Below are 256179 nucleotides of genomic sequence, written 5' to 3'. Positions count from 1 at the left end.
GCCAAGCAGCATCAGAGGAGCAGGAAAACTGACGTTTTGGATCTAGATTCTTCTTCAGAAATGGGGGAGGGGAAGGGGATTCTGAAATAAATAGGGAGAGGGGGGAGGCGGATGGAAGATGGATAAAGGAGAAGATAGGTGGAGAGAAGACAGACAGGTCAAAGAGGTGGGGGTGGAGCCAGTGAAGGGACTGCAAGTGCGGAGTTGGCGCAGGGAGCAGATAGGTCAGTTCAGGGAGGTGGTCCTTTTTTGCAGGAAGGTGGGTGAGAGGAGGTGTATTCTAGGTAGCTGTGGGAGTCAGTAGGCTTGAAATGGATATTGGTTTCCAGGTGGTGGAAACAGTAAGGTCCAGGATGGAGAGAGAGGTGTCAGAGATGGTTCAAGTGAATTTAAGGTTGGGGTGGAAAGTCGTAGTGAAGTGGATGTACTGTCCGAGCTCCTCGTGGGAGCACCTCCTCCCATGCACCTTCCTGCAAAAATGCCATCCCCGTTTCCCAATTCCTTCGCCTCCACCACATCTGCTCCTGGGATGAGACATTCATTTTTCAAGGACCGCAACGTTCCCCCCCCCACCCCCACAGTGGTCAAAAACGCCCTCGACCACATCTCCCGCATTTCCTGCAACTCATCCCTCACAGCCCCCTCCCCACAATAACAACCAAAACAGGATCGCCCTCGTCATCACGTACCACCCCACCAAATTCCGGATCCAACGCATCATCCTCCGACACTTCCGCCGTCTGCAATCTGACCCCACTACCAAAGACATTTTTCCCTCCCTACCCTTATCTGCCTTCCAGAGGGACCACTCTTTCTGTGACTCCCTCGTCTGCTTCACACTCCCCTCCAGCCCAACCACCCCCGGCGGTTTTCCCTGCAACCATAGGAAGTGCTACACCTATGTCTACACCTCCCCCATCCCAGGCCCCAAGAAGACCTTCCACATCAAACAGATGTTCACCTGCACATCTGCTAGTGCGGTATACTGTATCCGCTGTTCCCGATGTGGCCTCCTCTACATCAGGGAAAGGAAGCAGAGGCTTCAGGACCACTTTACGGAACACTTACGCTCGGTTCGCAACAAACAACTGCATTGCCCAGTCACGAACCATTTCAACTCGCCTTCCCACTCCTCGGACGACATGTCCAGCATGGGCCTCCTGCATTGTCACAATGATGCCACCCAAAGGTTTGCAGGTACAGCAACTCATATTCTGCTTGGGAACCCTGCAGCCCAATAGTATCAATGTGGACTTCACAAGCTTCAAAATCTCCCCTCCCTGGACCGCATCCTAAAACCAGCCCAGCTTGTCCCCGCATCCCTAACCTGTGCTTCCTCCCACCTATCCCCTCCTCCCACCTCAAGCCCTACCCCTATCTCCTACCTACCAGTCTCATCCCACCCCCTTGACCTATCCCACCCCTAACTCCCCACTGCTTCCGCCTCCGCCTCTCTGACCTGTCTGTCTCCTCTGCACCTATCTTCTCCTTTATCCACCTTCTATCCGTCACCCCCTCTCTTCCTATTTATCTCAGAATCTCCTTCCCCTCCCCCATTTCTGAAAAAGGGACTAGACCTGAAATGTCAGCTTCCCTGCTCCTCTGATGCTGCTTGGCCTGCTATGTTCATCCAGCTCCACACCTTGTTATTAGTTAACCAGATGTGTTTTTAGAAAAATAATTTAATGGTTATCATTACTTTAATTAGCTTTCCATTCCAGATTTTATTAATTAAATTTAATTCCATTAGCTACCTTGGTGAGATTTGAACTGAAATCCCTGGAGCATTCATACAGACTTCTGGATGATTCATCTGGTGACATCACCATCAACATTGGGCCGATTTTGTAGACACTTTAGATTTCAACCTAGCACAGGTGTTAGTTGACTTGAATTTGTCCTTAAGTGTTTTAAAGTCAATTGAAGGACCCTTTTTCAAAAATGGTTCCAATTAGTGTTCAAATATAAGGATTTCTTTAGCATACCGTGTCCACCAGTAAGAGGTGTGTTCAAATGTATTTAGTTGAAGTAGAGCAAAGATTATTCAAATTGTACACAGAGTTGTACAGATTTGGAAATCGAATTGATAGTAAGAGAATGGACTCAAACTTTGGAGGCAAGAGCACAACAGAATTATGCTACTGTAACCACACAGTATTACTGGCAGAATCAGAAGAGACCCTACCATGGATAATGCAAAATCTAGTTTAGAATAGAGATTTGAGTATAAATTAATAAAATAAGAATAAAACTGTAGTTGTTAGAAAGATTAGAAAAAAACTGAAGTGTAGTTTGAAGTGAATGATGTCACAATGGAACAAGAGGATACATTTGTTTATTTTAGACAGATGATAACAGGACATGACAAATGTGATACAGAAGTTAGACAAAGGATAGAGATGGGAGTAATTTTGTGAAGATGAAGGATGTAGTACAATTGAATTTTCTTGTTAACAGAGGAAAAATCTCATACAGCATGGAAACAGACCCTTGGTCCAACCAGTCCAAACATAATCCCAAACTTAATCTAGTCCCAACTGCCTGTTCCTGGCCCATATCCCTCCAAACCATTACTATTCATGTACTTATCCAATTGTCTTTTAAATGTTGTAATTGCATCCACATCCACCACTTCCTCAGGAAGTTCATTCCACACACAAACCATTCTCTGTGTTAACAATTTGCCCCTTGTGTCTTTTTTTAAATCTCTCTCCTCTCACCTTAAAAATGTGCTGTCTTAAAATCCTCAATTCTAAGGAAACAACTACCATTTACTCTATCAAACTCCTCATTATTTTATAAACTTCTATAAGGCCTCCACTTAACTTCCTAAGCTCCAGTGAAAAAGTCCCTTCTGTCAACTTGCCTGCATGCCTCAGAAACCTGGACAATAAATGAAGATCTATGGAAGAAATTAGGTGGTTTTGAAATTTGGATGAAATTGTAAGAACATAGAGGAAAAAGGTTATTATTGTTACCACCTGATCAGAGCTGAAAAGCTGTTCTAGAAAGCAATGTGGAAGGGACAGAAGGAGAGTTCCAATTCAGGCATACTTCAATGATGAATGTTACAGAGTGGTGACAGACAAGCTATAGTGGAATATGAAGATGGTGCCAGATGGTCAAGCAGAGCATCCCTTGAAAGTAGTAGTGACTTCTGTGGCACATTGATAGTGACCTTACCTCTGGGATAGGAGGCCTGGATTCAAATCCTACCTGCTGCAGTGGTGTGTAATAATATCAATGAACAGGTTAATTAGAATGTTGTCTATAATGACAGTAGATCTGGCAGGACTAACTACAAGCAACAAGAATGTAGAAGTATTCACTGACTCGACAGGCACTGTGGTAGAAACTTGTGTTTTTATCAAACAGCCGCCTTTTGACTTGTCCAAACTCCTCAAATTTGTGTCTGTTCTCTTACTATCAATTCCATTTCCAAATCTTACAAATTAACACAATACTAAATAGAAGCCTGGACTGAGATGTAAAATTGCACAACCATCATCTGTGTAAAATAGTTTTCACTATAAAAACATATTACTTTAGAAATAATACTTGTTTGGTTGTATGGGAAGCTGTTTGACAGTTTACGGACGTAATCTTATCTCATGGATAACAGCTGTCCCTTAAATTGCTTCAAAGTGACAGATGAAATTATAGGAAGAAAATATGTTTTTTTCTTCTGTGAGCCACAGCTCGGGAACTTGTTGGCTAGTTTTTTTATGTGCTTACCTCATAGAATCATAAAGAGGCCTTTTGGCCCATCGAGTCAATCGCCAAAGCAACATTATATCTTTATTGCCCCACCACATTTTCCAGCACGAGGCCCATAGCCTTGAATATTGTGGCATTGCAAGTGCTTATCTGAGTACTTATTGAAGGTTGTAGGTTTGCCCATCTCAAACTACCCTCCCAAGCAGAGTATTCTAGACCCCTGCCACCCTCTGGGTGAAAAAATGTTTCCTCATGTGCCCTCTAAATTTCTCATCTCTAACTTTAAAATAATGCCTCTTTATTATTAACCCTTCAACTAAGGGAATAGCATACTTTCTGTTCACCTTGTCCATGCCACTCAGAATCTTACATGCATTTATCAGGTTCCCTCCTCAACCTTTTCTACTTCAAACAAAATAAACCAAGCTTAATCAGCTTCTCTTCATAGCTAAAATGAACTATCCCAGGGAATATCCTGGCGAATCTCCTCTGTACCACCTTCAGTGCAATTGCATCCTTCCTGTTGTGCAGTTAATCCAGCTGTGCGAATCAAAGTATAGTACAATACACCATAATATCTCGGCTCTTATAATCTATGCCTCAACTTTAAAAGGCAAGTGTCCCTTATGCCTTCTTAATTGATTTACTAACCTGCCATCTTGAGGGATTTGTGGACAAGTAACTTCTGTTCCTCTGAGCTTCCTAGTGTTCTACCTTTTATAGAGTGCTCCATGGTATTATACTTCTTCAAAAATGCATCACCTCACACTTAACAGGGTTAAATACTGTCTGCCACTAATCTGTGCAATGCATTTATATCCTCCTGTAACCTAAGACCTTCTTCCTCATTGTCACCACCTGGCCAATCTTTATGTCATTCACACACTTACTTATTATCCCTCCCACATTCTCATCTCCACTGTTTCTATACATAATAAACAATCAAGGACCAAGCACTGATTCTGCAGCACACCTCTGTCATACAAACAGCCTTCTACCACTACCCTGTGTCTCCTGCGACTGAGCCAAATTTGCATCCAATTTTTAATGTTACCCGTTTATCCAATGTGCTTTTACCTTCTTTACCAGTGTCCATATGGGGCCTTGTCAAAGACTTTGCTGAAATCCATACATCAACTACCCTCATCAACACACTTGGTCACCTCCTCCAAAAACTCCACCAGATTTGTTAGGCATGACCTCCTGCTGACAAAGCCATGCTGACTAGCCCCAGTCAAACCTTGCCTCTCTAGATGAAGATTAATTTTCTCCAATAATTTCCTTACCACTGATGTGAGACCCATTGATCCGTAATTCTCTGGCTTATCTTTACCACCCTGTTTGAAAAGGGAAACATGTTAGCTGTCCTCCAGTCTTCTGGCACCTCCCCTATGGCTAAAGAAAAATTTAAAAATTTGGTTCAGGGTAGTTTCTTCCCTCATCTCCCACAGCAGCTTGGAATACAACTCATCTAGACTTGGGATTTTAAAGCTGCCAAAACCTCCAATACTTCTTCACCCCCCATAAGAATCTGCTAAAGAATTTCACAGTCCACATTCCCAAATTCTGTACTTGCATCCTGCTCCCAAGTGAAGACACATGTGAATTACTTGTTTAACACTCTACCAGTGTATTCCACCTCCATGCACAGATTTCCTGATGGGCCGTACTCTTTCTCTGGTTATTCTTTTCTCCTTGATATACTTGTGGAATATTGTAGGATTCTACCTAATGTTCCATGCCGGTATATTTTCATTCCTTCTATTTGTTCTCCTCATTGGTTTCTTAAATTCCCTCTTGCACTTTCTATACTCTAGAGTCTCCATTGATTCTCTCCTTTGTATCTGTTACATACCTCTCTTTTCTTTTTATCCAGTCCTGAATATTCTTGGACATAAAAGAGTTCTCGTGGCCTGTTGCTTCCATGTTTCAGCCTAAAAAGAACATTGGAGATAGGAGGAACTGCTGATGCTGGAGTCTGAGATAACAAGGTGTGCAGCGGGATGAACACAGCAAGCCTGGCAGGATCAGAGGGGCAGGAAAGCTGACGTTTCAGGTCTGAACCCTTCTTCAGAAATGAGGGAGGGGAAGGGGTCTCTAAAATAAAGAGAGAGGGGGGAGGCGGTGATAGAAGGTGGATAGTGGAGCACATGGGTGGAGAGAAGACAGACAGGTCATGGAGGTGGGGATGAAGCTAGTCAGGATGAGTGTAAGTAGAGAGTTGGGATGGGGGTTGGTCAGTGAGGAAGAAGGGTCAGGTAGGTGGGAGGGAAGACGGATAGTTCAAGGATGTGAGGATGAAGCTCGTAGGTGAGTGTAGGTAGGGAAGCGGGGGTGGGAGTTGGTTAGTGAGGTGGGAGGAGTGGATAGATGGTAGAGAAGACGGACAGGTCAAGGAGGCGGGGATAAGAGGGTCGTGTTGGACTTGGGATGAGGTCAGGGGTGGGAAGATTTTGAAGTTCGTAAAGTTCACATTGAGACAATTGGGTTAAGAACATGTTGGGACTGCAACCTCTCAAGTGCCTTTTTGAACACCTCCCATTGTTCTGTTGTAGATTTACCCTCAAGTAGCTATTCTCAGTCTATTTTAGTCAGATCATGCCTTATTTTAACAAAATCTACCTTCTCCTGAACCAAAATCATTTTTTGTAGGCCATCCTTTTCTTTTTCCAAGCTAACAGTGTTGTGGCTGCTATTACTAAAATGCTCCCCGACACCTCAAAACCGTGTCCGCCTTTGATCCCCAGAATTAAGCCCAGCACTGCGCAGTTCCTTGTAGGATCATTTACATATTTTAAAGAAAAGAAATTCCCCTGTATAAATTACAAGAAATGTGGCCACTCTAAACCCTTCATAATATGATTATTCCAATTAATGTTCAGCAAGTTGAAATTGCCTAATATAATTACCCTATTATTTTTGCACATTTCAGTGATTTATGTACACATTTGCTGCTCAGTTGCTGATGTCTGGGGGCCTGTAATACACTCCTAAAAGTGTCACTGCTTTCTTTTTATTCCTAAGCCCTCAAACCCTTTTGACAGGCCCATGTTATCTTCCCTCCTTGTTATGGTAATTGATTCCTTAATTAATAATTTTACATTCTTCCCTGTCTTGCCTGAGGATCCTGGAATGCTGAGCTGCCAGTACTGCCCCTCTGTCAATCATGTTTCAGTGATGGCAACATCATCGCAGTTCCATGTGTCAATCCATGCCCTTAACTCATCTGCCTTACCTATCATACTCTAGCATTAAAGCAGATGCTACCATGCCTCATCCTACTCACTTGACACTCAACATGTCTGAACTCCCGCTGCCTAGGTTCCTTTTCTGAAGTATGCTGTGCCACTATTGAAGTAATGCACTGTGTCCTCTACCTCTGTCAGACAAGTTTAAAGTCCTCTCAACAGAACTAGCGAACACTCCTGATAAATGTGCTATTTCAGCAGATGTTGATACATAGCAGTCAGGGCAGCATCATTGACTTTCTCCCTCCCTCAATTGTAATGTGGGGTTATTGATGCTAATGGTAGCAATCTTTTGTGTATTGCTCATTGAACTCAGCACAGACATCCATTCAAGTCCCACCTGACATGGAGGTGTGTAATTACAAAAAAAAGCAGACATGGAAATACACGAGAACTTACCTTTTGTTCAGTTGATCCATGGATATACTTGCTGATCCATCAGAGCAACTTGATCTTTCAACTACAATAACAACATAGAGTCATATGGACCAAACGCAGGAAAATTGGACTAGTTCAGTTTAGGAAATGTGGTGAAAATTGTATTTGGAATATGCAGCTCTGAATCTTATAATTTTTTCAACATATTTCTTGTTGCACTTAAGTGATTGAGCAGCCCGTAGTATCTTTTGGTTATTTATATTGGTTTTATAGGCCAGACTGATGATTGTCCATCTGTAAACCCACCTGACATATCGATTGACAATGATGACGTGGAATTTAAAATTTTTGGAATTTTTGTAGCTGTCTGTCGGACATTCCACTAATCCATTCAGAACAACTTAAAACAAGAAATCCAATAAGGTAGTTTAGAGTCATTAAAAATTTTACAGCAAAGTGTTGACATTTTTGCAATACACATGTTACCTTGGTTGAAAGTTTCAAAATGCTCATATTCATCAGTTTGTCACTAAAATCTTTGGCTTCTAATCTAAAAGTATAAATGTTAAAGTATCTTTTCTGAGTCATTAAATTTTGAAATTGCCCATCACTTTTGCACTTCATGGAACAAACAAGAAATGCATTATGTCTCTTAACTAGACTGCGTATAATTCATAGAGAATTAAGTGATCCTGTTGAGATAGGTAAATACTATTTCATCTTAAATCATCCTCCATTAACTTTCTTCCCCTAGCTAAGTAGGTTCTGCTTCTCGAGTTGACCAGATCATTCACGGTTTAATTTACTGTGGTACCAGGCATGGTTGTTTTCACACATCACAAAATGGTATGATTGTCCGTTGGGATCAGTCTGTCACTTAAGGGATAATGTTGCATTGAATTGAATTAGCTACTCTGGAGCTTCTTTATTTCATTAAAGTCAGCATTTGGCATTTTTGGCCCTCTACACCTGTGGGCCCTTATATCATTTAGAATGACTTGCAATTTTATAACCCATTTCATGCTAGACATCCCATCACAGCCAATGAAGTACATTTGAAATGAAATTACTTGTTATCATGCAGCGATTTTACAAATAGCATGATCAACAAAGCATAATATGATAATAACCAGATAATTTGTTTTTGTGATGTTGGTCAATAAATAAATATTCATTAGGATATGGAATACACTGTCTGTCCTTCTTCAAAATTGAGTCATGATCATTTTTTTATGTTCACCTGAGAGCAGACTGATTTAATGTATCATACATAGAACATAGAACATTACAGCACAGTACAGGCCCTTCGGCCCTCGATGTTGTGCCAACCCGATGTGCCGATCATCTGAAATATAGAGGTGTGAACAGTACAACAATACCTTGAAACGCACTATAGTTTCAGTTTAGATATTTTTGCACACAGATGGATTTTCAGAACAGGGCTTAAAACCAAACACCCAGATGAATCCTGGTTCCTGAACCTGTGCCATGTCTGTGTTGCTCTCGCAACATAATATATTAATGTAAATTGCCCAACTAGAGGACTTTTGTTTCTCCAGAAAGCAGGAACTACCAGCCAGGCACCAGTGACAAAGGTAGGCAATGGCTATTTTGGGTGTTGCTGCTGTCTTGCCAGAGAGGAGCAAGTAGCTCCTGTTCCAGGAGATCTAATACAGTGGAATTTGGCCATGCATATCAAGGTTAGGACCAGTGACCATAGTACATTTGTGACTGCACAGATTTGGTGTAAAAATAACTACAAAGAAATTTGGTTGGACCCCACAGGGAACCCAACGTCTGTGCACTAATGTACACAACACTGTTTCAGTTTGCCAGGAAGAAAAATACCACTACAGTCCCAATGGACAAGCCTCTGAAGGAACCCCTTAAGAAGCTTAAGGAGTTGTCATGTGGATGTGATTTCCCCCAACTCCCAGGTGTCATACTCACAGCCTACTGAAAATGTGGCACCAAATCTTTGGAGTGACTGAGATAAAATAGCTTCAAACACAAAGTTAATCTAATTTTTTTTCAAACTGAACATTTCAAAATATCAGAAAGGTATGTCCAATTGAATTCATGTTGATTTTTTAATATCTGACAGTAACTACCCTAATTATTAATTATACAGTTAAGCTTCTGATTCTTTCAGTTTTGAATGCAAATTTGATAGTAACTTCTGAAGAAGAATTTGCTCAGTAATATGCATTGCATCTACTAAGCTTTAGGTTAGACTATCCAAATTACTTTAATGTAAATTTTTCATAGTCAGCAGACATTAAAGTTTTGTAATTACCATCTGGCCTGTACTTAACTTCATGCCACATGAACTGAGCTGATTCAATGTGCTGGCCTGTCCTTTATAGAACAAGTACATAATAAAAGACAGCAGAGCAATATTATAACCTACATTAAGCTGCTAGATGTAATTGCTAAATTGCCAGTCAATTACAGGCTTGAACACAGCATAATGAATGACAAAGCAAAACTTTAATCCAGTTTATACATATGATAAATTTAGCACTGTGATCATCTGAGTATTAGTTTTGCTACAAATTATGGGAATTGTGGTTCATTCTTTAATAAAAGGCAACTTCTGCAAATAAAATCTCCCCTTTACAGTCTTCAGCTATTGTCACCATAATTTTAACCTAACTTCCTGATAGGATTAGGGCTAGTTTGGAACTGATGTCTATTTTACATTCCAGTTAATTCACAGTATGTTAAAGAAATATTAACTAAAGGATCTGTGCGAGGAATTATTGAACGTTAGGACAAATGTGTGTGTTGCACAAGGAGGTAGATAAATCAGATAAAACTGTCTTGACTGGTGAGTGAATGGGGATGGGAGCAGCATTGTTTAAGATAAACACTAACAGAAATAAGAGAAGGTAGATTAAAACAAAGAAATGTCTTCACTCTGATGTTGTGAATTTCTGGAATTTTCTCTCTCAAGAGGGGTGCAGATGCTCAGTCTTTAAGTGCATTCAAGTTGAGATTGATAGGAGTTGATTTGGTTCATTTGGCTACAGTGTGGGGCAGAATAATGCCAACATTGCAAGTTCAGCCCTTGTGCTGGTTGAGGTAGTCCTTGGGGTCTGTCTCTATGCTTAGTTCAATTTAGTGATATCATGGAATGAGTAATGACCAGCAGCCCTTTAACAATGTGGATAACAACATACCTGCCATGAAGAGCATGCTATTTGTAGCTCAGCTTCAATGGGTTGATCATATTGTTCACATGGAGGAATCTTTCATATAAAAGACTGTACTTTACAGCCAGCTGAACACAGGAATATTCACCTCAGGTCATCCCAAACTGCAATAAAACCACATTCTGAAAGCTATCCACAGAGCTTGCAAGTGGGATCCAAATACATGGGAAAAAACAATCTTGGACAGACCCAAATGTCTCTGTCATCAAACCGTTTCAACATGTGAGATTAGAGTCATTTATTCCACCATATGCATGCAGTACTTGCAATTGGTTATGGAAGTTGAACCTGGTCTAACATTACATAAAGACATCAACCCAAAACTATAAAAACTGAAAGAACTGCAGACGCTGTAAATCAGAACAAAAAGAGAAATTGCTGGAAAAGCTCAGCAGTTCTGGCAGCATCTGTGAAGAGAAATCAGAATTAACATTTCAGGTCTGGTGACCCTTCCTCAGAACTGATGGTATTTAGGAAAATGTCGGTTTATATGACTGAGCCTTTAAATTGATTTTTCTTTTTTGTTGGTTCATGAAGTCTGCTCACCACAACTTTCTCAAGGGCAACTAGGATCAGCAATAAATGTTGACCAGCCAGCAATGCTGACAACCTATGAGTAAATAAAATGAACACTCATCCACCTTAAACAAGGAAAAATCTATTATGGTCAGTTCTGCTGTAATGTGTATTCTGGCAGCGCGAATTGGCAATGATGCGACTGGCAAATAGGGGAACGCTATTTCTGAAACAAGTACTTGTGATGGCTACAATGCATTTCCATCAGTACTTAGAAAGTATTGCAGGCAAGGAAATTTGGATTTCAAGATCCTTCTTATCCAGGAAATGCACCAAGCCATCCTCCCACCACTGGTGAGCTTACTGAAAACATCAAAGAGCTATTTCTACCCTCAAACACAACCCATGGAACAGGGTGCAATAGCAATTTTTAAAGCTTATTATTTAAGGCAAACATTTAAGAGGCTGATTGTAGCCACTGAGGGGGATTAGGACAGTGTTCTTAAATTTTGGAAGAGCGTTAACATCAAAATGCAATTGACATTATCGTGGAGGCCTGGGGTGATGTCAGTAAGGACTGCTTGCATGTAGTTTGGCAGAAGCTTCTCCCAGATTTTTTTTCAAGACTTTAAAGGCTTTGATCCATCAAAGTAGCTCCCAAGAATCAAAGAACATTGTGTTGATCTTGCAAAGCAAATTGGATTTAAAGAAGTGGACAGTGAGGATGTTGAAGAGCTGCTTGAGTCCCACTGTGAAGACCTTTCTACAGCTAATCTACAGCAATTTGTCACTGAGGGGGAAGTAGAAGCTGGAGATGAAGAAGATGAAGTCCAGGATGCAGCACCACGAGAGCTTTCCACTTCAGTTTTGTATTCTATCCTGAGGGATGATGTGGAGGTGCCAGTGTTGGCCAGGGATGGAAAAGCTCAGAAATCACACAACACCAGGCCACAGTAACAACAGGTTTATTTAAAAACACAAGCTTTCAGAGATTAGCCCCTTTGACAGGTTAAGTGAGTCCACTTTACCTGACGAAAGCCTACAGTCCAAAAGCTCGTGGTTTCAAATAAACCTGTTGGACTATTAGCTGGTGTCATGCGATTGCTGGTCTTATCCTGAGGGAAATTGAGAAGGAGGACAATGATTACAAAGCAGAACACAGCAGAGTAGCGGTTCATGGAATAAGATCTTAACCTGGCACCCTATCTACAGCTTCTTCATGAAAGAAGAAAAAGGGCAAAGCAGCAAAAACTGGATTTTTTTAAAGCTAACCCCCAAGAAACAGTCAGAAGACAACGAACCATAGCCATCCACTTCTGGACTAACTATATTTCACCTTAACCCTGCAACCACAATTGCACCTGAAGGGGATGATGACAACTCTCATCCCCTGCATTTACAACAGAGTAACCTCAAAACCTCCTCCCCCATCAAGTCACCTTTTTCAAGGTAAGGTGTTAAATTTACTTTTATTTCATTATTAAACATTTATTCAAAATGTGTTATTCTTTGTGTTAGGGGTTTGAGTGATTTTTGAATAATTTTGAGTGACTTTTTTGGTGGTCTGCCCCTATTTTCCACTTTTCCCATAGGCTCCATTATTTCTATAGCACAATTTTCTACATCACAACGTTGCCCAGGAACGTAACTATCGTGTTATTGCAGAAGCGACTGTATAATTGCCATGCTAATGGAATAATGAAGGTAGTGATTAGGCACGAAAGTATCATCGAAGTCGATGATAATCCTTGGCTATCAAATAGAGAGCAGCCTTGTGGGGTTGTCTACCCAAAACACGCAGATCCAACTTCATATAAATTTCCCTTACAATGGCCCAGTAAAAACAGCAGTGGGGAAACAGAATCCTAAAAAGGGTAGGTGATTTAAACGTTTTAAAATAAATGATACAGTCTGAACTAAGGGCTGAGGACTGAGACTGGGCTTTCGCTTTACCCCAGAAAGCCTGTGCAAACACCAACTTGACCATGTCTCCCGCATTTCCCGCAACTCATCCCTTACACCCCGCCCCTGCAATAACTGCCAAAAGAGAATCCCCCTAGTCCTCACATACCACCCCACCAACCATACAATGCATCATCCTCCGACACTTCCGCCATCTACAATCCAACCCCACCACTAAAGACATTTTCCCCATCCCACCCTTGTCTGCCTTCCAGAGAGACCATTGTCTCCGCGACTCCCTTGTCTGCTCCGCACTCCCTTCCAACCCCACCACACTCAGCACTTTCCCCTGCAACTGCAGGAAGTGCTACACTTGCCCCCCACACCACCTCCCTCACCACTTTCCCAGGCCCCAAGATGACTTTCCACATCAAGCAGATGTTCACCTGCACATCCGCCAATGTGGTATACTGTATCCTCTGTACCCGTTGTGGCTTCCTCTACATTGGGGAAACCAAGCGGAGGCTTGGGGACCACTTTGCAGAACACCTCCGCTTGGTTCGCAATAAACAACTGCACCTTCCAGTCGCGAACCATTTCAACTCCCCCTCCCATTCCTCAGACAACATGTCCATCCTGGGCCTCATGCAGTGCCATAATGATGCCACCCGAAGGTTGCAAGAACAGCAACTCATATTCCGCTTGGGAACCCTGCAGCCCAATGGTATCAATGTGGATTTCACCAGCTTCAAAATCTCCCCTCCCCTCCACTGCATCCCAAACCAGCCCAGCTCGTCCCCGCATCCCTAACCTGACCTTCCTCTCACCTATCCCCTCCTCAAGACGCACCCCCATTTCCTAGCTACTAACCTCATCCCACCCCCTTGACCTGTCTATCCTCCCCAGACTGACCTATCCCCTCCCTACCACCCCACCCATACCCTCCATTCATCTTCGGTCCACCTCACCCCCTCTCCCGATTTATTTCAGAATCCTCTCCCCATCCCCCTTTTCTGATGAAGGGTCTAAGCCCGAAACATCAGCTTTTGTGCTCCTAAAATGCTGCTTGGCCTGCTGTGTTCATCCAGCTCCACACTTTGTTATCACCAACACCGAATGTGTTGGTTTAAGGGTCAAAAACAGAAGTTGCTGGAAAAGCTCCAGCTTTTGCAGCATCTGTGAAGAAATAAATCAGAGTTAACGTGTCGCGTCCAGTGACACTTCCTCAGAACTGTTGCTTTAGGATGCGCCTAGACTTCTTGAAAAGCATTTGTTTGCTGATGAATAGGCAGTGCGGGGAATCAATGGGTTGATTCGCTCATTTGTACGGGCTATTTCTATCAATTCTGCTCACGAGAAAGAGCCAGTGGAGTAGTAGCAAAGGCGGGTGTAAGTGTCTCTAGCCCCACCCCGATGTGACTCACCATCTCGTGTTGTTACAGGAGAATGATCGTTTGGACTCAGCGCTTTATAAAGCGAGCGATCCCGCTGGGTTTAGCAACGTTCAAGCAGCAGGCGAGGATAGGAACGATGGTGAGTGTTTGGCCTACCGCAACAGAACTACGGATGCTGGAAATCTGAATCTAAAATAGAAATTGCTGGCGCGACTCAGTAGATCTAGCAGTAGTCTTTTCTAGTTTTTGCAAATCTGGTTTGCACAGGGCAGTTCAAATATGCTTAAAACGTAGAGCGTTTTTCGCATACTTTAGATAACGGGTCTTTCTGGACCTGTTCAGAAACCGGGGAACACTTTGCCCCTACCCCCTGCTCTTAAAGGCTCTCAAATGCTGGCGCATTGCGAAAGCGCATTTTGTAAAAATCCTCGCCACATTCCAGGCCTGCAACACTGCTAGGTGCCTCCTTCCTGAAAGACTTAAATCTTCTCACTGGGCATTAGTCAGCGTTCGTCCAGAGAGATTTAAGACTAGAGCATGTGTTAATACGACTGGCTGGAGACGTGGGATTCTGTATGAAATATCTAACAAAGTCATATGACGCTAATGATGCCCCATTGCGTGGGCTTCAATGCATGAATTCTGAAACCGAATCCAACAGTGCAAGAATTCACTACCTCTGGCAGCATCAATGAACAACAAATCGACCCCAGTTACCCCCCCCCCCCGTTTCTCTTTTTTCTTTCAGATTTTCAGCAAACGCGTTTTTTACTGTAGCAGACGAATTGTGGTGTTTACACCACATGTAGGGTGGTGATTCTCATTGCCGAGTCTCCTTTCGCTTGTACTTCACTTATCATCCTCGTGGGGTTACTCAGTTTCCTGGGATCGACACTAACAGAAGCTTTTCAATATTGCGATCTGCAGTGTTAGAGTGCACCTGAGTTTCTTCCTCCAAATGAATAGGAGGTCACTAGTCAAGCTGCAATTGGCAACACAGTTGCCCCTACACTCCACCTATGTGGTCTCCCTGGCACAATATGTGAAAACCTTTTACAAAGCGACTGCAAACGACGTTTCATATTACTTCAAATTGGGCTCAGTGCTAGCTCTTCCAAACTGAATTTCACTTTGTATCTTTGCATTTAATCTTGCTTTCTGGCTAGTTAAAGTTGAGATTCTTGTAATGTATTCTTTTTTTTTACTGCAACAATATACATTATTCTTAAACTTTCTGTACATACATTGTTCTAAAGCAGTTCTGTCTAGTTGCCTTATGCCAAGTTAAAAATTGGACTCTGACACTCCCTGCGGTTGGAAACACTAATGTCACTTCTTACTCCAAAGGGATGTGGAGGTGCCTCTGGACTGGAGTGGAGATAGTCAGAAGTCGCAACACCAGGCTATAGTCCAAAAGGTGTATTTGAAATCATGAGCTTTTGGAGTGCTGAGTGATGGTTTTTTTTCAAGTGACTGTAAGAAAAATGCCCAGGCATGGAATTGATCAGTAGAGAAAGCAAAAGATTGCACAAACAAGGGGCTGTGTGTCAGCAGGCTGAATTTAAAGTCTCTGCAGGTGATCAAGTGTCAGATGGTGTGAGGAAAGTATCACCAGCTGGTGCAGGATGACCTGTGACTCAATTGAGGCAGGGAGTTAACTAAACAAAATAAAAATGGTGTTGGAGAGGAACCAAATGACTGAGTTGTAAGAGTTGCATGCTGAGGACTTAACCAAAATAACAAGTAATTCCAAATTAATGTAGAGAGATCATAAGTCATCAAGGTGATTGTGTCAAAACAGGACAGTAAGGAAGATTTTGCAAATACAGAGCAGAATGGTGGGGTTATATGTAGCACAACATGACCCCAAGATCACAGTTGAGGCTACCTTCCTGGGTACAGAATTTGGCTAAAAGTTTCTGCTCAGCAGCCCTGTATTGTTGTGTATCTTGAAGACTACCTTGTAAGGCACTTAGCTGAAAATTGGAGGCTGAATGTCCTTGACTGCTGAAGCGTTCCCTGGTTGGGTGGGAACATTCTTGTCTGGCAATTGTTGCACTGTGTCCATTCCTCTAGTGACCAAGTCACATGAGTATCTGCCATGCTACACGGCAGATGCTGCAACCTCGAAATTGAGTGTCCATGTTTTCAGCTTGTTGAAGATACAATGGGCTAGCTGTCTGACTATGCAAGTAGACTAGGCACCAGAACTACACTAGCTACATGTGTGCCAAGGATAAAAACTGGAGCAACTTTTTTATCACCCCCAGCAGTAACCAAACCTCTGTCCAACCCTGGTCCCATGATAGGGTTGCCCAAAGAGACTTGTTGTTTGACCTGTCAACACTTGTACAATCTCTTGAGCTCTGTGCCTGTATGCTCTCTTTCATCTCATCTGAGGAGTAGCACTGTGCAAGCTGTGATTTCAAACAAGCCTGTTGGACTACAACCTGGTATTGATAACTTTTACTTGTGCAGGGCACTATTTTTGTACATCTTGAGGCAACGAGAGGGTCTGACAATTGAATGCCCCCTGACCCCATTGTACTCTGGCAGAAAGGTGTAATTTGATTGAATTGCTTCAATGCTCTACACACTAAAATTTATCTTTATAGAACACTGCATGCAGATGTGAATTTTCAATACTGCAGCATCAGAAACCTCTTAAACAATTCAGCCTTGATTTGATGTTATACTTGGATTTTTGTTTTAAATACAATCTCTAGGTTTAAGCCTCTCAATGGCCTTTGAGGCAGTCTGTTCACCCTCAGCAGATCAAAGTTTGAAGGCGGATATGGTTCTTTCTCATACCCAGTCATAATACATAAAACCAGTTTAATTTTTCTATGCTTCAAATATGGTACTTGCATCTTGTTAATGCAGCTTTATTTTTCACTTTTAGTTCTGTTTCTTATTAACTTGAAATTAAATTGTTTTCTGTACAATCTCAAACTGTGGGTGTTCTGCAATCGCTATTTAAATGCAGCAAAATGCCTCTGACCCTTAAGACAGCAACCTTTTTAAAGACAAAGTTGGCATCCTGTCTTGTCACTGGGACAGATGACCAGAATCCTGTCCAAATCCAGCAAAATATTAAGGTTTTGGGCTGAAAAATAGCTAGTAACATGCCCCATATAAATACAGGGCAATGATTACTTCCAATGAGAGAATCTAACCATTTGTTCCTTGACTTTCATTGAGTTGTGACATCCCCACTCAACATCTTGGATTACAATTGACCAGGAACTGTACTGGACTAGCTGTATAAATACTGGGGCTAAAAGATCAGGTCAGAGACAAGGAATCCTGTAGTAAGTCACCTTTGACACCCCAAAGCTTGCCCACCATCTACAAGAGAGACACTCATCAGAGTTGAGATGACATACACTCCAACTGCCTAGATGCGTACAGCTCCAATAACACTCAAAGCCTTCTAGGACAATGAAGCTTGTTTGACTGGCAACATCTGCACCCTGTATCATTGTTCAGTAGCAGTAGTGTAACATCTGTAAGATGCACTGTACAAATTCACCAAGGTCTCTTTAGGACAATAATTTCCAAACACACAACTCCTACCTCCTTTGAAGGAAAAGGGCAGCAGATGTACAGTACCACCTGCAAGTTATGCTTCAAGGCACTAATTATTGTGATGTAGAAATGTCACTGTTCCTTCAGAGCCTACAGCCACTTTAAGAAGGCAGCTTTCCACTGCTTTCTCTCCTTGTGAATGGGTATTAAATTGACCCAGCCAGTGATATCCCAAACCATAACTGTTTTCAAATTAGCTCTTCCCAATCCACTTTTATCCTTTGCCATAATAATCTTAAAACAACTGAATTATGGCCACTATCTCCAATGCTGTCTTCAGAATTAGGCGTTCTACCTGCCTAGGCTCAATCCTGACTATTAGGTTTAAAACTGTTGCTTTCCTTTTCAGGCTCTTATGTACTGGCTTTAAAAAAAAATCTCCAGGGTACACTTCTATTTAAAAATGTTGTTACATCTGTACCTTGAACATTAAAAGTATCCCAGATAATATTTGGGTTCACTAAACTCCTAAAATTACTACCCAATAGCCCTTAAATTTGACTTTTTTACATGTCTGATCCATATCCCTCCCTGTTTGTGTGGTACACAACCAGCACACATGTTTGCCTTTTTTGTAAACTTTAAAGGCCTCAATGGGTCTTACCAAGATTTCATGTCGTCTCAACAATAATTGATTCAGTCATAATTATTGACAACATCCCCACGCCCCCATCCATCTCTATCTTGTCTGAATGCCCTAAACTAGGAATGCTGATCTACCAGTCCTGCCCATCTTTCAGCCACGTCTCGTGTCTGACATCATACACCCACATGCCTGTTTATTGTCCACTCATCCATCTAAATTTCCAAACATGTTTTCTTCATTGCAGCAGTGTTCTTCCTTCTTCCCTGCATCCCCCCCTTGCTTCTAAAAGTCTGCTAGATTTGCCTGATCCCTTGCAGTGAACCAGACTAAGCCAACTTATTCTGCTATTTACAGACTAATTATGATTGTGCTGATGTACAAGCAAGCATTTTTTGAAAGAAAATCCAAAGAACAGGGAATACTGGAAGTCAAACAGTTCTGAAGGGTTATTGACTCTAGTTTCTCAGCACAAATGCTGCCTGACCTGCTGAGTTTTTCCAGCAATTTCTGATTTTGTTTAGGTATTTTCTTACCTAGCTGTTAAAGTTTGTTCAGATATTGTTAAAGCATGACATACATGAAGTTGTCTGAATTAAGCTTGGTAAAGAATTTTAACCACATGCACTCAGTGCATTTGAATGAGCAAAAAGTATGTAGTGAATCAGCATTTTGTATGTCAACAGCAGAATATTAAGTGACAACCAAGCAGAGAAAGGGAGAAAACCCAACTTTCAGTTAAAACACCCTCTTGGAGGCCAATTCAGAAAGCTGCATTGGCTTTGAAACTTGTGTCAAAGGGTGGCTAAGGTATTTCTCACACTTGCCTTCATTGCTCAGATTCTTTTCTGTACTGGCATTGGGATAACCTGCTGAGGTTAGATAAATCATTGGTAAAGTACTATGTGCAGTTCTCTTCACTCTTCCATAGGAAGACAACTATTAAACCCAAGGCTTCAGAAGATTTACCAGAATGTTGCTGGGAATGGAGGGTTTGAGATCTAAACATAGATTGAGACTCTTTTCACCGGAGCATAGGAGGTTGAGGGCTGACCTTTATTGAGGTTAATAGAATTGAGGGGTGTTGATCAGCTGAATGACCAGCATTGAGAAGTTGTCTTAAAAGACATTTTGGGGGTCGGGGGGCGCTAACTCTTCTTTACACAGTGGTTTGTATGTGGAATGAACTGCTAGAGAAGGTACATGTAAGGACAGTTGCAATGGTTAAAAGATCTTCTTTTGGGTAAGGAAAAGTTTTTTTGGATATGGGCCAAATGCAGGAAGGTGAGACTAGTTTAGGATCATTGGCATAGACTAGTTGAACAGAATGTTTTGACTGCAAGCTGTTTGACTATGACTCAGTGGTGAGTTGGAAAGGTTAAGGAAGGGAATTCCAGCACTTCAGGCTAATGTAACTGATGAATGAAATGATTTTCTTGCTTCTCAAACAGGACATGAGACTTGAATTACAGGAGCCTAGAGATCTGAATGACTGACTTGCTGACTGGCATTGGTTAGAGATCTGCAAGGATCAATAGCACAACAAGGAAATGCTGAAGAATGTTGGTCTTATTGCTGCTGTGCTCCATTTTGAAGTGTGACAATATCAGTGGAAGTCTTTGCTCACCTAATGTTTTAGTTAGGTCCTTTGAACTCAAATCAAAATTCTTGAAGTTAGCCTGCATATGTATTGCTGTGATCATTAACATGTTAGAACATAAACATTTGAACTGAATGGAAAGCATGCTCAGGCATGAATTACACTGAATTTTGAAAAGTGTTCATCTCTGATTTTAGAAATAGTGTCAAAGCTCTGCCTGACCATGGTGTGACATTTCTTCTTGGGTGGTGTTTTGCATGCTTGCTTGGCACAAAGCATGCCCCTGTGTTAGTTTGTGCAATGTCAAAATTTAAAAACAATGTCACTTTTCAGTGTTTATGTATTTCAGTGTTTGTATATCTTTCAACTTGTTTAATCCAATAGGCAGAATGCCAGATACTTACTACCAAGTAAATTGTTACACCACAATTAGGTCATCTTTTCTTTTTAAGAAAACTAATCTGCCTGTTATTTGCTTAAAACTGCTACACTAACCAGCTTTACTCTAAAGGAGAACTGTATATTTTTCATAACTCCAGAATTGGCCTGTTTGTTTTTCTGATCCTCTGTATCTTCATCATTGACTGGTTACAAAAACACTTGGTCCCTGCCATGTTGTCTGTGTTGTGTTTTTGGATTGCCAGATTTAGCTGCTCCAGTTTTTTGTTTCTGCTGGAAAACTAGATAAATATTTAGTAATCCTTAACTTTCTTCATGAGACTTCAATTAGTTGTCTCAAGGCTGTAGATGGCTTGGGCTGTTGTACAATATCTAAAGCAGGTTTTTGTATTGTGCAAACTCCTGCTTTTTTAAATGAAGTATAGATGTGATTTTTTAAAGTCTAACACCAGTTTTAGTTTGTCTTTTAGATAAACTAAGATGTTAACTTGCTTTTGATGTCCAATCCTATGGATGTCAACAAGGGATTAGCCCTTAGCCTGACTCCTGTGCATGCTCCCAATGTACCAGTGAACTGTACTCTTCTTGCTTAGTTCAAGCAGACATTTTACATTTCTTGTATTTCTTCTTTTAGGTCTCCATTCTCTCATGGGTTAAATCCTGCACAGAACACTAGAGTAGCTGATTCCCTTCAGTAATTTCTCTCCAAAGGCCCCATTGACTTTGTGCCCACAGGAGAACGCAGTGTTGTAGGTATTGAGCTAGTTTTAAGCCTTACCTTGCACTGTCAGTCATTCTATTGAGTAGAATCCTTCTTTTATTGAAGTGAGATTTGGGTAGGAGTAATGGGTTTTTAAATTTTCAAATTTTTCAGACACTAAGTGGCTGCCTGTTTTGGTAGGTATGATATGCTAATAATGGGTTGTATCTTTGCATTCATGTTGAATTTTATTTTTGTCTTTATTATAGTTCAATATTTTTATTGAAGTAGCTGAGTATCATGCAAGTAACAAGAATATAAGTTGCAGAAATGTGTAAAGATTCCAGTAAATTACTCAACACAAATTCAGCTAGGAATCTTTTCTGGAGTGGCTTTCCTTTTTTCACTAAGCAGATATTTGCACTGTTTTACTCTTGTGGTTTGCCTTGTTTTGGTGGCATGGTGTGGTGGGCTAGCCCTTGTACTGCAGAATCTTCCCTTTGCCTATCCTCTGATTCACAGGGATCAAAGGTTAATCTGAGCAGAAACAGCAAGCAAAACTCAGGTCAGACAGCATCTGTAGAGAGAAATCGGTTCATGCTCAAGTCCTGTGACCTTTCACAACAGAGCAGGTGTTCTAAAGAAGGGTTACTGGTCTTGAAACATGAACTGTTTTCTCCCCTCAGATGTCAGACCTGCTGAGTTTTTTGATAGTGACTTTTTTCCTTGTACAAGTACATTCAGTTGTAGGAAGGGTTTCTGTGGAACTATAATGTGGACTGTGTGTTATTATATAATGCTGCTTGATTTGTTTTAAGTCAATTGATACCTAATCTCTTTACATTCAGCATGTTCTCACACTTTATCTTAACAATTATCAGAAGGAATCCAAATGACTGGAGTATTTGACAATACCTGTGGGTTTTTATCTTTGAATACAAAGAAATATACACATTCCTTTTTTTAGAAGCTGACTTTTACATTTAGCTTAGTGAATGGATTGAATGTATTGGACACTTTTTTCTCTCCATGCTTTAAATTGCTTTCAGAGTGGGCAACCAGAAGACTGGAGCAAGGCCACATCCATTTATCAGTTTAGCATCAAGGACATTGATGGCAAAGAAGTGAATCTAGAAGAATACAGGTGAGGGGACAAGCGTGCTGCTGTCTTGCTCAAAACTGTTTAAGAATGTTTTAACTGCTTCTAAAAGCTTGTTTGCAATGTTTCCAACTTCAGTCTGAAATTTTCTTTCTGCTGTGTTTGTTCGCTTACTAATTAAGAAATAAAGCTTTTTACTAAACAGCCTGTTCAGAGTTGCTGCTGTATGGAGCAGAACAGGCTTGTACCTGGGCTTCCTGGTCCTGAGGTAGGGACATCATACTCCTGCACCACACCTCTTCTGAAAAGGTCTTTTAATTGCTCAGTGGACAGTAATTGCTGCCTTGATCAGAAATACCCACAAAGATGGTGGCTGCCTTGAACAATTCACGTAAGGAAAGGTGTTCTTGGGTTTGACAACATGGAAGTGATGGCCATAGTTCCAAGTCAGGCTGGTATGTGGCACGCTGAAAGAAATTTGTAGGTGGTGTTCCTTTGCCTTATCAGGTGATGGAAGTTCCAAGTTTGGAAGGTGCTGGCAGAAGACCCATGGTGAGTAGGCAACAGCACTACCCCAGTCATTGATGGAGGTGAATATTTGTGATGGATGGGGTGCTGTTCAAGTGGGCTGCTTTGGCCTGAGGTGGCTAGCTTGAATGTTGAAACTGCACTCATCCAAGCAAAGGGAGTGTTTTCCATTACACATGGCTTGTCTTGTAGCTAGTGGGTTGCCCTCCCTGTCTTGACACCCCAAAATCTATATGTGCTACAGTAACCAGATGCACTACAGAAATGTACAAAGATTCTGCAATAGCATCTTCCAAACTTTCATCCACTACCAATACACAAGGGCAACAGCTACACTAGAGCACCGCCACCTGTCCATCCTGACTTAGGAATATATTATAATTCCCTCAGCATTGCCGGGTCAAAACCCTCTGCTGTCTGTCTTTCTCATGCTCTGACTGCATTGTACACCAGACAAACTGCAGTGGATTCAAGAAGGCCTCACTTTCTGGAGGACAACAAGGAATGAAATCTAAATGCTGACACAGCCAGCTTCACCCAATTCCCATGAATGAATAAAACCAATCTATGTTGGGCATGACTGTTTCCTTTTCACTGACACTTTTCCTTTTTGCCAACTTGATGTTGGTTATAGATTTTGTAGGTCTGTCTGTATCGGATTTCCACCATAGACCATTTCTACAATCTGTCTTCACGTGCCTCAAAAGTTTCCCCACACATTTTGATTCTAGTACATAACTAGTTCTGCATTCAAGCCTCCTTGAAGCTTTGCAGACAAGTGCATTAGATATCCAGTTGTCTGCTGTTCTTTCAAGTGAAAGATCAGCCCCTGCAAAAGTACTTTAGCAGATTTCCAGAGGAATTGACTGACATTATTCCACCCAGTTTGGTGGGAAGTCAAGGCCTGAAACATGGATGTTCTTGTGCAGGTCTGACCTGAGTATTTCCAGCATATTTATGAAAGAATTGAAATAACAAAGAGCTGAAGAACTTTTAATCTGAGTTATGAACTGGAATGTATAGACTGAAAGGATGAGTCCTTACAGGTCCTGTAGTAACTATATTTTTAAAAAGAAAATGCATTTCTATTTGAAAGAGAATTTGCAGGTGACTGGACTAAGTTAATAGTTAACTTCCAAAACCAGGCATAGCTGCTCCCACTAAAACTAGTTGTAACTAGATTACTTCTGGCTTTTAAGCCAGAAGTGCAAAATGTGCTTGTGACTTGAAAGTGTTGCCCTTTTTCACTAGAGATAAAAGGTGTAAAGCTGGATGAACACAGCAGGCCCTGCAGCATCAAAGGAGCAGGAAGGTTGATGTTTCTTCAGAAGGGTCAAGGCCTGAAATGTCAGCCTTCCTGCTCTGCTTGTTCATCCAGCTTTACACCTTGTTATTACAGATTCTCCAGCATCTGCAGTTCCTACTATCTCAACTCCTTTTCACTACATCTGACCATTCTGTTGAAGTTCACAGAAAATGGTCCATGCTTTTTTCTTTCATGACTCCCTTTCTAATTGCTCCCTGTGACTTGGTAACACCTTGCAATTCAGTAGAAAACAAGCATGAAAAACCCACTTTGTCATTCTGGTGTAGATCAATTTGATTCTTAAATTTCAACCAGCCTGAAAATCTTGACTTGCTGTATTTTTATTGGGTTCCAATGCTTCCCCCAAGATTGTTTTGATTTTTATTTTTGTTCAGAAACAGACTTTCTGTCTCAAAGGAATTTTATTGTAAACTCATGGGATGTGTCACTGGCTGGGCTAGTGTTTGTTGCCCCTGAGAACTGCATTCTAAAATCCTCTTTAGAAGTTGTATTTGTCTGCAAAGAAAATTGCAGTTCTTCAGACTATTAGAAATTTCTTAGACTCCAAAACATGTTTCAGTATGTCCTCTGCTGACTGACCTGTGTTCTCTAGCTCCTTACTGTGTTGACACACAGCCATGCCATCCTGCTTGCATAACTAAATGGTACTTGCACAGGTTATCTTGAAGTGGCTGTACTTTCACATATGTAGTTATTGAGTAATTATCTAGACACCAAAATAGTCACACAGACAGTCACTGTCAACTAGCCATGACAAGTCACAGGAAACACTTTGTAAGCATGCTGTTTACGTCATGAGAGGGGGTCCTTCAGAATAGAGTAGTTCAGAACCAGGACTCTGCAATTGGGGTTTTTTAGTTTACTGTTCCTTACTGCTGTCAGTGAGTGACCCATCTCCTTGTTCAGATGTCAATGGCTGTTTATGCACAGGGATTAGGATCCATGCCATCTCTTGTCTTTGACCACTGTTCCTGCACTCTCTGCCCCACAAGCCACAATTGTGGTTAACACCACTAACATTGACTTCTTTGTTTTGACACTACAAAGTAAGTAATCTTTTCTTTTTCTTTTAGGGGTCTTGTCTGCATTTTTGTAAACGTGGCCTCTAAATGAGGAAAGACTTCCGTAAACTACACTCAGCTTGTTGAACTGGATACGAAATACGCTGAGAAAGGTTTACGGATTTTGGCTTTCCCCTGTAACCAGTTTGGTAAGCAGGTAAGCTGTGGGGAAAACACCAGTGTTTTTAATGAAGATCTGTAGCTTGGGTTGCAGTTGATGTTAGTTGGTTTGCCAAGCTGACTGGTTTTCATGCAGATGTTTCATCTCCCTTCTAGGTGACCATTCAGTGCCATGTACCCTCTGAAGCACTGTTGTTCAGTCTGGTCCGGCATGGTGGACGGTCTTGTTTCTGGTTTTCTATCGTTGTTGGGGGGGAGGGGTTGGAGTCTCTTTCAACATCATTTTTAATGACCTTGGCAGTTCAAAACCAGGCCTCCAGCAGTTCTTGTGCTTGTCTTTGTCTTGCTCATCCTGTACTCTAACTTTGTCCCAGTTAAATTGATGGCCTTCTATGGCAGTATATCACTATGATCAAGTTCATCAAGGAAGGAGAACAACAATCAAATCCTATTTCTCTAGATGTAATGGTAGAATGAACAACAGTGAATATCTCTCTGGTGTAAAGAGACTGCACACTGACCAAACCCTGAGTTACACCAGTAACCACCCCAGCATTCACAAATGAGCAATAACTCATTAAAAATCTGGAGCTGCACAAAAACTAAGGAACATCTATACAGAGCCAATACTTAGTAAACAAATAACACCAAGAAGACTCTGTACACCCAACACACTGGCCACCTCACCCTAGGTTGGAACCACATCAGAACTGACTACCAGACTCCAACAACCTCTTGGAATAAGGATAGCACACAAACCAACAGCTTCACTTTGCCAGTTATATGTAAAAGACCACATATCCACAATGAACAGTACAAATATAATGTACAAAATGCCATGCAGCAACTGAGAAACACTACGTAGGACAGACAGGAAACTTGCCACCAGGATACATGAACACCCATTCACAGCAAAAGGCATGACCAACTCTCTCCCTCGTTTGAATACACTGACGTAAAAGGATGACAATTTAACTGTGACAAAGTTACAGTACTAGGACAAGCAAGATGATACGCCCGAAAATTCTGGGAGGCCTGGCTTTTGATCACTGCTGCACTTAACAAACATGTTGAAATAGACCCAATCTACATACCACAACAATACAAAATCTGAAGCAAGACTGCCCACCATGACAGATCATGCATGGTCAGAGTAGGACACAACTGTGCTTCAACAGAGGTTACATTGCACTTCCCCAGAGAAGGGTGACAAAACATTTGTGTGAAAACTAGTTAGCTTAGTGAACCAAACAACCACCATGTTGAACATGCAATATGTGCAGATTTTCTTCATCTTTCTAACCCATTGGTTTTAAGAGCATAATGTTGGGTTTCTTAACATTACTGTCCAAAAAGGTTGAATTAGTGCTGTCATTACTAAAATCTAAGTCCCTCAAGCCTATTCCATTGATCAGTAAGATCATGGCTGAGCTATGGTTTAACTCTCTATAGGTATGCTTTTAGCCCATGTCCCTTTACCTGGCAAAAATTTATCTAATGCTGATCTTAAAATTAATAACTGATCTAGCATCAACTGCTCTTATGGAAGAGTTCCAACCTCCACTACCCTTTTTTGCATGTAGAACTGCTTCCTAACACCCCTTCAGAATAGTCTGGCCCTAACTTTTAGACTGTCTCCTGACTCTAGAATCTCAAACCAGTGGAAATAATTAATCTTTATCTATCCTGTCTTCCTGTTTTATTAAAGTGAACCTTGATCAGATCATTCCTTAACCTTCTAACTTCTAGAGCAAACAGGCTTCATTTATGGGATTACTCCTCTAATGTAACCCACAAAATCCAGGCATTCTTATAAATGTACATTGTAGTCTGTCCAAGGACAAAATTCTTCCTAAAGTTTGGTGCCCAGATCTATTATATACTTCATTTGGGGTCTAACCAGGGTCTTGCATTGCTGCAGCATAAGTTCTGCATCCTTTTACTCCAGTCTTTATTATTCATAATAATAATATCAGCATTCCCTTAGTTTTTAGTGTTTTTTAAAAACCCCTGCATCTGCTCTTAACAAAGATGAACCCCTTTATCTGCCTGAGTCCCATATCTCTTTGAGCACCTGCTAGTAACCATCAGACCATCTAGAAAATACCCTGGTCTATCTTGCCAGTCCAAAACATATAACCTCATGCTTGATTACATTGAAATCCATCTGGCACAATTTTTCCTCCCCAGCCATAGTGGTTAATCTGTGGCCACCACAATACTGTGCAGCTGAGTTCAAGTTGCTGAGTATATTTTTAAGACCAGTTCTTTGATTAGTAAAGGGATCCAGGGCTATAAGAAGAATGAGAAACGTTCAGCAAAGCAGACTTTGGACTGTATGGCCTAATTCTGCTGCTATATCTTGTCACTTGATTTTTGGGTTGTTGGCTTTTTGAACCTTCTTCAAACTGAGCTGCTTAACTCTCTCTGCCTTTTTGATTTAAATGAAGCAACAATCATCCATCCAGGTACTGGCATGTTATTTAATGGGAAGATGTATTCCCAACAAATTGTGGATGTAAAACTAAAACCTTTAACTATTGGAATTCTGGTCTCTTTTTGCTTTGGATACTAATGTAATCTAGCAAATAGAATTTGAACTTGCAGACTAAAACCTATTTTTAATATTGCCACTCTTTCTTTAGGAACCTGGAGATGAGAAACAAATTAAAGAATTTGCAAATAAGTACAATGTGAAGTTTGGAATGTCTAGCAAAATTGATGTCAATGGGGATAATGCTCACCCTTTGTGGAAATGGATGAAGGAGCAGCCTAAAGGGAAAGGTCTCTTGGGAAAGTATGTTTGTCTCATTCTTTTGCTAAACCAGGAATAATGCATATCCACTGGGGGGGGTGTGGAGAAGAACCTTTCGTTTTCTTGGCAGAAGTGTATTTTAGGCAACTCTCAATACTACTTCAGCCCAAAATGTAGTGAAACCTTACACAATATAACTTGTAAAACCTGAAAGCTCTGGTTTGAAGTGCCAAGTCCCCTTTTTTATGGGTGCAACCTAATTCACTCAACTTTAAAAATATTAAACAGCTGGCTCAGTGGTTAGCATTGCTGCCTCTCAGCACCAGGAACCTGGGTTCAATTCCACCTGTTGACAACTCTAGAGTTTGCGTATTCTCCATGTGTCTGCATGGGTTTCCTCCAGGTGCTCTGGTTTCCTGAGTCCAGAGATGTGCAGGCTAGGTGGATTGGCCATGCTAAATTTCCCATGTTCAGATGTGTAGATTTAGGGGGATGGGTCTGGGTGGGAAGCTTGAGGGCGGCATGGATTTGAGCTGACAGGCCTGTTTCTACACGAGGGATTCTATCACTTTAAAAATAAAGCTGAGTTTTGAATAAATTCTAAATCCTTAATGTAGCATCTTTAATGTAAATTGTTCATATTAAACTACCTCTTCCAAGGTAAACTAACACTTTGTATTTTGGTTTTACAGCGCTATTAAGTGGAACTTCTCTAAGGTATGGAAGCTAGATACTCTCTAATATCAAGTACCTATAGTCTTGTGTACAAGGCATGTAATCCAAATATAAAGCTGGATGACTGTGCGTGGGTTTTTTGTGAAGCAACATTGTATTCCTGACACTTGTTTTACACAGCCAGTATGACAGGATCATGAGGAGCTAGTTGTCAGATGATCACAACTTGGTCACAAAAGTAGGCCTCTGAGGAAAGCAAGTGAATTTGACCTTAGCTGTGATTTCACTCAGTAGACTACCAGTGCTGGAACAATCTTGAAATGTTTGGTGGCCAGAATTAACTAGGTGAAAATACCTCCTGTGAATAGTAAGAGTGGAGGTGATTAGAGATGGTAACCAGACTGGAAAAGTTCCCAAATTTTTAAACGAGTTGACAGGTTAAGTGGGATGCAGAAGCTTTCTTTGTTAAAAGCCTCCAGTTTAGAGGGTTGATAGTCTGGAGCTGAGAGCATGGAGAAGGGATTCTGAAGCTGAAGCACTAGTGGAGATGTGTCCTATCAGAATTTCAAATAGGCACTCTTGGTGATCAATGTTTTAAAGATTGTGTTTATCACTTGATAGGATCCCAAATGTCTGATTCAACCTCAACATATTTACCAGGTTAAGGGGATGTGCGGGACTGCAGACAATATCTTCAATCTTTCCAGTATGTAAACTGGAGATATAACCTGATTATTCCAAATGCTTGACATCTGGGTGATGGAGGGTTGAGGAGATGTTGCAGTGAGGTTGCATCGAGTTACACTGCATGTGGACATGTTTCTGAATGTTGCATGTGGGGCAGCTTGCAGAAAGATATTGGCTTCTGCACATGGTCCCAAGTGGAAACTTTATTTTTCTCTCCTAGTTTCTGATTGACCGGGAAGGTCAGGTTGTCAAGAGGTATTCCCCCATGGATGACCCTGTGGTAAGTTGTCTGTTTGGGTTTTTCAATTTTTAAACCAACCTTGTGAACTGCACACTTCCAGTTTTTGGAGTGAGTCATTAGGTAGAATGGGTGACCAACTGGACCTGTTCAACCTGTAGCACCAGCCAAACCAAATGTATACAGCAGGAATATTATTACTGAAGTCTGTCAAATGCTCTATTTTTAAAAATCTTTGACCATGAGATTACAGAACAGAATTGGACCATTTTAGTCTGCTCTACAATTCAATTTTTGATTTATAAACAAGAAGTCTCAAAATTGCAGCTTGTTTCTTTTAATAAACTGTCTCTTCTATAGTAGTCTTTGTCCAATACTGGGTTTAGATGCTGATCTAAAACTTTAAATTCACAAAATTTCTAAATTTTCTCCAAGGATAAAGTTTGATTCTAACTTATAATGCAGAGAACTTTGTATGTTGTACACAGAACACTTCAGTCCAGGAAGTGTTATAGCAGCTAACTTTTTTAACTTGACCTGCATTAATCTGATAGTGAAATGCCTCTCTCCTGTCTCCTCCTCCTTTCCCCCCCCCCCCCCCCCCCCCCCCATCCTCTTGCTTTGCTCCTGGTTTCATATTTATTAACAAACACCGGAACCTTCAAGGCAGCTTTTAAATCCAGTGTGCCCACTTGAGGATGCTCTCCTTGGCAGCAGGAGAAACCCATGTAGAATGCCCACCTAGCAGGGCTGGTGGTTGGTTGAGTAGGACCCATTAACAGGTCTCTAGGCCCACCATGGCACCCCCAATTTTATGACTGCAACCTCAAGTGCTGAGCTGGCTCAAATACCTTTGTATTTAATTAGCTGAGGAGGGGTCTCTTTGTGACAGTAAAGAACCACATCACCGTGTATCACAAATGGTGAGGGTGCAGGGGAGGCTGGTTCAATGTCCACAGTATTGGAAAAGTCAGGGGCATGGTGCTGAGATCTTACTTGAAGAGTGAGTGCAGACCTGATCTGAATGGTCAACTTCTGGGTATTTAAAATTGGGTAATTCAAACCCATTCAGTTGTAATTCAGTAATCTAGTTATTGAAAATGGGCTCTCTCTAATGTCTGCCTATACTTGGACTCTCAGATCTGGTTTAATGACAGATCTTAGTACTTTCCCCAAACGCCAATGATCTGTGGTGAATTGGCAGATTGACAAGGAAGCTGTTTGGCTTAACTTGACTGATCCAGCACCAATCCTTCTGCCAGATAGCAGCAGGAAGTGATCAGTGATCAAATTCTAATTTCCCTTTTGTCTAACTGGCACCTCCTGTCCAGACCAGCAGGTGAGGCAACAACAGCATTGGCACCCAAAAACTGGTGTTGGGGGAAAGAAAGGACCAAGAGAATCAGTATTGAAAAATAGTACTTGGCTTGCAATGTAATGAATGTCTTGACATTCTCACTGGTAATAAACCCTTGCAGCTTGTTTATATGCAGACACCTGCAGCTGAACCCACCCACTAAATACATCAATCTAATTTCTTGAGTCATTACTTTTTCACTTGACCCTGTATACTAGCCCTTAATATTGCAGTTACCTCTGGTCTTTGGTCTTCTGGCATTAGAGTAGAAATATTTACATTAATTGTACAAAATGCCACAACAGCTGCTTCCCATACAGATGGGTGATATTTCTCAAGGTATCAATGCCTGGTTCTAATTTGGGAGAAGGTGCTGAAGTTGATCATACAATTCATTCAACTTTTTAAGAAGTTGAATCAGCATGGAAACAGACCCTTGTCCAACTTGTCCATAATGATCTATTCCATTTAGCCCATGTCCCCCACAAACCTTCTGCTTCATTATACATATGCAGATGCTTCTTAAGTGTTGTATTTGTACCTGTCTCCTCCACTTCCTCCAGCAACTCATTCCATACACACTACCCTCTGGGCAAAAGGTTGCCCATTGGATCCCTTTTAAATCTTTTCCTTCTCCTTGTAAACCTATCCCAAGTTTTGGACCTCTCTCTATCCTGGAAGAAAAGACCTTTTTTGACTACTCACCCTATCTATGCCAGTCTGTCTTATAAACTTGATAAAATAAAATCTCCTCCCCAGCCTCCTATGCTCCAGGGGTAAATAGACCCAGCATCTTGTTATTGGTCAAACACTACACTTTTGTGCCAACATCACCTAAACAGTTAGCATGCCACTACAAAGAAAATGTGTTCAGGTCAACATTCTTTTGCCACAATCACTGAACTTTGTTAAATTTGCCTATTAGTGACTGCACTTGAAAGCTAAGCACCTGTGTAAAATGCTGTAGTTTCCTAGGAAAGTAACTACTATATTAGGCTTTAACTTTATTTCAAATTAGATTTACTCCACTTTACTGTTGGCTTTTCTTCCATACTGCATGATTTTCACATTAACTGGCAAGTATTTAAATACTCAAACCTGACCAAATAAAGCCCTCATTGTTTAGAAATACTGTTGTGAACTGATTGAACTACTTTTCAATGAGGAAAGCATTAGTCTAGTCAAAGCAAACTACCACTAAATTTTTTTGTATTAGAGATCAGTCAACAATGCTAGTACACTTAATTTTGCAATTGTAAACAAGGTTGAATGTGTGAATTCCTGGAACTTGGCAAGCATTCTGAATGAAGCCATTCATCTGAAGTTTGATTCACTTTCTTTCTTTATTTCAAACAGGTGATTGAAAAGGATCTCCCCAAGTACCTGTAATTGACCAAAACAAGCAGCTCATGGAAACATAACTCAATGTACTGAATTTATATCAGCCTTTCAGTCCAGCAAATGATGGTCTGCTTTTAAACCTGTTGATGTGGAAAAGTGGATCTGACATGTGATGTGCATACCTGGCAGAAATTCTGATGTATATATCAAACTTGAGTTTCTTGGCAGATTATTACCATATTCTAAACTTGTGATGTTTAACACTATATACAAAACTTTGGACTGTTTTGTTGAATTTCTTCTTTCATGGCAATTAAAAAGAAAATCAGCTCACCACTTGGTTGAATGCTTTCTGGTTTGAGTATAGAATTAGCATATCATCATGCACATTGAGATCCTGAAATTGTGCTTCCCTTTCCTGCAACTGAATCTCTCAACTGGTGTTACTGCAGCATTTCAATCTCTGAAATGCTCCCGTGAGGTGAGTGTTGAGCTGCTCCAGCTTTTACACCTAACTAGTCAGTTACACCTAACTAGTCAGTTTCACCAAGTATCAGGAAACTAACTGCCTCGGGATTTAATCGAAACACCAGATGAATCCTAGCAGTGGTTAAATAGATACACTGAGTAGCTAAGAATCCTAACCAAGGGCTTATCATTTTAAACACAGTCCAACAGAAAATCCAGCATAGCTTTTTAACCTGTTCCTCTACTTGCATTTTCACAAAGCAAAATGCCAGTTTCTGTTCTGAGCGTAACTCCCTCACACCATCAAATAATGATCTTCAATAGTAAACTCCAACCAAGCTTAAACTGTTGGATGTGTGGTGGCAATGCTGTTTCACTTTTTTCCTCTTCTTACTGGTGGTGAAAATATCAAATGAGTCTACGTTCACTCAATCTCCAGGTCATGCCATCAGTTTTTAGTATCAGCAGGGACAAAAGTGGGCTCTGGCTCTGCTTCTGCCTTTGTCCCTAACCTCACCTGAGCATATGATGCCACAACATAATAGCCTGGTTATTGGAATCTGGATCAGGTGCAAGAGTCAAGGCCCAAGCAGCACTTGCTGCTGCTTTTCTGCAATTTTGTGGCCAACTGCTTGTAACCAACATCATAGGAGTTTGGCACTAATCCAATAATACTAACTTATTATACTGTCATAATATGACTTTTGCATGTTTATCACTGACTTCAAACAAGGTAGTCTGTCCCTGTGGTCTTGCTTGAAGTTCTTACTGAAAAGACTTTGCCACAATCTCCCTCTCTCCACACATCCAACCCTCTCCTAATAACATGCATCTTGTGAAGGCATGTCAGCTGCAGTTTGATTTTTGCAGTTGTACAAGCCTTGAGCTTGAAGCAGTGGGCAAAATGAGGTAGAGTAAATCTGTTGCTCCATGGTCTCTTGTTGAATGGAGAAATCCTAAAATACCAATACCACCCAGAGCACACTGATACACTCTTCCCCTCTCTTCCACTTGATACTTCATGAGATCACGTCACAATTGAGCTGAGGTACTAATTGAAATAAATCAAATGGAAGGCCAAAGTTTCAATGGTACAGGGATTACACTTGTTCCAGGGGTATGTAATTACGTGTGAATTAATTCAGTCAAAAGATTTTTGTTTTAATATTGAAGAATAACAAAGACCAGTTGATCCTACAACATTGTAATTACCTTGGGTGGTGAAAAAACTTGAAGTTTCTGATGGTCCCTAGAAACTTCATGTTACTGCATGTTCCCTAAGATTGTTTGAGCTGTGTTTACATACTGATTAGGTGGGAATCAAGTACAACTAAATTAATAGAAAATAGGAGTCTTACATTTTTCTAGCCCTGAATTCAAAAATAAACTTTTACTTCTACTTCTCCCACTTTGAACCCTTCTTTGATTATTGTGCCGTTGACTGCTAGATCAATAGGATTAGCTTTTGAAATTGTTCACTGCAGTGACTTGCAGGATCCTCCTGTGATCCATGATGTTCCTACTCAGTTGTTCCTCAGTGCAGGCCCAAATGATCCTCTTCACCCTTTGTTATAACTAAAATAAGGGGCTCAACTGATGTCCCATTTTATCCCTACAGCCTGATTTTAAGATAGGTGGAGGCAACCTGGCCTGCAAGAGAACTTATCAAGGGCATTGTGATGCTCAAAAAAAGCTAAAGCTCACACCAGTACTATGGGTGGAAAAATCTAGAGGGGATAATCAAAATATGGAAGTTTGAAGAACATAACTCCATCTCCTTTTATTCATAACACATTCCTCTGAAGGTCATTTTTTTTTCCTCCTATGTTATAGTTGAGCAACTGAACCTGTTTTGTTGGAGATAATGGGAACTGCAGAGGCTGGAGAATTCCAAGATAATAAAATGTGAGGCTGGATGAACACAGCAGGCCAAGCAGCATCTCAGGAGCACAAAAGCTGACATTTCAGGCCTAGACCCTTCATCAGAGAGGTCTACTGTTTGTTTCTTTCTTTTCAAACTAGCTTGGTTTTTGTTCTCAAAGGGGAAGATGGATGCTCTGTGGAGAGTTTCTCCTTTGGTGGGGGCACAGATACAACTTTCTGTTACTCAGCACCTCAATCAGAGCTGTTGTCAGGCAAAATTGCTTTAACTCAAAAAGATTATTTTGCAGCCCCAATGAAGCCATGGACAGACCCTAAAAATCTGCTAGTTTATGAATGATCTAACCACCAACTAAGCATAGCCTATATTCTGGGCAGATTTTGCAAGATTCCCTAGACCAACTAACTGACTGATGTGACTGATTCCTTGGACTAGAAACAGACCAAGACCTTGAGCTGCTAGTGATGGTACTTCCTGGCTGGTTGGAGTCCAATCTCATCTCCATTTTCCTTTTCACACATTACAGTGCTCTTCCAGTGTGTGTATTTAGTCGGTAAACTACAGGCACATACATCACCCTTGATGTTGATGCAGTACTGTTACATACAGTAATATGTACCCCACTTGTCAGACTGACTTTTTAATTTTAAAATCAAATGATCCTGCTTTGCATTCCACATTAAAGTGGCCTCTGTGCACTGAGACCATCAACCACAGGCTGCTTGCATTCCTTTCACAAAGTAACATTTCAATACAAGAACTACAGCTTGATCCATATGTTAACATTTCAGCCCTTGAGCTGAAGCTGTTTTTTTTTTGCCATTCTCCAGCTGGGTCAAATATCTCCATGGGCAAAAGTTAATTGAAAAGGGGAAGATAATTAAGGAGATACTTGTAGATACGGTCTCTGTTACCTAGCAAGAAAATAAACTTATTGTCTTAATGGTGACATCTTAACAGTGAGAATCTGATTTTTGGACTTGCCTCTAATCATTACACTTGCCATTATTGCTATCTCAATGGAAAACCAAATTCTATTATGGGATTAAGGGTTAAACAAAGGAAAAGGCAAAACATTTAAAATAAGATACAAGTATAAGAACTGTTGCTGTGCATCCATTCCATTCACTGATGTATTCAAATTTGACATTATATTTAACCTTGAGGCAATCAGTGACATAAAACTTCTTTACAGAAACTTTATTATTGTATGCTACAGATTAATACCGTAAAACCTAGTAAAATGAAGATGCTTCTTGATGGATACATAGACATGTAGTGCATTTAGTATTTTGGGATTTGGCAATTTACTAGAAAAGAACTGTTAGTTTAGTAATGATAGACATTCACTTCATACATTATAAGAAATTATTGCTAACAACAAAGACACATTCAGAGACAGTGAACTGCAAGTTGTAAAAAAAGATAATTGCAGGTTTTTTTATTTGTCATAAAAATGAAAGCATGCTACTATTTTCCTTTTTTGAAAGTAGAAAATTAAGAATAATTAGTTTAAGGCACATTTTGATAATTTTTTTTACATATATACCACTTCATTTCCTACATTTATAAATACAAATAGAAAAACAGAGACAACCCAGTAAATTGTAAGTAGGGAAAAGTGCTTGCATTGTTTACAGATACCCACCGCATATACAATAGCTACAATCAATAGAACCTTATCGGTTAACAAAATAATTTATGTAAAAAAGTCCAAATGTACTGCTTAATGAACAAAAGCAACATGAATCATTCAATTCACGTAGACAACCCTGATATAAAAAAGTAGAAAAGGGCCATTGGATTGGTTCCTGAGGGAAAATGATTTCATAGCAGGGAACTTCAGATGGTGAATACTTTGGTATGTGTGTTCTATCCTTGTTAGAATACTTTGTGAAAATAGTAATGTAAGGGCACAAAAGCAAATCATCTCTGGTTTCTGATATTACAGTGCATCCAAAATTTTGAATGACAGACTAAAACAGTTTTGAAGCTTTCCAACAGTCCCTGAATTAAATTTGTTTAAAATTATATTAACCCGATAGAACATTTATAGTTGGGTGCTTTTCATCAGCAAAAATTACATACATCTTACCTATTTCACCATCTTCTCACTGTTCCCTGTTACATGCACACAACCTATGTTAGTTGTTCCTTTCCGTATATCAAGCAAATACAACTGGGCTTGTGATTACTGAGAACAAATAACACCATGGTTTGAGCCAAGCTTCAAAATGAACTGAAGCACAAAGGATTCTGACAATGATCTTTTTGGTCTTGTTAAAATGATCTTGCCATCCATCACATCCAGGCAGAGGAAATGATCAAGATGTGCTTTCTTTTAATCCAATAGATATCAACTATGACTTCAGCAAATTTCTACTGATTAAAGACAGAGTGCGTTTGGTTTGATGCTTTACTTCTCACCTACTTGTCTAATTCCCAGAAGTCACTGCTCCACTCAAAGAGCTTCTCCTTATCAAGCAACAGCAGCATTAATATGATTAACACATCATTTAGTTCAAATATGTTAATCATTTATTCACAAATATGAAATAGCGGCCATTATGCATACCTCTCACACTAGATCAAGCTGTCATGTTTGTCAATTTGCCTAAAATGGCTGACAGTTAAAGGTCACTATTCTGCTCTTGGCATTGTTTCCAAACCATCCTTAGTCCAAGGGTTCAATAAGTCTGTTATAACTGTGAACTATTACTTTTATTGCATTTCCATTTGCTTGAATTTATATCCACCAATATTCTGGAGTAATCGGCAGGAATGGATATATCAAACTATGTTTAGGCACTGGATTAGTAATCTTGCTGTTGTAACCAGTGTTTTATTGTAACCCTTACATGCCTAACAAAAAATTAGCGAATCTCAAAATACACAAGCTGAGGATCAGCCTTGAAGAAAGTAATTCATAGAGTACATGCATGTCAGTTCAACTAAAAATAAATTGTGATGCAGATTTCAGGCAAATATTATGGTAGCAATTATGTCAGATCATAATTTCAATCCATTAAAAAATGACTTCTGATTCTAACGTTTCACACTGAATCAAGATAACTTTTCTGTACCTGAGTAAATGATGCAAATGTTTGTATGAAATCAATGCAAGAGTTACCAATGAACTGAACTGTTTTTTGACCCCAGTGATTATTCCCAGTCTAAATGGCTGGACAATGAAAGGAACTTCTTACCTATAAGCAAGGAACCAGACTTCCATACAATTAATCTTTAGGTCACTCCAAATGGATCAGTAGGTTTACAGTACCCATACTGAATGTCCTGAGCAACAGATTTCACCTTTATAAAGAAATCTTCAGCACGGAGACTGTTAACCTTAAAAAGTTGCATATTTTTCTAACCATTGCAGCTCCTTTGCTCTGCAGTGGTATTGCTAGTGAATTACTGAACGATTGAAGAAAGAACAGAAAGTTTTCGACTGCATTTCTGAAGGAACAGTATTGGTAAGAGGAGATTAGTGCAGTACAGGGTGGACATGAATGGATAGGGGAGAAAAAGCCATAGAAACAGCATTTAAAAGGATAAAAATAAATAAAATGACAAATATTACTTTACTTTTTTAAAAATGAACTAAAACAATATAAAAGGTTGTTTCTGCCGATTCATATTCTTGTCAAATCATTTATGCTTTGAACACTCACCAACTTACTCTTCTGTCTCCAACTATCAACTTTCCAACACAGTTCTTACAGAGTTGAGTCAGACAGAACAACCTAACTTAATTTGCTTTAACTCCAATTAAAATCAAGGGCTGTAAACCTCCTCAATCATTTGGAGTGGCTCAACACAAGAGTGGAGATTCCAGGTTAAAGTAAATATTTCAAGGGGACATACATAAGCATATAACAATACTTTAACCATCAATTTCTGTAACTACACTCTTATAAGCTATTGCATAGTTGTTCCAATATAGTTAAAGACATGACTAACATCCTCAAGTCAAACACTTTGTAACTCTGTGGAGGCATACATCATGTCTTGCTGCTTTCCACAACATATATTTATACCACATGCTTAAAATATATAATTTAGAAACAAATTTACATCTTTATCATACTACAAATGTGGCAATAAGAAACATATCACCACAGTTACCAGACCATGTGTGGTATAAAATCTGTTACAATCTTTTTAAAAGATGGCAGAGTTTATATATTTATATAATTGTACATTACAATGTTGCACTTTGTTAAAGCATATTAATTGTACATGAATAGTTTACTACACTGGAATCACACTGCTGTTAAGTGCTTATTTAAGCCCCCCCCCAAAATTACATAAAAGGACAGCAGTTGCTTGACAGCAGAGAAAATTATATTCTATCTTGGAAACATGGCTTTTCGAGCAAGTTTCCAAATGAAATGACGTGCTGGGAAAGCTGGTTTTCTGTTTCACTAGGTTGTAGTGAACTTTATTTTCCAACCATTGAACCTTATTATCTGTTATTTTATACAATTTGCCCTTCTCATAGGTTTTTCACTCTGCATATCCACCTAGAGGTCTCTCATCCAATATCCAGGTGTAAATGAACAAGTGCTTGATTGATTATACAGTACCAAAAATACAATGTGAGAAGGAAAGAACCATGTCAGTTTTTGATAACGCCATATCAAAGATTCAAAGGTTGAAGAAATCCAACTTCAAAGCCCTCAATCTGGAAGAAAATCTTCAAAGAAAGCAGTCTTGTTTCAGTCTGATCTTTAATGCAGGCAGTGTCACTGAAGGGATGAATCTATGATTTGTCAACTTGCAGCCTGCACGTCAATATGATGAGAAGGTTTTTGACTGGAGTCAGGCACTTTATTACAGCAGTATTCTTGTCTTCCACTATTCAGCCAGCTTCCCAGAGGTGCGACGGTTGGCCAAACTGAATAACACTTTGCCGATCTTGATTTAGCATCTGTTCCTGCCCTCCGAATGCATCGTAATCAAGTCCTAACAGCTCCTGTAAAACTTGAACAGGGTCAAAAGTATCTGTTAAAATCTGAGTGTTGTTGGTGAATGCTTGTTCTACAGATAAACTACTCTGTGCGTCACTTTGACATATTTGTAGTACTTGGTTTGCCAGTAGCTGCCGACTCTCCTCCTGCTTCTTCTTTACTGCCAGGTCCATTTTCTTCAGCTCATTAATAACACCATAAACACAAGCTTCAGGAATTTTTATACCTGCAGAAATCAGTAGAATATAAGTTTGCTTAGCTTAGTGAAAAACTATTGCTGAGGTTAACGCTTTGCCAAAAAAAAGTATTAAAGGAGTATAACTTGCATTACTTGATGCAGTTAATCACATTAAATGGTTGCTCAATGACTTCAAGTGTTTAGGTTTGTAGACTTTTACATGCCTAGAAACTATACACAAGACTCACTGTGGTCTCCATTTGTTTAGTGAGCTTCCCCCTAATACAACTCTCTGGCTGAATTGTAAAGTGAAATATTGCTGCTAAATTGATAGATGACCAGTTATAGTACTGGAACAATAACCTAACGATCATGTGTTTAAATCTGGTTATTTTGTGGACCAGTATCTGCCTAGTCATTTGGTTCACTGTGGTCCTTCATAGAAAAGTATTGCAAGAAGAATGGAGCAAACAACAGGGTATTTAGAAAAACCTAATGCAATCAAACACAGTCAACATGGTTTTCTGAATGACAAACTACATTTGTCAAATTTGTGAGCATTCTGAGTGTACGACGAGCAGAGTTGATAAAAGGGAGCTAGACGACATAGTACTGGATCCTCAGACAACGTGTCCGTCCTGGGCCTCCTGCAGTGCCACAACGATGACACCTGAAGGTTGCAGGAACAGCAACTCATATTCCGCTTGGGAATCCTGCAACCCAATGGTATCAATGTGGATTTCACCAGCTTCAAAATCTCCCCTCACCCCACTGCATCCCAAAACCAGCTCAGCTCGTCCCACCTCCCTAACCTGTTCTTCCACTCACCTATCCCCTCCTCCCACCTCAAGCTGTACCTCCATTTCCTACCTACAGACCTCATCCCGCTCCCTTCTCTTGTCTGTCCTCCCTACCTCCCCACCTATACTCACTTCTACAGGCTCCATCCCCGCCCCTTTAACTGGTCTGTCTCCTATCCACCTATCTTCTTTTCTCTCCATCTTCACTCCACCTTCCCCCCCTCCCTATTTATTGCAGTACCCTTCCCCATCCCCCTTTTCTGAAGAAGGGTCCAGGCCCGAAATGTCAGCTTTTGTGCTCCTGAGATGCTGCTTGGCCTGCTGTGTTCATCCAGCTCCACACTTTGTTATCTTAGGCGACATAGTGCATTTGGATTTTCAGAAGGCATTCAATGAAGTGCCACAGAGAAGGGTTGGTGCACAACACAGAAACTAATGCTATTGGGAGGTACTTTATAGACGTAGCTTCAGTTCTGTGCTCAGGCCTCGGAAGTGACCAACCAGATCTTGTTGGGAAAATTAAGGTTGAGCAATATCATCATGTGCAACCCAAGAACAAAAAAAAAATCGCAAGCCACTGGGATTCTTGAATTCTGATTGAAATCTGGTTAACACACAGCAGACAGCGTCAGGATCGATGGGTCCTTTTCAAGTTGGAAAGATGCCACAAGGATTAGTCGAAGGGCCTCAATTATTTACTGTCTATATTCTGAGGAAGGGTCACTGGACAAGAAACATTCAATCTGATTTCTCTTCACGGATGCTGCCAGATTTGCTGAGCTTTTCCAGCAACCTCTGTTTTTGTTGTGGCCTCAATTATTTCCTGTCTATACTAATGATTTGGAAAGAGTGTAACCTATCCAAATTTGTTTATGATACAAAAATAGGTGGGAGGGCACTTTGTGGTGAGAGGATAAGGAATCTGCAAGCGGATTTAAATAGGTCGAGAGACAGGTCAACAACTAGGCCGGTAGACTTTAATATCTGAAAGTGAGAGGTCTTGCACTTTGGTTGGAAGGATCAAAAGGCTGACTACTTTTTGAATGGAGAGATTCTCCAAAAAGGTACAGCACAAAGGGATTTGGATGTTTTAGTGCATGAAACGTAAGTAGTTAGCATGCAGGTGCTGCAAGTAGTTGCAGGGTAGGCTTGACTGGCAAAATGGCTTACTACTGCTCCTATTTCTTTTAGTTTTATAGATGTAGCTTCAGTCCTGTGCTCAGGCCTCAGAAGTGGCCTACCAGATCTTGTTGGAAAATTAGGGTTGAGCAATAAATGCTAAATATCATCATGGGCAACCTAAGAACGAAAGAAGTCACAAGCCACTGGAACCTGGGATCACAAGTGAGCAGATTTCCTGTTCTCAATGTACAGAAAATCCATCATATAGGGAGGTGCAAAATGCTGGGATATATTCAGATATAGCACCTGCCTCTGATCCTCCAGGAACCCATTAAAAGTTTGCTAGAATGAGGTTGAGTCCTTTGTCCAGAGAGATACAAACTCTTCTCCTAACATCCGATTCTCAGTGTGCATTCAGACAATAAAAGTAAAACTGTGTGTCATGATCTTCAGAGGCTATAATCCAAACGCTACATGTATCCATTCATTTATTTGTATTAATAGTGAAATATATTAAGATGTAAATCCAGTAACTACTATTAGACAGTCCAATAAGATTTGTTGATTAATTAATTAGCAAATGTGTTTGACAGACTACATTTAGAAATTTTATAGAAATACAAGTTAATTTGGACCAATGTATTCTGCCAAATTCAAGACACCAACACACTGAAAACATGCACAAATATATACTTGGAATACAGTTTGTTAGGCTGAGTGAATCAGTGAATGTTTGTACATAAATAAGCAAAAATACCACTGCTCCACTCGGAGGCAAGTTGGGACAAATTTATTTACAGAACATCCCAAACTCAATCTCTTGAAAATTAAACCATTACTTACCAACTTGTTTTTTCTGGTCCTTGGTTTTTAGACGCACAATTTGCAAGTGACTAGAACTTGTAACATCAGACATAATGTTTCCAACTTTGTTCCAAACCCTTAGAAGAGCTCCACACAACATGTAGTAATGGCGCAGCCGCATTCCTTGAACACATTCCTTCCCTTGTTGCACTAATTTACATTTCCCATTCCTGTTGATGACCAAAGAGGTGTTATTTTAGCATTCATGACATTTCCCATGATCTGTTTCTAAAAGGCATACAATAATAATGTCCTATCACAAATAATGTGAATGAGAGAGAAGACAGTCACACAACGTCACAATAATTATATACTGATTATATACCCAGATACAGTGATTGACATGATTCAGAAATCATGACTTTTTTGTGCACCAATTTAACAGACAAAATTATGAGCTTGGTTAAAATGAAGGACAAAAATCGTTTATACAGCAGTTAAGCAGACAGATAATACTAAACACATTAATGTGTAATCCTTCATGTTTAACCACATCTATTGTGCAGCATGCAATGATGACTGATGTAGGCACACAGCACACAGACGATAGTTCATCGTAATAGTGGAAACTATGCCCAATCACACCCAGATCAAAGATCAGCCAACAGAAAGAAATTGAGGGTGCCAGGGATCAAGACTGAATTCATCCTATTTTTTGGTTTGGTTATTATGCTGATAATTTTGAAATCCAAAATTCCATACAGTGAGAATTTACAATTAAACTGGGAGTCAGTATTGCTTACGAAACAAGCAAAATTGAAAAAAGCCTACATATAATGATCAAAGTACATTTTTTAAAGTTCGTAAAGATGAAACAACTCCAACAGAAGCTAGAGAGAATCCAAAGGTGATAATGCTATTTTCACTTGCTGTCAATTTAATCACAGTTTGTGTGTTTTTCCTACACATGGAAATAGTGTTCACTCAAAGTAGATATATATTCATGATTCTAGTTTTTATTATCCTTCAAGGCCGAATGTGTACAATGAATATGCACCTTCCTGTAGCACAGTATACTGGAAATTTCAAAATAAACTACACAATACAATTAAAATATTGTTTTAAGAAAGCTGTTAATGTGTTTAAAATGAAATAAACATATGTAAAAGAGCTGCAAAAAGATCTGTGAAGCAATTAAAACTCTGCTCTGTCTTCTGAACTAATATATTAATTACATTATTAAAATAACTTTTCAACACTAGGTTAACTTCTGAAGGACTGATTATGAAGCATATTCATTTGAACTAGAAAAGCCTTACCAAGCTGCATGACTGCATTTTCGGAATGAGAAATTATACATGTTTTGCCAAATTTCTTTGGCTTCTTCTGGTTCAACCTAAGATACATAAAGAAAATGAGCAACAATAAATTAAAATTTAAAATTGCACAACTGCTCAACAAGCTAAAAGACAAGTTTTTTCACTTGCTTTTAGTTTGTTTTTGTAGAACTGAAGATGTGCCAATAATTAATACAAAACAATCAAAAAGCCAAAACTTTGAATAAAAAGTAATGCTAGTAGTGAAAGTTGAGGTCTTTTTGCTAACTCACAGATGAGAGTTAACGACAAGCATTTAATCAAATATGTCTAACATTATTCGTTATTTATTTGTTTAAAATACATTTAAAGTACTCTTAACAAAGAAAGTCTATAACATCCATCATATCCAGTCAAGCTCACAGCATTATATTACTTCAAAATTAAATAATTTTTTGTGAAAACTAAAATGATGATTTAAATTTGTGCTGAACGTAACTAATATGTTCAAATAGTAACAGAATATTGAATAAGTTTTACAGAATCTGATTATTACAATTCAATAGTGGCTGGAAAGACATGGTGGCAAGTTATCTTGTTGATAACTGAAGCAACCCAAGTGCAAGCCAACAAAAAATTTACCAATGGTATTCGCAGGGTTAAAGGTCTGTTGCTGTACTCCTCCTTCAAATAGATGTTCCTAATTATTAGCTTCTGTTACTGCAAGTTGAAAATTGCTATGTTCCTTGCACCAAACACAGTTTTATTCTATGTTAACATGACAGTTTTTACAAGCCTTTAAATTTTCCATATTTTCTTATGACTTCCTCTTGTTTGCATTTCCCACAGCACAATCTAGTTGCACAGCAGGAAGCATGTCAAAGCCGCACTGACCAGAGACTTAAAATTTTACATTTCCTCACATGTTCTATGTGAAAATAATTTTTGCATTTGTTAAGTACTTTTTCCTGATAGTTTGAGAAAAGTGAGAAGGGGACTTCATCATGGGTGGAAATCAGGAATAAAAATTCTCACTGATTCAAATGGGGCTCACCCATACGACAAGAGATTATATGTGAATATTTTACTAACTCATTGGTAACTTTAGTATATTCATAATTTTGATGGTTTTGATAGAATAACTTAAGTTTTTGCATTTAAATTCCAAGACCAAAATTTTGTTGAGGAATAGATATGAAAAGTTGGTTGCTCTGCTCGAAATATTACCTAACTGTTTCACAGTTCATCATTACATGGCAGAGAAAACAGCTGATCGAACGCCACTTACTCATTTTACCATGATTAAAGATATAAAAATTATTTTGGCTGTGTATGTTTGTTGAACAATTGATGCAAGATCAAAATTTGTTATCAAACTACTCCAAAAATATTGACATACTCCTTGTTCCTGATGTGTCTGCCCTAAAGAAAACTGGCATTTTCTTTCATAAACTTACATTTACAAATGTTCTTTCCTGGAGATATTGTCTTTACTTCCCAATTTGCCAGATCCATAATCCAGACAGTTGAATACTTTTTGAATATTTACAGAACACTCATCATGTTAGCTGTGGTTCAGTTGGTAGCCGTCCTACCTCTCGGTCACAGGATTCTAGATCCAAGTCCCACTTCAGGACTTGAGTAGAAAATCAAAGTTAACACTCAGTGTAATTCTGAGTGAACAGTGTGCAGTTGGAGATGCTGTTGTTGGGACAAGGCATTAAGCCAAGGCCTTATCTGCCTGTTTGAATGGATATAAAAGGTCCCTTTTAAATCTTTCTCCTCTCATCTTAAACCTATGCCGTCTAGTTTTGAACTTCCCAACCCTAGGGAAAAGATCTTTGCTATTCACCTTATAAAATCATGAAAAACACATAAGTGTCTATAAGGTCCAGTGAAAAAAGACGCTACAATAAACTATTAAAAGACAAGATAATTACGTCTGAGCAGACAGAACCTAATGGGAGCAAATCAACTTATTAGGAGTGAGGCAGTTTCTCATCAACTGAATTATGCGTACAACTAAAACAACAGACCAATTACTCACTCTTTTGTATTTCTTCCGTAAGTTATCAAAACTTTCTGGTTGTATTTGTTTGCCAATATTTGGTTTATACAACACATAATGCTTCACAGTGATTTGCTCAGCCAAAAGTGCAAAAGGCTCATTTCCTCTAAGCTATAAGAGAAAAAAAATCCATCAGAAATGTCTGAAGATACAAGGTATCAGCTTAAAAAATCAGTGAAAAACATGTAGGATTTGACAGCACTTTGTTTGATATAGACACTCTAAATCACACTGTAAAGCAAAGGTAACTCCACAATCCTGTAAACTCACTGGTTTTGCCATACAAATATACAAAACTTCAAATTTTATGATATTACTCACTTATGAAGTAAAGTAGTACCATCGTCATTTAAAGGCTATTTGTAAACATTATACATTTTCCTTTCTCATTATACAACAGGCCAATTCTTATTCTGCCAAGTATGATAGTGCCTCTAGAATCAGAGTACTGCAGAAGTCCAAACTGTTTAACTCTGATCCTGCCCAAACCATTTTGTGCAGTGCATTTACAAAGGTAGGCAGTTACCTCATTAAATTATGCAAACTTAGATTCCTAAAATGTACAAAAGACCCTGATTAATTTAGATAGAAATGGGTGAACTGCATATCATGCATGTTTCAGTGCTTCTTGTCAAGCACTGAAAATCCTTAAAGCAACAGTTAGAGGCTCCTTGCAAAACAGCCCAGATGTTTGCTTTTAGCAGTGCGTAAGGGAGCCGTATTGTTTCTCGTGTCCAAAATTAAATATACTCAAGACACTTCTGGCTCAACAAAGGTACGTTGCACACTTATGCTGCTCCTACCCATCCAGCTTTAATAGTTAGAAACCAAAAGAACTGTACACACTAACTCAGGAACAAAAACAGAAGTTGCTGGAAAAGCTCAGCAAGTTTGGCAGCATCTGTGAAGAGAAAATCAGAGTTAACATTTCAGGTCTGGTGACCCTCCCTCAGAGCTCCATTCAACAGCTGGCTGGATCAACGTGACAGTCTAACAATTTTCTGCCCTATCACAAAGAGTTGCGGTGGCTGGGGGGGGAAATGTTTTGTCCTTTGTTTTTTCGTTACACATCAGCCAGGTCCAAGTCTCCAAACGGCTCAGGTCCTTTGCAGGGATTAAATGCAAGTACGCTCTGAATGCTGCCATACATTCCCTGATGATAATGAAAATCAGCCATCACATGGTCAAAGTGAAAACCTTGAAGACTTTGTGCCCCATCTTAATTCTGAACATGGTGATACTTAATGACTAATTTCAACTCTTTTTACAGGTGAAGAAACTAAAGTCAAAAGAAACTAATTTGTGCTTAACTTTTATAAAAATAAATACTGCTTCAACCAAAATTTTGTGTTATTTTCTTTGAAAAGTGTCGATGTTTCTTTATCCACAATGAGTTCAGGAAGACAACTTCTCCCTCTGCTAGCCTGCTTTAGTGATAGAGATTGTAATGAAGAGATTGTGATGAAACAAATGGTAAAAAGGTCTGACATTAAACCAGCCTGGAAGGCATCATTGAGTAGTCTGACCTCAAAAAAGCCATCAATTAAGTTGCAAACCTGAAAATCTAAAGAATGGCTCCCTTGGATCAGAGGTGTCAGAGTTGTTCTTAACAGATTTGAAGACATTCACTCCCCATTACTGGAGTAATTCCTGCAATTGATGCTACTTAACAAAGAATAAGTCCATACTGGAAGGTCTCTATGGAGCAGGGAAATTGAGACTAAATCTCTTTTTTTCTGCAAATGTGTTTGTTGAACTGGCAAGAATTTCAAATATATTAAGTTTGCCTCACATAAGAAACTCAATCCAACCCCAATAATTTATTTCTTAGATTATTTATTATAATCACACAGGTATCAAATAACAAAACATCGAAACTAACCCGGTGCGAAAGGTAGAAACCATCATTAGATCCTGTTAAAGTGAGTGACTTCTGATAAGCCTCTTCCCAGGGCATGCCTCTGTCCACACTTATCTACACAAAACAAAACAAATTGACAATTAATTATCAATATTTATATTTCTTAATTTCCTCTTTTAGATTTACCCTTTACTACCATCTAACATCACATCCTATTTCAGTATTTAGTTGCAGGCTGCTTTCAAACTAATGGCATTATGGTCTACAATCAAAGAAAGGCTACTTTCTACCAAGATTGATTCGATGATCTTTCCAGAAACACAATTCTCTGCTCCTGTTATGTAGGTTAGCTGGAAACTACAAGAATTTATGCTGCATTGGTTACTACCACACCTATACTGCAGGTGCTGGAAATCTGATAAAGTTGCTGTAACTACTCAACAGATGTGTCAATATCTGTAATGAAAGAGAAAGAGTTAATGCTTCGGCCAAGACCTTTTTGGCAATTCAGGAAGAGCAGCAAGAGTTCTAAAATTTTGACCCAGCAATGATGAAGGAAGAGCAACGTATGCCGAAGTCAGATCAGTGTATGAACTGAAGGAGAACTTGGAATGACAGTTTTCCCTGTAACCCATCTACATTTATTCTAACAATGTAGCATTTAGTCTTCTCCTAAGCATGCAGACAATTTATTTAAATGCCTGTTCCCTTTAGTTTTTCTTTGGGCAGCTATGCATATATGGTGACTTAAAGAGGCTGACTTGTGTGGGCCATCTAGGGGTTACCAAAATAGCAAAAATATTGGAGAGCGGTTCCCCCATTGCTTGCAGTATAATTTGTTCTTTTTCCAATATCTGTTAAGCTCAAACTGACGGCCCATCCAAGAATCCCCAGCCAATAACTCGAAACAACACAGAACCTTCCATCTTCTATTTACTGCTCTCATCCATGCTTTGCTCTCCACATTCTGTCCTCCCTGCTTTTACTTTCTCATGAAGGGCATGCAGTTATACAGTCACAGAGACATACAGCACAGAAACATACTCTTTCATCCAACTCATTCAGGCCGACCAGATATCCTAAATAAAGATAAGCCCATTTGCCAGTATTTGCCCCATATCCCTCTAAACCCTTCCTATTTATATACATTTCCAGATGCCTTTTAAGTGTTATAATCATTACAGCCTCCCCACCACTTCCTCTGGCAGCTAATTCCATACACTCACCATCCTCTGCACGAAAAAGCTGTCCTTTAGGTCTCTTCCATATCTTGCCGCTCTCTCCTTAAAACCATGCCCTCTAGTTTTGGATTCCTCCACCCTGGGGAAAGGACCTTGTCGTCTATTCACCTTATTCATGCCCCTCATGATTTTGGGAACCTCTAAGGTTACCCCTCAGCCTCTTGACACTCCATGGAGAAACAGCCCCAGTCTATTCAGCCTCCCCCTATAGCTCAAACACACCAAACCTGGCAACATCCTTGCAAATCTTTTTGATCCTTTTCAAGTTCCATAACATCATGCCACAGAAAATAATCGAGATCAAAATACTGAAGTTAGATATGGTTCCAAGGGCAAAAGGGATCAATAGTTATGGGGAGTAAGCACGAAAAGGGTACCGAGTTGGATGATCAGCATGACCACATTAAATGGCAGAGCAGGCTCAACGGGCTAAATTTTCAATGTTGCTACAATGCACGGGCAGACAATAAGCAATATTACAGTCTGAGAATCACAGTGCTGAGATGTAGAATATTGCTCCTGGTTCGTGGAGATGGCAGACTTAAAAGTAGCTGTTGAAGAAGCCTTGGCAACAACACAGGTGCAGTTACAGCATGTCAATGGTGGAGTGATTGGAAGGGGTCCCAATCAAGTGAACAGTTTTGAGAACCTTGAGCACTGTTGAGTTCTGCGAGTGGCATCTGTCAATGCGAGTGGCAATCTTTCTATTATATGCCCGACTTGTGCCTTCGGGATGGCAGAGACCCGTTTGGGAGTCAGGAAGTGAACTACTCAGTGCAGAACATCAAGATTTTCTTGCAATTATGCGGCTGGTCCAGTTCATTTTCTAGTTATTTAATGATGGTATTTCCATTGGATGTCAACAGGAAATGGTTATGTTCTTATTCTGAGAGATGATCATAGCTTGACACTTGTGTGATGTGAATATTATTTACCAGTTAAGCCTGAATATTCTCCATATCTTGCTACATATAAAATTTTCTTTCCCGAGGAACTACAAATGCTGAATGCTGTATCAGCAAACCTCTCCATTTCGAAAGCTTATGATGTATGAAAGACCACAGATGAAGCCATTAAAAATTATTTGGGCCCAGGATGCTGCTCCATGCCTTGACACAGTCTTGGCATCTAATGCAAAAGTTAAAGTCTCTAAAAGATGTTTTGTTCCTGCAACTCAGTTAGATGAATTTACAAAGTGGGGGCATAGCGTCAGAGATGGAGACGGAACGAGTGCTACAAAACAATAACTTACCTTATAGAGAACAACTTGTCCATCCTGTGGGTGTCCTGGTGTAAGGAAGATCTGCTGACTTTCCTCATATATCTCTTCTACTCCTGGAGCTAGATCTAAAGAAATAGGAAGGAACAATCAATAAAATTAACCGTACTCTTATATACTGTACTACAGTTAAGAATGGAATAAAGATCAGCAAAGAGACCTTGGTGTGCAGATTCAAAGCTCCTTGGAAGTGGAGACCCAGGTCGGCAGGATAGTGAAGGTGGCATTTGGTATGCTTGCCTTTATTGGTCACTGCATTGAGCATAGTTGTTGGGAGGTGATGTTGCAGCAGTACAGGACATTGCTCAGGCCACCTTTGGAGTACTGCATGCAATTCTGGTCTCTCGTCTATAGGAAGGATGCTGTGAAACTTGAAAGGGTTCATAAAAGATTTATAAGAATGTTATGAGGGTTGGAGGGTTTGAGCTATAGGGAGAGGCTGAATAGGCTGGGGCTATTTTCTTTGGAGCGTCAGAGACTGAGGAGTGACCTTATATATGTTTACAAAATCATGAGGGGCATGGATAGGGTGAATAGCAAGGTCTCTTTCCTAGGGTGGTGGAGTCCAAAACTAGATGGCAGAGGTTTAGGGTGAGAGGGGAAAGATTTAAAAGGGGCCAAAGGGGCAACTTTTTCCACACAGAGGATGGCTGTGTGTATGAAATGCGCTGCCAGAGGAAGTGGTGGAGGCAGGTACAATTACGGTATTTAGAAGGGATCTGGATGGGTATATGAATAAGGAGGGTTTGGAAGGATTTGGGCCAAATGCTGGCAAATGGTACAAGATTTATTTGGATATCTGGTCGGCATGGACAAGTTGGACCAAAGGTTCTGTTTCTGTGCTTTGTATTTCTGTGACTCTACTACTAAAGTTACTTTAAAGTTACAGTTACAGTTGTATAGGACTTTGGTTCGACTGCATTTGGAATACTGCGTACAGTTCTGAGGTGACATTTCTTCAGCCAGAGAGTGGTGGGCCTGTGGAATTCATTGCCACAGAGCGCAGAGGAGGCCGGGACGTTAAATGTCTTCAAGGCGGAGATTGATAATTTCTTGATCTCACAAGGAATTAAGGGCTACGGGGAGAATCGGCTAAGTGGAGTTGAAATGCCCTTCAGCCATGATTAAATGGTGGAGTGGACTTGATGGGCCGAACGGCCTTACTTGCACACCTACGTCTTATGGCGTTATGATTTGTACGCTGGTCACTACCTGATCCAGACTGCCTGAAATTTGGCATAAGAAACCAAATATATTAAATTGGTGAGCTGCAGAAGGTAACCGTGTTGTTGCTGTGCAGCTGACTGGCTGGTGCCTGCCCAATTTTAGCTGCTGACCTGCAGGCAGGCACTTGGAAAGTCGGCCAGAGGAAAGTGACGATTTCAGGCTAACAGCAGTAGACTAACTCTACCTGGTGCTATAGAAATGTAAGCTAAAAGACTTGATTACCATTTTTTCAGTGGCCCTTTGGCAACAGTACTCATGACTGTGGTACAACTAGGCAGCACTCAAGGATCAAATTCTGTCCACTTGTCCATCAATTTCAATCAATCACTGACATTAGGCTTATTTATTCAACTAAGGCCTCAAACCCTATTTCGTGTACGCACTCCAGGTACCTAAAATCACTGGATTCCAATTTGGCAGCTGGCCCAGTTCTTGGAATTTGTCTTCCTACCTTAGAATGGGAAGTCAACCTTCCTTCTCCCACTCCAGGCTACTACCGTTACAAACTTATGACTTGTATTACTTTAATGCAGACTTGAAACAAGTGTGAGCTGCAGCCAATTAGTCAACACATCAAGATCTATTACCTGCTGGGACTCAGGCAAACTCATTCACTTAAACCTAAATTTAAAAGGACTCCTGCTATGGCAGCAGAATAATGTATTACATAGGTATAATAGTGTATTATTTCCTTTGTCATGAATAATGGAAAATGAAATCCTTCAAATGCAAATATGCAAAATATATTAGGCAAACTTTGAGATGGAGTTATTAATAATCTAAGTAATCTTTTATTCATTTTCAATTAATTATTTTCTCTCTCTGTTTGGCATGTATTGTTTATATTGTGAAGGCTCACTTTCTTGTTCATTTAAAAAACTCATAACATCTGTGAAACATTTTTGCTTCAGTGAGTTTTAATCATTTATGACTCTCATAGCATTTCTTTGACCATCGATCTAGGATGTACATCAGGAGCAGCAAATTCTGCATGTGCAATATTAGTGTGCAAAAAGCACCTACTTCACTTTTTTTTAAAGCATGTCAGAATACTGTACACATCGAAGATATGAGAAAGGGCAGAGAACCTTGGGAGACACTTTGCTTTTCGCAAACTGCTTGAACGTACCTAGAATTCCCATGTCATATTTTCCATCTTTTTTGTCCTTCTCAATGAGATAATCAAATGTGTCTGTAAAATACTGAAAAAGTGCATTTTGTTTATGAACCTCGAGTCCAAGAATTCGATTCAGGAATTTTGTGATGCTGCAGTCTGAAACAAGAAAAAGAAAAAGATTAAATAACTTCTGTTTGAGTTTATTTTTTACTTGTTTGACAAACAAGTATGCAGTAAGCCTTGATGAGCTGAATAGCCTGCTTCCACAGTGCAGGGATTCTATGAAATGATTCCAGTCATCAGAAATTTACCCAGCACAGTTAAAGCTCAACGCAACCAAAAGGCCTGAGCAGAATGTCACCTAGTGTTGGAAAAGTGGAGGCATACTGACTGTGAAAGGTTCTAATGGTATTAACAATTTGTGATAGATTTAAAAATTCCAGCATACAGGAAGCTTGCCATTCTTCATTTCAGTGTATAATTTGAGGATATAATTAACAACACAGCCTACGTGTACAATCCAATTCCCAACTCTAGATTACAAATGCTGTCTGACACGCTGAAATGGGCCTTTTTTTTCGCATTCTTGAATGTGGTGGAGGGGTGGAGAATGCAGCAAACTATTTATGAGTGTACTCAGAAAGCTTCCTAATACTGAGTTTATTCCTGTAACTGAAAAACACTCATAGGTTTACAGGAAGTCAAGGACGCAGCAACATTAAAACAAATGCAACAACAGTTGTACATAGTGTTCGGATGTCATGTGATTAAATATCAAAGAATACTTACAACCAAAATTAGCAGTTCATTTTTTTTACTCATTCAGGGAACAGGGGTATTGCTGGCTGGACCAGCAGGTTGTTTCACCATGGATGATTTCAAGCTTCCCGAGTGTCGTTGGAGCTGCAGTCATCCAAGCAAAGGACTGTATTCCACTGCTCTCCTGACTTGTGCCTTTCAGGTGGAGGACAGGTTTTGAGGATAAAGGAAGAGTTACTTTTATAGGATTCCTAGCCTTTGACCTGCTCCAGTATCCACTGTAGTTACATGACTGGTCCAGTCCAGTTATCGGTCAAAGGTAATCTTCACAATGTTCATAATGGGGGATTCAGTGATGGTAATGTCATTGAATGTCATGGGGTGACGGGTCAGTTCTCTTTTGTTGGACATTGCCATTTTCTGTGGTCTAGCTGCCAAATATCACTTTTCAGTCCAAATTTGGATATTGCCGGGGTCTTGCTGTATTTGGACATGGACCGTTTCAGTTTCTGAGGAGTACTGAATGATGCCGAACATTACACAATCCTAGCTCATATTCAGCTCATTTTTTTAGTTTAGCCACTGTCTGTTAAAGGGAATTGATTGACAAAATAATTTTTGATTCCAAATCCTTAATTCAAATTGATAATTTGGTTAAAAGAATACTAAATTCTCACCTTTCTCCACATTGATACATCCATAACGGTTTTCTTTGCAGAATATCCCAACAGCCATCAGTCCCTGTCTCATGTCTACAATGCAGATGCTTTTAGTTAGATTTCCTGACTGGACATTAGATGGCTGCTACAGACATGTAAAGATAATCTATCTTTATACTGTATATATAGAAACTATTATGATGTTCAGTTAATTCAAACTATCAATATCTAATTAGGAATGTTTCAAAATAATGCAATTAAGAACAAAATAAACACTTAGTACTAATTTTAAACGTGTTATTAGACTCAACAAATCATTTTCTTTCTATAACATAAATTCTTACCTTCGATGAAACAACTGGGACCTCCAATGTAATCTTTTGGTGGTTGTACTTTGTTTTCAATCTGACCCAAGATAGTTTTAATTATCTTATCCAGTGCTTTAGTTCCATACTGTGAGAAAAGAAGAATTCAAAAAAAGTTCAACTATCAACTGACCTCAAATACCAGGATGTTAGTTAAGAATTTTCATTAAAATTGTAAATCATATTACAAATTGCTAAATATATTTACATTCGGATAATATAAACTAAAACAAAATTGCTATTTCGTTCTGTATATTGTTCAATTTAAAATATTTCACTTTAACTTTTCCTTCACATCCTCCTGTATCAAATCACAACAATCAGTTGAAAATAAAAACAACACATTTTGAAATGTTAAAAAAAACACTGCTTCTAGTTCGAACACTAGGAGGTGCTTAAGAGCACGACATGAAGATTATTTCTGGTCTTGCGTGTTTGTGCAAAAATATTCAATCCAGCTTTGGTAAATACATACCCAAATGGTCTAAAAAAATGGAAACTATTGCTATGAACACAGCATTTACAGACTTACATTTTATAGCTCTAAGACACACAGTCTTATATATTTTACACGAATACTTCAGGATTTAAAGTTTATTTTTAGATATTTATGTCTCCTTTGTATCCTCTGACATCTTATATCACAATCATTATTATTTACTGCTCGTCTCAGTTACCAGCCACTTTCAGGGATGAAATCAATGAAGCTACTCTAAAGCTTACAATCAACAGGCTAAAATAATGGTTACACTGATACCACACCTGCTAGTGCTGTCCAACAGCAATCTCACTAGTACATGAGGTCAGTGGATGAACAACATTATTTGTAAGATGCCCTGAGTAAAGGGCAATTCTGATTCTTTTACCAGCTATTATTACTATAACTGAGAAATTCTAACTGCTGTCCACCCTGAGGATGGAAAGCATAAATAGTGGAAATGAGAATTTGCTGGGGAATCTTAAACCCAGCCATCCTCTTCACAATGAAATGTGATTATAGTCTTAAAAAGAGTTAAAATTAAACAAATCCTTTTTTGCCAGTGCACAAGCCAAGATTTGGATACAGAGTCCAAGTCAGAGTCATTCACCATATCATATTGGGTTCCAAATGAGCCAAAGCAACAGGGCCTCCTGGCAGAAGCCGCCTCCTACACTGGCTGTTATTTGTCTTGTAAGAGATGAATGGATGTTACGCCCCTTCAACATGAATGGAAAACTCCTTAGTTTCCCACGTTCTACAGTTAAGGCGAAAAGCTGGCAAATCTCTTTCAGGACTAAGCTTCACAAAATATATTTAAAAGAGAATAATGGCCAGTTATTGATGTATCTGAAATTTATTCTTCGTTTTTAATGTGACAAACATAGTGAGTTACATACACAAGGAAGAACTATGATTTCCCTCCTAACAGCATTGAGGACATACTTACACCAGACAGACTGCAGCATTAAGAAGGTACCCCAGCACCACAAATGCGACCCTTTCCAGCAATGCTTATAACTCGAGAAAGAATAAAAAGTGCTGCTCCGAACCAATTTCACAGTGTGTTATATGTAGTTTAACTTTTGATGGGACATTATTTGATATTTTACAGAGGCCTTGGTTAAGGAAGTAAATTGTAACAGAAAAAGTTAGGTACTACCTTGTTATCAAAGTTGTATTTGCTGAGGTCTCTGGATTCTGTTGCTCTTCGGTCACCATGAGTCAAAGCACCCTTTAAAAAGAATAAGTATCCAATTCTAAAACAGCACCTAGAAAGCTTGTATCCAAATTTTCGTGTAATGCTATTTATTAAAAATGAAATGCCTTCAATGCCGGTTTGATCAAATTTGTAGGTATTTCACATTCCTGCCTTAATAATTCTGCAATTTGACTGACGATTGCACAAGATGGATGAAAAACATCTTTTGCATTTTGTAATCACAACCAGAAGGACTATCTTGAGGTGGGTGGTTGTATGATTTCATGGTATGGTACTGAAATATTTAGATGAAAGGAGAACCTAAGTTGATGACTGGTCTTCATTGAGTTAGTTGATCTCAGCCATGCCGCTACAAGTGGTCAAAAGTTCCAAGACTGGGAATAAGTAAAAAATAAAACCAGCAGGAATTCCACATGATCTCTGCTGGAAAGATTCCAGATTTGTATTGAAATTCTCAGTCATTTGCAGAGGCAAGAACTATATCCAGCAAGAACAGCAATGTCAGGAGAAAATATTTGGGATCAGGGACAAGAAAAAGAATGCACCCAATTAAAAGGTCTCAAGAATTGTGTGGGTATTTTACATTTTATGATGGAATACATCTAGATTTTCGAAGTTGTATATTTAACATTAATGTAAATAGTATGAAGCATCAATTGAAAAAAGGGCACATGTATGTCAAATATAGTCAATCTGAATTACTAATACCATGATTTGAAAACTGTAGGACAATACAATATAAATATTATTGGGGGAACCATTCACCACTGCTGATCATAAAATGTGAGGCTGGATGAACACAGCAGGCCCAGCAGCATCTCAGGAGCACAAAAGCTGACGTTTCGGGCCTAGACCCTTCATCAGAGAGGGGGATGGGGAGAGGATTCTGGAACAAATAGGGAGAGAGGGAGAGGCGGACCGAAGATGGAGAGAAAAGAAGATAGGTGGACAGGAGAGTATAGGTGGGGAGGTAGGGAGAGGATAAGTCAGTCCAGGGAAGACGGACAGGTCAAGGAGGTGGGATGAGATTAGTAGGTAGGAGATGGAGGTGCAGCTTGGGGTGGGAGGAAGGGATGGGTGAGAGGAAGAACAGGTTAGGGAGGCAGAGACAGGCTGGACTGGTTTTGGGATGCACTGGTTGGAGGGGAAGAGCTGGGCTGGTTGTGTGGTGCAGTGGGGGGAGGGGACGAACTGGGCTGGTTTTGGGATGCGGTGGGGGAAGGGGGCATTTTGAAGCTGGTGAAGTCCACATTGATACCATTGGGCTGCAGGGTTCCCAAGCGGAATATGAGTTGCTGTTCCTGCAACCCTCGGGTGGCATCATTGTGGCACTGCAGGAGTTACTTATTTTAAATCATTCAAACTGTGAAGATAATATCAGTGGCTTTGCTGCTTTTATTTCTGGTTGAAGTATTTTGTAATCAATTGTAGACTGCTATTGAATCTTTCTTGAGTGTTCAGTATGAGAATAAGATGTTAATACAGATTCTCAGGTGCTTGTCTAACATGGTGCATGAGTTATCTGTAAAGTTAAAGTCTTTACACACTACATTTAGTAAGATGAATAAGATTACCAGACTTTCCAGACGCTTGGCAACGATGGAGGCAAATCGTCTTTCACCTGCAAGTTCAGAAATGAGGAAGATATATTCTGGAGCTGACACCTGGTTTGATCTATGAGTACGACCTGAAAGAGAACAAAAGACAGAATAAGTGCAAGCTAAAACATATTTTAACTGTGGGCTAAAATACTAGACACAAACCCGCATACAAGGCCTTCATATGGCAATAAATAACATCCATTTACTAACCGATGCTAACAGGTCATAGTTTTCTGCAAGAAATGCCAGCAGTCAATGGAACAAAGATTAAAAGAATTGTGCAGAGATCAAAAAATTGAGAGGTTGTTTATTGTTTGACATCAGAAAGTAAGAACAAATATTACCTCTGGTCTACCAAAGTGAATTAAAAATTTTCGTGTTCAATTAAGACGAACGAAGTAAAAACAAAACAAACACTGATTACAGCAGTGCAACGGTAATTGGTAAACAGCTGCCCTTCAACGCAGAGATAATAATGTGTACTATAATCTTTTCACCTCAGTCATTCTATTGCCTATATAAGCAAATTCTACAACGGTTAGAAGTATTTGATGTCTAGATTATGATATTTTTCAGCTATAAAATTACACCGTTATTAACACTATATGCATATAAACAACTTTTGAGTACTCTATGCTTACTATTGCGAAAAATAAACAAATACTTTCTGGAACTTACCAAATTGTTGAACTGCACGATCTGCACTCCAAGGCAATTCTAGGGTCATGTGCACTCTTCTTCGCTGGTTCTTTATTCTTTTATCAGCCTGCAGTGAAATTCCTGAACTGGCTGCTTCAGAGATAATGGCTACAAACTTGACAAATCAGAAAATTCATTTTAATTTTAGGTGATGCATCATCTACTAAAAAATAGTTCTTTTTTGTGAATGGGGGAGGTGATGGCCTAGTGGTATTATCACTGGACTGTTAACCCAGAGAGCCAGACAATATCCTGGGGACCTGGGTTCAAGTCCCACCATGGCAGATAGTGGAATTTGCATTCAATAAATATCTGGGACTAACACTCTAATGAGGAGTGTGAAATCATTGTGGATTGTCAGGAAAAACCCACCTGGTTCAATAATGTTCTTTAGGGAAGGAAACTGCCATCCTTACCTGGTCTGGCCTACATGTGACTCCAGACCCACAGCAATGTGGTTGACTCTTACTTGCCCTCTGGGCAATTACGGATGAGCTATAAATGCTGCCCAGCCAGCAACGCCCTCGTCCCATCAATGAATAAAGAACAGACTGGTTACAATATATTACGAGAACTTAATTTTTAAACCTTAGCATAACGTACTAGTGGGTGGAGTGATATGGGTTCATTCTCATGGTCTATTAATTGACATATTTGCAATACAAGGTGCAAAGTAGAGATGTTTCCCTGCAGAGAGGTGAGGTAATAGTGGGGTGAGGTACATTGACTGATCTTAGATATCTCAGAGAGGCCTGTTTTCTGAGACACAGAACAGTCAAAAAATATGATCTACATGATATACGTGTCAAAGGTTCTTGCACTTTGCCTCCACCTTCACAATGTAGTGTGGTTTAATGCAATGACACAGCTTTTTACTGAAGTCACAAAAATCTACTCTCACTAAAATTTGCAGGTGACATTATGGTATTGCTGAATTTTCAAGGTTGGGAGATGAATTACTTCAGCATGCTGCCCTCCACTTACTTCAAAGAAAATTAATGTCTGCCATACATCATACTTAACCTGAAAGAATATTTACCTTATCCCCATTCATGAATCGTTCCTTTTCTTTTAAATTCACATGGTCTATAGATAAATTTTGTTCTGCTCTGGACTCGAAACAAACTGAGCCATCTAGTTTGCGAACAACACGTCCCTTTCTTCCAGTCATCTATTAAAATCAATAAATACAGAAACAAACTTGCATTATGACATCACAAAGACCAACAAGTTTAAAAAAAATTGTGCTTAGCAGGATTAGGAAAATCTATTACAACTAGGAAGTATTTCCACACTTCACACCTAATATCACCACTGAGGTTTCAATCCATTCCATACTAACAACGCAGCTAACTTTTAGTTATGAACCTAACTCCCTGCCAGAATTATGACATATTTAAATTTTGAATGTCAATCATTCTTAATGCTTCTCCAAGTGAGTGTGGTCTGAACTTGGTCAGAATTATAGATAGGTTGGGGTTTGCACTCACTCTGCCTCAGAATTAGGCTAATGCCAAGAATAACCGTTAGTCTCCTTATGAACAACAAAGAATTATTTATGTCATTTGCAGAGAATGAACAAAAATCAAAGTCCTAGTAACAAAAGTTCACTGCACTAATTCCCTACAATATAAATCCTGTGTGATTGGTGCCCTTGTAAAAACCTTCGCCAGACTACAGCACCTATTGAACTCTTTTGGTGAAATGTGCAAGTTCACAGCCAAACAGTGTAAGATTGGGCATCAGCACATCTCTTAAGAATTAAAATTCTGCTATTACATACTTGTGATGCTACTATCATTTTTTTCTGTTCACACATTTATGAGAAGAAATGTTGAAAATACTATATTTGTAGCATTCCTGTGAGTACATAATTGAGTACTATCCCAAGTTCCTCCTCTTAGTGTTTACCATGTGATATTAGCTAGCAAACAACGAGTGGGCCAATTAGATATTAGAATACAACCTGAACTTAAGAAAATTAAGGTTTTAACTACTGAGGTTGTCAATTAGATTGTTTTTCAAATTGTTTGTGCATTTTTGAACCACACCAATAAAGACCAATAATATTGTAAATTTTAAATTCAATTATTTTCTTACAATTTAATTCTTTAACCATTTAAAGGTGTAGCAAGTTACTTCATCAGCTTGACGTCCACTCAAGAATTTCCAAAAAAGAAGTCAAAGTTACTCTGGCAGCAAGTCCTCATGCAGCAAGTCCTTAGCAAGCCTGAGTTTCAAAAGGAACTCCAAGCATGGTAACAAGAACTTATGACACATTTTATCATTGCACTCAATCAGTTTTTATGAGTGCTTTCAAAGAAACCTGCGTCAAAGATCATTTTTAGCATGTCCATTACATAAAACCCTTTATTAACTACAGCCAAACTTCGAGTGTGTTAGCCAATTAAGGCAAAGGGTAGCACTGTCACACAGTTGAGGCAGTCAGTCTCAGTATTTGCGGGTTATCAAAATCAAAATTATTCAAGGTTCCCATGCCCAACTGGTAGTTGATGGAGTCTGTTGTTTGTGTGTCAATGATGAGTACGGGATTAGTGATCAAATATCTCAACGTCTAATCTTGAACAGGAAACAAAAGACTACCGCAAAACAGCACGAAAATAAAACTGCAGTTAGATCTGCTCCCATTTTTTCTTGGCTCTACTGGAAACATTTTATACAAGATAAAGCTAAAAAGCAAACAATGGTAAGCTATTTTGCCAGGAAGAACATTACAACAAAACCCACATGCATGCACTTTTTAATAGCAGTTATTGGACAGCTGTCACGAAGGGAATCTTAAAATAATTTTTCTCTCTAGCCCAAAGTCAACTAGAGAACTCTGCAATGTTTCAAATGGTGGCTAATGCCAGGAACTATTGGCTCATAAGAAAAGCAGTTTGCAAATTCCTGAATAATTACCTCAGCCACTTGCTCAGGACCACCGAACAAGTCAATCAATTCATCCAGTGTATTCAGAGGTAGTTCTTTTCCTAGTAGTTCAACTTTTGCTAGCAGATCCCCTTTCATTTTCTCGACATAATCTAGTGTTGCTACAAGTGGAAAATAATTCAATTTAATCAAAACGCTCAAGGTCATTAATGTTTTTGTTCATAGACACCTACAGGACTTCCTAGTGTATACAACTAATTTGCATGATTTAAAAGACAGCATTCAGAAAATTGTCTTATATTTAAAAAGGCAAACAACTAAAAAAATTTGAAAAAATAACCAGGCCCTTCTTTCCAATGAATAGGAATATTCATGCAAACAGGGAGGAAATTGGACAGCTGTGGCTGTTTTCCAGGTGAAAACAGCAAAAGTACAAAACTTTCAGGGGTGCATCTCTCATTCTGAAGGTACCTATAAATTCCAGCCCTGAGTGGATTGATAAATTTCAAGTGTCCCGAAACAAGCATCAGGTACCTCACACATGTAACTCTGTAGCCTAACATACTTATAGGACCAATTTTTGAAACTTGTGTCTCAATTTGAGTAACACTGGGTCTATTTCTTTTAGAATTGCTCAGTTTACATGCATCCTTAAAGAGATGCCAGTTACATTTTCTCTCAGATTTACCTTAATGTGAAGCCAGAAGAGGAGTATTTCTCCTTTCTGTTTAGCAGCACTTCGGGTTGCTGCCGGCCTGCACCTACCCCACAACCAGTCTTGGTGCTATTGTCAGCCTGGCCACGGCTGAAGTTGCAGGGTGTCAAAAAGGCAGGCTGCCTCCAGAACAGAAACAGCTCACTCCAATTACGAACATGCACCCGGAGAACAAATTAAAGGTAATTTTTGGGCCAGTCTCATTTTCAACAAGAATGAGGCTGCAATTTAGTCTAAGCCAGGGAACAAAATACATCATTCTGGTACACAACGTAAACTATCCTAATCTGTATTCTAAGTGGACAGCGCAATTCCACAAGAATTTTCCCACTAAAGGTTCCATCAGTATTAACTACAAATTGAACAATCGGTCACTTGAGGCAAGTGGCATTTGTTCGCGACCAACTAATACAGTGTAACATTTGAAATACTAATACTAAAGTAATAAAAAACATGCACTGTAACAATTAAGGATGAACTCTGTTAAACGCTTTTATCGTTTTTCTGCACAGTCATATCTTGAACTTCACCTTTTCTAATTAAGTGAGCAACAATAAATTCCAGGCTGTCCAGTGTACACCTGTGATATAGCCAGTCATAGTTTGGTCATATAGACAGTATCCAGATGACTTCCTTCTCTGACCATTTTGGCAACGCAATATAAAGACTGAAGCCAGTTCTCACAACAAGCAAATCCAGTGGTCAGGAAGGATTGTAACTGGTGGCAGCAATGTCACCAGTTTAATGAAGCATGAATGTCCCAATATGGCAAGTCAGACCTTGGATACTGGGAACAGAACAGCAGAAATGTGGCCCGTCTGTAGTCTTGGACTGATTCGTGGCTTTGTACCCCAAATACAGTGGGTTTTCTTTTTAAGAAAAATTTGAACTCTTTAAAAAAAAGAGAATTTTTCTAGCATATCTGTAGACTCTTTGGGGTAAACAGCGCTCAAGATGTACCCTGGAATGTTTAAATTGGGTGAACACCCCATGACTAGGTTCATTAATTAGTTCAAACACTGAATTAGATATTTTAATTGACAAAGGTGTCAACGCTTATACTGGTTGGACAGAAAATTACAGTTAAGGATACAATCATATCAGCCATGATATGAACGGCAGAGCAAGGCTGAAGGGCTCTGACTGGTCTGTGACAAATTCATTTGCTCATTGCACTCTGCAAGCTTTGGTGAGTCTCAGGACTGGAAATCATGTTGGGGGCATTCCAAAATTCTGGTATGACAGCTCTTTGGGGTGAAACCTTTACTGTTTCCCCCGATCCTCTGATTTCACTGATAATTCTTGTTGGAAAGAGGATTTGTGTTTTACTAAAAATTCTGTCAATTAGTTTGCATGTGTCTCAGATGTGGTTAGACCAGTGTTAATGTTATTATTCTCTAAAGATATTGAATTCAGAATGCTCTAAATTAATTTTAAGCTTTGTTCTCTCTTAGGTCCTGGGGACTACATCTCATCCGAAAAATGTGGGATGAGTCACTTTCGGCGCTGATCAATGATGATAAAATGTTTAGTCTGAAAGTAATGGTCTGATATGACCCTCCCTTCCAACATCCAGTGGCAGCAACACCTTTAAACCTTTGTTCCTCTTGTGCCAATAAAATTGAAGTCATAAATCTATGCTCCAATAATAAGCTCCTACAAATTGTGACAATACATTAACTGGAAACTTTTTTTGTACATGGTATCATGGGATCGTAAGCAATGAGATCAGTCTCTTCAGATATCTCCATGGCAGACGAAGGTGACGAGTTCAGATCACTGTCAGTGTCAAGGTCCGAATCACAGCTGCTGTCATCACTGCTTTTCACCAAACATACATATTCTGGAACACTTTTCAAGTGTTTTAAGGGGCGACCACGTTGTTTTCCTGCAGTAAAATATTTAAAGGAGCAAATAGAAATGCACAAAAGTTACTTTAAATAATTTGATTAATATCTAAAGATGAACTTATCACACCATGAGTAACCTCTTTCAAAATCTGTTCACTGACCAAGTTTCCATCGCATGTAGATATAGTGTTTTCTATTCTGGAAAAAACTCTGAAGCATAATACATTTATAACATTTCTAAAGAAGCAGTACTTCCACCATTATAGCTTAAAGTAGGAATCTGTGGCAGTTTGTAGTAATGTGCAAAACTAAGAGTGAATGAGGAACAAGATAAACTGTCCTCTGTAGAAAACAGGGTTTTATTTCACATCCTCCATTGGTAGCCACGACCCAACAAAAACTGCAGTTTTTGCAGCTATCTAAACGCAAATAACCTTCTTGTGCTCAGCTTACAGAACTTAAGTGATGCCTTGGCTGAATTGCTCATTTCCAACTAGCAAACAATGACTTCACTCAAGCGGTGCAAAGCAGTGTTAAGTACAGCAAACATGAAAATACTTGCTGTAGCTTCATTGTGAGATACATACTTTTGAAGTTTTAAATTTCCATAATGAAAATAATGCTGCCTTCTGTGTGCTGTGATCATTGTATTCAGATCTGTAGCTTTCTATCAAATCATTTTAAGCCGAACGCTTTGTACTAATTCAGCAGGTAATCAATACATAATGACACAAACACAAATTGCTGCAGAAACTCAGGTCTGACTGCATCTGTGGAGAGCTAACAGAGCTAACGTTGAGTCCAGTGAACCTTCTTCATAATCATTTTTGTAATGTCTATTACTGTGACAACAGATCACCACTATTTTATACAGCTGCAAAATCAACATAGCAGCTTTTCTGCTTTCAGTGAATGCCTCCACCCCAATACAGAAACGTGATTCACAAAGTTCATAACAGTACATCTTTCAAGCTTCTAAAGAAAAAATTAGCAAGATGCGTCATTTCAGATATACATAATTAGATCTCATTGTTTAAAAACAATGGCAAAACAAACTGAGATGAGCTTTTTTTTCTGTATATTCATTAATGCTCCTGCTCACTGATGTCTTATTATAGTATGTAGGTATTTGTATTTACATTTCTAAAACTGCTGGAAAGATCAAAGAGAATACTGACTCAGTGCTTTTTTAAAAAAAATGTTAAATGCTGATTTCTTATTTTATAAACTGACTACTCAGTTGTACATTTTGTTTGTGCACCCTCACAATTCCAAGATTGCAGAAAATTCAGATAGCAAATTTAACCATTTTGCGCATTAGGTAAAACCTTCAATACTGTTCAAATGCCAAGAGTAATTTCATCTCGAGTCGGGCCTGTGCATCTCATGTCTGACAGTTACATTGCTAAGGATACCCTTTCATTTCTTATTCAGTAAACTATCAAATACTGAGATAACAAGGTGTACAGCTGGATGAACAGAGCAGGCCAAGCAGCATCTGAGGGGCAGGAAGGCTGACGTTTTGGGCCTAGACCCTTCTTCAGGGGGAAAAAAAATTGTGTTCATCCAGCTCTACACCTTGTTATCTCGGATTCTCCAGCATCTGCAGTTCCTGGTATCTCTGAAACTATCAAATGCTGTTGTGTATTTTCTCATACAATCATACAGCACAGTAGGCAGCAGTTTAGCAGAGCAACTCAGCTCCTTCCACTATCCTGCTCTTTTCTCTTAACAGGAAAATCATTACAATGTTATGTATTTATCTATTTCCTTCTTGAAAGTTACTATTGAATTTGTCACCAGTTTTTCCAAGGGCAATGCATTCCAGCATACAATACCTCACTGGAAAAAAGTTGCCCTCGTGGCACTTTGAACATAGAACCATTCAGCACAGAAATGGACCCTTCAGCCCACGATGTTGCACCAAATATAACGCCAAATGGAACTTATCCCTTCTGCCGGTCATTGCTCCATATCCCTCCTTTCCTTGCATATTCATGTGCTTATCTAAAAGCCCCGTAAGTACATCTATTGTATCTGCCTCCACCACTACTTCTGGCAGTGCGTTCCAGACCCCTATCACTTGGTGTAAAAAAAAACTTGCCCCCCCACCCCCCACCACCCCAACGTCTCCCTTGAACTTTCCCCCCCTAAACTTAAATGCATGCTCTCAAGCATTAGGCATTTCAACTCTGGGACAAACAGTCTAACCATCAACTCCATCTATGCATTTCAAGTCTCCCCTCAGTCAGCACTGCTTAAGAGAAAACACCTGAGTTTTTCTAGCCTCTCCTTATTGTACATATTCTCTAAGCCAGGCAATATCCTGACAGCAAAAGCAAAGTTGCTGGAAAAGCTCAGCAGGTCTGGCAGCATCTGTGAAGAAAAAAAAAGACACAGTTAATACTTCGGGTCTGGTCACTCTTCCTCAGAACTGTAGTATTCTGGTAAAACTCTTCTGCACCCTCTCCAAAGCCTCTACATCCTTCCTGTACTGTGGAGACCAGAAATGAACACAGTACTCTAAACGTGGCTTAAACAAAGTCTTATAAAGGGGCAAAATGACATCCTAACTTTCTTAGGCAATTCCCCAACCAACAGACGTAAGCATGCTATATGCTTTCTTTACCACCCCATCTAATGGTGTGTCTACTTTCAGGAAGCTATGGACCAAAGATCTTCTGCACATCAATGCTGTTCAGAGTCCTGCCATTAACTGTACACTTTTCCTTAACATTCGATCTCCCGAAGTGCAGCACCTCACACTTAACCAGATTAAACGCCATCTGCCATTTCTCCACTTGGTTGTCAATCTCCTTGGATTAAATCTGTCTCTGTTGGCTTTTCTGATCCCTGAAAAAAGTTTCTCCTTCCTTATTCTATCAAAAACATTTGAGATTTGGAACATCTCTATCAAACAATCTTCTAAAAGTGATTTAAGTATTTCTTTCTAACCTAACTAGTTAAAAATTGTGATGATGCTGCACAGTATTACTACTTTAACAATGAAAATTCCAAAATTCTTTGGGCTGCTTCTCTGCCAACGTAAATATGGCAGCAGAACTTCTGGCCTCCCCAGTTTCAATTGAATAGTGTTTCCTCCAAACCTTGGAGATTGAGTTTATTTGGCAATGTCAAAGAATTTTAGATAAGCCTATCTCAGATTGATCCTCCCTTCACAAAACAAAGAACAAACTACTTCAGTAGTCTTCACCATTCTTCCTCCAGACAAATTAACTGATTATCTTGGTCCAGTAAATATGAGGCTTCCAAAGACTTTTGCTGTTAGCAAAAATACTGCTGAGATCTTTCAGAGCAGTAAAGGCAGGCTTCGCTGGTAGAAGCGGGAGAATTCCAATAATATAACTCCTTGATATGAAGTACAAGATTCGACATTTCCCTGCTAGAACTTGTGAAAAGGTCACAGCAAATCCAGTGGAATTCTGAGCAAGGTCAGGTTCCATTCAAATTCACCCAAGCATCCATCCAAATCAGATTTTTTGCTCTTTCCAGCCTCAATGATTAAGAGGCCAAATTCTTTGTTCATGTTTCACAGAAACAAAGATTATCCTTGAACAGGTAACAAGCAAAGAACCAAAGCAACAGCGTAAGATTGCTTAACCTCTGGTTAAAAAGTCTTGCATTGTCATATTCACTTACGTTTTCTTTTCATCCCTGTTCCTTTATCTTTCTTTCTCTTTATTGAAGGAAAGTGCTTCTGAATTAGTGATTTGAAGACACCTCTGTTAAGTAAAAGACAAAATTTAATTTAGCTACTCCAGAGTTCTAAATGTTTAAAATGTATGTACCCTTTAAAGTTATTTTAAATTTCACTACAAAAGCTTTTATGGTGAAATGTTTACAAAATACAGAAAAAACATGAATAGTGGAAAGCATCGCCTACAGTAAAACGTAAACATTCCCTCTCTGATGAAGGGTCTAGGCCCGAAACGTCAGCTTTTGTGTTCCTGAGATGCTGCTTGGCCTGCTGTGTTCATCCAGCCTCACATTTTATTATCTTGGATTCTCCAGCATCTGCAGTTCCCATTATCACTGGTACAATTTTAACCTCACTGCGAAGCCTCTTCCAGGGATGCCTAACCTGAAGAAGTTAGCCTCCTCCCTCCGGCTCTGATGAAGGGTCAAGGCCCGAAACGTCAGCTTTCGTGCTTCTGAGATGCTACTGGGCCTGCTGTGTTCATCCAGCCTCACATTTTACTATCTAACATTCCCGATCTTGTTCATTTTAAGTTCGAGTGAAATTATGTAATACACTGGTACATATTCTGTCAAAAGGAGGAATGCTAATGGTATCAATCACTGGAACTGTGTAGTGATCAATTTAGCTAATAAAAAATGCTCAAATTAATTTGAGATGAGTTAAGCACCAATTATCCATGTGACTCAAAATGAGAACTCTAATGAGTTGGTTCAAAAACACCAGATCTGACATACTATTCCTTCAAATGTTAAGCACTTGTTCTTGGTATTTATATAATAATATGCTTACCTACAGCTGAAAATTATATTGGCTATGCAGCCAATGTGCTGCAGCCTCCTCTCAGACTCAAGTGTCATCTCATGTGCGCAGATACACCTCTTACTGTACAATATGCTATTTATACATGGCCCATGAAGATTTGAGTGTCAGGGGAAGCCAAAGCATCAATGTTTGCTGCAATTATAATTTGCAACATGTATTTTATATTTACCTACTCGCAGATTGCTCGTTAATACAAATGCAATGGTACAAATATCAGCAATCGCATTGCCACTATGACAAAAAGTAAGTTTCTCTGACTGTACTCTTGGCTTGACAAATGCCATGATGTCATCACCGAAGTGACAGTAGCAAATCAGTTTTGGAATGTCTATAGGAATTCTTCAATCCTGCAGTAACTTTGTGGTTCCTGTCATCTTTCACCAAAGTAAAGATGTATACAGCACTACATTAGAACTTTAGTCAATTTTACCTTCAAGCAGTTGGGAAATCAATCCACAAGACTTGAAATCACTTCCTTTATTTTTGCTATTTTAAAACTACTTGATTCATGATTTGGTATAGTTCCCTGGGAACCAGCAGATATTCAGCATCGTAGCTAGGTAGTAATTTTTTTCAGGGTGAGCCTGGAAAGTGGTAAAGCAAGGCTAACTGACTTTAGTGGCCATCACCATTAAAACTGATGTTGCTGTTACCTCACGTTCGTGTGAACACTTTGAAGGAAGGAGTCACTGGCTTCAGCTTAAAACTACAAATCCAGGCTGAATTTTTACTCCTACAGTTTAGTTCTCAGAAACCAATTTACAGGAACTCATTGCTGAAGAGCATATTATCAGACAATTTAATACAGACTAGTTATCAAATCTAAACCTTCCCAGTCTGTAGGCTTTAGAATCCTATGCAGCAATCAATTCAGGGCGATCCAACTGAAATACAAGTACATAGCTTTACATTTCTGTAACTAACTGCAAGTATTGATTCTCAGTTCCCTAATTTTGAAACATTAACACAGAGATTATATCTATTCATATTCATGCAAAATTTAAAGGTATACTGTGATGTAAATAGTGGAAATATCAACAGTATTTACATGTCAACATGCATAACTGTATGTTACATAAAAAAAAACTCACCATGGCTATGTTTAGTGCTTTAACCTCACCCAAAGTTTTATGGTTTAACAGATTTTCTAGCAAGATGCCAACATGAAATACCGTGCTAAAAGATGCTGTTCTTGAAAAATATAGAGTTGACAAACTTCTTTTCTCATTTTTTATGAAAAAAAATGCATAAGCCACATCCTAAAGGCATCACTCCTCATAAAAAGTGACATTACCCGGATAGAAATGGCACTTACTTCTTATCCTTTGATTAGCAAAAGGCAAATAATTCTGAAGAAAAGCGGTCAATTCTACTGAAACTCTAGCTGTGAATCCAGCAGGAACATCCAGAAATCATTCAAGAACTGACTAACGCTAAACACTAAAGCTTTGTATTCAAAGTTTTCTCAATGGTCTTGTTAGCCACAAAGATTCTCTGCACTTGTTATAAGCAATCTGTGCTTCAAGCTGGAGGAGAGGCAAAAGAGAGTTGTGGCTAAGGACTCCAAATATCCAGCTCCTGCTCTGTGGCTGTAACCAAGAGCCTAAAGTATAGTTGTTTCACGCATGCCTGAAAATCCATTCGCAGCAGATTCCATCATGGAATTTCAGTCAGGGCTGCTGATCAGACTCAAAGAAAAGTTTTCAGCCAACTCCTTTTTAAGTGAACCGATCCTTTAATAAGCAGGCACAGATATACTTATATATAATGCAATGAAGTAGAATTTGTTTTAAATAAAAGAATAATATCTTTCACAGATTTTAACTTCTGGAAACTGCAAAAAAAACCTGCAACAATTAGATAGACCTGAGCAATTTTATTTTTTAAAGTGTTCAACAGACATTGAAATAACATGGCATCTTAACTTACTCTGCAGCAGATACAAATTGGTTAAGGCGGCCATCGTTCTCATCAAGTACTTCTCGTGTCCGAGCCTCACCTGTGGATTGCAGTCCAATAACAATGCACTGGAATGAACAAATAGTGAAGCTCCATTATGTAAATGTGTAGTAGGTCCGTCTTTGCTTTTAAAGTCAGTTCTTTCTGTTCCACATTTCTACAGTCCGTACTTTAGGTAATTAGATTGAATACAGCAACTTCATACGTTTGTTTGTATTTTTTATTCTTTAAGCACATAATTACAAAGGTTTTGGTCATCATTAGAAATCAAAGAATAAATCAGAGGAGAATAATGAAGAGAGTTGTGCAATTCTGGAGCCCACTTCCTGAAAAGCTGGGTCAATGTAAATTCTTATAAATGAGATTTAATTTTTTAAATTATAAAAGTGAAACAAGTGATATGGACAAAAGGCAAGTAAAATGAACTGAGGTAAAGACATCATCTAATTAAAGGGAAATACAGGCTTGAGGGTCTGAGTAGCCTACTCATGTTCCCATGTATCTCTCTAAAGCATACAAGGACAAATAGTATCGATATTGCTCTGACATAACTAAGTCACGCTTTACATCCTTGCAGTATTATGTTTCCAATGAATCACTAATAAGATTCAATACAACCATTAAGATTGTATGAAAAGTTGTGCATAAAATCAAATAAATTTGTAAAATCCAGCTACTGAAAGTGACATTGTCATTTTTGGCATGGAACTCATATCTACTTACACTCTTCTTTACCATTGCCCAATTACTACAAACCTACTGATATCAGTGAGATTTTATGTACATATAGCATGCAGATATGTGCCAATGGACATTTCACAAAGGTTTACTTGATTTGAATAATACGCTCATAACATTTAACTATTTTATATCTATCCAAAGCTAGTATGTTGCAAAACAAAAAATCTGTAGAACGGAAAACAAGTTTATAGAAATTGATGTTAGTCACCAAAATTGGGCCAATGTTAAAGAGATTCTATTTGCTTACTAAAAATTAATATCAAATACTTTCAAAGTATCTGAAGCCCTATATTACCGAGGGATATAGTTGCATACCTGAAAATAAAATGCCATCTTCTACAAAGTTTGTAAACAAGAAGTGAGTCCTTACCTTGCCTTTCTGTAATTCTTGCTTGCCTATTTCTACTAAACGTTTAACTTTGGCAGCAATACACAGATACTTGAAGAAGCGTTGATGAGCTGACCAAAACTGCCCCCAAAGAGATTTTCTGGATTCCAAACCAATTAGGTCTGCTGATTTTTGGAAAATGTTCATTGCTTCAGCCCACTGAAAATGAAACACTGTTTTAGGTACTTTAAAGTAAACTAATCAACAAAAAAACCTGCAAAAGTTTCAACAAAAATTAACATTTCAGAAACATTGTAAGAAACAGGAGCATGATTTTTTTGCATCACACTTAACAAATAAATTGAACACATGCTCTTGTTATCTCAAAGATGATTCCTGTTTGATCGTAAGAACACTGTGTTAGCAAAATTTTAATTAATCTAACTATTCTTAAACAAATTATTTTTGTTTTTACTTAAATGATAGCTTGTGCTGCTTTCAACATCACCCAAAGGAACCTCAAACTGTCTTATCGCCCTGATTATTTCTGGGAAATATTTCTTTATCTGCTTCCATAGGTTAAATTTAGCTTCTTCCACCTTTGAGGAGGATGGTGAGACAAACCTGCCACAATTAAAATGTTTTGTACCGTTACAAAAAACGGACTGTTTATTTAATATTTCCCCTTTTTGGATTAAGATTATACATGTCGTTACTGCTCATCTATAATTCTTTCATTTGAACATGACAATCAGAACATGTTTTGGCTTGGATTAGACTTTTGTGAAATCTAGGAATTTTAAATGTACAAGAGTTGCTGAATTCATTTAGTTTTGTCACTGGTAATACTCAAATGCAGATGTAACCTGAATACGTAGTTGAGGCAAATTGTTTGGGACTTTCCAGTAAAAATGAAATTGCGTGTATAATAACACCACCCATGACAGTCAGGTTCTTTGAGATAATATCAAATTACACATTTCTCTCATTTTATGCTCTGACTAGATTGAGTGTCTGGGACATTTATATACCTACAGCATTTGGTATTGCTGCATGCCAGATGGGTCCAGGGATGTTTATTTTATCAACTTACTTTGTGCAATCAATCACAATATGTAAATTTCAAAATGTAAAAATGCTTAACTTGTTTTAGATCTTGTCAATAACACATCGCAACCTACATCACAATAGAAAGCTGCAGCAATTGAGCACTCATCGAGGCATGCACCCAACAAAGCTGCAGACAATCAGAGAAACAGCTCCTAACAAATCAGTGGACCTGAGCCCAGAAACAGAACAGGGTTAGAAGTGGATGGAAAGGACAATTAAAATTTCTGTTTGTGGTAAATCTGGACGATTATGTGCAAGAATCAAGCCCCTTTTCATTGTAGAATACCTATTATCTGCCGCCATCAACTTTGCCTGGTTCCTGATGAAGATTATAAGCAATAGGGAATGTAAAGACTGAATTTAAACAATTAACTGAATGCAGCAAGGACCAATCAATCATTAATTGCAGAAGATTCAGTGGCAAGACATCTCAATGATGATTTTTAAAAAAAATTAAATCTGAACTAAATTAGTTTAGGACCAAAATGCTGGATTTCAACTGTAGCTTTAATTAGTAAATGGCTACAGCAGCTGAACGTATTGATCAATCTGCGACTGGAGAAACAGAAAACTGAATAAGAACAAGACAATTACCAAGCTTGGAAATTCCATCTGTTGTCATATATTCTTGTCATATCACCATGAAGATAACTTGCACCTTCACTACTTGGGCAGTAAAACCTCATGAAATGGATTACTTGTTACAGAACTCAATCCATTTCAAATTACATTCCTGCAGATTTTGTTCCAATAGTTTACTGCGCACACAGGTAAAAATTAACTCTATACAATTGCTTAATTTTTGGTCAGCATATGGTAAGCAAATGGTAAGCATTGTTTCTGAAAAACTATTATCGTACACTTTACATTTACAGCTTAGTTAACAAAATGATTTCCAAGGTGCTTATCTTCTACGAGCCAAAACAGTGGAATATTTGTGAAACAAGTGGTACTCCTCACCAGCACAGCTGCTTTGTTGTATACATGTTGGAAACTTTGATCCAGAGGTATTTCTTCTATTCTGAATGTCACTCCAGCAAAGCTTAGTTGCCGAGCAATATACATGCCACTAACTTTCATATCCATGGCGACAATTTCCATTGCACCCACACCGCTAAAACGAAAGAAATCAAATTGTAACATGCTGGTTCAAAACCATTGTCATTTTGCATCAAAGATCAAATTATTTTACTTTGTACCCACAATACAAGACTCACTACACATCAAAAAAAAATTCACTGGATGAAAAACATTTCTGAGCCATCCAGTAGTCATGAAAAGCACTGGAAAGTGCATTCCTTTCTTTATTGCTTGGTGGAATTGCAAACAGTATTGGAGATGTGAAATATTGGTAATTACTTTAAAATACTGCATAGCATTTCTTAGGATTACTCCAGTGAGGACTATGGGCCATGTACAAAACTGTTCTTGTTCTACCTCTTTTAAAAAGAAAGAGGAATTGACTTCTCCTGGAGACATATCAAGACGACTGTCAGCAATATTAGAATTGTTTTTAGATTTCCATCTCAAACCCAAATCTGGGCCTTTCATTGTTCTTCTTTTTGAACTGCAACATGCCTTTCTAACATCCATTTTTGCACTGGTGCGGACATCTCCATTTGAAAATTATACATTATGGTATGGAAAATACCAGAAAATGGTAGGCAGAATTCCTGATCTACCATACTTCTTTTCTTTTGCAAGGTTTATGTCTATTGGTAATAACCTGGTGTGATTCAATTCTGTGAGATAATATGAATCAGTAATTGAAATAACATAAGAAATTACGTCTTCAAAGCTGTAAAATGTCCTGTTTTGGCCCCACACATTGTTAAAGTGTATTAAAAAATTAACTTGTTGATTAAGTACACTTGTCAAAATGAACTGATCAGCAAGATCAAACTGGCTCTGATACAAGTTAGAGTAATATGTAGACAAATTACTTTTGTATTCAGCTTTGACCAACTGCTCCTTTAGTTGCATAAAAGAAAATCACCTTACTGCGGCAGAGCACAGATCTTCCTACAAATGTGGCTGGAACACAGGTGCATTATATAAGCTTATAGCTTAATGGCAACATGTATGCCTCCAAATCAGAAGGTTGTGTGTTCAAATCTTATTCCATACTTAAGCCGACAACCCAGACAGATGGCTCTTGTAGCATGGTGGTAGAATCCCTGGTTCTGAGCCAGGAGTCCCAATTTCAATTCCCACCTGCTTCAGAGGTGTGTAATAACATTTCAGAAGGAGTTAAGTAGAAAATATCTTTCATATGTACGTACACTTCAATACAGTAGAAGAGATACCACTCTGTAACAAGTGCCATATTTCAGGTGAAACGTTAAACTGACGTTCTGTCTTACTTTTCTATTTGAAGTGATCTCTTCAGTGCCCTGGTCAATATTTATCCTTAGTAGTAAAAGATCAGCTCATTAATTCACACTTTTTTTTGAACAGCCTCGGTGGCACTAAGATTTTCTGTATTATAAACGTAGCTGCACTTCAAAAATAGCATTTCAGCGGCTATCAAGTATTTTGGACGACCTGCACCTCAAGGTTGACGAACTTGCTATCAAGCAAACAGAACATATGATATTTGTTTTCCATACAGAGTTGACTGGAACCCATTCATAGAATTGTAGGACACAGAAAAATACGATGCCATCGTTATATTCTGCCCGTCAAGGGCACATTCCTAACATAAACCCCTAACCTAATCCCATTCCCTTTGGTCCAAGGAATTGTAGGCTGAAAAGGTCTTTGGCTTGCTCATAAGAGATATAAGGTGCTATATAAATGCATTTGTTTCTTATTAAGGCAGTTGTTTAATATTCTCTTTAATTTCTTTTTGGATGACTTCAAATTTATGCTCCCTTTTCACTGTCTCATTGATGATCAGACAATTTGTTATTATTCACCTGATCATAAAACTTAATAATCTTGAAGACTGCGACCATTTCAACCTATTGAAATGGCCTGAACTTCGCAAGTATCTATCGTAACTGCAATTTTTCATTCCTGGTCAGATCCTGCACATTGAACCATTCCTGGCACTTCTATATTGGAATGTCTCACACTCAGCACAATATTTACTATGAATTCTCTGTTTCCTGTCTCCATTTAAAAGCTACCAATTAAATAATTAATTCCTTTCCCAACTTCCAGTATTGATATTCTTCTTCAATAAGTTGCTGTCATCAATGCTAGTAGTCTTTACATCAGCCTGTGGTCTTTATTAATATGCTACAATTCGCAATACTATAATTTGAACGTTGTTGTCTCAATCCATAAATCCAGATCATTCATCTATAGTATTTAGAAATTAGGTCCAAACCAAATGTCTCCTGTAGAATATTAATCATCACTCACATTTTGAAGTAAAATCTTTGCTTTTTGCCACCTGAATATCACTATCAATATGGTTAAATCGTCACTAATCTTCATTATTTTCTTTCATTAATCTCTGATCTGGTACCTTACAGACTTCCTGTACACACAAGCTTCTGTCTCTTTGTTAACAGCCCCAATCATGTCCACAGAAAGCAGACCAGCAATGACCTCTCAAAACAGGAGAGGGCAACTATCACCACCAACAGGACCAGATAACGTAATCACAAACCCCCAACAATGGGAGCATCTGCACACTATAAATTCAAGCACCTTGCAATCAAAGGCGCAATGATTTCACCAAGTATGAACAGTACTCACAATTAAATAACTGAAAAGTCAAACTAAAAACATAACATGGAATTGAGTACAGATTGTTTGAACAAAGTTGTTATTTTCAGTTGTTCACTTCCAATGGCAATGGTTTACTTTTGCATTATTCACTGTATTGGATAACGTACTATATAATTTAATTCATAACATCATTAACTCCTCCATAAATACTAAAGTACTAATAAACAAGCAGGGTATGCATGCCATGTCTTTGCAATCAGTTTTATTTTTAGGATGCACTTTCCTCTTGACTCCCCCACAATGAGAACCACAACGCCCAAAAGATCGGTGGTGGACTCTCCCCAGTGATTGTCACAGCTAAATGAGTAACAAGACGTACATCATGTAGGATGTCAATCTGCATCTTATCAGCCCAAAGCAGTGGCTGATTTGAACATTACTCCTACGGCAACCAGCATGTTGTCTCCCACATCAAGCAGAACTGAGATTCAGAAAAAAAGCAGTTCACTGATTTGCTGATCTGATTAAAGGTCATCATATATACTCAGGTTCTCTGTCTACCAATGCACTCTAACACATTGAGCATTTTCCAGGACTTCATTTTTGTTTACAGTGTTTGATACGCAAGAGCAGGCCGTTCAGCCTAACTAGTCCACGTTTATAGGATATTTTAACAATTTATTTTTCAAGTTCTCAATTTTCAATCAACCATGAAATCTGGAATAAATGGCACCAAACATTGAGAAATTTTCCCTTAAAAGCAGGGTAATCCAAGATTTCAGAACAGGATGGAATGGATGAGGTCACACATTAAAGTCCATAGTCTCAGAGGACTATATAGGGTTGTTCTTTTATTGAGATGACTAGTGATGGTTTAAGCTGAGGGCCAGCATGTCTCAGGCAAGAGGTGATGTTGAGGAAGTGGGACATTCATGGTAATCTCAACTGGTTACAGAAATTGGACCTGTGCTGTTGGCTTCGTTTTGCATTGCAAACCGTGCCATTTACTGAGCTAACCAAAGCGAAATGACAATACTACGTAGTAATCAGCATGGCTAAAATATGGGAGAATGTAAAATCACAAGGCTTACATCTATTTGGTTGGTGATCAGTATGCAGGTGACATTCAATCTTCCTGCCTTCTTTCTGATGCTCCTTTAAACCAAACTTGTTGACCAATCTTTTGGGTACTTATCCTAATATCTCCTTATGTGGCTTGTTAACAATCCTGTGAAGTGTCCTGGGACTGTTCATTACTTTAAAAGTGCTATATCAATGCACGTGATTATTTATTTGTTCTCAGTAGGATTGTACGCAGGAATACGTGGATATTGACACAATGATGATGACAAAATCATAATACATAAACATTTTGATGGTGAGAGAATTGGAGCTCATGGTGCACCCACAATACCATCTCTCTCGTCCTTCATGATAGCCCTCTCTTTCTCAAAAATGAAATAAGATGAATGTCAAATAGGTTGTGGATTGTCTATCAAGTCTTTTGCTGTCACCAGATATGATCTTTTTAGCCAACAGGATTCTCTTTTTAATATGCCTTTTGTTCAAAGATCGCTGAATGAAATACCATGTGAAATCACTCTCTTCCATCATAAGTGGCTGGTGTACAATGAAAAACTTGACCCCTAAAGGGAAAATACTTAATCCCATTCATATTACATTCACTAAACCTGTGAACTAGTATAGCACAGCACAGACGCAGGTCATTCAGCCACTGCAGTGCGCCAGCTCTTCCAAAGGACAATCCAAATAGTCCCATTTTCCTGCATTTTTCCTTCCTTCAACCATGTACTGAATTTGAAAGCCAAGGTTGAAACCATATTCACCACTCTATCGTGCACTGCATTCCAAATTTCAACCGTGCAGTTGCTTAAAATGGCCTAGCTCATGTAAAAGATGAAACAGTCATTTCTAATAGTAGTTTTTAAGCTTTGGTATTTTTCTTTAAAGTTTAAATCTAAACTCACCGTTTCTCAATAGCATGAAGAAAATCCTCAAACTGACGGAAGGGTGTGCCCTCTCCCCAAATACCCAAGCGGCACATGTAAGCCATGTTTTTTGGTTCTGAGGCACCTGTATTGATTTAAAAGGTAAAGGTATTTTAAGGGATACAAGTAGAAGCATTTAATAACAGCTTAAAAAATAAATCCAGTCTGTAGTAACAGCAAAACATCACAGATGCTAGAAATCTGAAATAGAAACAGAAGCTATTGGAGAAACTCGAAGTCTGGCAGCATCCATGATGGGAAACAGAGTTTCAAGTCTAGCACGATTGTACTTTGGAATTGATGAAAGACAAAGCGTGTACACAAGACTGTATATGGTACTGAATGTGGATCTCAGCTTCTGTCTGTTGCAGCTGTCTGAGGAGTGCTGTACAACTTGGAGGTATCTGTAATCTTGGGTGGAAGTGAAACATAACAGGCTGAATTCAGCTGGAATTTGAGAGAGATAAGGAGCAGCCAGAGGCAGGAGAACGAACAATGATTGTGAAACTGTCTTTTGAAAAACAGTATCAAATGCCAGGACAGAAATAGAAAGCAAAGAAGGTGAACAGTATGATTCTTTGTCTGACTGAAGTCAAAAACATTAACTCTCTTTCTCTCTACTGATGCTGAGTTCCTTCAGTACTTCTGTTTTTTATTATGTGAACCCAATAGCCAATGTTTAAAGACATAGGCTTAAAAAATGGCGGACAATATAAAGGATAATTATTATTCAAGCGTTGTCAGCAAGTTAAATTCTGGCAATGGTGAGTGGAACACACAAATGAACGCAGAAGATGGTTAACCTATGGAACTCATTGCAACAAGAGGGGTGCAGAGGCCGAGTCACTGAGTATACATAAGACAGAGATAGATTTTTGATTAGTAAGGGGTTCAAGGGCTATGGAGAGAAAGCACGAGAATGGGGCTGAGAAATATATTAGCCATGATGTATGGCAGATTCAATGGCATAATTCTGCCCTATATCTCAACATCTAATTCCTCAAGTAATGTTATGATGCTGCAATTTTGTGCAAAGGTTAATGTAATTTTATTATGAGGTAATGAGAGATTTAGATGAAGTAGGAAAATATCATAAATTTATTAACATGTTAACTACAAAATCACGTGGACCATTTTCCCATTGGCTTCAATTTTATTGAGCCTACTAGGATGTCACACTCAGTCAAATGCTGCACTGATGTCAAAGATATGCACTCTCACTTCATCTCTGGAACCTACCTCTTTTTGTCTACACAAATTCTGTACTGAGGTCTAGAGTGTAGTGGTAAAATCCAAACTGAGTATTGGTAAGCAGATCATAAGGATTAGGTGCCTTCTGATAGCTCTGTTGTGGCAGCTTGCATCACTTTTGCTAATTAATGACAATAGACCGATCAGGTAATAATCAGCTAGATCGGATTTGTCTGGACTTTTACGGACAAGATATTTCTCTGCAATTTTCTGCATTTTTGGATCAATGCAGGGTTGTGCCATAGTGGAAAACCTGCTTCTACAACTGCTCTGAATTCTGAGGAAGGGTCACTGACATCAAAATGTTAACTCCATTTTCTCTCCGCAGAAGCTGCAAGACTTGCTGAGCCTTTCCAGCAATTTCTATTTTTGCTTCTATAAGCCGCTCAGTTGACTGGATGACTGGTTTGCGATGCAGAGCGAAGCCAACAGCATGGATTCAATTCCATACTGGCTAAAGTCAACACGAAGGTCCCAACTTCTTAATCATGCCTTTTGTCTGAGGTACCGTGATACTCAGGTTAAACTCATTACCAGTTATCTCTCTGATGAGAGAGCAGTCCTATTGCTCCCTGCATCTTCAGTGACTTTACCTTTCACTATGTACTGCCTTGGTAAGTGAATCAGTCTGTAGCATGGTAAAAAGATACCAGATCTTTATCTAGGGGAGAGCGAAGTTTTCTACTGTTCTTTTGGTTAGGGCAATTCTTCTTAGAGAATATAGAACATTGCAGCGCAGTACGGGCCCTTCAGCCCTCCATGTTGCACTGACCTGTGAAACCAATCTGAAGCCCATCTAACCTACACCATTCCATTATCATCCATATGTTTATCCAATGACCATTTAAATGCCCTTAAAGTTGGCGAGTCCCATGTCTCCATATTTTCTGCAATAGCCTACCATGTGGAATCTTATCAAATGCTTTACTGAAATCCATATATGCCACATCAACCACTTTACACCTATCCACCTGCTTGATCACCTTCTCAAAGAACTCAATAAGGTCTGTCATTCACAACCTACCCTTCATAAAACCATGTTGGTTATCCCTAATCAAATTATTCCTTTCTAGATGATTATAAATCCTATTTCTTATAATCCTCTCCAACACTTTACCCACAACTGAAGTAAGGCTTACTGGTCCATAATTACCAGGGTCGTCTCTACTCCCCTTCTTGAACAAGGGGACAACATTTGCTATCCTCCAGTCTTCTAGCACTCTTCCTGTAGATAATGACGACATAAAGATCAAAATCAAAGCCTCTGCAATCTCCTCCCTAGCTTCCCAGAGAATCGTAGGATAAATCCCATCCAGCCCAGGGTACTTATCTATTTTCACACTCTCTCTCGCCCCACCTCTCAACTTCTCTCTCGCCGCCCCCCCACCAACCTCTGAACTTGTCTCTCGCCCCCCCACCTCTCAACTTGTCTCTCGCCCCGCCTCCTTTACTTGACTGGGGAGAAAATGTGTTTTAAAGCACTCCCATAAAAAGCATTTGTGAGACGTAAAATCACAAGTCTTAACAATTCTGTTGTCAATTCCTGTAAAACATACTTGCCAATTTAATTATTATAAACAGTAACAAAAAACAAAATAACCCAGGCAATGGAGGAAGGCAAGACTGGGCATATCTGTGCCCAGTCTTCAGTCTGGATAAATGGGATGGGTTAATGACAGGAAGGAAGTCTGGCTGCAAAATAATCTGCCAAACCCAACAACAATGGCTGATTTGAAGGTGGGTGGCCAGTATTGTAGTCACTACATATTAGAGGAACAGCTAAAAGAGGAAGCAAGTTGCAAAAACAAATATATGGATTATAGAAATGTTATAATTTTCTTGGATAAATTAGCTTAACAACATTCCAATTTAATTTATGTTTGGGTATGAATTAATATTCAAAAAAGTTAACATTTCTACTGGGAGAAATGCATTTGTATACACATCTCCATGGCATTCTGCACACTGCATTGATTCCCTATAGGAAGGCATCAAGGATTCTCAATATTAACAAAAGAAAGCTGCACTAGTAGTAGCTTGTGACTCAAAGAGAAGCTACAACTGGCATTATGTAAACAAATGACCTGTCCTCCACTTCCAATATATTATGAAGTTTTGGTGCTTTAATATGCTACACAATGATAACATATAATTAATACTCCAAGCAATTGATAACCAAGTCAGCACGGGATTATTGCTAGATCTTTCTAAAATTGAGAAAATGCCTTTGTACAAATAACTATTTAAGAAGAAAACAGTACTGTCTTATTGACGATCATACTGACGATTCTTGATGCACTAATAATACAATACATTCATACTAATACACTGGTACAGAGCAAAGTAAGCTTTTTTGGAGAAATAGATCATACCTGTGGCACTTGCATAAACAACTCGTGCAAATGGCAATCTGTTTTGCAGCTCTAAGACAGCCAGGCCTGTTTTGGTGGATTTGGTACTGCCATTCACACAGACATTTTTTGCTTTGTGACATTCATCAAATACAATCTAGGAAGCAAAAAGAGTCAAGGAAAATCCAAAAGATGTGAAAATTTTCATATCTTCTAGAAAAGCTTAAAAACAATATCAGTGAAATAATCTGATGTGCAGTGATTAATATTATATACGTCCCATAGACACAATGATACAAATGACATTTTTTGGACAACACAAGAAGCCGGTGCTTGCCTCTGCAGCGATGGAATCATAGATGATGAAACCATGAGTTTATGCCCTTTCATCTACAAGAAACATTCTCTCAACAAACTGGGAAGTAATCAGAACTAATCAGATTTGTCTTGTGCCACCCAGTTCTCCTAGTGTGGATCTATCATACATCATGTGGCATCAACAGTTCTAATATTTCTGAATTATATACAATCTACTATAGCATTCCAGAAGACAAATAATTACAAAAACACATTTATTAACGGTCATGCAATTTAGTGCAATTTGCCGTCATTTTTGAAAGGAAGTTTAAAACAGTTGTGAACTTTACTAATATTGCAACTGCAAATCATTGAAAAAAATTTAAAATATCATTACTCTACAGCTTTACTAAAATTTAATCACTTACAAGTTTAATTAATAAAGGATACAACACCATCAAAATGCTCCCCACACCAATCTAGAATCTGTTTTAGCCTTGTTCTGTGTTGACCACCAGCCTGACTTTCACCAATCAATGCAGAGTAGGTTGCAAACAACACACCTTCAGAAGTAGCTGTATCACCGTACTTTATCTGCAATCAATTGATAAAAATTACACAACAATGCATAAAATAGACAAATGTTTGCAACTAACATAGGTGCTTCCACATCTTCAAAATGCCTTAAAAGGGCTTTACAGTCATTTAAGTATTGTAATTCTAGAAATGTGGTAATTTATTTGCATGAAGTGGATTTCTATAAATAGCAACATTCTAAAGGTCAGATAATCTATTTTTATTAATTGTGATCAAGGGTTAAATATAGGCCAGGGCAGTATGAATACCTTTTGCAAAACAGGGTTTTAGGATCTGTAGATGTGCCTAACAGCAAGCAGACAGGGGCCTCAACTTAGCATCTCATCCAAAAGATGGCACCTCCAGTAGTGCAGGATTCTCTAAGTATGTACTTGCTCATTAACTGAAATATTTCTGCTAACTCTGTGGAGAAGGGCTTTGATGCCGAAACAATCACAGCTGACAAGCATGCAACCAATTTATAAAGCACACTTATGAACATAGATGTCACAATGTAATGTTCTTTACAATATTGAGTACCTTCAGTATAAACAGGTGCGTAGAAAGAGAGAAAATAAATTAGAGACCAAGTCATGCTTGCTTATCTTGAATACCAGCTGGTGATCCGGTCAAGCACTACAAGACATTTTTCTGCCCTTTAGGCCAGTATTCAAAGAGGGGGAAAGTTTAATCTAACTCTCCTGGTGGAAAATTGGCAGGATTGCTACTGGTGCTTGTTTTATTTTCCACCCAATTTTACTTCCTGTTGATGTCAAAGGAGATTGAAATCAGACAATGTGCAAAGTGGGCAACAGATGGGTTCAATTAAAATTAGGCACTTTGTGTGTTTTATAGGCGAACTAATGGGAGAGCAAGTCTAAAAAACTACTTTGCCGTCAAAATAAAAACAAACATGTTCTTAATATTGCATAACTTATTCATAATCCAGCACTTTTAATTTAAAGTGGATTTGGAGCTATGATTTAGTATTATATTTGATCATACATAAATAATCTTACATTAGATTGTTCTTCATACCTTGTTGAGTGCATGCACTGGAATATTTGAAGCATCAATGTCTCTAAGGTCACGTTCAGCATCGTATTTCAGGTCATTGGAGACACTAAACCTAAAACATAATAATATTGAAGCTAATTACCATTACGTTTGAATTACATTTCAACAGAACATTTAAATTAGTTTCCATATTTTCATTAAAGCTACATTTGTTATCTGGCATGTTATTATTTATTTCCTATGCATCAATAGGTGCTGGAAGCACTGGAACAGGAAAAGAACATGCAATCTATCAAAGTTAGATTTCTAAACACATTGCATTACCAGCTGTAGGTTATAACATACCTCTGTGATTACAGTATTCTCTCAGTGAAATGATAAAGTAAAAGAATAGGATATTCAATGAATTACGTGCCTTTAAAGAAATTACTGTAACTGTTTCCATTGCAAACTCTCTTCCGAGTAATCATGCATCACATCAATGTCTTAAATGAGGGGAGTAAAAGCATGGTAAATAAATTTGCAGATGACACCAAGATAAGTAATAAACTATACTGTGAAAATGACAAGGAGGTTGCACATAGATATGGATGGGTTTACTGAGTGAGCGAAAATCTAGGAGATGGTATGTAATGTGGGAAAATACGAAACGGTTCACTTTGGCAGGACATCACTTAAAATGGAGAATGATTGCAGAATTCCAAACTACAGAAGGATCTCAGTGTTGTGGTGCATGAGTCACAAAACGTTAGCATGCAGATACAGCACATAATCAAGGTGGCTAACGGGATGCTATCCTTAACTGAGTATTAAAGTAAAGATGTATCAGAGATAATGGGAACTGCAGATGCTGGAGATTTGGCCTGCTGTGTTCATCCAGCCTCACATTTTATTATCTTGGCCCGAAACGTCAGCTTTTGTGCTCCTGAGATGCTGCTTGGCCTGCTGTGTTCATCCAGCCTCACATTTTATTATTAAAGATGTTGTGTTTCAGTCGTACAGGATATTAGTGAGACCACATCTTGAATAGTGTGTTTTTTGGTCTCTTTATTTAAGGATGAATGTAAATGCATTGGAGGTAGTTTAGAGGAGGCTAACTAGGTTGATACAAAGAATGAGGGGGTTGTGTTACAAGGATAGGTTGGACAGGCTGGGCATGTTTCAACTGGAGTGTGGAAGACAAGGGTGACTTAATTGAAGTGCACAAAATCCTGAATAGTCTTGTCAGAATGGATATGGAAAAGATACTAGCTCATGTGTGTCAGACCAGAACTAGTTGGCATTATTTAAAATTAGGAATCTCCCTTACTGAATAGAGGAGAACTTTTTGCTCCAGGAGGGTTGAGACACTTTGGAACTCTATTTCACAATGTGTTAGAGGTGGGTCATCAGATATTTTTAATACACAGGTAGATAGATTCTTGTTCGACAGGGGTTCAAGTGTTTTCAGGACTAGATCAGATCTTCAGGTGTGGTAGAGAAGGAACGAAGGGCTAAGTGGCCTACTAATGCTCCTATTTCATATTAGTTCTGGTAATGTACAGCGTTTAAACCGCCCTCCAGTCGCGATTAAAGTATTGTAAAGACCGGAAATGATTGACACATTGACTTAACTTGGAGAGCGAAGCCAAAATAACTTTATAACAGTGATTTTAGGTAAAGGTCAAAGAATTCAATTTTTTTAATTTTCCGGAAACAAAGAAAGGTCTACTTTGCATACATATTACAATAACATTATACTTACCACAATGACTTTTTCCTGCCCTTAATGTAATTTTCATAAATAATACCAGCCACGGTTCTTCCTTTTCCAACACCAGCCCCATCACCAATGAGAAACCCTGCACGATGGTTATTTTCCAACAAGATTTCATGTTGCTGAACAGACAAAGACAACACTGGATTTTTCCATCGTACAGTAACAACTCAATGGTAGATACATTAGCATTTAAATAAGCCCTCCCAATGGCACAATGAATAAATGTACTACTAAATGTGGTAGAGTTATACAGATGACTGGGCCCTAAGTTTCCTTCCTAGTGTAAATGAATTAACGGATCTTAGTCAGAATAGCAATTAGGGTATTGCAATCTGAGGAAATTGAGACAGTATTTTCACCCCATTACTATCCAGTGACTTTAGAAATCATGCATGAGTGGAGGTTGAGCGTGACAGGTTCAAGTTTGGCTATGATGTTGCTGTGGTTGAATTGCCAGGCAAAACTCACAGTCACGGTGCACAAATTAGGATTGCCTACTTGGTCCAGGTACCAATGGGATGCTGGATCCCATATTAGTGCCTTCAGAGAGAGATGAAAAAAAGAATAATTCTTCACAGAAACTACTGCATAATCGTTGCATTTTAATAAACTTAATTTTTAAAATGACCATGAACTTTAATACAGTACGCCAGAATTATTTTTATTGTTTAAGTGAAAGCTGATGACAACAGCATGGCTACTGGCTTGCTGGATGCATTGTTGCAAGTCGTGGACCTAAGTCATGTTAACAAAGATATATCCATAATATCACTAAAATATCAGTGACTGAATTTATTGAAGTCAAATTAACTCTCACTTGTAATTTTTACATCATCTCCCCATCAGTTCCACTTGCAGTTTAAAGAAAAATACAGATTAATAAGCAGGGGCGGTTGTGGGAGAAATTCATCCTGCTGCCTGGATGTCAAATTATTCTTGTGGACCACCACTTCACAGAAGCAACGCAATTGTAATTTTCATTGAATTCAAGGTGCTTGAGCTTTACGCATGGGTAGCAAACTAAAAACTTGCCACTAGAAGTCTTTTCAGCAGCATGATCTTTAGATTGAGATCCTGCAGCAAAGCACATTTTCCAAAATGTGAGCAAAGACATTTGTTATTTAAAATGAATTTCTTTCTTCCTGTAGTTGAGTGTAATAATTTATTTTTCAACAAAATGCTTTTCCTCAAAGTACACATTGAGAACATTCCGTACAAAACCCTGGAGTTTTGTAACAAAAACACTTTTATTGTTCTTGCTGACTGATTAGTCTTTTACATGAAACATCACTAATAACTTCTCATTAACAATTAGTAAAATAGAATTGATTAGGGTAGCTAACGAGGTTTCTGGCAGCCGAAACAAGCTGCTAGATTATTGGAAAAAACCTAACTCATTCAGTTGCATTCTTCAAAGAAAGGAACTAACCAATCCTACATATTACATTATTGGAACAATGCCTGACTCAGAATTTAGTAGTTGGAAAGCAAGGACAAGGACAAGGACTAGCACCTTCTTGGGACAACTTGGGGTGGTACAGATGTAGCCTTGCCAGGATCATCTACATACCGAGAACATATAAATAAATAATTGTGTTTGAATTCCATTTTGATAATTTAACAATTTATTGCCAATAAAAAACCACAGCACATTCAGAGGTCCCTTCCAGCTAAACCAAAGAAATGTAGTAAATAAGACATACCTGACATGCATAAACGATCGCTTCTAGTTGTAGTGCCGACAAAGACCCATTTGAAATTGTAGCTTCAGGGAGGCAGAGTGTGTATCTGATATTTGGAGGAGGCACACTTGATAAAGTACTTGTTTCAACTACTTTGTCTGGATGGCTATTTCCAATTTTAGCTGCATATGAAAATACAGTTATTTCCACTTTATATACAAACAGCCCTTCTAAAACAAATAGCATTCAAATTCAAAAATGTGTCAACAGAAGAACAGGATTATTAAATATAAGCATCTGAGTTTATTTGATAACAGTATTTACTCTTGCACATTGAGTAAGTTCCCGCAAGTACCAAGTGTGCCAATTAGGCACAAACATTGAGATGATTCCAGAGAACAGGAAAATAATTGTTAATGCCATCACCATGATGGCCTAGTGGTATTATCGCTAGAGTATTAACCCAGAAGCCCAGCTGATATTCTGGGGCATTTGGTGGAATTGGAATTCAAAAAGAGAGTCTGGAATTAAGAATCTACTGATCACCATGAAATCATTGCCAATTGTTGGAAAAACCCATCTGGTTCACGAATGTTCTTCAGGGGAGGAAATCTGCCACCCTTACCTGGTCTGGACTACATGTGGCTCCAGACCCACAGCAATGCGGTTGACTCTCAATTGCCCTCTGAAATGTCCTAGCAAGCCACTCAGTTGTACCAAACGCTACAAAGACTCAAAGAAATGAAACTGGACGGATCACCTGGCATCGACCAAGGCACTGGAAAAGACAACAGCAGAAACAGCCCTGTCTGGGTGTTAGTGCCAAAATTGGGACAGCTGTCTCACAGACGAGTCAAGTAAATGCCTGACATTGTCTGTAAGGATAAAATTCTGAGAGTATGACTATGTCCCAGACACCACCATCACCATCCCTGGATATGTCCTGTCTCACCGGCAGGACAGACCCAGTCAGGAGGTGACATTGTAGCATACAGTCGGGAGGGTGTTGTTCTAGGAGTCCTCAACATTGGCTCCAGATCCATGAAGTCTCATGGCTTCAAGTTAAACAAGGGCAAGGAAACCTCCTGCTGATTACCACATGCCGCCCTCCCTCAGTGATGAATCAGTATTCCTTAATGTTGAACACTTAGAGGAAGCATTGAGAATGGCAAGGGCACAAAATGTACTCTGGGGCTGGGGAATTTCAATGTCCACCACCAAGAGTGGCTTGGCAGCAGAACTACTGATTGAGCTGGTCAGGTCCTAAAGGACATAGCTGCTAGACTGGGTCTGCGGCAGGTGGTGAGGGAACTACATACTTGACCTCATCCTCACTAATCTGCAGATGCATCTGTTCATGACAGTATCGCTAAGAGTGACCATTTCACAGTTCTTGTGGAGATGAAGTCCCGCCTTCACACTGGGAACAACCTCCACCGTGTTGTGTGGCACTATCACCGTGCTAAATGGGACAGACTTCGCACAGATCTAGCAACTCAAGGCTGGACGTCTACAAGATGTTGTGGGCCATCAACAGCAACAAAACTGTACTCCAATACAATATGTAACCTCATGGCTCCGCATATCCCCCTCTCAACCATTACCATCAAGGCAGGGGATCAACCCTAGTTCAATGAAGAATGCAGGGGGCATGCCAGGAGCAGCACTAGGCAGACCTGAAAAGGAGGTATCAACCTGGTGAAGCCACCAAATAGGACTACTTGCACACCAAACAGTGAAAGCAGCACATGACAGACAGAGCTAAGCGGTCCTACAACCAACGGATCAGCTCTAAGCTCCACAGTGCTGCCACATCCAGTCATGAATGGTGGTGGACAACTAAACAACTCACTGGAGGAGGAGGCTCCACAAACATCCCCATCCTCAATAGTGGAAGAGCCCAGCACATCAAGCGCAAAAAAAAAGGCTGAAGCATTCGCAACAATCTTCAGTCAGAAGTACCAAGTGGGTGATCCATCTCAGCCTCCTCCGGGGTCCCCATCATTACGGATGCCAGTCTTCAGCCGATTCGATTCACTCTATGTGATATCAAGAAACAGTTGGAGACAGCGGATACTGCGAAGGCTACCAGCCCTGACACAATTCCAGCAATAGTGCTGAAGACTTGTGCTCCAGAACTTGCCACTCCCTTAGCCAAGCTGTTCCAGCACAGTTACAACACCGGTATCTACCCGACAATGTGGAAAATTTCTCAAGTATACAAAAAGCAGGACAAATTTAACCTGGCCTATTACTGTCCTGTCAGTCTCCTCTCAATCATCAGTAAAATGTTGGAAGGCATCATCAACAGTGCTATCAAGCAGCACCTACTCAGTGACCAGTTTGGGTTCTGCCAGGGTGACTCAGCTCCTGACCTCATTACAGCCTTTGTTCAAACATGGACAAAAGAACTGAATTCCAAAGGTGAGGTGAAAGTGACAGACCTTGATATCAAGGCTGCATTTGACAGAGCGTAGCATCAAGGAGCCCTAGCAAAACTGGAATCAATGGGTATCTGGGGGCAAGCTCTCTGGTGGTTGGAGTCAAACCTGACACAAAGGAGGATGGTCATGGTTGTGGGAGGTCAATCATCTCAGCTCCAGGACATCTCTGCAGGAGTTCTTCAGGGTAGTGTCTTAGGCCCAACCATCTTGAGCTGCTTCATTAATGACCTTCCCTCCATAAGGTCAGAAGTAGGAATGTTTGCCAATGATTGCACAATGTTCAGCACCATTTGTGACTCCTCAGATACTGAAACAGTCCACGTTCACATGTAACAAGATCCGGACATTATCCAGGACTGGGCTAACAAATGGCAAGTGACATTCACACCACACAAATGTCAGGCTCGGACCATCACCAGTGAGAAGCAATCTAGCCACTGCTCCTTGACATTCAATGGTGTTACCATCACTGAATCCCCCACTATCAACATCCTGGGAGTTAACATTGACCAGAAACTCATCTGAACTCACCACATTTACAGAGTGGCTACAAGAGCAGGCCAGAAGCTGGGAATACTGCAGCGAGTAAATCATCTCGTGACTTCTCAAAGCCTTTCCACCATCTACAAGGCTCAAGTCAGAAGTGTGACGGAACACTCCCCACTTGCTTGGATGAGTACTTGACACAATACAGGACAATGCAGCCCGCTTGATTGGCACTACATTCACAAGTATCCACTCTCTCCGCCACTGACGCTCAGTACTATCTGCAAGATGCACTGCAGAAATTCACCAAAGATCCTCAGACAGCACCTTCCAAACCCATGACCACCTCCATCTAGAAGGACAAGTGCAGCAGATATGTGGGAACACCACCACCTCCAAGTTCCCGTCTAAGTCACTCACCATCCTGACTTGGAAATATATCGCCGTTCCTTCACTGTCGCTGGGGCTATATCCTACAATTCTCCCCCCGCCCCCCTCCCCCCCGCCCCATAGCATTGTGGGTCAACCCACAGCAGAAGGACAGCAGCGGTTCAAAAAGGCAGCTCACCACCACCTTCTCAAGGACATCTAGGGACGGGCAAGAAATGCTGACCAGCCAGCAACACCCACATCCCAAAAAACAAATAGAACAAAAAGCTAATGACAGTGCAAAGAACAAGAGTTTGAAGTTTTGCAACAGAATGGCTTTGTCCAAAATGGTTTTCATTGCAATCTTCACCATGTAAAAGTGTAGCTGCCTTCAAACAAACCCAAGTGCTGCTAGTGTGATGTCTAAATCATGGGTTGTATTCTTGACATGTTTCAAGATACAGCATAACATGCCAGAATTCATTAAGGCTATACTGTCTCCAGAGATTCCCAGGCACACCTTCAGGAGAGGCAAGACATCTTTTGGGATTGCAGAAGTAGAGATACATAAAGTCAACAAATTGATTTAGAGTCCTAGAGTTCAAACGATTCTTTGGTCCATCTGTTCCATGTTGACCAGATATCCTAGACTGATCTGGTTCCATTTGCCAGCATTTGTACAGTCAAGGTAATCATCAAGGCATTTAAATCTCCTGGCCTTTAAATTTAAAGAAACGTTTGTAATTTTAAATAAAAGTTCTTACTATTTCACACTGAAAATTACCATTACCAAATCTGTGTTACATGACAGTTTACACAACTATCATATACAATGTAATATGTGCTGGGCCCAGAATCTTGTCCCGAAAGCTTTGAATCTTAGTTTACTTCTTCTGAGCATGAGGCTCAAGGTCTGCACTTAAGGATGCTATGCAAGTTGGCATGGAGGGCAGAGGAGCATGAGCTATCATGAACTAACGTGTTACTAGGGAGGACACAAAGTAGTATGTAGTGGCATGCGTAGTATGAGGAGAAGTTGGCTCAGGGCTAGAAAGTTGCTGTTCGTATTTTTTTTATTTAAAAACCTGCAACACAGAGGTAGAGTACTAAAGGCCAGCCTTCCAGACAGCATCCTCCAGACCAAGTAGATTTTTGATGGTGGCAGACCTGACCTCCTGCTGACATTCATATCCCTCACATTTGAATTCCCTAAATCAAAATTAGATCACGCTAAGTAAATTGTATCAAAGTCAGGATTGCACACCTGGGCATTTTCCTATTTCTACACAGAACAAACATCAGGCCAGGGAATTAACCTATCATTCACAGAAAATCATAGAATTCTACAGCATGGAAGCAGGCAATTTGACCGATCAAGTCTACACTGACTTTCCAAAGAGCATCCCCCGAGAACCAAACCCCTACTACTATAATCCTACATTTCCCACGGCTAATCCATCTAGCCTGCACATCCCTGGACACCATAGGCAATTTAGCATGGCTGATTCACCTAACCTGCACATCTTCAGACGTTGGAAGGAAACCAGAGCACTCAGAGGAAACCCACACGGACGTGGGGAGAATGTGTAAACACCCGAGGTGGACTCGAACTCAGGTCCCTGGTGCTGTGAGTCAGTAGTGTGAACCACCCTAGCTGAAGACAATATTTGTAGGAAAGCATGGGTGGATGTTATTTCTTAGGTAGAAAACAGCAAAACCATGTAATGGTTTTGTGGTAAGTGGGCCAAGAACTAAAGATATTTGGAATGTTAGCATCGCTCAAGGGTGAGAGTTATGCTGGCGTTCCAAATATCTTATAGCTTGTGGAAGGTAGGAGTAAGGAAGCTATTGGAAAAATCAAGTGTTGAGAACAATCAGGGCATTGATTCGGTTCTGGTCACAGAAAGGGAGAAGCGGATGAAACTAGTGATGTAACAGAAGACGACAGTGGGTAGCAAAGATTTTCATATGGACTACGAAGTTAAGGTTACAGCTGAACAAAACACAAGAGGTTCACGCTTTTGGATACTACTTTTAACTTGGGACAGAAAATTTAGTAAAGTACCTAAGATTTTAAGGAAATCAAAATAACAAGATTTGATAACATCAATGTTAATTTGGAGATTTAAGGTTCAACTGGTTTTAATGTCAAGTAAAGTAATTATACAAAGTGACAAAAGCTTTGGCAGCAAAGAGGAGTGGAATAAAGGTAAATGTTATCCATACAGAAATGGTAAAAGCTAACAATGTCTCTGGAAGATATTGCCTAAGGAAATCAAAAATAATCAACAGGAGGAGGAGAGATTAAAGTCAGTAACTGATACTGAGATGGAGGAAGGGAGACAACATAAGTTGTTCCAACAAATGTAGTATCCATCATGCAATAGGCAGAAAATGAATCATGGAATGCCATTTAGGAGAATTAAGAAAGATTTGTTTAAAGGTGGGACTAGTTAACATATAACACTATCATATAAAACAGTCAGAAGGTCTTATAGCATCGCAGCAGTGTTCCTACCTGTGCGCCACTTGGTCAACAAATAAGTTTCACCTCAGGCAGTAATCCCACCGGAGAATTGGTGTAACAGGTCAAAGTGGGTAATAAAAACAAATAAAGTGACGTTTCTCTGAAGTTGCCTGTATTTTACATAGATGTTACCTCTAGATTAGGATGGAAGGGACCTAAGTGGCCTTACAACAGAAATGGCCAAGAGCACTAAGTGGTGTCTAACTGCCAAACCAAGAGCTGTGTAGTGTCCCTACCTCTGAATCTGAAGATTTAGGTTCAACTCCGGCTAACCATGTAAAGGTGTCGAAGCATGTCTGAACAGGTTGACAAAAATAATAATTCAGTGATATTTTTGTACAGAAATTACATTTCTGAATGGCTTAATTTTCTTACAAAATAAATTTCATGGCTTTTTTTCCTAAAATTGGGGCAGAGTGTTGGTGACCAAACATAGTAAGTATAAGTGCTTCACAAATCTATTATGATAAATTATCAAATAGAAACATTTTCATTACATACATTTGGAAGGTACATATTCTGCGTATGTTTCTGCATGGCCCAATTCTTCTGTCTCCTCATCATCAGCATCTTCTTCCTCTTCTGGTTGTGGTGGAGTCTGTAACAGCAACAGAAGTGCCAGTGCCATTCAAACATGGAGAATCTACTGGGAAATTTATGTCTTTTTCATAACAATGGCATGCTTTCAATCATCAGTTCACTGTCAGCTTTTAAATAGGAGGATTGTATCAAATATTTCTATTACTCCAACTGTAACACTAGCAATATGGCATTTTAAATTACAAAACAAATCTCCAAGACAGGCAGGTAATATTGTTCAAACATCTATCATCGAAAATCTTTTTATTTTCAAATAACAAAATCCAATTTGGTAAGCAATTTTGAGCATGGATCAGTTTATGTTTGAGATACTCCTAGCAAACAGTCTACAACATTTAAAGTATAGATGTCTGCTAACACACTGTGCTTTTATCTTCCAAAAGGTGTAAAACAACCTTTCCCGTCTTCCAATGTTCTGAAAAAAATCCATTTCAGTACATTCCTTCCAGGATTGCCAGAAACATTGGAGTTCTAAAATGCAGAATAGAATTATCATTTCATAAAGTGCTTCAGTTATATGTAATTAAGTTTTTTTATTCATTCATGGGTTGTGGACATTGCTGACTGGAACAGCATGCATTACCGATCCCTAATTACCTAGAGGGAGTCAACTACATTTCTGCGGGTCTGCAGTCACACAAAGGCCAGACCAGGTAAGGATGGCATATTTCCTTCCCTAAAGGACGATAGTGATCTAGATGGTATTTCCTGACAATTGGCAATGGTTTCATGGTCATCTTTTAATTACAAATTATTATTGAATTCAAATTCAATCATCTGCCATGGTGGGATTCAAACCCAGATGGCCATAACATTAACTGGATCTCTGGATTAATAATATCATGATGCCATCGCTGGCCCGGTAAAATAACAAGTGTATTCCAAGAAGGCTACGGACATCAAATTGTCAATTTGGCACAAAACATAACAAAATTATTCAAGGGCCCTCATCTGGATGACCCTGAACGAGGCCTAAGTATGTGTCAGATTTGTGCTAAAGGACAGTTACGTGCTAAATGTGACTATCTTGCAATTATTTTCAAGGTAAGTAACCTAGGTAGCTGTGGGAGTCAATGGGATTATAGTGGATATTAGTGGACTGTTTATCCCCAGAAATGGAACAGAGGTGTTGAAGAAGGAAAGGGAGGAGTCAGAGACTTATAAGTCATTTATAAACTATCATATTTTTACATACTTAGATTACCTGCAGTGTGGAAACAGGCCCTTCAGCCCAACAAGTCCACACCACCCCTTGAAGCATCCCAACCAGACCCATCCCACTATAACCCACACACCTCTGAAAACTACGGGCAATTTAGCATGGTCAATCCACCTAGCCTGCACATCTGTGGACTGTGGGACGAAACCCACACAGACACGGGGAGAATGTGCAAACTCCACACAGACAGTCGCCTGAGGGTGGTATTGAACCCGGGTTCCTGGCGCTGTGAGGCTGCAGTGCTAACCACTGAGCCACCGTGCTGCCCTTTTATTTTCAACTTTCTACAAGAAAAAAGTTTGAAGCAGTGTTGGGTGTTAATAACCATGTCCTAGGCATTACCTCTCCATATAAGATGAAGAGGTCTTGAACCTAAAATATTTGGAAGACATTCTATCTAACTTGCATGCCCGTTTTGTATTTAACCATAGCTAATTCTTTAAATTACCATATCTTTTCATATTTCACTGAAATCCTGATTGCAGCTTAGTTCAATATTCATTTTTTTACATCTTTTGTTTACAGCGTGTTTTTTGAATTTACTTTCTAAACTTCTGTTTAATTTTTGTTTTCGATCATCATTTTGCTTAATTTCCCTACAGTTGAAAGCCTTCTTAGATCGCTTTATGTTTCTCAAGACTGTTGAAAATTCCACATGTGAATCTGTAGTGGGGGGGGGGGGGGGGGGGGGGGTTCGAACTAGTTCTGCTTTGTAGCATTTAGAAGTGTAAAGTGTGAGGCTCTACTTAGACTTAAACAAAAATGCAAATTTACCAAGGCCCCAGCACCATATTTATAACAGTGTAATAGGCACAGTCATGTCAGCAATCTGGCTAATTCTATGGAAAATTGATGACCCAGCAAAATCTAATCCAAATAAAAGCTGAAAGAACTGCAAATGCTGTAAATCAGAAACAGAAATAAAAGTTGTTGGAAAAGCTCAGCAGGTGTGGCAGCATCTACTAAGTGAAATCAGAGTTAACATTTTGGGTCTGGTCACCCTTCCTCAAAACTGATGGTAGCCAGGAAAATGTCGGTTTAAGTGCAGAAGATTTTTTTTTGGGAGGGTGGCACGCGAAGGGCTAACGAGTAAATGATAGGTGGGGATAGAGCCCAAACAGAGAGAAGAACAGTTGGACAAAGGAGTGGATAACAAATTGGCTAGAGTGGACAGCTGTTAATAAATAATAATACATAGAGTATAACAGCAGACTATTTGATAACACGCAAAATAACAACTAAAAGAACCACGGATGCTGCAAATCAGAAACAAAACAGGAATTACTGGAAAAGTGCAGTAGGTCTGGCAGCATCTGTGAACGGAAATCAGAGTTAATGCTTTGGGTTACAGTGAACTTTCATCAGACCTCAGTGCTTCCAACAAGTTTTTATTGCTCTAAGGCCTGGTGTGCGCGGCTGGGGCCTAGAACATGGGGGAGTTCAGGTTCTAAAATTATTCCACGTGATATTGAATCCAGGGGGCTGCAGGGTCCCCAAGTGGAAAATAAGGTATTGTTCCTCCAGCTTGTGCTGAGCTTCGCTGGAACAGTGCAGCAAGCATGAGACAGAGATATTAGCCAAGGAACAAGGTGATGTGTTAAAGTAGGAGGTGACTCGAAGTTCAGGGTCTTTGGAGGAGATAATGGGCTGGTGTTACACCATCGGTGGATGCAGTGGACAGTGCCGTGGGGGGTTGTTGGGAGTGAAGAAAGAGTGGACCAGTGTGTCCCAGAGGAAATGGTCCCTGTTGAAGAACAAGGGAGGGGTGGAGAATGTGTCTCGAGTGCTGGCATCTTACTGGAGGAGGCAAAAAGAATGGCTGATGATCTTCTGGATGTGGATGCTGGTGGGATGGTAAGTAAGGACAAGGGGAACCCCACCACTGTTGAGGAAGAAAACAGAAGGGATGAGGGAGGAACTGAGGGAGATTGGTCGGACTGGGTTGAGGGCCCTGTCAACCATTGTGCTGGGGAATCATGAGTTGAGGAACAAGGTGGACATTTTGGAGGCTCCCTTGTCAAAGTTGGCCTCATTGGAGCATATGCAATGTAGACAGAGGAACCGGGAGAATGGAATGGAGTCTTTACAGGAAGCAGGGTGCAAGGATTTGTAGCCTAGGTAGCTGTGGGAGTCGATGGGATTCTAGTGGATATTAGTGGCCAGTTTATCCCCAGAAATGGAACAGAGATGTTGAAGAAGGAAAGGGAAGAGTCAGAGATAGACCAAGTGGAAGTCAAGGTGGGGTGGCAATTAGAAGCAAAATCAATGAACTTTTCTAATTCTGGTCAAGAGGGAGGTAGCAGCACTGATGATACCATCAATACATCAGATAAAGAGTTGTGGGTGAGGGCAGGCTAGGACTAACAAGGAATGTTCAACATTGTGAGACAGGCATAACTGGAGCCCATGCACATACCCTTGGCCACCTCTCTGACCTGAAGAAAATGAGAGGAGTTAAAAGAGAAGTTGTTCAGGGTGAGGACAAGTTCAGCCAAGCGGAGGAGGGTGGTGTGGGTGGGGACGATTCAGACCTTTGCTCCAGAAAGAAGCAGACAGCCCTAAGACCCTCCTTGCAGGGAATGGGCGTGTAAAGGGATTGCACGTCTGTGGTAAAGAGGCGGCAGCTGGAGCCTGAAAACTGGAAATTCTGAAACTAGCGTAAGGTATCAGAGGAATCGCTGTTGTAAGTGGGCAGAGAACAGGGAGAAAAGATAGAATCAAAGTAGAAAGAGATGAATTCTCTGGGGAAGAAGCAGGCAGAAATAATTGGTCTGCTCAGGCAGTCCCATTTGCATATTTTCAGAAGGAGGCAGAAGTGAGCTGTGCTGGGCTGGGGGACTATTCAGCTTGGGGTAAGTGGGCTGGGGAGGTGGGGATCATGACATGAAGTTAGGTCAGTGACCGTAGTTGATACAATTGCCTGACCTTTCAAGGAGTTATGACCCACGGGGAGATAGGAGGTGGTATCTGAGAGCTGAGACTCAACCTCTGCAATGGAGGTCAGTACGTCAGACTACAATAGCACCAGCCTTACTGGCAGGCTTAATAACAAAATCAGAGTTGGATCTTCGCACACAGAGTACAGTCAGTTTGCAGGAAGACGGTCGAATTGAGTGAGAATGTGGGTAGGGGTGTGTGGGTGGGCAGAGAAAGTGAGGCAACCAATGTCATGTCAATAGTTGTCAACAAACAGATCGAGTGCAGGTAATAGGTCAGTGGGAGGCATCCAGGTAGAGGGAGTATGTTGGAGCTGGGCAAAAGGGACTGAGATCGGCAGAGGTCCCTTGTCTAAAGAGATGGGCACGAAGGCAAAGACGATGGAAGATGAGTTAAACATCACATCGTGCCCAAAATACATTAAGGTGGGAATGCACAAGGATAAAACTGAAAGCTTTGGTCTGTTCAGAACATTCAGCACCAGACAGTGAAAGACTAGGAGAAATAGTGAATACCCAACAGGAGATAGGGTTAGGGGAGGGATGGAGCCAGCACAACCTGGAATAATGACAAGTCAATTTCCGCTTGGGGTCCCTGCAGCTCTCCGGACTCAATACGGAGTTCTTTTAATTTGAGGGTTTGAACCCTCCCCATGTTCTAGTCCCCTACCAACTTAACAGGCCTTGGTATCACATGGTCTGCCATTACACACTACCTACTGTTAGCCACTAACAGTCTCCATTAACAGCTATTCATCGTCCCAGCCAACTTGTTATCCACTCCTTTGTCCGTCCAACTCTTCTTCTCCCTCTTGGGGCTGTAAACCCACCTTTTGTTTACTGTCCCCCACCCTATTTTCTACATATAAACTGACATTTTCCCAGTTATCAGTTCTGAGGAAGAGTCACTGGACCTGGGATGTTAAGTCTGATTGCTCTTCACAGATGCTGCCAGACCTGCTGAGCCTTTTCAGAAATCTAATCCAATCTTTATTAATGAGAGCTTTCTATTATGTTTTTAGAAACTATGGCTTTACTTTAGTAAATTAAAACTTCTCAAAGATTAACAAGAAAATTATGTTATACTTCTAGAACATGAATGGAAACTACTGACAGTAGTTTCCTGGAAAATACCTGGAAGGACAGAGTTGGCCCATTGTTGATTTGCAGTTGATTTGAAAATGGCAGATTTAGTGGAAATGAATGTGCAAACTGTAAAACACAAACAAGGCAGAGATGAGTTTTGCAATAATATGTCAAAACAAGAACTCACATACTCAAAAGCCATTTCATCCTTGAATACCTTCCAAAAAAAGCTTAAATATGGAGTAAGTAAGATCTCCAGATACTTCTAAAGAAAGAAGGATTATGTAAATATCAGTTCAAAACCAGGTTGGTGTCTGCTAAGACCTTCATGACTTTGTATTTTATCAAAACATTTTGCTCAAACTCTTAAAAGAATGGATTCTGACACTTTTATAACCATCCTTCAGTAAAAGTAGTTCATTTAAGAGGGGCCAGGAATAATCATGTATGAGTCCTCTTAGTAATCGACTCAACATATATAAAGCAACTAAAAAAACGTTATATTGTGCCTTTCGTACCCACCATATATCAAAAAGGAAATGATCCCAACTTTCTCTAGTGATTATGACAATGTGCAAACATCAGAAAGAAACACTGGCAGTACCGGATCTGCTCACTTAGCCTGTTCTACAATTTCATTATATTGTGGATGATCCATATCATATACCTCCTACAAGCCTCGGTTCCAAGGCCCTTAATGCTCTTGTCTAACAAAATCCTCGCATTTTCAATTTTGAAATGATATATATTCAGCAACTTTTTTTTGACAAAGTTCTGGATTTTCCCCACCATTATGAGAATAAAGTGCTTCCTGATATTATCTCTGGGCAGCCCAGCTCCATTTTTCAGTTTATAAGAGTTCCATTAACCATCTTGAATACTTCAACCAGAGCATTCTTTAATCCTCTTTACTATAGGGAAAACCAAAAAATACACTTACAAGTTAGTCATTAACCACCTCCCCAACCCCACACAGAGTAAAACCTACATGCTAAAAGCTTCAACTTCAATCTCTAAAATCAATTTTAAATTTATTGATAAAACACACACATTGCATCACACAAGTTCCTCACAGTTTTATGGGTTTCACTAAGACCACCTTTCCTAAGCCTCAATAATTATAAATTCAAACTACACGGGGCCTGGGTTGAAGCCCAAGCTGCACGAGAAGCAAGTCACAACATCTGAGGTGGCTGATCAAAAATATTTCTTTCTCTGGCAATCAAAACTGTTTGTAATAACCTTGTTGTGATCTCCCAATGCTCTGTGGGGTTGCAGCAAGATTTCTGTAGTTTAATTCACCATTCTCCTGGCAATAAAGGTGAACATTCCTTTTGCCTCCTATGCTATGTAGCATATTAACCTCCTCTGTTTCATTTAAGTGGACACCACGATCCTTCTATTTCAGCAGTCACTTCTTTTAAACACTAGAATACAGTTAATCAGATAGTGAGGTACTGCTTAACTGTTAACACAATTAACATGCCTAGTATTTTTTGGATAGATAATGGTGCCTTCCCCCAATTTTGCATCCAGATTTTCTATTATTATTGGGATATTTTTAGTGTGTTTAAACAAATATTTTTTATTTGTCTTCGTGGCTGAAGTCTCTGCCGTATTCTTGCTTCCCACTATTACTTCCTCAGCCTCTTCAGCACAGGGGCAAATGTTTAATTTCTCTCTCCCATTTTGTACACTATTAAACGCTCTTATTCTGCCTTTACATATATTTCTAATTTGTTCTCACAATCCATTTTTACATTTAACTTATTTTTGGCCAGTTTTTAAGCTTTTTCCAATATCAATATTCATTGTAGCCTTTTCTTTCAATTTTAAATGTTAGTGAGCTACAGATGTTTTAAGCTTCTCACAAAGTCTTTCTTCCTCAAAGGATTACTGAACGTCAAAAATCTGCAAATACGTCCTTAAAAGTGATCCTCAAATACTGCAGCACTTGTTTACAATTGCCCATATTACTTTATTTCTGTCTCTGAGAGTTGTGGCACTGGAAGAGATTGGTTGGTGCTGGTGGTGAAGACATGGAGAGATTTGTAAACAAAGCTCACAATCTTAAAAACAGGATGTCTGATGATGTGTAATCAATGTAGGTCAGTATTGCAAGCCAAAATGTGGACAGCAGGGTTTAAGAGGCATTGCGATAAGGTGGAATGTAGGGGATTACGCAGGAGTTTGTAGGATAGACCTAAAACAGAAAGCATTGCTGTTGAAATGCAACTGTTATTGCAGCAGGTGCACCTTTACAAACAGATGCACTAACATAAGTAAAGCTTGCAGAAGATCTTGTATCAGCCAAAATAACTAAACAATGCCGAGCTTCCAAAAACACATTGATTAAGTGTCATAATAAGATCTTGGATCTGAAGAAGATCCCAGCAAATGGGCAGCTTACAATGAGCCTCAATGTGACAATGTTACACCAGAATTCTTGAAATAACTTTGCCTCTTGCTCACACCTCACTGACCCAGTTCTATACTAATATCAGCATAAATACACGCTTGTGGATGTAGCATATGGTAAAAATCATTGCTATTCCAAAATCCAGAAGAGTTTACATGGACAACCAGCTATTGACTGATTTCAATATTTTCTGTGGGCTTGAAGAACTGTGAGCACATTACTTCCAGAGATACACATTGCAAGGTAAAGACCATCTTCAATGTTGAGCAAGCTGGTTTCCATAAGGGGTGCAGCACATACAATCAAATTCTGATACTTACCACCTATATCACAAATGGCATCCAAAAGAACATGAAGACAGACACAGAGCTACTGGACCTCATAGCTGCCCATGAGGGTGACAGACTGGCTTCCTCCTAAAGTTGCTCAGGATGCTTCCAAGATGGCTGGGATAGTTGTTGATGCATCCCTTTGCAACAGTCAATTTACAGTCTACTTTAAAAAAGGGAGAAGTGCATGGAAAAGGCTCATCAATGGGCCACCACAAGAACCATCCTTCTGCGTACTTAACCAGAGACATTACAAAGGACTACTGTTGCAAATGGCTTCTCACATTGAATCCCTTTAAAATCATATCCAGCACATTACACCTCCACAATGCCAGTGCCAAAGAAAATTGCACACCTAGAAGGATTGCTCGAGATTAAAATATGATCCTGAACCAACAAAATCAGGAATGACACTAGATAAGTCTTTGCAATCTGGGAACATCCGAAAAAAAGAAAGCAGTAAAGGTTAAAAACAAAAACAACTTATTTCCCAAACTTGCTAGACCAACATGGGATGCTGCTTCCACAATACTGTATTGTGGACTTCAGCAGGGATCCCATCATATGCAGCAGCAGGGTTATGTGTATCTTTCTAGCATAAGTTACCATGTACACATTTTGTTGATACTTGACTGAATACAACAATGCGCATCATAACTGAAACCCTCAAACCAACACCACCCTGGCTTCTTGCCGTCATAAGCAGCAGTCCTCAACACATCCACCAACTGATGAAAACCTACAAAGGTTAGTTGAAACAATTATTCTACGCCTCACTGACACACTCTATAGTTATGTGTATGATCAACCTTCGACCCATCTTCCTTTCCAACTCCCCACACTGGACATCCTTTCTCTGCAAGAACTACCAGCAAACATCTTTCGGATCAAGAAATGGGAAACCTGGAAGTCATTAAGAAGTTCCTTGTGACAAATTTCATCTGTCAAATGGCATGTTTTGAACCATTATGCTGAAAGTAGTCCTTGCTAAATAGGTTTACGTAAAGCCAGGAGCCCCATGTACCCAACCCCAACTGCTGGGACCGCAGTACAAATCACTTATGCACAAAAAGAAACAAACAAAGCTGCATACAACTGAGTAGTGTCCCCTTTACAGAGTTAATGGCAAGTAAATTGTTTTAAACTCAGCAATTGAGAAAGGAATGACTTGGCTCCAGAGGCTTGCATTCACTAAATAAATAAATGAACCCAATTTGAGAAATCGGAATATACTTCAATTTGAAATTGTCTAATACAATGCTTTACAGTTGGTTACATCAAGATGCATTATTTCTACAGGTTAAATCCAAAATGAATGGAAAAAAAGATAATCACCATTAAGATTATTTCCTTAACCTGCAATCCTTTTAAAGGAAAGAATGAGTACCTGTAAGGGAAAATTCTTGCAGCATGAAGTATTTATCATGCAATTGTTCTTTCAGACTGTTTACTCCTACTTGTAAGAAATGGTAAGCTGCAACTGGGAAGAATAAGATTTCACAAGAGCAGTAAATATTTCTTTAAAATAAATGAACTTATTGGTATTTATGTAAGACTCCTGAAAGAACGATACTATTTTACACACCAGAAGCTTTTAGGGGCATATTAGCTTGAAATCTTCTCCCTTTCTGACACAGCTGGGTTACATATCCCCAACAACAAAAACGTAATGGGAAACTTGTACCAAAGCATCAATAGATAGCTTGACTGATCTTAGGGACACAAGGATTTTCATGCCAGGGTCTTCAAATTAAAAGCAAGATAATTGCAGTGCAAAATTGTTGAAGCCTTCCAGAAATTTCACAATTTACGACTTAGGGCTGGAAAATTGTACATTATTTAAGAATGAAGAAATTAAGTTATTAGAGACATGCAAATTTGTCATTAAATAAGACCATAAGACTATTAGACATAGGAGTGGAAGTAAGGCCATTTGGCCCATCAAGTCCACTCTGCCATTTAATCATGGCTGATGGGAATTTCAACTCCACTTACCCGCACTGTCTACATTGCCCTTAATTCCTTGTGAGATCAAGAATTTATCAATCTCTGCCTTGAAGACATTTAATGTCCTGGCCTCCACTGCACTCCGTGGCAATGAATTCCACAGGCCCACCACTCTCTGGCTGAAGAAGTCTTCTCATTTCCGTTCTAAATTGAACCCCTTTAATTCTAAGGCTGTGCCCATGGGTCCTAGTCTTCCTGCCTAACAGAAACAACTTCCCAGCGTCCTTTCCCCCACCCTTTCTAAGCCATGCATTATCTTGTAAGTTTCTATCAGATCTCCCCGCAACCTTCTAAACTGTAATGAATACAATCCCAGGATCCTCAGCTGTTCATCGTATGTTAGGCCTACCATTCCAGGGATCATCCGTGTGAATCTCCGCTGGACACGCTCCAGTGCCAGTATGTCCTTCCTGAGGTGTGGGGCCCAAAATTGGACACAGTATTCTAAATGGGGCCTAACTAGTGCATTATAAAGTCTCAGAAGCATATCGCTGCTTTTATATTCCAATCCTCTTGAGATAAGTGACAACATTACATTCGCTTTCTTAATCACAGACTCAACCTGTAAGTTAACCTTGAGAGAATCCTGGACAAGCACTCCCAGATCCCTTTGTACTTTGGCTTTATGAATTTTCTCACCATTTAGAAAATAGTCTATGCCTGTATTCTTTTTTCCAAAGTGCAAGTAAAGCAAAAAGAAGAAATAGAAAATGTAAAGGATTGCTATCATCTAAACAGAGCAGTGGTTTTAGACCACCTACCAAAAGGCAATAGGACTAGAAAGACAATTAAAAAGGTGAACAGTGGAGAGGCAAAAGACTGCTGGTGTGAACTGGGAAATAGTGAAGAGGAGACCAAGTATAATGGAGGGTCGGAGAAAATTATGTGTATGGCAATTGGGACAGCTTAGAAACACAATGCCATGCAAAATGAAAATAAAGGGAAGAATATTTGTTTGATCAGAAGAAGGGGATAATACTGCTTAGGAGGAGGAGGAGGAGGAGGAGGAGGAGGAGGAGGAGGAGAGATTGTTGCAAATTCCAGCGGCTCAACTCATTACCTTTTGAGTCCACTAAAGGGCTGTTACAGTTGAGCCTAAAGTGTCTCAAATTAAAGTTAGGAATAACTGGGTAAGGTTTTCTTCTCTACACTACGTGCAACAAAATATGAAATACATTCTCAATAAGCAGCATTACAAATTTGCTCCGTTTGGATAGTATCTGAGAACAGGTCTGGACTGGTGACATATCAAACTCACCCTCTTCTGCCAGTTATGCCATCAGATCAGACATAGACTTCTCAATGGAGGTTGCTTAAGGACATGAGTCTCTTCTTTGATAGATCTTTTTCATATTCTTTTTGCTGGAGTATTCCAGTGAATACCATTATTCACCCATAACCGTGAATTATTTAAAACACTGCATAAGTGTCAAAATGACCAGAAGTTTAATGTGCCTAGAATTTTCAATGTTAGCAGAGTTATCGTTGCTATCAACAAACTGAAATATATCCAGTCATACCCTTTCATTACAGACCTCTAAATTGGAATCTAATCTTGAATCCCAAATACTTGGAGTAAGAACATCCAGATTAAAATCCTCAGTATCAGCAATATCAGACAGTGACGGATCAGGCGACGAGAAAAGGGAGTTATCGTCCATACAATTGAAATCCTGCAAAAACAGAGATGAAAAATCAAAGAAAAATATATATTGGAACACTTCTTGCTGAACGCTCAAATGAGACTTTTAAAAAGCCCTTTGGTGCTACAACATTTTACTTTTTTATATGGCAACATAATTGTACTTATAAAGAAAAAATCTATAATCTATTCCCATTAGTCAAAGCTGTTGTCAAAAATGTTTACAGCAATGCATTTTACTTTTACCACAATGTTTTCTCTGCAGGTTTACAATTGTAATACTTTTCTTCATGGAATAATGAAGTCACAACACCCATGAAACTAATATTCGAGGAAGGGGTTTGACTCGACCACAAAGTTTCTGGTGCCATGGATTCTGTTAATTGCACGTAAACTTGAAGCAATTAACAATTCTGAATAACCAATCTGTTAATGTCAAATATCTAAGCAATTACACTTTAAAGAATATAGCCGATTTAGAATCTCATGCCTTGATACTACTAGACATTTTCTAATTAATCTGATCATGGAGCAGCTGGAACTTGGGCCTGGGCCAGGGCTTCCTGGCTCAGTGGTAGAAATACTACCACGGCACCACAGGGTACGTTCTTATGCTGCCAAACACTGCTGAAACATTTTGCTCCTTGTTTTAACCAACTATTTCCATTGACGATTTACTACTCAAAAAAAGAGCACGCAAGTCTAGTAAGCTTTCAGGTGTCAAAACTCTACTGGTTGCAATGTGTTGTGAATAAACAGTAGCTAGTTCATGACCAATGATTTCGAATTGTTCTTGAAGATTTTACATGCATTAATTCACACAGTCAACAGATTTGGTGTAAACTAAATTAATTTTGATCCAGATATAAATGCAAGTATGCTGGACATGGCTAATCCCTACAGTAGGTTGGGACTAAAAACCACAACATTCTTTAGTAAGGAAGTAAGGAGGGAATTATGAGTTCCTTGGCATCCTAAAGTCAGACAGGAGAAATCCAGGACAGGACTGGCAATCAGAAAGTATCAAGACATGGTGTTGTGGACTGGGAACACAATGACCAAGGGTGAGCTGAAATTCCTACCAGTAGTTACAAGTAGTATTAAAAATGAGGTTGGAGGAATACATGGTCCCTCTAAAATCCCACTACTCCATTAGACACAGTATATGAAACAACAGCTCTATGGAACAAATGACAAGTCTGATTATTCATGCAAATTTCTCCAGTTAATGATACAAACTTGCTAAATTAATAAACAAAAGTGATTTATCTTAAAAAAAGATTTAATTGATAAAGATGCAAAGTGCATTAACAGTTTGAAACATAACAGTATAAATCTACCCCTTCTAAATAACTTAGTGCAGGCGTGCGCGCGCGGGTGCGCACACACACTGAATGGTGATGATTTGGATAACTTCTCTCCAAGTCACACAAACTAAACTTAAAAATATCAAATAGCCACAGCTTCTGACAGCCATAAATTCAATATTGTGACTTTCAGTAAACGAATTCAGGCAGTTGGCTGAAGACGCATGACATTGAGAATGTATCTAATGTGTTCCTTCTGTGAATTTTAGAAAATAAATCTAATTTGTATTTTATTGATCTTTCAAATGAACCAATATTCACAACCTACCAAACACAAGCCCTCAAAAATGTTCAGAATGGAACCACATTCATAAGCCTGCAGTCAGCAGAATTTGCTTGAGGAACAAGAAGGATAGAACTCCCTTGCTCTTCCTTCGCCACAAACAATGCTACAAAAAGCAGCTGTGTGATCCAACTGCTCCAGTATAAGCTCTGGGAAACACAGCTGGCCATTGTTAATTATTAATCACAGTTGCACAATGGGAGTCTGATTATAAATGTGGTAAAGACGACAAACATCACACAAAATGCCATAATAAAAGCAATTATATTGACATATGGAATGTTAGGAATGGGTAAGAGTTGCATTGTGCAATTTTTAAAAAAATTAACAATTTCTCCCTATCCATTGTGGGTGAGAAAGAGGTGTTAATATTGACTCATTATTTCTGGACAAAGTATTTGGATTGTATCAAATATGAGTTGTGTGTGGCTGGAATCTCAGTTAATGAGAGAAACAGATACCAGAAGAACGCGAACAAAAGTGAAAGCGTAGCAAAAGAAATAGAAGTGAAAGAAAGCATGAAATCAAAAATGATAAGATATAGAGTGTGGGATAAACTGTTGGGAAGGAGGTGGGCAATAGAGCAATAGCATGGCAAGAGAGAAATTACTTTATAGTGGCAGGGCAGAGTGTAAGCAATGAAAAAGATTATAAAAGATGCTTGTGAACTACGTAAAGCTTGAAAAATTACAGCATTTCTGTTACTCCAATGTAATTTCAACATCTTTCAGGATCTGTCATTTGCAAAGATTTCATATCTGTTAAATTTGGCTGATGTTTGCATGAAATACACTTCTGTTCCATTGTGTAGTTCTTATCCTATCACATGATTGCGGCGTAAAATAGAGATAGCAGCAGCCAGAAATGAAAATCGAGCTTGTTGCACAGTAAATATTTGCAAGTTCAGTGCACTTAAATACATACGCTATGTTGAAAGAATTTTCATGTTATTGGTCATCACCCACTTACAATAAAGAAATAGATTTTCTTAGATAACTATGAAATGAAATAAAATTTACAGCCTGCTAAGCAAAAGGACGTGAAGCTGACAGTACAGTTCTGGTCACCGCATTATAAATTGCATACAGTTCTGGTCACCACATTATAAGGAGGATGTGGAAGCTTTGGAAAGGGTGCAGAGGAGATTTACTAGGATGTTGCCTGGTATGGAGGAAAGGTCTTACGAGGAAAGGGTGAGGGACTTGAGGCTGTTTTCATTAGAGAGAAGGTTGAGAGGTGACTTAATTGAAACATATAAAATAATCAGAGGGTGAGAGAGGGTGGATAGGGAGAGCCTTTTTCCTAGGATGATGACGGCGAGCACGAGGGGGCATAGCTTTAAATTGAGGGGTGAAAGATATAGGACAGATGTCAGAGGTAGTTTCCTTACTCAGAGAGTAGTAAGGGAATGGAATGCTTTGCCTGCAAGAGTAGCAGACTCGCCAACTTTAAGTACATTTAAGTCATCATTGGACAAGCATATAGACGTACATGGAATAGTGTAGGTTAGTTGGGCTTCAGATCGGTATGACAGGTCGGCACAACATCGAGGACCGACGGGCCTGTACTGTGCTGTAACGTTCTATGTTCTGTGTATGGACACTACATGTTAAGGTACAGATACTGTATATTACTCTTGACTTGAGCCAATGAATTATTTTAAATTGCTCAAACATGTTATTTGCAATTATAATGTTAACATGCGAGGCAAACTTAATATATTTAACAGGTCAAAATGCAATTATGCAGGTAATTTGAAATTTTCCTTCAGAATTATGGAAGGGGTTTAATCTACCTGATTAGAAAGTATTGTACCCATTTATTGTGAACAAGTACATCATGCAGGCAGATCATTGCAAAAATGTATCGATTTGCTTATGATATTTCTTTTACTTAGCATGAATATTATACTTTGAGGGGAAGTGGGAAGTTAAAATTGATAAATATAGGATTTGAAACCAGTTTTAACGTAGTGTATAATATTCCCTGCCAGTTGAATGTTCTTGCAGAGTACACTATTTTACAACACAAGCTCACTCAGGTGTAACAACCAGCAATGCTTCTGCAATGGGATTTTTCTCTTCCACCATTCACTCTTCTGCTTTCAGGCTGTTCACTCTGCTCGTGTTCCACTGTAATGGATATAAGATTTCTAAGATATTGTATGTGGCTCAAATTTATTGACAGTTTGAACCCATAATTTGATGGAGACACATTCAGGATAACATGAATCTGGTATCGGGTGATGAGCATGGTGGATTAATAAGCTGCATTTGTTTAGTGCCTTTTTTCTCACTGGATGTGTTTGATTTAAAATTACATCGTCATTCAGAGCTTTATGGACTGAATTAATCACTTTGCAACTAAAGCAGTGCTACTCATTTGGAGAGTTTCATCATTAGTCTGTAAGAATTAGGAGGAGTAGGCCCCTCGAGCCTGCTCCACCATTTAATGGGATCATGGTTGATCCAACATTTCTCGTTCTCCTTCTAGCACTTTTCCTGTAACCCTTGATTTCTCAACTGATCAGGAATCTATCTTGTCCTTCAATGTACACAAGAACTCTGCCTCTATAGCTGCAGGTGGCAAGGAATTCCAAAGACATTCAACCACTGAGGGAAGAAATTCCTCCTAATCTCTCTTTTAAGCTTTAAACATGTATGCTTTGACATTAGCATTATTGAATGTGGGATTTATGTGGAAGTTTCCTTGCCTAGGTGTTCACCCTGTTGCAGCGATGGGCAAACAGGAAAAGATCTAAATAGTGCCTATCCATTTGTTTGCAGTTCATTGGTCAATAAAATCTTCACTGTTGTCAACGTAGTTCCAGGAAACTTTTTCAGTGCTTGCTTTTGCAAATTTATCAGGTAAAATATTGTGAAAGATGATAATTACAGGTTTGTCATTATTCTAATAGCAGAAATGAAAAATGGTTTAATTTCAACTAATTTCTCTGTTCTGTTATTGTTGAGTTGCATCCTTTACCTGCCATTGAGATAGAAAGTAAATTAACAGTAATATCGCAAGATGCCTTCATAATTTGAAGGAGAGGGCATCCTCTCATACCCTAACAATTACAAATAATCTATCTTCAATAAAGATCACTGAATGCATTTGATTCTCATTTATGTCACTGCAGTCTTTGGGACATTACAATGTTCAAATTCATTGTTGTAATATCTGAAAATACAAAACTGGTTGTATTTCAAAGGTACTTAAATCTGTTCTCCTTCTTCTGCCATCATATTTCCATGCCTTTCACATATATGTTTGTTCAACTTCTTCCTTTTTCTTACTTTTCAACTTCACTGTTTGCTTACTTTGTTGCATTGATAATAGATTTACTTCCTCTCCACTTCCAAAAGGATCGGAGTTTCTACTTAGAACGAACAAGAAAATATTGGAAGGAGGGGAATCTGAGTCCCAAAGTTTCGCAAACCTTTAGGGAAAAAAATAGGAGGCAGTAAAAGCATCAAAAGGACTGGACTGAATAATTCCAATGGAGCCAAGAAGAGAGTTGCTTAAATTTTAAAAAAAGTCAGCTAATGTTACATGTCAGACAGGGTTTTGCTGATTGTCGACAAATTGATTGTACCACTGATTCTAGCACATCTTGAATGCGCTGTGCTCTCAGCATGTCCTAAACACCTCAATGGAGATATTCATTTGGACTCTGAAGTCGGAACTGAAAGCAGAACACTGCACACAGCACAAATTAGTTGTCACTGCTCGTATCTTCAGATAACTAGATTGATTGATTAACCTCACTCTGGAAAGTAGCGATCAACATGGACTGGTCAGAAATGCATATCCTCATGTTGAAAACATGCTCACAGGTGGTCACAATAAATTTGCTACTGCAATGTGTGCTGGTGAATATTTTCCTGATTGTCAAGGAGGAGTGCACCCTGCTGGTTAGTAGGGGTGATCCAACAGAACCAGGGTGATCCAACAGAACCAGGGTTAACAGTCTTACAAAATGTGCAAAATTATTGCCGCCCATAAATTCTCTATTTTTCAAATGATCATCCTTCTCAACTCATGAGAAAAACCCATTCTGAACGTGGGCTTTTTTTCATCTGTTACATTTAAAACAGAATAAAATATGAAAAACTGAAAAAGAACTAATGTCACTTTAAACCCACTGAAAAATTAACTGATTCTTCCTGAAGTGTATAAGTGTAAAAATGAAACTAATAAATCTGAACTCTTATCTTACAAACACATGAATACACGATTGCCAGTAAATATTTCTCAAATTGTGGGCAGGGCAATTGTGTTGCACAATACTTGTGTAGATATGCCTGTACCATAATTCTAGGAATATAAGCTCAACTGGAAGTTAAAACCATACATTCTGTTAACATATGAAAAACAGTAAAACATGTTATAAAAACTGCAGAGATAGTAAAAACTACCAATGCTGGAGTCACAGATAACACAGTGTGGAGTTGCCTGGCCTCCAACTCCACACGGTTATAAAAACTGCATACTACTTACTCCACTTTCAGTGATTAGGACTGCTGCCTTTCTGCGCCTTGGACACAGGTTCAATTTCAGCCTTGGGTGTCTGTGCAAATTCCACATTCATTCTCCTCATGCCTGCATGGGTTTCCGCCCATAGGCCAAAGATGTGCATACTGAAAGTGGGACTGGCTGTGCCAATTCCCTACAGTATCCAGGGTTGTGCAGGCAAGGTTGATTAGCCATGGTAAATTGTGAGGTTAAGGGGATAGGGTGGGGGAGTGGATCTGGATGGCATGCTCTTCGGAGGGTCGGTGAAACCCAATGGGCTGAATGGCCTCGATCTACACTTTAGGGATTCCATGGTTCACTATTTGCCAACTCATGGTCATAGAACATGTACTGAATATGAAAAAAACATTCTGTACATAAGGACTTCTTCATTCCTTTAATAAAAATTTCCCATTGAGAACTTGGGGCAATTATAAAGCCAGGTAAGAAACAGAGGCATAAAAATCATATCTAATACACAACAAACAACTCTCTCTATCACAGTCTCTTGCAATTTCTGAAGCTGTTAGAATATAATACAACTATTATTGGACACTGCAGAACCAACTATTTTTGAAAATACTTTTAAATATGCTTTCTTGATTCAAACAACTTTCTCAATCAGCATGATCCTTAGCAGGCAACCGGTGTCAAACTGGTCTTCTCACTAGTAGCACTGCTACTTTTACATTCGATGGTGTTTGTGATGGCCCACAGAAAACCACAAGACTCAAATATGATTCTGTAACCTCAAAATTGAAGGCAACAACATAAAACAATGCTAAGTAAAAACACCAGAGATAGTAGAAACTGCTGATGCTGGAAAATCTGAAATAACAAGGTGTAGAGCTGGAAGAACACAGCAGGTGAAGCAGCATCAGAGGAGCAGGAAAAGTGATGTTTCAGATTCAGTTTTTCTGAAGAAGGGCCCAGACCCGAAATGTCAGCATTCCTGCTCCTCCGATGCTGCTTGGCCTGCTGTGTTCATCCAGCTCTACACCTTGTTATCTAAGTAAAAACGCCATTTGGCCATCACTTTGTGTGTTTTAAATTTACTCATTGGACATTGGCAACACTGACTGAGTGTGCATTTACTGTCCATCCCCCCAATGCCTTTGACAGGATGGTAGTAAGCCATGTCTATGCCACAGTCCTTTGATAAAAGCACTGTTAAACTAAATCCATGCTACATCTCCATAATCTGTACCTTCCTTCGCTTTAAAGCGCAGCAGCAAAATAAGGTCATACAACTTCTGACACAAAGAATTCCTCCTTCCTCATCAGTGGCTTATTACTACTGTCCTAATCAAAGGGAACAATCTTCCCCTACTTAAATTGGCAAAAATCGTTCAACATTTTGAAAACATTTCTTCTTTGTACACTCTGCTCCAATGGAAAAAAAAGTTTCCCCTTATTTTGTTTGCATCACTCTGGTGAATCTATGGTTGGTCCTGGTCACTTTAATTTCCTGGCAGGAGGCTCGTATTGCAAATGAGCTATCAGACTAACTTGTACGCCCAAAACGTAATTATCATCATTTAACCTATCTGCCAAGATGAGTGTGTGAGAGAGCCCTACAAATTAAAGGCAGAGAAACCAAAATTTATTTGAAGTTTGGACTGCAAAAACATTTGTAGATGCTGACATTATTTGTATAGGGCAATAGTGGGATTCTTGCATAAGCATTGTGTTTACTGCAAGCACAATGAATGCTGAAGAAACTCAGCAGATCTGGTAGAGAAATAGAGTTAATGTTTCGGTCTGGTGGGAGGTTAACTCCAGTAGGGAGTTGAGCCAGTCTGGGGGCTGGAAGCTTGCTGGAACAGATCTATGAAAGTTGCAAACTGGCCTTGTGTTGAAATAAATTTTGAAAGCTGTTCTTGAGGTCTGTCCTCTGCATCATTTTACATGCCAAAGGCCTTGGATCACTAAATTTAAGATGTAACTGGCAGCACCTGTGAGCAAATTAGTAAATTGCACAAAACACAACAGAGGCAGTATTTCCCTTTCAAAATTATAATTTGCTTCCATCTTTACACTTGTATTTGGATGCTGCATAGGTTGCCTGATTCTTACCCCAGTCTAAGGGGTGGCAAAATTGAGTGAGGGAATAAAGATCTATCATAATGTGCTTCCATGTAACATTCCATTGGTGTTGGGCTAAAAATGCTATGAAAAAATCCACAGAAGCACAGGTAACAGTAGAATCAGTGACTGTAATCTTAAGATAACACAGGTAAACAATTAAAACGTTTTAGATCTCTTTATGAAGCATTGCAGCAACAACACAGGAGGGCAAGAATTCCTTACGTTTTTGGGTTCTGCCAAGACAAATACAAACAAAAATTTACGTTTTCAGTTTCACTTCACCTTCCTGAACCACATGGATAGAGTTCTGTAAACTGTTCTGCTTTTAACCTGGTTAGATATGTAACCCATCTTATATTGAGAATTTCTAAGTGCCCTCCTCCTCCTCACTATATCACCAATAGTAGAACATCTACGAAAATTACTTCATAACTGGCTAAAACAAGTAAGTAACAGTCAGGCAAATGGGAAGAAAGTCTTCACTTCTCGCTGCCCCGAAAACACACTTGCCCTCGAGCACCCCAGCCTAACCAGTAATACATTGGAGATAATAATATGTGAGGCTGGATGAACACAGCAGGCCCAGCAGCATCTCAGGAGCACAATTGGAAGAACAAGGTATACATATTATAAAAAAGATTTAAGTTGAAAGTGATGCTATTAATAATACAATTTTGCTGGAGACCATTGACAAAGATACTGAGTAACTGAGTTGTCAAATGCAGCCAGGCCAATCTCATGTATATAAGCTTAAAAATTCATTTAAACCAGCATTAACTTAAGGACACCAGTTTTCTGCATTATACCAAAAGATTTCAAGATGATAAAATTTTGATACTGATCTGAGAAATTAAGAATTTAAAAACATAAAACATCATAATTATATGGCATGTATACTTCAAAATTAATTGCAAATGAAATGTACTTAAGAAAATTAGGTTCAGCATGCAAAGTTACGTTTTTATTTTACAGTCGGTTTTTAAACTGCAGCTTCAAATAAACAACTCGCTTCAAAATGCATACAGAAACAGGAACCCAGAATTCACTTGACAAACACTTCTAATAGTATAGGCTCGGTTTTCAAATAAAACAAAATACTTCATCTACAAACAGTCTACCTGAAAAATCAGCATAAACATCACCACACAGATTCTGTGTTTCAATGAAACAAAACCCAAAGCAGCATCTCCAATACTGTACGTAAGTGTGAATTTTACCTTATTGAAAAGCCTCCGAGCAGATTCTATTTTATTATACAATTGCATTTTAGGCGAGAGGTCCATTCCAAACAGTGCTAAAAATATTTAGCTACACAATAGTTCTAAAAAGGTACTACCTGTGAAAAGAAACTTCATCGTATATATCAAAAAAAGGAGAGGGGATAAGCATGCTATGAAGCTCCTCCTCCCTATTACTGTCAACTTTATTTGCATATCTGCCCAAAGGTTAGTCATCAGTTTGGCTTGAAACTTCCTCTGAGGAAGAGTGTACTTACAGGAAATGATGCTCATTTGGTAAGCTCAATTACCGTCAGTCATCTGCAAGTTACCGTAAACTGCCCAGTTTAACCACCACAACACTGTAAACAAATTGGACAGGCAACTACAAGTGCTAAAATTTCTAAAATGTTATTAAGAATATTTTTGCACATATATTTGATGGCATACTATTTTCCCTTGCTATATTTAAGTAAATGAAAACTGCTCGTCATTTTGGCAATATTTAACACTAAGTAATCTGGCAACAGTGTTTCCTTGTCCATTCAAAGCATGTTTTGCTTAAAAATGTAAAAATAGTCCAGAATTTGAAAACAACATAACTAATGAAAAGCTTGTATTTATATTGCACTTTCCATGTCCACCAGACATTTCTAAGCACTATACCACTAAGAATTACCCGCTATGGTTGTAGCAGAATTAAAGCAGCCTAGGAAGCATTTTTCTTCCAAAATGTCAATTCAAATCAACAGTTATAGGGCCATACAGCATGGAAACAATGTTCAGTCCAACCAATCCATGCTGACCGTAACCCCAAGTAAACGAGTCCCATCTACTTGCATTTGACCCATGTCCCTCCCAACCTTTCCTATTCATGTACTTATTCAGATGTCTTTTAAATGTTGTAACTGTACCCACATCCACCAATTCCTCTTGAAGTTCATCCCATGCACAAACCACTAGGTATAAAAAATTGTCCTTCACATCCTTTTTAAATCTCTCTCTTCTCACCTGAAAAATATGCCCGCTAGTCTTGAAATCCCCACACTGCCATTCACCTGATTTATATCCATGATTTCAGAAACCTCTATAAGGTCACCCTGCAACCTCCTATGCTCCAGTGAAAAAAGTTTCAGCTTCTCCCTATAACTCCAATTTTCCATTCCTGGCAACATCCTGTTAAATCTGTTCTGAACCCTGCGGAGCTTAATAATATCCTTATAACAGGGTGATCAGAGCTGGACATTATACTCCAGAAGAGACCTCACCAACATCCTTTAAAACCTCAACATGATGCCCCAATTCAGGTACTCGTAATTAATTTAAATTATACAATTTTAAAAGTAGATGGTAACTATCAAAACCTGGATAAATTAATTGTGGAAAGCATGCATTTAAATTTACTTATGTGATATTTTCTACAGAGTAAAATACCAAAAGATACTGTGGATTGGGTTTGTTGCTTACTGGCACACTGAACCACAATACAGGAAACGATACCATGGGTAATTTAAGCTTCAGACAATTACCAAAAGGGAATATCAAACCAAGTGCTGGATATACACCCTTTGGTAACTAATTTAATTGATTTCAATGGGAAAGACCATTTCAAAGAGCATAACACATATGGATGGTTGCATTAGGTTGTAACATACCATACTCAATATCAAAACACAAGAAATCTTTTGATTAGTGGACTGGTTAGTTGTTGCGTTAGTTACAGGCTATGCCCTCACAATGCAATTTCCACCGAGAGTCCATTCATTATTTCAAGCCTGAATGCACCTGTCAAAATACTGATTACTCTCAGTGAATCTAAACATCACAGACATTGCCACAGGGAAGCTATTAAAGTTTTAGAATGACTGGCAAGGTGAGCTGACCCCAAGTTTGCTAAAGTATCCCTAGAGCTGGTGCCAATTATAAGGACCAGGAGAGATGTCCTATTTTGCAGAACAAGAAGCAGTCCATCACACTTACCAACAAAGTACGGCTGGAGCTGTTGGAAGCTGTGATCAATAGAAGAATCACTAAGAATTGATCCAGTGCCAGAAATGATTCAAGGATTTCAAACAAATTCAGCTCTTTCACTAGTATCCTTTTGCACTGCATCAGCTCAGAGTTCTTTCTCACTCATCACCATTTACCATAAACCCCAGCTTTGCTTCATTTCCCTCAAGACATACTATCGGTTGCTTGGATCTGTCTTCATTATAAGTAACTTCCCAGAAATAGCTGTAAATTGGAAAATAGGAAGGAAGAAGGAATCGAGCTGGGTTATCTTTTGGAGTTTAGAAGAATAAGGATTGCAAATAAAGATCCCAAAGTCTTTTTATGTGGTACATGGGGAAAAGATGTTTATTCTTGTGGGAGAATCTAAAACTAGACGTCACAGTTTCAAAATAAGTGGTCATCCATTTAGGATGAGACAGTGTACCTTTGGAACTTTTGTCCAGAAAAGGTGGAAGAGTCAGAGTCCTTGAATGCTTTTAGGCATACAAGAATAGTTTTTTGATAAGCAAGCTAAAAGGTTATCTCAGAGGTGGGTGGAAATGCAGAGTAACCAAATCAGCCATGTGCTTATTGAATAGCAGAGCGCGCCTCAGGCCGAGTGGTCTACTCCTGCTCCTCATTCCTAGAATGATACCCATCAACATTACTATTTACAGTTGTCTCTTTGTCATCAACTTCTAATTATAATTACTTGATCTAAAACATACTCTCATCATCCCTGCTAATTTCACACACAAGCCATGTTACTTTATTACTTTTAATACTTAATTATCCACTCTCATAACATCTTCCTTCTGTTCCCTCAACTTATGCACCACATCTAAAAGCATTGGAGACTAGTCTTGCTCTTTTGCGGAAGAGTGTGCACAATAATAGGTAGAGGAACACATGACGAATCAGAGCACCTTGTGATCTTTATCCAGCCAAAACCAAAAGGTCAACAGAGATTAGCGCCAGCACTTCAGACAAAGGTCAGTGACTACACTGAGCAAGGTAACTCTTTCACACGTGTACGCCTTCATCTACCATATGCAACTGAAACCTCAAATCAAAAGTTTTATTATTTTACCATCAAGCTTACTTTGGTGCACACATGAAAACTTTCTTCACTTGACATTTTTATTTACACTGCATTTGCAGGGTAAGTTAAGCCTGCTTTATCAATATGTTCTTGATGTAAATATTTGCTGACTGATCTTAAGAGTTGCAAAATTTGGAATTAAAGAATTAGTGATTGAAGGTGGATTATCTTCACGTCTTTCAGAGTGATCTTCTTCATCAGATTAAGACTGGTCCTGCAACTCCATGTTTGATAACCATAGCAAACCATGATGATTCACTATATTTTAGCTAGGCACAAAGGGAGCCCTGGGACCTGTCAAAACACCTAAATCTTAGCTTGAGGAACAGTATGCGCTAAGCGATGACACATAGCAGTTATTTCAGGTTGATTACCTTTCCATGTTTCTCTTCACTGTGTTGCTGGATCTGCTAAATATTTTCAGTGTTTTCTCTTTTATTTCATGGTAATGCATCTGTAGTTAAAACTGCTCTGCTCACCAATGACAAGGTTTCAAAGGGATGTTATTAGCCAAAACAGAAAACGGTGGCCCCTGTTGCCAAGAAGTGATTCACTAAGGCTGGAAGTGTGGAAATACTAGTTTAAAAACATAATGACAACTTACTGGGTAGCAGACAGAAAATGACATAAAACAATTCCTGTGATTATATCACAGACAAGTTGTTCATTTATTAAAACCCTAAAACTCCTAGCTCATCCGAAGTTTTCCCAATATCTTTAAAGGCAAGGATCTTTCATTCTAAATTCTTTGTTATGTCATCCCAACTATTCCAAAGCACTCTTGACTGGCATCTCATTTTTTAATGCTTTGAAGTTGAATAATTGAACATTCTGCTACCCTTATCCTAACCCACACTAAGTTCAGTTCATCTATCATCCCTTACTTATACTATCTACCAATTAAACAAAATTTTGATTCTACAAACCTTATATAACCTTTCCCTTCCATCTCTGTAATTTCTGTCAGGCCTCAGACATCTTGATTCTTCCAATTCTCACCTCTTCAGCATTTCCAATTTTAATCATTCCATCATTGGAGCACTAACCTTCATTCATCAAGGCCCCAGGCTCTGAAATTCCATTCTGAAATCTCTGTCATTCTATCCTCCTTTACAGTATTCCGCAAAACCTGTCTCTGCTCAAACTTTTAGATACCTTCCCCAATATCATTTTTATGCAGCTCTGCATTAAGTACATTTGATAATGATCCTTTAGCAATTAGAGATAGTGTGCCAAATTAAAGGGGCTTTACAATTATAGGTGGCTCTTTTTGTTCACATCTGCCACAAGCATCATCAGTTAATCAGGGAAAATAGTGCATTTCCTCCAGCTTGAACTGCCTGATGCACTCATGAGTGCCTAAATGGGGTATCCACGACATTCCGTGCAGCAGTCTGGGAAGATCTAAAGGTATTAAAATTGAAGGTGATGGTTACTTCTACCACCTGTAGCATGACAGATCACCCCAGCACAGCAGACAAACGGGCTTTGCATGAAGGCTGCCGAGTGAGTTTTCTGTGAGGTGGGTATGGTCTCGTGCATGCATGCCCACCTTTTTACTTGCTGGTTAGGTGAGGAGTTTGGAGCTAAATATTTGCTGTGTAACATTGCTTCAGGGCACTAAAATACAAAAGTTATCGCATAGCCATGTATTTCTAATAATTCATATTTTAAAAATGTTTTTAACTTTGGTAATCAGTGATGTTCTCTTGTGCGCTGGAATTGCGTCCTGGACATGTGCAGAGTTATGAATCAGCAAGAGCCAAGAATAGCTACTACAGATGCAACACAATAAAACAAATCAGTAACGGCCAACTGCAAAAATGAAACTACTACCTGAAAAATAAATTTAGCACAGAAAATATGGAAACAGCATTGTTATGTAGCAAAAATTTCTACCCTACACTTGTTTCTTTAAACATATTTATTGTGAAACAATTTTTTGCACCAATATTCAGAAGGACATGGACATACCAAATTTAGTGCAGATCTGATCAACTTGAACAATGAAAAAATAAATGATTATGAATCATTGCTATAAAAGATAACTTGAGAATGACTAATTTCTCTGCTGGTTAAACCACTATGAAGTTCAGCCAATTGTTGACAGTAGAAAACCAGAGTACATTCTGTGTTCTTGCTTCCTTCATAAGTTGACAAAAGTAAAGAGGAACATTAACTCATCAGCTTGTTACAGACCAGATAGCCAGTTGGTAAAGTATAGAACTGAATTACGTTTTTACGTACTTTCTTTGTTTGTTTGTTCTCAGAATTACGCATTACAAAAATACATTACAGAATCAAAGAACAACAGCTTAAATTGATGTTGATTTGTATGGGCACAAGTGCAACCCTAGTTCAAGCCCATCACCTGCATACAGTTAAACACTATTAAGGAACACAAAGTGAAAAGGGTGACAGTCGGCAGGTAATTTCATGTTTTTAATTTTCGTTGAAGAAATTTATGGGTTTCAAAGGCAATGTTAATATCTACGTCTAGCATACATCACTATGTTGTCCATATGAACATACTAAATGGGAAAAGTAGACCATCTGGCCCCTCAAGCCTGCTCTATCTTCAATAACATCATGGCTGATCTGTTTACGTTTTGAATTCCTCATTCCTTTCTGACAAGTTTAGACTGCCGCTACCTTAAAACTATTCGGTGGTCCTGCCTCCACCATCTTCTGGAGTCAGAATATCAACATGTCTCAACCCTCAAAGAAAACAACTTTCCTCATCTTGATCATAAAAAGGGCAACCCCAGATTTTAAAACCCATCCCCCTAGACTTAAACTAACTCAAAAGGGTGCTTTCCACATCCACCTTGTCAAGAATATCCAGAAGCTTATACACATCAGGTCAACTCTCAGTCTTCTGATCTCCACTGGAATGAAGTACAATTTATCTTGATAAGACAACTGACTTATTCCAGATATCTATTTAGTAAGTCTTCTCTAAACCACCTATGTATTTATATCCTTCCTTAAATAAGGAGATTTAAAATGCACCAAGTATTCGAGATGTGGTACCACAATGTCTTGCATAACTGGACTATAACATCCTTATGTTCAATTTAATTTATAGTAAGAAATACCATCCCATTGATCTTCTTGATTATGTGCTGTACTTGTATACTAAATTTTTGTTACTCATCCACTAGAATGCACAAATACCTCTATATACCGGAATTCTGTAGTCATCACCATTTTCGTAATACTATACATTTTCATTTTTCCGACTAAAATGAACAACTTTATATTTTCCCACATTATATTTCATCTGTCAGATTTCTGATCCACTCACTTAACTGGTCAACATCCATCTTCAATCGTGTTGTGTCATGCGGAACTGGTATCAAACATCAGTTAGACCATGAAGGGTCAGCAGATGCTTTTTTTCTTGAATGGTTTCAGTTAATGGATTGCGCCTTTGCAACAAACCATTCAACAAATGTGAATTCAGCTCCACAGCTTGTCATGGCAAGATTTAAATACATGATATCCAAGTTCCTTGCCCACAAGCATAACTGTTATATCACCATACAGATCATTTTCAATTTGAGAATAGCAACAAACCTAAAACATAGTAAATTTATTCTGTGACTGCAATGTTTTCCAATTCGGCAGCATACCTGAAAATAAACATTCAATTTGTAGCTCAATCTATTTAAGCAACACATGAGGATTTAAATACAACAGCAAAATATTGTGGCATACTTGAATGATTCAACATTAAAGTGCAACTTTTGGCAAGTGATCACTGTTGTAAGTTTCTTTGAAGAAATAGACATATTGAAAAAGGATTACAGACCTGTATATGTTCTCCATTTCTAAGCTGGAATATTGATTCTAAGCTTGTCTCTTCATAGTTTTGACCATTGATGGGTAAACTATCTGAAAATGGTTGATTTGGGGTACGAAAAATCTGCCTGCAAAGATAAAAAAAATTTTTAAAGAAAAAGCAATAAATATCTTCCCTAGGCATTTATTTTGGATTGAAAATAACTATTGTATATTACGACAAATGAACTCTGTATCATAACACATGAAACTATGGCAAAACAGTTATTTCCATGACCTATTTAGTCACATTACATTTTAGATTTTGGCAGACATTGAAAAATAGGGTATGTTTCTTCAACTTTGACCAGCTACAGTTATTTTAAACTATTTCCTAAAAACAATTATTTTGTTTTAACAAATAATGGCACTCATTGTTATTAGGACAAAAACACTAATATATGCTGTAGGGCACAGGGCATAGCTCGAATACTTAATGAGGTCTTTGTGTTGGTGTTTACTAAAGAAGAGGAATCTGACAAGATATTGGCAGAAGCAGAGATACTGGAGCAATAGAGATAGCAGGAACGACAGATGCTGGAGTTGTCCATGTGTGTCTGTGTGTGTGTTATGGGCAACTATGGGTCCGACCTATGCCTGCCTCTTCGTAGGACATGTGGTACAGTCTCTCTTCCATTGTTACACCCGCACCATCCTTCACCTTTTCCACTGCGACATTGATAACTATTGGCTCTGCCCAGTGTTTCCATGACGAGCTTGAACAGTTTATCAACTTTACTAACACCATTCACCCCAACCTCAAATTCACCAGGACCATCTCCGATACCTCCTTCCACTTCCGAGACCTCTCCATCTCCGACTCCGTCTCCAACTCTGGTAACCAACTCAACTCTGCTGTCTATTTAAAACCGATCAATTTCCATAGCTACCTGGGCTATACTGCCTCTCACTCTATCTCCCCTAAGAATATGATCCCTTACTTCCAACTCCTCCAACTCCAACACATCTGCTCCCAAGAAGGACCATTCCACTGTCATTCATCCCAGATATCCTCCTATTTCAAGGGCTTCAACTTCCCGCCTCCAGTGATCAAAAATGCCCTCAACCACATCTCCTGTATTTCCCGCACTTCTGCACTCACATCCCCTCCCCCCAACAAAAATAAAGACAGACAGTCTCCCTGGGCGTCATATATCACCGCATCAACATTCCCCACCCGACATATCATCCTCCGCCACAATCCGACCTCACCAAAGAGATATTTCCCTCCCTACACCTATCTGCCTTTCATAGGGTCTGCTCACTCTGCAATTCCCTCTTCTGCTTCACACTTCCCACTAACCATACCACACCTTTCCGCGCAACTGCATGAGGTGCTACACCTGCCCCTACATGTCCCCTCTCACCTCCATTCAAGGCCCAAAACAAACTTCCCATATCTGACAGGGGTTCACCTGTACATCCTCTAACCTGGTCTACTGGATCCGTTGCTCCCGATGTGGCCGATGAGAGACCAAGCACAGACTTGGTGCCTGATTTGTGCAGCATCTGCTCTCTGTATGCTATAACCAATGTCCATCCTGGATGTTCTCTAGTGCCACACTGATGCCACACGCAAACCGGAGGAGCAACATCTCATTAGATGGCTGGAACATTAGAATTCATTGGTTTTAAGATCTCCCCACTCCCAGTCTCATCCCATGTCCAAACCTCCCTCTCATCCCCTCCTCCTTAATCAGACTGAAGCTATCCATCTTCTTCCCTCCTAACTGCTCCAACCTTCCCATTGACCAATCCATACTATCCTCTACCGGCAACCACCTAACACCATCCCACCTCTCCTCACTCTCGCCTCCTTGACCTGACACAACCTGTCCATCTTCCTCCCCACATATCTGCCCCACCTTTTCCAGTGATGTATCCCCACTACTCCCTACCTATTTCCACCTATCACTATCCCACATACCTGTTCCCAGCCCCATCCTTCCTCCCTTGATTTATTTACCAGCTGCCTTCCCCCTCCACAGTTCTGAAGAAGGGTTCTGACTGGAAGTGCTGACTTTATGCCTTGTCGACTTTGGGGTGGCATGGTGGCTCAGTGGTGAGCGTTGCTGTCTCACAGCACCAGGGACCCAGGATCAATTCCACCCTTGAGCAACTGTCTGTATCGAGTGCGCATATTCTCCCAGTGTTGACATGGGCTTCCTCCAGGTGTTCCGTGCGCGCTAGGTGGACTGGCCATGCTAAATTGCCGAAACTGTTCAGGGATGTGTAGATTAGGTGGGTTATAGGGAGATGCATCTGGGTGGGATGCTATGAGGGTCAGTGTGGACTTGTCGGACCGAAGGGCCTGTTTCCACACTGTAGGGATTCTATGATTTTTGCTGTTCCTCTAATGCTGCCTGACCTGCTGTGTTCCTCCAGCTCCACATTGTGTTGACTACTGAAACAATGAATTGTTTGAAAACCCAAAAGGTGCTGGTATTTGCAAGACTGGTTATGTTTAGAGTAGATAAATCACAGGATCCCAAGAGCTTACATGCCAGATTGCTAATGGAATCCGGGGTGGAGTAATGAGAAGAGCTTGCCTTATATCCTTCAATCTTCCCTAGATATGGTTGGCATGGAAGAGTTTTACAGCAGTTTGGTCCAGCTCAATGAGGGAAGTACTAGGGAATTGAAGAATGCCAGATGTGGCATCCTTTTTCAAGAAAAAGCTACAGCAATACAAACTGATTAGTTTGAAATCTTTGATAGGCAATATTTTGGGATCTACAATCAGCAAAAAAATCATCAATAGGCACTTGGAGACTTTTTAGTTAATTGAGATGGGCCAGATGGAATTTTACAAGGAATTGATGTCCATGAGGGTGGTAGAAGGGGGAGAAAAAAAAATCAATGATTTGTAAGTGAAGTTGAACGGACTCTTGAAAGAAATAAACTTGCAGAACGACATAGATCGATCGAGGAAGTGAAACTGATTGGAAGGTTTTGCAAGGAGCCAATATGCACTTGGTGAGCTTACTGGTTGTTTTCTGTGTTGTAAAGGACTTTATGACTCTATTCCTGTTTAATAAAAGATAAAAATTGGAAAGAGTTTCAAATTCATAACACTGGCTCTAATATTGCAACATGGCTTTAAAATGGCAACCTTACTGTGAAAGGTCACAAAGTTTAGCATCGTTCATGGAAATGTCAGGTTGGTAGAGGAGGTGGTATGCCTGAATCTATGAGGCATGTAAGGACAAAGCTAATTCATCAGGAATGGGTACCTATGAATGATAAACAGGTTTAACAAAGGCTTCTCTCACCACACATCAGAGATTCAGTACCCATAGCATTTGATGTTGTTCCCCACAGGTTTAGGCTTGCTTCTAAAGAAACAGTTAGAATAGCTGCACCAACAACCTCCAGTTCTTTTGTGCATTTCATGCAGAAAGGGCACTGCATGAAGTGTGAGGCTTGGCACCTTGTTTTCCAAAGGCAAAGTGATTAAAAAGGGTAACAAAAGCTTGGTCAAAATGTAGTTTAAAGGAGGGTCTTAAAGAGAGAAGGAAGAAAAAGAACTGCATTTATATAGCACCTTTCACAAGCAGTGGACATCCTAGACAATCAGGTATATATATTTTTTTTAAAAAGTGCAGATACTGTTATTATGTAGGAAATGAGGCAACATTAAAGGCACAGCTACATGTCACAAACAATAAGGCAAAGTGGAGTTATTTACGGAGGCAATTCTGGAGAGTTCAGTGCATAGCTATTAACGGTACACCAAATGAGGCGTGGGAGAAATATAAGGATTGCATAGAAAATTTGATGGTGGGCACATTGTATCTGTAATGTCTTGCAATTTCCAGAGTGGGGTAAGTCCACAGAAGAACTAAACGCCAGAATGAAAGTTTTAAACTTGAAACTCAAGAAACCATCAGCCAGTTTCAATCAGGGAGGAAAGGTATAACAGCAAAGTAAATTTGCCGTAATCTTACCAGGTTGCTCTCTCATTAGAAAAACATGAGCAGAACAGTGGCTCAGTGGTTAGCACTACTGCCTCACAGCGCCAGGGACCCAGGTTCGATTCCAGGCTTGGGTGACTGTCTACGTGGAGTTTGCAAATTCTCGCCATATTTGTGTGGGTTTCCTCCTGGTGCTCTGGTTTCCTCTCAGTCCAAAGACGTGCAGGTTGGAGGAACTGGGCAAGTTAAATTGCCCATTAAATCTAGGGAGTGTATAGCTTAGGTGGTTTAGCCATGGGAATGCAGGGTTACTGGAATTAGTCGGGGGTGGGGGGAGAGCAAGATAGGATGCCTTCAGAGCATTGGTCTTGCCTTGATGGGCCAAGTAGACTGTTTACACACAAGGACTCTATGACTGGAGGTGGTTTAACCTAAGAGTTATCATGTATTAAAAGAGGGGAGAGGTCGAAAATGAGATAACTGAGCTAACTAACTCACACCTAGAGCTGGACAGCCAGTTTCTAATGCAAAGTGATGCCAACAGCATGGATTCAATACCCACACCAGATGAAGACCTTCCCTTTCAATCACTTCTCTCAATTGGTGACTCTTGGGTTAAACTATTACCATTCAACTCTCTCTAATGAGACACCCGCGCACGGTTTGGTAAGACTATGGAACTTAGGCAATCACAAGGACATTGTGTCAACAGCATTTTAGATAAACTAGAATTTTTGTATAAAGGAAAACCATTAAACCTGACATTGAAGGTGTAAATCAAACTGCAGCAACAGATGAAAGGAGGAAGGTTTGGAGATAGATAGACAGATCAGCAGACATTGAAGTAGACAGCCTGAAATGAAGGATAAAGCTTTGGAAACTTGGTTTTGGATTGAACAGGGCACTGACAATATGACTGCCAAGTTCAAGCTCAGACAGTGACTGAGGAGGAGGAAGGGGGTGTAGAAGAAAAGGAATAGAGTTTGTTGTGATGGCCAAAGATAATATTCTGAACTTCACCGTGTTTACTTGGAGGGTTAGCCAAATTTGTCATAACAAAAGCACTGGAAATATGGAAGGAGGTGAATCTCCAAAATAACAGCCTGAGGAAAGCCAGTTTAAAGGTCTTTTCAGGTTTCAATTTCTCAGTTCAATATAGTCCATTTGGTTAAACTTTATCACAGGTACAAATCATGAGCATCTCCTCCAACAATAATAAACAAATACCTTACAGATACGTCAACTTGGTTAGAGACAGCTCTGCAACAGGCAGAACGTCAACACAGACATTCTGATCCAAAAGGTTAGGACACTACCACTCCACCATAAGACCATTTAAATTGTATGTTTTTAATCAACCTGTTCAGGCAAGTTATGATACACCCCTGGAGCAGGAAGGACTTGAACACAGGCTGCGAGGCATAGACATTACTCCCTGTGACACAAAACCTTTTTTAAACTCAACTGCACCCAGAATGTGGGTTGAACCACAACCCCAAGATTAAGAAACTCATGCTCTATTGACTAAGCTAGCTAGTCACAACTTCATTCATGTGAAAGTCAACTTTATATGCCAGTTGATTTCATGTTTTGTGAGCTAAAAACATCTCAAAGTCTATCTTAACCTTTTAAAGATCAAAGCCCAACTGTTTCAGAGCCAAAATATAATCCTGGAGATATAAATAATTCCATTATAAATGTATAAATACTGCTCAAAATGAGTGCTGGTAGTTTTCTACTTAAAACTTTTAAGTTTTGTTTTATTTATTTTTATTATTATAGTGAGCAGATTACGAATGATAACAAATATGAATTCTTTAGTTTTGTTTTAGAAGTTTATTCCATTGAGTGCATTAGATCTCAAAGCAAGAATGCCAGCCAGACTCTTAAAAATGTTACGCATGTAAAAGTTGACCCCATGGCTTTGGTCTAAAAGATCAGTCTTAAAAATGTGACTTTTGCACAAGTTTATACAATATTTTGCATAAACCTTAACTTCGTAAGTTGGAGCGTACCCATAAAGGTGCTGGTGAAACCGCATCTGGAGTCCTATTTACAGTTGGTCTCCTTATTTGAGAAAGGATACAACTGCATTAAGGCAGTGCAGAGAGATATCACTTGATTGACCGTGTTCACTGGCATTTTGAAAAATGAGGGGCGATCATATTTAAACGTACTTGGGAGAACGGATGCTGAAATAACATTTCCTCATGTGACACAGAATTTAACTAGGGCCAAAGATTGAAAATAGAGTATATGTCATCGATGCAAAACTTGATCCATCTGTGAATGTTCAGTTGTGCTGTTGCATGCACGCACAAGCACAATTGCAGTCAATTGACAGGAATTGGAAGAAACATGACTGTCAGAATTCACCTGATTCATGTTCTCCCCACTCCCACAGCATTCCTTATATTAATATGCTAATTATCAGCTATCCTTGGTAAAGTTTAAGACAAAAACATATTGTCTCCTTTTTGAATTTGCTTATGATCTTTTAGTTATATGTAACTGGGGATATAACAAATCACTGACCATCGTTCATTCTCAAAAATGTTTTTAAATGTTGATTTATGAATTTGCCTTTCAACAACTCACTACTGACAGTGAGAGATGCTGCTGAATGAATATATACCATAAAATGAGAGTGTACGTCTATTAAATTACTACTTGTAGACTGCAACCTAGTGGTGGTGTTGCCCAAGAAAGCAGCCCTTAAAAATAAGGAGTATCCTACTTAAAGTAGATATGAGAATTTTTTTTCCTTCGATGGCCATTAGTTTATGAAATTCCCCTTCCCAAATAACAGTGGAGCAAAGATCATTGGATATTTTTTAAAGCTGAGCTACTTTGAATTTTGACTGACAAGGAAGTCAACATAGATTTGGGAGGGGAAAAGAGAGATGAAAATAGAGACCACAATCAGATCAGCCATGATGCTATCAAATAACACAGCAGGCTCAAGGGGCCACACAGCCGATTCCTGCTCTTAATATGGATGCTCATATATGTCACTGCTGAGTGCAATCAGTATTGTGAAATGATAATTATGAACTGTTCGCTGCTCATTTGTGCAGTATAAACTACTGCACTGACATGAACAAGACACAATGACAAAGCTTCTGTTCTTTTGATCTGCGTATTTAAGTTGAAATTATATTCAACATTTAAACTTAGAACATGCTTCAGGTTACAAAAGGTCATTTCAGTAATAATGTACGAATATGAATTAATTTAAGTATAGAAAATGTAATCAATAACTGGTGATCCAAGTAGGTAAGTCATTGCCATTGCCGTTTTTGCTGTCTTACTTACACAAGATGTCAGTACTTCATTTTCATCTCTCTACCCAAAAAAATCGTTTGAAAATGCCAGAAGTCTGGTCACTTTGTATTGTTAAAGAATATCATGACAGCGCAAAAAATCAATTATGGCTAAGTATGCTTCTCAGAAATGGATGTGTAATTACTGTATTTGTGTTTCTCTGTAAAATTTCTGAGCTTTAAGGGAAGAAAAAAAGAATCCAACCAAAATGACAACTGCTGGGAACACAACTGACATTCATCTATCCTCCTACAGCAAAAAAATCAACAAATGTACTGCAAAAATTGTTTAGTGAACACAGCTTTAATTTTATTTACATAGAAATATCAAGTCAAAACAGTAGAGTAAAACTACATTTATCATTATTCCATGAAAAATGAAAAGACTGTCAATGTACAAACTTGCATTCAAAGTGGAAATGGGGGAATTATGACATCATCTTTGCTTCAGTCATTTCCTACAGATCCACCCCGATAGACTGTCTGACCAGTTGTCACCATCATTCATCGTCAATAGGAAGTATGTATAACTGAAATGATAATGCAAAGTGACGAGTTTCACAGTTTCACTCCCTCTAACTGCAAATCAGATAAAGAGTCGTATAGAAATTATGTGAACCAATAAAAATCAAACAGCCTAATGTAAACCCTGTGAACACCCACCTTAAGTCATCATAGTTAGAAGTCAATTTCTTCACTGGAACAGATGGGCAACCAAATAGCAAATCAATCCCTTCTTGTAACCTGTACATAAACTATGGTTATGAATAACCTCAGAAGTGCTCTACTGGTAGTTTTACTCTGCCGGCACAGTCGGAGCATCTGAGGAATTTACTAGCCTTTTGGACCGGAAACAAACTACTCACTCTCTTCTTAGTCCAAAAAGATGTAGGACACAGGGGACTAAGTGCACTAACTAAAAAGAGCGGAAAAAAACCTCAAGAAGAACCGACAAAACATAACCATATTCAACGAGTTTGTATCGCAGTCAGCTTGGGAATTCATAATTTAGCAAATTGTTGCTTCGTCAGATGCACATGTGGCTCTCACTGTTTGGACTTGCATTTCCAATGCCCAAGCAAAAATATAATCAAGGCATAGTAAGGATAAGTGATTGCTACTGGTACTGCAAATATGTAGTTTGGATTCTGGTGAACCTGGATGGTCTCCAACTTACAGATAAGGGATTCTCTGCAGGTAAAGAATCTTATACAGGTACAAGAATTAAATTTACAGCCAATTATTGTTATTTTTAGTTTATTTGGCAAATATTTGGCCCATTTCTTCTGAACAGAGCCTACTTTATCAAGATCGTGAAAAACTGCAAGAAATGAATGGCTTTCTTCCTCATTCTGAGCTTGAGCACAAGAATTGACTTTTTAAAGATAATATGCGGCCGATGCATCTCGAAATATACAAACTCAAACTTGTACAGTTTAATTTATTTACATTTATTTAATATCCATTTTATTCTATTCTTAAGTTATTACACAAAACATTGCGGTACTAACAGAGATGTGCTGACTATGAAAAAGACTGCCTAACTGGTGATATAATTGGGAAAGGATCACTAAACAAATATCAGAATCATTAAAAACTACATCACAAGACGCAGCCATTTGGCTCATCATACCAGAGCTGGTTTTTAAAGACAGCTTTTTTTTTGTTCCAATTCCCTGCCTTCTTACAAAAATTATTTATTATCCTCCAAGCTATTATGGTTTCTGCTGTCTGTTGTTACCATGGTTTCTGATAGGACATTGCAATTCCAAATCAAAGTCACAAACATTTCTCCTAACTGCTCATGTCAAGGCTGATGCCTTTATACCAACTCCAATAGATTAATAAAGAAAGACCCCTAAGCAACATCTGCACATCAGTATTTTTTTCTTCATTTACCATTCAGCCTTTTCGTGGCAACAAATCAAGATATTCTCCAAAGATGTCAGACTGCTCCATCAAATATCACCTTTTAATAATTAAGCCTAAATCCAACAGAACTTCATGGCTCTGAAATAATTAATATTACAAATCTTGAATGTGATAGTAGTTCTCTTGCAAAGCACAAGTCTTTGTTAGGATATCAAGCAGTCAGCTGTTGGTTTCAAACAGGTGCTTACGAGGATAGCTTCTTTCTACTCATACCTTTAAAACTCCACAGGGGATTGGGAAAAATCTCCAGCATCATTCCATTGTCTGACATTACAACACTTCAATAGTAAGCCATTTTAAAATCCTGAGCACTTGAAAGATATAATAAATATAATCCTTGCTTTTATCACAGTCCACTTTAGAAAGCTAACAGAAAAACTAAAATGACAACAACAGATCGTTACATTGTGCTGTTGTACTTGTCTCCTGGGAAATAAAACTTCAGAAAACTCTCTCCAAGCTACAGTAGAAGCGTTCTAAGTTCCCATGTGACTATTTTGATTGGCTTAACTACCCTACCCCATCAATAATAAAAATGTTACTACCACTAGTGGGGAGATAGCAACTGCATATTGCATAACCAATTGCAGGCTGCTCACCAGTGGTTTATCACTGTTTTGAAAATAAAATCTCAGCTGAGATCATTCTTGCAATACTCCTACATTCCAAGAAATCACCATCACAGTCCTGCAGTCAACTTGCAAGCTGTAACATGTGATGTTGACAAAGGTTGTTTCCCAAAAGGGAATTTAAAAGCATTTTTAAAAAACAACATAAATTGATTTTAGAGATAATACTACTTAACATTCTAATTTAAAATGCTTTTTTTTCTTCTTAGAATCCCCTCAATTTTAGCAGGTTCCATGTTTTCACATGACTGCGTATTGTGAACAATTCCACTGCAGTATTATATGCTGACTTCCTGCACATACCTCAAATCCCATTCGAAGTAGCTAGCACAAAGACACTGAAATCAGATTCCGATCAACCAACAAGTCCAGGCAAATCTTAGAGAGCTAAGAGGTCAAGCATCTCATACTTATTTAGCAGTTAACCATACAACAATAAAAAAATCTTGCATTTATATAGCACTTTATCATATTCTCAGGGTGACCCAAATCATTTCACATTCATGCACCATGTGTCAGGCATAAACAACAGATGAGATCATTCAACAATTATTATGAGATGCAAGGGGAAGGTGGGGGGGGGGTGATTGAACTATTCTCAGTGGAAGTGGCATAAATTAGAATAAATTATCTACTATTAGTTATATTAATATTAGCACAATGACAAGGACAACTGTAAGATAATCACAAAAGTTCAAAGGTACTCAAAACAAAGATCCTTAAATCACACATACCAAACTGCACCAGTTGTGTACCTGTTAGTATCTGGCATACATGAAAATAAAAATTTTCTCAAAGCGGCACGGATTAAAATTTGTAGAAATTGTTTAAATATCCAAGGTTAGCTCTTCCACAGAGTCATAGTGTCATTGAAACAGACACTTAGGTCCAACTTGTCCATACCAACCAGATATCCTAATGTGACCTAGTCCTATTTGCCAGCCATAGGTCCATAACCCCCTAAATGTTCCTAATTATGTATCCATCCACGTGCCTTTTAAATGTCCTAATTTTACTCATCACCACCACTTTTGTTGGCAATTTGTTCCAAACACAGAATCATCTGTGTGAAGAAGTTACCCATCTGATCCGTTTTGAATCTTTCCCCTCTTGTTTTAGATCCCCCTGCTCTAGGAAAAAATATTTTTTTAAACCTCTAGAAGGTCACCCCTCAGCCTTTGATACTCCAGGGGATAAAAGACCTAGCTTATTCAGCCTCCCTCTGTAACTCAAACCCTCCAGACCCAGCAACAACCTTGAAAATTATAAATCTTTTCTGCACCCTCTCAAGTTTAATGACATCCTTCCCCCAGAATTGTACGCAGCATGCTAAAAGTAGCCTCGCCAGTGTCCTGCACAGCCACAACGTGGCATTCCAACTCCAAAACTCAACATTCTAACCACTGCAGGCCAGCATGCAAAACACTTTCTTCACAACCTTATCTACCTGCGACTCCACTTTCAAGGATCAATGCACCTGCACCCCAGATCGCTGTTTGGCAGCATTCTCCAGGGCCCCCTCATTAACCATATAAGTCCTGCGCTAGTCCATCTTGCACTTTTCTAAATTAAACTCTGTCATCCACTCCTCGGTCCATTGGACTAACTGATTAAGGTCCCATTGTACCCCGAGATAAACCTCTTTGCTATCCACTATGCCACCTATTTGGTGCCATCTGCAAATTTACCATACCTGTAAACCATACATAAAATAGTACTTTCCTGTGTGCACTTGAAAAGTCAGAGTATGGCTTTGAAAGGCTCAGTCAGCTGGATAAAAGCAACCAGCTGGTGGAGCCGCAGTTACAAGGTGAAGTTATTTGGCTCACTAGGTTTGCTGTCAGATGACTGAGCAGCTTGGCTTTTGTGAGACTCTTTACCCCCAACTGTAGGATTTGGCACAGATATCAAAAGAAAGAACAAATTGTTCAAAAGTTGAACCAAAAAACCTGGGAACTTGCCTCACTAAGATTGTACAAAGAAGAGAAAAAGTATTGTCTTCAGTGGGCAACACTATATTGAAGAAAAACTGAAAGAACAGTGGATACTGTAATCAGGAGCAAAAAAACAGAAGTTGCTGGAAAAGCTCAGCAGGTAATCAGTGAAGAAAAAAAAATCAAGAGTTAACGTTCGGTTCCGGTGACACTTCCTCAGACTTGCTGAGCTTTTCCAGCAACTTGCTTTTGTTCCTATATTAGAGAAATCTGTTCTTCCACAAGGAGGGAGGGGATACAAGCAATGATCTCAAATTCTCACACACAAGAATTGCACACCAGTGCCACAAGGAGATCAATGACCTGAGCAACATAGGGAAGGTAGTACACCAGCTACAATTTGCACCATGCACCATTACTAATGTACCCTCCCAAAACAAGAGCTGTACCATTAAGTTTTTGAAACAAATGCTGCTCAAGTCAGAGGTATTGCGGCATGAACAGGATCTCATTTTGTCAATATCTCCTCCAACAACAATTAGAAGCACACAAAGCCTATTGTCCCTTTCCCTGACTGACACTGGTAATATTAACTTGGATGTATCCATCGGATGCTAGCCTACACATAATTTACAATCTTTAATGATGGATGTTAGGGGGTAGAAAAGTTGACACTGTGCACAAGGAACTTCAAAGGTATTTGACAAAGTACCACACAACAGGCCAAAGGCAACCCTGATGAGTATTGCGCCTTGATTGGCAATTCTAACCACATATCCATTTTATTATTTCAAAAGATGTTGCACAAATATAAAGTGTTGCTGCAAAAGATTGAAACATTTAGTACGCAGTTGTAACTTTCAACAGTTTACATTAGGAATATATGTTCTAAAACAAAGTAGGGTGAACAATGAGATGGGTTAACAACTGATACCTGAAAGACAAATAAATTTCTGAAATGGGACAGATATGGTAGGCAAAATTTCAAGCAAACAAGCAAGAAGTTATACATTTTATATAGACAAATAACAAGAGGCAACATATGGTAAATTGTACAATTTTACTTGGGGTATAGGAGAAAGGGGATCTGGAGCATATGAACATAAGTCTTTGAAGGTAGCAGAACAAGTTGAGAAGTTTGTTTTAAATAAAGAACATTTGGAATTCTTAGCGTTCTTGAGAGGGTTACTGTATGAAAATAATAAATCAATATTAATTTTTAAAAATGCTGATGAGGTCTTAATTGGAGTTGTGTGTTTAACTGGGGCTCCATATTTTGGGTAGGATATCAAAACCTTTGTGAATGCGCAGAGGAAACCCATAGAACAGGGCGAGGCTTGACAGACTTCAGTTATATGGAAAGACTGAAGCAGCTTGGGGCTGTTTGCCATCAGGATGATTAAAAGGATATATGAAGAGGCATTCAAAATTTTCAGAATTTTGATGTAATAAAACAGATACAGAAACTGCTATCAAGGGCAAACCCTATTTCAATCTACTGCCAGTTGGTAAGATACTGATACTTTTCCTGACAACAGATTTGCTTACAAAACACAGTATTATACTTGCCTGCATCATACCCAGTGTCCCAGTTATCTCTCTTCATACTATTTTAAATACTAATTAAATCAACTGAACCAAAATAAATGCAACAGCACCTTAAAATGGGCACTGTTACAAAGATCAAATCACAAAACAAACTTACAAAACTTAAATTTGTTTTTGGGGAATGATTTATGAACTCCAAACCAAACCAGCACCAAGTGATATCAAATAGTCACACAGGGCCTGAAGTGTACCAATGGACACTGCATGTTCAATGTCTCTACATTAATGCTCCTAGATATTTTCTAATCAACCTGTTTGGAGCTGTTATGACACCTCTGGAGCAAACAGGACTTGAACTGGGCCACCTAATTCAATGATAGGAAAACTACCACTGCACCACAAGAACCCCCTTGCTACAGGCTTTAAGATATTTTCCTCATCGACCTGTTCATAGATATTATTACTCACTTCTGGGGACAAGTGAAATTTGAGCCAGGGTCTCTTGGTTCAGAGTGGGAGCACCACTGGTATGCCACAACAGCCCCCACATGTCCTAAAAGATTTTTTTTAAAATCAACCTGTTCAAACATGCTATTACATACTTTTCGAGCTGGTCAGACTTGAACTCAGGTCTCCCAGTCTAAGGGTAAGGATACTATCTTAATATAATTAACAGGAGAAGACAGATTTCAAGTAACTGACAACTGAATCAGTGGCAAAATGAGTTTTGCATGGATAAAAAGGTGATTTGTAATTTATTACCTGAAAAGATAGTGCAAGAATATGTAATGGTGAAATTCAAAAGGAATTTGCATAAATGCATGAAGGAAAATAATGTCCAGCACTATGGTGAAAGATTGGGGGAGAGAGACTGGCTGCATAGTTCTTTCAAAGATAGGAACAGCACAATGAGCTGATTAACTAAACTTTATGCTGCTTTGATGCATTGCCTTGAGGGAAAAGTTGAACATGAAACCTGAGAAAGACAGTAAATTAGGGGTGGGGTTTATCGGTAAAAGAGCAGGTGACAGAATTGGAGGGGAGGTTCACTCTAGTCCTGGAAGATGGTAATGTCAGTGGCATAATGCTATTGCTAGTTTAGTGACTTATACATTTCACTGAAAGTCCTAAAAAAACAGCATTTAAGCTTACACAATGGGATTATCAAAACAGATGACAGTGAGAGTTACACTAATTCTTTTCTTGAACCCTAATGGAGCAAGCAAGAAAACATTCAAAGTTAGAGGCCTTTGTAGCAAAAATAAGAGCAATGGAAGCACCATATGCAAAGGGAATGTGAAAGCCCAAAATATTTGATATCAAACTAAACTTAGCTTTAAGAGACTTGCCTTAGCTAGTGAGCTTCCTGAAAAAAACATATTCCTCGTTTTATAAGGCTAGGCAACATTGCATAAAAGTTACCTTAAATCTGATAATTTACTATCCCACAACTTAAAATTCTACTGAAATATTTTGATAAATCTAACCATTATTACATCATTCTACTGGCCCTCATCACCAGTCAGAAAACTGGGCTGTCCACACATGGGGACACAATTTTATGTCCACAGCTCGTTGTTTACAAAGCTCCACCAGTGGAGCAGTCTTGCAAAACGCATGCTACGGAACAAGGTCAAATCATTAATTTTTATAAAAACATTTATAAATTAGAATTTTACAAAAATTATGCCATCATAATCAAATTTTATGAAACCCTTTCCAAATATCACAAATTCCTTTAAAAATCCAACTCCAAGACTGGATTTAATTTTAACATTTCATGGATAATCTCCCAAAAGAGTACAGCAATATTAATTCATTTCAATGGAAAATACACTTCATGCACATCTAATCAGCAACTTTACACAGTCCTTTACAACATTAAAAAATAATTTCAAGCATTCAAATAATTGTAATGCTTTATGGGTTAACATATTATTGAATAATTACCGGGGATCATTTAGAGGTACTGTGGCAGGATACGTTGGATACGGATATGGAATATGGCTCCATATATCAGGATTCAGCATCTGACTCTGAAAGAAAAATACAGAATGAAAACAATTACCAGAAAAGCATTCATGATCAGTCACACCAAAGTCAAGTAAGACATGATTCTAAATATTCTGCTTTTACAAGTGAATAACTTTATGAAGTGAATAACCTTCTATTTCCTTACAACAGATTTCATTTACCACCTTGCTGCCCACTTTCCTAATTTGGCTTGGTCTCTTTTTAACCTCAGTTTGTCCGCCTTACAACCTACATTGAGGTTATGCATTATGGTAGGAAGAATAAAAGTGTACACTATTTTCTGACCGAGGAAAGTCTTAAGAAATCTGTAAAGGAACGTAGGAGTCCTAGTTCAGGGCTTTTCTAAGGTTAACATGCAGGTTCAGTTGGCAGTTAGAAAGGCAAATACAATGTTAGCATTTATTTCAAGTGGCTAGGATGCAAGGGCAGGGATGTACGACTGAGGCTGTACAACACTCTCATCAGACCGCATTTGGAATATTAAGTGGTTTTAGGCCCCATATCTAAGGAGGGATATGCTGGTGTTGGAATAGATTTATAAAATGATCCCAGGAATAAAGGGCTTATCATATGAGGAGCAGTTGAGGACTCTAGGTCCGTATTCAATCTAGTTTAGAAGGGATGAGGCGGATCTGATTGCAGCTTATAGAATGGGGAGAGGTGTGGAGAGCATGGAGGTGGAGAAGATGCTGCCACCACTGAGAGAGACTAGGACCTGAGGGTACAGCCCCAGAATGAAGAGACAATTCTTTAGAACGGAGATAAGGAGGAATTTCTCCAAATAAAGAACATTTAATCTTTGGAACTCAATGCTACAGAAGGCTGTGGAGACCATGTCATTGAGTGTATTTAAGGCAGAGGTGGATAGGTTCTTGACTAGTAACAGAATCAAAGGCTATTTAGAGAAGGCAGTTGAGAAACAACTCCAAATGGCCTAATTCTGCTTCCAAGAGTTACACTCCTACCTAACTTTGTAACATCAGCCGACTTAGATATTTGACTTAGTTTTTTCATCCAAGACAAAGATCCACAACCCTTTTTTAAAGAAAATTATTAAATTGGTGAAAAACATTACAACTAAGGGTGAAGGTTGCATTGAATCCTTTCCATTTCTCCTATTCCACTAATCAGGACAAATTTTAAATTTAACCAGAGTGCTGAGTGACATGATCAGACTGCATGTGGTTTATTATTAGAAGCATTTCAGTGACGACTAAAAATTATTTATGTATTACATACAACTTTAACATGCCAAGTTTACTGACAGAAAAATTTTAGATTGTGCAGAGATAGATACATCCCAAACTTTAAATGAAACAAATATTTATGTTTGCCTAACTGTGGTCAAACATCTCATGGAACACAGAAGAAATCAGCAAACCACCTCCCACACAAAAGTACCTATACATGCACTTTAGTGAGACTACAAGTCATGAAATCTCAATAAAACTTTGCAAGGGACCACGATGCATAGCGCTGGATGAACACAGCGGGCCAAGCAATATCAGAGGAGCAGGAAGGTTAACGTTTCGGGCCTAGAACCTTCTTCAGAAATCTAGGCCCGAAATGTCGGCGTTCCTGCTCCTTTGATGCTGCTTGGCCTGCTGTGCTCATCCAGCTCTACACCTTGTTATCTCAGAGTCTCCAGCATCGGCAGTTCCTACTGTCTAAGGGACCACAATGCTTCATTTTTGGACGACCCAGTCCTGGGCCACCCTCAACACTCCCTCTTATGTGCTGCTTCAATCACTGCTCACGTTCTGGAAGGTCACTTTCCTTTCTGGGACAATGCTCCCCTGGACTCTTAGAAACTGCACTCCAGCGCTTACACATAAGCACCGCACCATTTTTTAAAAATTAATAGTAGAACTCACCAAGCCACAGCTGCCTCATGACTTCTAACAGACCATAAGAAATAGGAACAAGAGTAGGCCATTAAGACCCTTGAACCTGTTCTGCCAGTCAATTGGATCATTGTTGATCCAACATTCCTCATGTCCACTTTCGCGCATTTTCCCCATAACTCTCGATTACCTTATGGATCAAGAATCTATCTCAGCCTTAAATATACACAAGGACTCTGCCCCACAGTTCTGTGTGGGAAGGGGCTCCAAAAGATTCTCAACCTACATTTGAGTCTTAAATTACTGCCCCTCTATTCTGAGTATTAAGGAATTTGGGCCAAAGGAGATTGGCCATAGATCAATGATCTAAACAAACGGCAAAATAGACTCGAGGGACTGAGTGTCCTTCTCCTTTTCCTATGCTTGTTTGGAATTATGCCCTTTGGACCTAGACTGTCCCATGAGGGACAACATTCTCTCAGCATTAACACTGTTGAGCCCTTTATTGAAATATACAGGATTCTTGAGATTATTATCATTCTTCCAAATTCCAATGACTGAAGTCCTAACCTGTTCAACCTTAGCTATAAGACAATCTCTCCATACCAGACATCATCCTAGTTAACTTTCTCTGATGTCTCCAATGAAACAATAAAACAAGGGGACCAAAAATTCCAAATTATAAAAAAATTACTATTCTTTCTCATCTAGTCCCACCATCTCAGTTAATCTGTCGTAGCTATGCTACTACAACCGCCTCTTCAATTCCATGGGCTTGAATTTTATGAATAAGTTCACAACATGAAACTTTGCTAACCAGCTTCGAAAGTCTAGTCAAGCACACCATCCTCACCAAAACATAGAATCATAGAATCCCTACAGTGCGGAAGCAGGCCATTTGGCCCATCAAGTCAACTCTGACCCTCTGAAGAGCATCCCACCGTGTAATCCTGGATTTCCATGGCTAATCCACCTAGCCTGCTCATGCCTGGATGCTATGGGGAACTTAGCATGGCCAATCCACGCAACCTGCTCATCTTTGGATTGTGGGAGGAAATCAGAGCACCTGGAAGAAACCCACGCGGACACGGTGAAAATATGCAAACTCCACACAGACAGTCACCCAAGGACTGAATCAAACCCAGGCCCCTGGCGTTGTGAGGCACCAAATGTTAACCACTGAGATGCTGCGCCACCGTTAAAGTGTGAACTAACCCCTCCTTTAGTTCAATGGGCTGAACCGGGATAGTCAAAAATGATTTAATGTCCCAAAACAAATGAATACAGTTATGATTCTAATGTCATTTCTAATGAGGCACACATTTCAAATTATGGTTTTATTTTGGCTTTAGTCATAACATCAACTTCTTACACTGCAACTTTAGCCACTAAATTAAGGAAAAAAATTCAAAAACATTTTAAATTGAAGAGGTCATCTCAGTCCGTTAGCTCCTTTGCAATGTCTCAATTTTTCAAATTTGTACCAAGATTCATTTAACCCATACTTGCTAAATTAAATTTAATTTTATTCCAGATTATTGGGCTGACCTTCAATTCGGTGCAAACTGGGTTTGGCCCACAAGTATCTCTATTATTGGTAGGTGAGGTTCACTAGTTTTCTGCCATTGGGTTTATCCCTCTTCCTTTTTTGAACAGGCATTTAACATTTACAATCCTCTAGCATTACATATGAAATGGAACAAAAACTGTGCCTGAAGCTCTGCAATTTCCAATCTTTAATTCCTCTAATAACACAAGTGGGATCTGGAATGGGTGACTTGTTTTAAGAAAGCTGATCTTTTAATTACCTTTGTTGTATCTAATTTTATCATACCCAATTTTGTTACTACCTCCTTCTTTAAGTTTGGCATCGATTGCATCTCTTTACACGAGAGAAGTTGATGCTAAGTACTCCTTTCACACCTCAGTTGTAACTTAGGCCTCCACAAGAATATCTCATTTTTGTCTTTAAAGCAGCTATCCATTCTCGTGCTCTTTCCGCACCCCTATTGTGATCTTTATTAGGTCTCCTCTTTTCTGTATTCAGCTTGCTTTTCTACAGTACTGTGCCTTGCATTTGTCATGAGCGTTCATTTTCCATCTTATTTCAAACTCAAATTCACCAGTCATCTAGAAAGCTCTAGCATTCGATGGCTAAGTTCTCGAAAGAGCGAATCTGTTGATGACATATTTATAAAATAACTACCTGGTTAGCAGGAAACCACTCTTTGCTGACAGTGATTCCTAAGCAGTCAAAGATTAATTTCAAACTTTTGAGGCACCAAATATGTTATAAACAGCACCAAGAATTACAATGTTACACATTAACTGTCCCCATGGCTAGTATTGCATGTCCATTTGTTGATTTATTCCATAGAAATGATCAGGACTTACAGTACTGTTTCATGACAAATATATCCTTGGATTGGCAGCATTTTTTTTGCTTTTTACAGCACAAAGACAGAATTTATGCACAAAATGATCAGAAACACACTAAGCCTATGGCAGAACAAATGCGTACTTTAAAAATGGTCAGTAAAGTAGCAATTTTTGCAAGCATTCTAAACTGGCAGATATACCTGAGAGTATTATAAACAGATAATTTGGCTGCCAAGTGACTGGCAATGTGAAAAATAAATTTAATTTTTAAAGTTTATTCATTGCTCTTTTATATTGTATTCAGTTCATCAATAGTTTGAAGATTCAATTGAATTTTCATTTGATGCAGAAAAATACATTTATCAGAAAATGTATTGCACCAGCACTGTCCTGAACAGATTTACTGCGATATTTATGATTACAAAGTACAACAGATTACGGTATCAGAGAGCGCAAGCGCGTTTTTATGCAGCTTCACACCTTCAAGACATCTCAAAATCTTTAATATAATAAGATGTGAGGCTGGATGAACACAGCAGGCCAAGCAGCATCTCAGGAGCACAAAAGCTGACGTTTCGGGCCTAGACCCTTCATCAGAGAGGGGGACGGGGAGAGGGAACTGGAATAAATAGGGAGAGAGGGGGAGGCGGACCGAAGATGGAGAGTACAAGAGAGTTGCAATGGGAGAGAGATTCCCTGAGGTTGGTCCGGAGGGAGGAGGGTAACTTCTTCAGGTTAGGCATCCCTGGAAAAGGCTTCGCAGTGAGGTTAAAATAGTATCAGAGATAATGGGAACTGCAGATGCTGGAGAATTCCAAGATAACAAAATGTGAGGCTGGATGAACACAGCAGGCCAAGCAGCATCTCAGGAGCACAAAAGCTGACGTTTCGGGCCTAGGCTAATTATGCATTCTTGAAGTTTACTCACTTGTAACATAAACAAAGAATATCAAGACAGAAAAATGAGGAGGTAAGTCAGGTTTACTTTGGGGATGTTGGTCGAGGGATGAATGCTCATCAAGAGAACTGCATTCTTGCATTGCGGGCCATTTTATGTTCCCCAATGCGCAAACACAAGGAATCAGTTCAGGTGTGAATTTTTAAGATGAGGCCCATGATACCGCAGCAATAATGACTGCATAGTTATATGTTCAGAGTCGCGAGTCAGTTTGAACTGACAATCTTAAGCAGTACGCTATTTTTGAATCAAGGTTTATACTAATCATATAGGACTGACAGTAAACTTCCTTCACACACCAAAGAACATTTTTCCACAAGGAAAATTCCATGTAAATGCAAGATATTGTCCTGGATGCGTGCACAAAAAGTGGTGAACAGTAACTGGTCGTAAGGAATTCTAAGACTGCAGGTTAATTCACATGACTATGCGTTTAACATCTTTGCATGAAATAAAATTGTGCTAGAAAGTCAATTCACGGTTTGTCATTGATTAAAATGAAGGAATTGCATATAATTGAAACATATGAACAGGATCAGACTATTCAGCACACAGAACCTATCCCCGCCATTCTAGTTCATGACTGATCATCCCCTCAAAGCCATTTTCATGCGCTCCATTAATGTCAATCTCCAGAAACCAACTGACTTTTGTCTTGAACATGTCTAATGATGGAGCTTCCAAACCCTCTTGGATAGAGGATTCCAAAGATTTGCCACGCTCTGAATGAAAAAATTCCTCCTCACCTCAGTCTTAAATAGCTTGTACCTGATCCTGAAAGTGTACCACCAGTTTAAAGTCACCAGCTAGAGGAAACATCCCAACTACATGCCTTTGATGAATTTTGTTAGAGATCAATTCTAATTTTTCAGTCCTCTAGAGAATACAGACCCTGCTTCCATAACGGCATTTCACAACAATCCTGCCATCCAAGGGATTATTCTAGTCAAACTCTGATGCACAGCCTGGATGGCAGGTATATCCTTTCTTAAAGTAAAGGAAACCAAATGTGCACTATATATGAAAGGAGAGGTCTCATCAAGGTTTTACAGCAGATCTTTATTAATGTATTCAAATTGTCTTGGAATGCATGCCAACATACCATTTGCCTTTCTAATTGCTTGTTTCACCTAAATGCTTGCCTTTAAGACCACAGGACCAAGAAAGAGGAACAGGAGTAGCCATTCAGCCCCTTGAGCCTAGTCCACTATTCAACAGCATCATGGCTAATCTGACATTCCTTATACCGGCCTTCCTCATTTTCATCATAACCCTAAGATCTCCCTACTAATCAGGAATTCATCTCAGCAAATATACACAAACAGTCTGCCACCACAGCTCTCAGTATCAAGAGTTCCAAAGACTCTCAACCATTGGGGAATACATTCCTTCTCACGTCAGTCTTAAATTGGCACCCCTTCATTCTGACATTATGTCCTTTTATCCTAGACTCACCCATGAGTGGGAAACTCCCTCACAGCATTTACCCTGTCCAGCCCCTTAAGAATCCAATATGTTTCCTCAAGATCACATTTTATTTCTTCTAAGCTCCATCAAGTAGAGTTCCAACCTGTAATGCCATTGCTCATGAGACGATCCCTCCATACCGATCATCATCCTAATGAACCTTCAATGAACTGCCTCCAATTAAATAGAATCTTTCTTTAAATAAGGGGGCCAAAATGCCATGCAATGCTGTACAACTGTAGTAAAATATTCTAGCTCTTATACTCCAACCTCCTTGAAATAAGGTGCCAACATTTCATTAGCCTTCCTGATTCGTTGCTGCACCTGTATGCTAGCTTTCTGTGTTTCGTACACAAGTGGCTCCAAGTCCCTTCTAGTGATTCAAAGACAGGGAGTCCAATTCTTTTGGACACCAATACTTTTCTACCTCTCACCATTTTAGTCACACACTACATCTGGTTTTTCTACTAGAAAGAATGAGTTTGCACTTATTTACTTTATATCTGTCATGTTCGAGCCTATTTGATTAGCCTGTCCAAGTCCTCTTTGAGCCACAATGTACCCTCCTTATAATTTTCATTGCCAGTTTAGTATCATCAGCAAATTTGAGCATGTTACAATTGTGAACTAGCACAGAGTGTCATTGTACTGGACTAGTAATAACCTGCCATCCTGAGAATGCTATGTTTATTTTGACATTCTGCTTTCTGTCTGTTAGCCAAATCTCAATCCATACTCGCTTTTCCATGCTCCTCCCCCCAAACCCCACCACCACCATTCCATGTGCTCTAACTTTATTTGCTAATATTTTTTGCGGTGGCCTCAGCAGCCTTCTGAAAATCCAAATATACCACATTGTCTTTTGTCTATACCAGAAGTGACTGTCAAAAACTAAGTATTTTAAATGTATTTCAAATTTAATAACCTTTCATAAATCCATTTGATTTTGCTGAATGTTATCATTCTTTCCTGTGTTTGGTAACTGCATACTTTATAATAAATGCTAACATTGCCCACTATGGGTGCCAAGCTAACAGGTCAATAGTCCTCCACACCCTCTTCCTTTATTCTTAAACATTTGTTATTATCAGCAGGAACCTTTCCAGAATCTTTAGAATGACAAAAGTTCATCTGGTCTCGGCAACTTATCAAGCCTCAACCCAGCTAATTTTCAAGTACGCTCTCCTTCCCAATACTAATTACTTTTAGGTCTTCAGATACACAAGTCCTTTTGTTGCCTGATATTCCAAGGAAATCTGCTGCATCTTATCCCATGAAAACATGTAAAGTTATTGCCATTTCCTTGTTCTCCAATATAAGTTTGCCTGCCCCATCTGTAATGCGGCCCCGTTTATCCTTGCTAATCTTCTGGCTGTCAAATATTATACAGTCAACGTTTATATTACTTGCCAGCCTGCCTTCATATTGCCTTTTCCATTTCACTTCTGACACTTTTCCCTACCCCAACTATTATATGGCAGCAAACTAAAATACTAAAATAAGCTATTAACTGATTACATACGATATACGGCACGTAAATAAGCCAAGTTGACAAAAATAGTCCATCTTTATATTCCCAATCAAGCCTTTCGCATTTTTATTTAAATCTATCGTAACCCTATACTCCCTCTCCCTCCACTGCTTGTCTATCTTCGATTTAAATGTATCTATTATTTGCTTCAAGCACTCCCCGTGGTACAGATTTCCACACAGTCATTCTTAAAATGAAGATGTTTCTCTTGAATATGCTATTGGATATCATAGTAATGTAGTACCGATGGTCTCTAATTACAAGAGAACATATCAAAATCCACTATCAAAACTTTAAAAATGTCTAATGCCATCTCGTTTAACGTTCAACTACTCCTCCTTGCCCAGCCTTCTTTCAGATAGTGCCACACCTGCTTTTAATTGACAACAATTTGTCTTATTTGAGGTTGGAAGTTTTGCTTTGTTTCCAAGTTGGTTTGGGTAGTCGAGAGGACTTGGCTGCTCAGCAGCCATCTACCACGATATTAATTTGACTGCCTTACATAAAACTATGACAGGTCGCAGCATTGTTACCCATTTTTAAATAAGCGTTATGTCCATATTTACCTCATCAGTTGTGAATTCATCAGTACTGTTGACTGCACAGGAAGGCACAAGAATAGGATTGACAAATACATCAGCCCTGATCTAATAGTGCAGCAGACTAAACAGCTGAATGGCCTAATTCTACTCCTATGACAGTAAACTAAAATATTTTAAAAGTATCACTATCTAAATTGCCCACGTGGAAATGGATTCCTGTTACCAAATAGGGAATCCTACAAAAAACAATGGTTTCAAGTATTAGGAAATACTAAACAATATCTGTCATATAATTTGGTGGAAAGTTTAAGATGATAATAAGATGATAATTGAAAAGAAAGGGGACAGCAACATCCTCACAATGCTACCATAACTCTGAAAGCAGGGTGGTTGAACAGACTTCTGTAAACAGTAAATTGTGGCAATCCTTGGCCTCTATTTCATACAGATGGGCTGATGTCATGTTTGTGTGGACATCTAAATATCATTATTGGGAGTAATTTTAGTTTCATGTAAAATGGCAGAATGCCAACATTAAACTCAACTGGAAAAAAGATAAAGTGCAAAATGGCAAATACTAGTCTTAATGAAGTCCATAAGAAATAGCAACAGGAGTAGGCCATTCAGCCTTGCGAGCATGCTCTGCTATTCAATACAATTATGGTTCTCTGTCTGTCTTTTTCACTTATGATCTGTGAAGCTTTTCTAACATTCATTAATTTGTTGCAAAATGCTCTTTTGCTGTTTCTCACAATTTTCAATGCACCAAGGAATTGTATTTTTAAACCAATTCCAATGCCACGAAAATGACCTAAAGAGCTACTGAATGAGATCTACAGAACGATGACAGGAATCAAATACAAATAATACGAAACAAATACAAAATCAATGCATCTAAACATTAATGCTTGGCTTTGATAATGACACAGAAAAAGTCCCCAAAAGTTGAAATAAATTTGTGAAACTTCCAAGGACAAATTACAAAAATGTTAAAAGCTTATGGTACATTTAAATAGCTCTTAAGACTTGCCTGGCCACCAAAACTTGTTGCCAAAACATTTAAACAAAAAAACTGTACTACACAGAAAAATCAACTCCTGACTTTACCTGGATAATTCACAAACAACTGACTACATCTAAGTTATGTTGACTAGCCCAACCTTCTACAACAGCATCTTCCAAACCCACGAGCTCTGCCCCTAGAAGGACAAGGGCAGCAGATGCACAAAGGATGCCAGCACGCTCAGGTTCCCCAAGAAGCCACGAAATATTTTGTCATCATAGAATCCCTGCAGTGTAGAAACTGGCCCTTCGGTCCAACAAGTCCACAGTGACCCTCAGTGCACCCCACCCAGACCCATCTCCCTAGAACCCACCTAATCTACACATTCCTGAAACATTATGGGCAATTTAGCATGGCCAATCCACCCAGCCTGCACATCTTTGGCCTGTGGGAGGAAACCAAAGCACCCAGAGAAAACCCATGCAGACACTGGGAGAATGTGCGAACTCCACACAGACAGCCGCCCGAGGGTGGAATCGAACCCAGGACCCTGGCGCTGTGAGGCAGCAGTGCTAACCACTGTGCCATGTGTCTTGGAACAAAATTACTGTTCCTTTCATGTTGCAGTTGCTCTCAACCCAACAAAGGCTTACTCAACATGTAATGGCTAAAGGCAGCAGCTCATCATGACTTTCCTAATGGCAATGCGGGATGGGCAACAAACATAGGCAAATCTAGGGATCCACACATTGCACAAAATAATTAAATCCATGCAAATCAACTGTTAATCAAATTTCATATAACCTTGGTTCAGTCTGATGCATTGTAATTCAAGATGATTTAGGTTGCTTGCACACTGGATTTGTGTTAACAGAAATGGCATACCTGTCATTACAAATGTAATTCATCTTGTTTTCTTATTGGTCGAACTGATCATTGACTTCAGAAAAAAGCGAGGAGAAATCACCCCCCATTTACATCAGAGTAGAGGTTGACAGAGTCAAGTTGCTAGGGGGAACAAAAAGTGACAACCTGTCCTAGACTTGCCATGGAGATGTGCCGGTCAAGAAGGCACAACAACACCTCTTCTTGCTTGGCCAACTCATGAAATTTGGCATGTCCACAGGGACCCTCACCAACTTTTACAGATGCACCATAGAAAGCATACTATTTGGGTGCTTAACGGCCCAGTACAGCAACTGCTCTGCCCAGGACCGTAAGAAACTATAGAAGGTTGTGCGTACAGCCCAGATCATCACGGAAGCCAATCTTCCATCTCCACGGACTCAGTTACACCTTTTATTACTGCAGCAGGCCTGCCAACACCAGCAAACACCCATTCCACCCTGGTAATGCTCCCCACCTCCTCTTCCGTCAGGCAGAAGTTACAGAAGCTTGAACACATGCACCAGCAGGTTCAGAACAGCTTCTTCCCTGCCATTATCAGACTGATGAATGGACATGCTAACTTCAAATAATGTTGATCTTGCTTTATACACATCCTGTGCACTGTAACCTGTACGTCTCACTCTGTCCAAGGTTCTTTCACCCTTACGTCCTTGTACATCTGTACATGCTTGCTTACTATGATCTGCCGCTAATGCTCGCAAACAAAGCTCTTCACTGTACTTAGGTACATGAGATGAAAAGTCAAATCAAACAATGTGTGAATTCAAAATTCAATTTCAATTTTAAATTATTTACTCCCCAAATCAACCTCCTTTTCCTTTCAAATAGATATGAAGGCCTACATTATTGCAAATCATTGTGGAATCAATTATGAAGATTCTGTTTCCTCTAGCCTAGTTATGACCACATGGATGTTCAAGATTCCATTATCATACTGCAAGCTTATTACTAAGCTTTTTCCTTCCATTGCATGCATTTTTAATAAGAGTGGCTTGCTAATGAAACTACAACCCTCAATCATGGAGAAAGAGCAGCAGAATGAGATTATTTCATTGAGCTCTTGGAGAAAGTTGGCATAGACATCGACCTTCTGTGCTGTACTCTCTATCACTTCCTGAAGACATGAAGTAGAAAATAAAGGAAAATGGCTTAAAATAGATTTTTGAGGCAAATTGCTGGCGCATAATTGCTGCCCTGTTGACTTACTTAACAGGTGAATTACACATGTAAATGTTTGTTTCTAGGGAATCAGTGAATCCCTACAGTGTAGGAGCAGGCCATTTGGCCCAGCAAGTCTATGCAAAATTCCAAAGAAGGGCCCTGTAATCCTGCACTTCCCATGGCTAGTCCATCTAGCCCGCACATCCCTGGACACTACGGACAATTCAGCATGGCAAATCCACCAGACCTGGACAGTGGGAGGAAACCAGAACACCAGAAGGAAACCCAGCCAGGCAGAGGGAAAACGTGCAAACACCACACCAATAGTCACCCAAGGCTGGGACTGAACCTGGGACCCTGGTGCTATGAGGCAGCAATGCTAATGACTGGACCACCGTGCCACCACATAGAGATTTCGACAAATAAATGCAAGATTTTTAAAATTACAGATCAGAAACAATTACGTTCTTAACAAAAAAATAAAGTACATGGCTTGTTTCAGTGAAAATATAACATGGCATTTCAGTTTCTGGCAGGTTATAAAAAAGGTTAAACCACACACCTAAATTTTACAGTCCATATGTGCAAAGGTGAAAAATGGGCACCCACCAATACTGTCAACCACCTGAGGGTCACATTAGCAAAAATCAGAAGAGCAAAGTTTCTTCTACTGTCCTCCCATCTGTGTGTCTTAATCTCAACTGGAATAGACTATAAATGCAACATTGCCAGCATCACTCACACACAGATGGAAAAAACAAGTCAAGAAAACACAAAAAGCCTTGAAATTGTATCAGAGATAATGGGAACTGCAGATGCTGGAGAATCCGAGATAACGATGTGTGGAGCTGGATGAACACAGCAAGCCAAGCAGCATTTTAGGAGCACAAAAGCTGACGTTTTGGGCCTAGGCCTAGATCATTGAAGTTTTGCGAGAATGAGGCGATACAAGTGCAAGCCAGATTAGGTTTATTTTGGGTCACCCAATGAAGAAAACAAGTCAACCAATGCCAGTTAAACTCAAATTATGTCAAACCATATGAGTTAGGAGCAAAATTGGCCATTCAGCCCTTCCCTTCTGCTCAGTCGTTTGATGAAATCGTGGCTAATCTGAACAACCTCAAGTCAATTTTTTGCCGTTTCCCCATTATCCTTGATTCCCTTAATATTTGAAGGTCTGTTTAAAGTGCATGGGATGGGGGAAGTGTATTGAGATAGTAGGAAACTGGTTGGCAGGGAGGAAACAAAGAGTGGGAATTCGAGTCCTTTTCAAACTGACAGGCAGTAACTAGTGGGGTGCCACAGGGATTGGTGCTGGGTCCCCAGCTATTCACAATTTCTAGTAAAGGTTTGGGTGAGGGAACAAATTATAACATCTCCAAGTTTGCAGATGATACCAAATTGGGTGGGAGGGTGAACTGTGACAATGATGCCGAGATTCAGCATGATCTTGACAGGTTGGGCAAGTGGGCAAATCAATGGCAGATACAGTATAATTTGGACAAATAAGAGATTATTTATTTCAGAATCAAAACATGGAGAGATTTCTACCTGAACAGCTAAAAATTGGGGGAGTGGAGTGTGCAGCAGGACTTGGGTGTCCTTGTGTACCAGTCGTTGAAGGCAGGCATGCAGGTGCAGCAGGCAATAAAGAAGGCAAATGGTATGTTGGCCTTCATTGTGAGAGGTCTTGAGTACAAGTGCAGGAGTATGTTGTTGTAGTTTTACAGGGTCTTGGTGAGTCTACACCTGGAATCTTGTGTGCAGTTTCAGTCTCCTTCACTGAAGGTGGTCTGCTCTCAAGGGAATGCAGCGAAGGTTTACCAGGCTGATTTGGGGATGGCAGGTCTGACATATGAAGAGAGATTCACTAAACTGGGATTGTTTCACTGAAGTTCAGACAAATGAGCAGGGATCTCATAGACTTATAAAATTCTAACAGGATTGGACAGGGTATATACAGGGAGGACGTCCCCGATGATGGGTATGCCCAGAACCAGGGGTCACAGTATAAGGATCTGGAGTAGACCGTTTAGGTCAGAGATGAGGAGGCATTTCTTCATGCAAAGAGTGGTGAGCCTGTGGAATTGATTACCACAGGAAGTAAACAATGTCAAAACATCAAATGTATTCAAGAGGCAACTAAGCATAGCACTTGAGGCAAACGGGATCAAAGGTTGTGCAGAGAAAGCAGGATTAGGCTGAGTTGGATGATCAGCTGTGATCGTGAAGAATGGTGGAGCAGGCTCGAGGGACCGCATGGCCACCTCCTGCTCCTATCTTCTATGTTTCTATATTTCAGCTTTGAATGTACTTAATGATTCAACCTCTACAGGCCTCTGTGGTAAATAACTCCACAAATTCACTGCCCTCAGAGAAGAAAGCCCTCATCTCCATCTTAAATGGATGATTCCTTATTCGAAGGCAACACCCTCTGGTCCGAGAGATAATGGGAACTGCAGATGCTGGAGAATCTGAGATAACAAAAAGTGTGAAGCTGGATGAACACAGGCCAAGCAGCATTTTAGGAGCACAAAAGCAGACGTTTTGGGCCTAGGCCCTTCATCAGAGAGGGGGTTGGGGAGAGGGTTCTGAAATAAATAGGGAGAGAGGGGGTGGCGGACTGAAGATGGATAGAGGAGAAGATAGGTGGAGAGTAGTGTATAGGTGGGGAGGTAGGGAGGGGATAGGTCAGTCTGGGGAGGACGGGCAGGTCAAGGATGCGGGATGAGGTTAGTAGGTAGGAAATGGTGGTGCGGCTTGGGGTGGGAGGAGGGGATAGGTGAGAGGAAAAACAGGTTAGGGAGGTGGGGACGAGCTGGGCTGGTTTTGGGATGCGGTGGGGGGGCGGGGGGGGGGGGGGGGATGAATTTTGAAGCTTGTGAAGTCCACACTGATACCATTGGGCTGCAGGGTTCCCAAGCAGAATATGAGTTGCTGTTCCTGCAACCTTCGGGTGGCATCATTATGGCACTGCAGGAAGCCCAGCATGGACACGTCGTCTAAGGAATGGGAGGGGGAGTTAAAATGGTTCACGACTGGGATGTGCAGTTGTTTATTGAGAACCGAGCGGAGGTATTCTGCAAAACGGTCCCCAAGCCTCCGCTTGGTTGCACCAATGTAGAGTGAGCCACAACGGGTACAGTGGATGCAGTATACCACATTGGCAGCTGTGCAGGTGAACATCTGCTTGATATGGAAAGTCATCTTGGGGCCTGGGATGGGGGTGAGGGAGGAGGAGTGGGGGCAAGTGTCGGATTTCCTGCGGTTGCGAGGGAAGGTGTGGGTGTGGTGGGGTTGGAGGGGCGTGTGGAGCGGACAAGGGAGTCACGGAGAGAGTGGTCTCTCCAGAAGGGAGACAAGGGTGGGGATGGAAAAATGTCTTGGGTGGTGGGGTCGGATTGTAGATGGCGGAAATGTCGGAGGATGATGCGTTACATCCGGACGTTGGTGGGGTGGTATGTGAGGACTAGGGGGATTCTCTTTGGGCGGTTATTGCAGGGGCGGGGTGTGAGGGATGTTTTGCGGGAAACACGGTCGAGGGCGTTCTTGACGGGGGGTGGGGGGGGGTGTAGTTGTGGTCCTTGAAGAACGCGGACATCTGGGATGTGCGGGAGTGGAATGCCTCATCCTGGGAGCAGATCCGGCGGAGGCGAATGAATTGGGAATAGGGGATGGTATTTTTGCAGGAGGGTGGACGGGAGGAGGTGCATTCTAGGTAGCTGTGGGAGTCGGTGGGCTTGAAATGGACATCAGTTTCTAGCTGGTTGCCTGAGATGGAGACAGAGGGGTCCAGGAAGGTGAGGGAGGTGTTGGAGATGGGCCAGGTGAACTTGAGGTTGGGGGTGGAAGGTGTTGGTGAAGTGGATGAGCTGTTCGAGCTCCTCTTGGGAGCAAGAGGTGGCACCGAAACCTCTTCCTCCATTACACTGATGACTGTATCGGCGCCGCCTCTTGCTCCCAAGAGGAGGTTGAACAGTTCATCCATTTATTTCAGAATCCTCTCCCCATCCCCCACTCTGATGAAGAGTCTAGGCCCGAAACGTCAGCTTTTGTGCTCCTAAGATGCTGCTTGGCCTGCTTCACACTTTGTTACCCTCTAGTCCTAAACTCCCCCACAAAGTGAAACAACTTTCCTGCATTTACTACATAACTTTGCACATTGATAAAGTTGCATCTCATTCTTCTGTGCTCCAAAGTTACATGCCTTATCTTCACAACCTCTTTCATTCCCTCCATACCCAGCATCAACCTAATAAAGCTTCTCTGGACTGCATTCAACACTAGTAAATCTTTCTTTAGATAAGGGGCCCAAATCTGAACAGTACATCAGCTGTGGTCTGACTAGTGCCTTAAATGGGTTTAGCATGGTGTCTCTATTTTTATACTTCACTCTGTTTGAAATAAAGACAAAAATTCCATTTGCCTCCCCTATTACCTGCTCTATTCAAATGCTCGCTTTGTTATTTATGCGAGCCAACTCCCAAATTTCTGTTCTGTAGCTATCTGCAGGCTTCCTCCATTTGAACAATGATCGCCTCATCAAAGAATAGACTTAATTGAAAGCCTTTTTGCACTAGAATGACATATGCCACCTGCAGATGCTGTATTGTCACGCAACTAAATGAAGGCAGTTGTGTCCAGGGCAGGAAGGGATGACATTTGTTCCTTGCTTCTCCTTCAACTATTCATAAAGCTTAGAAGCAAGTCAGAGTTACATAATCGTTGGTCGTGAAAATTATGCAGTGTCAATAGCCTTAAAGAATGAAATATTGGAAAAATATAAAACAAACTATAAAATTGTGAGAAAGTCTTTTTTCTATTTTTGAAAGGTTTTAACGTTTAATATTCTTTGTAAATACAACTGAAGAAACTACAATCTAGAAATGATACTTCATTTCAAAAGTGTGATATTAATTTAATCTACTTGGGTAGGAAATGAACGTGATCGTGTTGACAAGGCATTTTACACACACCCAACGTAATTTAGCAGAATTAAAAATCAGGCAGATCTGATTATCTCAGTATTTCACTAGCAAGTTTGGTTAAAACTATCCTCAATATTTTACTATAATGAAAAGCGAAACTTGTGTTTGATTAACAGATTGCTGGAGTACTGTTGTCTCTGGCATGAGGAACATGTCTTAGAAGGTCGTAGAACGAAAATTGTTTTTCGATAACAAATAAGAGTGATTGATATGTGACTTTTGCTTTAAGTAAAAGTGAGCTAAATGGACCTATAACCTCTATTTATGGTCATCACATACAGCAGATATGTGACTGCCTGCGTTTAGGATCTACTCAAGTCAATGGAGTCTAAACTTGAGTAAAATGTAAAAGAAGTGTCTGGCCAAAATCAAGCAGTTTAAGAATAAAATCAGTACTGCAATGATAATACTGAAAGGAAATTGGATGCAGTAAATTGCTTCAACAAACGTATTCGTCGGTGCAAAGCATTTTGCAGATTATGATTTTCACTTCTCTTGAATCAGCTTTGCAACACAAGTAAAGCATTATGGGAATCGTGTTTTTTTTAAACCAGAAAGCCTTACAATGTTGAAATTTCTCTCAGTGGCTCAGCTGTCTGACAACGCATGAAAAATAATGTACAGCTTTCATCTGGTAGTACCAGAACAACTTGGCCCAATCACCTACGGCCAAAAAACTACCACAAATTGTGCGTTATGGGTCATTGCAACTCAGGAGTTCTGGGAAAAAGGAAAAGCACTAACATGAGAAATCTGCATTTGTTCAAGCAGATCTGCAAATATAACAGACAGTTGTAGATTCATACGGCAAAGAAACAGACTCTTTAGTCCAACTCATCCATGCCAACCAGGTATCCCAAACTTAACCAGTCCCATTTGCTGCAGAGATAGTAGAAACTGCTGATGCTGGCGAAGCTGAGATAACACGGTGTGAAGCTGGATGAACACAGCAGGCCATGCAGCATCAGAGGCGCAGGAAAGTTTGACGTTTCGGGTTGAGACCCTTCTTCAGAAATGGGGGAGGGGAAGGGGATTCTGAAATAAATAGGGAGACGGGGAGGTGGATAGAAGATGGATAAAGGAGAAGATAGGTGGAGAGGAGACAGACAGGTCAAAGAGATGGGGTTAGAGCCAGTGAAGGTGAAATTGGTGGGGAGTTAGGGAGGGGCTAGGTCAGTCCAGGGAGGATGGACAGGTCAAGAAGGAGGGATGAGGTTAATGGGTAGGAGATGGTTGGGGGTCTTGAGGTGGGAGGAATGGTTAGGGAGGCAGGGACTAGCTGGGCTGGTTTTGGGATGTGGTCGGGGGAGGGGAGATTTTGAAACTTACGAAGTCCACATTGATACCTTTGGGCTGCAGGGTTCCCAGGCAAAATAGGAGATACTGTTCCTGCAGCTTTCAGATGGCGTTATTGTGGCAATGCAGGAGGCCCAGGATGGACATGTCGTCCGAGGAGTGGGGTTGGGGGGGGGTAAGAGTTGAAATGGTTCACGACTGGCAGGTGTAGTTGTTTGTTGCGAACTGAGCGTAGGTGTTCCACAAAGCGGCCCCCAAGTCTCCGCTTGGTTTCCCTGATGTAGAGGAGGCCACAATGGGAACAGCAGATACAGTATATCACATTAACAGATGTGCAGGGGAACATCTGTTTGATGTGAAAAGTCTTCTTACGGCCTGGCATGGGGTTGAGGGGGCAGGTATAGCAGCAGGTGTACCACTTGCTTCGGCTGCAGGGGAAAGTGCCGAGAGTCGTGGGGCTGGAGGGGAGTGTGGAGTGGACAAGGGAGTCACTGAGAGAGTGGTCCCTCCGGAAAGCACATAAGGGTGGGGAGGCAAAAATGTCTTTGTTAGTGGGGTTAGATTGCAGATGGCAGAAATGTCAGAGGATGATGTGTTGGATTTGGAGGTTGGTGAGGTGGTACATGAGGGTGAGAGGGATTCTGTTTTGTTTATCATTGTGGATAGGGAGTGTGAGGGACAAGTTGCGAAAATGCGGGAGACATGGTCGAGGGCATTTTCGATCACTGTGGAGGGTAAGTTGCAGTTCTTGAAAAAAAAGGATATCTGGGATGTTCGTGAGTGGAATGCCCCATCTCAGGAGCAGATGCGGTGGAGGCGAAGGAATTGGAAATAGGGGATGGCCTTTTTACAGGAAGGTGGGTGAGAGGAGGAATGTTCTCGGTAGTTGTGGGAGTCGGAAGGCTTAAAATGGATATCGGTTTCCAGGTGGATGCCAGAGATGGAGACAGAAAAGTCCAGGAAGGGGAGAAGGGTGTCAGAGATGGTCCAAGTAAACTTAAGGTTGGGGTGGAACGTGTTCGTGATGTGGATGCACTGTTCTAGCTCCTCGACAATTAGAGATGAAGAGGTCCAGGGAAGGTAGGAGGCCTTGGGGTGGTGTCCAAGAGGCCCACCGACGACGTGGCTCCACCTACTGCCAACACCACTCCACCCACCACCTTCACAGCCAGCATCTCGAGACAAGACAATAACACCCAGCCCTGCCAAGTCCTCCTCACCATCCCCCCAGGCCTCCCCTTTACTGAGGACGAATGGTCAGTCCTCAGTAAAGGACTGACCTTTGTCCCCATCCACCCACACTTGGATGATTGTAACTCTTGTTTGGACATTGAGCAGTTTTTCTGCTGCCTCCACCTCCCCGCTTATTTCTTTAATAGTGAGCCTAACCCTCCCTCTCCTGACCCCTTCTCCTGTTTCCAACACACCCATTCCTCCTGGACACCACCCCAAAGCCGCCTACTCTCCCTTGACCTCTTCATCTCAAATTGTCATCGATTGCCTCAACCTCTCCACCCCTCTCACCCACTCAAACCTCTCCCCCGCAGAACATGCAGCCCTCCGCTCCAATTCCGACCTCACTGTAAAACTCGCGGATGAGGGAGGTGCAGTTGTAGTATGATGCACTGACCTCTACATCGCTAAGGCCAGGCGCCAACTCTCCAACACCACCTGCTACTGCCCCCCTGGATCATCACCCCACCGCCGAGCACCAAACCATCTCCCAAACCATCCACAACCTCATCACCTCAGGTGACCTCCCACCCACAGCCTCCAACCTCATCGTTCCTCAACACCGCACCGCCCACTTCTATCTCCTTCCCAAAATCCACAAACCTCACTGCCCTGGTTGACCCAGTGTGTCCGCCTACTCCTGACACACTGAACTTATCTCCATCCATCTGGATTCCATTTTCTCCCCCTTGGTCCAGGAGCACCCTACCTATATCCGTGACACCATCCATGCTCTCCACCTCCTCCAGAACGTCCAATTCCCCAGTCCCCAACACCTCATTTTTACTATGGACGCCCAGTCCCTATACACCTGCAGTCCCCATGCAGATGGCCTAAAAGCCCTCAGTTTCTTCCTGTCCCGCAGGCCCAACCAGTCCCCCTCCACTGACACCCTCATCCGTTTATACGAACTCCTCCTCACCCTCAACAACTTCTCCTTTAATTCCTCCCACTTCTTACAGACAAAGTGGGTGGCCATGGGTACCAGCATGGGCCCAAGCTATGCTTGCCTCTTTGTAGGGTACGTGGAACAATCCCTTTTCCAAACCTACAGTGACCCAATCACCCAGCTCTTCCACTGTTACACTGATGACTGTTTCGGCGCCACCTTGTGTTCCCATGAGGAGCTCAAACAGTTCATCCACTTCACTAACACCTTCCACCCCAACCTTAAGTTTACCTGGACCATCTCTGACACCTCTCTCTCCTTCCTGGACCCCTCTGTCTCCATCTCTGGCATCCACCGGGAAACCAATATCCATTTTAAGCCTACTGACTTCCACTACTACCTAGAATATTCCTCCTCACCCACCTTCCTGTAAAAACACTATTCCCAATTCCTTCGCCTCCACCGCATCTGCTCCTGAGATGGGGCATTCCACTCACGAACATCCCAGACATCCTTTTTTTTCCCAAAAACTGCAAACTCCCCTTCACAGTGATCGAAAATGCCCTCGACCATATCACCCACATTTCCTACAACTCATCCCTCACATCCCCTATCCGCAATGATAACCAAAACAGAATCCTCCTCGTCCTCATGTATGACCTCGCCGATCTCCAAATCCAACACATCATCCTCCAACATTTCCGCCATCTGCAATCTAACCTCACTAACAAAGACAGTTTTCCATCCCCACGTTTGTCTGCTTTCCGGAGGGACCACTCTCTCAGTGACTCCCTTGTCCACTCCACACTCCCCTCCAGCCCCACGACTCTCGGCACTTTCCCCTGCAGCCGAAGCAAGTGGTACACCTGCCGCTACACTTGCCCCCTCAACCCCATGCCAGGCCGTAAGAAGACTTTTCACATCAAACAGATGTTCCCCTGCACATCTGTTAATGTGATATACTGTATCTGCTGTTCCCATTGTGGCCTCCTCTACATCAGGGAAACCAAGCGGAGACTTGGGGGCTGCTTTGTGGAACACCTACGCTCAGTTCGCAACAAACAACTACGCCTGCCAGTCGTGAACCATTTCAACTCTCTTTCCCCCCCCCAACCCCACTCCTCGGACGACATGTCCATCCTGGGCCTCCTGCAATGCTACAATAACGCCACCTGAAAGATGCAGGAACAGCATCTCAGATTTGACTTAGGCTGCAGGGTTCCCAAGGGTATCAATGCGGACTTCACAAGCTTCAAAATCTCCCCTCCCCCGACCACATCCTAAAACCAGCCCAGCTAGTCTCCGCCTCCCTAACCATTCCTCTCATCTCAAGACCCACACCCATCTCCTACCCATTAACCTCATCCCTCCTCCTTGGCCTGTCCATCCACCCTGGACTGACCTATCCCCTACCTAAATCCCCACCTACATTCAAATTCACTGGCTTTAACCCCGCCTCTTTGACCTGTCCGTCTCCTCTCCACCTATCTTCTCTTTATCCATCTTCTATCCACATGCCCCGTCTCCCTATTTATTTCAGAATCCCCTTGCCTTCCCCCATTTCTGAGGAAGGGTCTCGACCCGAAACATCAAACTTTCCTGCTCCTCTGATGCTGCTTGGCCTGCTGTGTTCATCTAGCTTCACACCGTGTTATCCCAGTCCCATTTGCCTTTGTTTGATCCATATCCCTATAAAACTTTCCAATTTATGTTCAAATGTCTTTTAAATGTTGTAATTGTACTCAACTCTGCCTCTTCCTCTGGTAGATGATACAAATATTCAACAGACTATGCAACACAGTTAAGGATGTATTAAATTACGGACAGAAGATTGAGCAATAGTTAAATGTTTGCATTTACACCAAATGCCGAGCTAGGTAAGTGGAGAAGCTGAAGAAATATCTACAAAGCATCTGATTTGAAAATGGATGCTATAATGATAAATGAACATAATCATACATATGCATATATGTAGAGGTCAAAGGTGCCAAAGGAAATTACAGATGTCAGGCTGGATAGCTTAATTAATCCAACACAAACTGATGCAATTACAATGTAAATCCAGAGGCACAGTTTGAGAATTTTTTGAGAATAACTAGTGACCTAGTTTAGTATTCTGATAGGGAGAATTCAGTAAATAAAAATAAAGCAAGATGCTTCTGAAGGTCAGAGTATTAATCAGTGTCATACAATGACATTAGCTTACTGTCTTGTTTGAGGCCTTTTGCAACACTGCATTACAGCATCAGCTGTTTCTTGAAGAATAATGCATAAAGTGCCACATCCCAATTCCTGGAAGCGTTGGTGATGTGACACTATTGTATTCCAATGTGGCAATGTAAAGTTCTTCAATTGCACTTCTAATTTTCACTAAACCAACTAGATTAAGTCGTCTTTTCAAACTTTTGCACACAATTTGACTGATCTCGTTTTGTCCTCTGAATTGTTGTAATATGCAGATACCAAGCTTGTATTTTGGCTGAAATTCTATTTCTCTTGTGTAAATGTTCTCTCATGATGTTTGAAAAAAGACATTTCAACAAAGGTTTTCTGGCACTCATCAGGGCAATTCTCAAGAATACCAATTCAAGGGGAAAACTAATCTTAACACAGCATAAAAGGAGTGTCCTGACTAGCAAGTGGAATCTGATTAGTGTGGGTTGCCACAGAGTATGGAACAATTAATGAGGTTGATCGTTAACTGCATCATTATGTTTGAATTTTAATCCAGGCAGACTGGCTGATTTCTCAGAGCAACGCCCTGACCAGTGAACTAGCAAATGGATGTCACCTATTTTGTTGAGTCAAAACAGGCGCAGTGTGTCCACGTACTTTCTGTCTGCAAAGAACAGGGCTCTGTGTATTAATGCATCTAGCTTCCAGAGGGCTCCACTGATTGCCCCACTGACAATGCCAAACAGGCTGCGAGCGCAATTCCTTGCGCACACTGGATTGTCTGGCAAATATTTTTAAATTGAAGAATCAGATCTAATTTTGGATGCTGCTGCAGGTTATGTAAACGTGAGCTGGTTGTGTATGGTCAATACATTGCTTGTTGTGAACAATTGAAGGGATGTGTTGTTTGATACGATTAGCCAGTCTTAGGAAGCACGGTTTACTTAATTGATATCACACAGGCACGACATTCACAGATCACAATTTAAATACAACTGAACGCATCATAAATGGAGTTTAACGCAGACAAGTGTGAGGTGATGCACTTTGGTAGGAGTAACCAGAAGGCAAAGTACAGGGCTAATGGTAAGATTCTTAGCAGTGTAGATGAGCAGAGAGATCTAGGTGTCCATGTACACAGATCCTTGAAAGTTGCCACCCAGGTTGACAGAGCTGTTAAGGCGGCATACAGTGTTTTAGCTTTTATTCATAGAGGGATCGAGTTCCGGAACCAAGAGGTTATGGTGAAGCTGTACAAAACTCTGGTGCGGCCGCACTTGAAGTATTGTGTACAGTTCTGGTCACCGCATTATAAGAAGGATGTGGAAGCTTTGGAAAGGGTGCAAAGGAGATTTACTAGGATGTTGCCTGGTATGGAGGGAAGGTCTTATGAGGAAAGGCTGAGGGACTTGAAGCTGTTTTCATTAGAGAGAAGAAGGTTGAGAGGTGACTTAATTGAAACATATAAAATAATCAGAGGGTTAGATAGGGTGGATAGGGAGAGCCTTTTTCCTAGGATGGTGACGGCGAGCACGAGGGGGCATAGCTTTAAATTGAGGGGTGAAAGATATAGGACAGATGTCAGAGGTAGTTTTTTTACTCAGACAGTAGTAAGGGAATGGAACGCTTTGCCTGCAACGGTAGTAGATTCGCCAACTTTAGGTACATTTAAGTCGTCATTGGATAAGCATATGGACGTACATGGAATAGTGTAGGTTAGATGGGCTTGAGATCGGTATGACAGGTCGGCACAACATCGAGGGCCGAAGGGCCTGTACTGTGCTGTAATGTTCTATGTTCTTCAGTTGCTCACAACAAGCAAGGTACTGACCATACTCAAACCAGGTTGCATTAAATATTAGTTTTCGCCTAGAATTGGCCTGAAACTCAAGTTGTCCTGATGAATGCAGGACGAAAAGTTTCAGTGTGTCTTTATATAGCAATACTGATTTTTTAAAAAAATTATCAAATGACTAAAAAGTTAGCTCAGTAAAGACTGCAAATAATAGGGTTGGGTACGGATGTTGGGGGTGAAGAGGAGTCTGTTAATTTGTTTTCCCGATGGCAGTACAACACCTCCAAGTTGCTCAGATGCATTTCAAGAAACTAAGTTATTGTTTTTGCATTTCCAAATATTTTACAGAAGTTCTCCTTTTCGTCCTTTCTGATGGAATATGTGCAGGCATTATGCTCTGGATATGTGCATGTCCTGAACCCAACATGTACTTCAACAACAATATCTCCAGCATTTCAATTTATTCCAACATTGTCAACTCAACAAAAGAGACTTATTCAGAATGTATGATCTGAAGTAAACGCTGATTGGTTTCTTAGGGCAATGCAATACATCACATTTCTTGGAACATTATTCCATTATGCGAATAATATTTAAACAATTCCTCTTAACGACAATGTTTATATATGTTAGCAAGGATGTTACCTTAAGATCTATGCCATAAACAAATAATACTAAATGCTATCAAATAAGGTACCCTGTATTTTTCAACTGACGAAGGAGAACAGGTTTCAACTAATAATAGCAAATCGCATCTTGTCCCTGCTGAATAAATGCCTTACCTAACTTTAACTGCGTATCCAAGTATGAAGGCAGGTTCTCAAGCTTTAAACATGAAAAATGTTTAATTAATCACAAGAAGATTTAGCTATAGTTCTGTACCAATATCAGCAGAGCTCTAGGTTTCTATGCAAAGAGATACTCAAAAACTAAATGAGTATATGATGAGATCACCAGGGAGTTGATTCAGCTTCGTGGTCAAGGTCAAGGTAACTGTGCAAAGTACCAATAATTACACAGTATTTTCAAAAATTTGGTAGGTGGCTCGTAATAATGGTGCTGATGGCAGGTAAATTTGTTTCATAGTTGTTTTGTAATTTACCCCATGATCACATTTCACAGATTAATCATTAGTAGCTTCTATGCCAGCTGTCTTCAGAATTGAAATCTAGGCCAATACTTTTCCAGCAGCGAATAAATCTCAGGTCATGAGTAACAGTTACAACGTATGGGATCAATTTTACCCCTTCAAACTTAACCAGGCAGGTAAGAAGGATAACATCAGGAATTCATCTGGTTAATCCTTGCCACATCCAAACCAATAATTAAGATTTTGCAGACCAAGTTCAGAAGGAGAATTAAAAACCGAAGGAACTGAAGTTCTGAGGAAGGCTCACCAGGCCCGAAATGTTAACCGATTTTACTTTTCCTTTCACAGATGCTGGCAGACCTGCTGAGCTTTTCCAGCAACTCCTGCTTTTGTTTCAGAAGGAGAATGGTTACTTTTTGCAAATCAGGGTCTTACTTTGTCGATAGTAACATAATACAATCTTTACTAAAATCTGAGAAAGGAAATTGTGGAAATTCTTCAAAGAATGTTCCACAAGGCAGACGTAGATCTCCAGAGAGGGAAAATAAAGCTAAAAAATTTTCCTGAGGTTCAGAGATGCATTCCCAACCTACCAAGGATTTAATGCGGATGAGGTGTGCTGTGAATGGCAGTAATGTTGAAATCGATGCTGCATCTCTGCAAAATGTTTCTGAACAATAAAAACGTTCACACCGTTATAATCCTCATAGGATTTCTTTCAGAAATCAAAGTAGAAATTCAAGTATTAGATCATCTCTAAATATTGAAAGAACAAAGTGCCAATTGTTTGTGTGTGCGCTGTTGCCAATTGTTTAGGTTAATCACATTAAGCTTAAATCAAATGGACTGTTAAGATCATGACACTTAATGTAAAGGACAATGCAACCAAAATAGTTGACATGTAATATCATTTGAATAATGTTATCGATTTTGCACTAATAATCAAACTAATTCTCTATTCTCCATGACAGAGGATCAGTCATGATTGTTCCCTCATGTTAGATGTAGAAAGATTAAAGTATGAAGACAACGCAAATAACTTCAGTTTCAGCAATGTGCATAATAACCCTTGATTATGCAATCAGCAAAACAGACATGCAAGCTAAAAGATTATTTTAATAGCTGCAAGTTAGAAACTTGAGCTTCAAAATTAGGCGCAACAGAAAGTTCGGGGGTTTATTTGCAAAAATAACCAAACATTACACTGCAGTTTTGGAAATGCCCCACATGGATATTTTTTTAAAAAGAAGATCCATTATATGAGCTACAACATGCATTTGGAACAAGCATATGCATTTCTGCTTTTCACTAGCAAGACAAAAATGGCTGATTCATAGGCCAAAGACTGACATCTACAATTCCATTTGACAGCCAGCCTTTAGCCTTGTCAAGGTTGCCCTGGGGAAGGCACATAGGTAAATTTAAAAAAATATGCATGCAGATTTTATTGTTTTTCCAAGTATGGGATCTGGCCATCACTCGAAGTCATCATTTGTTGCCACCCCAAATACCCTTCAACGGAGTGGCTTGCTCAGACATTTCAAACGCAATTAGAGGCGACCAGATTGCTATAGGTCTGGAGTCACATGCAAGCCAGATTGGGTAAGAGGAGCAGATTTTCAGGACATTAGTAAACCAAATGGGTTTTGATGACAATTGATAACAGTTACATGGTGAGCATTGCACTGGATTTTAATTCCTGATTTCACTGAATTCAAATTTCACCATCTACCATGTTGGGACTCAAACAATATTTTGAGGACATTAGCTTAGAGCCCTGGATTATCATTTCAGTGACATTATAAATATCTCAAGGCCTCCCCAAAGATGATTGAAGTTTCTTCTTCATACCTCTTCAAAACTCTTGCTGAACTGAGTGATCAGGTGACAACTCACACAGCCTTTGGTCAGAAAATGGTACCAGTCACAATAGGGCAAGAAGAAACCGAAAATAACGAAGCAAAATTACTTGAGAATGGCTAGATTCATTGGAAAGCATGACATCATTCAAAGCTTTACTTTTAAAATTAAACACGACATTCATGTTCTTTAATGGAACAGAAGGCAGACCATAATTAGGCTTTAAGTATAACACAGCAATAATTAATATAAATTACTTGGCCCTTTCCACTTGTTTATGCCCTTCTGTGGGCTGGCTGGTTCAAATCACTATCAGAGACGATGGAGAATCCAGGAGCAAATGTCCAGTGTTGCTAAGCTTAGCTTCCAACTTTAAGATCAGGGAATGGTTGTAGAATAAGACATATACACATTTATTCCGAAAGATAATCCAATTTTCTTTTGAAGCCAATGATTGGACACCCCCCTCCATCATATTCTCAGGCAATGCGTTCTAACCATCTAACTGCACCCAAAGGTTTTTGCTCATGCCATCATAGCTTCCTTTGCCGATCACCTTAAATTGTTTCTGGTTCTAGATCCTTCTGCCTACAGGAAAGGTTTCTTGTCTGCTGTTTACAATCCACGATTTAAAGATCTCTACCAAACTACTTTTGATCTTTTTCCTCTCCAAGTCAACACTCCGACTTTCTCCAACCAAAGTCACTCACATTCTTCATCCTCGGAACTGTGGTCATAATTTTTTCTGCATTCTTTCTACCAACTTCATATCTTTATCACATCTTAAATCTCTTCTAACTTTACAATTCTGACAAATCACTGCACTCCTCCAATCTTGAGCAATCCTGATTTTCACTGCTCCATCACAGGTAGCCATGCTTTTGGCTTGCCAAGGCTTCAAACTTAAATTGTTTTCCCAAGGGTCTTCGTCTCTCTCCTCTTTAAAGAGGCTCCTTGATCAGACTTTGATCATTTTTCCTAATATCCCTTCATAAATGGAGGAAATTTTGTTCAAAAATGCTTTTGTAAAGTATTCAAATATTTCACTACATTGAAGATGAAAAATAAATGTAAATTGCAATTAAAGTTAGAGAGTCATGAAAAATTGAATAATAGTCACAAGAAACAGCTATTAAAATACACGATTAGTTAGCCGGAAAATCTATTCAGGCAGAGATCAAAGTGATGTCCTTTGGACTGATGCAACTGAAGGTATGATTGTCAAAACCTCAAAACGCAAACTCAAGAAAATTAATCAAAATATGTTTGAATTATTATAAAGCATAATATTACGTGGAAACACGAACACATTTTGAAAGTCAAAACACGATTATGTTATGACGTCCTTCCCTTGAGGACTTGCACAGCCTTTGGATATCCCAAAACACTTTGTTTGAAAGTCACTGTTATAATTTAGGAAATATGACAGTTAATTTTCATGTAACAAAGTTCCACAAGCAGCGATGAGATGAGTGACCAGATCATCTATTATTAAATTGCTGGTTGAATTGCAACTGTCAGCCAGATCACCAAAACTCTTCTAGTCTTCTTTCTTGTAAATTTATTGCTCTCAAGATGGCAGTCAGGATCTCTTACTATTTTATGCAAAAGACTGCATCTCAATCATGCACTCTGCTAAAACAGAACAAATGTAACTTCTCGAGCATGCCTTATATTTGCTGGCTCAAAGACAGATGCGATGGACGATTTCAAGGAGTTTGGTACAGCACTCAGGGCTAAAGGGATCAAAGGATTTGGGGGCGGGGGGGGAATAGTGGGAACAGGCGAATGTCCAATTCAATCAGCCACAATCATAACGAATGGCAGAGCAGGACTGAAGGGTCGAACGGCGTAAGTGCCGGATATTGCTCCTCTTTTCTACATTTTTATCATTATAGAAGTACTCTAGCCGGATATCAAGATTGAAAAGTCAGTACCTAGAAATCCTACATAGTAGGGCCATACTTGTTAAATATATTTTATCATTCACTACATATTGAAACTACTTCTCACTTTATATTTTTCCTCTCAGCATCTTTATACCTTTCTTTTGTAATAATCGTTTTTTGAGATACCATTACAGTGGTTGATGCTTTAGTTACTGTCAATTTACTGTACCTATTGCATTCCTTATTTGATGCATATTTTTGCAAGTGAAGTACATGAATAATAGAATCATTTTTTAGATTATGCTTGGGCTTTGCAGAGTAAAAATATGAATAAACCAGATCAGTTTCTTTAAACACGCAAAAACATTTAAACTACAAATTCAACATGAAAGATCGAAGAAATGGCTGGCACTGGACAAGTAATCAGAAATCTAGAATAATACTCTGCAGACATGGGATCAAATCCCACCACGGTACCTGGTGGCATTTAAATTCAATTAATAAATCTGGAACAAAAAAAATTAAACAAAAATAAATCTGCTATATAAAGCTAGTCTCAGTAATAGTGCCATGAAACTGTTATCGATTTTCATAAAAGTCTATCTGGTTCACTAAAAGCAATTTAGGGAAGAAAAGTTTCCTATCAATACCAGGTCTGGCTACATCTGAGTCCAGATCCACAGCAATGTAGCTGCTTCTTCATTGGCCCCTGAAATGGCTCAGCTTGTCTTATTTCAAGGGTAATTAGAGTTAAGCAACAAATGCTGGCCTTGTCAGCAACACCCACATCCCATGAAAGAATTTTTAAAACAAGCAAATTTACCATGGCAATGTTCCAAGTGAAATGACAAGGACAAACACTGCACTATATTACTTTGATACAGATTCATAGATGTGTTGTTTTAAAGTCATTTGTCTTGTGTCTATGCTTTGGTGAGGCCAACTGAAGTGTAGCTACATCTATTCTCACATCCAAGAAACAGGCAGAAAATGAATTTTTTTACACTTACTTAAAAGGGTAAATATCATACATCTACACAGGATTTGTTTGTTGGAGGATTTCTCCAGAGAAGCGCATTGTACAGAGAGTGAACAATATTTCAGGTTACTGCTGAAGTGGTGGTGTGTCTCTTTAAGGTAGGGATTCTTAAACTGTGGCCTAAGATTCTCTCCTCCAAATCAGCAACAATTACTCCAGAGATGAGTTTAGATCCTGATGTATTTTTTTTCAATAGGCCACTTTGAAAAGAATTCAACTGCCTGGTGTGTTCTGAAGCACAAAGCTGGCTAATTGCCAATGCTGCTGGAGTTTGATGCTTCAATATCTATCTAGATTCTGGCAGTGGGGTCAGGGAACAGTTTAAAAGTTTGCAGATTCCACAAAATGTGGAAGAATTGTAAACTGTGAAGAGGAAGGTATGGAACTTCAAAAAGGACATACACAAGTTGGTGCAGTGGACAAATAGTTAGCAGACGAGTTTCAGTGAAGAAAAGTGTGAGGTGATGCATTTTGATAAGAACAACATAGAAAGGCAAAATAAATTAGGGAGTAGAATTCTAAGTCGGTTGGTGCAGGAGCAGAGGGACCTGGGTGCATATGTGCACAGATCACTGAAAGTGAAGGTAGGCACAGCAGTAAGCAAAGCATACTGTTTCCTCAGCTTTATTAATAGAGGCGCAGAGCACAACAGCAAAGGAGGTTATGTCAAATTTACATAGGATACTTGTTAGACCTCAGTTGGAGTATTGTGAATAGTTCTAGGTGCCACAACGTAGGAAGGATGTGAATGCATTAGATGAACTTCAGAAGCAATTTACAAGAATAGTTTCAGGGATAAAAGAACTTCAGTTATTAGGATAGATTGAAGAAGTTGGATCTGTTCTCCTTGAAGAGAAGGTAGCTAAGAGGAGATATGGAGATATTCAAAATCATGAGAAGGCTGAAGACAGCACAGAGGAAGAAACTGTTCCTTGGAAAAGGAAAAAGAAGGCGGCAGCACACATTTAAAGTGATCTACAAAAGAAGTAAATGAGCAATGAGGAAATACTATTTTCACTCTGAGTAGTTGAGCAATGGAATGCATTGTTTGCTAGTGTGGTGGAAGGAGGCTCAATTGAGCATGAAAATGGATATTGTATAATTATTTGGATGAAAATAATGTGCAAGTGTGTGGCGAGAATGCAGGAGATTAGCACTATATAGAGATGCTGACTTAACGTGTTAGTGCAGGCATGGTGGACTGAATGACCTCCTTAATGCACTCTCCTTGCATTCCTTGCTTGGATCACAGTCCCTATCAGTGTTGACACTATTTGCAATGGCTAACCTAGCTCAACCCATCAAGTTTCAGCATTCAAATTGCTCTCTGAACCATTTTAGACATATGAAAAAATAAAATCACTAAATGAACAATGATATTGTAGAATTCTGGGACAGGGAAGGAAGTCCTCCATAACCTGAACATTATCTTGAAGGATATGAGTCAGCTATTACATATGTAACTGATGCCTCATTTGGGCCAGGCATCAATGGCACATATTTTCCTGCATGGTGGCATTTTCTTCAAGATTTTCTACAAGTCTGAACTGGATTAATTTTCATTAACCGTTGTACTATATGCTCAGAAAAGTTACACTCAGACTGTAAAATTCCATTGTTGTCTTCAAATAGCATCTGAATTTAAAAAGTGTAAAGGGACTTGAGGAATTCTCAATGGTTTATAGTAAGCAAAAGGCTTTAAAACATCATATGCATTTTAAAACTCAAACTGTTAGGATTTTTCACAGCATAACTTCTGTCTTATTTTGGGAACCAGGCTGAGTCGAAACAAAACTTATTGTTTGAGGGGAGGTGGAAATTAATAGGAAATCATTATGAAGCACTGCATTTTGGGAGGAAAAGAGGAAATATTAATTAAATCGTAAAATTTGAAAATGGTTACAGGAACGCTGGTCTGACTTTTTACACACATCTTTGACTGAAGGTAGTTTAAAAAACCTTTGCAGGACCCTTGGACACAGCAGAGACATGGACTACAAAAGCAAAGAAGGCATGGTAAAACTTTATAAATCATTGACAAGGCCTCAATTGCATTACGGTTTAAAATTTTAGGCACTACATCCTAGGATAGATGTTCAAGTATTGGAGAAGTTGCTAAAGAGAATTACAAGAGTGGTATCAAGGACAAAAGAAATTCAGCTATGTGAACAGCCCAAGGAAGCTGGTATAATTTTCTGAGAAGTCCTCTGAGCCTAATGGCAATCATCTTAGGGAGTTAAAAGAAACGGCTGCTGAGATAGTAGACACAAACTGCTTATCCTGGAAAAGTCCCAGAAAATTGGAAAATAGCAAACTTAATACCTCTGATCAAGGAAAAAGAAAAACAAAAGCCAGAAAATTACAGGTTACTTAACCCAATGTCTGTCTTGGGAAAATACAAAGATCCATTATCTAAATCCAACATGATCTTTTGAAAAGGAAATCATTATAGAAAAAAATAAGTTGACAAAGTAACAAGCAAGGTAGATAAAGGGAAACCTTTAGATGCATAGTATTTGGAGTTCCAAAAGGAATTTGATAATGTGCCGCATTAACAAATTCCTTTACAAAATAAAAACTCATTGTGTAGGGGTAACATATGAATTAGTATCAATAGAAGACTGGTTAGGAAACACACTGGGGATAAATGGTTTACTTTCTGTTACAACTGTCACTAGTGGATTGTCACAGGAATCAGTGCTGGGGCCTCAACAATTTCCAGTCTATATTCATAACTTGGATGGAAGGATCCAAAATATATTAGGTAGATTTCCCAATGATAAAAAAGGTTGTAAAAGTAAATTGTCAAAGGGGCAGTGTACATAAGGATTCAGGTAGGTTAAGTGAGAAGACAAAAAAAAAGCAAATGGAGTATAATTTGAGAATTTGTGAACTTTGACTGGAGCAATAGAAAGAACAGAAAAAACATTATTTGAGTGGAGACTGCAGAACTCAATAGGTGGTCCTGCTGAATGAATCACAAAGTTGGTACGCAGGTTTAAAAAGTAATTTAGAATGTTTTGGTCTTTATTCAAGGAGGATTTGAGTGTATAAGCAGGGAAATGCTGTTAGTTGTACAGAACCTTAATTGGACCACTTCTGAAATATTAGCAGACAGAAAGAATCGCAGGTGCCGAAAGCTAGAGTCAATAAATATGGAGCTGGAAAAGCACAGCAGGCCAGACAGGTCGGCCTGAAACGTTGACTTGTCTGCTCAACTGCACGTTCCAGCTCCACATTTTTCAACCCTGGAATACTGGGTTTGATTTTGGTTTCCTTGCAAATAAATTCTTCAGAAGCAGTTCACAGACTGATTTCTGCAATGAAGGGGTTATCTTATGGAGAAAAACTGAGCAGGTTGGGCCCCCGAGAGCAGTAAAGGGTGTGCAATTGAATATTCAAGATTTCATTAGACAAACTTCTGATTGACAAGCAGTAGAGGGTTATGGGGGTTGGATAGCAAAGTCAAGTTGCATCCATGATAAGGTTAGCTACTGAATGGCGGAGGAGATGCAAGAGAATGAATGGTTTATCCTCAAGGGTGGAGGGGTCCATTCCTGCCTAGTTGTTGTGCACCTTGATGTCACATTTGCTCAAACGCTACCATGACATGAAGGACAGCCACCGCACCTCACACCTTCTAAGTACAGTTGCTTTGTTCTTTTTGTTTGAATCAGGGCTGTAATGAAGTCAGGGGCTGAGTGGCTCTGGCAGAACTCAAAGTGAGCATCGGTGACCAAGTCGTACCACCTGACAGCACTGTCAATGACACCTTCCACCACTGCTGATGAGGCAGTAATTTTCAGCTGGGTTTTTCCTGCTTTTTGTGGACAGGATATAGCTAGTAAACTTTCCACATTACTGAAAACATGTTAGTGTTATTGGCTATACTCGACAGTTTGGTTCAGGCAGGTGGCTAGTTCCAGAATACAAATTGTCAGTACCGTTGCTGGAATATTGTCAGAGATTTCATCCTATCCAGTAACATCAACCATTTCTTAATATCACATGGAGTGAACAAATTGATCAAAAGCTGGTAACACCTAGCCAGTATGTTACAGCAAATACCTCAGGTAATTCTAAAACTAGTAAATCAGTGGAAAATTTAAATCTCTACTATTACAAGTTATTTTGCATTCTTTAAACAATGAGATTTACAAGGAACGTAAAAGCAGCTACAAGCTTGCAAGTCAGATTGTTTGTACAATTCCATTAAGTTTTTCCTGTATTCAGGTGCATCGCTTGCTTGCAATTCCCTTTTTATCCACTAGCGCTCAGCACAATACTGGCACACACAACTCGTTTCACATGACAGTGTTATCAGGGTATTGTAGTCATAGGTACATAATGATCATGTTACTCTTCCAATAACGTAGACTTCCAGACTATAATCCAAAATTGGGTGCTTCAATCCTATCGCAGCCCATTCACGGGAATTAAATTCAATGACTCACTTTAAACCCTTGATATATACTTAGTTTAGCTTCTAGACTGTTGTTAATGTGTACCCAGTTGATTCACATTAGGGAAGCAAACTTACTGTCCACACGCCACCTGACCTAACTGTGTGTCTCCAGTCCAAGTGATTCATTCGACAGCTCTCTGGAATCTCCAAACAAGCCACATCAAACCTCAAAGAAACTGCAATCCATACAGATGGCAGCAGTTAAAAAGGGTAGCTCACCAACAGCATTTCAGCAGTAATTAGGATAAGCGATATATATTTGCCTCACTAGTATCATTCAAATAAACATGAATGAATACAAGATAAAGAGAGTCTGCCAATGGTGAAGGATAGCAATGATAAGAACCAATCTCTTCTGCTGTGCTGTCATTTCTCTACACTCAGTATCGACGCAGCACAATCCATATGTACATTTCATTCTACCTGCCCTAATAAAATGCTTTATCTTAAACTTCCAAAAAATTTCTCTCAGAATAAATGGCTGCATGATAATTAGGGTTCCTTTACCTTCCGTTCTCTTAATTGAAATTATAAAAGAAGAGAGTTTACATGTTGTCAGAGATAATGGGAACTACAGATGCTGGAGAATCCAAGATAACAAAGTGTGGAGCTGGATGAACACAGCAGGCCAAGCAGCATCTCAGGAGCACAAAAGCTGACGTTTTGGGCCTAGACCCTTCATCAGAGAGGTGAATAGGGAGAGGGTTCTGAAATAAATAGGGAGAGAGGGGGAGGCGGATCGAAGATGGAGCAAAAAGAAGATAAGTAGAGAGGGGAGTACAGGTGGGGAGGTAGGGAGGGGATAGGATTTACATGTTGTGTATGGGGAGATGGTAACTCAGTAGTAATGTCATTGGACTAGTAATTCAGGGGCTCATGCAACTGCTCTGGTCACAGTGAGCTCAAATTCCACTATGTCAGCTAGTGGAATTCAAAATTAATGAATATGAATGCAATATAAAAGTACTCCAGTCATGGTAACCATAAGAACAATCACTGATTGTCGAAACAACCTTTCTAGTTTACTTAGGTCCTCCAGGGAGGATCCTTATTTGGTCTGGCGTAACATGAATCCAGACTCTCACTAACATGAATAATGCTTAAATACCCTTGGAAATTGTTGAGCAAGTCACTCAGTCAAGTACAACTCAGGATGGTCACCAAACATTAGCCTCAATGACATTCAAATCCCATGGAAGAATGCATAAAAATGTATGCCAGCTAGAAATGAGATTGAGACACTCTGTCCAACCTTAAGCCATATCCACCTCTGCCAGCCCTGCAGCACCTACCCATAATGGACACTTACCTCTGTTGCTTGAGAGCAGAATGGGGTTTGGATATTTGGCAGAGCATACATTGCAGTATCAGTTTGACGGATGTGCTGGTAATTCTGCCCGTCCATGACACAATGTACTTTAAGCATTAGGCACTTTCCAGCTGCATTCTGCACAAGATCAAAGTGTGCATAGTACCAAAGGCGAAGAATAAAGGGTACAATTGATCTTATCTGCCAAAGTCTTGGCACACCATGACCTAAAAGAGAGGGAGACATAAAGAATGACAATGATTTGTTTTAACCCTCAAGAAGATCAATACCGCAAACGTGATTTAGCGTATGTTTGCAAAGGAGCTTATTTCACAAATGATTTGCAACTACTTTGGATGGCTTTCGCTCATCACTACACATTAACACAATCTGTCAGTTTTACTATTCCTGTAACTTTGCACTCGTATTAATGTTGAACTTTTTTATTATTCCTTCAAAGACAATTCATTGGCAGATTTAGTTCACAAGAATAATGCTAATTCTGAGAAAAATTATATATAATACTGTTACTTTAATTGATCATTGATGACCAATTTCTACAAATACCGCCGTGTCTTACACTTCGTCACAAACCAAATCAGTTTTCATTCCTCTTGAAAACTTAGTTTCTTTTTAAGATAATTATTAAAATCTAGCATTTCAAAAACTATCAACATATATGATTTTCTTCATATTCCAGTCACCATAACAGGTGAATATGTTTTTATTGCCTCAACTTCAACACTTTTTTGTCATCATAACCTTTCTTCTTAGTTTTGCAACAATGATTTCTAATTTAGTTTTACCACATCAACTTGCATTGATTGCCAGTGACCCAGTGGATGAAACAGCATTACAATCAGTCGAAACAAATGTGCTTTCTCTTCTTTCAGCAACTGAAATGCATAATTCAAAAATGAAGATTCAAACAATAAAAATGAAATATTTCCCAACTGTATAATTACATTTATCCACTGAATTTATCCCATGATCTACACATTATAGTCTACACCTAAAGGTCTCAACCATTTCAAAAACAAAATAGCAATTTTAACAGATATTGGACTTATACTGGAAAAGGAAAGCAGCACTGTAGAGGAAAGAACTAAATTCAAACTAAAGTCATGATCCCAACTGGACAATTCATATCACAGCATGAAACTTGGCTTTGGTTACTGTGGTAATGACTGAACATATTCTCACAAGGTTATCCACGAACTTGAAATAAAGATCGTATGTTTATTACACAGAAGAAAAAGATAACTATACGAACCAATTGGTCATAACATAAACAGCAAAAGTTTAACCTTTTTTCTCTGTATTACTCCCATTTTAACTCTAATTTTTATCATGGAGATTGCAAACATTTCCTTTGGTGACTTTCTATATAGAGGGCATTGCTTCCATTTCTCCCAGAGGTACAAAAACAGACCCAGAGACTTGATCCTCATTTCTCTCCAGCTCCGATGGCTTTGGGGATTTCTTTCCATTCTGACAGCCTGGAAACTTATTCAAAAATAAATTGTCCCTGTGTTGCTACGAATCCTTACATTTGAATTCAATTTTTTCACTGCCCATGATTTTTCTCTGCAGATCACAAAAACTCAACTTTGTAAACATTAACCTATTAACTACCTAGGCAGTTCATCCAGTCATTTAGGTAACATCACACGCCTTCCTGGAAAGGTTCCTATCATTCTGTTCAAAATGGCTTTCTGAACCATTTTCAAAAAAACATTTTTCCAAAACCAAAAAATAAATTATATCTTTCATCTACTTCGGAATTCAAATTCACAAATAGTAATATTTTAAAAACAATGCCACACTAATCTTAGTGTGGCAGTTTTAAAGTGGAAGCAGGTAGATAGCGGGGAGATGTCTGAGGTAGGTTCTTCACTCAGAGAGTGGTAGGGGTGTAGAATGTATTGCCAGAGGGTAGTGGAGTTGGCCTCATTAGGGGCATTTGACCGGCTATTAAATAGGCATATGGATGGTAGTATAAAGGTAGTGGTGGAGGTTATATAGACCTTAGGTTTAGGGTAAAAGTTCAGCACAACATTGTGGCCAAAGGACCTGTACTGTGCTGTACTGTTCACTTCTGAGCAAGAATTATTGAATCATAGAATCCCTACAGTGCAGAGGCGCCATCGGCCCATCGAGTCTACACTGACCTTCTGAGAGACCAACCACCCAGACCTCTATCCTATCTCATAACCCTCCATTTACCATGGCTAATGCACCTAACATGCACATCCCTGAACACTATGAGCAATTCAGCATGACTAATCCACCTAATCTGCACATCCCTAGACACCAAGGGACAATGTAGCATGGCCAATCCACCTAACCTGTACATGTCTGCACACTACTGGACAATGTAGCATGGCCAATCGACCTAACCTGCACATGGAGAGGTATAGATAGAGTGGATAGTCAGAGACCTTTTTCCCAGGGAGGAAATTGACTGTTACAAGGGAGACATAATTTTAAGGCAAATAAAGAAAGGCATAGGGGAGATGTCAGAGGTAGGTTCTTTACACACAGAGTGGTGGGCGTGTGGAATGCGCTGCTGGAAGTGGTGCTAGAACATAGAACATTACAGCACAGTACAGGCCCTTCGGCCCTCGATGTTGTGCTGACCTGTCATACCGATCTCAAGCCCACCTAACCTACACTATTCCATGTACGTCCATATGCTTGTCCAATGACGACTTAAATGTACCTAAAGTTGGCGAATCTACTACCGTTGCAGGCAAAGTGTTCCATTCCCTTACTATTCTGAGTAAAGAAACTACCTCTGACATCTGTCCTATATCTTTCAACCCTCAGTTTAAAGCTATACCCCCTCGTGCTCGCTGTCACCATCCTAGGAAAAAGGCTCTCCCTATCCACCCTATCTAACCCTCTGATTATTTTATATGTTTCAATTAAGTCACCTCTCAACCTTCTTCTCTCTAACGAAAACAGCCTCAAGTTCCTCAGCCTTTCCTCATAAGACCTTCCCTCCATACGAGGCAACATCCTAGTCAATCTCCTCTGCACCCTTTCCAAAGCTTCCACATCCTTCTTATAATGCGGTGACCAGAACTGTACACAATACTTCAAGTGCGGCCGCACCAGAGTTTTGTACAGCTTCACCATAACCTCTTGGTTCCGGAACTCGATCCCTCTTATTAATAAAAGCTAAAACACTGTATGCCTTCTTAACAGCCCTGTCAACCTGGGTGGCAACTTTCAAGGATCTGTGTACATGGACACCGAGATCTCTCTGCTCATCTACACTACCAAGAATCTTACCATTAGCCCTGTACTTTGCCTTCCGGTTACTCCTGCCAAAGTGCATCACCTCACACTTGTCCGCATTCAACTCCATCTGCCACCTCTCAGCCCAGCTCTGCAGCTTATCTATGTCTCTCTGCAACCTACAGCATCCTTCGTCACTATCCACAACTCCAAAGACCTCTGTCGTCTGCAAATTTACTAACCCATCCTTCTACGCCCTCATCCAGGTCATTTATAAAAATGACAAACAGCAGTGGACCCAACACCGACCCTTGCGGTACACCACTAGTAACTGGTCTCCAGGATGAACATTTCTCATCAACTACCACCCTCTGTCTTCTTTCAGCAAGCCAATTTCCGATCCAAACTGCTATATCTCCCACAATCCCATTCCTCCACATTTTGTACAATAATAGAGACAGATACTTTCGAGACTTTTAAACCACTTTGGCAGCATGGGTTAGAAGTTGGTTAAAAGACGGAGTTAATAACTTATTCAAGACTGAGATAGGCAGATTTTTTATCAATAAGGAAATCAAGAAGCATAGAGGGAAAAAGGTAGGAAAATAAGGTTGAGGATTATCAGATCAGCCATGATCTCACTGAACAGCAGCATTGATTTAATGGGCCAAATGGCCTACTTCTGTTCCTACATTTTATACTCTTGTGGCGACTGCCATTAGATCTGGAAACTACATTTTAGACTTCGACACAGGAAAACAGCAAACAAAAAATAAATCAATTTGAACTCACTTCAGGAAATTTTCTATATTGTACACTTTGTGGATGTAGAAGGTGGAGGGATGACCTAATAAGAGATTTATAAAGTCATGATGGGCACAGAAAGGTGAATAGCAAAGGTTTTTCCCCTCATAGTGGGGGAGTTTAAAACTAGGAGGCATATTGTAATGGTGAGAGGAGCAAGATTTAAAAGGGACCAGAGCAGCACCTTTTTCCACACAGAGTGGTTTGTATGAGGAAAGAACTGCCAGAGCGAGTGGTAGACGCGGGTACAGTTACAACCTTTAAAAGACATTTGGAGAGGTACGTGAATAGGAAATGTTTAGATGGATATGAACCAAATGCGGGCAAGTGGGACTAGCTTATTTTGGGAAACTTGGTCGGCATGGATGAGCAGGACTGAAGGGTCTGTTTTCGTGCTTTTTGACTCCACGACTCTACAACTGAGAGGTTATACTTAACTCAATCATTGAAATGGCCTGGACCTTTTCTCTAGAAATACAGAAATGAAGTGGGTACTTAAGATTTTGAGATGGTATCTTAGGTTAGGTTTGGAGTAGCTGTAATCTCTTGTCAGGGGTGAGGTGAGATCAATCTAGGGGCCATAAATTCAAGATATTCAACAGTTCAGTAACAAATTTAGAAGAAATTGCTCTACCAAGAGACTTGTTAAGAGTACTGAACTCTCAATTACTTGTAGCAGTTAAGGCAACTCACACAGGATGTATTTAAGGGGAAGCTAGATAAACACATGGGAGTGAAAGGAATAAAACATTTTTGCTTATATAGTTAACTGAAGCACAGAAAGAGAGATGTTTATATGAATCTTAAAAATAAAGCAAAATCTGAATGACCTGCTTCTGTGTAGTACATTGTATGCAATTGGTTGTGATGTTTAGAATTCTCAAAACATTGCTCATGGTGAGAATTACATGCCGTGCCTCAGAGAAGTAGACAGACATTTTATGGCCTTGTAGACTTCATCAGAATCCCTTGTTGGCTTCTTCAGTTTACACAATATTTCTAACTTGAGAAATAAACACCAAAAGGAAACAAATCTGTAACCCCAAATTTGCAGAAATGAGAATACTCAGAAATGTACCAAATCTATACCTAAGGCACCAGGATTATCAGACAGTAATACAAGCAGTGTATAAAAAGCTCCTTAAAATTTAATGAAAGCATGAATCCACCAAGCAGAACAGAGAGAAAATTATTTCATGAACTCACTTACACGAATATTTGTTAAATGTCACTTATAAAGCTTCCTGCATTTGGAAACATTATCATATTTGTTTTCTAATTTCAATCAGTTAGAAGCAAAGGCTGGATGTCGCTGGGAGAATTACTCCCAGGCTTGTGCTGTTCCGTATTATTTGTGTGGAAATCCAGCAGCAATTTCCAATGAATGTATACATGCAGTTAAAACAAATTCAGAAATTATTTTTCAAGATGCATTGCCCGTCCATAACAGCATCATGCCATCTTGTTCACTATTCCAAACTAATAAAAAACACGAAGCTCTTACTTCAGAAACTCATCACAAAAAATTAGCACTTGGCCATCCTAGTTTAGATATTCTTTTTATTGTCTGTTAATTCCTAAGTTAGTAACCGGCAATTCCTGTATCACTGATGACGAGTACTTAAGAACGTTGGGTGCAGTGGGAATTCAACCCATTATTCTTTAGTGCTTACCCTCAGTCATTAAATTTGATATAGTAACAATATTTTAAATTTTTTTAAACTGGTCAAATAAACACTTGTTACGAGAACACATCAGAGGCTAGGAATCCTGCAGTGAGTAATTCACCTCCTGATTTACCAAAGCTTGTCCACTGTAGAACACTTCCCACTTGTCTGGATGAGTGCAACTTAAACGGCTTGATATCATCCAGGATGAAACAGCTAGCTCAATTTGCATCAAATCTGCAACATTTACTCCCTCACCTTATCATCTACAAAATGCACTGCAGAAATTCACCAAGGTTCTTTCAACAGCATCTTCTAAATTCATGGCCACTACCATCAAGAAAGACAGGGCAGCAGATACATGAGAAATACAACAATCTGTATGTACTCCAAGCCATTACCCATCCTAACTTGGAAATCCTGAATAAGGGTCTAGGCCTGAAACGTCAGCTTTCTTGCTCCTCTGAAGCTGCTTGGCCTGCTGTGTTCATCCAACTCTGCACCTTGTTATCTCTAACTTGGAAATATATTGCCATTGCTTCAGTATCACTGGATCAAAAACTTGGCATAGTCTGCTTAACAGCACTGGAGGTCTACTGTTACCAAATGGACTGTAATGGTTCAAGCACACCACTACCTTCTCACAAGCAACTAGGGTTGAGCTGTAACTGCTGGCCCAGTCATTGACAGTCATATCTCATTAACAAATTGAAGAAATTTAGAATATTCCTAGGTTTTCAGGGCCTCTTATGGCACAATGGTAGTATCTCTCCCTCTGTGCCAAAAGACTCCGGTTAAAATCTCACCTTTTCCAGAGATATACAATAACATCTCTGAACAAGCTGATTAAAAAGGTATCTGTGCACAGCTAAAGAGTTGGGGAATTTTTTTAAACCACAAAATTATATATTAAGCAATAATTGTTAGAACAGGACCTGCAGTTTGCTACATCTGAAGGTTAAAATATCAATTTAGTTAAATGGCATTTTAACAGAAGAATAAGGATTTTGTTTCTTAAACTAAGTAAACACAGTTATGTCACAAAAAGTACTGCACATGTATAAGAGACAGCATCCTAGTAAAGTGACCATGTCCCTCTAGCAGCCATTTCAACAAAACCATCCAAAGTCACAATGTCACCAACTGCATATAAGCCATTGAGAAAACAATAAATACCTCCAATGAAAATTACACCAGATAGATCAGACTACACAGATATTGCAATGCCTGCTTTGCTGACCAGCCAATGTGTTAGTGAAGTGCATATCAAGAGAAAACTGCCTGAACAAGTACTTTTTGTGTTTTAACACAAGGTGAAAAGCAAAAGGATCCAGTTCAATGGCCAATATGGTTGAACAAAAATGAGAAGATGAGCAACAATAAACCAAGCAATGATTAGGTAACACTAGGCTTAAGCTTAAACTTCCTTATGATTATAGGGGAAAGGAAAGACTAAAAAGACAGGAACTGTCCATGTCCTGAGACAAGATGTATGAAAGGGGAAAAAAAAAATCAGGGTAACAAGTTTTAACTGAGAGTTCTTCACTTCTCAGGTGAAAAACTGGGGGGAAGCAGTTAAAACTTTAGTAATCAGGAGGAGGAAACCAACGCTTCCCTGATATAATTTATAAATGCACAATCCATATACTTGCCTATTGCTAGCAAGGGGCTACTTAGATATCCAAATAAAGATATGAGGCCGGTTGTATGAAATGGTCAGGTATGAATGGGCAAAGATAAACCTGGCACTGAGTTAAGCAGAGATTCTGAGAGATCTCTGGCAGCAGCTTAAAAAAGATGGGCAAAACAGTTATTTCCTCTTGGCTCCCGATAAAAAAAAACCCTCTAGCTCATACCTAATACAAACTGCATGAAGTTTGCAGCCTTTTCAGAAGTGTGTTTTTAAATGTGTTGTACCCTATATTACTAAGCTCAAATGATGCAGATAGCCATTTTGTATACTCCGCAATCTATGATATCTGGAATTCACACTCATATGTCAGAACCAGTGATGTGAATTCAACTAATTAATACTTTCCTTCTTACAACAGTCCAAGTACAACAGATATTAGCTCTATACTTGTGCTACTTCTTCATTACTTGGAGCCAACATCAAGTTATTCATCCATTATAATGGTCATATTATGGCATCTTTTCTGCGATACTGATATTATTCATATTACTATAAAGACTGCTTAGGCAATACACCATACATACCAAAGCCTGTCCACCATCAAAAAGGTACAAGGCAGAAGTGTGATGAAATACTTTCCACTTGTGCAGCTCCAACAATACTCAAGAAGCTTGACAGACACTGCATTCGCAAACATCCGCTCCCGCCACCACCAATGTTTAATATGCAGCAGTCTGCACTATTTACAAGATGCACTGCTAAAATTCACTAACGATCCTTCATCAGCACCTTCCAAACCCATAACCACTTCCATTAGGTGGCGGCAAGGGCAGCAGATACATAGGAACACCACCACCATCACCTGCATATTCCCCTCCAAGCTGCTCACCAACCTGACTTGGAAATAAATCAATGTTTTTTCACTGTCATTGGGCCAAAATCCTGAAGTTCCCTCCCTAACAGTATGGTGTGTCAAACTTCAGCACTTGGACTGTAGCGGTTCATGGCAGCCCACCATCACATTCTCATGGCAACTTGAGATGGACAGTAAATACTGGCCAGCCAATGACACCTGTGTCTCAAGAAAGACTAAAAAATCCACAAAAACATGCCCAAAATCACAACTTCACTTGTAGAAAAGAAAGCCATGTACCAGTTTTAGTATACTGGGTCAATTTGAGCTTTAAAGACAGAAATCAATAGATTTATGTTGGGAATGCGTACCAAGTAGTACGGAGATGCTGGATTAAAAGGAGAAAAGAATACAACTCTGAATCAGTCAGGTGATATATTGATGGAAAATTTAATAATTTAGGTCGGACTCTCAAAGTTTAAAGTGTTCGACACAAATGTTCACCCTTTTTTTCCTCATTGATGCTCTGTTATAATTTCAGTAATTTCACTTTTTAATCTGAACATTAATTATGCACTTCTTGTCACTTATTCTTCCAATGATCAGGTTATTAGTTTTGCCTGAACTTAAGGATAACCACTTAACCAACAGTACTTTTTACTAAGATAAAACGTTTCATCGAACAATTTTGTTTTCATTTAAGATTTAATGTTCTTCAATTTATGCTTTCAAATACATTTAAAAGAAACAAAAACCATGTAGAAGGGGACAATCTATACACCAGATCCTACGAAATATTCCAAAATTCTATGGCATCAGCTACAATGCTGCGTAATCTCACTTTGTTTTAATGACTTGAAGTGTCCTACTTCAAAAGGAAGACTGCAACTTGAGCTTGTACTATACATGGACCTAGGCCTATGAACCATAAAAATAATTTTGTTGCATTACTTAGACTATTTTCAGTGATCAATTTTTCTCCAGTTTTCCATTTAGATTTATTTAATTTTAAAATTTTAAAATGGAAGCAAAATTAAAAATGATCATCGTACAGTGCTAAAAATTATTTGATCCTTCAGTAATGTGAAACCAAGATACAATAATTGACTGCAGAATCAGTATTACATCATTTTTAAACTTAATCAACAGGAACGTTATTGGGACCAGACATTCTACCTCTGTTTCTCCAGTGGCTATAATAGGTACAAAGGTACAGGAGGAGCTCATTTAGCCCTTCAGCCTTTCTGCCATTCAATCCGATTCCAGTACTATACCTCAACTCCATACACTAGCATCTGCTCCATATTTCTCGGTATCCACACCCAACGTAAAACTTCTAATTTCAGTCTTTAAAGTTTGAGTCAACCCAGCATACACAGACTTTTGGGGACAGCGAGTTCCAGATTTCAATTATCCATAGTGATTCTTGATTTAATCAACCAACTTGAATTTTATGATTGTGCTACTTATTATTGATTTTCTCACGGGAACTAATCGTTTCTCTGCATCAAGAAGAATGAAATCCCACATTTTCAATACTTCAAGTAAATTATGGTGTGGAGGTGCCGGTGTTGGATTAGTGTGGACATAATCAGAAGTCATATGACACCAAGTTATAGCACAACAGGTTTATTTGAAATCACAAGCTTTCAGAGTGCTGTTCCTTTGTCAGGTGAAGTAGAGGCAACCCAATGAAGGAGCAGCGTTTCGAAAGCTTGAGATTTCAAATAAACCTGTTGGACTACAAACTGGGGTCACGTGACTTGACTCAAGCAAATTAGACATCAATATTCTAAATTTAAGGGGATACAGTCCATGTTATGTCACCGGTTGTCATATGTAACTCTAAGCCCAAAAATCAAACTCATCCATACCCCAAGGTCAATATATTTTTCAAGATTTACTGCTCTAAGTGAAATACAATACTCCAGAAAGAAATAGCTAACTGATCCTGAGAGATCACTTTTATTTTTGCACCGTGGTTACTGTGTTGATTAGTCACTGGAGGCTGATGTTCTTTTAACAAAATAACAAAATTGTTATTTCACAGAAGAAAAAGAAAGTTATAAAAGGCAATCGGAAATACATTAAGAACGGCAAAAGAGGCATGTAACTCGCTTCTCCCCAGCAATATGCTTCACAGACACCCGTACCCAGTGAAGTATTGCTTCTTAATTTTAAAATTTCTTACTCAACTGAAGGTCACAAGCATTTCTTTTTGGCACATGTCTGCACATCTGCCAGATGTGATTCTTTCCATTTCTCCCCCAGGCACATACACGGGATAGTTTACCAACTTTTCTCACTGAACTCTACATGAAAAGCAACACAGAACTGTGTTTGTAGTTACTTTAGTTATTTCCAGACTGATAGACAATGCATCTGCTGATATGGATCTTTTCTTCTGAACACGGGCCTCTAAAAGCTCAACTTAAAAAGACACACTTGCAATTATCGCACTAGGTTGATGGTCATCAATTTCTTGGAAATGATGTTTGAACCCACCACGTTGAAAAAAATGAATCTCTAACCCTTTTAAAAAATTACTTTCACAGATTTTAAAAAACCTATTTTACCTCTTACTGCTAACCCAGGTTCCCACCTAACATATTACAAACCTTCATCACACAAATGACACTATATCTCTGTGATAATAGGAACTGCAGATGCTGGAGAATCCAAGATAATAAAATGTGGGGCTGGATGAACACAGCAGGCCAAGCAGCATCTCAGGAGCACAAAAGCTGACGTTTCGGGCCTAGACCCTTCATCAGAGAGGGGGATGGGGTGAGGGTTCTGGAATAAATAGGGAGAGAGGGGGAGGCGGACCGAAGATGGAGAGAAAAGAAGATAGGTGGAGAGAGTATAGGTGGGGAGGTAGGGAGGGGATAGGTCAGGGAGATTTTGAAACTGGTGAAGGGGACCGCTTTGCAGAACACCTCCGCTCAGTTCGCAACAAACAACTGCACCTCCCAGTCGCAAACCATTTCCACTCCCCCTCCCATTCTTTAGATGACATGTCCATCATGGGCCTCCTGCACTGCCACACTGATGCCACCCGAAGGTTGCAGGAACAGCAACTCATATTCCGCCTGGGAACCCTGCAGCCTAATGGTATCAACGTGGACTTCACCAGTTTCAAAATCTACCCTTCCCCAACTGCATCCCTAAACCAGCCCAGTTTGTCCCCTACCCCCACTGCACCACACAACCAGCCCAGCTCTTCCCCTCCACCCACTGCATCCCAAAACCAGTCCAACCTGTCTCTGCCTCCCTAACCTGTTCTTCCTCTCACCCATCCCTTCCTCCCACCCCAAGCCGCACTCCCATCTACCTACTAACCTCATCCCACCTCCTTGACATGTCCGTCTTCCCTGGACTGACCTATCCCCTCCCTACCTCCCCACCTATCTTCTTTTCTCTCCATCTTCGGTCCGCCTCCCCCTCTCTCCCTATTTATTCCAGAACCCTCACCCCATCCCCCTCTCCGATGAAGGGTCTAGGCCCGAAATGTCAGCTTTTGTGCTCCTGAGATGCTGCTTGGCCTGCTGTGTTCATCCAGCCTCACATTTTAATATCTCTGTGATGTTTCTTTTCTATTTTTCAGCATGCCACTCCTAGCTTGTCTTCTTTCTTGCAAATACCCAATAATTCAGTCAAATAATACTAGAGCTAAGCTGTGAACATTGTTACAACCGATTTTAGAGTCAGTCATACCTTATGTAAACCATTGGATTGCAGTGAGCAACCAAATCTTCATTGACAATAACACAGAAAGCAACTCTAGCATAACAAAGTGTGAGGCTGGATGAACACAGCAGGCCGAGCAGCACCCCAGGTGCACAAAAGCTGACGTTTCGGGCCTAGACCTTGATGAAGGGTCTAGGCCCGAAACGTCAGCTTTTGTGCTCCTGGGGTGCTTATCGGCCTGCTGTGTTCATCCAGCTTCACACTTTGTGATCTTGAATTCTCCAGCATCTGCAGTTCCCATTATCTCTGAAGCAACTCTAGTACTTCACTTGTTGCTCCAAATGAATCAACATACTTTCAAAAAACAACTGAAACTGAACACCTGTTTAATGATGTGTTGCAACAGGTAATGTCTCTACAATCAAGAAAGTGACACTCTCCATTTCTTTAGACAAAAATATTAAATTATGCCAATAAAATGGGAGCTTATTATGATTATTTGTTGAATTCAAAACTTGTAAATCATGTAGTAGTTGACACACTGTGCTTATATTCTCTTAGCCGTAATGACATTTCAGAGTTAGTTGCGGGGGAGGGGCATATAGGAAGAGGAAAAGACAACTAAATTAACCCAGCAATTTTTAAAACCTTATTTTCAAGGCGGCCAAACAGGTAACTCTGCTAATATTCTTCAGTGGGTTGTGCTGTCCTGTAGACAAATACATTAATCTGACTGCTTAGCTGTTTTATTTATACTGGGAATAAAATGGTGTTTTACAAATAAATTTAGAAATTCATCTTAAAAATCACAATGCACCACTTTCCATATCACTAATTAAAATTTAATTAGCTAAATCATCTAGATCACACCAGAAACACACTGGATAAAAGTGCTGCATCAAGTTAACAAGATGCTTCAAGTTGAATCACTGTTGCTTTCAGTTCAACCATATCTGGGTGGGAACTTAGTTTTACAACTGATCTCCATGTTCCAGTGTTGAACAAGAAAGCCATAGTTACTTATTCTGACAATTATCTGGTGACACATGTATGTGGTTGCCTAACAAGAACATGATTAAATTCAATTAAAATGCTTCTCATGGTCGAGTGACATGCGAACACACTGCACTAACACATGGATAAATTGCCAATTGAACCTGGCCCAGGAAATCAACCACCACCAGTGAACCACTAACAAACATAAGACACTCACTTAAGAGCACATTGCTTTAAAAACAAGATGAAATATACCTTTTCATTGAGGAAACAAAACTATGTGTGTGTTTTAGAATGTTTTTATCAGCATATAATGTACCACTAAGAATTTTTCTTTTATTCATACACAGGATGAGGGTTTCACTGGCTGGGCAGCATTTGAGGGCAATAAAGAGTCAACCACATTGCTGTGGGTCTGGAGTCACCTTCGGCCAGACCAGGTAAGGATGGCAGTTTCCTCCCCTAAAATGAACCAGGCAAGTTTTTCCAACGATCGACAATGTATTCACAGTCATCATTAGAATCTTAATTCCAGATGTTTACCCAATTCAAATTCCAACATGTGCCATGGCAAGGTTCAAACCCGAGTCCCCAAAACATTATCTGGGTCTCAGGATTAACAGTCCAGTGATATTACCACAAGGCAATTGCCTCCCCCATGTTATTAGCATCAATAAATTATTAAGATGGACCTGATAACATAATGTATCATGCACGTACTAAATATACGATGTATTTTAGTTTCAAATGTAAATATTAATACAGCTCTCTCACATTGTCAAAGACAGTGAATAACACTTTTAGATTAACTAATTTACAAAATAAATTCAAAGAAAATCAACAGGAATACATAAATTAACTGAAATGCTCAGTTTGACTGCAATTCTTTGTTCATTTCTTTAAGAACATTGATAATAAATTCAAGATATTTTGTGCTTTCAGATCTAAATGGACCTGGGGTTGGCAATGAGCAATGTTTAGACACTGACTGTGTCCAGACAATTAGATGATGTTAATAATGACAAAAAAATATGACCCGACTGATGTTGAGGTATCACGTTAATACAGGCTAATTCACTAAAGATTACAATCATATCGCTGATGTTAATCTCAATTTCAGTACATTGCGAGTCTCCCATTATCTCTCAAAATAATTAACTCTCAACAGTAAAATATTGGTTGTATTAGAAGATTTTCTGCTTTCCAAGTTGATTTCTTCTGGCAAACAAACATCTAATCTTGTCAATTTCCATCCAAATTGCATCACGATTGTTTAGGTTCATAAGCACCAGTTCATAAAAGAAGGGCCCCAACCTGAAACATCAACGTTCCTGCTCCCCCTCCTCCTCCTGCTGTTGCCTGGCCTCCTGTGTTCCTCCAGCTCTGTACTGTGTTATCTCTAGTTCATAAACTCCCGGTTTATTTAACTTGAATTAGTAGGGTATAAAACAATACCAAAAATAATATTCTCAGGATTGACTTTTTTAACTTCTACAGTTTGGGTTTAAATTTAATGAAAAAGAGACTAAATGAAAGGCTTATTTCTTGCGTGGCTGCTACAGATACTGTAAAAGCCATGATCCAATTGCTAGCAGACATGTCTGTCATACAAAAATGCAGTTGACCTCAGAAGAACAATGACGGATATCACAGTGTTTCTGTAGCAGACAGTTTTCTAAGACTTTTGTTTTGTATCCTGAAGGCAAAGATAACTGTACTTTTGCTCTAATTTATTGTCAAGCCCACCAAGCATGGCACAGACCTAAGAAAGAATTTCTAAACACATTGGGTAGTAAGATTTCAAGCGTAGGTGTACTACAACCAGATGCAGAGTAAAGCTTCCACTACCCTGCAACAATAATGAAGGTATCTCAAGTAAAATCTCAAAAGATAACGCTCTCTTGCACCAGCTTGATCCCTTTACCATTTCCTATATCAGGCAAGTTTAGCAGTCAAACTTTCAAAGGAAGAAGACTGTGCCAGATTCTGAAGCATCAAGGGGTATGCTACAGAGCAGAAAATGCGTGTCCCATTACTGGAAACTTCATCTGAAAGCTGACACAGATTTTAACCCTGTTTCATAACTTAGATGGACACAAACAAACCAGCAGAGTAAGGAGATGTTTTAAACAATCTCCTCTTGGAACATTTCTCTATTTCAACCACTGGCCAATTCAGCCACATCTTTGACACCTTCAGATGTGACAATCCAAATGCATTCCTTGACTGTCACTCGCATTCTACCCTCTGTAAACTTCAAGTCTTCCAACTGTCAGGAGTCAGTATCTTAACTCACACCAACATTCATTCACTAATCAATCTTGAGCTCACTGATTTCCACTGGTTCCTAGTCTGGCAATGCTTTGATTTTGAAAATTCTTAATCTAGTTTTCAAAAGCCTTCATGACCTTGTTCTCCTCATCTCTGTAATCTCCTCCAGTCCTACCACATCTGTGGTACAGATATCCATACTCATTTCATCCCAGTGTCTTGGGCATCTTCAATTTTAATCCCTCCAATGTTAACTATGTTTTCTGCCCCCAGTCCCTGGTTATCTCTAATGCTCCCTGCCTCAGTAACTTGCTTTTCCTCTTTTTACCTAAAGAAAACAAAATCTTTTAAACCTACCTCTTTAACCAAGTTTTTAATAACCTATCCTAAAATCCCTTGCGGCTCAATACCATATTTTGCTTTACGTTAATGCTGTCAAGCACTTTGGGATGCTTCATATTAAAAGTATCAAATGACTAGCTGTTGTCACTGTGATTTATAACATGTCATAGTGCAATACTCCAAAACAACACTAAGAACTGAGCTGATGCCAAACTAATCAGTTTCAAATCTTCCAGAAAGTAATAACTTTATTCGGCTATTTCAATTTTACCATAAATACTGTGATATTCACACTTTTGTACAAAAGTATTGAGATTTCTACCTACCTTACTGCAACCCAATAATTAATACACCTATTGCAAACGTACATGTACACGTATATCCATGTGTAACTAGCTTCAGCTTGCAACAAAAGTGGGTGGCCAAGCTAAAATGAGGCACCTCTAATCTACTCTCCAGTTTTGTGTTGGTTGGAATGCTCTGTTCGCAATTTAATAGTTTTTGTTTAAACTATAACCTTCTCTGATTCACAGCAGTAAAACAATACCAATCTAAATATGCTATTTGTAGCAGCAGAGTGGATATGGGATATTTTGTCTTAAATGTTCAACAGGCTATTTAGATGTTAGTGGTCATGTAAACAGTAAGAAATTTAAACCCCAGACAAACATATCATCTGTGGTAAAAGGGCAACAAGGTGCAAGACAGACATATGTAGAATTACAAAACTAAAAGTGGCTTTGAAGAGGAAGGGTGGGAACAACGCTGCAGAGCCTGTAAGCCACACATTATTTACAATAAACATATTAAACAGCCTGCTTGGAGTAGCCAAGGGTCAGGAATTCCTTGCTAGATTTTAATTTTTGAATTGAAAAGTTTTCAGATAAGAGAGACAGAAAATGTTAATATTTCATAATTTTGTTAACAAACCACTGGCTCTTTCAAGTAAGAATAAAAATCAAAGTCTAAAATCAAGATAAAGATCACAATAAATGAGACCACAAGACAGACAATACTAAAACTGCTTATGGCTATTTTTCCATTTGTTCTATATTATCAGATCAGGTTCATTAATATTTTTATTGAATAACAAAGATGCTGATGGACTCATACATTAGACAAGGCCATACTGTCCATCATCCCTCTTCCAATTATCTGAAATGATTATTCCACTCCTTTCTCTTTGCCCATAGCCCTGTAAATATTGGTATATGAAATGCTGCATTTTACAGTAAACTTAATTTTAAAATCAGGTCAACAAGTGCTGATTTGTAATTTTGCAGAGGTCACGTTAAAAGGAATATATTTAACCTAAGTGCTTCAGGCAAAATTAAGAAATCATCCTGAACTTTAAAAAAAATCAGCTGCAATTATGCATTGCAGGTGATCATTTCTGTTTTCTGAATACATATTGCTCAATGTATATAAAGAGTCGTGTTTTTAAAAAAGAATTAATAATTAGAAATAGTCTGATGTAGGATTTTTAAATTTAATGCATTTGCATTCTGCTCTAACAAGATCCAAGAAAAATGTGATTTCACAAATTTAAGCTTGTTATTTCTGCCAAGAGAATATACTGGCAATGATACTCTCATAGAATCAAAGAACACACAACTTGGCCTATCATGTCTACACTGTCTTTTCAAATGGGCATTACCTCATAACAAATTGAGATTGTTTTGCTATTAATATCAACTTGAATCTATTTGAAAAAAATCCAAACTCCAATGCAGCAGTAAAAGTATACCATATGGGAAGCAAGCTGCTGTAGTTTACATATCCAGATTCAGTTTTTTTTTAAACAAATCATATCAGGATTGAACTGTTCAATTATTCAGTGCTGCCACGGGAATACAATACTGCTGTGCTCTTTGGAGTACTACAACAGACAAAGATAGTTACAGGTTCTCCCTGGGGAAAGCAGGTCAATAGAAGGTGTGAGCAACTGTTGTCTTCGAGTTTTGCACGAACTCAATCCTAACTTGTACTTGTGCAAAGGGGAATAGCACAAATTGTGAGAAATTAAGCGACTTTGCAAGATTTCCCAGCTTCACAAAATCCTCGAATCTACTGTCTAGGTCGCGGTGCCCTAACAGATCTTGTAGTACTTTAAAAGGTCAGCTGGCACACAGAACCCGCTTCACTCAAGAATGTTGCACGTCCAATATAAACAAGACATTAAAGTGCCAAATTTGTCTTCGTTGGAAGAAGCTTATCAAAATATCCGGTCACTTTTCATCATATCGCACAAGAAGATATTTCACAGACAAAAAAGTGATTTCAGTTTACCGTTTTATAGGTATGACCCAGCAGAATTGGTTCCGATGCACAATATAACTAATAAACACTTCCCAAATTAAACAGTACAACTGATGCCAACTCATCTCGCCAAACTTAAGTCGATTGGTTATTTCGTAGGACTACTTTTTCGTTGAAAATTAATATGGTTTAGGGAAGCAAATGACACAGTTTGACCAAATACCCATATATTTCAGTTTAGAACAAATTTGTCCCTAAAAACATAATCCAACGCTTTGATTCAACTTTAAATAAAGACGCCGAACGGATTTTTTTTTTGCTTTTCCATGTTCACTCAGACTCGATCCCACCCAACACGATGCAGTGCCGATAAGCGGAAATTAAAGTTACAAGATTAAAGAACAATCTAAAGCTAACAAGGAGGGAGTGCCCGTAATAGTTTTTCAACGTTATCACACAATTATCTTCTAATTTCTCGACGATTGGCGCTTACCAGACGTTTTGTGATAAATAAACGATTGAAAAAGGACCAGGTAAACTTGGGCTGTTTTTGTGGAACGGCATGTAGATAGAATTAGATCACTTTAAAAAACTCCACGATCGTTCGCTTTGATGAAGCATAAAACGAGAGAAAAACTTAAACTGTTTCCTAGTGTTGGACGCCAGAGATCGTCTTCTCCGACTGTTTGTACCAATAAAATTCCTAATGTTTGCACAATAGAATCCTTGTCAGATCATCTCGATGAGATCACTTCCCTGCGTTGTTAACAAGTTGTTTCAATTGTAAATTACGAGTTAACTTAAATTCGATACTTCCAGCATCACATTCCCTGGGAAGGGGCGATGGAAGAAACTTTAAAAGAGACAAAAACAGAAGTGAACTTTTTCTCAGCTGGACTGGGTCAAACTTTAACAAAAAAAACGTCAAAACGTCTCGGACGTCGTTTCAAAAGAGTTAAAGTCCCCACCACAACCCGAAAGTATTCAGCGCGATCGTACAAATTCAACTTCATAAACTTTTTTCAAAGTTGTTGCTGTTGTTTGAAAATCGGGAGAAGCTGTGGTTGGGGATACTGAAAGTTACAGACGGGAGTCTGCGGGAGATTAGCGAGGGGCCTACACAGCCTGCCGCTAAATTTACTGTCAATGTTCGGCGGCCAGTGCGCCGCCTGCCTCTCCCTTCCTCCCCTCAGCGAAAACAAAAAGGCATCAGGTACTAACCTGTGCGAGGAGGAGAGTAGATGCCGCGCGTTTGGTCGCTTCAATCCATGAGTTGCTGTATTTCGGGCGGCTCTGTTTCCCTGTCAGCCCCGAACTCAGGGAACTTCCTGTTGGGCCGCCATTACTCCCCGAGACACTGCTTCCTGTGGGTGACGTCAGGCTTGGAAAGAGGGATTGGCCCCGGGGGAGGGGAGAGTGGGCATGGCGGGGGGGGGAGGGGAGAGTGGGCATGGCGGGGGGGGGGGGGAACAGTGGAAATGTAGGAATGTTGGGGGGGGAATGGTGGAAATGTGGGGAGTGGAAATATGGGGGAACAGTGGAAATGTAGGGGAGAGTGGAAATATGGGGGAACAGTGGAAATGTAGGGGAGAGTGGAAATGTGGGGAGTGGAAATATGGGGGAAACAGTGGGAACGTCGGGGGGGCAGTGGGAATGTCGGGGAGACAGTGGAAATGTAGGGGAGAGTGGAAATGTGGGGAGTGGAAATATGGGGGAACAGTGGGAATGTTGGGGGGAACAGTGGGAAAGTTGGGGGGGCAGTGGGAATGTCGGGGAGACAGTGGAAATGTAGGGGAGAGTGGAAATATGGGGGAACAGTGGGAATGTTGGGGGGGCAGTGGGAATGTCAGGGAGACAGTGGAAATGTAGGGGAGAGTGGAAATATGGGGGAACAGTGGGAATGTTGGGGGGGCAGTGGGAATGGCGGGGAGACAGTGGAAATGTGGGGGGTGGAAATATGGGGGAACAGTGGGAATGTGGGGGTCAGTGGGAGTGGGGGTGACAATGGGATTTGGGAGTGGGTGGGGGACAGTGGGAATGTCGAGTGGGTGGTGTTGGTGGGAATGGGATGTGGGGATGACGGTGGGATTGGAGGGATAGTGTGCATGGGGGCATAGTAGGTTTGGGGAGTCAGTGGGGGGAGTGGGAATGTGTGGGGATGACAATGGGAACGGGGACGGTGAGAATGGTGAGTGGGTGGGGGACAGTCAGCATGGCGAGTGGGTGGGGGATAGTGGGAATGGGGAGTCAGTTTGGGGACAGTGGAAATGTGTGGAGACAGTGGGAATGGGGAGTGGGGTGGATCAGTGGAATTGGAGGGGACAGTGGGAATGTGTTGGGTTGTCAGTGGAAATGTGAAGTTGGGGTGACAGTGGAAATGGAGGAACAGTGGGATTTGGGTCACTGGGAACGGGGAGTAGGGTGATAGTTGGAATGTTGGGGTGAGAGTGGGAATGGGTCTGTGGGATTGGGAAGTGGAGTGACAGTGGGAATGGGGAGACAGTGGGATTTGGATCAGTGAGAATGGGGAGTAGGAGTGATAATCGGAATGTTGGGGTGACAGTGGGAATGGTGGACAGTGGGAGTGGGAGTGAAAGTAGGATTGGGGATGACTGGGAATGTGGTGAACAGTGGAATTGGGGTGAACAATATGATTGGGGGGATAGTGGGAATGGAGGGTGGGGGTACCGTAGAATTAGGATTGTGGAACATGGACTGGGATTGGGAATGTGGTTACAGACTGGGACTGGGAAGGAGAGGTACATACTGACATTGAGAAGCGAGGGCATAGACAAGGATTGGGAGTGGGAGAACATACTGGGATGGAGGTTAGAGACTGGGAGGGGAGGCAGACTAGGATTGGGAAGGGGGTGTACAGACAGATCGGGGAGGGGGTTACAAACTAGAATTTGGGAGGGGAGAACTGGGAATAGAGAGGAGCGCAGACTGGGATTCGGAAGGGGAATACAGACTGAGATTGGAGGGGTACAGACTGGAATTGAGATCACAGTGGGATTGCATTGGGGGTACAGAATGGGGAGGGGGAACACAGTAGGATTGAGGAGGGTAGACAGACTGGGAATGGCAGGGGAACATACTGGCATTGAGGAAGGGTACGGATTGGGATTGCAGTGTGGGGTACAGAATGGGATTGGGGAGGGGCAACAGATTGAGATTGGGGAGAGGGGTATAGATTGAGATTAGGGAGGTGGAACAAACTGGGATGTGGGGAGATTGAGGTACAGGCAGATTGGGGAGGTGGGAACAGAGTGGGATTGGGTAGGAGTACAGATTGTGCTTAGGGAGGGGGTACAGTGTGGGATTGGGGAGGTGGGAGCAGCCTGTGATTGGGGATGGGGAGCAGAGACTGGGATTAGGGAGGGTTAGAGAGACAATGTAGGCCCAGACTGGGACTGGAGGAGGGGGGGTGATACAGAGCCAGGTGGGGGAGAGGGGTCATAAGACTGAACGCAGACTAGGCCTGGAGGATAATGGGGAGACAGACAGTTCCAGGCTCGGGGGAGAGGAGAGATAGACACAGGCTGAACCAAGGTGAGATGTGAAATGGATCTGAACTGGGTCTGAGTGTGAGGGAAGATGGACAGTCCCAGAGTTGGCCTGGGCGAACATGGAGATGGAAGGGTTGCCAGGGGGATAGCAGAGATAGATCCAAGCTGAGATTGAGGAACGCAGGAAATAGATGAGACTAGGTGTAAACCAAGCCTGGGGCTTTGGGAGAATGAGGAACTAAACTCAGTTTTTCAGCAGAGGATAATGAGAACGAACAATATCCTGGGCATCCAGCCAGACTGTGGCTGGGAGGAAAATTAACCTTCGTGCCAAAAATATGTGATATGTAATCAACATCTTAATACTTACCTGAGAAATAAAATTGTACGATGGTAAAATAACCACAGAGACTTTGATAGGAAGCTAGATCATACTTTTACATATTTACAGATATTAAAGGGAGCCCGCATAATGTGTCTGATTGAAAGAAAATGTCATTATGTTTCTGCTATAAAATCAAGTTGCTAAGATAACATGCTACAGCTTAAAACACAAATGCATTTGATTACAAATCATTATAACATTGCTTCATCAATATGTTATTGCATGGAAATTTTAGAATTTTTAATGTCACCATGAATTACATCTAAAGATAAATGATCTATTTATATGGAGATGTTAATCATATAATTAAGTACATTATCACATATATATAAAATAATTAGTGTAATTGTCCAATTTATTGCAATATCTGACATTAATGTTTCAACTACCTTTCAAAAGATGATTCAAAGTAACTCCTGAAGCAGCAGTTATAAAATAGTAAAACATTGTAAAATGGAAGTGGGTTGTGTTCCTGGTGGTTTAAAGTAAATATTACAAATATATCTTTTAACCTCTGCCAAAGCAATACCTTTTTAAATGATATTGAAATTAAAGTCATGTGTCATTAAGTAGTTGATTGGAACAGCTGGACAAAACATTGAATCTAATCTGATTTACACTGTATGTAAATAGTTGTGCATTTCTGCCACAGCATTCAGAGTTTGCAACTTTAATTGACTTACAAATTTTATCCATTATAGTTAGCCATGACTCCTTTAAATTGCAGAAACATAAATCTGTATTAGGATAAAACAAATCTTCATAACATTAAAATTAAATACATAGAAAGAAAAGGTAAAGGGAGAAAATTAGAAAATGTTTTTCATTCCCTTCCATTAGTAATATATTCAAAAGAATGTTATGCTTCAATTCCACCTTTTCTCCTCTCAGTCGTTTCACTCAAAGATGCTTAATTCACTCAATTAGCTTTCATAATCATTCAAAGAATGAAAGTCTTTTTGCAAACAAGAAAATCAATCATAATTTGTTTAGAAGTAAAGCCAAACTAACTTAATAACATTGTCATGGCTTAAAGCTACACCAAGAAAAACAGGATATGTCAATGCCCTGTAAACAACGTGAGGTAGTTTATTGACCATGTGTAAACACGTCATATCCCTATGCTTTCAATGCAGTAGATGTAATGACAAAATAGAAAGTACCATTAAGTCAGATTCTCTTATTGCTCGAAAAGACAAAGAATTGCAGGTGCTGAAGATCTGAAATAAAACAGAAATTGTTAGAGAAACTCAGCTGGTCTGGAAACATCTGTGGAGAGAATGCAGAATTAATGTTTTGAGTCCTGTGACCCTTCTGGGCCACTGAACTTGAAATGTTAACTCTGCTTTCTCTCCACATATGCTGTCAAAATTGCTGAGTTTCTCTAGCACTTGCTGTTTTTGTTTCTTATTGAATGGTTTGATTTGTGTATTAGTAAATTACTATACTGAAGATTACTTTCTTTTCACTCAGACATAATGGGAACTGCAGATGCTGGAGAATCCAAGATAACAAAGTGTGGGGCTGGATGAACACAGCAGGCCAAGCAGCATCTTATGATAAGATCATAATCATAAGATGCTGCTTGGCCTGCTGTGTTCATCCAGCCCCTCACTTTGTTACCTTCTTTTCATTGTTGATCTTTCCCTTTGTTTCATCCCTCAGAAAACATTCATAATTTGTTTATGGCCATTGCTTTGATAATCCTTCTCACTATTTGGGAAGTTTCACTTATTTCTTAAGATAGTCTTGTACCTGGAGGTAATTATTCTATAATGCTGAGTGATATTTTGTTCAGCAACTGAAGTAAACTTTCAGGAGCTCACATCAAGGATCATTTTTGGATATGACAATTTCTAATCCTCCAGTCTGATTGCTGAGGCAATAAGGACATTTGCGTACTTTAAGGCCAGGAGGCAAAAAATTGAAAGAATATAATAGACTAATTATTGAACCTTTCGCCACCAGATATTACAGAACCATATAAAACACTATCAGGTCCTCCTCTTGTTTTCTAAAATTACTCACTATTTCATCATCCTGAAATGCATTGAAAAAATCTGATTTTTTTTAGCTGTAAACACTTCTACAATCTCTGTTCCTATCCCCTCCACCCTCACCTTAAACAATTAGGGCAAGGAGCTCATTTATATGTTTGACACTAAGATTGAGCCAATCATATCAGTTGGATCTATTGCATTCTACTAGGACACCTAGTCAAGTTTTTTTAAAGTGCCTCATCCCCTCCACCATGAACCTGCATCTTTCTCTAGTTTCTCTTCTATCGTCTACCTGCCCAGTTTAAGCTCATCATGCCCATGAGGCCTGTGTCCTGATTCCTCAAACTTATTCGTACTAGGTCAGAAATCACACAACACCTGCTTATGGTCTAACAGGCTTGTTTGACAACATAAGCTTTTGGAGATAATGGGAACTGCAGATGCTGGAGAATCCAAGATAATAAAATGTGAGGCTGGATGAACACAGCAGGCCAAGCAGCATCTCAGGAGCACAAAAGCTGATGTTTCGGGCCTAGACCTTTCACAAGCTTTCGGAGCCTCAGCCCTTATTCAGGTGTTAGTGAGAGAGGTAGTATCTGACACAGAATTTATAAGTAAAAGATCAAGGTCAGACAACCTCACCTCTTATTTTACACGATAAAACCTTTAGTTATCTCAGGATCATGACTTGAAAGGAATGTGAGAATTTACATATAATCTTCTAACTGATTAAAGTTTAACAGCACCTTCAGTTTGTTTATCACATCCTCATCAATGGTATGAACCTTTGATCTTTTACTTATAAATTCTCTCTCACATTACTTATTATTAGGTATTACTGAATATACCTCTCTCACTAACACCTGAAGAAGGACCGAGGCTCCAAAAGCTGGTGTTGTCAAATAAACCTATTAGACTATAACCTGGTGTCATGAGATTTCTGATGTTGTTCACCACAGTACAACGCCAGCACCTCCACATCATGGTTATTCATACTAAACAGCTGACCACTTAATTCCACTCCTCCCCCCACCCCTCCTGGTCCCCATGCTAGTGGATATTGTTAATTATTCTCCTCTGAATGTCACTCCTCTTTCCTTTAAAACATTGTCATTGTCCCCTTAAAAAATTCCTTGACTCTAATGTACTTATATCACATCTCCATATTATGTCACATCTTCATATTATGTCACATCTTCATACTTGCTCCAAAGGACTCAAAAGTATTTTCATTTCCCAAATCTGTACCATCTTTCCTGGAATGCCATGTTTATTCCTTCCAATCAGCTTTTCACCCCTGCCAGTGTACCAAAACTGCTCTCATCAAAGTCACAAATATGTAAGATGAGCTTCAGCTAATTCTGGCCTGTTGCACATTCCCAATTTTAATTGCTCTTGTTTTGGTGCCTGTGCCCTTAGCTGTCCCTGCCCTAAGCTCTGGAAGTTCATCTCTGCACGTCTCTGCCTCTCTACTTTGGTTTCTTCATTTAAGACACTTCTCAAACTTACATCTTTGACCTGATCATCTAACCCAATACCTCTTTATGTGGTTTGGTGTTGGATTTTGCTGTGCTCTTTTTAGGGACATTTTAATACCCACAAATGTGCACAATAATTGTAACTGTATAACAATAAATGCTTTATTGAAGTTTTTGTCAGCAATGCAGTGACAATGGAAATCTTTTTGAATTTCCCTATGAGCATGTAAGTGAGTTTGTATGGTTCAAAAGTGGAAAAATGGTGCATGTTCCAAAACTAAAATAAATGTAGGTGCTAAAATTGAAAACAAAAGCATATTAGATATATGCTGGGAAACACTCAGAATGCCAGCCAGCATTAGCTTAGATAAAGCAATTGATGCTGTTGGTCCTGCATCATTTTTGGTATAGGTTAGAATTCTTTGCACAGACGCTTCTTGGTCCACTTAACCTTTCTTCTTGGTGTGCAGAATGTCTTGGTGAACAGCAAAAAGAGAATTAACTTCCCTCTGAACTTTCAAGTAAAATTGGAGCTGTGCTCTCTCAGCCTTTAGAAAGATTGCTTATTAATTCTTCATGGTACATATAATTCTTCATGCACTCCGGGATAACAACTGAGGTATCTTCAAATAGTCAAATTTCACAACTATTTATCAACCGTTTGAAGTTTGTTGTTCTAACCATGTATGAACTGTAAACAATTAATCAAATAATTTCTATAGTGTGGAAGCCGGCCATTCCGCTCATGGAGTTTACACTGACCCTCCGATCAGCATCCCACCCATACTCACCCTGCTTCCCAATCTGTAACCCTGCATTTCCCATTGCTAATCCACCTAGCCTGTTCATCCTAGACATTTTGGACAATTTAGCATGGCTGATCCACCTAACGTGCCCATCTTTGAACTGTGGGAGGAAACTGGAGCACTCGGAGGGAAGCCACAGGGGCATCCGGAGAATGTGCAAACTCCAGACAGTCCCCCGAAGGTCGAATCGAACCCGAGTTACTGGAGCCGTGAGGCAGCACCTCGGACTCTGAATTTTTCAGAAAGATCATTAGAAATGTTTAAAATGTTCTGCTGCATCAGCTTTCTGCCCGCGAAATTTGCAATTTGAAAAAGCTTTGTTTTCTTTCGAAAGGGTATCGTATTAATGACTAAGATGAAGTATCAATGGACACCGATATGAAAGGAATGCCCTTTTGTCAGTTTGTCGTGCACAAGCATTTAAACGAGTTGCCAACAGCAAAACTACGTAATTTATAAAAAGAAACTTTCTTTTAGTGATTCGTTGTGATTTTGGCCATTTAACGCCCAAAAACGGGAGGCTCTGTACACCATTCCACAAAGGAAAAGTACATATTGTGCTCATACACTTCCTGGTCTCTGGGAAAGATAAGGGCAGACTGCACAATTTGATTTTCGATGTGGGCGAATTCTTGCCACGAATGATGACGCTATGGGTGTGACTGGAATTCCCCAACTCTGTTCTTGGATCTTGCTGAAACTGTTATTGTGTCAGCCCTTAATGCCCCGCGGTGTCAAAAATAGAAACCAGGTGACTTCAAAAGGAAATATACCTTGTACCGTATCGTTTCTGGATTTTAAACTTGACGTGGGTGAATAGACCAGCTCATGTGTTATTTGCATGGGCCACAAAAATCAAAAAAATAATAAGCCCAGAGGCGACAGTGCTACCACTTAAATCATGACTGAAATAGGAATATACAAAGACTGAGGCTTGACATTAACGTACACACAGCAAAACATCCGGCGCAGATAATAAGTTTGTTTTCATTTCGTGAAGATCTGGACAATGATTTATGGAGTTCTGAAATGAACCTCAACCTCCCCTTCCCAAAAAAACTCTTCAATTTGTTTGCAAAAGTTTCTTTCATTTTAACTGCTATCTTAACTTTCTTTTCATTTTTTTCTCTTTATCAAATGTTTGTCTCATTTCCTTTCTTTCTTATTTGCATCTAATGTGTCTGGCTTATCATCTGTTTCCTTTTCCATTAATCACTGAATCTTTAAATTTTATCGGTGAAAGACACATACTGCTGGGTTGGATGTTCAGCGGCTCTCAGACTTCCAGTCAATCAAGCTGCAGTATTAACAATTTGTTCTTCCAGGAATGTGCAATACAATGCTAACATAATATTAACTGATGAAAAAAAAATGGAGTTCATTGTGCTCAATGTGGGAAGCCCCACTGCAACAATTTTCCGCTCAATATCCCTTTTCCAATTTGCTTTGATGGTCTATTTGAATCACATTTGTGCACATTTCATAATTCAATATGACATGCACCACTTAAACTCCCTAAAATCACTTGGCACATATTATGTTAAGAAACATTATATGAGATGTTTAAAATGCAAATTGGATTGTTCTCAAGGCAGTTCATGTTTTTGCTGACGCAGTACAAATAATTGACGCATAATATAAATCAAGTTACAGGAACAGACGTTAATATTATAACCTTGAAAATAATAATTGACTCTCCAAGAATTATTGACTATAGTTGCTTAACTGCAAAGACTTTTTTAACTTTAAAATATTTTCTATGAATTCTCTTGTCAGTAAAAAAAACGCCGATCTTCGAGTGACTTCACTGGTGGAGGCATAGGGTTCCTTACAGCAAGATCGCTTTAAAACTTTTACCAACATAATGGATACAGAATAACATTTATTTATTATCAGAATACTTGATTAATCAACTGCTACTTTTGACAGAATTGTATTGGTACATTTTAGTTTGTAGATTTGTAACCTGGAGCAAAACAGCCTGCTTTGTATACCGTTGCATCCATTTCCCCCAATACCGATACACAGCGGCAGCAGTGCGTACCATTTGCTCTGTAGCAACTCATCCAGACTCCTTTGATAGCACTTTCCAAGCCTGCAACCTCTATCTCTTAGAAGGGCAAGGGCAGAAATGCATAGGGGCACCATCATTTGTACGTTTCCCTCCTAGCCAGGCATCATCCTGACTTGAAACTTTATTGCTGTTCCTTAACTGTTATTAGGTCCAAATCCTGGAACTTTCTCCCTACAAGTACAGTGGGCATACCCATACCACATAGACTGCTGTGGTTCAAGAAGGCAGCTGACCACCACATTCTCCAGGGCATTTAGAGATAGGCAATAAATAATGGCCTAGCCAGTGACACAAACATTGAAATAAGCATGTATTTTTATCTATTCAAATTGAATGCAAATTGAATTTGTTTTGAAAATTGGATTCCTTTTCCAATCACAAAATAGCCTGTAATGAAAGGACTTTTGAATTCTCAAAAAGATCAACCATTCATTTCAGCATTTAAATTACCTCACTTCGCTGTTTTGCTATTGAAAGTAGAATAAATTTTGGCCTGATATTTAGAAAGATAATGCATGCACGATGGGCTAGAAAACCTGCAGCTTTGCATATGTTATTGGCAGAATTGAAGGTACACAGAGCACGGTTGGCAAAATAGAGTTTTGCAGCCTACTGTGATTGGTCACTTGATAGCCTTTCTAGTTTTTTTTCACCTTATTGAGAGAGAATTGGATCTTGCATCCAAGAGTGCTTATTGTGAAATCACTTGCAGTGACTGATGTCCTTGGCAGCCCATCTATGAAGTTGTTCTGATAAAGCCAGCATGTCTTTGTGATAAAATAAAAGAACTAAAAACATAAATATTTATCAAAATATAAGTGAGAGTGTGGCCCAATAGGTCCCTACGCATTCTCCCCATGTCTGTGTGGATTTCCTCCTGGTGCTCCAGTTTCCTCCCGCAGTCCAAAGATATGCAGGTTAGGTGAATTGGCCATGCTAAGTTTCTCATAGTGTCCAGGGATGTGCAGTCTAGGCTGATTAGCCATAGGAAATGCAGGGTTACAGAGATAGAATACGGTTTTTAGGAGGGATGCTCTTCAGAGGGTTGGTTTGATCTCAAAGGGCCAAATGGCCTGCTTCCAAACTCTAGGGATCCAATGATTCATGATAAATCTCATCCAGTTACTATGAAGAAAGTAATAGATGAAATATGGGTCAAAGTTATTGTGATTTGACTCCCAAGACATTGTTTGCTTAGACAACTAAAAGGCAAGAAAAAGGGAAATGCTAATTTTGTCTCAGGCTAAATTATAGTAACAGAAGTATTGGTTTAAGGCTTTACTTCCCAGTTGGCATGTGAAATTATGTGTGAAAAATAGTTTTGCCTCTGGCAGACAAAACTTGTTCAAACAATTATGTACACTTCTATCAAAACAAAGCCGTTCCACCTGGAATAATGATATAACGAATTTACACCAAAAATATACATGCATGCAATGGAATGCTTAGAAAAGCACAGTTATTGACCAAGATTTGACTAGCATTCATTCAAAACAACAGATAAGAATGGCCTCAAACCGTAAACACTTAATGGAAACACTTGCCCAACTATTTATTTTCTTTACAGTCAATAGTGAGCTAGCAATGTTCACTGCAAGACTAAAAGTTTGAGCCATAGAGTTCAAACCAGGAAGCATTAACCAAAAAATATGAATTTGACTTACATCATGTCCAGAAAGTGAAATAAAGAAAGGGAACAAAGGGTGGAATTGTTCTGATGAAGACTCTCAGGATTCAAAACATTAACTCTACATTCTCCACATAGATGCTGCCAGTAAATTTCTGCTTTTTTTTGATCTCCAGCATTTGTTTTATTTTGCTGTTCACTAGAAATTGCTCAGAGTTTTCATCGACTGTTGAGTAGAGGCTTTCTGTCATTGGATTTTCGGTCCAGTATGGGGTTCTCTTTAGAAGAGCTGTGATATGTATGAGTAGGAGAAGCACCAACACCACTCTCCAATCAGACTGAAGAATCCTAATGGAACTGTTGAGTCCAAACCAGAAAGGATTAACCAAGAAATATGAATTAGACTTAAATTATGTCCAGAAAGCGAAATAAAGAAAGGGGGGAAAAAAAGTGGAATTGTGATAGATAAGAGAAGCAGACAATAAAGAAAAACTTCTTTAAGAAAAAATCTCTAATTCTTATCTAATTTTTGTAAAATCAAAAGCATGTGTCAGAGAGGTGGATCAGATGTTCTTCTGACTTCTCACACTATTAAAGATTCATCTTCACCTGAAGGTACTAACTGAACTCGTTCTGGTATACTTGGTGAGTAACTAGCGGAGAAGTGCAACAACTTTATACCCTAAAATTGATTTCAAAGCTAAGTACATCAGCAAGGCATTATTACAGTGCCGGCAGTGGAAGAACACTATAACACAGATTGCAACTTTTGGACGTCTTTGCTTAAATGTGCATGCTTAAATGTTATTCTTAACATAAAATTTGGACTCTTGTATCAAAAGTTATTATTATACCCCCTTGGATCACCGTTGGGCTGAAGGACACCCTTCAAAAATAGCAGCTTTTTATATTTTGGAATGTGGCAATATGGGAATAATGTAAACAGAGTAAATGAAAGCCGATTTATCAATCTTTCCTGTCTGGATGTTCATATTGAAGATGATTTGCATAAAAAGGCAGATGTTTTCCTCAATGTAGTAATAATCCAAATAACATGACATTCTGTTTCATCAGACTTGTCATTAGCTTTCAAACAAAAAAAAGCTATCTCCATCTCAGCACACCTATTGCCTTAAGCCAACTGTTATTTAGACACACAGATGACTAAACAAGTTCAACTTCCACTTAGTGACCTCATTGTTAACCCTACCTTAGAATGCAAGTTTATGGTGTGTCACGAGCATGTAGGTTCCATAGTTCTGGTATGTACCAGATGGCTGGGAGGTCACTGCGTGGTCTGTTCAACATATCTCATCGAGAAATGTTTCATTTTGCAGTATTATTTAGAATAAAAGCAAACTTCTACCTGCTTGTGATGTGATAACCTTGAGGCAGGGAGCATACTTGAAAAGCCAGTAGGTTCGGTGATAACTGTGTATACCTGTAGCTTTAATACTCTAGGTGCTCCTGCAAATGGGAGCTCAAGGAGAACTTTTCCAGCCTCTTCCTTTTAACTGTCTATAGACTGCTCATACTTGTGGATGAGAAGAGAGAGCAGTTGGTGAGGAAGTACAAATGTAGAGGAACTGGTGAGAGTTGGTGCACTTCTGAAAAGAGCAGACAATAAATTTCCTAGTTGGTTTCTATCAGAGTAGTCGCTCCAATTGTCTTGATCCTTAACCACCTTTCCTCTGATGCAGAGATCAGCAACTTCTCTGCTTGTGTAAGGAACCTCATTTTTTACTCTGCGAAAGTGTGTCCTTCAAGAGAGAAAGAGAAGGGCTGTGTGTGATTGGAATATGTGCACGAGGAGTTCATAGCCTTGTCAGGAGGTGACCCCTCTCAAGTAGATCAGTAGGATACTCAATGTCTAAGAAGTGTTAGAAGATTGGCAGCATATGTTAGGTGTGAGCCTTTCAACGCACGTCACACATGGTGAGGTTAACATGTCTATAAGAGCTGGTTGTGCAGTGGCAGAGTCAGATTGAGTGATGTCCCCACATTCATCTGCTTTCTGGCATTAAGTTCCATTTTGGTTATGCTTGTGAAAAGTATTGTCCTCCTATGCAACCTAGTCCCACATCACACAGGTCTGTTGGGAGGGCTTCTTTCACCCAGTAGAGGGGAAGAAGGCCTTGTATCTTGCTCATAAAATGAGCTGAAGAGTGATGATTGCTCAAGAAAACTCATAAAAAATCAAAGCAAATGCGACACCATTTAAAATGCCCACTGCTATACATTAACTCCAAAATGGAAAATCCCAGCCCTCACTGTTAAAAAAATTCTTTGATCCCTGTTAGAGTTTGAAGGGACAATTTTCAAAAGTCAATAAAAACACTGGAATTCTAGAAAGGCAGCAGCAAATTACCAAATGTGGAACTTAAAGCCTGTTTCAGAAGAGTTTGTGCTTTTACATTTACTATTAATGTACTGCAAAAATAGGTGAATGTTCTTTATTTATTGCGCTAGTACATGAAAAAATGTGGAAGTAATTTTGAAGTGATACCATCATATTCTGTGTCCTGTGTGTTTTATCAACTGTGGAATAAACCAGCTTAAGAACAGAGACAAATGATGCCCCACCTCATACTAGTGTGGCCCACTTTCAGAGAGAATGGAAAAGTACACATGCTTGAGGCACAGACATTCGGTATACATCAAAGCAAGGGTTTGTTGTCACTCTCATGGGTCCTATGCACCTTGTCAGCAGATGCAAAGCTATGGGAATCAATTTCTGTCAAACAGCAGGCAATCAAACTGCTCTAGGGAGCAACTGTTGCCACTGAACCTGAGTAGAAAATTGTGGCAGTGGGCAATTATAATGGTAAAGCCTATATTATTGAAGTACAAATATACTTTAAGCATCATACGTTGAAAAATATTCCAGAAAGAAGTGACTTCACCTTCCGGTCAAAAAGTTATTTTACTAATTTGACAACTATTTGTACCAATGACCAAAGGAATTCAATGTGTAAGGGACTGTAAAGTCTGGGAGTAAATCATTCTTTTAACAAAAGCACTGTGTTCAGATTGGAGGGCATTGCTGAAGTTGTTCTAACTGCCATGTTTTGCAAAATATTATGAGTTGGCTTCAATTTTATTTTTACAGCATACATTCTACACTTGATCCTGTGAACACTAATAGGCTTTGTAACAAACTTATTTCTAAAGTGAAATAATGTCTGTAGTAACTGTAATGAGCTCAACCGGCTGATCATTATAGAATGTGCGTTCCCTCATTAGGGGTGTTAATCTGATCCACTCAGGGAGCCATTGCTGACACGTAAAAAGGGGAGTGTCAGAGATGCTGACACTCTGGTACATGGCTCCGAAGGAAGCGGTACTAAAGCCAAGGACTGTTCATGTGTAAGTAAAGAGTGACCCAGTGATGGATGCTGGTCTCTCTGGTGATATTTCAATGTCAAAAAGAAAATGGTTCCATTGTAAAATGTAACAACAACAAAGAATGATTGCAGATATAACACAGTGTGGAGCTGGAGGAACACAGCATCAGACAGCTAGGAAAGAAGGGTCCCGACCCGAAATGTCAACTTTCCTGCTCCTCTGACACTGCCTGGCCTGCTGTGTTCCTCTGGCTTCATATTGTGTTATCTCGAACACCAGCATAGGCAGTTTGTACTATCTCCAAAGGACGATTGCAAGTATTTTGCATTTTCGACAGATTTATAGAAATAGTTATTCAGGTTGAAAAATTTAATAAGTATATATTCAGGTCACTTTCTCCTCTTAAAATAATATTCTATATGAAATATTGAGTTTTGTGTTTGCATTTGGCACTAAGTCCTCAACTAAGGTGACTGTTGTCACCTTGAATGGACAGTATAATTATTTATCATTCTTGAAGGGAGAGTGCTGGGTTATTCTCCTGAATGCAGTGCCATGACAGGATTTTCACCTGGCTCTGTGTTACTGCTAGATCACCAAAGTCCTTAGCTTCGAGATGATGTGTAATGCAACGCATAATTGGCCAGTTGGGCCAATTCCAGCATGAGTAAACCTGCCCTGTGAAGAAAACAAAAGGACTGTTGGTGCTATTCTGCTCCAGCACTAAATAAGTTGGGAATACCATGAAAGGTACAACAGTACCTCAAAAGAGTTGAACTATTAGACAGAGCAGGCCAGCTAGCAGCCAGTTGCATCCGGTAGATGCCCTCTCTTATTTGAGGGCCAGGCCTCATAACTATGCACCTGGCAAACAGGTGACCTACTTCAGCTTGCTGTCTCTGACAAGCATAAAATGGGATGGGTCAGAGCAGAAATGCAGGCTCGAGATGGTTGTGATTGGGGTGCAGGGATGGAGATTGGTGCAGTGATTAATGAGGAGCTGAACTGAGGAATCAGCAATCCATTTTATTTTTGTGAACTTTGGAGGAGTATTTATATTCTTTCTGGTTATACATCTTCCATGCTTCTCCTACTGTATCACTCAGTTTTACCTGTACATGGATAAATGTGAAGGTATTCACTTTGGTCGGAAAAACAGAATGGCAGAGAATTGGTTAAATACTGACACATTAGAGACCTTGTACATCATCATTGAAAGCAAGCAAGTGGGTGCAGCAAGCAGTTAGGAAGGCAAATGGAATGGTGGCCTTCTTACAAGACGGTTTAAGTAAGGAGATTTTGCCACATCTGTAACATATCTAGGTGAGACCACACCTGGGGTATTGTGTAGTGTGAAGAGGATTTCTGTTTATTTCTATCAGTCAGGGCTCCTTGATTGGACCAGATTAACAGCCTCAATCAGGGAACTCATATTTCATGAGGTCCACCTAGCTGACCTTGTTACAATCAAGATATCATCCACGCTAGAGTCCTTGGCTGCAGCAGAGATTTTCAGCATTAAGTGTTGTAAGAAGTCTTGGCAGTTTCTGACTCTCATAGGAGAATCTCAGGACTGTTTTAAGATGCTTCATGGATCTCCTAGTGTGGGCCTGGTATGTGTCAATGTCAGTAGGAAAACAGAGGCCAGCTGTTGTCCCAAAGTTGGAAGAGGAGGATGATACATGTTAAGTACAGAATTGACTTTCATCCTCTATTGTGGTCCCAGCCAAATTTATTGTGGACAAAAACAAAGATGCTGGAAAAGCTCAGCAGGTCTGGCGGCACTGTGGAGGAAAAAATAGAGTTAATGTTTTCAAAATGTTAACTCTGATTTTGCCTTCACAGATGCTGCCAGACCTGCTGAGCCTTTCCAGCAACTTTGTTTTTGTTCCTGATTTACAGCATCTGCAGTTCTTTCAGATTTAATTTATTATGGAGGTGAATCCAGGTGAAGAGTCAGTAGTCTTTGGAATTGGATTCTTGGGTAGGAAGTAAAAAAAATTCTTATCATGCAGATAAATCATGGATAATCCATGGGTTGAATAACTGAATTGTTGCATTGATGTTGTAACTTTCTGATGAATAATATTAGGCTTCCCTTGAATTGTCTGCACTTCTGTACAGTAGGTGACAGAACACAAAGAAAACATACATTTGTATAGAAATATAGAAAAAAACCAAGTAATAGATTTCAAACTAAAGGGAAATAGATTAGTTGGGCTTTGCTCACAACAGGTCAGAAAGCATAAAAGAATTGAATCTCTTCAGGTCTTCTCACACTACTGCAGTAAGTTCTGTGATCCCTGATTCTGGACTCCCTGGTCATCAGGGACATCCTTCCTATGTTTACCCTGTCTAGTCCTGTCAGAATTTTGTACGCTTTTATGAGATCCTCGGTCATTCTTCTAAACTCCAGTGGACACAGTCCTAACCGACCCATTATCTCTTAACCAATCAGTCCTGGCATCCCAGGCATCAGTCTGGGACATTTGTTGCACTCCCTGTGTAGTTAGTACCTCCTTCCTCAGATAAGGAGACCGAACTATATGCAAGTAGTGAAAGTCAGAGGGGAGCTTGTTCGTCTTTAAGACCTCAATGAAAGGTGGTGGTGGGAAGAACACAATGACCACCTACAGGTATCAATTTGGGCTCATTTCAGTTTTCATGGACTGAATTTTAATTTCAGGATTCTGATCTCAACACTGGGCTGAAGTCTGTGTCAAGATGGGACTGGAGACGAGTTTCTAAGGAGAAAGCCAATTAAGGGAATATATCCCAGAGACCAGTTGAATTAAAGATGACAGACAAACTTCACAAGGAAGAACCAATGAAAGTGCCTGAGGCTCTGGGTGACTGGTAATTCTATCAGGGGAGTTGGACACTGCAGACAGAAGTAAGGAACTGTAATGATGCTTCAAGATCGAGCTGGCTTCTGAATACTAGCAAGTAGTATAACATATACTGTGATCAGTCCCCCCAGATTATCATTACTGAGAGGCAAACCCTTAACAGTGTGGTTGCAGATGTAATCTCCATGTCGTAGAGAATCCATACAGGATGCACCCCTCCTTCCAGACCCCAAAGCTCTCCTGTTGTTAGGAATGTGATCCCATAGGATTTATGAGCTGAAGTTATGTTGGGTGGATCTGTCTGCCATCTTGAAAATTTGGACAACATTTGAAGAGTATGGACATTTGGCAAATTAATTGACCTAATTGCCCACCCATCAAAGAAAACCCACCACCAATACCACAATCTCCTCACTATTGGGTGCAGCCATTAATCCTTAAAACACCTCCCTGAAACTAGGCAGGAACTAAGAAAATGTTGGCTGACCAACACCCCAATCGATAGCAGGAGGTAACTAGCACATCCTCTCTAACTTCACCCTTAATTAAAATCCAGTCCCATATTATTTCCCATTGTATTCAGTTAGTGAGGGGCTGGTAGTCAGGCTGCCATTTGATATTGCCATTTGGCCTGAAAATGGTAGTGCATTTGTGCTAAATTCTGAAGAGCCTGTTGGACCTTAAAGGGGAAGTGATTCTTTTTGTGGGCAAATTAGAGAAGCAAAACTGTGGAGCTGTAGGAAAATGTCCTGAGGTTTTCAGACATGCTGGTTAAACATGTTTGTGAGAGGAAGAATTCAGTCTCTTGAAAAAATAAACTGAAAACCTTCTCAATCTTTCCACTGAGAGTATAAGAATTACATCTTTTTAAAACACTTTTTCTTTTGCTCAAAAAAGAAACCTCAGATATTGTTAAAAGCACATGTTGTTAATCTGTCGGAAAGCAAAATTTGAGTACTTCCTAAATAGAAAGGAAGTTGTTAATATGTTGAATTTAAACCCTGCCCTGAAATAAAACTTTGAAAATGCAAATTGACTTGATATATTTTTGGAAAATTTAAAACCTCATCCAATTTCTTATTAGAAGAAGGAAATCAATTTTACTAGGGAACCTGTATGCATCAGAAAGTCCTCGCATGGTTAGAATCCAAGGATTTGATTGACAACTGAGTCCTCCTGTTCTGGAGAGAAATCTTTGCCAGAACCAATTTTGGGGGAAGGGAAATATGCTATGATGTCACATGGGGTCATGACCTCCAACCTGTTCAGTTTGAGGTCAGCTAATGCAGATTTGCAGCACTATTTCCGCCACTTGTCTTTCTTTCATTGATGTTTCGGCACAGGTGGTTTCAAGCTTGGCCTTCAGAACAGGCCTGTAGGTATTCTCCAGTACACAACCCGCTCCCTTTCCTGCAGAATGGCTAATTCTTGTGTTCAATCCCACAGCCTCCTCCCGCCACAAAGCCTCTTGACCAAATTTGTAATATCACTGGGATAAATATCATCTGAAGCTTAATTGGGTTTGGCTGAAGCCTTGAAATAAACACTTGATGATGAACTTTCAGCTGCATGACAACTGCGTGAAGTAAGTGTTATATGACAGGAAGTACAAAATGAGAAATTAATAGTCTTGCATCATAAGTTTATTCAAACATAATTATTTATGTTTGGTTCTGTTCATTCCTCAGCTGAATACCCAGCATATATATAATTCTGTAATGAGCTTCTTTTAAGCAGTATTTCAAGAACATATAGTGTGTGACAAAGATATCTAAAAAAGTATAAAATAAATAGTTTTCATAGTTCAAATTTCATTTTCCAGGGCCAGTTGTTTATTCACCTGATTTTACAGCTCTTTGCTTAATTATTCAAGACTTCTTGTTTGCCATTTCAGTTTCTGTCCTTGTAATTACAGGTGAAGATGTCATGCAGGACCCATTGGGATCAATTGTGTCCAATGTTTCAGCTGATGGTAAACCTCAACTGGCACCAGTTTTGTTACACTGGGGAAGGACTACAGATTTTGTCTGACAACTATAATTCTTTCAATTTTCCCTCGGAAGAACTGAATGATATGATGAGTAGTGTATCACCTGGATTGCCTAAGTCTATCTTTGAAGAAGAAAGCAAAGTAAATTTGATGGAAGCCGCACAGCGGAAAATTATTTTGCCAGATTCATTCATGCACTCCATATAGTGCTTGACGTTAAATCCCAAAGCAGGCTCATCTGATTCAGGCTCAAGAACAAATTGTGAAACATTTTTGCAACAATTACAAACCTTTTCTCTCTGTTTCCTTGCAGATGATTTGTGGATTATTGTGGATTAGCATTAGATATGACGATTCCTAGGTCAGATTATTAAATTGTTTTACATTTATTTTATTGAATAAAATATTGCTTTAAAGTTGTTTCTAAATCCCTAGTTCTTTCTGAATGCCAAGTGACTTTCTTGTATCCCGACTTCTAAATCAGGCAGATGGGTTTCTCCCTTTTCTCCAGAAGTACATATTATCAATCTTCCTGTGCTATTCAGACCAGCCCTCCTTCTAGGTCACACCAGCAGTTTTGTGCCCAACCTCAGTTTATGTTGGCAATCTTTGCCTGACAATCACCACCCACAAGATCATGCTTTCCCTCTTCTTTCTCCCCTCAACACCCTCGGTTTCTGCTATTTAGGCCAGTATTCTTTTCCTCTTTCCCAACCTGTTCATGTTAGCAGGCTTCATCAGTCCAATCTATGTCTTATGTTCTTGAATATGACATTATTTCAATATTCAAATGACCTTTACTGAGGAGGGGTGAGGTATTAATGTGGTCTAACTGCTATTGGCACAGTGCTGGTAAAATCTCATTGGCTACAATCATATCCCATTACATGAGAAACACTATTACTATGTCGAGTCAATATATTGACTGTTCCTGACAATTTAATGAAATGGAGAAAACAACAGTTTGGTTACAGTAAGCCATCAGTCAAACTTCAAGCGATTGCCTGTGACTCTAATTCAATGTGATTAAAGGCTTCATAAACCAAAACAAAAGCTACATTTTTGGCTTCAGTTCATGAGCATGATCTGAAATCTTGAATACTTTTTGTAGACAAAATTTTCAATGAGTAATTGCTTCCTGTCTCTGAATTGAATAGCATATTTTTTAATGCCTCAGGGATTTAAACCATACACAGGCATATGCTAAAATATTTCAAGGGTGAAATTTACACCGATTTTAGTAAGATAAAAGCCTAAAGCCAAAGCAATTTTGATGATTGGATTTTTGAGTGGGACCCATTTCCTCTTATCTTGCTACCTGTTGAAAATTCTACTTTAGATACATAGTCCTGCCAATCTACCTCCGAAACAGGCCAATCAATTACTCATCATATCCAATAAGAATCAAAGCATTAGCAGCAGGATAGGAAAACCACACAAATGTCCACAGTTCCCTGAAGGGCAGGTTAAGAGGGTAGTTACGAAGGCTTAACTTGCTTCTATCAGTCATTGCATGGATTATGAGAGCAGGGAGCTTGTGTCGAAGCTATACAAAACTCTGATGAAGTCACAGCTGGAGTACTGTGTGCAGTTCTGGTCACCACACTATAGAAATTGTGTGATTGCACTGTAAGGGGTGCAGAGGAGACTCATCAGGATGGGTGGGAGCATTTTAACTGAAGGCAGGTTGAATAGGTATGGGTTGTTTTCTTCAGAGCGAAGAGGACTGAAGGGGAGACCAGATTGTGGTGTATAGATTATGAAGGGCATGGACAGGAAGCAACTATTACCCTTAGTTGAAAGGTCAATAATGAGAGGGTATAATTTTAATGCGAAGAGCATGAGGTTTGGGAGGAATCTAGGGAAAAACATTTTCATCCAGAGCGTGGTGGGAATCTGGAATGCATAGCCTGGGAAGGAAGTAGTGGCGAGAAACCTCTATGTGAATGAGCACTTGGAACGTCGTAACATTTAAGACTGTGGGCCAAGTACTGGAAAGTGGGATTAGTATGGATAGGTCAGCACGGGCTTGATGGGCTGAATGGCCTCTTCTGTGCTGTACGGCTTTCTGACTCTTTGACGACAGCATGTATTACTGCTTTTGAGGAAGAATCCCTGGATAAGGTACTTCATTCCTGGATAATCAATACCACTAGACAAATCCCTGATTCACAAAACTCATTCCCAAATAGACTAGCCCATAATTTCCCATCTTGGAATAGGCCAATATCAGTTGTCGTGATCAGTTTCACAATTCATTCACTTTGCTTACAATTATGCAAAGCATATTAACTCACCATATGTTACATGGAGGCTCAGTGGTTAGCACTGCAGCCTCCCAGAGCCAGGGACTTGGGTTCAATTCCACCCTCGGGTGACTGTCTGTGTTGACACATTCTCCCCATGTCTGCGTGGGTTTGTTCCGGTTTCCTCCCACAGTCCAAACATGTGCAGGTTAGGTGATTGGCCATGCTAAATTGCCCATAGTGTTCAGGGAGGTGTAGATTAGGTGGATTATAGGGGAATGGGTCTGGGTGGGATGCTCTGAGGTTTAGTGTGGACTTGTTGGGCCAAAGTGCCTGTTTCCACACTGTAGGGATTCAAAAAAAATGTAACCTGTGTGGGTTTTAGTACTTTAATGTCATGTGATTCTGCTTAGCTTCATTTGTCATAGAAATATACCATGGCATTTTGAACAGAATGAAGGTAACACACTGGTGAGTTAAACGGAGTGAAGGTAACACTAATGAGTTAATTATAGGACAAATGCCAAGAAGTGCCTGTTTAGCTTTATCCCATTTCACAGATAACTTGTCTTCATGGTTGCACAAGCAAATAGACATCCTTTCAATTCCTTATCAGAGACCTGATATTATCAGCAAAGGAAGTTGAAAGGAGTTTTACTGTGGGAAATGAAGAAAAGGAAAATAACATTAACTTTGTTTCAATTCGTAGTGTTTTAAAAGAGAAGTAATTACATTTGACTAATGGGAAAAACTTACAACGGTCTGAGTGATGTGGGGCATGGAGTAATTTGTGGCAGAATCGGACTGAAGTTCCATCCTGACGTTGGGAGTACCTCGCTCTGCCTTTTACGCATTTGACAAATGGCATGTTGAGTTTCTGATAAATAGTGGTGAGTTGACCAAAATCAGACTGAAGGATGCCGTAGGAGTGGATTAGCTAGTTTATGAGATGAGTTTGGTAAGAAGCTCATTAGATCTTGATATGGAAATCCCTCCAAAAAACTCTATGCAACTCAGATTTATCAAAAAAGCATAAAATTCAGCCCAATCTATTCTTTGTACTCGAGATAATTTTGTAACAAGTGTGTTTACGTTTGTAACTGTGTAGTCATTTAGAATTTTATCACTCAAGACTATAGTAACTGCACGTGAACAGAACTTGCACCAATTAAGCAAAACTGAAGTGACAAGCTCAGAATATCAATTATGAGTGCCTGATAGCACATATCTCCCTATCCAAAGGAAATGAACAAGGACAATATTATTAAATAGAGACAACACAGTATGGAACTGGACGAACACAGCAGGCCAGACAGCATCAGAGGGACAGGAAAGTTGACATTTCAGGTTGGGACTCTTCTTCAGAAGAAATTTCTGAAGGGTCCTGACCCAAAACATTAACTGTTCTGCTCCTCTGATGCTGCCTGGCCTGTTGTATTCATGCAGTTCCATACTATGTTGTCTGACTCCAGCATCTGCAGTTCTTGCTATCTCCCAATATTATTAAATATCCTGTTTTCATTGTAAGGAATCACAAAGTGACATATTATCTTTAATGGAACATGATTCTATGAATGATAGTTTCCTTTTGATGCCAATCAAGAGATAGCGAGACGTGTGATCCATCAATGTCCATCGCTCTCAAGGACCGATCACAGATTGATATCACAAACCCTGACACAAATAGAAATGAGCTTTTCCCTCATGTAGGCCATTCAGAATGCAATAACATTGTTGATCTTGCTTCGCATTATTGCATGGATAGAGTTAATAAACAGCAGCTTCTCTTAACAGGTTTTCCTTGTTAACGATCAATTGGCCTCATAGGTATTTTCTTGATGGTAAGAAATATATAATAAAGTATATATACAATGGTGTCCTTTTACTGTAAAAAAACAATAAGCAATAGCTTAGAGGTCTTGTAGGGCAGTGATGGTGACCCTATCATTGAACTGGAAAGGCCAGGTTCAAGTCTCACCTACTCCGAAGTGTGTAATCACATTTCTGAACAGGTTGATTAGAAAAAGAGGTTAACTAAGAAAAAAAAGCAACATTTTGAGGACAGAGATAATGGAAACTGCAGATGCTGGAGAATCTGAGATGACAAAGTGTGGAGCTGGATGAACACAGCAGGCCTAAGATGCTGCTTGGCCTGCTGTGTTCATCCAGCTCCACACTTTGTTATAACAGTTTGAGGACTCTTGTGGCACAGTCGTAGTGCCCCTGCCCCTGGACTAGGTGACCCTGGTTCAAGTCCTACCTGCTACAAAGGTGGGTAATACCACCTCTGATCAGGTTGAATAGAAAATATAGCTTCTCAAACTGAACACTCTTTCATTATACATTGGCAGAAAGACCCCAGACAGTGGTCTTAAAAGTATAAACATCAGCATTTAGTAACCAAAGAACTGTAATTTGCAGAGCCTGTTCTCCAGTCTGAAACAGAAGACCGCAGAAATGTTGGAGAGAAACTAGAGACAGATTGTCAACCTACACTTTTAGCCAAAATGGGAAGTTAGAACTCTTGTAGACCTGTAATGTTGCTGCCCTGCATTAAGTATTACTTTATAACTGAAGCAAAGTCTCGCGACTTACCTCACCAGAATATCTCCCATTGTCTGAAAGATTAAAACTTCAAACAAATAAATAACATTCTGGATTTGGAGTTAAATTACAAAAATAAGTTCTGGATATATAGTGTAAACTGACTGAGATAAATGTGACTGTTAAATGCTGGAATAATAATTATTAATGTGTTATCTGCTATGTTTGTATTATTGCCATGATTGCTAATTACAGTAATATAGTTAGTGCAACACTGTTGGTGTTGCCATAACTATGATGTTGACTGAGTGGCATATGACATACAGCACATTCAACATTAAAGCTTTGGCGTCAAGTGGAAATGCAGTATCTAAAAATGTATAATTGTCATTGTAACAATTGGCTTTAAATGATTTTTTTTATGTTCCCAACAGCTGGAAAAGAAACATTTGTTATATGGACGAAATATACTGCAGACAATATGACAGAAATGTTGGAAATATTGATGTGGAAAGAGAAAAAGAATTAACAGCATTAAGTTGCTCTAATAGCACATGTTTCTTCAAGACCTCTATTTTGCACAGAGACGAGTCAATACAGTCTGGGCCTTAGAGAAAATCTGACATTCTTGAATAGTGCTACGTATTATTTATAAACAGCATCTGAATGTGGTTCAATGGTTTGATGACGCATCTATTTTAATTAAATGACATTTGTTTTGCATCTGTAATACATGTATTAAAATGTAGCCTGCTATTTTTTTATCTCACCGTGCACCACAAGCTATGTTTTCCGAGTAGCTTCTTTGCTGCATTCGCTTTCTGTGTCCCTGGATTGGGTTTCAAAAAGATGGTCATCGTAATGAAGAATCACCAATTGAATGAACTACTGTGAAAATGTAGAACTTGTGAAAAGATGCCCTGCATGACTCAGTGCCTTGAAGTGGTTTGGCTACATGATCCATGCTTGTTAGATCCTGCCTTCAAAGGATTCTTTCTTTTCCATCTGTTGAGTTCTTTTGTGCAAAATCAATGTTCTGTCACTTCCTGGCATGCACTTTACAGCAAGAGAACTGAAAAGATATAACCTACTTTTACAGACATTGAAGTCATTGAACTTCTGATAATAGCAAATGGAGGTGTGGAAAGGCCTGAATTTGGATGAATTCTTTCTTTAATTGTAGGAAAATTTATGATTATCCCCAAAGTTCAATGATAGAAAACTTTATTATGACCCCATTTCCAGAGAGAATCCAATGGCACAACATTGGATGAACCCCAGAATCAGGTTAGCGTACTTCCTTGTCATAGCTCCACAGCAAGATTCTTTGACCAATTTTTCCAAAGGGAAGTTACATTTTGTTGGCTCCTGAGCTCAGTAGTCTTGGCACCTGTTACACTTATTGCAAACTAATTTTTGCAAGAACAACTAACACAGACATTCTTGCTTCTCATTAGTGTTAACAAGGGGGCCTAAAGCCAGTTTTGGCAGTCACAGTGATGTTTAAAAGTAGACCAAACTAATATCAGGTTGAGTCTTTGGAAAACAGGACATACACCTCCAAAAATGCCCTTGCTTATAACAAATAAAATAGGCACAACAAGGGTCCAGTTTCTAATGATGAAACCTTCAACTGAAAGCATGCTAAAAATCCTTCACAATAACCAGCTTTTAGCATTACAAAGACATGCTTATTTTACAAAGATATGGTTGTGAGCTCGACACAGATGTTTTCCGCCTATGTAGAATTCATTCATTTGTTCTCAACTTAGTTAGTAAGTTGCTCTTATCTCACCAAAGAGAAAAGTTAACATTCCATTCAGCTCAATGTATTAGACCTGCCAGATCTTAATAATTAGACATGCTTGTACTTTATTGTGTATCATTTATCATTTTATTCCCTTATGATAAGGCTTCGAACGTTATCTATCCTCTCCACATGGTATCTAAAATACCTAGAAATTGCACAGCATGTGAAATTAATTCTGATTTTAGTGCCTATTTTAAAAAATGTATTTGTACACTGCATTTGAAATCATTTCCTGATTTTATTCCCTTATCAAACTAATGCACCTCACCCCCAACATGAATGAGTCCAAGGACATATATATAGACACACACATGTGAATGCACATGCAGAAATACAAGCATATATACACAGAAACACATCTGTGGTGTTATCCTCAGGCATGTGTGTGATTGAACCTTTCAACAAGTGTGATGATCCTATTTTTCTTTGCACATAAAAATAATTTTATTTATGAAGTAAAACGAGAAAGAGTTTAGCACTGGTCTGCATTCCCTTTTCCTGGATAATCAATTTTAAACTTTTGCATCACAATTATGGGTTCAACGCTGTTGTTTTGAAGCAGTGAGCCCATTTTCACCTGTATCTAACAGGTAAGAGTCAAAAGTAGTTTAGGTTAGCTAAAAAAAGACCCTACAATTTTTAACAATTGCTGATGATAACTTCATCAAAAGATAATGTAAGGCACTATCTTTAGCAACTTCTCTATTATCCCATTTCTTTTACTTGATAGCACAATGTATAGTTCTGGATGTGAGTTTGCTCGCTGAGCTGGAAGGTTAGTTTTCAGACGTTTCGTCAGCATTCTAGGTATCATCAGTGAGCCTCCGACAAAGTGCTGGTGTTATGTCCCACTTTTTATTTATCTGGTTAGGTTTCCTTGGGTATAACCTTGGGTATAACCCAAGGAAACCTAACCAGATAAATAGAAAGCGAGACATAACACCAGTGCTTCGTCGGAGGCTCACTGATGATGTTACCTAGAATGGTGACGAAATGTCTGAAAACTAACCTTCCAGCCCAGCAAGCAAACTCACGTCCAGAACCTCAACCTGAGCTACAAATCTTCTCAAAACTCACTAACAATGTATAGTAGAGGAAGTTGAGTAGTGCACTGAGTGCTCGGAGGTCTTGCAGCACAATGGTAGCTTACAGCCAAAAACTCCAGGTTCGAGTCCCACATGATGACTTAATGACAATAGAAGTCATACCATAATTCTCCCAAGCAGGTTGAATATTCATCAAGAGATTGATCCATTTTCATGAAGGTAGAACAGGAGCGTTTCCTCATCAGCAAGAACTGAGAGATAGTTGCACTGCAGTGTTGTCTCCATGTTAAGGACACACAGGGATTTATGCCACAAACAAGCATTGTTCTTGTTCCAAGGGACTAGAACATATACACTTATTCTTAGGGTTGATTCATTCGAATTTCTCTTCGAATGACCATGGATCATCCGATCACCTACGGGCCTATCAAGTAAATTTTGTTTTAGAAAAGGGACATACGGCCAGAAGTTGACTGCAGCTATAAATTCAGTGGATGCTTGGAGAGTTTTCATTTTCAGTTCATAGAATATAGTTTTTGGCCTGTGTGTCTAAGAGAATTAAATGATTAAATTGTAAGTAAGTTGGTCCTGTTTCAATAACAGTTTTAAGAGCTGTGACTTTTTAAATAAAAACAGTATGAGACTTTCTGGAGTGTAAATGGGAATTTGTTGGCTTTGGGAGACTTTTGAGTGGACAGAGTAAACGTTGAAAGGCATTAGTTGCTTTCAGTTAGAAGATTAGGTACGGATTGCTTTCTGATTTGAGACAATATCCATTGCTTGAAAAGCCTTTTGGTTTCAGTTTGCTGAAGTCCTGATGGATGTTACCTGCTGAAGAAGTGAAATGACCTGGGACTGTAAAGAAATAGGCTGCTTCAATGTAAGGAGTTTAGTTTTGAAAGCTCCAGGCTGGGAGTGTCATTTGAAGGTGAGGAAAGATAAGAAATTGAAAGCAGCAGTTAACTTACCTAGAGATAGTAGGAACTGCTGATGCTGGAGTTTGAGATAACAAGGTGTGGAACCAGAGGCCAGGCAGCATCAGAGGAGCAGGAAAACTGACATTGCGGGTCTGGACCCCTCTTCAGAAATGTGGGAGGGGGAGGGGCTCTGAAATAAATAGAGAGTGGGGCAGCGATAGATGGTGGATAGTGGAGCAGATAGGTGCAGAGAAATAGTACAGGCCAAGGAGGCAGGGGTGAAACTAGTAAGGTGTAGGTAGCAAGTTGGGATATGAGTTGGTCAGTGAGGTGGGAGGAGTGGATAGATGAGAGAGAAGATGGACAGGTCAAGGAGGTGGGGTTAAGAGTGGGGCTAGTCTTGGGCTGAGGTCGGGAATGGGAGATTTTGAAGCTCGTAAAGCCCACATTGAGGACATTGGATTGTAGGGTTGCAAGGCGGAATATGAGGTGCTGTTCCTCAAGTTTCCAGGTGGCATTGTTGTGGTGCTGAAGGAGGCCCAGGATGTTGTCCAAGGAGTAGGAGGAGGAGTTGAAGTGGTCCGCAACTGGAAGGTGCTGTCATTGGTTGCAAACCGAGCGTAGATGCTCCACAAAATAGTCTCTGAGTCTTCATTTAGTTTCCTTGACATAGAGGAGGTCACATCGGGAACAGTGGATACAATAGACCACATTAGCGGATGTGCAGGTGAACATCTGTTTAATGTGGAAGGTTTTCTTGAGGCCTGGGATGAAAGTGGAAGGGGATCGTAGGGGCAGCTATAGCACTTCCTGCAGTTGCAGGGAAAGTTGGTGGGAGTGGTGGGGCTAGTGGGGAGTGTGGAGCGGATGAGAGAGTTGCAGAGAAAGCGGTCCCTTCAGAAGGCAGATAAGGGTGGGGAGGGAAATATATTCTTGGTAGTGGGGTCAGATTACAGGTTGCAGAACTGGTGGAGAATGATGCGTTGAATCCGGAGGTTAATGGGGCGATACGCGAGGACAAGGGGAATTCTGTCTTTGTTTTTATTGCGGGGAGGGGGTGTGAGGTATGAGGTGCGGGAAATGCAAGAGATCTGGTCAAGGGCGTTTTCAACCACCCTGGGGAGAGAAATTGCGGTTCTTGAAAACCGAGGACATCTAGGATGTCCAGGAATGGAATGCCTCATCTTGGGAGCAGATGCAGTGAAGGTGGAGGAATTGGGAATAGGGGATCGCATTCTTACAGGAAGGTGGGTGAGATGAGGTGTAGTCTAGGTAGCTGAGGAAGTTGGCATGCTTAAAATGGACATCAGTTTCAAGGTGATTACCAGAGATGGAGACAAAGAGGTCCTGGAAGGAGAGAGAGGTATCAGAGATGGCCCAGGTGAACTTAAGGCTGGGGTGGAAGGTGTTAGTAAAGTTAATAAACTGTTCGAGCTTCTTGTGGGAACGCGAGGCGATGCCAATACAGTCATTGATGTAACGGAGGAAGAAGTAGGGGATCGGGCCAGCGTTGTTGCAGAAGAGAGACTGTTCCATGTATCCTACAAAGACTCAGGCATAGTTTGGGCCCATGCGGGTACCCATGGCAACCCCCTGAGTCTGGACAAAGTGGGAGGAGTTAAAGGAGAAGTTGTTAAGTGTAAGAACGAGTTGGACGCAACTGATAAAGGTGTCAGTGGGGGGGGGGGGCTAGTCGGGCCTGTGGAAGAGGAAGAAGTTGAGGGTGTTTAGGCCATCTCCATGGGGAATGCAAGTATACGGGTATTGGACGTCCATGTTGAAGATGAGGTGTTGAGGGCTAGGGAATCAGAAGTTTTGGGGGAAGTGGAAGGCCTTGGGTGATGTCCCAGACGTAGTTGGGGAGTTGGGGGGAGAAAATGGAGTTGAGATAAGTGGAGATAAGTTCAGTGGGGCAGGAGCAGGCAGAGACAATATGTCAACCAAGGTTGTGATCAGAGATAATAGGAACTGCAGATGCTGGAGAATCCAAGATAACCAAGTGTGAAGCTGGATGAACACAACAGGCCAAGCAGCATCTCAGGAGCACAAAAGCTGACGTTTCGGGCCTAGACCCTTCATCAGAGAGGGGGATGGGGAAAGTCTGATATAGATAAGATATTTAGCCATTTTGTAACCGAGAAAGTTGTTTTATTTTATGGTGTGATCATGGAGTAGCAGAACCATTGTGACAGGGCACTCCGCCAGCCTCAGTTGTAATCCAGCTGGACTGGTCACAGAGCCAGAATGCCTGACAGTCACTTATCAATGCAACTCTAAGGGAAGTTTGAGACTGGACTGGGCTTTCATGGCAGTGAAAGGAAGGACACTTTTGACATCATGTCAGAACTTTGATGTTAGAATTCAGTTCTGGGGAAGTTCACCTGGGATTGTTGCATTTGGTGCAGAACCAAAAGTTTCAACTTTGTTGGAATCCAAGTGCAAATCAAAGTCAGGGAAAAAGTGCAAGAGGAAACCTCAGGTAACCAACTCATGTGAGACTCCTGTCTTTTACAACAGAGCACCCTGGGAGCAGAATGGCCTTAGCAGGCTCCGAAAGGTACCTGACCAAACACCACAGATGACGAACATGGTCATCTTCACCTTGAAGGACAATCAAGACGCATAACATTTTTGATCTTTTGGCCTCCTGTTCCTTAAATGGTGCTTATGAAAATTGTGCTAGCACATTTATGTAATTTCTGCAGTTAAGAATGTCTCATCACATTTCACAGAATCAAAATATTGGTTGGAAAGTTGACGCAATGTGGACCAAATAATTATGATTTCCAGTACAGATTCCAGCATTCGCTGCAATTTGCTCCTAAATTTCTCAATTCGTTTGGTTCAGTAACAGTTGGCTAAAAGATTTAAAAAAGTGCCACCTCAGTAGGCTATTAGTTTAAAAGTGCCAATGTAAATCTGCTCCATACACTTACAATCCTTGTCAGACCACGTCTTACACTTGTTCTGTTCTTGTCTTCCTTCAAACAAAACATCAGCTTTTTTTTAACATAATTGCTTTAATGACATGAAAATATTTGGCACCTTTGAACAGGATCTCGAACAAATTATACATTTTGTGCAACTATGCATGTGCATCAACAAATAATGAAGGAGATTAAATTGAATTGCACCTGTAAATGGGTGTAAGGATGGCAATGTGTAATTAACCCCTAATGTATTCAATGTAAGGCAAGGGACATGCTGATATCTCTGAATGGCAACATTTATTGCACACTTGATTGGCTGCATGCCACAGCAGAGGGCCGAATCATTAATGACTTTCACTCCTTGAAGGTCTCAAAGTGGAGGTTCACCTTGACTGGACTAAGTGGTGGTAGCTTTTCTCCAACTGAAAATGGCCTTGAAAGAGAGAAGACCATGGAAGAAAAGGGGGATCCAGGTTTCAGAGACCTCTCAGAAAAGAGGATAGGTGATATTTATCCTTGGGGAATTAGACGCTCTCCAGATGCATACTGTGGAGGGACTGGGTGCACGGAGCTACAGGAATTTAGCCTCCTGGCATTGTTTAATACAACACACTTCCATCTTTCAACAATCGGCAATTTCAATCAATCAGGTCTCATATCTAACATTCATAAGTTGCACATGACCTGAGTCATAATATTGTTACTCGCCCACAACTTGACTTTACTGCCAGCTATTCAACCATGACAGGCACCTCATTCTGCCTGTTCTCTGTTACCTGGCTTCCAGCCAAGCTAGGCTGTTTTCAACTATTCTGAGATGATGCAGCCTGAGACCTGATGTTCTGAAGCCTGAGTTGCCTGAAATCCGCTCCATTTGAAATTATTGGTTTAACACTCTCTATAAGTATAAGGACAAGTAAAAGTATGCAAAGAACGACCACAAAGGAAACGCACAAGGGTGATTAGTTTCAATTTATGTGCAATGTGGTATTTATTATTTTGGGTTTTTAAAAAATTCTTGCTTTGTTGTTAAGTGGATGATGAGATGCAGATTGACAGAGGAAGGTAAGTGAGTGTAGGATTGTTGAATGAGGAATGGGTCTTGAGTTTACAGGAACTGCACTTTAATTAGTTCTTCACATACAGCTAAAGATTTGTAGCAGTCTCCCTTCCTCTTTCTCTGTTTCCTCAGCTTCTCGTCTGATAGGTGCTAGTAAGGATTGTGAGTTTTGAGAAGATTTGTAGCTCAGGTTGAGGTTCTGGATGTGAGTTTGCTCGCTGAGCTGGAAGGTTAGTTTTCAGACATTTTGTCACCATTCTAGGTAACATCATCAGTGAGCCTCCGACGAAGCGCTGGTGTTATTTCCCGCTTTCTATTTATCTGGTTAGGTTTCCTTGGGTTGGTGATGTCATTTCCTGCATTGGTGATGTCATGTCCTGTTCTTTTTCTCAGGGGATGGTAGATTGACTCCAAATCAATGTGTTTGTTGATGGACTTCCAGTTGGAATGCCATACTTCTAGGAATTCTCGTGCGTGACATCACCAACGCAGGAAATGACATCACCAACCCAAGGAAACCTAACCAGATAAATAGAAAGCGGGACATAACACCAGCGCTTCGTCGGAGGCTCACTGATGATGTTACCTAGAATGGTGACGAAACGTCTGAAAACGAACCTTCCAACTCAGCGAGCAATCTCACATCCAGTAAGGATTGTCTCCTCTTGATGACAAAGTTGTTCATCATGCATCACAATACCGTAAATCTTGAGATCCACTCAACTGAGTATCAGAGAGTTCCTATAGAGCAGTCCAGGTGGCAGAGTCATTGCTCCAAGATATCTATTGTCTGCTTTGCCAGATATATTGTGGTACCATGGCACCGACCAAATATATGTTACGTACATGTATGAATTACAATCATACCAATGCAATAATCATTTGCCATGATAGCCGAAATGCAGCTGGCACAGAAGAGTGATGCAGAAATCAAGGCAATCCATTCTTTGATTGATCTGATAAAGAAACTACTTTTCACTCTTATCTGAAATATATGAAAAATGATCTTTTCAAGGCCAGAAATCATGGAATTGACTTTCATGTTTGGCTGCATATGATAGTTTCCATGCATGTTATTACTGTGTTTGGTTATCAAGTTAACTAATTTTAAGCAGTTAGAGCAATTTTGAAAGTTTGGAGTTGGTGCTTGTGCTGCAGAAAGGAAAGGGAGAAAATTAGGCTGTTTTTTTCTTTCTGATGTCTATCCCAGGATTTCTTGAAGAGTACTTCAGATGAAGCTATGAGGAAGAAATTTCCATCCTCCATCCAAATAGATTAATAACACTCAGTAAGTCAATTTACACACAAGTGGGCTGCCTACCTCTGTAAAACTGCACTGATTGCATTAGGCTTCTGGATGAGAAGGATTTAAGAAAAAAGAATAATGCAACAAAGCAAAAATAAATTTGTACAATGGGTTGAATTTTTGCTCAAACTCTTAAGTGCCAATTTTGGGGAGATTCAGAGAGTGTTTATCTGAGCTCTAGTGTGCTATCTCATACAATTCTCTGCTGTCCACTTCATTAAGTTGACACCACATCACCATGGTACTGCGTTCATGGTATTGTGGACCCAGCGATTGCTGGAGGTGCTCGCTGCTGCTGGAAGCAGCTGGGATTAATAGCCTGACTGTTTACTGTAATCCCATCTGTGCACAAGTTCAAATACTGCCAGCCAGGAATGGTCATTCACAGTTACAGTGTGGGAAGAATTATCCTAAAGATGGCTACTACAGACAAATAGGAATCCAGCTTTGGTGATAGGAATCTGGACGTCTGGTGGGTGGGGTGGTGGATAGTATGGTCACATGCTTTCTTGTGGACTGGCAGAGGAGGCAACACCTCCAGATCTGTCCAGTCTGTCCAGACACTGAGTGGTCTTACCTGTCAACTTCAGACCAGACCTGTTTAGTCTGGTCTGAAGTTGCCAGGTGGGACTATGCAGTGTCTGTGATGTGGAGGAATGCCCAGCAGTGTAGGATAATAGCCCTCTGCCCTCTGCAAAGGTGAGTGCCACTTCACTTACCTGTCAACTACCTCATGGTCACTCTAACTCTGTAATTGCAACTACCTCTCACCAATGTAGATGGTCTATCATCATTGAATGCAACATTCTCCAATAGTTCTCATCTTGCTACTAATCCTGCACTCTGCACTTCCACTTGTGCAGGGCAGCTCACCCACTTCCCTCCACCTGCAACAACACCAGTCACATGCCAGAATTCTTCTGAAAGATCTGTGACTTCTTCCTTAGAGGTGGGGTAGGAGCTGTTCACTGGAGGGATGACTGTCTGGGAGTAGGAAGCTTTGCAGATATCACTGGTGCCTATAGAAGATGAAAGGGAATGAGCAGAAAAATAGGGGTTCAGCCAATTTCATCTCATTAAAAAATTTCTGCCCTTGTCTAATTGCAGGAGAAATTGGCGCACAATAGGATTGAAAGAGCCAAGATGGGTGGTGGGGCATCTGACAATGTCTCCTCAGCCCTTGCGATGAAAAGATCAAGGCCACTCATGTGGTGATGTCAAGATCTCCATGCACTTTCTAATAAATAAGATTCATTGTCAAGTGCAAAGCTGCTCTACCACCACTGTGAATGTATTCTTAAAGTGCTAAAACTTCGAACTCTAATTTTCTGCTCATTCCCTCTGTAGTCTTCAGTGGACACCACCAGTATCTTCAGTTTCTGCCCTCAAGAACAGTCCCTCCAGTGATCATCTCCTGTCTGAGTTCTGAGGAAGGAGCCATGAATTCCTTGGGGGAAGCTCTGGCAAAGTTGCCACTTACACCCTTAACCAGCTTAGATATCGTCACCTCGCTGGGTAATTTATCAGGATTAGAGTCAGGAGCATGGTCTAATGAGCATGTCATTGCCACACCTCTGCAGCTGGGCTATGTTGATGAAACACTGTAGGTCACTGGCATTCACAGGACTGCCTGAGACCAGGCACTTGTCCAGCCCCAAACAGGAGAGGATTCCATGGTGTTGGTCAATAGTAACATTATAAAAATGCTGAAGATGACACAGGAATGGCAAACAGATCTATTATAAACACTCAGGAAGCTGGATCAAAGGCCAATACAATCTGTACCTTGCTGTATGCCACTGGTATACCCGCATCTGGGTGTCTCCATTGACACTTCGGTGATTGGCCCAATACACTCAATGTCTGCAGGATTTGTGCACAGTCCTTACACTCTATCACCATAACCACTGGTATTCAGCGTCTATGGTTAGGTGACAAGGCAACGATGGACCTTGACATCACTCCAGTGCCAGGTCCTCATAAGGAGAGAGGGTGGTGCCAGTATTCACCTCACCAGAGGAGGAACTGGAAAAAGTCCCCCCGCTCTCCCAGTCTTCTCTCAGGATGCTCCCAAGGTGCCTGGCCCCTTCACCTCCACTTTGCCTGTATTGCTCGGTCTTGATCAAACTGAAGAAAATGCGCCTGCAACTGAGCAGCCATCTGACTCCACCTGAACATAATGCCCCTGAGGTCACCTGCCCAAAACTCCATGGCCAAAAGGCAGTAGGTCTAAGGCAGGATCCCTCCATCCCAACTACAAGTCCTATAACTGTACCTAGACATGAAAGCCTTTCGAGGGTAAATTGCTGGCCTGAGGGAAACTTCATTAAACAACGTTATCACATATGCAAATATATGTTCACTTTTCACCATCAGCCCTGTGAGGTACTGTCATTTTTAGTTGCAGTTACAAGAATGGAGCCAGAGAGGTTAGCCATCCTTTGCACCACATTGTGTATTTACCGAATCAGAAGTGACTTTCCATAGTGCCTATGCTGGCATGAAACTTTGTCATGATTGAATGAAGGAATATCAGATATTGTGAAGGCTTCCATCAGTTGTAACCTTATGTTTTCTTGAATGACTGGAAAATGAGAAATGACCAAACTGATAAGCTGGACTTGTATTTGGAATTATGCAAGGATTTCTTACTTCTGCACTGTCAAAACCTTTAATTACATTGAAGAGGACTTAGCACAATTCAGTTCCAGTGAAAGTGGTTGACAAAGATACACCATTTGGGTTGCCTTGGCCAACACTGCTGCGCTATAGGAAGGTGTAGGTGTTGTCTTTTTCTGATCAGTGTCCTCATTTTCCTACTCATTGCAATGCTACAGCCCTCAAGTGCATCACATATCCTTGGCGCAACTTCCAGGTGTTGGGAACAAAGCATCCAAGGATTAAGTGGCACAGTCCTGTCTATTCTGTACTGCAATGAACCCCCAACATTAGAACCTTATGTTGAGAGGATATCTTCTGACCTTCTTTACTCAAGTGGAACATGTGTCACATTGCATACACTCCAGCCATCATGATATGGCATTCTGACCCCTACCTCTATATAGTGTATAGTGTCACTGCTCCCCCACCTCCCCATCTGCACAGAATTCCATGGACACGGAGTGATTGTGGCTCTCCTGTATTTTCACTGCATCATGAATGTAGGAGTCTGCTCCACATCCACTGGAAATTATTGCTGGTCCTTGGCTTCCAAATGCCTGTATGATTTCCCGTGGACTCTCTTGGTGCAGTGAACACAGAAACCACAACAATTTCTATGTCTGGATCCAGTGGGGGTGTTTGCAATGAGCTTATCTGGGCAAGATCAGAAACAAAGCAGGCCCACACTAATTTGACCATTCAGCACTTGCACCACACACAAATATTGTCCACAAAACATAGATGCATGAAGGATTCTGACAAGGAGGGCAATTGGATATCTCTAAACAGACTTTTCACATTGTTGACCTGAATTGGCTTCCCTCCAGTGCAGGACACCGTTGACCGCAAACTTATGGCCATCTTTACACCCAACGTCAATGAGGAATGTATGTAAGCTGCAAGGATTCCAACCCAGTAAAGCTCATTAAAGCTGTGCAACCATAACAAGGACAACTGGAACTGCAGATGTACAAAGACACTGAGCACTTATCACTGGTGGGCTAATATAAGGAGGAGACGGAAGCATAAGAGTAGAAGAAGGCAGAAGAAGATAGTGCCTTAATGAGATATCAGTCACTTACATTGCTTTCTAGAACATCAGGCATTCCCTAAAATCTGTAATCTTCCAGTTACCACCATTGGACTGATGTAAAAATGAAATTCTTCAGGTGGAACACACAGCAGTGCAGGCAGCATCAGAGCAGCAGGAAAGTTGATGTTTCGGGTTTACACCCACTTATACTGCGTGACCCGTTGTGTTGCTCTAGCTCCACACTCTATTGACTCTAGCTCTAGCATCTGCAGTGTTGCTACATCTTTCAGATGCACTCTCTTCATCCGTCCTCACACCCACAACCATTGATACAAAGCAATTCTGTAACGAATGAAATACAATCATGCATCCCTTAATTGGTTTATTCAAATTCATTCCTTTGTTTGCCAACAAACAACTGAAAAGGCATATTTTTGATCGAAATGGATGTAGGGAAATACACAGAACAAAAGCAGTAAGTATGCTTGCAAAGTAAGTGGGTGTGAGGAGTGACTTGATGGAATAATTTGATAAGGCACAATGAAGGGTGGGGTAATGTGCACATTAAGATGTAGACGCATGTGAAAATGTACTCATCCTTCCTGACCTTAAAATGCACTTTGCCTGCTGAATCCTAGAATATGGCATAACACACCTAATACTGGTTTCCTCAGCCGCATTCAACCATGCCTTCTGCCAAACAGCAGCAGATTCCTTCTTCAGTGGCTCAGGAAGGGTATTTTCTCCAATCCTCCCATTTCTCACTACACCCAACTGTATGTGAAATGAGGCATCATTCACACTGGGCAATCTTGAGACTTCCTTTCTCCATTTTCTACAGTCAATGCAAAATCTCACAAAATTCAGTTTTGGATTGACCTTTCAAATACTCTTGTTATCACATCAAGGGAGTCTGCACAGAAGTATTGCAGTGCAATCATCATCAAATCCAGAAGCAATAGTCTAGTTAGGTCACTGCATGTGACAGCAACCAACTGAGATCACTTTTGGTTTCCTGTCTGATTTTGCACCTAGGACCACTACCTCCATTCTGTTAAAGTTATTTTAATCAACCTGTCAGGCATGCTGTTATACTCCTCTGGGGCAGGTGGGATTTGAAAGTGGATCTTCTGACTCAGAGGTAAGGACACTACCACTTTACTAAACAGCCTCCATTCTGTTGGACAGATAGTTTCTAATCAAGCTCTTCAAAGTTGTTATTACACAATTCTGGAGCAAGTTGGAGTTGAACATAGGCCTCCTGACCCAGAGAACATAGATGCTACCACTACACCATAAGACTTCATCCTGTTATATAAAACATGGTTCTCTATTTAGCTCCACCAGTCTGATGAAGTCATGAACCTTTGTGGCGAGGTCAGATACTAGCTGTGGACCTTAAAAGGGACAGAGGATATGAGAAGAATTTTAAATGCATCTTTTGTCTCTGTGTTCAAAAAGGAAAGGGATGGCGTGGATGTAGTGATCCAAGAGGAGCAGTGTGAAATATTAGACAGAATAATTTTAACAAGAGAGGATGTATCAGAGGAGCTGGAATTCTTGAAAGTAGGTAAGTGGTCAGGGCTGGATTGATTGTTGTCTAGGATGTTGAAAGAAATAAGGGAAGAAATAATAGATGTTCTGAGGATTGTTTTCCAATCTTCACTAGACACAGGGGAACGCCAGAGAGCTGGAGGAATGCAAATGTGGTTCCATCAATTAAAAAAGGTACAAAGGAAATACCAAATATTTATAGGCCTGTTAGTCTTACTTTGATGGTGGGCAAATTGTTAGAATCAATCCTGAGAGATTAGATAAACTATCACTTAGAAAGGCATGAATAAGTCAGGGACAGTCAGCATGGCTTTGTTAAGGGAAGGTCATGTCTTATAAATTTACTTGAATTCTGTGGAAGTGACAAGGAGGATTGATGAGGGCGTATTGTAGATGTTGTCTACATGGATTTTGGTAAGGCAGTTGACAAGGTCCCACAAGGCAAACTGGTCAAAAAAAGTAAAAGCCCATGGGATTCAGGGTAATGTGTTGAATCTTAGTAACTGGAAACAAAGAGTAATGGTCAATGGCTGCCCTTTTAAATGAAAAACTGATGAAGGGTCTAGGCCCGAAACGTCAGCTTTTGTGCTCCTGAGATGCTGCTGGGCCTGCTGTGTTCATCCGGCTTCACACTTTGTTATCTTGGATTCTCCAGCATCTGCAGTTCCCATTATCTCTGTTTCAAGTGCTGTTCTGCAGGGCTTGGTGTTGGGATCCTTGCTGCTTGTTTTATACATTAATGACTTGGATTTGAATGTGAGGGTCACAATTCAAAAGACACAAAAATTGGCCATGCAGAGGATAATATAGAGTATAGCTGTAAGCTCCAAAATGATGTGGATGTGTTGGTGGAGTGAGTGAAAAAGTGGCAGATGAAGTTCAACTGTGATAAATCTGAGATGATACATTTAGGGAGGCCATACAGTAAAAGGGAATACACAAAAAACAGGAACATCCTGAGAGGGGCATGCAAGCGCACAGGTCTGTAAAGGTAGCAGTGCAGGTAGATACAGTCATAAAGAAGGCAGAAGGAATGCTGTCCTACATTGACAGAGGTATAGAATACGAATGTAGAGATTTAATGACAAAACTGTATAAGACACTGGAGGAGACACAAAGCTGGAGCGTCGTGTGCGTAATCATATTATAGGAAGCATGTAATTGCTCTGGAGACAGTGCAGAGAAGACTTAGATGAATGTTGCTAGAGCTGGAGAATTGTAGCTATGAGGAGAGATTGTAGAAGTTGGGGTTGTTTTCCTTGGAACAGAGAAGATTGAAGGGTGATTGTGGTACACAGAATTGTGAGACTTGGAGATAGATGAAACTGCATCTCTTGACAGAGAGTTCAAAAACCAGGTGCCACAGACACAAGCTAAGTGGCAGAACGATTAGTGGGGATGTGAGGGAGACATTTTTAATGCAGAGGGTGTTGGGTGCCTGTAATTCACTGCCTGAGTTAGTGGTGGCAGAGTTTAGGAATCCTAAGCTCTTTTAGAAAGTACCTGGAGCTGTACCATAAGTGCTGTAAGCTACAGGGCTATGAGCCGAGTGCTGGAAGAAGTGATTAGAAGGGGTTTCTGGGTGCCATTGGGTTGGCATGGACAAGCTGAGCCAAATGGCCCCCTTCTGCACTGTTTCATTTCTGTGGTTCTATTGGACAGATTTATCATGTGTGTCTTCAAATGCCTTGTAACCAATTGCTTTCATACATTAAACTACACCTGGTTAAGACAAGAGCCTCCACTTTCTTTCTTGACCACTGTAAGCCAAATAGGTCCTTTTGCCCCGTCAACAGAACAGGAATAGAGATGACATCCTTCCTTATGCTCCCAAAACCACACTTGCCCCACTCAAATCAGTTGAGTTAAAATGTTTAATTTCCTTAAAAATGTATGATTTAATCAATTTAAGATTGTTTTCTGCAGTTATCATCAGAAAGGCACAATATTGCCAATTGCTATTTGTTACTTCACACAGGTTTCTTGGCATTGAATTTTAACGAATACAGAAAATCCTGATAAAGACTGTCACGTGTGATTATCGAAGTTCAACTCAGCCTGTGTAGGTAACATGTTAATACATGCTTATTTGATGTTATTACTCTGTAAGGTCTGCATTTGTTTGGGCAAATATTTATGGATGGAATCAGATATGAAAGCAACGGGTAAAGTCGTTTACATAGAAAAGCATGAGTGATCTCAAATTGGCTGACAATTAATACTGCTGAAAATTGTAATGAATTGACTTATTCTATATATTTCTCAAATGCTACTTTCAAGCACCTAACTTTGTATAACAGAAGGAATCAGTTTCTCTATGAGTCAGTGCTGTATTGTATAGTAATACCAGTTTGGTGATACTTTTTAAGTCCATTGTACCCATTCCAATGCAAAGTTTAGAACAGGCTTAGCAGGAAGAAACAAATGCTATAGTTACTTAATAGTTGAGTATTTTTGAATTATCTTTTTTGTTTGTTAAGGCCGGCATTCAACATATCTGTGAATTTATCAATATCCTTAAGAGTATACAAACTAAACTATGAAAATATGCATATATGCAGTGTCTATTTGCCTGAAATGGAACACACAGATACACATTGCCTACATAAATGAACTGCAAGTTGACAAGAGCAAAGACTGAGCAACTCTTAACCAGTAAACCTCATTTGGTCAGTGCATAGTTTTATGACAGTTCCTAGACAGCTTTGGCTGCAACTTACTAATGTACACAACACCTGCTGAGCACAAGCCTATATTTTCCACCAGTTCAATTATAGTACTGTGAGAATTTCATGTTGAAGCATTTATAATTATTATCTGTATTGCATCTCATGTTGGATTCCCTCCCCAACCACTACACTCAACAACATCAGATGACTTTTGGAAATACTAAGAATTTTGTAGACATCTGACAAAACAGCATCAAGAAATTGCACAATTCCTGTGGAAGTTTTGGGAAATTACCACATTGTAAAGGATTGCAAAGCTTCTGAGCAAATTAAATGAAATTTCTAAATGAAACATCCTTAAGTTATTAAAAGTTGATTTTTTAAAAAAGGACTGACATTTTGATGGAGGAGAGATGCAAACTTCTTAAACTAGTTTTCCTTCAGGAGGAATGATATGCAACTGACAAAGTAAAGTAATTGAGAATTTATCATTTTCAAGTAAATTGCAGAGTGAACATCACCAGGATATGAAACTGAATTTGTTGCAACTGTCTAGAAAGTTGTACCAAAGATAATTTGAGTAAAATAATTCCCTGGTTCTTAGACTAGAGAGAAAGCACTTACATTTAGCTGGAGCTCCCTGGTTCAGCAACAGATCTGTGAACTGAAATATACCAATAGAATCTTAAATCCATCAACTACCTACAATGGCATCCTTTTCTGAAGCATAGGAAGCAAACACATTTTTGAAAAAATGAAATGTTATACCATGTCTTTCAAGACAATGGGGCATCTGAATGTGTGTCACAGCTATTGATTATTTTTAACTGTAGGAAAATATGGGAACCTATACACAATGTGGCCCCAAAAACGGCAATGAGAGGAATGCCCAACATTGTGTCCTTTTCAGATGATTGATGATTAAACATCAGCCAGGACACCAGAGTGCTCCATTTCTCTTCCTTAAATAGTGCTGTAGAATAGTTTGTGCTTACACGAACAGGATGTGGGAACATGGCGTTTTTGTGGTGGCAGATAGTAGAAAGTATTAACACATCATCTACAACAAGGATGCGCCGTCTTCACAGGATATTGAATTGCCAACCTGTGCTATCTGCTCAAATGATGCTTCAACCAAACCAACCTGCTAACTTTAAGGATAGAGTACTATTATGTCAAGCTCAGTGTCTCTTATGCAGCATCTTAGTGTGGCACCTCACAATGTCCAAACCACTTCACATTTATGCTCCTATTTTACTATTAATCACTAGTGACTCATTAGTACTAAACTTGAGTATTGCTTAAAAAGAAGACAAGCTGTCAACTAAAATCACATCTGAAGGAAGAGAAACTGAATTAGATTCTCATGGAGTTCTGAAAGATTCAACGGAGGTGAGAAAATGATTACTGGGACCTGAGGATAGCAAGAACATGCAGATGCTGGAGTCAGAGATAACACAGTGTGGATCTGGAGGAACACAGCAAGCCAGACAGCATCAGAGGAGCAGGAAAGTTGACCCTGCTTCAAAAATGGGATGAGGTAAGGGAGCTGGGAAATAAATAGAAAGAGGAGGGATAGGACTGGGGAAGGTAGGTGGGATGGTGCTGGGTGAGTACAGGTAGGGAGAGGTAGGAATTTGTCAGTGGGATGAGTGGGGCAGATGAGTGGGAGAGAAAATGGACAGGTTGCTTCAAGTCAAGGAGGCGGAGATGAGAGGGAGGGTTGGGCATGGGATGAGGCCGGATGTAGGGAGATATTAAAAGCGGTGAATGCCATATTTAGGCCTTCAGGCTGTAGGCTCCCGAGGTGGAATATGAGGTGCTGATTCTCCAGTTTGTGGGTGGTGTCATTTTGACACTGGAGTAGGCCCAGGATGTACATGTCACCCAGGGAGTGGGAGGGGGAGTTAAAATGGTTAGCAACTGGTAGGTGTTGTCATTTGTTATATACAGAGTGCAGATGCTCCACAAAACAGTCTCTCAGTAAACGTTTGGTCTCTCCGGTATAAACCTGCCTCATCCAAATCGAAAATTTGATCTAAGTTGTAGCCTCCTTCCTCAATCAATTTTTTTCACAATGGGAGGAAATGCTATCGCTCATTCCTCTTCTGCTCTGGCAGCTTTGCAACGTAACTTTACATTATGAAAAGCAGCAGCCCGGTGGCATTCTGATTGGTGCAGGAAAAGGGCGGCACGGTGGAGCAGTGGTTAGCACTGCAGCCTCACAGCGCCAAGGACCCGGGTTCGATTCCCGCCTCAGGCGACTGTCTGTGTGGAGTTTGCACATTCTCCCCGTGTCTGCGTGGGTTTCCTCTGGGTGCTCCAGTTTCCTCTCACAGCCCAAAGATGTGCAGGCTAGGTGGATTGGACATGCTAAATTGCCCGTAGTGTTCAGGGTTATGGGCGGATGGGCCTGGATGGGATGCTTCAAATGGCGGTGTGGACTTGTTGGGCCGAAGGGCCTGTTTCCACACTGTAGGGAATCTGATCTAATAGATAACAGTACTTAAAACCAGCAAACCAGCCACTGCTAGAACTAAAGGCAGGCACATCTGCGGGATTTTCAGCTTTATTCTTTAGGTCCACACAAATTTCTGTGTTATGGTGAAAAAGCTGGTCCCACATCACATTTTTGTTTGATCTTCTATCCACATGATTAGAAATCACTCTATCTCCTCACATTCCTTTGGCCATGACTTGACAGTGTTGCAAGAAATCAGGCTTGTTCCCGCAATACAGCTTGCTATAATTTTTACTGCTTTGTGTGACCTAGACTCCTTCATTCCTGTTGCACGAACAATGTCACATGTTCTTTCATTACGTTCAAAACTCTGTAGAACATCTTGTTTCTTTCAAGAGTTATAGCCTTTCTTTTACATTCAACCCCCGCAGTTTTATCACCAGGATGCTTCCTGTAAGCAATCTTGTTACTTTGTCCTCGGTTATTTATGGGAAACTCAGCAAAATTGACTGTCTAGCAGAAGTCAGAGAGTGGGGATAAAGAGGTCTTTCTCAGGATGGCAGCCAGTGACGAGTGATGTTCTGCAGGATCAGTGCTGGGACCACAACTTTTCACTTCATACATTAATGATCTAGAAGAAGGAACCGTGGGCATTTTGGTTAAGTCTGCAGATGATACAAAGATAGGTGGAGGGACAAGTAATATTGAGAAGGTGGGGAGGCTGCAGAAGCACTTGGACAGGTTAGAAGAGTGAGCAACGAAGTGGCAGATGGAGTACAATGTTGGAAAGTGTGAGGTCATGCACTTTGGTAAGAAGAATAAAAGCATGGGCTATTTTCTAAATGGGGAGAAAATTCAGAAGTCTGAAATGAAAAGAGACTTAGGAGTTCTAGTCCAGGATTCTTTCAAGGTAAACTTGCAGGTTGAGTTAGTAGTCAGGAATGCAAATGCAATGTTGGCATTTATTTTGAGAGGACTTGAATATAAAAGCAGGGATGTGCTACTGAGGCTTTATAAGGCTCTGGTCAGGCCACATTTGAAACATTGTGTGCAGTTTTGGGCCCCATAGCTCAGGAAGGACGTTCTGGCTCTGGAGCGGGTTCAGAGAAAATTCATGAGAATGGTCCCAGGACTGAAAAGCTTAACATATGAGAACGTTTAAGGACTCTGGGACTATACTCATTGGAGTTTAGAAGAATGAGGGAGGTTCTAATTGAAACTTACAGAATACTGAATGGCCTGGACAGATTGGATGTTGGGAGGACGCTTCCATTGGAAGAAGAATCCAGCACGCGAGGGCACAGTCTTAGAGTAAAGGGAAGACCTTTTAGAACGGAGATAAGGAGAAACTTCTTTAGCCAGAGAGTGGTGAATCTATGGAATTCACTGCCACAGAGGGCTGTGGAGGCCAGGTCATTGAGTACATTTAAGACTGACATAGATAGGTTCTTGATTGTCAAGGAGATCAAAGGTTAAGGGGAGAAAGCAGGAGAATGGGGTTGAGGAACTTATCAGCCATGATTGAATGGTGGCACATGCTTGATTGGCCGAATGACCTAATTTCTGCTCCTATGTCTTATGGTCTTAAATGTTGCAAAAAATCCCCAAAGATTATATAGTACCTGTCAAAAAGCACTTCATAACAAAAGCGCACGAGTCAACTGAACATGTGACATTGGCGTGAAGACTCTGTTGGCGTAAACACTGTATTCCTTTGTGCACCATGATAGTTAAAGCAATGGGGATGGAATTGTGTGATAGCCAACACACATATGCAAAAGCTCACATTTTACAAACAGCGTGCACCCATTCATCAATCATGTGTTACAGCCGATTCGTATTGATGAAACATGCGTAATACCAGAAAGGGCTATATTTGCAATCACCTTGTAAAGATTATTCATGATCTTATAGTTATTTAATTTATGACACATCATCCAGGAAAGGTGGCATTTGAATGCAGATCTTCTGACCCAGAGATAGGGACACTGCTAATGCACCACAAGACTCTTTCACTATTTTATATATGTCATGCCTCACTCTTCTAAACTCCAGTGGAAACAATCACAGCCTGTCCAACCTGCTTATCCCACATATTAATGTAGTACCTCCTCAGAACTGCCTCCAATGCATTTACATCTTTCCATAAATAAAGAGACTGAAACTGTATTTGAGATATGCAGACTCAGATGGGAGCATCTAAAAGTAGTTAGGCTGACATCTGTTGAACTGCTTTTGCAATCAAAAACCACAAACTCCAATGATATGTTTATACTACACACTCAGTGGGATCATTTGTCAAAATTCCAATATCCATTGAGATCCTCATGTGGTTAGATCCGTGCTTGGGAAGACCTGCAAAAACTGCCAGACAGAGTTTCCGTAGATACCTGTGAAATAAGCAATAACATCAAAGAAACATAACCTTTTAACTCCTCAAGCTTGTTCTGACAGTCAATTAGATCAGTTTCATGTACATGCCTTGGTATTAGATTTTTGAAATCCCTCCCAAAGTAAAATGTATCAATCACAGCTTTTATATTTACAATCAGACAGCATTTTGAGGAAAGATTTCTACCAATATATGTTGCTCATTTTATCAAACAAATCACTCCTACCACATAAGACAAATTGCCCAGCCTAGTTCAATGTTCTGTTCTAAGTGTCTGTTCTGACATCATTGTTTTTTGAACATATATGCTTATCACAGAGAGAAGGTCTTTGTCATATTTTATGCCAGTTTCTTTTTCAAGTCTATGTCATATGTATCTATTTTTTTCCATTTTCTCATTGTTAACAATCTGTGAAAGTCACTTGATGAAATATTTTGAGTTTAGCCTGTGTTGGATACCACAATTGTTCACGAGCAAAATCAAAGTATCAAAAGATATTTGAGTTATCGTAGAATGATTTGATGTTTGACCGTACTGTCCTTGTCTGCAGATTATGTTACACTGTGGGAATGAGATAAAACCTTTACAGACATATTTGTGGGAATTATACAGGATAAGTTACTGAGCCAGTCAGTATGTGTGTGTTAAAACTACACATTTAAATTCATTATATCACTGTATGACACTGAGGTACCCCAGGGTTCTCACTATGTCTTCTGATGTTAATGTGACACATTCCCACTGTCTGCTTCAGTTACCTCCCCAGGCACCATTCACAGTGATTTCAATAACTGCTGTATTATAAGTAAATCAACAGTTTGAAGCATTTTGAGATATACTGTCAAAAATATAAGCCTCTGATATCTCCATAACATTGTATTACTGTTTACCTTCTGAATGTAGAATACTAGGTTATCCCCTCTGTAAAAAGGTTTCATTGAAGAGTGTTAGATTTGAGTTAGTTGATCACAATGGTTCATTGTAATACCCTGTGCTAGAAAGAGAAAATAAATCTTTCAGGGCTTTTTTTCATTTGTCCCAATGTTTATCTCTCAGCCAACATAACAACGAGGTAATTTGCTTTAATTATTGCATTGCAGTTTGTGAGATTTTCCTGTGTGAACATTGCTGCCACATTTCCCTAATTTGCAACAGTGACTGCACTTCAAAAAATATCATTGGCAATGAAACTCTTTGTGAAGTCCCAGGAATGTGAAAGGAGGTTGTACTTATTAGGTGAAAAATTACATGGGACTGCTGTATGTCCCCATTCTCAGTGTGAAGAAGACAATGATGCGGATTTTTGAATTTATGGGACAAAGTAGGAAAATGATCCTGAGAGAGTCCGAAGTGAATTTACAATTTCTTCAGTCATGAATTTGAAAGTAAGGGAAGTCAAGGAGGCTCTTTATTGGCTATCCCCAGTCTAATCTTCCTCACTGCATTCCACATAGGCCACAAAATGTGAAAATCAACTCCAATCCTTCTTGAAACTCTTCCCTCGATTTTTGCTTAAAGATAACAACTACATAATATCATTCAGCCTGATTCACTTTAATGTAATTCATGCATTTTGTACTTGATCTGGTCTCAAATTGTAATAAAACATTGTCAGTCATTGTGTCTACTTGAGTTCTGATTAACCCACAAAAGTCTAGATCAATATTAAAAGATTTGAAAGTGCTGCACTTTATGTCCATCCTTGTTATTACCGAGTTTTGAAAAGATTTGTAGCTCAACAAAAGCGGGACATAACACCAGCGTTTCACCGGAGGCTCACTGATGATGTTACCTAGAATGGTGACGAAACGTCTGAAAACGAACCTTCCAGCTCAGCGAGCAAACTTACAGCCAGATCCTTGTTATTGTTTCTGTTCTTGTCATTTTCCATGTTTTATATTGTTTCAGACTTCTAGTAATAATTCTAGTAATTTAACAAAGCACTAATTCCATGAAAAACAGTTTGTTACAGTTTTTGATTTCTTTGAGGAAGAAGATCAGCAGGAGGGATTGTACATTTTCATTACGGGAAGATCACTGCTAAATCATGACTTTTCAGTAAAATGATGAAGCTTTGCCAAACAGATGCTCCTTTAATTGGAGCTTTCTAGAAGGATGTCTAAAACTTTGTTCTTTCATTAAAAAGTCATGATGAGAACTTGTTTCACACCCCACAGATGACTAACATTGACCATTGAAATAGAGGGAGAAATCCATCATGAAATCAGACAAAAACACCAAATTTGACACAAATGATTTTTATTAAAGCAGCAGATATTTAATTCAAATTTACTATAATTTTGGGCATCTATACATGTGGGTAGTATCATTATGGCATTGCCTCAAGAATCAGTGAGACACTGCAGTGTGAGTGCCCCACCATACACTGCTTTCCTGTTTCCTACTTACAAAATTATACACAGTGGTGATGTGGGACCAAAGAACAATCAAAGATTACTTGGGAATTAAAATGCCAGATGTCCAGCAATTTTGTTTAAACTTGCCAAACATACCAATTATTAGTAGCTAGTGTAGGTCCCTTGGACCCATAAGCCAGCTTTGCCATTTAATAAGATCATGGCTGATTTGATGTTGATCTCAATTGCACTGTAAATCCTTCCTTAATCAGGAATCAATCTCGCTCTGCATAAAAATATTCAATAATCCTGCCTCCAACATTCTCCAACAATGAGAGTTCATTCATTCACAGCCCTCTGAGAAGAAAAAAACTTGCCTTATCTTCATTTTAAAGAAGAGATGTTTTATTTTAAGCAGTGAAAACTAGTTCTATTCTCACACATTAGGGAAAGTATCCTTTTAGTGTCCACCCATCATGTCTCCTCAGAATGTTACATTTCGGGAAGATCACCTCTCATTATCTACATAGTTAGAGATTGCAGAGCTCTGAAATTCAAAGCAGCCTGGGTTTCTTAATGCATGGATTGTGTACGGCCATTGTAGGTACAACCAGTAAGCTCATACAATATTATAGGTTATTGTGAGTGGAACTGAAGACAAAAGTAGGGAAGTTATATTTCAGTTGTGCAGGGCATTTGTGAGGCTGCATCAGGAGTACTCTGTATAGTAATGGTGTCCTTACTCAAAACAAAAGCTGCTTTCTTTGGCAGATGTGCATGTAGGATATATGAGAACAGTTTGGCTAGTTCCTGTGATCCATTTGTGACTATTATAGTCCACATTTTGTTGATGCCCATAGACATTGCTGTATTTAGTACCTGCCCTTCAGTTATTAGATTGTAGAATCCTTATAGTGTGGAAACAGGACCTTCGGCCCAACAAGTGCACACTGACTCTCACGGTATCCCACCCAGACCCACCCCCCACAACCCACCTAATCTATAAATCCTTGAGCACTTTGGGGAATTTAGCATGGCCAATCCACCTAGCCTGCACATCTTTGGACTGTGGGAGGAAACCGGAGCACCCGGAGGAAACCCATGCAGAGATGGGGAGAGTGTGCGAAGTCCGTACAGACAATCACCTGAATGTGGAATCAAACCCAGGTCCCTAGTGTTGCGAGGCAGCAGTGCTAACCACTGAGCCACCGTGCCATCTCTAAACTAAATTGATGAATATCATGTTGGTCAACCAGACATATTCTGTTTGCACAAGAGTTCAATTTCTGACTCTACTGTGTTGCACTGCTCACCCCAGGCCAGTATCAAATGAAATATATGGCACATTGCTGAGCTGTATATATTAAGATCACTACAAATTTGGTGATAGGCTTGTGCTGAATGGTTTGATTACGAGTTGAGTGGCAGGAGCTGGAAACAGCACAAGTAGCACAGTGTGTCCAGGCTAAGGAAGAAGAAAAATATCAACATGGTCAATCAGATCATCAGGTTTCCTACTTTGTTTCAATACATCCAAGGTTGAATAGTCTGCCAAATACAAAACTCCTGGTGGACAAGCAATAATCTTCACCTGTAAATATCTGATCCTATGTTAGTAGAAAGATGTGGTTGGGCCTAAGACACAGCAGAGCAACCACAAAAATTTTGCATTGTAAAATAAAAACAGGAAGTGCTGGAGAAAGTCACCAGGTCTGGCAACACCTGTGGAGATAGAAACAGAGTTGACATTTGAGTTCAATATGACTCTTCTCTGGGGCATCTTTTTGCTAAGTACAGCCCTGACCAGTGGAGAGTTTTCCATAGATTCCCATTGACTTCAACTTTGTTAGTGGGAATTCTTTGGCAGGGCTTGTAAAACCAAGAAGAGAAAAATGCCTAACTTTAATGCAATTTCTTTCAGTCCATTTAAACTCTTTCCTAAATGTACATTTTGATATTGTTAGGAAATCTGGTTGGGATGATCAATGTGAGGAGGCCTAGTTAATAAGTGTGGCTCAGATCATGAGATCTTTAAGCAGTTGAATCAACTGAGTCCAATTTCACTCTCTGATATTATTGTAATGGGAGTAAAATGGTACTGGCTTAGGTGTCTGCCCTCTTTAGCCCAGAGAGTGGGTCATAATCAGGCTTGGGACTCCTTAATGAGCTGTTGAAGAGTGGGTCTAATTCTATTGGTGTCATATATAGGCATCAGTCGAGGGTACAGGCAATTCATGACTGGGGCTGTCTGGTTTGGTTGCTCAAACGGGTGGCCCCACATTCACCATGTCAGGTCTGTTCACAGAACCAAAGTGGGGAGAAAGGCCAGTGCCACGGGCAGTCTTGTGGATTGGGTCTGTAAGCCAGGGGCGGATGACAACTGAAAAGGGGGACAATAATATCAGCAAGGAGGGATTTGGTACAGCATGAATAGGTATGGGGTAATGCAAAGGGTGTTCATTCATTGTTAGGAGCAATCTGGCTTCAATTTGGTGGACAGTACATGACCACAGTTGACATGGTCATCTCATATGCTGGGGCTGGTGGGGTGGTGGCCAGAAATGGGTAGGAAGGTGTCAGTTCATGTGCACAGGTTGGGTGGGGACCTGACAAGGTGCAAAATTTAGAGGTTGTACAGGAAGGGCAGTGAGACAGGGGATTTGGGGGCTCACTGATAAATAAAGGCAATGGAATCGACTGACCTGTATTTATCAGTGAGCCCCCAAATCCCCATCCTCATAACCCTTCCTGTAAAACCTCTAAATTTTACACCTTGTCAGGCCCCACCCAACCATGGTATTTCTTCCTCAGCCAGCTACAGAGCTGCTGCAGTGAGATGTTGACCAGCTTGTGCCCTCACACTTTAGAAAGTTAATATTCTCCTTGTGGTGTCAGTCTCTGAGCTGATGGTGGCAGGGGGCAGGAAGCAACTTTGCCAAGGCTTCCGCTGAGGCCTCTTGTCCTTGGAGATGAAGGAGCTGTCTCCTGGGGAGCCAGCTGTTTCCCTGCAGATGCAGTGGACATCCTGCTGGCTACCTGTAAGGCAAAAGAGGAAAGGCTCTGTGACCAATGGTTAAATGTGTGGTGCAATGAGTGAGATTCAGACAAAGGGTACTGTGAGAGTTGAGTGGAATGAAGAGTGATACTTACACGGCTGGGTATTTCACCAGAGGTCCTAGTGTCCTCCTGAGAGGTCCAGGAATCTTTTCTCGTAGAATAATGGGTATCTCATGTCAGGAAGCCTTCCGCTCGTCACAGCCGTCTCTGGCCTGTTTTACACAGTCTTTTCTCCTGTAGTGAAAGAAAGGGAGGAATAGGGTGAAATAAATATGGCACGTCTGTTAGTGCAGATGCAGGCAATTGAAAGGTTGTGATGTGTGTGTGTGTGTGTGTGTGTGTGTGTGTGTGTGTGCACGTGTGCACGCGTGTGTATGTGTGTGTGTGCGCGTCTGTGTGTGTGTATGTATGTGTGCGTGTGTGTGTGTGCGTGTGTGTGTGTGTGTGTGTGCGCATGTGCATGTGAGTGAGAGAGAGGGAGAGCATGAGGTAGCAGAGAGAAGTTGATGGCACTTACGTTGGCAGAGTGTAGAAGGGCATTGACCTACCTCCTACCATGCTGGGCTCAGGTGTAAATGAAAGAGGGAAGATGTTGCAGGCAACCACGACAAGAGGAGAGAATGAGCATTGGTGGGATGTAGCAGCGTAGTCTGAGCGTAAGTTAGCAGACAGAAGATATGGCATTCACTCTGGCACAGTGGAAAAGGCCACTGATCTTCTTATGACATTAACAACTATTCACCGTGTCTGCGGAGATGGTACCTCCCCGGGTAGCAACCTCAAACCAAACTGCCAGAGTTTAGTGGTGTGGCCTCCTCTGCCAGTCCTCCGGGAAGAAAATTCCTCTCATTTGCATTACCCCTTTGATCAGAACTTTGTGCTCCTTGTGGGAGAATTGCAGTGCCACCTCCCTTATCCTTGACAATTGGCAGCATGGGGCTCAGTGGTTATCACTGCTGCCTCACAGTGCCAGTGACCCAGGTTCGATTCCACCCTCGGGCGACTGTATGCAGTTTGCACTTTCCCCCCATGTCTCCGTGGGTTTCCTCCGGGTGCTCCAGTTTCCTCCCACAGTCCAAAGATGTGCAGGCTCGGTGGATTGGCCATGCTAAATTGCCCCTAGTGTTCAGGGATGTGTAGCCCAGGTGGGTTGTGGGAGATGGGTCTGAGTGGGATGCTTTGAGGCTTTGTGTGGACTTGTTGGGCCAAAGGGCCTTTTTCCACACTGTAGGGATTTTATGATGACTGACTGAGTAGGATAGCCTTACAATGCAGTGCTCCTGTGCAGGCACAGCACCCTCTGAGAGATGGGATGGATGGAAGAGGCGCCTGTCTTTGGTGAATATCTGCTGAGTGGTGAGGTGATCTGGGAACGGTATGTTATAAGGTAGGGATAGAATTGAATGAGAGGGATGCCATGGGTTGGGGAAGGTGGTTAATGAGGCACATTCAGTAAGATATGATGAGAAATCTCATGGTGACTTGTAGCAAAAATCATTCCAAAAAATTCAACACAACTCGCACTTAACCAACAAGAAAAGGAGGATCCTCACTTGGAGGATTTTCTCATTCTCCAAAAAGATTGCTTTATTTACTTGATCACTTGTGTAAAAGGATGGTTCATGTAGCAAGACACACCCAGACTTTAACAGGGAAAACTTGAGGAACTGAATGGTTGTATGAAATTCTATATTTACCTTGACAGTGCCTTCATAGGATAATGGAAAATTAGCAGATTGAGATGGATTGGTACACTGAAGAATATCTAGACAGTTGGGCCAATTTATTTTCATTAAAATGACATTTCTTAATATTTAGTAACATATATCCAACAGATATTATTCAAAGTGAACCACTGCATACTGAAATGAGAAAAGAAAATGCTGCAAACAAGTTGTGGCATTTGTGGAGAGAGAAACAGAGTCAAGGGTTGGACTTGAAAATGACTTGGATGACAAGTTTTCAGTGGACGTGGCGCAAGTGAAGTGTGATAGTTGGTTCGTCCACCTCAACCTCTTCCCCCATAAATGGTGGGCAGGTGGACACTGAAATTAATAAATGACTGCCATTTTATAAAGAATAATCAATAGGCCATTAAGCTTATTAAAAGGTCAATTGACCCAAAAACTGCACAGCCTGTATTGTTGGAATAGGTAGTTGGCTACATGTTGGATGTTTACATCACTTTGTTAAAAGCTGAGAAGGAAGAGGGAGAATGCACGTCATTGGTGGGTGCATGTATGTATACCTGGAAAGCAGATGGTCTCTGTGAACAGGATGTTAACCTTGTACTTTGTTCCTTCTTGTCTGGCCCTCAGTGTTGGCTCCCTAGCTAGCTCACTTCCTCTCATCTAATACCCATTTGTCTGGGATCTAATTGGTCTTCATCTTGGATCCCTCTTGCACTGGCCAATAATGAGCTGCTGGCTAATTGGATTGACTTGCTTCAAGTGAAGGAAGGAAGTCCCACCTTGACATTGAGACCACACACAGTTTGTTATGGTTTTGGGATGTTCTTGTTTAAAATTGGTTGGTTTGAGACTAACATCTCTTCTGGGGACATCAGGATGGGTGGAGTCGATATACCTTCCATTCCAACCCTTATAAAATTAAGCCCAATGCTTTAGGCTGATAAACTTTCATTAGAAATGGATTTGGTGAGGGATTTTAAAACACATACAGTGTCAGGAAATGTGAGCAGTTTAGAAAGGAACAAACTGAAAGGCCTGTGATAAAAGGCAAGAATGATTAAACAACAAAATTGATGATGAAGCAAGTTGAACGTGAAAGCTGAAAGTTGACTTGAGATTTATAGAACATATAAAATACACATTGAGCAACAGAGTCAAGCCATCAGTCAGTTTTCATTTTGGACACCTGCCCTGAGTATGAAAGAAATTCAGGCATATTCTTAGTCAGGCAGAATTAAATGGTTTCACTCTTACTTTCCTGACTCATATATTATTCCCTTTGGACTATGTTAAATTTTAATTCTTGTGTCTTCTTATTTTCAGTTTCTACCTTAGTCATTCAATAGATTTCTCCACTAATTCAAAGGTTAATCTGATCCTATCAGAGGGCATTGAATTCAGCAGCATTAGCAAGTCAAACATGCTCATGTAATTAGAAATGTATGAATTGCTGGTCAGCAGGAGGTGATTTCAGGAAACTCTACAGATTCACTTATTTTCAAGTTTTCCTTCTATGAAGGGACTAGATTTATTTTTATTATTCAAACATTCCTTAAATGAGTTGAAAAAATTTCAAGACTGTCCAAATTGGTGTTATTCCATGATGCTTTCTCAAACAATTAATCCTGATGACAGTTTATTATTTTTACTCTCAACTGTCTATCTGTTTTATGTATGTTACATGTTCCTGGTGCATTTCCATTTTTCACCTCTGCCAAAGTGCTCCACCTCGAGTTTCCCAGTTGGAAGGGCGAACAATACAATTATACCTGTGGCCAATGCCACTTTTCCCCTTAGCTGACAGAATGTTTCTGATTTTTGGTGCCCTACTTTACCTTGCTTGCTGTGTTTCTCCTTTTTTTTTAGTCACTATATTTTTCTTTATTCATTAGTTTCCTTCTATAAACTATTTCATTTGTAACTTTCAATGAGTTTTCCTTTCCTTTCCAAGTTAATCATGATGTGCTTGCGATGACCTTGTGTTTTATGCCACTACAAAAGTTGTGTCTTGAATGAAGATGTTTCTTTTCATTTGTTGCTCTGATTTTTCATTTTATATACATAACTTGATGTCATGCTGTTAAGAGTGAAACTCAGAGATAAAAATTTCATTGCATATTGTAAAACATTCCAAGGTACCTTGCAGAAACATGAAGAAATATGAACAAGAAAGCAATAAAGGAAAGACTGGCAATGATGGCCATAAGTTACAGAGGGATGAAATTTAGGAGGGCTGAATAGGAGGTGGAGAGGTGTAGAGAACTCCCAAATGTAAAATGTAAGAGGCCAAGATGTGTCTCCCAATGGTGGGATGTTGTAGAAAGCTGGACAGACTTGAAATTGAAAGCTTCATAAAACTAGAGCCAGGAGGCAATGTAAGTTAGTGAGCAAATGGCTGACTACACATCTAGGTTTGGCCTGACCCAAGATATGGGTAGCAGAGGTTTGGATGAGCTGAAAATATGGAGAATGAAGGGTTGGGAATTATCCAGAAAGTATTGCAATAACTGAGTTTGCAAATGATAACGCCGTATTTCCACTTTCTCTCTACACCCACTGATGCCTTTAATATCTAAAAGTTTATTAATCTCTTTCTTTAATATATTCAGTGACACTCGACAGCCTTCTGTGATAGAGGATTTACAAGTTGGTCATTTTTTGAGTAAAGGAATGTTTCCACATTTCAGTCCTTAATGGCCTACCCTTTATCCTGAGATTAAAATCCTTGTTCTAGACTCCCCATACAAGGGAAATATCCTTTCTGCAGCTCATCTGTCCAGCCCTGTTAGAATTTTATATGTTTCTATCAGATCTCCTTTCCTTCTAAACTTTAGTGAATACAGGTCCAGTTGAACCAATCTCATGCAACAGTCTTGCCATCCCTGATGTAAGCCTAGTGAATCTCCCTCTATGCCAAGCATACCCTATCTTAAGTAAGGACACTGAAATTGCATGCAATACTCCAGTTGTGGTCTCACTGTACAACTGTAATAAGACATCCATATCTCTGAATGCAAATCCTCTTGCAATAAAAGTCAATATACCAACTTATATTTTAATTGCTTGCTGCACCTGCCTAGTTACTTTCAATGACTTATATACAAGGATACTTACAGGTGTTTGTATATCCACATTTTCAAGTATATTATGATTTAAATAATATTCTGCCTTTCTGTTTTTTACACCAATGTGTATAACCTCTTATTAAAACGCACTATACTGTATCTGCCCTATATTTGACACACTCAACTTTCTAGATCACCCTGAAACTGCCTTCCATCCTTCACATAACACATAATGCCACCTAGCTTTGTACCTCCAACAAACTTGGAACTATTGAATCCCATGTACATTAACTTAGCTTTCTACCCTCTTTTGTGGGCCCTAATTAATAGCCTTCTTGAAATTGAAATACATCACATCCACAGGTTCTCCTGAACTTATTGCCAATTGCATCCTCAAAGAACTCCAGAAGGTTAGTTAAGCATGATTTCCCTTTTGTAAGCCCATGCTGATTTTATCTAATCCTGTTAATACTTCCCATGTGTTCTGAAATTGCAGCTTTTATAGTAAACTCTAGTATTTGCCCAAATAAAAATCGAAAGAACTGTGTATGCTGTGAATCAGAAACAAAAACAGAAATTACTAGAAAAGCTCAGCAGGTCTATGGAGAGAAACGTGCGTTAATGTTATGGGTTGAGTCACCCTTCTCAGAACTGTTCTGATTTTGTCACCCTCCAATCTGTAGGGAGGAGATCATCGGTGGGGTCTCCGGCCATGTCCTCAGTGATGTGTCCTCTCTGATGAAGGGTCTAGGCCCGAAACGTCAGCTTTTGTGCTCCTGAGATGCTGCTTGGCCTGCTGTGTTCATCCAGCCTCACATTTTATTATCTCCAATCTGTAGGAACTGGTTCAGAATATATAGAATTTTAAAATAACTCTTATTGGAGATGATAATTGTTTTGTACTTGTGTGGTGCAAATGTAACTTGTCACTTATCAACCCAAGCCTGGATATTGTCTCCAGTCTGACCTTATGATGGAGACAAAATCATTGATGAGGCAACAGAAGGTGGTTGTGCCAAGGATGCTGCCCTGAGGAAGTCCAACACTGATATGTAATGGGCTGGGATGATTGATAGCCATGAAGCACAATCATCTTCCTTTATGCTAGGTATGTTTGTGATCAGTGGAGACTTATCAGTCAAAAGATGCCTTGATGACTAGGGCAGTCACTCTCACCTCACCACTGGACATCAGCTGTTTTGTTCAGGTTTGAACCAAGACTGTGATGAAGTTAGCAGCTGAAAGGTCCTGTTGGAAGCCAAGCTGAGCACTGCTAAACACATTATTCCTTTGCATATGCTGATTAATAGCACTAATGGTCAAAAGTAGACTAAAACGGTGATAATTGGCAGATTTGTCCTGATTTTTGTGTGCAGGATATATACCTTGGCATATACTGAAGCAGCTAGGCCAAGGATGCAGTTACATCTGGAGCAGAAGTCTTTGGTATTATTACTGGAATGTTGTTGGTGCCCATAACATTTGTTTAGTTGGTGTTTTGAGCAGTTTCTTGTTATCATTTGGAGTAAACTGAATTGGTTGAAGATTTGCATCTATGGTGCTGGGGACCTCAGGAGGAGGCTAAGATGGATCATCCACTTGGCACTTCTGGCTGAAGATAGATTAAAATGCTTTATTTCTGCATTGGTGTTGTTGGATTCCCCATTGCTGACGGTGAGAATATTTGTGCAGACTCCATGGCCTGTTAGTTGTTTAATTGTCAACTACCAATCTTGACTGAATGTGGCAGGACTATGGAGTATTTGCCTGATCTGTTGGTTGTGAGAATGCTTATTGTTTAATAAAAGTTACTTTTTTTCCAAAGTAGCAAATAACTTTCGATGTGAATGCAATCACTATGCCTCTTCTGTCCTTGCTACAGCCTTCAACATTTCCAGCCACAACACCCCCTTATAGAATCGTACAGCACAGAAACAGACACTTCGGCCCAACCAGCCTAGGCTAAACATAATCCCAAACTAAACTAGTCCCACCTGCCTGCTCCTGGCCCATATGTCTCCAAGCTTTTCCTATTCAGTTTGGCGTCTCCTTTGCTTAGTCTCACTCTTAGCTGTCCAACCAGGTCAGATAGCCTCTACCAATGACCTCACAGGCCAGCTTTGCACCATTGCAGCAGAGCAACATTATGGTGGAGAAGTGCTGATTTAATCAGCTGGGGGAGCGTGGTCAGTGAGAATCAACAGGATATTTCCTTCTCTATGTTTGATCTGATGCCATGAGATTTCATGTGGTTTGGACTCAGTGTTGTTGACTCTCAGGGAAGCCTTGGATGACTCAGTCGCACCCAAGGATGGGAAGCTGTCCCAATTTTGACTCAAAGCCCCAGGTTTTGGTATGAAATGCCTTGCAGGGTGACGATGCTGTGTTTTCCATTGTCGTTTCTGGTGCTGAGGTGATGTCAGGCAGTCCATTTGGTTTCACTCCTTTGTTAAGACTTCTTAGCCATTGGATACAGTTGAATGGCTAGCTAGGTCATTTCAGAGGGCATTTAAGAGCTAACCACATTGCTGAGAGTTTGATTTCTCATATAGACTTGACCAGGTAAGGATGGCAGATTTCCTTTTGGGAAAGACATTAGCATAATCAGATAGATTCTGACAATGGTTACATGATTGCTTAATTAGACTAGCTTTAGTTCTTGATTCCAGGTTTCAATGAATTCAAATTTCACCATCTGCAATGATGAAACTCATGTTTGCAAGAACATTGAACTGAGGCTCTAGATTAATAGTCCAATGATATTAGCACTTCGCCACTACCTCTGATACAAGTGAAGGATGATCTATACCTTGAATACAATTGGATGTGGATGAGAAAAGGGAACACAAGGCTAACTTCTGGGAAGGTAATGGAGGCAATGGTGTAAAGCTGGCTGTGAGATCATTGGTAGAGGCACTCTGACATGGTTGGATAGCTAAGAGTGAGACTAAGCGAGGGAGGCGCCATCAAACTAAATAGGAAAGGCTTGGACAGATATGGGCCAGGAGCAGGCAGGTGGGACTAGTTCAGTTTGGGATTATGATTGGTATAGACTGGTTGAGCTGAAGTGTCTATTTCTGTGCTGTACGATTCTATAAGGGGGTGTTGTGGCCGGGAATGTTGAAGGCTGTAGCAAGGACAGAAGAAGCATTGTGATTGCCTTTACATTGAAAGTTATTTACTATTTTGGAATAAAAGTCACTTTTATTAAACGAAAGTGAGGACCAAACCCCATTCAGATCGGCAATAGTGGAGGGAGTCAAGGACTAACATAATGCTTAGACAAAGTGGAATGCGTTTTAAAATCCCATGCCTGTAGTGACAAAAATTTTCTTTCATTATTTGGGAATGGTTGCATTTTACCTTAATTAGTGAGAAAATCTAATTGTACATTTTCTTTATTAACTACATTATATTTCTGGGTAATTCCATCCCACTTTTTGAACAAATAAGACCATATCTGACCTATAAAATAACTTTCCCAGTTGCAAATGCCCCCATCTACACAGATGGAACTGAGGCTGAGAGAGTGAAGAGCATAAAGTTCCTTGGACTGACGATAACTTACAACCTGTCCTGGACTTTCCACATCAGTCCAACAGTCAAGAAGGCACAGCAATGCCTGTTTTTCCTCAGGTGAGTTAGGAAATATGACATCTCCTTAAGGACCGTCACCAACTTCTACAGATGCATCACTGAAAGCATAATATCCTGGTGCATAGCGGCCTGGTGTCGCAACTGCTCTGTTCAGGACTGTAAGAAAGTACAGAAAGTGGTGTGCACAGCCCAGACCATCATGGAAGCCAACCTTTCATCCATGGACTCCATTTACACAGCTCGCTGCCACGGAAAGGCAGTCAACATTATCAAAAACCCATCTCATCCCGGTAATGACCATCTACAGCCTCTTCCGTCAGGCAGAAGATACGGAAGCCTGAACACACGCACCAGCAGGTTCAGGAACATCCACTTTCTGGCTGTTATCAGACTGTTGAATGGATTCTAGCCTCAAATAATGTTACCTGCAATGCCTCTAAGTTTTTTTGATCTGAACATCCTTTGTTTGTGGTGATCTGCCTATACCGCTCGTAATCAAAGCTTTTCACTGTACTTCAGTACATGTGACAATAACATCGATCTTTGCGTTCTTCAAATGGGTAAAACATTGTTATAGGTATATTTTCCTGTCATCAGAGAGGCCTCATCTAGATCAAATTTCAAAACCCAGGCTGGAGTGACCTGATGTAAAAGTGCCAGCAAAAGTTATCCACTGAATTTGCAGCCAAATGGAGAACATTGCAGCAGAGAAAACAGTTACAATGATTTAATAAATGTAAACATTTATTAGAACAGGCATGGCTGGAAGCATGATGAAAATGCATTTTTCACCACTAAACCCACTTGTGTTTCCAAACCTGAAAAATATTTTGCAACATTCTTTAGTGAGTGAAAGCTTTAATGCCCTTTAACATTCTTCAAACTGAGTTTTTTTTTACTGTGTGAGTTTAACATTATCCTAGACTCTACCCTTGCTTCTTTATCTTCCTTAACAGGGCCTTTACAGCTCACAGCCCCTTTGGAAAGGGGCTATGAGCTTCTGAGTTTTTGAAATTGGGCACCTAAACGGAAATGGCAGTAAACCATTACTGAGCAGTAAGCTGGATGATTCAACTCACAGGATGTGGGCATTTCCCATCTATAGTTGCCAAAAGGGCACATAAGAGCCAATCACATTTCTGTGGGTTCAGAGTCAATGTAATCCAGCAATTTCCTTCACTCAAGGGCACTAATGAACCCAATTGCTTTTTCTTGATAATTGGCCAATTATATTATTAAATCCAGATTTTTCTTTTACACTCACATTCCACATCTGCCATGGTGGGATTTGAACTCAGATTCCCTGGGGCATGGAGTAAAAAAAAACACTCGGTGATAATACAACTAGGCGATCATCTGCCTTGATAAAATGCTAGAACTCCAACATGAATAGAATATTTCAGTTCTAGCTTCGAGGGTCTGAATTTTCCAGCCCTCGGCTGCGTTTGTTTTCAGCAGGGACCATGTAAAACATCAGAGGGAGCTAGCCCACTTCCTTCGTTTCCACTCTCAGACTGGACCAATAATGCAATCAACTGGCAGACACCAAAAGTACTTTGGAAAAAAAAATCACTAATGGGAAATAGAGTTTGAAGTGGTGTGATGGTGAACAATACACCCCAATACCTGTGCTCCAGCTCCTAACCATTTCTACTCCCCCATACAATTCAGCCCTAAGCTCCTGCTAGCATTTGCAAGCTGGAGTGAATACCATCAGACTGATTGCTGAGGATATTGACTGCCATAACAAGAGGTAAAATCTTGAAAGTTCTTGGAGGTTCTTTGTCCTTTGCCCAACTAGTGCTCCTCATTGATGTTGGAGTTGCTTTCTTATGTTATTTTGCAATTGTTGTCCAGGTGCTTGAGCAGACCATTGTAAGAGCTCTTCTTTCATTGCCAGTGTTCCCATGGTGTAAAGTTTTTACTTCCACACATTCTACACTCAAGTTTAACCGATAATAAATGAGGAACTAAAGGAAAGAAATAATTAAATGTGCCACTTGCATTCCCTGTTTTCTGTTACCAAAAGTCGTACAAAAAGCATGCAAAGTATATATGTTGAAGTATCTAAAAGTATTACGACCACTTGTACGATCAGTTATTTATAAATTAATGGTCCAAAAATGCAACTGGCCACATTAGCTATTGTCCACAATACCATTAAAATTTGTGACCCACATTTTAATAAGGAAAACCGATCAAACACTCTCGCTAACTCGATGCTTAGGAAATTGAATGCACTTTGTAAGGTTTACAAAGGCAGCCTTATACAGAGATTCCAGTATATTTTGTCACAAGAATCATTTGCTGATGAGTTACATCAGAAAATGTTGCATGTGACTCTATCTCTTTTGGCTTCAAGCCCCAGTGGTTGGTGGCTTTATATTAAATTACCATCAGGAGCTTAGGATTTAACAGCAATATTGTTAGCAGTTTTGAACATTAGACTAGCCATTAATAACAATATTCAAGTAAGACACGAGAAAAAAAACACGATATAGAATCTTAAAGGACAAGAAGACCTCCCTTCATGCTGACCTGCGCTCAGATCTTTACTGACCATCACCTAAAAGTCATTTCCTATAGGGTAACACAGGTATTTACTGTTATTGGGGATGTGAGAAGGATTTACATGACAGTAGTCACCACTTGGTCCTAATGTTTGGCATTTTTTTAGGCATTGTAAAGAGTTCTGTTCCGTTTTAGATCTTTAATTACTTTAAAATTTCAACAACAGCTAATTGAATTTACATAGCACCTTTAACATCATAAAATGTCCTAGGTTCTCAATATCTAAATATTATGTTCAGTGAGTCAACATATTTACTGAATGTTGGAAGATAATTTATTTTTTCATGGCTATAATATGATCTGGGTAGTGAGATGATTGTTTGTGTTGGATTTACATAATAAGATCACAGATACAGAAGCAGGATTTGGTCATGTTCAACTCCACATTCAACATGACAGTCTGATTTGGGCCTAACCTCAATTTACACCCTGATAACTCTTGGTTCCGTTGTAGTTCTAAAATCTCTTTAACTTAGCTTTGAATATATTCAATGACCCACCTTCTACTGGTCTCTGGGTAAGAGAATTCCAAAGACTAACAGCCCTCAGAGATGACATTTAGAATCATAGAATCCCTGTTGTGTGGAAACAGGCCCTTCAGCACAACAAGCCCACACTAATCCTCACAGTGTCCCACCCAGGCTCATCGCCTATACCCACCTAATCTACACATCCCTGAACACTATGTGCAATTTAGCATGACCAATCCACCTCGCCTGCATATTTTTGGACTGTGGGAAGAAACCAGAGCACCTAGAGGAAACGCACGCGGAAACGGGTGCAAATTCCACACAGACAGTCACCTGAGGGTGGAATTGAACCCGGGTTCCTGGCACTGTGAGGCAGCAGTGCTAACCACTGAGCCACCGTGTCACCCCTCATCATTTCTCCTCATCTGCATGTTAAATAGAACACCCTTCATTTTTTAACTATCTCACTAGTTCTGGATTCCAGCACAAGGGGAAGATCGTCTCAGCATTTTCCCTGTTAAGCCCTTGGAATGTTACATGTTTTCACCAATGAAACGATGTTGGGTCAAATCCTGAAGTACCAGCCTGTTTTTGGCCCCAAGATTGGTTAGGCCACTTTTGGAATACTGTGTTCAGTTCTGGGGTTTCCCTGCTACAAGAAAGATGTTGACAAGTTTGATAGGGTTGAGAAAAAGTTGACAAGTATGTTGCTGGGGTTGGAGGTTTTGAGCTACCAGGAGTTGCTGAATAGTCTGGGCCTATTTTCCATGGAGCATCAGAGGCTTGAGGGGTGACTTTAAGGAGGTTTATAAAATCATGAAAGGCATGAGTAGGGTGAACAGCCAAGGTCTTTTCCCCAGGGTAGTGGAGTCCAAATCTAGAGGGCATAGGAATTTAAGGTGAGAGGAGAAAGATTTAAAAAGGGACTTAAGGGGCATCTTTCTTCATACAGAGTGGTACGTGTATAGATCAAGCTGCCAGTGGAAGTGGAGACTGGTACAATTACAACATTTAAAAGGCATCTGGATGGGTATATAAATAGAAAGAGCTTAGAGGGAAATGGGCCAAATGCTGGCAAATGGGACTAGATTAATTTCGGATATCTGGTCAGCATGGATAAGTTGGACCGAAGGGTCTGTTTCTGTGCTGCACACCTCTCTGATCCTCTGTTTTTTTATAAAAGAGGGCTGCTGGAGAGATAAAGAACTATAGGTATAAATTCAGTGGCTGGCTGGCAAAAGGCCAGAAATCAAACGAAACCAGGTTGCAGTCCAACAGGTTAATTTGAAAACACAAACTTGTGGAGTCTTACTAGCACCTGAAGAAGGAGTAAGACTCCAAAAGTTTGTGTTTTCAAGTAAACCTGTTAGACTATAACCTGGCATTGTGTGATTTCTCACCTTGTCCACCCCAGTGCAACACCAGTACCTTCACATCATGTCTGACACAAGGGGGCTGATGGGATGGGATATAACACTTAAAGGTGTCAAGGAAATTTCAAACAAACAAACTGGAGTGTGATCTGCAGTGACTACAAAAATGGGGCTGACAACACTAGGGTCAACAGCAAGCCCCACCTGCAAATTGTGTCTCAAACAGCAGGTACAATGTGTTTTCCCTTTGAAGAATCACAAGCACAGGAGTTGGAAAGCTAATTCAATCTCAGCTGGAGTATGTTGATGGAACTGAATGCTCTTGTGTCTACCAACCTGGATCTGAGAATTTACATACTGTTAAAGTCACAGTTGAAGTTCTACTCTCGGTGTTGCAGGCAAAAACACTTTATCACTGTAAGTAGTATCAGAGATAATGGGAACTGCAGATGCTGGAGAATTCCAAGATAATAAAATGTGAGGCTGGATGAACACAGCAGGCCAAGCAGCATCTCAAGAGCTGCTTGGCCTGCTGTGTTCATCCAGCCTCACATTTTATTATCACTGTAAGTGCTTGAATTTCAGCAAGCTAACAGCTAGGCGAAAGGAAATAGGACACTAAAAGGCGTCTC

The 256179-nt window shown here is 40.0% G+C and overlaps 2 protein-coding genes across 5 annotated transcripts; one reads left to right on the top strand and one right to left on the bottom strand.

Annotated features, from left to right (window-relative positions):
• Positions 1-14373: 14373 nt before the first annotated feature.
• Positions 14374-32761, top strand: LOC125465864 (phospholipid hydroperoxide glutathione peroxidase-like). The gene is made up of 7 exons (XM_048559789.2): positions 14374-14509; positions 22290-22384; positions 25268-25412; positions 28021-28172; positions 28823-28847; positions 29713-29772; positions 32444-32761. Exons 1-7 carry the CDS (start codon positions 14423-14425, stop codon positions 32474-32476), a joined length of 597 nt encoding a protein of 198 aa, XP_048415746.1. The 5' UTR covers positions 14374-14422; the 3' UTR covers positions 32477-32761.
• A 3243-nt stretch (positions 32762-36004) lies between these two features.
• Positions 36005-192025, bottom strand: LOC125465862 (protein strawberry notch homolog 2-like). Of its 4 annotated transcripts, XM_048559786.2 has the most exons (33): positions 191895-192025; positions 191167-191526; positions 172916-173142; positions 137010-137095; positions 121751-121868; positions 105251-105403; positions 99024-99101; positions 93636-93732; positions 87330-87490; positions 85612-85745; positions 83889-83979; positions 82725-82868; positions 81999-82134; positions 78355-78460; positions 73646-73799; positions 71618-71794; positions 70477-70574; positions 67665-67747; positions 63854-64042; positions 61470-61600; positions 59587-59718; positions 58527-58662; positions 57822-57934; positions 56188-56259; positions 54527-54635; positions 54201-54275; positions 52777-52920; positions 50394-50488; positions 47922-48014; positions 46019-46150; positions 43975-44051; positions 42695-42885; positions 36005-39977 (listed from the first exon to the last, which is right to left on the bottom strand). In XM_048559786.2, the coding sequence occupies exons 3-33, from the start codon at positions 173030-173032 to the stop codon at positions 39643-39645; spliced, it is 3957 nt and encodes a 1318-aa protein (XP_048415743.1). In that variant the 5' UTR covers positions 173033-173142; positions 191167-191526; positions 191895-192025; the 3' UTR covers positions 36005-39642. The 4 variants fall into 4 exon arrangements, with proteins under 4 accessions (XP_048415743.1, XP_048415742.1, XP_048415744.1 ...); XM_048559785.2 differs by lacking the exon at positions 191167-191526; XM_048559787.2 differs by lacking the exon at positions 191167-191526 and having other exon boundaries at positions 36006-39977; positions 105266-105403.
• Between the last annotated feature and the right edge of the window lie 64154 nt (positions 192026-256179).

The sequence above is a fragment of the Stegostoma tigrinum genome, chromosome 30, assembly GCF_030684315.1.
Source record: "Stegostoma tigrinum isolate sSteTig4 chromosome 30, sSteTig4.hap1, whole genome shotgun sequence".
Lineage (NCBI taxonomy): Eukaryota > Metazoa > Chordata > Chondrichthyes > Orectolobiformes > Stegostomatidae > Stegostoma > Stegostoma tigrinum.
This window is presented reverse-complemented; position numbering and strand designations above follow the sequence as displayed.

What these genes read in the sequence shown, in the direction of transcription:
- LOC125465862 (XM_048559786.2), bottom strand. Translation starts at nt 173,032, where the DNA reads ATGCTTAAAGTACATTGTGTCATGGACGGGCAGAATTACCAGCACATC. An exon ending in CGATCGTTTATGCATGTCAG is followed by an intron (nt 85,746 to 87,329) that starts GTATGTCTTATT and finishes TTGTCTGTTCAG; the next exon opens with CAACATGAAATCTTGTTGGA. An exon ending in GACAAGTTGTTCTCTATAAG is followed by an intron (nt 48,015 to 50,393) that starts GTAAGTTATTGT and finishes TGTTTTGTGTAG; the next exon opens with ATAAGTGTGGACAGAGGCAT.